General features: G+C 38.8%; 1 protein-coding gene, 3 long non-coding RNA genes and 1 other non-coding gene across 15 annotated transcripts; 2 read left to right on the forward strand and 3 right to left on the reverse strand.

Annotated features, from left to right (window-relative positions):
* Positions 1–5,890: 5,890 nt before the first annotated feature.
* LOC129621429 (uncharacterized) lies at positions 5,891–32,996 on the reverse strand. Its single transcript, XR_008699355.1, has 3 exons — positions 32,829–32,996; positions 14,057–14,088; positions 5,891–7,175 (listed from the first exon to the last, which is right to left on the reverse strand). It is a non-coding gene; the product is annotated as an uncharacterized LOC129621429 (long non-coding RNA).
* On the forward strand, positions 28,587–175,826 carry RFX7 (regulatory factor X7). Of its 11 annotated transcripts, none has more exons than XM_055537866.1 (10): positions 28,587–28,720; positions 33,830–33,992; positions 102,065–102,098; positions 129,992–130,074; positions 132,556–132,678; positions 161,870–161,986; positions 163,272–163,356; positions 164,713–164,920; positions 167,903–168,198; positions 169,658–175,826. In XM_055537866.1, the coding sequence occupies exons 2-10, from the start codon at positions 33,832–33,834 to the stop codon at positions 172,934–172,936; spliced, it is 4,386 nt and encodes a 1,461-aa protein (XP_055393841.1). In that variant the 5' UTR covers positions 28,587–28,720; positions 33,830–33,831; the 3' UTR covers positions 172,937–175,826. The 11 variants fall into 11 exon arrangements, with proteins under 11 accessions (XP_055393841.1, XP_055393837.1, XP_055393836.1 ...); XM_055537862.1 differs by lacking the exon at positions 28,587–28,720 and adding an exon at positions 31,032–31,166 and having other exon boundaries at positions 33,827–33,992; XM_055537861.1 differs by lacking the exon at positions 28,587–28,720 and adding an exon at positions 31,032–31,166.
* On the forward strand, positions 34,051–50,210 carry LOC129621430 (uncharacterized). Its single transcript, XR_008699356.1, has 2 exons — positions 34,051–40,904; positions 47,046–50,210. It is a non-coding gene; the product is annotated as an uncharacterized LOC129621430 (long non-coding RNA).
* Positions 88,364–88,490, reverse strand: LOC129622182 (small nucleolar RNA SNORA40). Its single transcript, XR_008699859.1, has one exon. It is a non-coding gene; the product is annotated as a small nucleolar RNA SNORA40 (small nucleolar RNA).
* Positions 119,458–170,025, reverse strand: LOC129621428 (uncharacterized). Its single transcript, XR_008699354.1, has 3 exons — positions 169,879–170,025; positions 122,838–122,940; positions 119,458–119,734 (listed from the first exon to the last, which is right to left on the reverse strand). It is a non-coding gene; the product is annotated as an uncharacterized LOC129621428 (long non-coding RNA).
* Positions 175,827–237,228: the final 61,402 nt, after the last annotated feature.

Raw genomic sequence — 237,228 nt, forward strand, 5'->3', positions numbered from 1 at the left:
TTCCATGTCCAGTTCTAACTGTTGCTTCCTGACCTGCATACAGACTTCACTCTTGTCATAGCCTGTATGCAAATGTTCCTAGCAAATGTATTAAAATCACCAAAATTTGGTAGTAAGTTATAGGCATTATTCATAATAGTCAAAAAGTGGGAATAATTTGAATATTTATCAACGAATAGGGAAAGATTGACTGCAAAGAAGCACAGGCACAATTCTGGGGAGAAGTGTAGAAGTCATGTAAGAATGTGAGAGCAGGACCCTAAAGAAGGCTGAGCACCTAAGAATTGATGCTTTCAAACTGTCATGCTGGAGAAGACTCTTGAGAGTCCCTTCGACTGCAGGGAGATCAAGCCAGTCAATCCTAAAGGAAATCAACCCTGAATATTCACTGGAAGGACTGATGCTGAAGCTCCAGTACTTTGGCCCTCTGATGGGAAGAGCCAAATTATTGGAAAAGACCCTGATGCTGGGAAAGATTGAGGGCAGGAGGAGAAAGGAGCAACAGAAGATAAGATGGTTGGATGGCATCACCAACTCAATGGACAGAGTTTTGACAAATTCTGGGAGATAGTGAAGGACAGGAAAGCCTGGTGTGCTGCAGTCGATGGGGTTGCAGAGAATCAGACACAACTTAGTGACTGAACAACAACATATAGGCATGCCTATTTTATCGTGCTTCACTTTATTGTAGTTTACAGAGATACAACATTTTTTACAAATTGAAGGTTGTGGCAACCCTACATTGAACAAGTCTCTTAGTGCCGTTTCTCCAATAGCATTTGCTTTCATTTCTTTGTCACACTCTGATAATTCTTCATATATTTCAAAATTTCCTGTTATTAGCATATCTGTTATGTTGATCTGTGATCTTTGATGTCACTATTGCAACTGTTTGGTGCACCAAGTACTACACCCATGTAAGAGAGCAAAGTTAATAAATGTGTGTGTTCTGACACCTCCACAGACCTGTGTTTCCTCTATCTTGCTCCCTCTCCTCAGGCCTGTTTGCCAAGACACAACAATTTTAAAGTTAGGCCAATTATTAACCCTACAAAGGCCTACACATGTTCAAGTGAAAGGAGGAGTCGTATGCTTTCATTTAAAATCAAAAGCCAGAAATGATTAAGCTAAGTGAGGAAGACACACAGAGAGCTGACACAGGCCCAAAGCTAAGCCTCTTACCTCAGTTAACCAAGTTACAAATGCAAAGTTCTAGAAGGAAATTAAAAGTGCTACTCCAGTAAAGGAATGAATGACAGGACAGCAAAACAGCCTTATTGCTGATAAGGAGAAAGCTTCAGTGGTCTGCATACAAGATTAAAATGGCCACAACATTCTCTCTAGTGGAAGCCTAATGCAGAGCAAGGCCCAGTGCTCTGCAATTCTGTGAAGGCTGGGAGAGGTGAGGAAGCTGCAGAAGAAAAGTTTGAGGTGAGCAGAGGCTGGTTCATGAAGTTTCAGGAAAGAAGCCACCTTCATAACATATCAGTGCATGGTGAAGAAGCAATGCTGATGTAAAAGCTGCAGCAAATTATCCAGAAGATCTAGCTAAGGTCAGTAATAAACATGGCTACACTAAACAACAGATTTTCATTGTAGACAAAACAGTCTTATACTGGAAGAAGATGCCATCTAGGACTGCCCGTTAGAGAAAACAAGTCAGTGCTTAGCTTCAAAACTTCAAAGGACAGGCTGACTTTATCATAGGCTAATGTAGCTGGTGACTTTAAGTTGAAGCCAATGCTCATTTACCATTCTGAAAATCCTAGGGCCCTTAAAAATTATGCTAAATCTACTCTGTCTGTCCTCTATAAACAGAACAACAAAGCCTGGAGAGCACAACATCTGCTGACAAGATGGTTTACTAAACATTTTAAGCCCACTGTTAAGACCTACTGCTCAGAAAAAAAAGATTCCTTTCAAAACATCACTGCTCACTGATAATACACCTAGTCATCAAGCTCTCTAATGGAGATACATGAGATTCATGTTGTTTTCATGCCTGCTAACACAACATCCATTCTTCAGCCCACTGATCAAGGAGTCGTTTCAACTTTCAAGTCTTTTATTTTTTAACGAATACAATTTGTAAGGCTATAGCTGTCATGGATAGTGATTCCTTTGCTGGATCTGGACAAAGTAAATTGAAAGCCTTCTGGAAAAGATTCACCATCCTGGATACCATTAAGAACATTAAGGATTCATGGTAAGAGATCAAAATATCAACATTAACAGGAATTGGACGAAGTTGATTCCAGTCCTCTTGAATGACTTGGAGGGGTTCAAAACTTCAGTGGAGAAAATAATTGCAGATGTGGTAGAAACAGCAAGAGAACTAGTATTAGAAATTGAACTTAAAAATGTGACTGAATTGATGCAGTTTCAAGATAAAACTTTAACCAACGAGGAGTGCCTTTTTATGGATGAGCAAAGTGGTTTCTTGAGATGGAATTTACTGATGGTAAAGATGCTGTGAATATGCAGCGGCAAGGTTTTGAAAGAACTGACTCTAATTTTGAAAGAAGTCCTACTGTGGGTAAAATGCTATCAAATGGCATCACTGCAAGCTACACAGAAATTGTTTGTGAAAGCAAAAGCCTACTGATGCAGCAAACTTCATTTCTGTCTTATTTTAACAAATTGCCACAGCCACCCCAATCTTCAGCAACCACCATTCTGATCAGTCAGCAACCTCGAGGCATGGGCCTCCCTGATGGCTCAGTGGTAAAGAATCTGCCTGCTAAAGCAGGAGACATGGGTTCAATCCCTGATCCGGAAAGATGCCACAAGCCATACAGAGCAAACTAAGCCCGGGAACCACCACTCTTAAGCCTGTGCTCTAGAGTCCAGGAACTGAAACTACTGAACCCATGTGCCATAACCACTGAAGTTGACACACCTAGTGCCCATGCTCCACAAAAAGAAAAGCCACTACAATGAGAAGTCTATGTAACACTACTAGAGAGTAGCCCCCACTCTCCCAAACTAGAGAAAAGCCCATGCAGCAGCAAAGACTCAGCACACCCAAAAATAAACAAATAAATAAAACTATTCCTTAAAAAATAATTGAGGCATGACCCTCCACCAGCAATAAGATTATGACTTGCTGAACACTCATGTGATGGTTAATATTCTTCAGGGGTAACATATTATTTAATTAAATTAAATATATTTTTAAAGATATAATGCTATTTCACACTTAACAGACTACCAGATCAGATCAGATCAGATCAGTCACTCAGTCTTTGAGTGATTCTTTGAGACCCCATGAATCGCAGCTTGCCAGGTCTCCCTGTCCATCACCAACTCCAGGAGTTCACTGAGACTCACGTCCATCGAGTCAGTGATGCCATCCAGCCATCTCATCCTCTGTTGTCCCCTTCTCCTCCTGCCCCCAATCCCTCCCAGCATCAGAGTCTTTTCCAACGAGTCAACTCTTCGCATGAGGTGGCCAAAGTACTGGAGTTTCAGCTTTAGCATCATTCCTTCCAAAGAAATCCCAGGGCTGATCTCCTTCAGAATGGACTGGTTGGATCTCCTTGCAGTCCAAGGGACTCTCAAGAGTCTTCTCCAACACCACACTTCAAAAGCATCAATTCTTCGGCACTCAGCCTTCTTCACAGTCCAACTCTCACATCCACACATGACCACAGGAAAAACCATAGCCTTGACTAGACGAACCTTTGTTGGCAAAGTAATGTCTCTGCTTTTGAATATGCTATCTAGGTTGGTCATAATTTTCCTTCCAAGGAGTAAGCGTCTTTTAATTTAATGGCTGCAGTCACCATCTGCAGTGATTTTGGAGCCCAGAAAAATAAAGTCTGACACTGTTTCCACTGTTTCCCCATCTATTTCCCATGAAGTGATGGGACTGGATGCCATGATCTTCGTTTTCTGAATGTTGAGCTTTAAGCCAACTTTTTCACTCTCCACTTTCACTTTCATCAAGAGGCTTTTTAGTTCCTTTTCACTTTCTGCCGTAAGGGTGGTGTCATCTGCATATCTGAGGTTATTGATATTTCTCCTGGCAATCTTGATTCCAGCTTGTGTTTCTTCCAGTCCAGCTTTTCTCATGATGTACTCTGCATATAAGTTAAATAAACAGGATGACAATATACAGCCTTGACGTACTCCTTTTCCTATTTGGAAGTACTCCTTTTCCTATTTGGAACCAGTCTGTTGTTCCATGTCCAGTTCTAACTGTTGCTTCCTGACCTGCATACAAATTTCTCAAGAGGCAGATCAGGTGGTCTGGTATTCCCATCTCTTTCAAAATTTCCACAGTGTATTGTGATCCACACAGTCAAAGGCTTTGGCATAGTCAATAAAGCAGAAATAGATGTTTTTATGGAACTCTCTTGCTTTTTTGATGATCCAGCGGATGTTGGCAATTTGATCTCTGGTTCCTCTGCCTTTTCTAAAACCAGCTTGAACATCAGGAAGTTCACGGTTCACATATTGCTGAAGCCTGGCTTGGAGAATTTTGAGCATTACTTTACTAGCATGTGAGATGACAGCAATTGTGTGGTAGTTTGAGCATTCTTTGGCATTGCCTTTCTTTGGGATTAGAATGAAAACTGACCTTTTCAAGTCCTGTGGCCACTGCTGAGTTTTCCAAATTTGCTGGCATATTGAGTGCAGCACTTTCACAGCATCATCTTTCAGGATTTGGAATAGCTCAACTGGAATTCTATCACCTCCACAACTTTTATATGCACTAGAAAACCAAAAAATTCACATGACTCTACTGTGGTTATCACTTTATTGTGACAGTCTGGAACTGAATGTGCAATAATATCTCCAAGGTATGCCTGCATCTTGATAGTGATGGCATATGTAAAAACTCAAAGAACTATATAGTAAAAATGGTGAATATCTCACTATTTTTATTCAGGTATACCTCAGTAAGCCTGAATTTAAGAAAAACTAGTGAAGAAATAATTTTTCATTGTTTAGTAGCTAAGTTGTGTCTGACTCTCTTGCAACCCCATGGACTGTAGCCTGCCAGGCTCCTCTGTCCATGGGATTTCCCAGGCGAGAATACCGGAGTGGATTGCCATGCCCTCCTCCTGGGGATCTTACCAACCTAGGGTTAGAACCCATGTTTCCTGCATTGGAGGCAGACTGTTTACCACTGAGGCACCTGGGAAGCCCAAAGAAGTAATACTGAATAAAAAAAAATTAATTCTAAAAAATAGGAGAGAAAGAAAAAAGAAAGAATGGATAAGAGAAATTAAAAGGATAAGTCAATTATATGAGTAATTATATGAAGTGCAAATGGATTAAACACTTCAATTAAATGGCAGATTTCCAGACTAGATTTAAAAAAAAACTCAAGTGTGTGTTGTTACACTTTAAATACAAGTACACAGACTGAAAGCAAAATAATGAAAATATATATCATACAAACCATAATGTAAAGGAAGCTTGTGTGGTTACACTAATATCAGACAAGGTAAACTTCAAGGCAAGAAGTGTACTAGAGATATAGGGTAGCATTTCCTAAAGATAAAAGCATCAATTCATCAATTCATCAAAGCAACAATTCAAATCCTGACTTTTTACATCCAAAATAACATAGTTTCAAACATGATAAAACAAAAAACGGAGAAATAGACATAACCCCTATTTTAGTTTAATATATCCTTCTCTGGTATGTTAGACTTAAAAAAAAATTATATAAGTTATATAGATTCTTTGAACACAATTACTAACAAATTTAATCAACTTTATACACTAACCATAAAAAGTGTGTGCCACATTCTGGCCACCTACCTGTGCCAGGGACACGGCAGTAGCTAACTGTCCAGCCAGGCAGCAGCGGCAGCGGAAGCTGCTAGGCGGAGAGACCAGTTTTCTCAGTTGGAGCTTCTCATCTCTGTCCCTGGAAGGAGTTTCAGGCATGAGGATAGAGTGGTCATCCACAGCCACCAGTTCAGCCCCGGGGTCCGAGGCCTCTCCACATCTATGTCAATATGTCTGTGATAGGATGCCCCCACAGCTACGTCATACATCATTACGTCTGTGATTCGGGAGTCCCCGCAGGCACATCAGACGTCACTATGTCCGATTCGGGTGCCCCCATAGCTACATCACTCATCACTACTTCTGATATGGGAGTCTCCACAGCCACGTTAGGCCTCACTACATCTGTGATACTGGCATCCCCACAGCTACATCAGACGTCACTACGTCTGTGATACTGGCATCCCTTGAAGCTACGTCATACGTTGCTACGTCAAACGACACTACGTCTGTGATTTGGGTGCCCCCACAGCCACGTCACTACGTCTGATATGGGCGTTCCCACAGATACGTTACACGTCACTACGTCTGATATGCACGCCGCAACGGTTACATCATGCGTCACTTCGTCTGTGATTCCGGTGTCCCCAGAGCTACGTCATATGTCAGTGTGTCTTTGATTCAGGCATCCCCACAGCTACGTCATACATCACTATGTCTGTGATTCGGGTGTCCTCGCAGCCACATCAGACCTCACTACGTCTGTGATTTGGGCGTCCCCACAGCTACATTAGACGTCACTCTCTGTGATTCGGGCGTCCCCACAGCCACGTCAGACGTCACTACGTCTGTGATTCAGATGTCTCCACAGCTACATCAGATGTGACTATGTCTGTGATTTGGGCGTCCCCACAGCTACATTATAGGTCTGTGTTAGAGGTGTCAGGGGTAATGAGGCTGCTTATAATCATCACCAAGAACTGCCCTTTGGGTCCCTCTGAACCACTGCCTCATGTGCTATTCATGTGTCGCTCAGGGCTGTGGGGCTGGCCAAGCTCCAGGACCAGCCAGCCTTTAAGGTGGGACTCAATTTAGCTGCAAAGGGGGACATGTGGGGGCAACAAACTTGGTCTCCAGTTCCGCCCATCAGCAGGCGCCCCAGGCCTTTCCCAGCCTCTCGTGCCATTTGGTTACTACTCAGCTGCCTCATCACTTTGGGACTTCCTGTCCTTGGGGGTCTTGCTTCCCAGGCCTGATGCCAAGGATCTTGGGCTCTTTCTCCTACCCAGAGCCCTGGGTGCCATCTGCCCCCAGTGGCTCTGGCTCCTCAGAGCTGTAGGATCTGCTGACCAAATCTCACTAATGGATCTTTCTGGCCATTTCTGTTCAGCTGCAGTCCAGCCGTGGTATGGTCTTGTTGGTCATGGAATCTGGAAGTAATTAAGTTTTTATTAGAAATGATAGGGACAAAAATATCACTTATATATGGAATCTAAAAATGTGATACAAATGAACTTACTTACAAAATAGAGTCAGACATAGAAAACAAACTTACAGTTACCAAAGGGAAAAGGGCAGGGTCATGGGGTATAGATAAATTAGAAATCTGGGATTAAACAGATATACATTACCAAATAAAAAATAGAAACAAATGAGGTCCTACGGTACAGCACAGGGAAATATGTTCAGTATATAGTAATAATCTATAATGGGTAACAGCCTTATCATGCCAAGGGGGCTTGTGTAGCTCAATGAAGCTATGAGCTATGCAGTGCAGGGCCACCCAAGGCAGATGGGTCATAGTGGAGAGTTCAAACAAAACATGATCCACTTGAGGAGGGACTGGCAAACCACCCCAGTATACTTGTTGTGAGAACCTCATGAACTGTATAAAAAGGCAAAAAGATATGACACCAAAAGATGAGCCCTCCAGGTCAGGAGGTGTCTAATATGCTACTGGGAAGAGTGGAGGACAATTACTAATAGCTTCAGAAACAATGAAGCATCTGAGCCAAAGTGGAAACAAAGCTCAATTATGGATGTGTCTGGTGATGAAAGTAAAATGCAATGCTGTAAAGAACAGTACTGCATAGGAACCTGGAATGTTAGGCCCATGAATCAAGCCAAATTGGACACAGTCAAGCAGGAGATGGCAAGAGGAAACATCAACATCTTGGGAATCAGTGAATTAAATGGAAGGGGATGGGTGAATTTAATTCAGATGACCATTATATCTACTACTGTGGGCAAGAATCCCTTAGAAGAAATGAATAAGCCCTCATAGTCAACAAAAGAGTCTGAAATGCAGTACTTGGGACCAACATCAAAAACAACAGGATGATCTCGGTTCATTTCCAACACAAACCAAATAACATCACAGTAATCCAAGTCTATGCCCCAACGACTGATGCTAAAGAAGCTGAAGTTGATCAGTTCTATGAAGACCTATAAGACCTCCTAGAATGAACACCAAAAAAAGATGTTCTATTCATCACTGTGGATTGCAATGCAAAAGTAGGAAGTTAAGAAATACCTGGAGTTACAGGCAAGTTTGGCCTTGGAGTACAAAATGAAGCAGGGCTAAGGCTAACTGAATTCTGCCAAGAGAATGCACTGGTCATAGCAAACACCCCTTTCCAACAACACAAGAAATGATTCTACACATGGACATCACCAAATGGTCAATACCAAAATCAGATTGATTACATTCTTTGTAGCTGAAGATGGAGAAGCTCTATACGGTCAGCAAAAACAAGACCTGGAGCTGACTGTGGCACAGATTATCAGCTCCTTATAGCAAAATTCAGGCTTAAGCTAAAGAAAGCAGGGAAAACCACTCAGCCAGTCAAGTACAACCTAAATTAAATCCCCTATTTATACAGTGGAGGTGGCAAATAGATTCAAGGGACTAGATCTGGTAAACAAAGTCCCTGAAGAACTATGAACAGAGGTTTGTAATACTGCACAGGAACCAGTGAACAAAACCATCCCAAAGAAAAAGGAATGCAAGAAGGCAAAGTGGGTATCTGAGGAGGCTTTACAAATAGCTGAGGAAAGAAGATAAGCAAAAAGCAAGGGAGAAAGGGAAAGGTATACTCAACTTAATGCAGAGTTCCAGAGAATAGCAAGGAGAGACAACCCTGAATACTCATTGGAAGGACTGATGCTGAAGCTGAAGCTCCAATACTTTGGTGACCTGATGCAAACAGCCAACTCATTGGAAAAGATTGAAAGCAGAAGGAGAAGAGAGCAACAAAGGATGAAATGGTTGGATGGCAACACTGATTCAACAGACATGAACTTGGGCAAACTCCAGGAGATGTGAGACTCAGAGAGACCTGATGTGCTGCAGTTTGTGGGGTCACAGAGTCAGACACGACGTGGTGACTGAACAACAACAATAAGCAACTGCAGAATACAATCTCTTTTCATGTGCTCATGAAATATTTACCAAAATGTACTATATGGTATGCATAAAACAAGTCTGAAAAAACTTCAAAAAGTTAAAATCACCTAAGGCATGTTCTCAAGCTATGGTGGAATAAAACTAGAAATCAATTAATAGATAACTAGAAAATCTGATAATGTTTAGAAATTAACCAACACTCTTCTAAATAACCCAGTAGTCAGGAAAGCACAATGAAAATCAAATATTGAAAATGAAACACACCAAAATGTATAGGATATAGCTAAAAAAGCATGTGTTAGTTATTATTTATTGCCCTTCCCTTCCAAGTTCCACCTATTAGGTTGTTTTGTGAAAATAGGTTTGGGCCCTTTATATATTTCCCCTTGCCAACTGGAACTTTGCCATCAGAGGGCACTGTAAATACACTGCAGGAGGAGAATTTTTGCTTCCTGGTTCTGGTGTGCCGGCTGGGCAAGCTTTGCCAGGATTCATTGCTCTCCCCTACTCTAAACTTGAACAGTCCACTGTGGCAGCAGCATTTAGCAGCCAAGAGCTTCCCCTGGCATGTTTTGTAGCAAAGGCCCTCCGGTGAGGCGTCTCTGTGAAGTTGTTCCTGGCACCCCACTGGGTGGATTTCAGGGTGTATCTTAGGATGATGCACCAGAGTAACTTTTCTGCCATCTAGTGAGCCACACTCTGCCTTCTACAGAAAGGTCTGGGTCTCAGGTCTTAGTAGGCCTCTTCTTTGGTGTGTTGTCTCAGTTCTGGGTGAGGGGGAGAAGTGGGGGGGATATTGGTGGTAGGAGCTATTCCTTGTATCTACTATTTCTGTATTCTTTAGAATCCTCTTTACTTCTTGCTAACCAACCCCTCATTACTGCAATCCCTTGGTATGGCTAATAAATTCTTTACTGTCTGAGCCACCAGGAAAGTCCAGTAATACCTTATATTATTAATAAAATCTTTCTGTTGAAATTACTGTGTTCTTAACTCTCTCCTGATTGGACCTATTGATTCACAGTGCTTAGAATGAAGATGACTTTAAGTGCATATATTGGGGATGGGGGGAGTTAAAAATCAATTTCTAAGTTACCATCTCAAGAAGTTAGAAAAAGAATAAAAATATGGAAAGAAACTAATAAAAGTGAAAACATACATTGAAAAAAACAGTAAGCTCAGGACTTCCCTGGTGGTCCAGTGGTTGAGAGTCTGCCTTCCAGTGCAGGGAACACAGGTTTGATCCCTAATCAGGAAACTAAGATCCCACATGTCACAGGGAAGCTGAGCTCATGCACAACTAGAGAGAAGCCCATGAGCCACAACAAAAGATCCCAAGTGCCACAACTCAGACCTGACAAAGTCAAAAATAAAAATAAACATTTTTTAACAGAAAAAAAAAAGTAAGCACAAAATCACTCACTCTAATACCCAGTACAGAGGCAGCATCTTGAAAAGCACCTGGATCTCACAAGAAGGAGATTTACTGACAAGTTTTAGGGCATCTCACACACTAGTAAAGTAATGCTCAAAATTCTCCAAGCCAGGCTTCAACAATACGTGAACTGTGAACTTCCAAATGTTCAAGCTGGTTTTAGAAAAGGCAAAGGAAACAGATCAAATTGCCAACATATGCTGGATCATTGAAAAAGCAAGAGACTTCCAGAAAAATATCTATTTCTGCTTTATTGACTATGCCAAAGCCTTTGACTGTGTGGATCACAATAAACTGTGGAAAATTCTGAAAGAGATGGGAATACCAAACCACCTGACCTGCCACTTGAGAAACCTGTATGCAGGTCAGGAAGCGACAGTTAGAACTGGACATGGAACAACAGACTGGTTCCAAACAGGAAAAGGAGTACGTCAAACCTGTATATTGTCACCCTGCTTATTTAACTTATATGCAGAGTACATCATGAGAAACACTGGGCTGGAAGAAGCACAAGCTGGAATCAAGACTGCCGGGAGAAATATCAATAACCTCAGATATGCAGATGACACCACCCTTATGGCAGAAAGTGAAGAACTAAAGAGCCTCTTGATGAAAGTGAAAGAGGAGAGTAAAAAAGTTGGCTTAAAGCTCAACATTCAGAAAACTAAGATCATGGCATCCAGTTCCATCACTTCATGGCAAATAGATGGGGAAACAGTGGAAACAGTGGCAGACTTTATTTTGGGGGGCTCCAAAATCTCTGCAGATGGTGACTACAGCCATGAAATTAAAAGATGCTTACTCCTTGGAAGAAAAGTTATGACCAACCTAGACAGCCTATTAAAAGGTAGAGACATTACTTTGTCAACAAAGGTCCATCTAGTCAAGGCTATGGTTTTTCCAGCAGTCATATATGGATGTGAGAGTTGGACCATAAAGAAAGCTGAGCACAGAAGAATTGACGCTTTGAACTGTGAACTGTGGTGTTGGAGAGGACTCTTGAGAGTCCCTTGGACTGCAAGGAGATTCAACCAGTCCATCCTAAAGGAGATCAGGCCTGGGTGTTCACTGGAAGAACTGATGTTGAAGCTGAAACTCCAATACTTTGGCCACCTGATGCAAAGAGCTGACTCATTTGAAAATCCCTGATGCTGGGAAAGACTGAGGGCAGGAGGAGAAGGGGATGACAGAGGATGAGATGGTTGGATGGCATCACCGACTCAATGGACTTGGGTTTGGGTAGACTCCGGGAGTTGGTGATGGACAGGGAGGCCTGGGGGCGTGCTGCGGCTCATGGGGTCGCAAAGAGTTGGACATGACTGAGCGACTGAACTGAAGTGAACAGACTTAATGCAATCCCTATCAAAATACCAATGGCATTTTTCATGGAACTGGAACAAATAATTCTAAAATTTGTATGAAACCACAAATGAGTTTGAATTGCAAAAGCAATTTTAAGAAAGAACATGTTCATGTATATGGAGACTCCCATCGGATAAAGATGTTGACTACTCCAAAATTAGTTCACTGACTCAATACAGTCACTGTCGAGTTCCCATCAAAATTTTCTGTGGATATTTATTAAGGAATTCTAAAATTTATATGGGCTTCCCAAGTGACTCATCTGGTAAAGAATCTGCCTGCAGTGTAGGAGATCTGGGCTCAATCCCTGGGTTGGGAAGATCCCCTGGAGAATGAAAGGCTACCCATTCCAAAATTTTATATGGAAATGCAAACAACTTACAAAGCCAAAAATCAGAAAGAAAAATTGTTGGAAGATTTACAATGTCAGATGTCAAGACTTAGCATAAACCTATGATACTTAAGAGCGTGTGATATGGGTGCAGTGATTGATAAACAGACAGTGAAACAGAAGAGAGAGTCTGGAAATGGCTATGCCTACACAGTAGCCTGATATACAACAAAGGTGCTACTGCAATTTTGTGGTAATGAGATTTTATTTTAAAAAACTGATGCTGAAGCAATTGGATAATTCATATGCAACAGACTTTAACCTTATTTTACACCATTTACAAAACTTAATTCTGATTGGATTATAAGCCTAATATGAAAGTAAATAATTTTCTAGAAGAAGGGTTAGTAAATTTTTCCTGTAAAAGACAAGATAATCAATATTTTCAACTTTGTGGGCCACATGGTCTCTGTTGGAACTACTCAACTCTGCTGTTGTAGTATAAAGTAGCCATAGAGAATACATAAATAAATTGGAATGGCTGTGTTCCAGTAAAAATTTATTTACAAAAACAGGTGGCAGGCCACATGAGCCATATTCTGCTGATCCTTGTTCCAGAAGACAACAAAGAATAATACCATGACCTTGAGATAGGAAGTGATTTCTTAAATAAGATCCAAAAAACCATGAACAATAAAAGACTTACAAATTCTGAAATTCTATTTATCAAAGTACACCATCAAGAGCGTGAATCACCAAGACATGGACTAAGAGAAGATATTTGTGATACATATGCATATATATATGCATGTATATATAAACATATCATAGATATAGCATATATATCCAAAAAATACATCTGCAATATCTAAAGAATGTCAACAAATTAAAAAGAAAAAAATAAAACAGCTCAATGGAGAAAAACAGCTCAAAGAAAATGAGAAAAAACTTGAGCAGCCATTTCACAAAAGAGACTATCAGCATGGACATAAGTACATGAAAATATATTCCATATGATTAATTATCATGGAAATGCAAATAAAAAAACACAATGTAATATCAGTACACACTTATTGAAATGGCTAAAATGAAAAGAATTGACAGTATGAAGTAGTAGCCAGAATATGGATCAACTAGAACTGGAACTTTCATATACACTAACAAAAATGTAAATTGTTACAACCACCTTGAATCACTCTACTAAAACCTCCTTTATGACCCAGGAGTTTCAGTGCTAGGTATATGAGAGAAATGCACGAATACTGCAGAAGATCTGTACAAGGTTGGCCATAGCACTTTTCTTCCTAATAGCTGAAAATAACTCTAATGTCTGTCAAGGGAAGATGGATAACTAAATTGTGGTATATTCAAACAGTGGGATACTACAAACAATAAAAAAAGAACTGATAACATGGATTAGTATAGTAGACATGATATGTAACAAAAGAAAGCCAGACACAAAATTGAAGTAAGCTGTATGATTCTACTTCTATGAAATTCTGGGACAGATAAAATAATCTGTGGTGGCAGGTACAATAGAGGAGCACAATGGAGTGTCCTAGGGAGAAGAAATATTCTACATCTTGATCTGGGCAGTGGCTACATAAGTAATACACGTGTTAACATTCATTGGGCTATATATACTTTTGGTTTTGCACTTTAGTCTCTGAATGTTAAAACTCAAAAAAAAACTTTAATAAAACAGAAAAATTTACAGGAATATATTTTCACTGAAAGATTCAAACAACACTGAAATAGACTAAGCCATTAGCCTTACCTCTTTCCTGTCCCTCATTCTTGCTGTCCTCCCTAAAACAAAAAATCCATTAAGTGATCCTACTTCCAAATTATTTTTATGCATTTACATGCACATATATGTGTAATATTTAAAAATTCATGCTTTATAGTAGTTTTATTTTTATCCTAAAAATTCATCTCTCAGCCCTTTCTGTTGAATACATATCAGTTTCATTTTAATAGCTGGGTAGTATTCTATTGTATCAATGTAACATAATTGAGTAATTTCCCTACTAGCGGATATACAAATTATTTATAATTTTTCATTATTTGAAACAATGCTGCAACAAACTTTCTTAAAATTTCTTGGTGCACACAAACAAATATTTTTTGTGCATTATGAACAATTAATTTTGTTTGGCTAAAACAGCAGAAACAAAACTGTTGAGAAAAGAAAATTGTAGAGTAAAAATTTTGGTAAATTCTGCTAAATTGCTAAGAAAGGCTTACAAATTACATTCTGACCAACTATATATGAAAATACCTGTTTCCACACATCTTTAATAAACACTAGATATTATCCATCTCTTAAAAAGTTGCCAGTTCTAAGGGGAAAAAATGCAATTCTTTGTTATTTTAAATTATTTTTAGTCATTATTTAAATTTCTTCTTACTGAAGTGGTTATTTAGATCCTTGGCACATGTCTTTATTAGGTTGTTTACATTTTTTCTTATCAATTTTGGAGTGTTCCTTATTAAATGTAATAATACATATTTTGAAAATATTTCCTCCTTGTTTGCCATTTCTTTCTTTTTCTTATTCCATAGCATTAGCCAGGACTCTCAGAACAATACTGAAAAAACTTTAGTGGGAAATCTTGTAATATTTTATTAGGTATGATGCTTGTAGCTCAGATGGTAAAAGAACCTGCCTGCAATGCAGGAGACCCATGTTTGATCCCTGCATTGGGAAGATCCTCTGAAGAAGGGAATATCAACCCCGTCCAGTATTTTTGCCTGGAGAATTCCATGGACAGAGAAGCCTGGCAGGCTATAGTCGATGGGGCTCCAAAGAGTCGGACACGACTGAGCGACTAACACATACTCAAAAATTGTGTATGCCGATATATCTTTTATTAAAACAAAGAAGTTTCTTTCTACTTCTGGTTTGCAAAAGTCGTTTTCTTTCTAATCAAAAATAGTTGTCAAATTGTATCGAATGCTTTTTGCATTTCTTAAGATAATTATATCACTTTATTTTGAATGTAATGATTTGTATTAATATATTCTGAATTTCAAAGCAGTCTTGAATACCTTGGATAAATCCTTCTTCAGTTCAGTTCAGTTCAGTCGCTCAGTCATGTCCGACTCTTTGCGACCCCATGAATCACAGCACGCCAGGCCTCCCTGTCCATTACCAACTCCTGGAGTTCACTGAGACTCACGTCCACCAAGTCAGTGATGCTATCCAGCCATCTCATCCTTTGTCATCCCCTTCTCCTCCTGCCCCCAATCCCTCCCAGCATCAGAGTCTTTTCCAATGAGTCAACTCTTCACATGAGGTGGCCAAAGTACTGGAGTTTCAGCTTTAGCATCATTCCTTCCAAAGAAATCCCAGGGCTGATCTCCTTCAGAATGGACTGGTTGGATCTCCTTGCAGTCCAAGGGACTCTCAAGAGTCTTCTCCAACACCACACTTCAAAAGCATCAATTCTTCGGCGCTCAGCCTTCTTCACAGTCCAACTCTCACACCCACACATGACCACAGGAAAAACCATAGCCTTGACTAGACGAACCTTTGTTGGCAAAGTAATGTCTCTGCTTTTGAATATGCTATCTAGGTTGGTCATAACTTTCCTTCCAAGGAGTAAGCGTCTTTTAATTTAATGGCTGCAGTCACCATCTGCAGTGATTTTGGAGCCCAGAAAAATAAAGTCTGACACTGTTTCCACTGTTTCCCCATCTATTTCCCATGAAGTGGTGGGACCGGATGCCATGATCTTCGTTTTCTGAATGTTGAACTTTAAGCCAACTATTTCACTCTCCACTTTCACTTTCATCAAGAGGCTTTTTAGTTCCTCTTCACTTTCTGTCATAAGGGTGGTGTCATCTGCATATCTGAGGTGACTGATATTTCTCCCGGCAATCTTGATTCCAGCTTGTGTTTCTTCCAGCCCAGCATTTCTCATGATGTACTCTGCATAGAAGTTAAATAAGCAGGGTGACAATATACAGCCTTGATGTACTCCTTTTCCTATTTGGAACCAGTCTGTAGTTAGATGTCCAGTTCTGTTGCTTCCTGACCTGCATACAAATTTCTCAAGAGGCAGATCAGGTGGTCTGGTATTCCCATCTCTTTCAGAATTTTCCACAGTTTATTGTGATCCACACAGTCAAAGGCTTTGGCATAGTCAATAAAGCAGAAATAGATGTTTTTATGGAACTCTCTTGCTTTTTCGATGATCCAGCGGATGTTTGCAATTTGATCTCTGTTTCCTCTGCCTTTTCTAAAACCAGCTTGAACATCAGGAAGTTCACGGTTCATGTATTGCTGAAGCCTGGCTTGGAGAATTTTGAGCATTACTTTACTAGCATGTGAGATGAGAGCAATTGTGCGGTAGTTTGAGCATTCTTTGGCATTGCCTGTTTTGGGGATTGGAATGAAAACTGACCTTTTCCAGTCCTGTGGCCACTGCTGAGTTTTCCAAATTTGCTGGCATATTGAGTGCAGCACTTTCACAGCATCATCTTTCAGGATTTGAAATAGCGCAACTGGAATTCCATCACCTCCACTGGCTTTGTTCGTAGTGATGCTTTCTAAGGCCCACTTGACTTCACATTCCAGGGTGTCTGGCTCTAGGTGAGTGATCACACCATTGTGATTATCTGGGTCGTGAAGCTCTTTTTTGTACAGTTCTTCTGTGTATTCTTGCCACCTCTTCTTAATATCTTCTGCTTCTGTTAGGTCCATACCATTTCTGTCCTTTATCGAGCCCATCTTTGCATGAAATATTCCCTTGGTATCTCTAATTTTCTTGAAGAGATCTCTAGTCTTTCCCATTCTGTTGTTTTCCTCTATTTCTTTGCATTGATTGCTGAAGAAGGCTTTCTTATCTCTTCTTGCTATTAGTTATGACATTTAAAAAATACAATTCTGGATTCATTCTACTTATACTTAAGATACCTAAATATGTGTTCATAAGTCAGTGTATGCTTTTTTTGTCAGTTTTAAATTTCAGACCATGTCAGCTCCAATGTAAATGGGTTAGAAAACTTTTTACTTTTTTCAAGGCATTAGATTGCTAAAATCAGTATAGCATGTTCCTTACTTATAGAACCTTCTTTATTTGGTGTCCTTTTATGAAAGAGCTTTGAATACCTTTTCAGTGCTCTCAGTGTTTGTATTGTTGCTTGTTGTTTTAAGGTGAACATTCCTCCATGGGTCTATTTTGGTGATTTCTGTTTTCCAGAAACTTTTTTAGTCTAGATTTTTCTGATTTATTATCTTAAATTTAGAATGTATCTCAGACTTTTTAAGAATCTACTCTATATTTATAATGTCCCTTCTCATTTCAAATGTTGATAATTCTTTTTTTTTTAAACCTTGATTAGACATACTAGATTTTTATATTTTTGGTTCTTTTCAGTTTATTAAAATTTACTCATTTCATTCATTTCTGTTTTTTTCTTTAGTAACACTTTCCTGGTATATTTAAAATTTTCTCCCTTTAGCTTCTTGAGCTATATGTATGATTTGCTTCTATTCACTCTTTTCTTATTTTCTAACGTATGCACCCAAGTCTATATATTTTCTCTGAGTATGTATAGATTTTGAATTGTATTGATCTCATCATTCTTCTTGTTGTAGTGGTTAAATACACTGGCTCCAGACTATACTGCTGCTGCTGCTGCCAAGTCGTGTCTGACTCTCTGCGACCCCATAGACGGCAACCCACCAGGCTCCCCCGTCCCTGGGATTCTCCGAGCAAGAACACTGGAGTGAGTTGCCATTTCCTTCTCTAATGCATGAAAGGAAAAGTGAAAGTGAAGTCACTCAGTTCAAACCCCAACTCTGTCATCTATGTGCCCTTGGGCAGGTTATTTAACAGAGTTCTGTGTTTCAGTTCCTCATCTGTGAAAAGAGATGATAACAGAATCGACTTCTCAGGATTATTGCAATAATAAAATGAGACAATCCAAGTAGATCACTCAGCACAAAACTGGTTGTATAATAATGTTGAATAAATTTTGGTATCATTATTTTTAACTAATCAATAACTTCATTTTACATTTCTTTTCACTACCATTATTCTAAGTTAAAGATGTGGGTTTTTATTTCCAAGTTATAAAAATTGTATTCTTTTGTTTACTAATTTCAAATTTTATTGCAGTGTGATCAAAGAATGTGAACTGAATGATTTCTTATCTGGGAATTTATTAACATTTTCCTTGTGTTTTAGAAGGTAGTTAATGTTGCATGTGTGTTTGATGAGATTATGCATTCACCATTATAGTATACAAAGTCCTTTATACCTATTCAGTCAAGTTCCTTTATTGTGTTATTCAAATCCTCACTACTCTTGCTTACTTTTTTCCTACTTCATCTGTCAGTTTTTGAGTTGAAGTCTTCCAAAATAGCTGTGTATTTTTCATTCCTATCTGTATTTCTATCAGTTTTTACTTCATATATTATAAACATGACTTTTGGTGTTATATTGTTAGGTTTGAAAAGATTCATTATTAATTGGCCTTCTTATGGAATTGTATCTTTTGTCAACATAAATGTTCTTTATCTTGTCAAATCCTCTTTACATTAAATTCCTTTTTTTTAGTCTGACATTAAACTGTTACCACACTTGTTATCTATTTTTAGTTATTAGGCTTATTTATCTTTGTATGTTCTTTTCTTTTCAAACTTCTTTTTAGATGTATTTCTTCTAAATATCTTATGACTAGACATGTTATTATTTTATAAAATTTGAAATTTTCTGTCTTTGCTTAGGAAATTATATCCATTTGTCATATATTTTGATTACTGGTGATTTGACATTTTTCCTGCCATCTGGTTGAGTGGGTTTTACACACTTTCAGAACTTCCCTCTTATCTCTTCATCATGCCTTTTCTCTGCCATCTTTATGTTGTCTTCATCCAAAACAGAAGTGGCCTACAGGCCAAATTTGTCCTGCTTCCTGTTTTGTAAACAAAGTTTTATTGGAACAAAACAGGCTCATTCAATCACATATTATCTATGGCTGTTTTCACACTATAGAGCAGAGCTGAGCAGTTGAGTCAGAGCCTGTATGGACCACAAAGCTGAAAAAATTTACTCTCTGGCCTTTTATAGAAAAAGCCTGCCAGCATCTAGTCTAGGTTTTAATTTTATGTTATTAATTTTAAACATATACCATAATTAGGCAAGTTAACTAGTTTCTTTCCTCTTCACTGTTCCTTAAATATCTTCATCTTTCTTGGATTCATTACTTATTTTATTAAACTTCATTCAATAGCCAGTTATCCTTTAAAGAAATTTCTATTGGTGATACACATCTGTTGAGTTTTCTTATTTTTAAAATCTTGTTCTTAATCTCTAAGATCACTATTTGCTTCCACTAATGTAATAACATCCTAATCTCTTTGAAGATAATTGTTATAATACTTATAAGTATGCATTTTACTGATAATTATATTTTTCTGAAAGTTATAAGATGAAATTTATAAAACAAATGTCTACATATCTTTTCATTTATCTTTCCACAGGTATTTTTTCAGTATTTAGTGAGTTTGATACATGTACAAATGTATTATTATTATATCTTGCATTGATTATTCTTGTACTTTGTAAATGAAAATTCCTGTTAGAGCTCTACTTTCACTTAATGTGAGTTGACTCTGGTGATTATAGGAGAAGAGAAGGACATTCTGCTGGATTTCAGAGTGAGGGGTCTTCCCATCCCTCCTGAAGTCCATTGCTATTGTTCTATCTTTAGCTCCCAGGACTTATGGGCTCACTGCTTTAATCTGTGGACAGTTCTAAACAGGAAAAGGGAAGGAGATCAGCAGTCCAGCTGCCACAAATGCAGTGTCTCCATTCACTGCTCTAATCATTACCCCAGCACCCTCTACTCACTGAATCTCTTTGAAATAGAAGCATCCCTGAAATTGCTTCTATTCCTGTAGTAGTTTTAAGCTTAGGAGTGTTTGAGGTTCAGGTGCTCTAGTTTATTTCCCCAAGGCCTGATGTTACTGCTGATTAGTTGCTAAGTCGTGCCCAACTCTTTTGTGATCCCATGGACTGTACTCCACCAGGCCCCTCTGTTTGTGGAATTTCCCAGGCAAGAATACTAGAGTGGGTTGCCATTTCCTCCTCCAGGGCATCTTCCTGACCCAGGGATCGAACCCAGGTCTCCTGCATTGTAGGCCAATTCTTTACCCGCTGAGCCATCGGGAAGCCTGCCAAGGCCTGATACCATCTCCTAAAATTTTCTAATATATTGATGATACTTTTTTGTCCTAGAACCTGTTAACAGTTATTCCACTCCCCACTTCCCCTCTCCCCTATCTCTCAGTCATTTCTGTCATTTCATAAGATTTGGTAGAGGTAAATTTCCTTCAGTCTGATGTCTTCATTTAATGTTCATGTACAGGATTTTAAAACCAACTCTTCTAAAACACCATTAAATATAATTGCTTTGTGGGTGGTGACATGATATTACCATTTTTAAAATTTCAAAACCTTTAAAAATATACTCAGAAAGAGTATTTGTGACACAGAAAGAGCAAGGAAGCCGTACTCCAACAGCATCTGAGGGGATTCGAAATGAGAAAAGGATGTTCACCAACTATAATGAAAAGGGGTACTTAGTCTCGAGTCTCGTGTCTTTAAAAATAGATTGGGTGGTCCATTCAACTAAGAAGTGTTCCTTCATGGGGGTAGGAGACAATGGTTACTGCAAAGCTGTAATCACTTAGCCACGTTTTCTACCTGATAACAAATGACACATTAGGCAGCGATCTGACATCTGTGACATTTGACTAACAAGCTCATCCTGCTGTGGAATTCTACCCTTATCCTGCCATTTCTTGATCCCTGCCTGCCAAGTAGTAGATTTCAGAGTACACCATAAGCTAACTCTAACAGTTTTTAGTCCTGATTTAAGGGTCTCTTCCTAGAACCACTGGAAAGCATAAACCCTGATACACCCTCCCCCACTCACTCACACACATTATCTGGGCTTTTAAGTCCTTCAGTAGACTAGCTGGTCTCATTGGGCTTTCTTTCAGGACCTCAGAAGGAGCAGATGTGTTTGAAATTCCTATTAATACTCTTGAGATTTCTCAGTTGACTACTAATACCTTCCTCTCTTTCTCCATTTCCAGCCTTGGGTTCATTTGCAGGGGTTACTGTCAACCTCTGTACACTTTCAGAGCTCTCTGAGACAGCACTAGGTGAATCTCTAAATTTTCTCTGCTTGTAGTAGACAAAAACTTTTTTCCTTGCCATCAAGTATCTATCTCACTATCAGTTGTGCCCCAATTTCAACCTGGCAGGGACTGAATGTACTTCCATGTTCTGATCAAGGTATCTCCTGTGGCAACTGCCACAGGTGCACTGTGGCTTTGGATGACTAAGACCTGTGCCTTATCAGATTTTCAAGTGGTGGCACAAGGTCCCTAGGCTGCTAGCCCTTTTGATTTTCAGGACTCCTGCTATCGTTAAGGCCCTTGTCCTCTACCATCATCTTACGGCTTCCCTTCCTTTCTTCACCTCCTCAGGAATAAAATACACAGAAATTCACATTTATGTAGCTCTTACTAACTATAAAACATTGTGCTAGGTATTTTCACAATTATTTTTCATAAAACCTTCAGCATAACTATGAGGAGTCCTTATATAGTCCTTATAGTTATGGTCCTTAATAAATGAGTCCTTATTTCCCCCATTTCTACCATCTCGAAGCTGAGGCTCAGAGGGCTGTGAGGGACTTGTCTGGGAGTACAAAAGTGGCAAGGGGTAGGGCTGGGATCTGAGTCCTGGCTTCTCACCTTGGAAGCCCAAGGCATCACCCTGAGAATCAGCCTTGAGCCTGGCCCACCCAAGCGCATGGATCTGAATTCAGATAAGAAACTAGAGGCTAAAGGGAGAATGTAGCTGACTCTTTCCCTTAAAAGGAACAGGGCTGGCCAAGGTACCTTTAAAACTGGAGAATCATAGCACCAGATGTTTAGCTGAACAGACAAAATTTGGCTGCTTGGGAAAATCTTGTGTAGAGTCATGGAGACATGAATTTTAAGTATGAAGACCACCTGACCTGCCTCTTGAGAAACCTATATGCAGGTCAGAAAGCAACAGTTAGAACTGAACATGGAACAACAGACTGGTTCCAAATAGGAAAAGGAGTACGTCAAGGCTGTATAGTGTCACCCTGCTTATTTAACTTATATGCAGAGTACATCATGAGAAACTCTGGGCTGGAAGAAGCACAAGCTGGAATCAGATTGCCGGGAGAAATATCAATAACCTCAGATTAGATGACACCACCCTTATGGTAGAAAGTGAAGAGCAACTAAAAAGCCTCTTGATGAAAGTGAAAGTGGAGAGTGAAAAAGTTGGCTTAAAGCTCAACATTCAGAAAACAAAGATCATGGCATCTGGTCCTATCACTTCATGGGAAATAGATGGAGAAACAGTGGAAACAGTGTCAGACTTTATATTTTGGGGCTCGAAAATCACTGCAGATGGTGATTGCAGCCATGAAATTAAAAGACGCTTACTCCTTGGAAGGAAAGTTATGACCAACCTAGATAGCATATTCAAAAACAGAGACATGATTTTGCCAACAAACGTCCATTTTTCCAGTGGTCATGTATGGATGTGAGAGTTGGACTGTGAAGAAAGCTGAGTGCTGAAGAATTGATGCTTTTGAACTGTGGTGTTGGAGAAGACTCGAGGGTCCCTTGGACTGTAAGGAGATCCAACCAGTCCATCCTAAAGGAGATCAGTCCTGAGTGTTCATTGGAAGGACTGATGCTAAAGCTGAATCTCCAATACTTTGGCCATGTCATGCAAAGAGTTGACTCACTGGAAAAGACTCTGATGCTGGGAGGGATTGGGGGCAGGAGGAGAAGGAGACGACAGAGGATGAGGTGGCTGGATGGCATCACTGACTCAATGGATGTGGGTTTGGGTGAACTCCGGGAGTCGGTGACGGACAGGGAGGCCTGGCGTGCTGCTATTCATGGGGTTGCAAAGAGTGGGACACGACTGAGCGACTGAACTGAACTGAACTAAATTCTTAGTACCTGCACTCTTATTATGGATAAGCTTTTGAGTTTTTTTATTAGCCTATTCAGCTTTTTCTGACATTCTGCCTTTTTTTTTCCCCCTTGGCCTAAACAATAGGAGCTCTCCCTAATTCAATAATTCAACAAACGTTTATTAGTTGGCTACTTTATGATAGGGCCTATTCTATATGTAGGAGATACAGAGAATAAAAACACACATCTTGACCATATATACTGGGAGCCAGTACTGGGAGCCAGAGGTGGGAAGGGTAGGTACAAAAAATTGACAAGTAAATCTACAATTACCACATAACAAGGTAGTATCTGTGATGTAAGGCTGTGGGAGGTCCTAAAGGATAACAAAAAGGGACAGTTAACTCAACCTGGGTGCAGGTGAGATGAAGAATGGATAAGCTAAGACTTCCAAGAGGATGTAATTCTTGCCACAAGATTGAGCCCTTGAGATGGTCAGGACTACAACTGCATGTGTAAGACTCTTTTGGAAAAGAGAGATTCACACCAAAATAAGGCAGCGATGGAAACCTTCTCTTGGGGATCTGAGGACATAAATCATTTGCTAGAACTTCACTGGAACCTGAATAAACTTAATGTTCCCTAGCTCTCTTCAAGTTACTTCTGCTGCTGCTGCCGCTAAGTCGCTTCAGTCGTGTCCGACTCTGTGCGACCCCAGAGACAGCAGCCCACTAGGCTCCCCCGTCCCTGGGATTCTCCAGGCAAGAACACTGGAGTGTGTTGCCATTTCCTTCTCCAATGCATGAAAGTGAAAAGTGAAAGTGAAGTCGCTCAGTCGTGCCCGACTCTTAGCAACCCCATGGACTGCAGCCTACCAGGCTCGTCCGCCCATGGGATTTTCCAGGCAAGAGTACTGGAATGGGTTGCCATTGCCTTCTCTGATTCAAGTTACTATGAGGTCACTTATAAGTCTGCTCCTGGGTTTCTGGGCAGTTATTCTGAATTTCCCCAGGGCCTGGCCAATAACCTGCTCTTTCTCATTTGTGCCCTTACTCTGGAGCTCCATCAAAAAATCTCCTTAGTTTCTGGACTTCCCTGGTGGTCCAGTGGTTAAGACTCCACATTTCCAATTCAGGGTGTGAGGTTTGATCTCTGGTCGGGGAACTAAGATCTCACATGCTCTGCGGTATGGCCAAAAATAAAAATCTCCTCGGTTTCTATCCACCCCTGGGCCTGTTGCTCTTACCATGACTAAGCAATTATCTTATCTTCGGAAAGCCTTTTTGACTTATCTACTCACAGTTGCTTCTTATTGCCTCTACTGGCTGCTATTGTCTAATGATACCTGAGGTCTGCCTCTTTTGTCTTTTTGTGTACTTTTTTTGTTAACCACCAACTACCTAACTTTCTCCCTTAATCAATCATACTTATATTCTCCAAAAAAAAAAAAAAAGCGAAGTCGTTCAGGAGTGTCTGACTCTTTGCAACTCCATGGACTGTACCCTACCACGCTCCTCCATCCATGGGATTTTCCAGGCAGGAGTATTGGAGTAGGGTGCCATTTCCTTCTCCAGAGGATCTTCCCAACCCAGGGATCAAACCTGGGTCTCCCTCATTGTAGGCAGACGCTTTACCGTCTGAGCCACCAGGGAAGCCTTATATTCTCCAAGAAAGGAATCAATTTGTTGATTAATTACTAACCTCTTACTTGGGCAAAGATCTTATATTTAGCCAGTTCACAGGTCACTGTCCAATCAGGGGACTGGTTGCCCTTATGTTGGATGCTTAGCCTTGTTCCAACCAGGGACCCAGGGTTACAAGTCACAAGGATGGAGGCTTACATTGACTGAGCCCCTTAGAGGGTTATAGGAGGCAGAAACCTGAGGCCTTGGTCAATTCAGGAGATTGATGCTAACAGATAACATTAGAGGCACTATAAATAGGAAAAACAAAAAGATTTAAAAAAATACTAATATCAAACCACAATTCTTTCTTGGAACAACATCAGATAATGGGAGGGGAAGAGGATAAAGAAAAATAGAAAGTTCCTGGTAATACATATATTTATATACAAAAAAAGCATAGAAAATAAATATACCCAAGGAAGGAACACAGGTTGGCCTACTTCAGAGGAAATGATCTTTCCTGAGGTTCAAAGACTTCTCTCTTCTCAGATACATGAGGGATGACATAAAGAGTGCAGTGAATGTGATTGTTAGTTTTAAGTGTCAACTTGACTATGCGAATGTTCCAGTTATTCAATTAAAAAGCTAACCTCGGTGTTGCTGTGAAGAAATTCTGTTACATGTGGTTAACTTCTACAATCATTTGACTTTAAGTAAAGGAGCTTACTTTACTTTGGAAGGAAAGTTATGACCAACCTGGACAGCATATTAAAAAGCAGAGACACTACTTTGCCAACAAAGGTCTGTCTAGGCAAGGCTATGGTTTTTCCAGTGATCATGTATGTATGTGAGTGTTGAACTATAAAGAAAGATGAGCGCCAAAGAATGGATGCTTTTGAACTGTGGTGTTGGAGAAGACTCTTGAGAGTCCCTTGGACTGTAAGGAGATCCAACCAGTCCATCCTAAAGGAGATCAGTCCTGGTGTTCATTGGAAGGACTGATGTTGAAGCTGAAACTCCAGTACTTTGGCCACCTGATGTGAAGAGCTGACTCATTGGAAAAGACCCTTATGCTGGGAAAGATTGAGGGCAGGAGGAGAAGGGGACGACAGAGGATGAGATGGCTGGATGGCATCACCGACTCGATGGACGTGGGTTTGGGTGGACTCCGGGAGTTGGTGATGGACAGGGAAGCCTGGTGTGCTGCAGTTCATGGGGTCGCAAAGAGTTGGACACAACTGAGTGACTGAACTGAACTGAAAGGAGGTTATCCTTGATATTCTAGGTGGGCTCCATCTAATCAAGGGAAAGGCCTTAAGAGCAAAACTAGGATTTTTTTCTAAGGAAGAAGAAATCCCACCTGTGAAACTGTAGTGCCTGTTCCTGCCCAAAAGTTTCTGGCCTGTTAGCCTGCTGCTTGCCTTACACAGCCTGAACCTGTTAGCTCCCACAATCATGCCAGTCAATTCCTTTATATTACATAATAAAATAATTACAATAAATATTTTGATAAGTATATGATGATAATCAATATTATAAGAAATTTATAATATATCTACTGGTTGTTCTCTGATACAACCCTGCCTTATTCAGTGAGGGTGGAAGAAGACATTTGGAAATTTGATACTCAGCACAACCTTTATCATCAGCTCTTCACTCCAACTGAGGCTTCCCTGATGGCTCAGTGGTAAAGAACCTGCCTGTCAACGTAGGAGATGCAGGTTTGATCCCTGGGTAAGGAAGATACTCTGGAGGAGGAAATGGCAACCCACTCCAGTGTTCTTGCCTGGAGAATTCCATGGACAGAGGAGCCTGGCGGGCTGCAGTCGCAAAGTTGGACACACACACACATTCACTCCAGTTAGGCCAGTCTCCTGTTTATCTCTTCATAGTGATTCTCCTTTCCCTGCTATGCTCACATTGCTTTTCCGTCTGACTTGCCGCCACTCTGTCTCCTGCTTTCAAAAACTCCTTTCCTTTCCTTACACTCTAGCTCTGTCAGAAGCCCTCCATAAAGTCACCTCCTTTTGCTCTAGCTCCATTTGCTCTTTTCTTTCTCTTAATTCCCTCAGCAGATGTTAGTTGTGCCGTTCACTGTGATTCTTAACCTTACTCTCTCAATGTTGTTTTGTATGTTGTATTCACTTCTAGTTAGGTATAAATCTGTAAGAATAAATTTGATTGTGCAAGAAATGTTATGCTTCTTTACTTTGTTTAAATCAAATCAAATTCACCTCAGACTTAAGTGATTCCAGCCTTAATTCTGCTTAAGTAGAAGGAAATCCAATCCCAGTTATTATCAGGCTTCCCTCCCTTCCTCCCTAGGAATTCACCAGAGTCTGGAAGATCTATGTTGAGCCAGAAAATGGGGGAAGATGGACTTTGACATCTTCACTGTTCAGGGATGTATGGTCCCCACAAGCCAGACAACAGCTCTGCTCATGGACTGAGTAGCAGTGGCAGGGGGATCACCATGCATCTATCTGATGTTTGGCTAGGTCTTGGGGTCCTTCAAGGAATAAAGGCTGGTATCCTCACTACTGAAACCCTGACTATGACTCTTTTCCAGTTTGGGAAATGTTTTCTTTTGCAACAATTCCACCTATGCACAACCCCTCCTTCCCTTTCTCTCTTTCCTCCTTTCCCTCTCTCCCCAGATGCCCCTACCTCTTGAATCCCCTACCTCTTGAATGCCCCCTTTGGGAGCAAGAAACCTGGAGGGCAAATCGCTGGCCACAACTTCAGGGATACCATTGAAATTGCATTCTGTGTCCAGGCCAGGTGGCTTCAATGACAACGCAAGCAGTGCCTCCTGGAGTTGTCTAAGAGAGAATTCCTGTCAACTTCTTTCTGCCTAGAAACACAAACTCCCTAGAAGCCTGTTTGGAATGGAGGGGAGGGAAAATATAAGAACATAAACCAAATTAACAGCTCAATAAATTATCCTGTCACACACTTGTTTTTTTGTTTGTCCCCTGTATTTTCACTTGGTGTTCAAAAATATGTGTGGGCTGATATGTGTTCCAATTAGATTAGGAACTTCCTGAAGATTAGAATAATACTGTATTTACCAATTATTTAAAAATCTTTCTCAGTGTAATAATTAGTATATGAGGAGGACATAAGTGTGTCTTGAACCACAGAACGATGAGTCTGTGGATTACTGACTAGGCTCCACCACTTCAAACTGCACCAGGGCTGACCTCCTTGTTGAAGGACTGGCTCCAGTGTCTTTTCACTGTCACTTTTAGGGTTAGGTAAATATGCTTTTATTTTACCGGCTTCTGTTCACAGCTGCTGCTGGCCTGAATTTCCAAGATATCACATTTCTACTTGGGACCTTTCTGGCCCCAAGTAAAAGTAAACATTTCTTTTACAATTCAGACAGATGATATTAACTTGAACCTTCTTTCACATCAAGAGAATTCAGGTCACAACATAAACACGTCTATGGTAACAACAATGGAGAATTTCTAAATGAAATCAAAGCAGTACCTGGTATGCATTTTCATAATACCTTTCACCTGAAGAGCCAAGTACATTAGGAGAACTTTATCTCAATAATCCTTAGAGATAAGTAAAGGGACCTGACAGAATGACTTGTATAGATAGGGTAACATAACTAGGTTGTTAACACCCTGTTGCCTTGCCTAGTATTTAAATAGCCACCCATGGACTGTACCCACCAAGATCCTCTATGAGATTTTCCAGGCAAGAATATTGGAATGGGTTGCTCTTCCCTTCTCCAGGAGAACTTCCCAACCCAGGGATCAAACCCAGTCTCCAGAGTTGCAGGCAGATTCTTTAACATCTGAGCCACCAGGTAAGGCCATGAATAGTTAGGCTAATTTGCCTTAACAAACCATTGTTTTAATGACATAATGGAATATTTGTGCTCTGACAGGAGAACTCACATTTTCACATCACACTAACATCAGTAAGCACAGTATGGAGAAAGTTTAACCAAATTTGCCAATATGCACTTGGCTTTGAACTTTCCAACCTCTCTCTTTTGTAATCTTGCTTCCTTTTTGTTGTCTGTCTCCCCATTGCCCACACCTCCCTTGCTCTAAAGCTAGTAAAAGACTGAAAACTCAATTACATTACAGCATTGGAACTTAATAGATCAGCTCCCCTAGGACTCCATGCATTTTGAAAGACAACAGCTTAGCCCAAAGAAAGTGGTTGCACCACTTTCTGATATGGTGAAAGATTTTTTTTGGAGGTGGAAAGCTTTCCATTCCTGTTCCCCTAAATAACATGTAGATGATTACATATTCTACTTTCAGCTCTAGAGAGAAAAGTCTGCAACTAAAGAAGACAGAGAAAGTAATGGTAAAGGAAAAGATGATGAGGGAAGACTTCGTTTTCAAGGAGAGAAGGAAAAGAGAGTAGAACCTTATCTTTTCCACAACTGTAAATCACCGTAATTTGTGGAAATTAAATGTACACTTTAAGCACTTATTCAGTATTCACCAATGATGAAGCCTATTTGGGCCTCATCTTTTGACAGAACAATTGTAACTAATAACACAGAATAACATTTTGTAAAATGGGCTGTCTCCATCCCCTCCTTTTCCTCCCCTACACACTCTATTAAGGATCTGAGCACAAAGCTAACACTGCATTATGCGCTCATCCCATGTGTCTTTTCATGGCTTCACACCAGAGTTTGCTCTGCTCCTTGGTCTGAAAACATCTTCCCTTATTGCTCTGCCTGTTGAACGTCATTCATCATCATCATTCACCCGATGAGACCCCATTCAAATGCTAGCCAAGAGGTCTTCTCCAAAAGCTCTTTTTGCCCTGAGTAGGACCAATCCCTTCCTCCACTATACTCATCATTTTGTGTAACTAATATGTAGTAATAGATCTCTCTGCTCCCCAGAATGCGAACTATTTTAAGTTGGGACCAGGTCTTACCTATCTATTTATATTTTCAGTGTCTGATGCTCTTATGTATTGGGTATAATAAATGTATGTACAGTTATCATATAAGAAATTTAGTTTCATAAATGACACAAAATTTAGACAGAAGAAAGCAAGATGGCATGATGTACTGGGCTAAGAAAATTAAGGTTAGGTAACTACTGAATTCAACAAATATTTACTTAACACCCAGGAGTAAGGAATTGTGTCCCAGGAGTACTAGGATAAATAGAACATGAGGCTTTGAGGTGCTCACAGTCCACCTTATAGGTTATCTTTCTCTGTGCATAGCAGTATCCTGATTTAGGTATCACCTTAACATGTTTCTCACAACCTGTGAGGTAGGTCATGATTTTCATTTTTACCAAGATGGAAATAGAGGGTTTGAATTTTTAGGTTTTCTGACTCCCAGACTGGAGTCTTTCTTTCCCACTACATCAGAGTTTCTCAAAATTTTCCACAGGAGTACACTTTCACAGGGAGAACAGACTTATTATAATCTTCAGAAACAGAAGCTCAGAATCTAGCATGCTCTATTGAAAGTTCATGATTACTATAATGTTTTCCATTACTTCTCAGTGAGTCAAAGAGAAGGTCTGAGGAAATGAACCACATTGATTCTGGGTCCCTGAGGGGCCTTAGTACAGTTTCCTAACAAGAGGGGGGCAAAATTTCAGAAACACCAGGGCCACACTGCTGCCTGCACTCAAGGTGTCTGGCTTTGGCTTGAGTCCTTACCCACCATTCTGAGTAACTTCATCAGATTTCTTTAAGGTTTCTACTAGTATAACTAACTATAGTCACTGCCCTGTCCGAAAACGGTAACAAGACTGCATACTCTACTCCCAGATTTTAAGTAAGTAGTGGGGGCTGACCATTTACAGCCTTCCAGCAAGGATGTCCATTCTAGCAATAAGATCTCTTCAATCTGATACTATTTGCCAATCTGTTCTCATTGCTTGCTGAACCTAAGAGTTGGAGATGGCTCTTTCAACCGCCTGTGGGTCTTTGAAGGCCCCATAGGTTCAACGACGCCCTTTCGTCCGCACCGCCGCTAGAGGGCAGCCCAGGATTGCAGCTCTGCTGTGCCCTCTAGTGGCTGGTGGGCTGACATGCTCTTTTATGGAACCTATAAAACCCTCAAAAGTTGCACTCGGGAAGTCAGCCTGTGTGACACCCGGCAGCGAAATTTTAAAAAGCGTCCTGGTTGTCAGCTTCCTTTTCTTAAGGACTTTGGCAGACTCAGATAATTTCCCTTCTTGGATGAATCTCTCACTCCCTAGGGTCTCCCCCTCCCAGGGTGTGGCAACGTGGAGCCATCATCACTCTCTCTTGGCAAGGTAAAAAGTTAGAACCTGGGGGACTTGGCGACTTTGCCCAAAGTCTTTTTACTTCCTCCATCTTCTGCATGGATATAGAGCTTATATAGGCATCCAAGATCTTTCGATATAACCTCTTTTTCGGCATGAGACTTCAGGATTCAAATCCTGGCTCCCTCATTTACTCTTTGGGTCACTTTAAGACAGTTAACCTCACTAAGCTTCTGGTTCATCTGTAAAATTGAGAGAATAGTACCTACGTTTTACAGTTTGCGGATGGTAGTGTATAGAAAGTGCTAGGTCTTGCACAGTGAAAGTGTGCATTCGTTATTAGCATTAGCTATTTTTATTCCTCAAAGCTTCTGTCTAGTGTACACCACGTCTTTCAATTTGGTACAGGAAAAAAAAAAAAGGCTGCCTTTACATAGGACCCAAGGGTACATGTGCAAAAATGAATTAAAAAACAACTTAATTTTATAAAAGTGGCTAAGCTAACAGTGACCTTAGCTTATGGAAAGGGGGGCTCGTTGTGTGATAGAATCAGTGCCATGGGCTTCAGAGTGCAAAGGAATCCCACAGGCCTAAAATCCTCATGAAAGAGCTATTTTGCACATAGGTGTCCTTCCTCTTTCCTAGTCCCTGTGCTCCCACCACGTGTAAGAATTCAGCGAATCTGGGAGTGGATTCTGTGAGTTAGGCCTGGGGGCACGGTGGTGCAAAAGCAAAACGGTTTCAGGCCAAGGCAGGGAACTGAGAACTCCAAAGGCCAAGAAACCCAAGCCAATCAGATTCCCCACACCCAGGAGTCTAAATGGTGGCAGAGGCTCGCTGCCCAAAGTCCAAGCAGGGCAGGAAAGTGGCCAGAGAATCTGACAGGTAGAAACACGATAGAAACTGTCAGAAAAGTTAAAGCTGAAGAGCTCATAACACCCACAGGCCCAGAGAAAGGTCAGTATGAGCTGAGCAGCTGTTCCATCTGGTGCCAGAGACCTTGGCTGTAGTCTTCTACACCAGGCAGTTTAGGCCTCCCTGATCAGCCCCACCTAGAAAAGCCAATTCTTCTGCTCTTAAAGGGGACCTGCCTGTTTCTGGCAGGGAGTCTTACTCTCAGTGGGCAAAGCTAGCTCTTAAGGATGAGTAGCGGGGGAGGAGGCAGAGAGGACGTTCAGGGGTTCAACTGGATCCAAAAGGAAGGCGCTTGTGAATGGAGCCTGAGCCACCATGTTGTGAGAACTACATGCGTTTCTTTCCGAGGCAGGCAGGGGCCTTGGCAGCCAGGGACCCTGACAAGCTGCGACTTGAGCTGCGCCTTGGAGACTGGGTTGGCTGGAGAGCGGTATAGAGGAGGAAGGAGGGCGTTCCTGCAAAGGGGGTGGGGTGTGGAGGGAGGTGAGAGGAACAGCAGGAGCAAAGGCACGAAGGAAGAATGAGTCTGCTGCGCGTTGAGAATGGCATGGAGACTTCACTGATTGGAGCCGAGAGTTCTTGCAGGGGGATGGAGGCAGCGATGATTGGATAGCTAAAGTGGGGCCAGATTTGGAGGGCTTTGAATGCCCGACCGAGGAGCACTCAACCCAGCTCCTGCCTCGCGATTTCCGTTCAAGACTGAATTACCTAAAGGGTGGTTAATTCCAACGGGTGTTCTTCTTTGGGGGCTTCTGAAAAGTCAGCTTATCCTCTTACCTGATTCAATTCTGTTCTTTTCACCAAGGAGAAAGTAATCCTCACTTGTCGAGGGGAGAGGGGGTAATGTTGACTGATTTCACTTTACTTGCTTGGAGGATGCAAAAAAAAAAAAAGAAATCCCATTTCCACGCCAAATATTAAATTTGGTTTCTCCTCCTCAACGCAAGTTCTCTTTCTCTCGCCAGCACCTCCCCCACGTTTTTCCTGCTCTCCACCAGCTCGGCCAGTTGCCTCCTCAGCCCCAGAGGCGCGCGTTCCGGGGCCCGCTGGCCCGCGCTCGCCCTCCGCGCCCGGGCGCCCCCACCTCCCAGCCCCCCTCCTGCCCGCGCCCGTACCCCGCACACGCTGGTCCACACCCCCCCCGCGGCCGAGCGGTAGGTGTTTTGCCTTCTGCGCCGGGCCGCAGTGCGGCTGCGCGCATTGGGCTGCCTCCGGGGCTGGCAGGGCAGCGGCGGCGGCGGGGCCGGGAGCGAGCGGCGGCGACGGCGGCGGCGTGGGGAGTGGCGTGGAGCCGAGCCTGGGGCTGCAGCCGCAGCGCGGGGCCCCCGGAGTAGAAAGCCCCGCGGGCAAGAAAGGAAAGGCCGGGCCGTCAGGTCCCTGAGCAACCGTTCTCCTTGGATTTGGGGGAGCCTCGCCCCCACCCCACCTCATCTTCAGACGCCCCCTCCTCATTCCCCCCCCCCCTCCCAAGCCCTGGCCTCTGACGGGAGGAGGCGGCGGCGGCGGCGGGGGGCTGAGGGGAGCCGCCATGCCTCTCCCGCGGTGAAGCGCCCCGGCCGTAAGGAGCCGCTTGGTCTCCCCGGTGATGTCCCCCAGGCGGCAGGCGAAAGCGACTCACTCGAGCCCTGGGGTAAAGGCCTAGCTTATCCAGCTTCCTTCCTCCTCCTCCTCCTCTTCCCCTCCCCGTTCCTCTCCCCCTTCGTCCACCCCTCCCCGTCTCTTCCCTCACCCTTCCCCGCGCCCCCATCTTCCCTCCCTCCCTCCCACCCCTCCAGCAGCGATGGCAGAGGAACAACAACAGCCGCCACCACAGCAGCCTGATGCCCATCAGCAGCTTCCCCCCAGCGCCCCCAACTCGGGGGTGGCTCTGCCAGCCCTTGTGCCCGGGCTGCCAGGGACAGAGGCCAGCGCGCTGCAACACAGGATCAAGAACTCCATCTGGTAAGAGGATCCTCCATCGCTGGGGTAGAAAAGCCCAGGCACATTTCTGCTGCAAAGAGGGTGGGGGGCGGCGGGCTGGGGAGCGGAGGAGGAGGCTGATACATTCATTGAATGTGGGTCTCCGAAGTCGGGTGCGTATTTATAGGACCTCTGGAGGTGTGGGGACTTTGCATCAGCCCCTGGGCTCCGGAGCCAAAAAACGCTTTTACCCCCCTCCTCAATTACAAGTGCAGATAAACAAGTCATTTGTGTTTTTCAGTTGTGTGTAAGAGGAATATGGGTCGAAATCAAGTCATGTTGCACGATGATAGCATGAATTTGGGACTGAGAAATGTGAAATGTGTTTACTCCTTTTTGCAGTCTTACTGGGAGGAAGCAGTGTATTGTGAATTTTCACCAAACAGACATTGTGCATAAGACTATTAATATGCAGCACAAAACCTAATGTGTCTCTTTCTTTCAGTCGGCTTAGCTGCTGTTTCTGGATGTTTTTGCCTTCTTTATTCTGAGATTAAATTTCTCTTCCAGGGACCTTAATCTTTTTGCATTGATTGTGAAGAAAGGGTTTCTGTAGTATGAGACATTTTAAGGTGGTAGTTTACACTGTAAAGTGATTTTTCTAATTTTAAAGGATGCTTTAATTTAAAATAAATGTGTTGCCATTTCGTGTCTTTTTTTAGAAACCTTGGATGAAATATCCTTTGCTATTCTTGTACTTTCTTGTATAAGAATTTACAATATTTCAACATTAAACTCTGAAAGACTGGTGGCAGTCTTTTAATAATTAAATACACTGAGTTAAGTCTATCCTCTGTTAGAGCCATTGGAAATATTCTTTAAACATGAACTTGCATTATTTTTGTAGGATTCTTCATTAACTGACATGACTTATAAAAAGTGTAGTGCTATTTTTAAAATGGAAAGCATTATTTGGAGTTTGGTCTAAGACTGCTTTTAATAGATGATTAAAAATAGAATTAAATGTGTTTTAAAAAGCTCTGATTTTGTGAAATCTTACATGTTCATCATTGAATATGATTACTGAAATACCAAATCTCCTTACTTTTTATATTGCAATTAAAAAATAAGTGTATCATAAGACAACTGGCATTGTAGTACAATATTTACACATTTAAAAACTGACAAGTTTTAAATGCACAATTAAAGTTTGTTATATAGTAATTTTCATTAATTTCTTGGCACACATCCATATTGTCATGATGCTAATATGAAGTAGGTCAGTGCAGGCTTTAATAGTTTGATACTGCACAGTATTTGGCAGCTGAGTATCTTGCTTTCAGTTTTCATTTTTAAATGAAGTTTAAATATTTTTAAAAGAGAATTTTTTAGGGTTGACAATAGTCATGTTGTCGCAATTTGAATATGTCAGATAAATAGGATTGTGTGTGTGTGTGTGAGAGAGAGAAGGGTTTATTCTTCAATGGATGCCCTCACCCCCTTTTTAGGAAGAGATACTCAATATCCTGATTATCATCAAGGTTTTCAGAAACCAGGTTTCTTCCCCCTAACTTAATGTTACCAGTATCTCTGAAGTCTGAATTGAGCACTTTGGTTTTTACATTCAGGTAAGGGACATCCAAGTTAAAGGACTAAAATATTTTAAGAAAGGCAAATTTTGAAAATTGAATTAATAATTATGTTTTGATTTATTGTGAGAACAATAGGGGAAAGGAGCATTCACCTTACATTTTTAAAGTATGAGTAAGTTGTATAGGCCGCAGGCTGAAGTGTTTAATAATGTAGTGGAGTGCTCTTTTGGTAAATCATGTGATTTAATTATTCTTTAATTGATAATTTATATTTACACATCTATTACAACTTAACCGCTGATTTTAATGTGAGAAAAACTTCTAAAGTACAATGTACTTCAGTTTTTGGTACTTACTCTGAAAAAAACAAAATGACAACAAACACCTTAATCCCCAAATGTACACTTTTATAACTTCATTTTAAAATTGTACTGGCACACTAGCATTTAATTTTCAGCTTTAGAAATCCTATTTGCAAAATTATTTATTTATATTTAAAACTTTAAACATTCGTGGATCATAAACAGTGTTAGTGGCTATATTTATGTATAGCCTCATAGCCCCTCCTCCGCAACACTGGATGTATGTTATTCATTAAGTGACTATATGAAATAAAGACATTACAAAGTGCAAGCTCTTTCACTCCCATCTCCTCCTAAGAAATAGTATGTGTATGTGTATATGTATAAAATTAAAATGACTTAATAGATAAGATTGCAATTATTTAGATATCTCATTTCACATTTTTTGAAGCAACAGTATCTTTTTACCAATTATTTTATCACTTGATAATGTTCTGAAAGATTATCAGTTTTGGACTATGTCCTATATCAACCTTTGGTATCATCACTAATGAGATTTTAAAGTTACATTATACAGAAGTGTGGTACTTAATAATTATCAAATGAGCTTTGCATTTAGGTTGATCATAGTTTCTAAATTATTGGACTTCATGTCACAAACAAGTCTGAACTTGTCCTCATATTTTACAGTTACATAGTATGTAACGTAGGCCTTTAGCTAGACAGTCAATTATTTATTATCTGTTCATAATTAATCTATTCTGTTCATTAAAGTAAAATACTGTTAGATAAAAGTATGTCCATGGTTATTTCAAGCATTAAATGAGTGTTTGGAAAAAATATTAAGTATTCAGAGTTGAAATCATGATGTTAATGATTTAACATCAGGAGCCATATTTCTTAAGATTTGGAAATACGTGTTTTTCAAGATAGTTCTACAAAATAAAGTTACTAACTTGTTAGTGTTGTAATATTTGTATAATATATTTATGGGTACCTTCAGCTTAAGTCCAAGGTAATGAGCATGCACCTTTCTTGATCTCATTCCCACTCCATAGACAGAGATCCAAGTCACTTCCCTTACACAGCTCACTTGAGAGTTATTTTCAGAGGTATGTTTTAATACTGAATAGGCTATACAATCATTTTTATAATTTGTAAATAATAGAAAATAATTCTGTTATAAACTTTTCATTAAAAAAGGTAAGCTAGTAACATGCATTTTTTTCTTCCCTAAATAAAGATTCATACTGGCAACCTAAAACAAAGCCACAATCTAACCTCACTGTACACTTTAACTTACATTGCACTCCTCTTTGGTTACCTAAAAAAAGAGTACCGAAGTAAGTTTTTCCTTCCTCTTATCTACCAGTGTCTTCATAGTTTGTTTTTTTTTTTTTTAATTTGTATTTTAGACCAAAAAACCTGTGATTTTCTTTCCCTTTAGAAAGTAGTTTTTCTTGAAACCCTGATAAAATAAAATTACTGTGGAAAAATTGCATTTGAAATCTCTCCTGCCTGTTTGTGATTAGTTATGTTTAAGAATAATCATACCTGCATGGTTGGGAGTGATTAACATATTTGAAATTAGATGGTATCATAGATGACAAACCTTTACCTATAAATTCAAAAGAAAGCCTGATGTTCCATTGTAGAAAATGTTCTAATACTGTATTTACCCAACAAATTCAGGAATTCTTAAAAGTATTACGTATTATCCATTATTATTTTTATTTATATACCTCTGTCTGCAAGTAAGACCTATAAACCAAAAGCAATCCTATATGATGTGTTATTCTACTCACTTTATGGAAGGAGATAAACTGAGTGACAGGGAAGCTGTAGGATTCCTCTGATTTCGTTATCAGATCCTAGAAGTGGTACTGTGGCTATAGTTCCTTGTCTTTATTTAATCTTGTAAATCATACAGAGGTCTGAATTTGGTACATTTTAGATTTAGAATTTAAACCCAAATTGAGCAACTTATTTCTTAGTTGCAGTAAGCAAAGTATGGCAATCCATAAGTTTTTCAGCAAAGTGTGGCAATCCATAAGTTTTCTTCTTAGTGCCATATTTGTCCTCTTTTCTGTCCCTGTGAAAGAACTCGGTAGTTAGTTTTGTCCTTGGTTCTGGTTTAGGCAATTTTTAGCTCTAAGAAGTAGTTATTGTTTCTTCAACTGCAGTGGAAAACATTTACTATAAAGCTCATGACTTTAGAGTTTACTTTAACCATAAGCCTAGGATTTTCATTTTGCTTTAAAATTAGAGACTGACCAGTAGTAAATCATCTGGCTTTTAAATATTTTGAGTAGTTGTTTGACATGCTACCTGCCCTGAGTTCAGTCTGTCTTCCATACCCACACCAAAAATTTAGAGTTCTTTTGGCTTGTCTATATTGAGGCCAGCTGTGATGGTGCAGCCTAGCACTGTTTCTGGTTCCAGAGGGAAGGCAGTTCCTTGCTCTCCTCTATAATCTAAAACTGATGTAATTGTCTTCCCCTGTGTTCAGAAAGCAAGTTAAGCAGTTTCAAGCCCCTCAACTTTACGGCCTTATTTAATTTAGGTAATGGATATATGTGTGTATAAATAATTGACCAATTTGCTCTCCCCAGTGAGAGGTATCTTGAATGATGTAATGTGCAGAACTGATTTGGTTTCTGTCTCACTATTAGTTTTTGGTATTATTGAGGGAAATGAACTTCCCAGTGGTAGGAAAGACAGAAGTATGACTTGTTGTTAAAGATGTTTTGAAGAAGAACTTAGGTTAAATCACTTTTTATATTAGAAAAATGTTACACACTAAAATTATACAAATGAAAATAATTAAAATGAGCATTGTCGTTCACTTAAATTTGAACAAGAACAGTGTGTTAAGTGCTCACCTGAGTACCTGCTGTGTATAAAGTAGTATGCTGGAGACTGGCATTTGAGGAATGCCCATTCACTTGTAATATTAACCTTGTAATGTTAACCTAAGCAATAATGTGTACTAAAACCTCTCTTTTATTCAGTTCAAGGCCAGGGAATGAGGTGACAAGTGCTGAAGCATGGGAAAAGTAGACCCCTTAGTTTCCTTGTGGATAAAATGCAAAATTTATACTAGATGACCTTGCAAGTTCCTTTAGCTTAAATTTCTATGACTCTGTTTCAAAATTAATATTGACAGCGATAGAGAGTATACCATAAGTACAGAGAAAGACTAACATGTAACTAATCAGCAGTCAGCAGAACATTTTCATTGGACGAATTACTAGGTCTTGCTGGTGTTTCCTTGGGTGCTAGCCCATGAGGACTACCTGAAGGTGTAATTCACTTGTTACCTGTGCAAGACTTCTCTTACATGAGATTCAGTCTGCAAATATTTATTGAGTATATATTACATTTAATGTATTCTAAGAGCTGTTGTTGATTATGCAGAAATATGTAAGACTATGTAGTACTCCCTGTTGGGGAGTTTACTAGTTGTTGGTTAAGAGATTGTACTAGGAGGTTGTTTGTGTGATTGTTTTATTTATAAAGAGGTGCTCAATATTTATAAGCACCTCATAGGAACTTTTTTTCCTGTAGTAATATTTTAAGGCAGTGGTGGTGAGTGTTATATTGTAAATTTGGTTATGTAAATAAGCTGTGTATTCTCTTCAGAACAGTTGAGTGTTGAGTTGAGCTTCACAGCTTTATTCATCAAGGGTGGACATTTTAATTCATAGTTGTGACTGAGCGTTCTTTATAAGTACTATAAAGTACAAGACAATGACATACTCTGACCAAACTAGACCACTATGTCCAGTGCCTCCTTTTCCATCAGTCTCTCTGCATTTGGTCTTTTTAGTTGCTTTCTCATCTGCTTCCTTGAGAGTTCTAAGAGTTCAGGTTAAAGATGAGCAGTATGGACCAATAGGAGGAAGACTCTTCCTGTCCTGGGCAGAATATTAAACAAGGAACAATAAGCCTTAATGCACTTGATTGCTGACTCTGAGATTAAGATAGTTAACACTTAACCTTATCCTACATGAATACAAACTTTAAAACATGATTTAATTCCTCTTTCTTGAGACATTTACTTTTTTCTGTTTCGTGGACTGTATACTTCCTATTTGTAAGAGGAAATAGAAAACAGTGAGGTTTGCCTAATTATGCACCTCTATCAGGCATCTATTACAGGAGCTCCTATATGTATTAGAAGAATGTGTGGGAGGTGAGGTTTTATATCTTAGAACAAGCAGAAAACATCCAGATATATTCCTTGCTATTTGCACGCTATTTGGTTTCTTGATTCAGAGAGTGAGAGGTCAGAGTGACAGATTCCAATCTGTTATGTTTTGAAATTTGGGAAAGCAAAAGTCCATATGCTGTGAAATACCATCTCCTCCAAATAGCTTTATCTTGAAAAAAAAAATTACCCGAACCCATTCCTGGTCTGGATTTGAATAGGAAGGGTTCAGATAGCAAAAGATACCTTTACACTCATTGTAACACCAGATTCAAATTGACTGGAACTTGCAGATGCTACAAGTCTGATTGATGAGTGATGCTTACCAAGGGCATGGGAATAGGAAGTGATGGTACATATGCCTATAGTTACCACCCCTTTTCTTTCTGAAATCTGTGATTTTTAGAATTTGAGCTCGATGATAGGTAAAGCATCAAAACTATTGGTTATCTTGGAGGGTGGTCCCTAGAGCTTTATAGGATGGTTGCCAGCTTTGATGTCTGATTTTAAGATACAAGCTAAGCACAGAGAACACTTGGGTTTATGTTTTTCATTCTTTTCTTGTCATTTTATTTTTCTATGACTTGCCTAGTTTGATCATCTTTTACTGCCAGGTGGCTTCAAGATGGGAACAGGGAACTACTATATTAAGTGGCTACTTCAGTTTGTATAACCCTTATCTTTGCTTTTATTGTCTTGTTTCTCTGCTTAGGTCTGTGCAGGTTTTTTTTACCTGCTACCTTAAAAACCCATTTCATTTTTCTGATGATGCATTTTAACTTTAAGATCCAACTCATGTGCCACTGCTTCCATGAAACTTCTCCCTGCTCCCGAGGAACAATGATCTAAGGTGTATAAATTAATTTTTTTCATTAATTTAGACAGGCCTTACCTGAGATAAATCCATTTTAGTGACGTTTTAACTGAATTTAAATGAAATATTCTCATTTTCCAATACGTAAAGTTTATAGGAATCCAGAGACTGGATATACCTGAAACACAGCAACCACTGCATAATAAATAGTTTACAATGTGACAGTAAAATTCTATTTGTTATATGGAATAGCCAAGAACTTGCTGTTGTTTTGCAATATACATAATATTTTAAAAATGTAATTGGATAAGAATGTCACTTCAGTGATATCTTGCTTGCAACAAAGCTGGTGCTTCTGAGAGGTTGGGAAATGTATTAGCACAAGGTGCTTCAGTTAAACATAAGTGAATACTTCCTTACTTTGATTGCATGCATTAGATTTATTAATTTGCATTTGTGTAAAAGCAATCTATGATCAAAAAATTAATTGTCAGATTATTAAATGCATGATCCCTTTCTCTAAAGCAGAAGATATTAGCAAGCGTTGTTAGGGCAAATTCTGTACACACGAGTTTCAAAAAAGTGAGAAAATCAACGCCTTTCCTATGTTTACATAATCAATTCAATGCCCATTTGTTTGAATGTCTAGTACATACTGGCATAAGTAAGTAAGTGTTAGTCACTCAGTCGTGTGCGACTCTTTGCGACCCCATGGGTGGTAGCCCACCAGGCTGTTCTGTCCATGGATTCTCCAGGCAAGAATACTGGAGTGGGTTGCCATACCTTTCTCCAGGGGATCTTCCTGACCTGGGGATTGAACCTGGGTCTGCTGTATGGCAGGCAGATTCTTTACTGTCTAAGTCACCAGGGAAGCCCACATACGAGCCTAGGAAGATTAAAAAGCAGTTAAGACACTAGCTCTGCCTCACATTCACCCTCTGTGTGTAGTCGTATGCAACAGAATTGAATTTAATAAAGGTTAGATTTTGTGAATGCAGTGATGTTGTAATCTAGAGTATAAACAAATACAGAATTTAGATGAATGAGAGATTCAGTGAGGACATAATAGTTTTATTGGCAAAATGCAGGATCATGGCCTTAACAAAATCGAAGGATTAGCTTCTAATCCAAATACGTTTAACAGTTTGCTTACTCAGTTCGGTTCAGTCGCTCAGTCGTGTCCAACTCTTTGCGACCCCATGAATTGCAGCACGCCAGGCCTCCCTGTCCATCACCAACTCCCGGAGTCCATCCAAACCCATGTTCATCGAGTCGGTGATGCCATCCAACCATCTCATCCTCTGTCGTCCCCTTCTCTTCCTGCCCTCAATCTTTCTCAGCATCAGGGTCTTTTCAAATGAGTCAGCTCTTCGCATCAGGTGGCCAAAGTATTGGAGTTTCAGCTTCAACATCAGTCCTGCCAATGAACACCCAGGACTGATCTCCTTTAGAATGGACTGGTTGGATCTCCTTGCAGTCCAAGGGACTCAATCTCAAGAGTCTTCTCCAACACCACAGTTCAAAAGCATCAATTCTTCAGCGCTCAGCTTTCTTCACAGTCCAACTCTCACATCCATACATGACCACAGGAAAAACCATAGCCTTGACTAGACCAACCTTTGTTGGCAAAGTAATGTCTCTGCTTTTTAATATGCTGTCTAGGTTGGTTATAACTTTCCTTCCAAGGAGTAAGCATCTTTTAATTTCATGGCTGCAGTCACCATCTGCAGTAATTTTGGAGCCCCCCAAAATAAAGTCTGACACTGTTTCCACTGTAACCCCATCTATTTGCCATGAGGTTATGGGACTGGATGCCATGATCTTAGTTTTCTGAATGTTGAGCTTGAAGCCAACTTTTTCACTCTCCTCTTTCACTTTCATCAAGAGGCTTTTTAGGTCTTCTTCACTTTCTGCCATAAGGGTGGTGTCATCTGCATGTCTGAGGTTATTGATATTTCTCCTGGCAATCTTGATTCCAGCTTGTGCTTCCTTCAGTCCAGCTTTTCTCATGATGTACTCTGCATATAAGTTAAATAAGCAGGGTGACAGTACACAGCCTTGACATACTGCTTTTCCTATTTGGAACCAGTCTGTTGTTCCATGTCCAGTTCTAACTGTGGCTTCCTGACCTGCATACAGGTTTCTCAAGAGGCAGGTCAGGTGGTCTGGTATTCCCATCTCTTTCAGAATTTTCCACAGTTTATGGTGATCCACACAGTCAAAGGCTTTGGCATAGTCAATAAAGCAGAAATAGATGTTTTTCTGGAACTCTCTTGCTTTTTCGATGATCCAGCAGATGTTGGCAATTTGATCTCTGGCTCCTCTGCCTTTATCTAAAACCAGCTTGAACATTTGGAAGTTCACAGTTCACATACTGCTGAAGCCTGGCTTGGAGAATTTTAAGCATTACTTTCCTAGCTTGTGAGATGAGAGTGCAATTGTGCGGTAGTTTGAGCATTCTTTGGCATTGCCTTTCTTTGGGATTGGAATGAAAACCGACCTTTTCCAGTCTTGTGACTACTGCTGAGTTTTCCAAATTTGCTGGCATGTTGAATGCAGCACTTTCACAGCGTCATCTTTCAGGATTTGAAATAGCTCAACTGGAATTCCATCATCTCCACTAGCTTTGTTTGTAGTGATGCTTCTTAAGGCCCACTTGACTTAGCATTCCAGGATGTCTGGCTCTAGGAGAGTGATCACACCATCATGATTATCTGGATCGTGAAGATCTTTTTTGTACAGTTCTTCTGTGTATTCTTACCATTTTGCTTACTGCGAGATCTTTATTCCCACTATCAGGAATTAATTGTTGATGATAGTAAGCCTTGCCAGTAATGAGACTAATTAGAGGAGAATAGCTTAGGACAAAATTTGCTTGACTGAAGTGTGGGGTTTTCACCCGTCACAATCCTCTCATGTAAATTTTAACACACAAAGGTAGAAGCAATAACATAAAGTAATAATAGAGAAGAAAAGGATGAAGGTGGGTGGAGCTGGCCCAGGGGACCAGAACTGTTCTGATAGCAGTCTTGGCAAGAAACTGTGTATCCTGCATTGACTCAGTGAATGATGCTACTTCATGAAGAGGATTAGAATATTTAATGTGGGGTCCCTCATGTATCTCATTCAGCCCATATCTTGGCTCCTGTATCTTGGCACCTGTATCTATGTACTTTTCTATTATTGGAGGCAGTTTCCTTTCCCCTTTGGATTCATGTGTGTCCATATATTTAGGGAATTTGTTTTTTAACGCATACCCCTTTTCTGTCAGCATCATCAAACTGTTCTTTTCCACAGGCTGCTTTTTCTGTGACTTTATACACGATTAGGACTTCCTTAAGTCAGCAGCAAGCAACCTTGGAGGTTTTGCAGTAAAACAAACAGTTGATCTCTGAAAAACCTAAGGAGCTCATTCGTAGTTGTAAGAAAAAAGTCATTAGGTAAATGAAGAATGTAAATGCTCATTTTAAAGAAAGAATAACATAAACTATTAACAAATACTCAGAAATCTTTACTTGAAATGATGAACACAAATATAGCAGAAAAGTACTGATTTTCTGACTACTAAGAAAGGATTTGAGAAATATAGTGATCATTGCCAGCCAGTCTTACTATTTCCTTATCCCTTTACCTTCCTCTAGTCCCTTAGATATTCCATTGTACGATATGCAAGCCCACTCAGATTTTTGGTGGATTAAGTTTGAACATATATTTTAAATGCGTTAACTGTGCCTGCACTTAGGTGGTGGAGCAATGTGTGATTTTTTTCCCCTTCTGCTTTATTTTCTCCAAATTTTTAAAAATGAGCAAATATTTTTAGTTTGAAAAAATATCCAAACAACTAAATGAATGCCCTTTGTCTACCCTGCTGTTGCCTCTTGCTGCTGTCTTTCCTTCAGATCTTTTCTCTGTTTTACCCTTTTTAATTCCTGAAGTCTGGCTTCCTGCTCTCCTTGCCAATTCAATGACCTTTTTTTGAGTCTTTATTTTTCATTTTGTCTCTAATTTTTCTTCTTATTAAGATTGCTTCATACTTGGGAAATTTTCATTTATTCATTTTTGAGAGTCACCTTTGGATCGGCTACTCAGAGGCCAGGCACTAGGGATTCCATGAGCAAGGATGTAGGATCTCTGATTTGGGGACATTTCTTCTTCTGATTAATATTTTATCTTTTCTGTGTCTTTCCTCTAGATACTTTTTAATTATAAATATCCAAACACTTATTTCTCAGCTATGCATTCTTTCTTTCTTTTTATGTCTTTGCTAAAGTCAAGAAATAGGCTGATAAGACAGCTCTAACCACACCTGTTCGTTCATTCACCAGAGTACAGGTTGCCCCCAGTGTCATCTTAAACTTGGCCTTTTCACGCTAACCCTTATTCTGTCCTATGATGCCTTGCCACTTCAATTTGCTTTCTTTTCCAGTTACTCTAGTCCTTTGGTAGCAGATATCACTGTTGCTTCATTCTGTGAGGCTAGCAATATTGGTTTCATATTTGATTTTGCCCTCTTATCCCTTACCCAGAATTTTAACATGTTGCCAAGTTTGCCTTGTCACTTAAGTTTTTCCCTGTCTTCCCATTTCTACTGCCAGGACCATAGCTAAGTGCTTTCCCATCTCATTCCTGGATTATTACAGCAGCAAAATAGCTGTTCTCTGCCCCTAGCCTTTCCCCCGTACTCAAATATGCTGTATATTGCTGCCAAAGTAAGTCTTCTGAAACATCTTTTTTTATGTAGTCCCCTTCTAAAACTTACAGTAATTTCATCTTGCCTGCTGTATCATGTCTGAGTGTTTGTCAGGTTTCAAAGGCCTGTGTAGGGACTTCTCTGGTGGTCCAGTGGTTAAGAATCCCCCTTCCATTGCAGAGGACATAGGTTTGATCCCTAGTCAAGGAACGAACATCCCACATGCCTTGGGGCAACTAAGCCCATGCACTTCAACTACTGAGCCTGAGCACCAGAACTAGAGAGAAGCCGGGATGCTGCAAGAGAGATTGCATGTGCTGCAACTAAGGCTCAATTCAGCCAAATAAATAAGTATTAAAAAAAAAAAAAAGGCCTGTGTAATCTAGCCCTGTACAATCCATCCAACGCTGTTCCTTACTGTTTGCAAGCATTTGATCCACTTCAGTGCAGGAGGCACTTTTCTATTTGCTTTATATCTTGTGGTCCTGTTTTGTATCTTTTCTAGAATCTCTACTCCCCTGTGTCCAAATCCTGCTTAATCACATTTCAACTAGCTTGAAGTCATATCTCAAGTCATTGTACTATTCATCATTCTTTACTCTAGTCCATGTATGCTTTTTCTTGACCTCATTTCATATATTGAGGTCTGTACAATTTAGCAGTCAGTGTTAATTTTTTCTTATGCTGTTTATTATTATTATTTTCCTATGCCATTTTATTATGATTATTATTATTATTATTATAGGTCTTCTTGCCTTGTGTGGGCTTTCTCTAGTTGTGGTGTGTGGGTTTCTCTTGTTGCAGTGTGTGGGCTTAGTTGCCCTGTAGTGTGTGGGCTTAGTTGCCCTGTAGTGTGTGGACTGTTAGCTCCCAGACCAGGGATTGAACCCACATCCCCTGCATTGGATGGTGAATTCTTAACCACGAGAGCACCAAGGGAGTCTCACCTATGCTGTTTTAGTAAAGAACAAGTTCTTTGAAGCTAAGGGCAACATCTTTTGCATCTTTTTATTTCTCATGTGACAGTAGGTACTATTGCATACCATTTTGTTTACTATATTCTTAAAGATAATTTGTTTTTTCTATATATTAATGTTTCTGTATTTGATATATTTAATGTCTTAATTTTCACCCCAAATAAGTTACTAAACTTATGCTGCATTTTATATAGTAGAGGCATTATATCAGTTGCTTTTTTTAAATTATGTTGGTGAAACTGGAAAAAATCATGTATTTTGAGTTTCAGTTCTAATGGTCAAATATTTTTTACTATATTTAGATTTTTAAAAATGTATATCCCAAGTGAGATATACCCATTTAAGTATCTCATTTAAAAAGTGCTGAGCAGAACTTCCCTGGTGACTCAGTGGTAAAGAATCCTCCTGCCAGTGCAGGAGACACAAGTTCAATCCCTGATCCAGGAAGATCCTACATGCCTTGGAGCAACTAAGCCACGTTCACCACAACTGTTGATCCTGTATATCTAGAGCCCAGGAGCCACAGCTGCTGAAGCCCTCACACGCTACAGCCCATGCTCTGCAGCAAGAGAAGACACCTCAATAAGAAGCCTGCGCACCACAACTAGAGAGTAGCTTCTGCTCACCACAACTGAAGAAAAGCCTGAGCAGCAGTGAAGACAGCACAGCCAAAAATAAATAAATAAAATTATTTAACAGAAAATACTGTTAGCAGTATTTAGTAACTATGTATATTACTAGTATATTAGTAACTATGTAGCAGGTAACTACTACATAGTTAAGTAGCCTTTCGTGAATCAGTGTACTACTTGATTAGTACAGTAGTTCAGGGTATGAACGACTTGGGTATGAACTGGGCAGGTCTACATTTATACGGAATTTTTTCAATAAATACATGATACAGTACTATACCCCATGGTTGGTTGAATCTGTGGATATAGAAGCACAGATACTTAGGGTAACCGTGTAAAGTTTTACTCAGGTTTTTGATTGCATGGGGGTAGGCTTCCTTGACCTCTGTATTGTTCAGAGGTCAACTGCATTTAGTTAGGGTTTTCTGGACTGATCAGCTGTGTCCCAGCTTAGTTCCCAAGAGATCAACTTGGACTTTTGAAGATTCCGTTAACATTAAAGCTATCTCCCTGGAGATAGCTTCTTGTAAGTTTGGTCCTGGTGAAAGATTTGACCATCTTATTGTAGGAGCCAAGATCCAAAGCTAAAGTAACTTGCTGAGTCATAGCTAACACCTGAAGACAGCAAAGGAAACCTGTGAGTGAGGGCAAGTAACTGAGGGAGGTGGATTTAACTGGGAATTAAGGAGGGAATGACCAAAATAGGAAAATAATTCTGAGGAATTGAAGTGTTTGCAATTCATAAACAGGCTACTCTGCTGAGCCTATTTATCTGACATAGAGCCTTTTTTGTTTATTTGGTCTGATATTCTTTCAGAGAGGTACAGCAACTAGTTTATCTTTAAAAGACCCCTTAAGCTTTAAAATTGCATTTATATGATGCTACTTGGTTTGTTGAGCTGAGAAGAGAAGCAAAAGGCAAAGGTGAAAAGGAAAGATACATCCATCTGCATGCAGAGTTCCAAAGAATAGCAAGGAGAGACAAGAAAGCCTTCCAAAATGATCAGTGCAAAGAAGTAGAGTGAAACAATACAATGGGAAAGATTAGAGATCTCTTCAAGAAAATTAGAGATACCAAGGGAACATTTCATGCAAAGATGGGCACAATAAAGGACAGAAATGGTATGGACCTAACAGAAGCAGAAGATATTAAGAAGAGGTGGCAAGAATACACAGAACTATACAATAAAGATCTTCATGACCCAGATAACCATGATGGTGTGATCACTTACCTAGAGCCAGACATCCTGGAATGCGAAGTCAAGTGGGCCTTAGGAAGCATCACTACAAACAAAGCTAGTGGAGATGATGGAATTCCAGTTGAGCTATTTCAAATCCTGAAAGATGACACTGAAAGTGCTGCACTCAGTATGCCAGCAAATTTGGAAAACTCAGCAGTGGCCACAAAACTGGAAAAGGTCAGTTTTCATTCCAATCCCAAAGAAAGGCAATGCCAAAGAATGCTCAAACTACCGCACAATTGCACTCATCTCACACGCTAGTAAAGTAATGCTCAAAATTCTCCAAGCCAGGCTTCAGCAATACGTGAACCGTGAACTTCCAGATGTTCAATCTGGTTTTAGAAAAGGCAGAGGAGCCAGAGATCAAATTGCCAACATCCGCTGGATCATTGAAAAAGGAAGAGAGTTCCAAGAAAACATCTATTTCTGCTTTATTGACTATGCCAAAGCCTTTGACTGTGTGGATCACCATAAACTGTGGAAAATTCTGAAAGAGATGGGAATACCAGACCACCTGATCTGCCTCTTGAGAAACCTGTATGCAGGTCAGGAAGCCACAGTTAGAACTGGACATGGAACAACAGACTGGTTCCAAATAGGAAAAGGAGTTCGTCAAGGCTGTATATTGTCACCCTGTTTATTTAACTTCTATGGAGAGTACATCATGAGAAATGCTGGGCTGGAAGAAGCACAAGCTGGAATCAAGATTGCCAGGAGAAATATCAATAACCTCAGACATGCAGATGACACCACCCTTATGGCAGAAAGTGAAGAAGAACTAAAAAGCCTCTTGATGAAAGTGAAAGTGGAGAGTGAAAAGGTTGGCTTCAAGCTCAACATTCAGAAAACTAAGATCATGGCATCCGGTCCCATCACTTCATGGCAAATAGAGAAACAGTGGAAACAGTGTCAGACTTTATTTTTTAGGGCTCCAAAATTACTGCAGATGGTGACTGCAGCCATGAAATTAAAAGATGCTTACTCCTTGGAAGGAAAGTTATGACTAACCTAGATAGCCTACTGAAAAGCAGAGACATTACTTTGCCAACAAAGGTCTGTCTACAAGGCTATGGTTTTTCCAGTGGTCATGTATGGATGTGAGAGTTGGACTGTGAAGAAAGCTGAGCGCCATAGAATGAATGCTTTTGAAGTGTGGTGTTGGAGAAAACTCTTGAGAGTCCCTTGGACTGCAAGGAGATCCAACCAGTCCATTCTGAAGGAGATCAGCCCTGGGATTTCTTTGGAAGGAATGATGCTAAAGCTGAAACTCCAAAACTTTGGCTACCTCATGCGAAGAGTTGACTCATTGGAAAAGACTCTGATGCAGGGAGGGATTGAGGGCAGGAGGAGAAGGGGACGACAGAGGATGAGATGGCTGGATGGCATCACTGACTCGATGGACGTGAGTCTCAGTGAACTCCGAGGGTTGGTGATGGACAGGGAGGCCTGGCGTGCTGCGATTCATGGGGTTGCAAAGAGTTGGACATGACTGAGCGACTAAACTGAACTGAACTGAAGGTGAAGCTACTGAGGTGCAGAAAGGTTGAGTAATTACTGAAGGTCACACTCAACAGTGGCTACATATTTGAAGATATATACTACAGAAGATAGTAAAGGACAGGGAAGCCTGGTGTGCTTGCATTCATGGGGTCGCAAAAGCGGACACGACTGAGCAACTGAACTGAACTGAAATTTGAATATAATTCTGCTATAGCATTGTTTACTCTGTGTTGCAAAAGATTTCCATTAAGTCGAAATCTTTAGTTTCAGTGATTAATTGATGAATAAAAATGAAACAGATAGTGTTTAGTCATCATTGTACTCAGCCCTGGTTGACAATTAAAAGACACACAAACACCCACAGACACAATGCGAGGGACCACGTGTGCAAGAAAATATGAGATGTATAATCCAGGAGTCAGCAAGGTTTTGCTCCCAAGGGCCTAATATTAAATATTTTTTACTTTGTAGTACATAGTTTCTGTTGCAACTACATTACCCTGCCAGGGTATTAGGAAAGTGCCGTCAACAATATATAGATGAATGGGTATGGTCAAATTTATCTCACTGCTGGCAGGACTTGGCCCTTGGGCAGTCATTTGTAGACCCTATATACCACTGCTACCTGAGAAAACTGTGCAAGGAATATAGATAACTGTTTTCAATCTTCACTGTCTTACATTAACAAAGAATGGACAGTAGTCGGGTATTAATTGTCTTATAATTCTACATTTGGTAAAACCAGGATTATATGCAAATCATAATAGAATGCTAATGAGAGTTTTGTTTCAGTTATAGTCTTACCTCAGCTCCCAGTGATGATAATAAAGTCTGTTGACTTTTGATTTCTGGTCTAACATATAAAGAGTTTGAAAGTCTTCATTCCTGTTGCAACAAGAATAAAAGGAGGAGAAAAGTAGCTATTTTGAAATACATCCAGAGCTCTCTGTTCTCTTTAACAAGACCTTCCTCAAGGGAAACTTTTACCAGAGCTAACCACCTGAGACTTTGTTGTTGTTTAGTTGCTAAGTTGTATCCACCTCTTTTGTGATCCCATGGACAGTAGCTGGCCAGGCTCCTCTGTCCATGGGATTTCCCAGGCAAGAATACTAGAGTGGGTTGCTGTTTCCTTCTCCAGGGGATCTACCCAATCCTGGGATTGGGCCCATGAGTGCTGCATTGACAGGTGGAGTCTTTACCACTGAGCAACTTACTAAAGGTTAACTGACCAGAGGGAAAGAAAATACCCAACTTTAGCCCCCTCTAATCTTCCATGTGGGGGAAGGGAAATACCCCCACTCAAGCCCACTAATTGACCTGAGACCTAATCATAGGACAATAGAATCCGCCCCCCCCCCCCCCGAAATTTTACCACATCAGTAGGGCTTCTGTATAATAATGGGATTACAGCTAAAACAACTGTAAGCCTCAGACCTTATTTAGTAAGTACCTTATAGGTACTCTTAAAAACAACACAGGAGACAAAAACAAGTAAGAGAAAATTTTGGCTTCAGACACCACAGCCGTGGCAAATTAACACAGCCTAATTTCTAGCCAGATGTACATAAAACCTCACAGTAAGGAGCTATCTCAATTACTTTCACCAACATCATCATGTCTCTTTCAACAAAAAATTGTAAGGCATACAATAAAAGGCAAAAGCCACAATCTGAAGAGGTAAGCCAAGTATCAGAACCAGACTTGCACATGATACAGATTTTGGAATTATCAGACTGAATTTAAAAACACTAGATTAATATGCTAAGGGTGCTAATGGAAAAAATGACTAGCATGCAAGAACATATGTGTAATGTAAGCAGAGAGGTGGAAACTCAAAGAAAGAACCAAAAGGAAATGCTAAAAGTCAAAAATACTGTAACAGAAATGGAGAATGCCTTTGATGGTCCATCAGTAGACTGACTGGACTTGACTGAGGAACAAATCAGTGAGTGTGAAGATATGTAAATAGAAATTTCCAAAACCAAGATGCAGTATGGAAGAAAGAATTAAAAAAAGATGTAACAGAATATCTGAGACTGTGGGATGATTATGGAAAATGTAACATGTAGTTGGAATACCAGAAGAAGAAAGAAAAAAAGGAACAGAAAAAAATATTTCAACATTTTAATGGCAGAATTTTCTCAGTTAGTGACAAATACCATACCGCAGATCCAGGAAGCTCAGAGTACCAAGCCAGATAATTAACAAGAAGAAGGCTGAGCGCCGAAGAATTGATGCTTTTGAACTGTGGTGTTGGAGAAGACTCTTGAGAGTCCCTTGGACTGCAAGAAGATCCAACCAGTCCATTCTGAAGGAGATCAGCCCTGGGATTTCTTTGGAAGGAATGATGCTAAGGCTGAAACTCCAGTACTTTGGCCACCTCATGCAAAGAGTTGAGTCATTGGAAAAGACTCTGATGCTGGGAGGGATTGGGGGCAGGAGGAGAAGGGAACGACAGAGGATGAGATGGCTGGATGGCATCACTGACTCGATGGACGTGAGTCTGGGTAAACTCTGGGAGTTGATGATGGACAGGGAGGCCTGGCGTGCTGCGATTCATGGGGTCGCAAAGAGTCGGACACGACTGAGCGACTGAACTGAACTAGTGAAAGTGAAAGTTGCTCAGTCATGTCCAACTCTGTGACCCCATGGACTGTACCCGCCATGGAATTCTCCCGACCAGAAAACTGCAGTGGATAGCCGTTCCCTTCTCCAGGGGTTCTTTCCAACTCAGGGACCGAACCCAGGTCTCCCACATCGTAGGCAGATTCTTTACCAGCTGAGCTATGAGGGAAGCCCAAGAATACTGGAGTGGGTAGCCTATCCCTTCTCTAGTGGATCTTCCCCACCCAGGAATTGAACTGGGGTCTCCTGCATCACAGGTGGATTCTTTACCAACTGAGCTATCAGGGAAGCCCCACACCTAATATCTATATCTAAGCATATTATGTTCAAACTGAAGGAAATTAAATACAAAGAGGACATCTTGAAAGAAGTCGGAGGAAAATAACCACCTTACCTACAAAGGAACAAAAGTAAGAATTGCATCATTACATCAGACTTCTCTTCAGAAACCAAATAAACAAGCAAGCAACCAACAGAGTAGAGTTAAAATATTTAGCGTTAAAAGAAGAAAATTGGAATTCTATATCCAGTGAAATTATCCTTCAAAAGTGAAGAAGAAATAAAGGCTTTCTCAGACCAACAAAAATGAGAGGATCTGCTTTGCAAGAAATGTTAAAAAAAAAGTCCTTGAAGGAGAAGGAACGTGATATAGACCAGACACTCAGGTCTGCATAAAGATAGGAAGAATGAAAAGTAATAAGTTAAGTTTAAATAAAATCTTTTATTTTTCCTTAATTGATTTAATGGCTGATAGTTCAGAATAATGTGTTTGGTGATTACAGCTGTGGATAAGTGTAATGAATGACAATAATGTTATAAGGGACAGAAGGAAGGAACAGGGAATACTCTTAGAATGTACTTGCACTAACTGTCAAGTGGTATAGTGTTACTTGGAAGTGAACTTAGAGTAGTCATAAAAGTTACCTAGGGTAACCAGTAAATAGATTTACAAAGGAAGTATAATTGACACACCAAGAGAGTATAGAAAATAGAATCATATAAAATACTTGAAAGAAGAGCCAAAGAAGGGAGAAAGTGGAGAAGACCAGAAAAAAGAAAAAAAGAAGAGGCAATGAATAGTAAACAGTTACAAATATGGTGCATATTAATTCAACTGTATCGGTCACTTTAAATGTGAATATTCTAAATTAAAAGACAGAAGCTGTCAGAGTAGATTAAAAAACAAGCAAGCCCCAACTGTATATTGTCTACAAGTATTATCTTTCTTATACTTTGGTACTTTATCCTTTAGTAACCAATTACTTGTAAAATATCTCAGGAATATGTTGTAACACTAAATTCAAGAAACTTTGCTATAAAAGTTACAAGCAAAAGGTGAGCAATTTAAGTGGTAGAGCTCAAGGGAGAGTAGCCTTGTTTTGTGCCCAGTTTGTCTATAAACTATTTAATATTCTCCATTTAAAATTAATTTTATAATAAAGTAATTATTGAGCATTTCTTGTGTAGATTCTGATTTTATTCTGATTTTTACATAACTTTAATGAGATAATTTGCATACTGTTAAGTTCATCTGTTTTAAGCATACAATTCAGTGGGTTTATAGTATATTTGCAGAGTTTTCAATCACCATGATCTAATTTTAGATGTTTTAATTTTTTTAAGCAACTGACAAATGAACTATATTGACTAGAAGTAGAAAGATTGTTTCTCTAATTGTAATTCTGAAGAGTCAAAGGCAGTAGGAGCATTTGAGGTAGTGTTTTTGTTTTATATGTTGATAGATACTTAACAGTAGGACATGGGTTTCTAAAAACTCAGAGATGAAGTTGCATTTGTCTCTATCCTTTTTCTCCGCAGTCTTTGCTTGTCTTCATCCTCTATGGACCAGTCTTTCATTACTTTAGGTGTTTGTCTAGGTATTGCTTTGAGCTTCATCATAACTGGTTAAATACTTGTGTGGGTCTTGTTACGGCACACATTAAGACATCACTGTTTTATGTATTTGTAATTATAAAGCACTGTGTGTCAGTTTTCACTTTTTTCTTTAACATACTTTTTAAACAAATGAGGTAGTTGTACTATCCTAAATTAATTTTCTCTTTAAGATGGTTAGAAAATTTCTCTGCCAGGCATAAAAACTTACAAAATAGAATAACTTTTACCTTTAAAATCTTACATATTTAACAGTTTTAAAGTGAAAATAATCAGAATCACAAAGAGGCAGTCCAGTGCGGTGGTATAAATCATTATATGATATTCTGAAACTAGTTGCCTTGGTTTGCCACTTAAGTCATATAACCTTTTGAAGTTTTCTCCTTAATCAGTGAAATGAAAACAGTAATAGTGTTTACCTGCTAGTATTGTAGTGAAGATTAAATAAGATAATTCATGTGAGACACTGAGTATGGAATCTGGCACATGGTAAGTACTCAATATATGTTGCCTGTTATTTTTTAACCACAATAAAATTCAAAGAGCTTTTCAGTTTAACACGTAATCAGTTTACACAGAGAATTTGGATTACTTCCTGATTCTAATTACTGAATTACTGTACTGTAATAGAAGGAACCATATTTGAAGGAAGTTTTCCAGGCTGAGGGAACGGCAAATGCATAAGTTGTGAGAAGGCCACCCCAAGCAGGCCAAGTGTTGACAGTGCCTCAGAGTGTGCAAGTGAGGTCAGAGATGGAGGGGGCGCAGATTTGTGTAGGGCCTTGCAGGCCTAGTAAGCACTAAGACTTAGGCCCTCTGAGTGAGATGGAAGGCTCTTAGCAGAGGGGTGACATGACCCTACTGATGTTTTAAAAGGCTCACTGCTCCACTGCTTTCCCAACTCTAACACCTGCTTGGTAAATTTCTACTTATCCTTCAGAACTCAACTCAGTAATCCCAGAAGGAAATAATCTTTCCTGAATAGTTAAGGTAAATCTAAATCAGGTCCATAATCACTCTCCTCTTAGGTTGTAATTCTAATTACCAGGCATTACAGTTGTAGTAAAATAATCAGATAACTTCATAGTTTCCTTTGTTAGAATATTAGCACCATGAAGCCAGGGAGTCTCTCTCTCAGAAATATTTCCCGAGTGCAGTGAATGCATGCATTATATACGAGCTAACTCAACAGCTATGCCCCGAACTTCTTTAACACTTCTGTCAGAGGTCTGGTGCAGTTTTCCTCCTCTTCCTCCTCCCACCTTCCACTGTCTACCTCTCATGTCATGTTTTAACTTATAAATTACTAAGTGTAGAAGTTGTAAATAAAAACGGCAAATTTAATATTTTTACCATTTAAAATCTTGTTTTCTTGATAAACCATTTTCATCAGTATGAAAGTATTAACTTATTTTAAGTTTCTGTTTAGAGATGACCTTTTTGAATGTCTAATTAGTGTTAGTATAGACAGCATTACCAAAATTAGATCATTTTATCAGAATTCAGATTGGTTTGTATAATCTCAAGTTGGTGTTTTTTAGCATGAAGCATGAAACATTTTTCTGAAACGGACCAACATATTCTCTTTTTCCTCAGTGTGGTAGTATGTACATAAAAATATATACATGTGTATATATACACATATATATGTATGTGTATGTATATTTTGTTTTATTGCGAGGAAGTATTAAGTGCTCTTAATAGAAACTTGTTAAATTTCTTATTGGGGAGGAGAAAAAAATGACTTTGTGGTGTCACTGGCCCACTTGTTTATTTTTAGCCTCTGGAAATGATGGCATATCAGATTAGTACAGCCTGAATGTATTTATTGGTATGAGGGAAACAATATGAGGGAAAGTTGGGCATATCAACAACCTGTGCACTTAACTGTGATTCTTAAGGCTTAATTCTCGGGTGATGTGTCTTTCTTGAGGGACATTTCCAGGGAATGCAAGATTAACTTAAGTTTTTATGTCTATCTCAATTCTTTAAAAAGTCTTTCTGATCACTTTTCTTTTCTCCCTTGTAGACTAATGAAGTTTTTTATTCACTGTTGATTGCTTGGGGATTTTTAGAGTTTTGTTTTGTTCTTTTTAAAACAGAGAATTCCAAAACAGTTTCTCCTGTGTAAGATGGATCTGTGAAAGTGAAGTTGCTCAATCATGTCCAACTCTTTGTGACCCCATGGACTGTAGCCTACCAGGCTCCTCAGTCCATGCAATTTTCCAGGCAAGAGTACTGGAGTGGGTTACCATTTCCTTCTCCAGGGGATCTTCCCAACCCAGGGATGGAACCCTGGCCTCCTGCATTGCAGGCAGCCGCTTTACCGTCTGAGCCACCAGGGAAGCCCCAAGATGGATCTGAGGAACCTCCAAATATTAAGAAAGCTCTCTTTGTTCTTAGCTGGTGGTTCATCATACTTACTCCAGTCCCAGTGTTGGGTGCCACTTTTCTTGGGGCTGCAGTCTTGTTTTTATGCTCTTCCTCTCTGGAGGGTTTCACACAGTATGTGCTCACTTTTAGCTTTTCATTCTATGTATCATATATGCCATAATGATAAGGAAATCTTTGTATGGACTTGAATTTGTTGTTGTAGTTTGGCTACTCAGTCGTGTCTGACTCTTTGCCACCCCATGGGCTGAAGCATGCCACTCTCCTCTGTCATCTGCTATCTCCCAGAGTTTGCTCAAATTCATGTCCATTGAGTCAGTGATGCTATCTAAACATCTCATCCTCTGCTTCCCCCTTGTCCTGTTGCCTTCAGTCTTTCCCAGCATCAGTCTTTTCCAATGAGTGGACTCTTTACATCAAGTGACCAAAGTATTGGAGCTTTAGCTTCAGCATCAGTCCTTCCATTGAATATTCAGGGTTAATTTCCTTTAGGATTGACTGGTTTGATCTCCCTGCTGTCCAAAGGACTCTCAAGAGTCTTCTGCAGCACCACAATTTGAAAGCATCAAGTCTTCGGTGCTCAGCCTTCTTTGTGGTCCAGCTCTCATGGGTCCAGTATATCAGGGTCACACTTTTGTTATGTGAAAGAGCAGGTCTTAACACAGTGTGTAAGCATTTACAGTTTCCTCTCTATATTACCTTCTTATTCCATCTTTGCTTCTAGCTCATTTAGTCTGGGTTTTCATTCTCAGTTTCTTTCATCACTTTCTTTTTTCTCCCAGTCTTACCTCTGCAGTCAGCCTGTAACATCTGTTTATCATTCTTCCCAGAGCTATTCCTTGCTTTCTATCCTGCTCTAGTTGATTTCCCTCAGGATAAGTAATGTTGAATATCTGTTCTCCACCACTTCTTAATTTTTATAATCACCAGTTCCTCACTTCTTCTAGTCATTTCTTCAGTCAGACTCTCTGTGGCCCCAGAATATTTGTATTGGTCAATTATTACATTTACTTCTTTAGACTTCTGTCTTATAAATGTAGATCATTTCATCTAAAATAAGATGAGATAATTTCCAGTAATTTGTGAAAAGAAATAATTTCCTCACAGTTCTTATATTAGTATAGTACAGGGTATTCATAACAACTAATTTGGAACCTCCTTGTTTGTCTCCCTCAATTTTTCTCCATTCTCCCTACCTTTTTTATTGTTTTCTTATACTTTTCTTTTTCCCCCTCTTCTTTTACTTTTTTTTTTCTGTTTCTTACCTTTCTCTCCCCATCATAAAAGAAAAAGCTCATCTGTGTAATTTGTATGTCTTCTTAAATTTAGAATCTGAGAAGTTGATAGCTTTATTTTCTATTGGGTTATTTTGAAGCCTAGTCAGGTTTTTATCCTTTTTCCTTTTGGCCTTGTCACCCTGCATTTGGGATCTTAGTACCCCGACCAGGAATGGAATCCATGCCCCTTGCAGTGGAAGTGCAAAATCTTTTTTTTTTTTTTTAAGTTGGAGGATAGTTGCTTTACAGTGTTGTGTTGGTTTCTGCCATACATCACCATGAATCAGCCATATGTCCATATGTCCCCTCTCTCTTAAACCTCCCTCCCTCCCGCCCTACCCCTTTAGATTATCACAGAGCATCAGACTGAGCTCCCTGTGTTATAAAGAAACTTCCCATTAGCTGTTTTACATATGGGAATGTATATATTTCAGCACTGCTCTCAGAATTTGTCCCACCCTCCTCTTCCCCCACTGTGTCCATAAATCTGTGTTTGAGTCTCTATTCCTGCCCTGCACATATGTTCATCAGTACCATTTTTCTAGCTTCCATGTATATGCATTAATATATTTGTTTTTCTGACTTACTTCACTGTGTATAACAGGCTCTAGGTCCATCTACCTCACTAGAACTGGCTCAGATTCATTCATTTCTATGGTTGAGTAATGTCCCATTTTATATGTGTGCCACAGCTTCTTCATCCATTCATCTGTCAACAGACATCTAGGTTGCTTCCACGTCCTGGCTGTTGTAAATTGTGCTGCAGTGAACATTGGGTTACATGTGTCTTTTAGAATTATGGATTTCTCAGGGTATATGCCTAGTAGTGGGATTGCTGGTTTATATGGTAGTTTTATTCCTAGTTTTTTAACATCACCATGCTGTTCTCCATAGTGGCTGTATCGATTTACATTCGCACCAGCAGTACAAGGGGGTTCCCTTTTCTCCATACCTCTTCCAGCATTTATTGTTTGTAGATTTTTTTGATGATGGCCTTTCTGACTGGTGTGAGGTGATACTTCATTGTAGTTTAGATTTGCATGTCTCTAATAATTAGTGATGTTGAGCATTTTTTCATGTGTTTATTAGCCATCTATATGTAGAAGCACAGAGTATTAACCACTGGACTGCCAGGGAGTCCCTAGTCAGATTTTTAAAGAAAAGATGTAATGAGCCTTTGCTGTGGAAGAGATTATGCAAAATTATTTACTAATGTACTGTAGAGAAGGTGTGAGTCAGCAGGCGAGTATAACAGAAGGGAAGGACCATGCTTGGCTGATTGCTTTCTTGCTTTAGTCTCCATATATAAGGCTACCAAATTGCCACCAGTTGAAGACAGATGGGAATTGACAAAGAGACATTTTGGGATACTTGACTCCTGAAGTGAGATGTGAAATGTTGTGAATTGTCTAAAATTTCAACCTATTTGGGTAGATATGCAGCTTAGTCTTGCTTTATTTAAATAATATAAGTTCTCTGTAGCTGTTTAAAATCTTTTTTTTTTTTAATAAGTGGGAAGTTGTATTCCACCATTGGTAATGCAATATGAAGAATTTAGATTTTGCTCAGACAATTGCTTTTCTGGATGAAGACAAAGAACTGTGAGGGACTACAACTAAAACCCAACTGGAGAAATTCAGTTTTATAGGAAATTGTTCTGGGATGTCAGTGTTGCAGTGTGTTTGCTATTTGAATATATAGCTGAGGTTACATGTGTTTAATCTTTGTGATAATTTAAAGAGATGAAAAGGCTTTGGAGTGATCGTGGCAGATTAAAAAACTTTGTATTTTGGACCTGTAATATTTGGCTGTTTTGGATTGCAGCTGTTCATCCGTTGAGTTCCAAATATAAAACTGTTACATACATTAATAATAAATTTTTTGTTACTGTCATTTATATTTTTAAAAATTTAGAATCATAATGAAGTTTTTGTTTCAGTTATAGTACAAGTACTTGATAAAAAGGGCATCACAAATGAGCAGGAGGACTATTTAAGAAATGATATTAGTGTAATTGCTTAAATTTAGAGCCTCAGCTCATAGCAGTGATTAACACATTACAGATGAGTAAATGGTTAAATGAAAAGAAAAAAATCGAATGATTAAAAGACTAGAGCAAAATAGAAATTAATTCATTTGGCGTGAAAGATGTGTTCCTGTTAGAAGTAGTAGAAGACATCTCAGAAGAAATTAAAAGAAAAAAGATTTTACTATTTAAGATAAAAAACAAAAAGCTTAGTAATTTTCCTTACCTCCTAGTCTAAATTAACACCCAAACAGAACAGAATAAAATTTAAACGGTTATGCTCCCATTAAAAATGGTTGGGGAGAATAAGTGAATAAAACCTTTGATGGAGTCTTAGTTTAATTTTAAAAAAGCAATATAGTTACACAATGTCACAAATATAACCAATCATACAAACACATGCATGCACATAAGCACACACCCACACACAAACCTTATCTTAGAAGAGAGAGTGAGAGAAGAACACACCAAAATACTGCCTTTCATAATGTTGTGAGCGGTGGTGTGGATGATTTCCAAAATAATTTATTTTTTAAGATGTACTTTCTAGCCTCTCTGAAGTACGTGCTTACTTTACTTTAAAAAATGTTCCTTACAGGATCAAGTCTAAACACTTCCTAATTTGTCAGCTTATCTTCTCTGTCTTCCTTTCTCTTACACAGTATCTCTATTTTTGGGACTAACACAATGCTTTTTATAAAATTTTATAGAAATTTTAATGTGAATACCTTCAGTTTCTTTGATTTCACAATATAGCCCACCACATCCTGTATTAGGTCCTACTGTATCACACATTAAGTTTATATGTCCAGCCCTGGAATATAGCCTTGCCATGTGCCCCTTACCTGATAGGTGTTTTGCAGTTTGTGCTGTACTGTAATAGGTCTGTCATATAGTCTCTGCCTTGGTTTTGACTTCCTTTTTCCCTCTGCATATTCAGAGACAGTTTTCAAAACCATAATTGGGCCACCCCTGTTTACTGTATTCTTTCCAGTGTTTTTTTTCCCCCATTTTACCTATTACTTCCAGTATAGCAATTATCACAGTTTGCTTGTACCATATTTTTTTACTGTGTATGTCTTTCTTTCCCAGTAGTTGTTGGGCCCCTGATGGGCAACAACCATATCTTACCCATTCATCTTGGTATCTCCCACAGTGCTATGTTAGTAAATATTTATGGTCTTAAATTAATGTAGATAATAATTTGTCATAGATTAAATCACTAGTCAGAAAGATGTTTTAGTTCTTTTTTACTTATATGCATTTATTCTTATTTGATATGTAATCTAAGTACATTGTCTTTTTAAAAAAGATCATTTTTTAGATTTTAAAAGCAAGTAATATTAATTACAAAAACCTTATAAACATGTTTCTTTTGATCCTGTTTTCCTATAAATAATTTTTGTTTATTTTGGTCTAGTTGAAATCATATTGTATATTGTGTCCTTCTTTAATAGTCATATAATGATTCATTCATTTAACAAATATTAGTAAGTGCCTGTTGTTAGGCAAGGATTCTTTTAGAACTCTGGGCTTAAAGCAGTAAACAAAACAGTAAAAAAAAAAAAAAGTCTGCTTTCTTAAAGTTTGTATTGTAGTTGTGGGAGACATAAACAATAAAATATATTGTGATATAATATATCACACTAAGTGATATGCTGGTAGGGTCTTCCCTGGTGATATGATGGTAAATTATATATACACAACAATAAATAAATACATATACACTAAGTGATATGCTGGTAAATTATGTATACACGTGTGCCACCATTTCTTTGTTTATTTATCTATCAGTGGACGCTTAGGTTTTCTTCCATAACTTGGCTGTTGTAAATACTGCTGCAGTGAACATAAGGGTGAATATATATTTTTGAATTAGTGTTTTTGTTTTCTTTGGATAAAGACTGAGCAGTTGGATTGGTGGATCACATGGTAGTTCTCTTCTTAATTTCTTCAGGAACCTCCATACTGTTTTCCATAGTGTGCCTGTTTACATTCACCAACAGTGCATAGGATTCCTTTTTATCCACATCTCTGGTAATACTTGTTATTTCTTGTCTTTCTGATAATAGCCATCCTAACAGGTATGAGATGATAACTCATTGTGGTTTTGATTTGCATTTCCCTGATGATGAGTGGTGGTGTGCATCTGTCCATGTGTCTGTTGAGCATCTGTAATGTCTTTTTTTTGGGGAAATATTTATTCAGGTCTTCTGCTCAGTTTTTAATTGGATTGTTTTTTGGTGAGGGCTATAATCCTGAAGAAAAGGAAAACCCAGGAGGTGAGCTCACTCTGACTTTCTAAAGTACAACTCAGGGAAGTAGAGCCCACACAGAAACCAGAGGTTTGTTGAGATGGTGGAAACAGTGATTGATGTGCATGGCTGCTGAAACAGCTGGAATTGGGGGTACTAGAAAGGAAGAAGCTACTTAGAGAAAGAGCTTTAAGAATTTCCACAGGGGTTGTCAGATCCTTCAACTGATTAATGAACTCCACATGTGCAGGACAGGTCTTTTTTCAGAGAACAGCTACTAGGACCTTTAAGTCAACAGGACATTCTGAAGGTCACGTGGTGCTGAGAGAACTTCAACCAGCCAAGTTGGAAAGACCTTGCTGAGTACCTTGGGCATTAGTGGAGACCCCAGAAAATCTTACGTTTTAGGAATAGGGCTATTTTACCCATAGAGTAAGGGCTATTCTAGACTGTTCTAACAAACGTTAAAACTACACTTCAACAGAATTAGGTTGAGTTGCCAGTACATTAACTTCCTGCCAAAATAAAACATACTTTGAAGGAACTCCATGGTATAGTACCCACAATGTCCAGTTATTTAAAAAATTGCTAGACATATGAAGAAGAAGGAGAATACAACTCATCTCTAGAGGATAAAACAATAGGAACAGACCCAGAGATGTGGCATTAGCAGGCAGATTTAAAAATTATCTCTGGTAAGTATCTTCAAGGATTTAAAGGAAAAGATGGGCATCATCCATGTGTACAGAAAGGGAATCTGAACAGAAGTAAAAATTTAAGTAATTAGAAAAACCTAGAACAGAAAATTCAATATCTGAAATGAAAAATTCACTAAGTATATTTAATGGCAAATTGGAAACTTACAGAAGAAAGCTTGAGTAAACTGGAGCATGGAGAGACAAGAAGAGGAAAAAAATGAGCAAACCACAGTGATCCATGGGCCAATGTTGACTGGTAATGGAGTCCCAAAAAGAGAAGAGGATGGAATAGGAAAATATTTGGAAATAATAATAGTTGAAAAATGTCCAATTTGATAAAAATGCACAGACCTGTGGTGGTAAATAAATTCCAAGTACAGTAAACACAAGGGAAACCATACTAATATTTCAAGTCAAATTGCTGATAACCAAACATAAAGAGAACATCTTACAAGTAGCTAAAGGGAGAGAAAGACAATTGGATTTTATATAGGGAAACAATAATAGGAATGAACACTGACTTCTCATCAGAAATAATGGAAACTAAAAGGCAACAGAATATATTGTTTAAAGTGCTAAAAGATAAAAATTCAATCTGAAATTATAAATCCAGCAAAAATATATTTTAGCATTGTAGGCAAAATAAAGATGTTTTCAGATGAGCAAAAGCTAAGAGAATTCATCACCATGAGAAGTCACTACAGGTAACACTTAAAGTCCTTCAGGCAAAAGGCAACATCAGTCAGTTAAGTCACCCAGTCGTGTCCGACTCTTTGTGACCCCATGGACCGCAGCATACCAGGTCTCCCTGTCCATCACCAACTCCTGGAGTTTACCCAAATTCATATCCATTGAGTTGGTGATGCCACCCAACCATCTCATCCTCTGTCCAGTACTCCTTTTCCTATTTGGAACCAGTCTGTTGTTCCATGTCCCGTTCTAACTGTTGCTTCCTGACCTGCATACAGGTTTCTCAAGAGGCAGGTCAGGTGGTCTGGTATTCCCATCTCTTTAAGAATTTTCCACAGTTAATTATGATCCACATAGTCAAAGGCTTTGGCATAGTCAATAAAGCAGAAATAGATATAGGCAACATATCAGTCAGAAACTCAGCTCTAAGTAAGGGAATGAAGAGGGCCAGAATTGGTCTTCATTTAGGTAAGTATAAAATAACATTTTTCTTGTTTCTTATTATCTATAAAAATTCTATTTAAAATGTTAATGTATTGTGAGTTTATAACACTAGTGAAAAAAATGGGACAGTAAATAGCACAGGATAGTAGGAAGGTACTTTGAATTACATAGCTGCAAGGTGATGCATTGGGGTTGATATAATATTAACGGAAGGTCGACTGTGATATTACCAGATCACTAAAGCAATCACTCAGCAAAGTGGTATGGTATGGCTAAAAAGCTGATAGAGGTGATAAAATGGAATACTAAGAGATACCAGATGAAGCAAAGCCAACCGTAATATTTACCTTAAGTGTAAATGGACTAAACACTACAGTGTTTTAGAATCTGCTGGCAATGCAAGAGACCCCGGTTTGGTCCCTGAGTCAGGAAGATCCCCTGGAGAAGGAAATGGCAACCTACTCCAGTATTCTTGCCTGGAGAATTCCGTGGACAGACCATAGGTTGGAGTCAGACAAGACTGAGCAACTAACACTTCCACTTTTCACCCATTTTAACACAGTTGTGCCACACAATAATGGCACAACAAGCCTTTGAGTCAGGAAGACATAAGTAAATATGTTACTGTGTTTCAGACACCGTACTGACCTTGCCTTTCTTACCTACTGTGAGTTATGTGGTAACATTCCTATTTTAAAGTAAAAAAAAAGACAAAACTGAGTAAAGAAAAGTAAGTATTGTAATTTTGCAATTAATAACCAAGAAATTTAGGTTTTTATAGTAAACTTCAGAAGGGTATTATTTTACCAACCTCTTTTTATCCGAACTTAAGTTCTTTCTCATATTTACATTAGCTTTTTCTCTCTTTTAAAAAAAAAAAATTATTTTTTAATTGGTGGAAAATTGCTTTACAATTTTGTGTTGGTTTCTGCCACACAACAGTGTAAATCAGTCATAATTATATATGTATATATGTGTGTATGGACCTAACAGAAGCAGAAGATATTAAGAAGAGGTGGCAAGAATACACAGAAGAACTGTACAAAAAAGATCTTCATGACCCAGATAATCACGATGGTATGATCACTGACCTAGCGCCAGACGTCCTGGAATGTGAAGTCAGATGGGCCTTAGAAAGCATCACTACGAACAAAGCTAGTGGAGGTGATAGAATTCCAGTTGAGCTGTTCCAAATCCTGAAAGATGATGCTGTGATGTTCTTGCATTTATTTTTCTTGGGGATGGTTCTGGTCACTGCCTCCCGCACAGTGTTATGAACCTCCATCTATAATTCTTCAGGCATTCTGTCTACCAGATATAATCCCTTGCATCTATTTGTCATCTCTACTGTATAATCATAAGGGATTTGATTTAGGCCATACCTGAATGGCCTCTGTACAAAAAAGATCTTCACGACCCAGATAATCACAATGGTGTGATCACTAACCTAGAGCCAGACATCCTGGAATGTGAAGTCAAGTGGGCCTTAGAAAGCATCACTATGAACAAAGCTAGTGGAGGTGATGGAATTCCAGTTGAGTTATTTCAAATCCTGAAAGATGATGCTGTGAAAGTGCTGCACTCAGTATGCCAGCAAATTTGGAAAACTCAGCAGTGGCCACAGGACTGGAAAAGGTCAGTTTTCATTCCAATCCCAAAGAAAGGCAATGCCAAAGAATGCTCAAACTATGGCAAAATTGCACTCATCTCACATGCTAGTAAAGTAATGCTCAAAATTCTCCAAGCCAGGCTTTAGCAGTACATGAACTGTAAGCTTCCAGATGTTCAAGCTGGTTTTAGAAAAGGCAGAGGAACCAGAGATCAAATTGCCAACATCCACTGGATCATGGAAAAAGCAAAGAGAGTTCCAGAAAAACATCTATTTCTGCTTTATTGACTATGCCAAAGCCTTTGACTGTGTGGATCACCATAAACTGTGGAAAATTCTGAAAGAGATGGGAATACCAGACCACCTGACCTGCCTCTTGAGAAACCTGTATGCAGGTCAGGAAGCAACAGTTAGAACTGGACATGGAACAACAGACTGGTTCCAAATAGGAAAAGGAGTTCGTCAAGGCTGTATACTATCACCCTGTTTATTTAACTTATATGCAGAGTACATCATGAGAAACGCTGGGCTGAAAGAAGCACAAACTGGAATCAAGACTGCTGGGATCAATCAGTAACCTCAGATATGCAGATGAGACCACCCTTATGACAGAAAGTGAAGAGGAACTAAAAAGCCTCTTGATGAAAGTGAAATGGAGAGTGAAAAAGTTGGCTTAAAGTTCAACATTCAGAAAACGAAGATCATGGCATCCGGTCCCACCACTTCATGGGAAATAGATGGGGAAACAGTAGAAACAGTGTCAGACTTTATTTTTTTGGGCTCCAAAATCACTGCAGATGGTGATTGCAGCCATGAAATTAAAAGACACTTACTCCTTGGAAGGAAAGTTATGACCAACCTAGATAGCCTATTGAAAAGCAGAGACATTACTTTGCCAACAAAGGTCCGTCTACAAGGCTATGGTTTTTCCAGTGGTCATGTATGGATGTGAGAGTTGGACTGTGAAGAAGGCTGAGCACCGAAGAATGGATGCTTTTGAACTGTGGTGTTGGAGAAGACCCTTGAGGGTCCCTTGGACTCCAGGGAGATCCAACCAGTCCATTCTGAAGGAGATCAGCCCTGGGATTTCTTTGGAAGGACTGATGCTAAAGCTGAAACTCCAGTACTTTGGCCACCTCATACAAAGAGTTGACTCATTGGAAAAGACTCTGATGCTGGGAGGGACTGGGGGGAGGAGGAGAAGGGGACGACAGAAGATGAGATGGCTGGATGGCATCACTGACTCTATGGACGTGAGTTTGGGTGAACTCCAGGAGTTGGTGATGGACAAGGAGGCCTGGCGTGCTGCAATTCATGGGGTCGCAAAGAGTCGGACACAACTGAGCAACTGAACTGAACTGAACTGATAATGTGTGTATATGTGTATATATCCCTTTGCTTCTGAGCCTCCCTCCGCATTAATTTATTCACTGTTTTAGTGTACATTAACTCTCTAATTTTGCAATTAGGACTTTCTATTACCTGGCATTGGTAAAGAGTGAGTGTATACGTTTGTAATAAGATAAACCTACACTTGAACTCTGGTTCTTTTTCCAGATTTGTATTTCTTGTACCTCATTTTATAAGCAACGAATAAAATACTATGTATTGACACTTAGTACATAATAGCATTGGGCTTCCCTGATTTCCCTGGTTGCTCAGTGGTAACTAATTCACCCGCCAATGCTTGAGATGTGGGTTCTATCCCTGGGTCAGAAAGATCCCCTGGAGAAGGAAATGGCAACCCACTCCAGTATTCTTGCCTCGGAAATCCCATTGACAGAAGAGCCTGGCGGGCCACAGTCCATGGGGTCACAAAATAGTCAGGCACAACTTAGCCACTAAACAGCAACAACAACGTAATAACATTATTATCTGGGAGGGTTTTTGTTGTATTTGTTATAATATTGTTTTGGTTTGTTTGTTTTGGACGGAAGTGATTAGTTCTTTCTTGTTGCTCACTGTACATGCTCTCTACTTCCTTCTCAAATAGAGAATAACTGTACTTTATCATCCCTTCTTGTCACTAGAGGCCCAGGTACTGTAGTTCCATAAACCAGGCTCACTGTTTTCTCCAGTTGGCCAGGTAATCAGCCTGAGTGCATTGCCCCAGCTGTGGTTTCCAGATGGACTATTCACAGCCAAGGGACACTATGTTTCTTCTGTTTAGGATTTAAGACGTAACAGACTAATGATGTAGAATAGTCAGTAGCCAGTGAACTGTTGAAGGACTCCTTAAAGATTACTCTTTAGGGAAGATGTATAAAAAGATTCTTAGTCATTACTGTACCAAGGAGGAAGGCAGGATTAAGGAATATTGATATTCTTTTTTAATATGTGAATTGTTCAAGCTGATGGTTAAACTCTATGCTGTTACATGTAATAGCCGTTGGTGCTGGTTCATTACTGGAGAAATAATAAAAATGAAAGAAAAACTGACATAGGTTTCATTGAATAAAAGAATATTAATTATCACTTGTGAGCTATTTAGCATTTGTGTCTGAATACTTTGCCACAAAAACGCATATCATTAAATTTGGGTCAAATTAAAGCTCTAATCAAATAAATCTTACATACTGTACAGTTCAGTTAGTGTGTTCTCAGATATCCTGACTGGTGCTCAAATTATATGGACATTGACTCATAACTTAAAATGTTTAATGGAAAAGATAAAGTATTTACTATAAAAAATGCAAGTATTCTTTGCATTCACTTGTGCCATCAGGAGGAAGCAGTCACAAAAATCCAGAATACGTGACACTCTCTAGTCAGCTGTCATACACTCTTCAAAAAGTAAATGTCATAGGGGAAAAGTGGTAGAGAGATTGTTCTAGGAAAAGATACGAGAGACACCTACAATGCATGAACCTGGATTTGATCTAGTTCTGAGATAAGAGCTGTACCAAGACAGTCTTGAGATAATTAGGGAAAATGTGATGTGGGCTACATGGTATATCGTGAAAGTATTTTTAATTTTCTTAGGTGGCATTTGAAATTGTGGTTACTTAGGAGATTGTGCTTATTCTTGGAGAAGGAAATGGCAACCCATTCCAGTGTTCTTGCCTGGAGAATCCCAGGGACGGTGGAGCCTGGTGGGCTGCCGTCTCTGGGGTCGCACAGAGTCGGACACGACTGAAGCGACTTAGCAGCAGCAGCAGCAGGAGATTGTGCTTATTCTTAGGAGATGTGTGCAAGGCTCTTCAGGGATCAAGTGTCTACAAATTTTATTTTTTGTTAATTAATTAATTAATTTTAATTGGAGGGTAATTACAATATTGTGATGGTTTTTGCCATACATCAGCATGAGGTATATATGTGTCCACAGGTATAGATGTGTCCCCCCATCCTGAACCCCCCTACCCCGACCCTGTCTCTCTGGGTTGTCCCAGAGCACTGGCTTTGGGTGCCCTGCTTCATGTGTCGAACTGGCACTGGCCATCTACTTTACATATGGTAATGTACATGTTTCAGTGCTATTTTCTTAAATCATCCCACCCTCACCTTTTCCCACTGAGTCTAAAAGTCTGTTCTTTACATCTGTGCCTCCTTTGCTGCCCTGCATGTAGGATCATAGGCACCATCTTTCTAAATTCCATATATATGCATTAATTTACAATATTTGTCTTTCTCTTTCTGACTTACTTCACTCTGTATAATAGGCTCCAGGTTCATCCACCTGATTAGAAATGACCAAATGCATTCCTTTTTATAGCTGAGTAATATCCCATTGTGTATGGCAGTCCACTCCAGTACTCTTGCCTGGAAAATCCCATGGGTGGAGGAGCCTGGTAGGCTGCAGTCCATGGGGTCGCTACCAGTCGGACACAACTGAGCGACTTTACTTTCACTTTCCCACTACTTCCTTATCCATTCGTTTTCCGATGGACATCTAGGTTGCTTCCGTGTCCTAGCTATTGTAAGTAGTGCTGCAATGAACATTGGGGTACATGCATCTCTTTTAGTTCTGATTTCCTCAGGGTGTACGCCCATCAATGGGATTGCTGGGTTGTTTGGCAGTTCTAGGGGCTTCCCAGATGGCTCAGAGGATAAAGAACCTGCCTGCAGTGCAGGACACATCAGAGATACAGGTTCAGTTCCTGAGTAGGGAAAATTCCCTGGAGGAGGGTACGGCAACCCACTCCAGTATTCTTGCCTGGAGAATCCCATGGACAGAGGAGCCTGACAGGTTACGGTCCATAGGTTGCAAAGAGTCAGACACCACTGAAGCGACTGAGCACAGCACAGCACACAACAGTTCTAGTCCCTAAGGAATCTCCACATTGTTTTCTATAGTGGCTGTACCAGTTTGCATTCCCATCAACCGTGTAAGAGGGTTCCCTTTTTGCGCACCCTCTCCAACGTTTGTTTGTAGACTTTTTGATGGCGGCCATCTGACCATCGTGAGATGACACCTTATTGTGGTTTTGATTTGCATTTCTCTAATAATGAGTCATGTTGAGTATCTTTTCATTAGCCATCTGTATGTCTTCTTTGGAGAAATGTCTGTTTAGGTCTTTAGCCCGCTTTTTGATTGGGTTGTTCATTTTTCTGGTATTACAACTTACTTTTAAATGGTATAGCAGAATGCATGTGTTATACATACTGTCTGTGTGTATATGTAGAAAGAGAAAATAAATTTGGCAGATAATTATTATTGAATCTAAAAAAAAAATTGAATCTAGGTGAAGCCTATACAATTAATTGTTGGTTGTACTTTTATTTTTAATCTTTTTATTTTAACTGGAGACTATTTTACAATATTTGTTGTACTTAAAAAATTTTTTGCCTTAACTGTTTTATAATGAAACATTTAAGAATACCTCTACACATTTAGCAGTTTTACAGTATCTTCAAAGAAGAAATCATAATGAACATTAGAAAATATTAAGAACTAGATGATAATGAAAAGATTCCCCATTAGAACATATCAGTGTAGCTAACTAGTACTTAATAAAGATAAGAATAGATAATCAGTTGGATAGAAAATTAAAATATGATAGAATCCAAACTAAGGTTTCTTTGCAAATCCTATTAAATGGTCAAGATTCAGAGAATTAGGGATGAAAAACAAAAATAATTATAGGTGCAGAAGAGATCACAATAAAGAAATTTGAAAGCAACCTTGATGTCAGTAAATTAAAAATTAAATGCAGTGGATAATTTTTTTTTAACTTTAAATGACTTCAATAATATTTAGAAAAGCTGATTGCCCTTTAACTGTTACGGAGGTTGAATCATTTCTTTAAAAACTGCCTACAAAGAAAATTTGTTGTTGTTGTTTTAATTACTAAATCATATCTGACTCTTTGCGACCCCATGTACTGTAGTCTGCCAGACTCTGTCCATGGAATTTTCCAGGCAAGAATATTGGAGTGGGTTGCCATTTCCTTCTGCAGGGTTATCTTCCCAACCCAGGGATCGAACCATCATCTCCTGCATTGGCAAGTGGATTCTTTACCTCTGAGCCACCTGGGAAGCTTGCAAAGAAAATACCACGTCACAATTGTTTTATAAGTGAAACCTACCAAATATTTAAGGAACATATCATTCCAATCTTAAACAAATTTGGAAATTAGAAAAAGAGGGAATACTCTGTGGTCATTGTAAAAGATGTTAAAACTCTTTTGGTGCTCTTTGCTTCAAAAGGTGGAGCCTGATTCCCTCCCTTTGAGAGTGGGCTGGACCTGTTGATGCAGCTTTAACAGAATGAAAGCAAAAGTGACAGTGTGAGACTTCAGAGAATAGTTCATAAAAGGAACTGCAGTTTCTTCCTCACTGTGTCTGTTAGATTACTCATTCTTGGAGTAGGCAATTAATTATCATGGGGACACTCAAGTCTGTGGAGGAACTCTGTGTGAGGACGTGAGGCCTCCCACCAACAGCATGTGATTGGTCCATCTTGACAATGGGTACCACAGCCCCTCTTGACATCCTGACTGAAAGCCCATGAGAAACACTTAGACACCACCTAGTTAAGCCACTCCCAAGGTCCTGACACATAGAAACTTAGAAATGTTGGTTGGTTTAAACCACTAAGTTTTTTGGCAACAGTAGTATTATACAGCAGTATAATACAGCAGTGGAGAAGGCAATGGCACCCCACTCCAGTACTCTTGCCTGGAAAATCCCATAGACAGAGGAGCCTGGTGGGCTGCAGTCTATGGGGTCACTAAGAGTCGGACACGACTGAGTGACTTCACTTTCACTTTTCACTTTCATGCACTGGAGAAGGAAATGGCAGCCCACTCCAGTGTTCTTGCCTGGAGAATCCCAGGGACAGGGGAGCCTGGTGGGCTGCCATCTATGGGGTCACACAGAGTCGGACATGACTGAAATGACTTAGCAGCAGCAGCAGCAGCATAATACAGCAGTAATTAATATATACCCTTACTCATTTTATACTTTGGCCACCTGATGTGAAGAGCTGACTCATTAGAAAAGACCCTGATGCTGGGAAAGATTGAAGGCAGGAGGAGAAGGGGATGACAGAGGATGAGATGGTTGAATGGCATCACTGATTCAATGGACATGAGTTTGAGCAAGCTCCAGGAGATGATGAAGGACAGGGAAGCCTGGCGTGCTGCAGTCCATGGGGTAGCAAAAAGCCTGGCCTGACTGAGTGACTGAACAACAGTGTTTCAGCCAGCTTGAGTTTTGCAAAATTAGTCCATTAGAAAATTTTTTCATAAAACTGACGGCTTTAACAGATGCAGAAAGACAAATTATTGGTTATCTGTGGTGCAGGAAAAAAATTTAATAACATGCAGTATCTGTTTATGATAAAACTTAAAAAGCTTGGAACAGAAGTTTCTTAATGTGATAAAGGGTATCTAAAAAGCTACTTGAAACATGCCTATTAGTGGAAAAGATTTGAAATAACCTTTTAAAAATTAGAAACAAGATGAGGATGTTTCTTATCACTCTTATCCACATTGTACATTCAGAAATAAAGAAAAAAATAGAATGAGTTAAAGTTTGGGATAACTATAAGGAAAAAAGTAAATATATGAGTTGGTTTGTAGAGAAAACTTAATCTACATAAAAATTAACAAAATTATTAGGATAATCTAGCAAGTCATTTACATTCTTATATACAACAGTAATTTTAATCTAAATATATAAGTATAAAATTTAATTTAAAAACATTCAATAACAAAACCATTTCTTGTAAATAAATCTAACAAGAAATGTGCAAGCCTTTTTAAGATGGCTTTAAACACCTAACTGAAAATTTTTAAATAATTTAGAACTAAATAAATGGGAAAACATGTCATGTTTATTTAAACAAAGACTAAAGATTTTTTTCTCATTTCTTACCTAGTAGTTCTACAGATTCAATGCAATTTGAATCAAAATAGTGTTTTTCAATAAATCTAATAATAATAAATATTATTATTATTTATTATTATTTGTTATAATAATAAATATAATTTTAAGCTTTTTGTGAAAGAGAAAATGGCATAGAGTAGTCAAGGTACTCCTAAAGAAGAAGGACAAAGTTAAGAACCAGCAATACCAAATGCCAAGGCTAATTATAATTATGACTGTAGTATTTATGTCATGAGGGTTCTAATTTCTTCATATCCTTACCAACACTTATTTTGTTTTGTTTTGTTGATACTAGTTATCCCAATGGCTAGGAGGTAGTATCTCATTTTTCAACCTATGAAATCGCTCCAGCACCATTTGTTGAAAATCTGTCTTTCCTCCATTATTGCTTTTGCACCATTGTCAAAAGTCAGTTGAGCCTGTTTGAATGGGTCTTTTTAAAGTGCTGTCTTCTATTTCATTGATCTGTGTGTCTGTCACTCTGACAATACAATGATAATCCAAGCTTCATAAAATGAATTGAGAACTCTTCCCTCCTCTTCTATTTTCTGGAAAAGATTGTAGAGTTGGTGTTAGTACATAAGTGTATGGTAGAGAGCATTTATATTTAATTCTGAAGTTTTGTGATTTAATAGATTTAATTCTATTAGTCTTGTGTCAACATAATGAAAATGAAAGGATGAGTCACAAAGAGAAGATGGTTTCCACATAACTGAAAGATTAATGTTTGAAGTGTATAAAGAAATCCTTCAGATTACTAAGAAAAAGAAACAAGTAAATAGAAATTTAGGCAAAAAACGTAATCAGGCATTCTGTAAAAAGGAAACGTGGTTTAAAAAGAAAAAAAAAAAAGACTACTAGACGGGGCTCAGACTTGTTTAGTGCTCAGGGAAAGACAAGTCAAGACAACCTTTTCACATCCACCAGACTGGCAAAAATTAAATGTCTCTTCCTGCTGTCAGTTACAACTGTCCTGAATACTTTGTCTTACCTTTGTTTTATTTTCTCTCCTTTGATCATGAAAGGAGGAACTTTTAATCCAGATTAGGGATTTGAAGAGATCACAGAATATTTTTTGGAGTGTATTCCTTGTTTTATAATACTAATGATACCCTCCATAAACCACAGAAAAACCTCCTTCTTTCAGGGAAAATAACTTACTTTTGTCCCTTCTTAATTGGCACTCTTACAGGTATTTTAAATTCCTTTTCATTCTAGACAATGTAGCTGTTTCATGTGTTTCAATGACATTAATTGGTCTTGTTGCTTGTTTAACTTTGTGCTGTGAGCTTCACAGAGTCCTTAACCATGCCTGATTTCAACTGCAGCTTTAGAATCAGATTAGTTTTTGACTTTCACTCCTATTTAATTTCATAAAGTTTCTCTTTTGTTTTGCAGGAGCATAAAGAACAAAAGATTTGGGAGTGGTGGTGGTAGGATTTTAATTAAATTAATCTTGTATTTCATAGCCATTATGAGTTGAATATAGGAAGAGGGTAGGTATTATAGCTCTCCAGACAGATCAATGCCTTTTATACTTGACCAAAAGATGCTCCTGATAATTTAGTCCTTAGAGTTTATGTTAGAATATTGTTAGGAACCAGACCTTCAAAGCCTTGCCTAACAATTCAGTATACTCTGTTCTTAAAGCCCTTACCAACACTCTAGCATTGATTCTCCCTGGGGTTGTGGGGGGAATCTTTCTTACTTGTGCTTCTAGATCAGTATTTTACAGCTTGAGATACTAGTTTCTTAAGGTGACCAGTGAGAATAAAATTTCTTTGTTAAATTCGTTTGGAAATGCTGCTTACTATAGCCCTCTTTCCAACCTGCTATAAGATGGAGACAGTGCATGATAGCATATTAAGGTCCATGAACAGTCCTGTATTAAAAAGATGGGGGAACCTAGAACATGTTTAATTTTATTTAACTCAGCAGTTCCTAAATTTGCTTGAACATTGGCCACTTTTCCCATGGGATATCTATTTATATTGGGAGGAACAGTCCTCACAAAATGCAACTCTAGAATAAATGCCAGCAGTATGTCACTAAGGTATACTGACCTTTCAGTTATTTCTAGATGGCTAGCTCCTAATATTTTCATACACTTTTTTAATTTGACAACTACCTTCTCCCTGTATTATGTTATAATCCCTTATTGACTGCAAAACATAAATGGTTTGTCCATCTGTGCCTGTGATTCTTGGTTTTAAGTGAAGTACAGTGGAATATTGGCTTAGTGGCTGCTTTTGTTAGGGATATATATTGGGATACTGATTACTTTATTGTCCTAGTAAGATCTAGAAAAGGAATTATTTCATATGAATTGTGAAGGGAGTCTCCCCAAGAGATTGACAGTTTCATGTACTTTTTAAGGAGTGTGTTAGTGTTAGTTGCTCAGTCGTGTCTGACTCTTTATGACCCCATGGACTGTGGCCCGCCAGGCTCCTCTGTTCATGGAATTCTCTAGGCAAGAATACTAGAGTGGGTTGCCATTCCCTTCTCCACAGGAGCTTCCCAACCCAGGTCTCCTGCATTGCAGGCAGATTCTTTAGCATCTGAGCCACCAGGGAAGATAATGTAGTCATAACTTTTATGTGTCCTGGGAAACCAAGAAATCTGTGTGACTTCCTTTACTATAGTGGCCTGGAACCAAACCCCCAACAACTCTGAGGTGCCTGTATTTATGGAGAGTATGAAAACATGTCTCTAAAGGACAGTGAAACAGGTGGGTCATGTAGAAATCGCAAGGAGATGTCAGCTAAGGAGGCACCAAGAAGGAAGGGCCAAGAGGAGCAAGGCTGTTGTTATTGCTGTTAGTCACTAAGTTGTGTCTGACTCTGCGACCTCATGAACTGTAGCCCGCCAAGCTCCTTTGTCCATGAGATTGCCCAGACAAGAATACTGGAGTGGGTTGCCATTTCCTCCTCCAACTTTGCAAGGAGTAAGTATAATTAAAGAGTAACAGATGACCTATTTGGTCTGCTTACCTCTGAAGTGAAGTCGCTCAGTCATGTCCGACTCTTTGCGACCCTGTGGACTGTAGCCTACCAGGCTCCTCCGTCCATCCATGGGATTTTCCAGGCAAGAGTACTGGAGTGGGTTGCCATTTCCTTCTCCAGGGGGATCTTTCCAACTCAGGGATTGAACCCAGGTCTCCCACATTGTAGGCAGATGCTTTTACTGTCTGAGCCACCAAGGAAGTTGCTCACCTCTGAAGCCATCATCAGACTTGCTTGTGTTCTTTTAAGTGTAGCCCATGAGACATAATGTGCCATTGTTGTTGTTTGGTCGCTAAGTCGTGTCCAACTCTTTGTGACCCCATGGACTGTAGCCTGCCAGCCTCTCTGACCAGGGGATGTTCCAGGCAAAAATACTGGAGTGTGTTGCCATATCCTTCTCCAGCAGATCTTCCCAAACCAGGTATCAAAACCACGTCTCCTGTATTGGCAGGTAGATTCTTTTTTTTTGTTTGTTTGTTTGTTTTTTGTTTGTTTTGTTTTTTTTTTTGGCAGGTAGATTCTTTACCACTGAGCCACCTGGGAAGCCCACACTGTGCCACACCTGTGCTATCCAGGACACCAGCCACTGGCTACATGTGGCTATTGAGCAATCAAAATATGACTCAATCATATTGAGATATGTGAAGTAGAAAATGTATACTGGATGTCAACAATTTAGTAATACTAAAAAAAAAATCTAAAATATTTTGATGATTTTTATATTTAAATACTGAAATTTTAATGTTTTATGTATTACTTATATTTAATTAAAATTAATTTCATCTTTTTTTACTACTTAATGTGACTGCTGGATAATTTAAGATTACTTATGTGGCTTGTATTGTATTTCTGTTAGACAATGAGACTACAAATACTTTTCCCATGAACTGACAGGTCTTGAAGACTGAACCTTATTGTTTAGATTTTTATTACTATAAAGCTTTCTGGCCCAGGGGAGAATTCTGGTTTTGTTTTGAAAACTTTTGACCTAAGATCAAATGATTCTTCATTCTCTAAATCTCTTTCAAGTATCCGAAGAAGAGATTATTATGAGACCTTAATGGAATCATTCTTTAGGAATAGGGAGAAAGATGAAAACTGTAGACATTTCTAACTATCATTAATATATTATTTTACCTGTTTCCATTGACAACTATTCTACCTTTAAAATATGACTTTATGTCTTGGTGTCTTCCTCTCTAAAACATCTTCTGAGCATCGAATGTCCTTATCCTCCTTGGATAATCTTCTACTTTATAGATTGGAACAATGTTCTTAGGTTAGGCTCTCTGCTTTTGGTTCTTTTAGTGCTTTGGGGGAAAGAATTTTAGTATTATAAAATTTTTATTTATGATTTTTGCCTTTCTGACATAAATCCTATGATTCTTGAGGTTAAATGGCAGACACTAGGACATTGCACTTGGTGTCTTTTTTATAACATGCTGGTGTACTGAACCCTTTGCAGTCATAAATATGACTGTAGAATAAAATCTAGGAAAGAATAGTAGTAAGTCATGTCTCAAGAAGGCAGTATGCATGAGGGTCATTTCAAGTACAATTTTAAGAACACATCAAGCGTCATTGCCTGCATCTGTTATCTTAGAGGAAATTTCATTTTAAGTTCAGTCATTGGTAGCCATCCTCAGCTTGGTTTCCTTCTTTTAGAATCTCAGTTAAGCAGATATATAGTAATGAATATATAGGTTGGATAAATGCTTTTTAGTTTAAAAAGACTTACATATATGTCACCTGTTGATCACACATAAGGTGCATTCAAGGAAAATTAAGTTACTTACCTTTATCTCTTTTTTTTTTTTCAATTTAAAGATCTGCCTCATCTCTGACCCAGCCTTTTCATAATATAACATAAGATATGAAGCTGCATGGCTCTATACTCTTTTTTCTGAAACTATGCACAAAGGGAGAAGAATAGTTTTTCCTATTTTCCTATTCCTATGATTAGTTTTTCCTAATCATGTGGAATGCCCACATGATTCTGTCTTTTTCATATTTTTAGTTTGTTTTTGAAAGTTTTTTATGTTTGTTTTAAAAATTCAAACAAGAACAGAAAGTGTAAAAAAAAAATTTTAAGTTTGAAAACAAAGTAAATAGATTTTGATGCTTCTCAAAATCTCATCTCCAAAAGAAAACAGAGTCGTCTTTATAGATAGATCTCTCTTTGCATGTGCCTGTCTCATGTTTCATTTCATTACCAGTGTGGGCATTGTTACCTGATCTGTAGACCAGGAAGGTATATATGCCTGTCTTTGGAACCTAAGGCTGCCTCTTCAAATCAGCACTAGAGGGCATTGAAGCCCAACAAAGCGTATACTACTTGAGAGCTAGCCGAAGCCTTCATCCAGCTCACTCGATGGCCATTCCTAATGTTTTTTGGAGAAGGAAGTTCCCAAGTTATGAGACGAGGGCGCAGTTTTTCTTCTTTTGAAAGTATCAGTGTAAAATAGGGGCATTGTTATCAGGTAGTATTTTTACTGTATAATGGAATAAATTAAAATGTATGACCTTGCACAAGGCATTTATTAACCTCTTTGATCTTTAATTTCCTTATTATAAGTGAAAAAGGATTAGAGTATTTGGTTTCATTTAACATTTATCAGTAGTCTGTTACTTGCTTGTTATTGCAATATGGCTTTTATGTAAATCATCTTGTTTAATCTTCACAAAAAGCTTTGGAGCTGTCATTCCTGAAAAAGAAAAAATAGTTCATCTAATTAACAGGCATATCACTGATAGTGGCAGAATTGGAATTCTTTCTTTCACAAACCATGGTATTTTTTCCTGCTACATGTGTCATAGTGTTTCTTACTACATAAATTTCTTTAAAGGAGCCTTTTTAATTTTAAAAAGTATATTGTATGAGCAAATGTTTTCCCATTATTTGACTGCACATTTGCATCCTGTTGGCTATTTGAACTTTTTCTGTCAACCTGAAAATCTGTTTGCATCAAAAAAAACTGGGAAAATGCATAGATTGAGACTAAAGAGAATAGCCAATTTTGTTCAGTACTCTGCCTCTCCAAAGTACAGATTTTTACAGTCTTTTTAGAGCAAATTTTAATGGTGAAAGTCAGCATTTTAATCAACTAGACACGTATAATGAAAGACGCCTTTATGTGGAATAACAGCAAAAATGGGAAAATAACTCATTAGAAAGTTTTTATGAAAATGAATCATTATAATCTAAACTTTCTAATATAGTTGTTCTTCATTATCTTTGGAGGATCAGCTCCAGGATCCCCCCTCAGATTCCAATATCTGCACCACTGAGGTCCCTGATATAAAATGACATAGTACAGTCGGCCCTCAGGTACTCAGGTACTCAGGGCCTCAGGTACTGAGGGCCGACTGTACTACTAACGTATTTTTTGGTATCACTTAGTGGCTGTTGAATAATGCAGTAGCATTGGTTATAGTGGATGAGTCTGTGATTTTAAGTATGCTATATAGTCTGCTGCTGCTAAGTTGCTTCAGTCGTGTCCGACCCTGTGCAACCCCATAGACGGCAGCCCACCAGGCTCCCCTATCCCTGGGATTCTCCCGGCAAGAACACTGAAGTGGGTTGCCATTTCCTTCTCCAATGCATGAAAGTGAAAAGTGAAAGTGAAGTCGCTCAGTCGTGTCCAACTCTTAGTGACCCCATGGACTGCACAACCCACCAGACTCCTCTGTCCATGGGATTTTCCAGACAAGAGTACTGGAGTGGGGTGCCATTGCCTTCTCTCTATAGTCTACTCTTAGAATTTAAATTGTAATCAACATCAGAAGGTTTTTAGGTGTCAAACTATTCTCTTGGCTTTAATACTTAGACAGTTGAACTTGCTATTCTTTTGAAAAGGATCTACAAAGTACTTCCACTTTCTAAAGTTTGTTTTGAAATTTTTCAATTGTATACAAAAAGAGAGAAAATACAGTGAACTCTGTTGTCTTTATTCAGTCTCAACAGCTAGTCTCATAGCTAATCTTATTTTTATGTAACCTCCATCTATAACTATTGATTATTTTGAAGGAAATCTCAGGCATCATATGATTTAATCTTTAAATAAGTAGAGGTATATAATTAACACAAAAATAGTAATTCCTTAGTATTAGCAAGCATACAGTCAGTGCTCAAATTTCCACATTGCTTTTTTTTTTTTTTCTTTACAGTTTGTTTGAATCAGCACCCATACTCTGCTCTTGGTTGAAATCTCTCAATTTATAGATATTCTTTTAAATTTTTTCTAGTAGTTTTTTGTATGTCAAAGAAACTGGATCATTTGTCTTCTGGATTTTCCCATGGTCTAGGTTTTGCTGGTTCACTCCTATGGTGCTTTCCCTGTTTTTCCTATATGTTGGTGGTTAGATGTGTATATCGTTCAATGTGTAGACATGGTTCAGTATTTCAGCAAGAATACTCATGGGACATACTTCTTCTGTACTGAGCTAGATACCATAATGTTGCTCTAGGGAGCTATTTTTCTATTGAGGGCCACTGAGACAAAAGTCATTCTAGGTCTCATTTTTATTTTGTTTTCTCTTGTCCTCCCTAACCCTCATTTGACCTTCAGGTTAGGAATGGTTGGGAGAAGACTATTCATTCACCTGTTGATTGTTACTGGATTATTTATTTAAGGATATAGAAGCCACATGACTTCCTGAATAGTAGTAAATGCAGCTTACTTTTTAATAACTTTTCCAATCTGTAGACTTCCTGTGGTACCTATAGCCACCTTTCCTGCAGGAAAAAATCAGCTCAAGTTACATTAAATTCTTGGTATATCTTTGCCCTTTATACTTAGGCTTTGATGAACATTTTGCAAAGACTTAACATAAGCAAGTGATATTTACAAAACATCATGGTTTTCTGGATTTTTGAACCAATTTAGCACTGCTGCTGCTGCTAAGTCGCTTCAGTCGTGTCCGACTCTGACCCAAAGACAGCAGCCCACCAGGCTTCCCCGTCCCTGGGATTCTCCAGGCAAGAACACTGGAGTGGGTTGCCATTTCCTTCTCCAATGCATGAAAGTGAAAAGTGAAAGTGAAGTCGCTCAGTCGTTCCCGACTCTTAGTGACCCCATGGACTGCAGCCTACCAGGCTCCTCTGTCCATGGATTTTCCAGGCAAGGGTACTGGAGTGGGGTGCCATTGCCTTCTCCGATTTTAGCACTAGCAAGGCCATATTCTCATCCTGGGAAAGAGAGAGCAGAGTCAGTATCAGTTACACATGAGCAATATCTTTGCCTCTAACTTTCCAGAGTTCTGGAAAGTTCATCTTCCTGCAGACCACTCCTGAATCTGTTTTTCTGGTGGGTTTGTTTTTTTTGTTTGTTTTTGGCTATGCTGAGTCTTTGCTGCTGCACAGATTTTCTCTAGTTGCTGAGAGCTGGTGGAGGGGGTGGAGGTGCTGCACCTTGCTGTGGTGCGGGGGCCTCTCATCGGGTAGGTTTCTGTAGTTATGGCACTTCAGCTTAGTTGCCCTGTGGCATGTGGGGTCTTCCCGGACTAGGGATCAAACCTGTGTCTGCTGCATTGCAAGGCGTTTTCTTAACCGCTGGACCACCAGGAAAATCCCCCGAATCTGTTTTAATACCCTTTGACTTGTATGATTCTGGTATTTAGTTTTCACCAATGACCATGATCTGAATACTTACCCCACACTCCCATCCCCATGTTGCCTTCTTTTCTGTCCTTTCTCTTCCATCTTTTCCTCCTTGTATTGATCACATATTTATAACCACCTATAATAGGCACCAGGAAAAGTGCTTTTAAGAAGCAGATTAATAAGACATAGGCCTTGTCTTCAAGTGAAAGGTGTACTGCTGACCTCTAGTTCTCTGTATGAGAAAAAAACAAAACACAATGTGTATCACATGCAGAATCCAGGGAAATTTAACCCCCTAAATGTAAAAAGCAAACACTTAAAAAAAAAATCTCTGTGGCCTCATGATAAAGAAGACTTAAGACACCAAAAGCACTTCTCATGAAGAAAAATAGTAATAAATTTGACTGTATTAAAGTAAAAGCTTTCTGCAAAACCATAAATGCCATAAAAAGATAAACGAGCAGCAAATGGGGAGAAGATACATGTAATTCAAATAACTGGCAAAGGATTAGTATCCAAAGGATAAGAGGACACTTCTAAGTAAATAAAAATATATGTTAATATTAATAGTAATAATATTTATATTGGCAAACAACCAAATATAAAACTGTGTAAAGGGTATGAGAGGCAGTTGACAGTAGAAAGATTAATGATCAATAAACATAAATATGTTCAGCCTTACTAATAGGGGAATGTGTATTAAACAACAAAATATTTCACACGCATGAGATTGGCCAAAGTCTATCATTACCACACTTTGGAGAGGATAGAAATCATTTTCATACACAGCTGATAGAGTGTACTTTGAAGGGCAATTTAGCAATAATTGGAAAGTTGAAGATCAACCATTCCAGAATTCCCCTGCAAGGTTTGTCTCTGTTTGTTTGTGGATGTTTCTATCTGAGGAAGAGTCTTGGCAGTGTGTATAGTAAGATCTATGTGCCAAGTGTTTGTTGCAATATTATGTGTAACAAAAATAGAGCTGGAAATATCATAGAAGTCTTTCAGTGAAAAAAGGTGTAAATAAATCTAATATGTTCAAATAATGGGCATACCTGGAGATTTGATTCCAGACCACTGCAATAAAGCAAATATCAGAATAAAGTGAGTTGCACGAAGTTTTTGCTTTGCTAGTGCATATAAAAGTTACATTTAAAATATACTGTAGTTCATTGTGTTCAATAGCATTATGTCTAAAAATGTATATACCTTAACTTAAAAATACTATATTGCTAAAAAATGCTAACCATCACCTAAGCCTTCAGCGAGTCTTAATCATCTTGCTGGTGGAGGATCTTGCCTTGATATTGATGGCTGCCAACTGGTAAGGGAGTGGTTGCTGAAGGTTGAGGTGGCTGTGGCAGTTTCTTAAAATTATAGTGAAGTTAGCCACATTGATTGAATCTTTTTTTCAAGGCCAAATTCTCTGTAGTGTGCAATGCTGTCTGATAGCATATTGCCTATAGTAGAACTTTAAAAATTGAAGTAAATTTTCCCAAACCCTGCCACTGCTTTATCAACTGTTTATGTAATATTCTGAATCCTTTGTTATTTCAACAAATCTTCACAACTTCTTTATCAGAAATAGATTCTGTCTCAAGAAGCAACTTTCTTTCTCATCTGTAAGAAGCTACTACTCATCCATTCAAGTTTTCTTGTGAGATTTCAGCAATTCAGTCACATCTTCAGGCACCACTTCTAATGCTGGTTCTCTTGCTCTTTCTACCACATCTGCAGTTGCATCCTCCACTGAAGTTTTGAACCCCTCAGAGTCATCCGTGAAGGTTGGAATCGCTTCTTCCAGCTTGAACCATGAATGGTGAATCTTTTCCAGAAGGTTTTCAATTTAGTTTGCCCAGATCTGTAAGAGGAATCACTGACTGTGGTAGCTATAGCCTTACAAAATGTATCTCTTAAAGAATAAGATATGAAAGTAAAAATGACTCCTGATTCATGGGCTGCAAAATGGTTGTTGTGGTAGCAGGCATGAAAGCAACATGAATTGTATCACATTTCCATCAGAGCTGTTGGGTGACCAGAGCAGATGATGACCAGAACATTGTCAATAAGCAGTAATATTTTGAAATTTACTTTTTTTTTTTTGAGCAGTAGCTCTCAATAGTGGGCACAGGATGTTCAATAAACCATGTATAATAGATGTGCTTCCATCCAGGCGTTGTTATTCCATTTATAGAGCACAGGCAGAGTAGATTTAAGGCCTTAGGATTTTCATAGTGGTAAATGAGCATTGACTTCCGCTTAAAGTCACCCACTGCATTAGCTCCTAACAAGAGAGTCAGCCTGTCCTTTTAAGCCAGGCATTGACTTCTCCTCTCTAGCTATGAAAGTCCTAAATGGCATCTTCTTCCAGTAAAAGGCTGTTTTGTCTGCATTGAAAATCTTCATTATTGATTTTAGGTAGATCTGGATAACTTGCTGCAGGTTCTACATCAGCACTTACTGCTTCACTTTGCACTTACATGTTATGAAAGTAGCTTCTTTCCTGAAACTTCATGAACCAACCTCTGCTAGCTTCAGACTTTTCTTTCTGTGGCTTCCTCACCTCTTCCAGCCTTCATATAATTGTAGAGCGTTGGAACCTTTCTCTGGATTAGGCTTTGGCCAAAGGGACTGTTGTGACTGGTTTGATCTTCTGTCCAGACCACTCCAGCTTTTTCCATATCAGCGTTAAGGCTGTTTTGTTTTCTTATCATTCATGCATTCACCAAAGTAGCACTTTTAATTTCCTCCCAGAACTTTCCTTTGCATTTGTAACTTGGCTAACTGGTGTAAGAGGCCAAGCTTTGGGCCCTCAGCTCTCTACATGCCTTCCTCACTTAGCTTAATCATTTCTGTCTTTTGATATTAAGTGAAGATCATGGTATCCGGTCCAATCACTTCATGGGAAATAGATGGGGAAACAGCGGAAACAGTGTCAGACTATATTTTTTTGGGCTCCAAAATCACTGCAGATGGTGACTGCAGCCATGAAATTAAAAGACGCTTACTCCTTGGAAGGAAAGTTATGACCAACCTAAATAGCATATTGAAAAGCAGAGACATTACTTTGCCAACAAAGGTCTGTCTAGTCAAGGCTATGGTTTTTCCAGTGGTCATGTATGGATGTGAGAGTTGGACTGTGAAGAAGGCTGAGCGTTGAAGAATTGATGCTTTTGAACTGTGGTGTTGGAGAAAACTCTTGAGAGTCCCTTGGACTGCAAGGAGATCCAACCAGTCCATTCTGAAGGAGATCAGCCCTGGGATTTCTTTGGAAGGAATGATGCTAAAGCTGAAACTCCAGTACTTTGGCCACTTCATGCGAAGAGTTGACTCATTGGAAAAGACTGTGATGCTGGGAGGGATTGGGGGCAGGAGGAGAAGGGGACGACAGAGGATGAGATGGCTGGATGACATCACTGACTCGATGGACGTGAGTCTGAGTGAACTCCGGGAGTTGGTGATGGACAGGGAGGCCTGTCGTGCTGCGATTCATGGGGTCACAAAGAGTCAGACATAACTGAGCGACTGAACTGAACTGAACTGAGGGGCATAGGATTCTTCCTTTCCCTTGAACACTTACAGGCCATTGTTGGATTATTTATTGGCCTAATTTCAATATTGGTGTGTCTTAGGGAATTGGTACCATTGACTCAATGGACAGGAGTTTGAGCAAACTCCAGGAAATAATGAAGGACAGGGAAGCCTGGCATACTGCAATCCACAGGGTCGCAAAGAGTCAGACATGACTGAGTGACTGAACAACAACAGAGAATAGGGAGGCTTGCAGAGAGGGAGAGAGAGGGATTGGCGGGTCAGTGGAGCAGTCAGAACTCACAAAACTTTTATTGATTATGGGTATTTCATACCTATGGAATCATATAATATGTGGCCTTTTGTGCCTGCCTTCTTTTAGCATAAAGTTTTTAAGATTCATCCATGTTTTAGCACGTCAGAACTTCAGTTCTTTTTGTGGCTAAAGAATCCCATTGGGTAACTGTGACTCATTTTGTCTATCCATTCATCCATTGACGGACTTTTGGGTTGCTTTACCTTTTGGCTCCTATGAATAGTGCATCTGAATATTTATATATGGGTTTTTGTTGGCATAGTTGTTTTCATTTCTTTGGTTATATACCAAGAAGTAGAATTGCTGAATTATATGGTAATTTGGTTTTTAACTTTTTGAGGAAATCCCAGACTGTTTTCCACAGCACCTCCACCATCTTGTATTCCCGCCAGCAGTTTTTCCATATCTTCACCAGCAGATCCCAGTTATATTTAAGATGACATACTGAGTGAATGAATCAAAATGTCTAGATACTGGGATCAGGGTAGTTTCTGTTTTCTTTTTTATATTTTCTGGCTACACTTTTTAATCTTTATAAAATTAGCTTTTACTATGGTTATTTTTTGTGTGTTTAAAATTTTACTTGTTTTCATTTGAACAAATTAAAAGTAAATGTTTCACATTCATTATTGACAAATATAGGGTAAAAATTTGTTTTCAATGATGAACTGTGAGCTGAGTTGTAATCTACAAAAAAGATCTGAAGTCTTAAAATATTTTAACAGAATTATTTTACAAGAGAACAATGTAAGAGTTTGATTTGTTCTGGCAAGACTAGAATGCAAAAGCTTCTTATGGTTCATGGATTACACAGTACCTCCGCTACCTCACATTTTCTGTGGGTGAAGTCTAGTATCTAGTATTCACAGATCTCTATTTCTGCAACACAGGAGTTTTGAATCAAGTATACTGAAATTGTGAGTCACTCTGAATTCAGATTTGGGGACGCTAAATAAATTTAGAAGTAGTAGTGAACTACTACTTGTAGTGAACTACAATTTGGATGGAGGCCAAATTGGTGTTGGAAGAGATGAGTGGGAGTCTCTTAGAATGATATCAGCATTAAACAGATTATAAACAATTTGTTGAAAGTGGGGGAAACAGAGGCTCTGAAATGTTTTTAGCTAGAGCAGTGTTCTATCAGGCATCTTGTTACTTACAATGTATTATATACTAGTATTTTTGGCCGGTGACTGTTTATTTATTGTATCATATTTTTCTGAAGAAAGGGAAATGCTATACTGTATCTTTGTAAAGTGTTTTGAAATAGGCTTAGATTAAGTTGATTTGTTTTTGTTTCTGTTTTTTAAAAACATGCTTATGTTTATTGTCTCTTTTGTTTAGTCCCACTGGGAAAGAAAGTTTTCCACAGCTTCACTCTGTAATTTGATTTTGTTGTTGCTGTTGTTTAGTCACTAAGTCAAGTTGTGTCCAACTCTGCTTTGACTCCATGGACTGTAGCTTGCCAGGCTCCTCTGTCCATAGGATTTCTCAGGCAGGCATACTGGAGTGGGTTGCCATTTCCTTCTCCAGGGCATCTTCCCAACCCAGAACCAAACCCATGTTCCTACACCAGCAGGCGGATTCTTTACCACTGAGCCATCAGGGAAGCCCACATAATTTGATTTAAGGGAAACAAAACATGCTTTCTCAAACTGTACCTGTCTTCCTGAAGTTGTTATATGCCCTTCTTGCTGGTGGGTTTTCCCCTTTTTCCTACTCCATTGTTCTAGGATTGAGCTCTATAACATAGTGGTGATCTGACTTGATATGCAAAGATCGAACTAAAGATTTAGAAGATGAATGACTGGCATGTTTCATAATTACAATAATGTTTCAGTAATTACAATAACAGGACAAAATTGTGAGCCTGATATTTTGTTTTTATCTAATACCAAAATACCAAGTTGATACTGTTTAATTAAAATGTTTACAAAAGCAATGATTTTTAAAAAATCAATGACACATTAAGTTTAATGAAACCAGTGTCATTAAAAATAATCAATTATCAACAATTTAGAAAATATCAAAAACCTTAGAAAAATATTTATGTTAAACTTACATTATCATTTGAATGTAAGTTATTTGTAGATAAAATTAACAAAATAGTTTTATTCAAAAATAAAAATGAAGACCACTTAAACAATGAAATATTTAACAGTCAAATATTATCTACCTTTTTTATTTTTATTTATTTATTTATTTTTTCTGCACAAAGGTTTCTTTTTATTCATAACATAGACAAAGTTATTTAAGTCAATAAATTTTTAAGGATTTTTCACACGTCCTGATTCTTTCCACTGCCAATCACCATAGCTCCTCCAAGGTTGTCATCTTCAAGGTAGCCCTTTCAAAAAGTTCTGCTCAATCCACAGCTGTGATGCCACAGTTTTAGTTGGGCCTCTTAGATCTTTGGTGGAGTTCACTTCAAAGTTTGCCACCTGTAATCTTCAAGATCCAATATCCTCAAGAAGTTTACTATAGGATCCAAGTTCAAATCATATTAATTCCTAAGTTATCACACCCTAAAACTTGACACAGATCATTGGGATATGCCAATACCTAAAGCATTAGACATATCTTTGCAAAATCCAGACACTGTATTCCGAAGATAAAAGCCTAAAAAAAGAAGGCCATCTTTGTTTGTTTTATGTCAACATTAAAACTGAGTACTAGGATCAATATAGCTGGTAATTTAGAAGCTTATTTAGCTTTACAGCCCTGGAAGCAATCTTGATGCTCATCAATACACATCCATTTTATGGATCATGTTCCTTCTTATCTGTATCAAAACTCATACTGAACAATGAGTTGTGGGTTGCAAAAGAGGATTTACTTTCGCACTTGTCTGTAAGTCTTTGTCCACAAATTAAACAAAAACAAACACAAGTGCTATACCTTTTTTAAACTTCAGGTTCATGTATGCATCAGTGGTTCATTATTGAGTAGTGACCATATTTTTGTAGTAGTGCATATTTTTTCTGCTGCTGAAAAAGTGTTCTTAAACTTAAGTTGAAGTAATGGTGAAAAAATAATTATATCTCCAAATATATCCATAGATAATCTCATTCCTTATTTGATAGCTTTGAGATGTTTTACTTTAAATTTTATATATTAAATTTTTCATTTTTGAAATGCTCATTGTTTTAAATGATCGTAGTTTAATGAGTCAGAATAGGTCTTACAAGACTTGCTAAGAAGAACCGCAGCCCCTAACCCTAACTCATGGCCTCATCAGAGAGGAAAGCCAAGTGAAGTAAATACCTCCTCTGTCTTTTGCTGTCTTACCTCCTCCTGGTGACTAATATCAGCCCACTGGAAACCGCAGGGGAAGGAAACCATACAGATACAGTGCATGCAGGCCAGCCTCCTTTTGCAGAGGGTAGGAATTGGATCTGGAAGGGCAAACAGGAAAAATGTAGCCCAATAGTTTTAATTTCTAAGACACCACTTTTTAGTGATATGGTATCTTTCTGTGTGTGATATAGCATCCAGTTTTTGGTTTTGCCCTTTGTGGGGATTAAATTTTTTTTCCTTCTTGCATGATCTTCTTTCTTCCCAGTGAGGATTTCATGCCCCCTTTTTAAGGTGAATGTCCTGTTTTTCATATTAGAGGTTTTCCTCAATTGTATACCCATCTGAGTCAATGTAAGAGTGAGGTACAAAAAGCTATTAGGAGGGGCTTTTGCTTTCTGATTCTGTAGGTCCGAAGTGGGCCCTACAAATTTACATTTCTAACTAGTCCCAGGTGATGCTTGTCCAAAAGTCATATTTTAAGAACCATTTTATTAAGGAATGCTCTTGAGAATCACATCTGTGAAAGGAATGGATAGGAAGGAAACAGAGAGAAAGTTAAGCTGCAGTGTGAAGAGTTTTGAAGCAGAAATGGCCCATCAGAGATGTCCCAAAGACAAAGAGCTGGGTCTTTATTTCCCGCATGCTGTGCAGCCTCTGAATGTGAGCTGTCCCTAGAAGGAGATATGACCTTAGGGAGTGAAGTTTTCTTCAGCATAGCTATCCCCATTTGTTGTTGTTGTTGTTCAGTAGCTCAGTCCTGTCTAACACTTTGCCACCCCATGGACTGCAGTACACCAGGCTTCCCTGTTCTTTACCATCTCCTGGAGCTTGCTCAAATTCATGTCCATTAGTCAGTGATGCCACCAACCGTCTCCTCCTCTGTCATCCCCTTCTCCTCCTGCCTTCAATCTTTCCCAGCATCAGTCTTTTCTAATGAGTTGACTCCTCACATCAGGTGGCCAAAGTCTTGGAGCTTCAGCATCAGTCCTTCCAATGAATATATGTGTCCTTAGTTGCTCGGTCGTGTCTGACTCTTTGTGACCTCATGCACTATATATAGCCTGTCAGGCTCCTCTGTCCATGGGTTCTCCAGACAAGAATACTGGAGTGGGCTGCCATGCCCTCTTCTAGGGGATCTTTCCAACACAGGAATCAAACCCAGGTCTCCCACATTGCAGGCAGATTCTTTACCATCTGAGCCACCTACCCAATGAATATTCAGGGTTGATTTCCTTTAGGATTGACTGGTTTGATCTCCTTGCAGTCCAAGGGACTCTCAAGAGTCTTCTCCAACATCACAGTTCAAAAGCATTGATTCTTTGGCACTCAGCCTTCTATATAGTCCAACTCTCACATCCATACATGACTACTGGAAAAACATAGCTTTGACTAATGTCTCTGCATTTTAATATGCTGTCTAGGTTGGTCATAGATTTTCTTCCAAGGAGCAAATGTCTTTTAATTTTATGGCTGCAGTCATGATCTGCAGTGATTTTGGAAGCCAAAAAAATAGTCTCTCACTGTTTCCATTGTTTCCCCATCTATTTGCCATGAAGTGATGGGACCGGATGCCATGGTCTTAGTTTTTTGAATGTTGATTTTTAAGTCAACTTTTTCATTCTCCTCTTTCACTTTCATCAAAAGGCTTTTTACTTCCTCTTCACTTTCTGCCATTAGGATGGTGTCATCTCCCTAGCTGAGGTTATTGATATTCCTCCCAGCAGTCTTGATTCCAGGTTGTGCTTCATCCAGCCTGGCATTTCGCATGATGTACTGTGCATATAAGTTAAATAAGCAAGGTGATAATATATAGCCTTAATGTACTCCTTTCCCAATTTGGAACCAGTCTGTTTCCATGTCCAGTTATAACTGTTGCTTCTTGACCTGCACACAGATTTCTCAGGAGGCAGGTCAAGTGGTCTGGTATTCCAGTCTCTCTAAGAATTTTCCGCAGTTTGTTGTGATCCACACAAAGACTTTGATGTAGTCAGTGAAGTAGAAGTAGATGTTTTTCTGGAACTCTGTTGCTTTTTCTAAGATCCAACAGATGTTGGCAATTTGATCTCTGGTTCCTCTGCCTTTTCTGAATCCAGCTTCAACATCTGCAAGTTCTCGGCTCACGTATTATTGAAGCCTGGCTTGGAGAATTTTGAGCATTACTTTACTAGCGTGTGAAATGAGTGCAATTGTGCAGTAGTTTGAACATTCTTGGGGCTTGCCTTGTAGCTCAGTCAGTGAAGGATCTGCCTGTAATGCAGGAGACCCCGGTTGGATCCCTGGGTTGGAAAGATCCCTTGGAGGAGAAAATGGCAACCCACTCAGTATTCTTGCCTGGAGAATCCCATGGGCAGAGGAGTCTGGCAGGCTACAGTCCATGGGGTTGCAAGAGTTGTACACGACTTAGCAACTAAACCACCTTGAACATTCTTTGACATTGCTGTTCTTTGGGATTGGAATGAAAACTGACTTTTTCCAGTCCTGTGGCCACTGCTGAGTTTTCCAAATAAGCTGGCATATTGAGTGCAGAACAAAGCTAGTGGAAGTGATGGAATTCCAGTCAAGCTATTTCACATTCTAAAGGATGAAGCTGTTAAAATGCTGCATTCAGTATGCCAGCTGTCCCCAAAGGGGGCTGATAACTGAGGGCCTTTCTGTTAGAAAGTCCTGGCTCTGCTATTTCGGGATTTCCTGGTGGCTCAGATGTAAAAAATCTGCCTGCAGTGCTGGAGACTCTGGTTCAATCTCTGGGTCAGGAAGATCCCTGGAGAAGGGAATGGCAAACCATTCCAGTATTCTTGCCTGGAGAATCCCATGAACAGAGAAGCCTGGCAGGCTGCAGTCCATGGGGTCCTAAAGAGTTGGATGCGGCTGAGTGACTAACACTCACTTTTTCTTCTGGAAGCACTCCTAGCAGGTGGGGGACAGTGTCCTTTTTTCCTGAAAAGGGAAAATGGGGCCGTCTATTACAGAGTCCTGGAGAAGGCAATGGCACCCACTCCAGTACTCTTGCCTGGAAAATCCTATGGACGGAGGAGCCTGATAGGCTGCAGTCCATGGGGTCGCTAGGAGTCGGACACGACTGAGCGACTTCACTTTCACTTTTCACTTTCATGTACTGGAGAAGGAAATGGCAACCCACTCCAGTGGTCTTGCCTGGAGAATCCCAGGGACAGGGGAGCCTGGTGGGCTGCCGTCTCTGGGGTTGCACAGAGTCGGACACGACCGAAGTGACTTAGCAGCAGCATTACAGAGTCCATACATATTCTTTTTCCAGTCAGCCTCCCACCCCTGTCCCAAGACAGCCACTTTTTCTAATTTTTCTTACTCCATTGATTAATTTTGCCTATTCCAGAACATCATATAAATGGAACGAACTGTACAGAGCAAACTTCTGGGTGTTGTCTTGGCTCAATATAATGTCCTGTGGATTCATCCATGTTCTTTTATGTGTCAGAAGTTGTCACTACTGTTGTTTCTTGTTACTGAGTAGTATTCCAATCTATGAATATACAGCATTTTTATCCATTCTTATGTTAACTGCCACTTGGATTGTTTTGAGTTTGGGGGCGTTTTTACTAAAGATTCTGTGAACATGTTTCTAAGAGTCTGTTTTGTGGACACAGTTTTGTTTCTCTTGGATAAATACCTAGGGACAGAATTGTTGTGTTATATAATAGGTTTATATTTACTAAAGTTTTTCAAAGTGATTTTACCTTTTTATTTCCATCAGATATAACAGATGTGATTGCTCAATCCTTGCCAACTTTTGGTGTTTCCAAGTGTTTCTAATTTTAACCATCCCAGTGTGCATATAGTATATCCTGATGACTAACGGTGAACATCTTTTCATGTGCTTTTATTAGATGATTTGTCTATCTTTTCTTTGTGAACTATTTCAGTTGTTTGCTCATTTATTAATTGGATTACATGTCTTGATTTTTGAGTTATAGGAACTCAGTATATATTCTGGGCATAAGTTTCATCAGATATATTTTGCAAATATTTTCTTCTGATTGGTGACTTGTGTATTTTCTGACATCTTTATATATTTTCAGGTCATGATCTTCTTCTAGGCATTCTATAATTTAAATTTTTATGGTTAATTTTATGAGCCAACTCAAATTTTTCTACAGAATGAGATGTGTTCACTTGTTTATAGATATATCCAGTTATTCCATCAGCCTTTGTTGGAAAGGTTTTTCCTTCTATCTTTTGAATTGCTTTGGTATCCCTGTTGCAAATTGGTTGACTGTGTAGAAATCAGCTATCATTCATACCACTTTTTTTTTTTAACTGCAGTAATGTTACTTTACTCTGGCTGCCTTCAAGATTTGTTTTCATCTTTGTGTTTTCATCCCTTTGATTGTGATGTGTTCGTGTGTGATTTTCTTTCTAATTATTCTGCTTGGAATTTGCTGAGCTTCTTTGAATATGTAAGTTTGTGTTTCTCACAAAATTTGGAGAAATTTTGGCCATTATCAGATATTTTTCTGTCTCATTATCTTCAGTTGTATATAACTAGACCGCTTGTTATTGTACTATGAATCTCTGAAGCTCTATTTATTATTTTGAAGATCTTTTTCTTTCTCCTTTAGAATCAGTAAAATGTACTGATTTATTTACTGGTTTAGTGACCTTTTTCCTGCTGTATCTGATCTCCTTTAAAGAAATCCAATGAATTTTGCATTTCAAATACTGTCCGTTTTACTTCTAGAATTCCCATTTGGTTCTTTCAGTTCTACTCTCAGCTGAGATTCCTCCCATGTGTACATTTATTATGACCACATTTTCCTGAAATACTTGAATGTATATATAATACTTGCTTTGAAGTCTTTGTTAATTCTGAAGTCTAGATCATTCAGGGTTTGGTTTCTTTGAGCTGCTTCTTTTTGTTGACTCTGGGTCTCTCTTTCCTTTTTCTTTGTTCTGGCAAATTTTGCTTGTATGATGGGTATTGTGAGTGATATGTTGTAGACTTTGAATTCTGTTATTTTTCTCTGACGAGGTTTTTTTTTTTTTTTGTCCTGATAGACAGTTAACAGGGCTGAATTCAAATGCCCCAACATTATCATTCCTGTGTTAAGTAGCAACAGAAGTCTCCTCTCAACTCAGATCTTGACACGTTTCAGCTATTGCTTTTTGCTGGACTCCTTGGAGCCTTCCCCAAATGAAGGCCATCTAAATATTTGGACATAGTTTACACAGAAATCTTGTGGCGCTTTCTAGCCCTAGACTTCGTCCTGTGGCTCCTCAGCTAGCAGGAAGGTACATTTTTGTTTCAGTCCCTACTAATTGTCACTGTGTCTGTAATAAGTGACCTCAGGCAACAGCCCTGTAAATACAGATCCTATCTGGTGCAGTTCCTTCTTTTAAGGTTGATGTCCCTCCAGTTACTACCTGCTTTTGATCATATCTGTTTTTATATTTTATCCATAGTATATGGTTGTTAAAGATGGAAAAGCTACTCTAAGTTAGCTTGTCATTATTCAAAACAGAACATTAAAATGTTGAAGCTTTATTTTATTTTAACTGAGTCAGTCAAACCATCCATTATTCAGAGAATGTTTTAGGAAATTGTAAAACATCCACTAAATGGAATATTGCAGTATATTAAATTTTTGAAGCAAAATTTGGAAACGGAACAAGGATGTCTGCTGTCACTGCTACTTTTTACCGTTAAATTAGAGATTTTAGTCAAAGTAATTAGATAAGAAGCAGAGGTGGGAGGAAATAGAGATTGGAAAGGAAAAAAATATTTTCACTATCATAAGTGAAATTATATTCTACAAGAGAATCTATATACATTTAGAACCAATAAGAGTTCAAGAAGGCTGCTGGATATAAAGTCAGCATAGCATACCAATAGCATAGAATACCAGTACCAACATTCACCACATCAGAATGTACATTAGCAGAAACCAGTTGGAAAAGATATTAAGAAAAAAGAGATACAGTTTATAATACCATCTATAAGCTACCTAGTACTCATTAACAAAAGCTAATAGAGAAAATTACATGACATCTTTAAGGACAGGCAAGAATAAATTCAAATTATCAGTCAACTCCCCCATTTCTGTGATACCTATAGTATCAGTACAGTTGTTGAATATGGAAAAACTAAAAGCTCACCTGGAGTTAGACATCCAAAAATTATCAGGACCATTCCAAAAATGGTCAACAGGTGTCATGCACATTCAAAGTGTGGTATTGACTCAGGTATAGACAAGTAGATTAGAATAAAAATGAAAAAAGCTTGAAACAGATTCAAGCATGTATGTAAACATGTATGTAAAGCATGTACACATAGTAAAGTGAAAGTCACTCAGTCATGTCAACTCTTTGCCACCCCATGGACTATTCAGTCCATGGAATTCTCCAGGCCAGAATACTGGAGCGGGTAGCCTTTCCCGTCTCCATGGGATCTTCCCAAACCAGGGATTGAACCCAGGTCTCTTGTATTGCGAGTGAATTCTTTACCAGCTGAGCCACAAGGGAAGGCCAAGAATACTGGAGTGGGTGGCCTATCCCTTCTCCAGCAGATCTTCCCAACCCAGGAATCGAACCAGGGTCTCCTGCAATGCAGGCAGATTCTTTATCAACTGATCTCTCAGGGAAGCCCAAGTGAAAGTCGCTCAGTTGTGTCTGACTCTTTGTGATCCCATGGACTATACAATCCATGGAATTCTCCAGGCCAAAAGACTGGAGTGGGTACCGTTCCCTTCTTCCAGGGATCTTCCCAAGCCAGGGATTGAACCGAGGCCTCCCACATTGCAGGCGGATTCTTTACCAGCTGAGCTGCAAGGGAAGCCCATAGTAAAATATGAAACAATTGACCGTACAGAATAAACTATGATTAAAATCAAAATCAAAAAAACTAACTTCAAAAATTTTAGAGCAAAATATGGAATGTCTTTAAAACTTTGGCTAGATAGGATTTCTTACAACAAAAAACACAGGTCATAAAGAAAAAAATTAATAAATTTTACTAAATCAAGAGTTTAAACTTTAGTAAGTTACTAAAATGTATCCCTAGCAAACTTAAGATGAGAAGACTAGTATCCAGAATATATAAAGAACTACTCCAATCTAATAAGAAATCATCAACTCCACTTAAAAATGGGCAAAAACAAGAACCAGCAGTTTATGGAGGAGAACCCATACAGTCAAGAAGCAGGTAAAAAGTACAAAACATTGCTAGTAATTGGGATGATGACAATTTAAAAGTTTTTTCATACCCATTAGAATGGCAAGTTTTTAATGTATATATTATATGTATCATGTATAAATGGCATATGCATGTACGTTTTTTGCACAATAGGCAAATTAACTCAAACTACCACACAATTGCACTCATCTCACATGCTAGGAAAGTAATGCTCAAAATTCTCCAAGCCAGGCTTCAGCGATATGTGAACTATGAACTTCCAGATGTTCAGGCTGGTTTTAGAAAAGGCAGAGAAACCAGAGATCAAATTGCCAACATCCGCTGGATCATGGAAAAAGCAAGAGAGTTCCAGAAAAACATCTATTTCTGCTTTATTGACTATGCCAAAGCCTTTGACTGTATGGATCACAATAAACTGTGGAAAATTCTGAAAGAGATGGAAATACCAGACCACCTGACCCGCCTCCTGAGAAATCTGTATGCAGGTCAAGAAGCAACAGTTAGAACTAGAAATGGAACAACAGACTGGTTCCAAATAGGAAGAGGAGTACATCAAGTTTGTTTATCATCACCATGCTTATTTCACTTCTATGCAGAGTACATCATGAGAAACCCTGGGCTGGAGGAAGCACAAGCTGGCATCACGATTGTGGGGAAAAATATCAATGACCTCAGATATACAGATGACACCACCCTTATGGGAGAAAGTGAAGAACTAAAGAGCCTCTTGATGAAAATGAAAGAGGAGAGAGGAGAGTGGGAAAAATTGGTTTAAAGCTCAGCATTCAGAAAACTAAGATCATGGTATTCGGTCCCATCACTTCATGCCAGATAGATGGGGAAACAGTGTCAGACTTTATTTTTTTGTCTCCAAGATCACTGCAGATGGTGACTGCAGCTATGAAATTACAAGATGCTTACTCCTTGGAAGGAAAGTTATGACCAACCTAGAGAGCATATTAAAAAGCAGAGACATTACTTTGCCAACAAAGTTCCATCTAGTCAAAGTTATGGTTTTTCCCATAGTCATGTATGGATGTTAGAGTTAGACTGTGAAGAAAGCTGAGCGCCGAAGAATTGAATCTTTTGAACTGTGGTGTTAGACAAGACTCTTGAGAGTCTCTTGGACTGCAATGAGATCCAACCTGTCCATCCTAAAGGAAATCAGTCCTGAATATTCATTGGCAGGAGTGATGCTGAAGCTGAAGCTCCAATACTTTGGCCACCTGATGCGAAGAGCTGACTGATTTGAAAAGACCCTGATGCTGGGAAAGATTGAAGGTGGGAGGAGAAGGGATCGACAGAGGATGAGATGGCTGGATGGCATCACCGACTCAATGACATGAGTTTGAGTAAGCTCCAGGAGTTGGTGATGGACAGGGTGGCCTGGTATTCTGCAGTCCATGGAATTGCAAAAAGTCGGACAGGACTGAGCGACTGAACTGAACTGAATATGAAAATAGAGACTATATATTCTACTTATGGAAGTATGAATGTATACAGGAGCTTTTGGAAGAGGAATTCTGTAATACATAATAAAACTGAAAATATATATTCATGAATCCTAGAAAATTGACTTCCAGACTTATAACTGGGAAGTTTTTGATTGTGTATACCAGAAGACATGTACAAAGACATTGTAGCATTGCTTGAAGAAAATCTGAAAAGTACCTAATTGGCTTTCAGTAGAGGAATGGATGAAGACATGTGATATAGTCATTCAGTGAAATACTTTCAGCAGTTAAAATAAATGGACTTTGTCTAAAGTGTATCAACATGGAGAGATCTCAAAGACAGGGTTGGGTGAAAAAGACATTTGCAGAATATATACAGTGTAATGGCATTTATATAAACATTTAAAAGCTTCTGGTAGAAGGGGAATATATTTAGATCTACGGTTTAAAAAAAAAAATCACATTTTCACTTTGATGCAGCCATGAAATTAAAAGACGCTTACTCCTTGGAAGGAAAGTTATGACCAACCTAGATAGCATATTCAAAAGCAGAGACATTACTTTGCCAACAAAGGTTCGTCTGTTCAAGGCTATGGTTTTTCCTGTGGTCATGTATGGATGTGAGAGTTGGACTATGAAAAAGGCTGAGTGCCGAAGAATTGATGCTTTTGAAGTGTGGTGTTGGAGAAGACTCTTGAGAGTCCCTTGGACTGCAAGGAGATCCAACCAGTCCATTCTGAAGGAGATCAGCCCTGGGATTTCTTTGGAAGGAATGATGCTAAAGCTGAAACTCCAGTACTTTGGCCACCTCATGCAAAGAGTTGACTCATTGGAAAAGACTCTGATGCTGGGAGGGATTGGGGGCAAGAGGAGAAGGGGACGACAGAGGATGAGATGGCTGGATGGGATCACTGACTTGATGGACGTGAGTCTCAGTGAACTCTGGGAGTTGGTGATAGACAGGGAGGCCTGGCGTGCTGTGATTCATGGGGTCGCAAAGAGTCAGACATGACTGAGCGACTGATCTGATCTGATCTGATGCTTTCCTAAGTGGTCCCAAAGAATTTTCTTTATATGGGGGACTAAGTGTATGTTTCATCACTCATTTGTTCAGTGGGTTTTATTGAACATCTAACATGTGCCAAATGATAATACAGCAGTGAGCAGAACAGATTGAGCCCATTTTCATGGAGTTTAAATTCTAGCCAAGGAAGATATCCAGTAAACAAATAAATTAATAAAAATACAGAATGGTTAGTGCAATAATGAAAAGTAAAGCAGGACAAAAGGAATAGAGAGTGATGGAAAGTATTTTGCATGAAGAAGTAGTCAGGGAAGAAGTGTCTGTGAAAGATAATATCTAGCAAAGTCATGAAGAAAGTGAACAGATAAGTTACATGGAAGAAGGGTCTTAGAGGCTGACTGAAAAAGCCAGTGCAAGGCCCTACTCCTGCCTTGAGAAGCAGCAGGGAGGCCAGCATGGCAGGAGCTGAATGAATGAGGAATAGACTAGTATGATATGAGATTAGAAAGATAGCAGAGGACTGGATCCTTCAGGAACATAGGACTAATATGGTGGATGGTGTCGCTTTGAACACTTGGTTGAGAATAGCTCACAGGACTGATGCTGGAGGGTGTAAGGATAGACGCGAGGAAACCAATTACAAGGTTATTATAACACTTTTGAAAAGAAATGACGATGGTTTAGACCAAGGTGGTGAGAAATGGTTGTATTTTTTATATCTTATTTTTTAGCAGCAATTCTTAGCTATAGAAAACCCTCTTCAGTTTAGTCACTCAGTCGTGTTCGACTCTTTGCGACCCCATGGACCACAGCACGCCAAGCCTCCCTGTCCATCAACAACTCCTGGAGCTTGCTCAAACTCATGTCCATCTAGTCGGTGATGCCATCCAGCAATCTAATCCTCTGTCATCCTTTTCTCCTCCTGCCCTCAGTCTTTCCCAGCATCAGGGTCTTTTCTAATGAGTCAGTTCTTCGCATCAGGTGGCAAAGTATTGGAGCTTCAGCTTCAGCATCACTCCTGCCAATGAATATTCAGGACTGATTTCCTTTAGATGGACAGGTTGGATCTCCTTGCAGTCCAAGGGACTCTCAAGAGTTTTATCCAACACCACAGTTCAAAACCATCAATTCTTCAGCACTCAGCTTTCTTTATGGTCCAACTCTTACACTGATACACGACTACTGGAAAAACCATAGCTTTGACTAGACATACCTCTGTTGGCAAAGTAATGTCTCTGCTTTTTAATATGCTGTCTAGGTTGATCATAACTTTTCTTCCAAGGAGCAAGCGTCTTTTAATTTCATGGCTGCAGTCACCATCTGCAGTGATTTTGGAGCCCAAGAAAATAAAGTCTGTCATTTTTTCCATTGCTTCCATGAAGTGATGGGACTGGATGCCATGGTCTTCATTTTTTGAATGTTGCATTTTAACTCAGCTTTTTAACTCTCCTCTTTCACTTTCATCAAGAGGCTCTTTACTTCTTCTTCACTTTCTGCCATAAAGGTGGTGTCATCTGTGTATCTGAGGTTATTGATATTTCTCCTGGTAACCTTGATTCCAGCTTGTGCTTCATCCATCCTGGCATTTCACATGATGTACTCTGCATATAAGTTAAATAAGCAGGGTGACAATATACAGCCTTGACGTACTCCTTTCCCAGTTTGGAACCAGTCTGTTCCATGTCTGGTTTTAACTGTTGCTTCCTGAGCTGCATACAGATTTCTCAGGAGGCAGGTAAGGTAGTCTGGTATTCCTGTCTCTAAGAATTTCCCACAGTTTGGTATGATCCACAGTCAAAGACTTTGGCATAATATATAAAGCAGAAGTAGATGTTTTTCTGAAACTCTCTTGCTTTTTCGATGATCCAACGGATGTTGGCAATTTGGTCTCTGGTTCCTCTGCCTTTTCTGAATCCAGCTTGAACATCTGGAAGTTTATGGGTCACATACTATTGAAGCCTGGCTTGGAGAATTTTGAGCATTACTTTGCTAGTGTGTGAGATGAGTGCAGTTGTGTGGTAGTTTGAACATTCTTTGGCATTGCCTTTTTTTGGGATTGGAATGAAAACTGGTGGTGAGAAACAGTTGTATTTTTGATATATTATTTTTTCGCAGCAATTCTTAAACTATAGAAAACCCTCTTATCTCAGAGAAACTGTGGGAGTTAAGAAGTGAGAAAGATAGCATGCTTTAGCTGCTAATGAGTGAGAAGCTATACACACAATCCCAAGATCCCCCAAAATTTTAAGCTTCTAAAGATTTTCTATGGAACTGTGAGGAGGGGATTTCAATTCCTCTTACCAAAAGGTATCATTTACTTTTCTTCTTCTGTTAATGATTCTGAGTTTTGCAGTTGAGTTTAATACAGTCATACTTTGGTCTTTAAATAATGACATTTGAAATTGAAGTACAGGGGTAAAGTTTTGAGGTTACTGATTGCATTAACTGAATTGTGATTTAAATACTTAATTTTGCTTACTCCACAGATTAAATGTATAGCTATATATAAAGGCAAATAACCATTTTTTGCATTTATATGGCTCTAGAACCTTTTATTGAAGATAATATGGTTTGTAACATCTTTTATGATTGTATATAAACTATCTTTGAACTTTTGTGTGATTTCATTGTATTTGCACTTTGATGTGTTAAGATTCAATTATTAAATTATTTTATACTGGCTTCATTTGTTTTATATATTGTTCACTTTTTTCAGTAATTCAGTTAAATTTATATATAGTGGCTTTTGTGTTATTTCTAAGTATAGTCTTTTTCTCCAACTTATTGTTGTATTCGCTAATCTTTTTTATTTTTATGTCTAGGGAGTCCATGTTTGTGTGTGTCTGTGTGTGTATGAGAGGGGAGGGGAAGAGAATCTACTTTTTTTTTTTTTTTTTAATTAAAAAAAAAATTTTTTTTACAGCCCAACAAGCTGTATGTGGGATTTTAGTTCCCCAACCAGGAATCGAACCCACACTCCCCTACAGTGGAAGCAAGAAGTCTTAATCACTGTACTGCCAGGAAAGTCCCCAAGAGAATCTACTTTGTAACAAGTCTTTAGATATACAGATAATATTACACCATTATGGCTTTTAAATCCTAAACAAATCATCGTCCAAAGTAGCAGCCATACAGTAAAAATCACAATTCATTGTAAACTCTGTGTTCTATTTCTATATGTACTAATACATCTGCACTTTTATGTATGACTAGAAATTTAATTGTTTGTTTAAAATATCTGTTATAATGATAGAGCATAACAACAATAAGATTACTATAGCAATGAACTTAGAAAATATTCTGATCATGTTTTAGGATTGAATTTAGTACGATGAGTAGGAAATAGGTTTTTGTTTTGTTTTGTGAAAAATGCAGTTTTAGGCTCCAATGCCTAATCTTAATAAAAAATTTAACTTATTTTTTTCATGGATATGAATAGTGAATTACCATGTCTGTTTGAAAATACTTTGAATATTTAATAAATTTAAATTTATTAGTCTTACTAATTTAACTTTCTTTTTCTTTTAGCAAAACTATACAATCTAAGGTGGACTGCATTTTGGTAAGTAAAATAACTAATCTAAAAGTTTTTTTGTGATAAGGCTTTTCCCACTACATAAAATATATTATTTTTGAGTAAATACTTATTTTAAATATAACTGAGTTTTAGTGAGTAAAATTTGGCGTTTAATTACAACCATAGGGGTGAACTGGCTATATGCTGTCTATTTTCCTATATGTCATCAATAATGAAATCATAATCTGAGGTAATTGCATGTTTTTGAAACTTACTGGCTTTTACTAAAGATCGCTTCAGCATCTAATGAAGTGAATGTTTAGCTTTCTATTATAGTAATACTTAAAGGATTTGTTAAAGAAAAAATTTAAGATGTTTGATAGGTTAGTTTTCTTGTGGTGAGTGAAGTGAAAGTCGCTCAGTTGTGTCTCTTTGCGACCCCATGGACTATACAGTCCATGAAATTCTCCAGGCCAGAATACTGGAGTGAGTAGACTTTCCCTTCTCCAGGGGATCTTCCCAACCCAGGGATCAAACCCAGGTTCCCACATTGCAGGCGGATTCTTTACCAGCTCAGTCACCAGGGAAGCCCAAGAATACTGGAGTGGGTAGCCTATCCCTTCTTCAGGGGAATTTCCTGACCTAGGCATCGAACTGGGGTCTCCTGCATTGCAGGTGGATTCTTTACCATCTGAGCTACCAGGGAAGCCCTTTTCTTGTGGTAGTGTGTTTTTTATATTTGGGTTGCTAGACTTCAGGAATTAAAGCCACACTAATAGTTTACATTTAGATTGGACTTATAGACTATAAGAATTTGTTTAAATAAAAGCTTTTTAAAATGCTTACTGTATTAGTTTTTGTTGCTATAATGTACTTTCTGTGTTTGGACTGCTGGCCTTTGGGAGTTAAAGCCACAAATGGTTTAAATTTAGATTGTATTTTCAGTTCCATTGATTTTCTCTTAAACATATAAGAGAAGAAGTATGCATCTACTGAGACTACTGGAATAGTACTGACTTCTTTCATGGAAAGTTTATTAATGGAATGTTCCCTGAGCTCTAGAATATTCAGTGACTGCACTGTTAGAGTCCCCAAAATGTCACTGTTGTTAGTCCTCTTTCTCTCTTGTGACATTAGGACTTTCTTACTCAGGTTTGTGTCTTCATTATAAGCTACCTTCTTTTTGTTAGGAAGCAGGGGTCTGCAGTGTCTGGTGCTGAAATAGTATATGATCTTATTAGCTTATGATAATAGTTTCTAGGTAGGTGAGTAAATAACATTACTTCATAGGAGAACAGGTATGAAAGGTTCTCCTATGCTTTTCTAACCTAATGTTTGAGAAAGAGTACTTTGTGGGGATGTTTTCCCCCTTTTTTCCTTTTTTTTCAATACTCTAAAGTAAATGATCTTATTACTTCCCTTTTACAAATGAAGAGACTGATGCTCTTGCATTTACTAAAAAAAAAAATTATTGGGCCAATGCTAAATATTTGGGAAACAAAAGAACATGTTGCCTTGCCCTCAAGAAATCCAGTCTGCTAAAATAGATTTAATAATTCTCTTAAGACCTAGGAAGGTAGTGATTGGGGATGGAGGGGTAACCTTACCCCCACCCCTGAGAGCATTTTCTGTTTCTCTTTACTCTCAAGAGTTCATATCTACTCTCAGTTGTTTATATCTATCACTCAGTAACTACTGCATAATTACTCTTTGCTAGACCCTGTCTGGGTGTCAAAATACAATGGTAAACAAGACAAATACAGTTGCTATCTAAGACTCTCAGCTTTTTTTCTTTTAGAATCTGAGATAATATTGGAGGAATATTCAATTTTTCTTTTCATTGAGAAAGTTGAGACAGAAGACTGGTATAATTTATTAAATGTAGCATTTATAAAATACTAAATAAGAACAAAAAGGGTTTTTAATCTTTTAAGAATTCAGAAGTGTTTATATTTTAGCATAAATTTTAAAGTTATATATATATTTGATGAACAAGATAGTAAGATCTGTATCTTCATAAAGCTTACATTTTATTGAGTGAAGTAGACATTAACTGAATGGTAAAATAAGTAAGCTTTACAACTTCAGATAATAATAAATGCTATTACAAAAATTTTTAAAGGCAAAAGGAGACAACTGATGTTGTATAGGGAATCTTTAGATTGAGTGATTAGGAAAAGTATCTGAGGAAATGACATTTGAAAAGAGACCTGAATAAGAAGAAGCCAGTCTTGTGTAAAGATCTGCCTGTGACAAATACTAGGCAGAGGGAACAGAAAGTACAAAAATTCTGAAACAGAAATGAACCTGGAATGTTTGGAAAATATGAAGAATCCAGTGCACTGGAACTAAACAAAGGGAGAAGAGGATGATAGGAGAAAAGAATAGCTATGGCAAAGGTGTTTTATTCTAAGTGCATGGAAGCCAATTGAAAGATTTATGATCTAGATTTCTTTCTTTTTTTTTTTTTAATGCCCTAGCAGTTGTTGGGAAATAGGCTTTTAGGGGGATAAGAGTAGAAGCAGGAAAATCAGGCTATTGGAAAAGTCGAAATAAGAATGCAAGGCGGTTGCTCGCTTGGAAGGGGAAGATGGGGAAAAAGTACAGAAAATGGGTTCAAGGCATATTTTGGATATAAAGCCAGTAAGCCTGGCTTGCTGATGTATTGATTGTAAAGGGAGAAACAAAGGAATTAAGGATAATTCCTTTTGGTCTAAAAAATATCCTTTAGTATTTCTTATAAGGCAGGTTTGCTCACGATGAATTCTCTTGATCTGTATTTGTCTGTGAGTGGCTATTTTACTTTCAGTTTTGAAGAATAATTTTACTGGATATAGAGTTTTTGATTCATAGGTCCCCCTCTCCATAGGAAGCTGCCATTACACATAAGTTTAAATGATTGGTTTTATCCCTCTAGTCTCTGGGATTTTGTTCCTTTTTTGTCTGATTATCTTTCTTTATGTTCTGTTTTCTCAATTTTTGTTGAGATTCCTTGTTATTTTTTTCATTGTCATCAAGTTTTCCTTGTCATGTTTAAACATAGTCAACCTCATCCGTGTGGAATAGGTCATGGGAGAAGCACCAGACAGGAGTACAGCTGACTCTCGCAGTTAATACCTGAAGTTCAGCAGTTTTTAATGATCCAACACTTCTCAGTGTGTTGCCGTTAGTTTCCAAAGCCCTAAAATCATTTTTCCATCATTTTAGAGTTATTTGGGTGGGAGTGGGGGTCCTGGCCTATTCATTCCATTTGTTCTAGGTATCTCAGCTTTCTCACGTTGTTTTTATCACATTTCTTCAAGAAGTTTTATGGTTTTAACTTTTTGTATTAGGTCTGTGAGCCGATTCGATTTAAATTTATGTTTGGTATAAGATGAACCTCAGTGTTTATTTTTTTAACCAAATGGATAGATATCCAGTTGTTTCAGCACTGCTTATTAGGAAGTCTGCCATGGATCTTTGTCTAGTCTCTCTTTTCCCATCAGTTGCTATCTGTCTTTATGACATCACCACGCTGTCTTGTTTATGGTAGCTTTGTCAAAAGTCTTTGCCATCAGGTAATGTAATGATTTGAATTGGTTTTGGCTTCTCTGTACAAATTTCAGAATAACCTTGTCAATTTCTGTCAAAAAAAAAAAAGTCTACTGGAATTTGTTTGTGTTTCAGTGAGTTTATTGATAGATTTGGGGCCAGTGGCCATCCTAATGACACATTTGCTAATCTATAAGCATGGTGTATCTCCATATTAGTTGATTTCTCTATAATTTCTCTAAGCAGTGTTTTCTGGTTTTCTGTGTATAAGTTTTCTATATATTTTGCTTATTATTCCTAAATAAGATTTTGGATTTTATCACAAAGGTATTAAAGAGTGTTTGGTATGTTTTATTGCTGATTTGTATATTGACCTTGTAAGTATGTAGACTTAACTAAGTTCACATATGTTATGTCAAGTTTTTGAATTCTCCACCAAATCAATCATATTATCCCTGAATAAAGAAAAGTTTAATCCCACTTCAGTCTAAATGTCTGTTCATTTTTCTCACCTTATTCGCAACTACAACCTCCAGCTCAATTCTGAATAGAAATGGTGAGAATTGGATTTCCTTTCCCTTGTTCTCAGTCTTAGGGGAAAACCATTTATTCATTCACCTTATAATGTGATATTAACATTAACTTTTTTATGAATGCTTTTTTAAAGTTACTCCCTTCTGTTCCTTTTTTGGTAAGAGACTTTTTATCACAAATACACACTTGATTTTATCAAATTATTTTTTGTACTTACGGAAATAATCACATGGTACTTCTCTGTGGTTCTGTTAACTTGATAAATTATACTGATTGATTTTCCAAAGTCAACCATCTTTGCATTCACCTGGTAAGCTCCATATGGTGCATGTACTTCCGTATGTTGTGTTATACTTTTATATACTGCTGCATTGGATTAGTTATTTTTTAAGACTATTTGTGTTAATTATTAGGGCTTTTGATCAGATGGTTTCTTGTAGTGTCTTTGTTTTTGATATCTGGGTAACATTGGCTTCATGAAACGAGTTTGGAGGTGTTTTTCTTTTATTTTTTGAAGGAATTTAAATTAAAATTAGTATTATTTCTTTTTTATTTTATTTAATTTTCTGGCCACCCTGCACAGCTTATGAGATCTTAGCTCCCTAACCAGAAATTGAACCTGAATCCTCACCTAGGCCCTCAGCAGTGAGAGCATGGGGTCCTAACCACTGACTGCCAGGGAATTCTCTCTTATTTTTAAATATTTATGGTAAGAGTTCACTAGTGAAGCCATCTGTGGAAAAGGTTTTCATTATGAAATCAGTTTCTTTAATTATTATAAGGCTAGTAAATTTTTTCCTGATGCAGTTTTGATATTTGTGTCTTTCAGGGAATTTGTTCATGTTTGCTATAGTAGTGAGTTTGTTAGTATAATATTGTTTAATAATATTCCCTTATCATCCTTTACTATCTATAGGATTTTGAGCAGTTCCCTCTCATTACTAAAATTAGCAATTGTATTTTCTTTTATCTTAATCAGCTTAGCTAGAGGTTTAATAACTTTATAAATAAAACTAAACTTTTGGTTTTATTTACTTTCTTTCTTGTCAGTTTTCTGTTTTCTTTCTCCTTTAATGTACATTTTTTTCTTATGCTTAACTTGGCTTTAATTGACACTTATTTTTCTAGCCCCTCAGTAAAGAAATTTTAAACTTTTTTTGTCTTTTCATTGTAAACATATAATGCTACAAATAATCCTCTAAGCACTGGTGTAGCTGCATTCCATAATTTTTTTGTGTGTTTTCATTGTCATTCAGTTAAATGAAACTTTTTTTTAATTATCATTTATTCTTGTTACCCATAATATAGGATGATCAGTTTCCAAGTAGATGAGTATTTATTGAATCTCGTTTTTAGTATAGCTTAGTGAATGTTTCATATGTACTTGAAAATAACATATATTCTACTGTTATTGGATAGACTGCTCTTCTGTCTCTGTATGTCAACTATTATCAGTTAAGTCCAGTTGGTTATGGTTTTTCAAGACATATTTATCCTTACTGATATTTCATTTTTTCAGTTATTGAGAGGGATGCTAAAATCTTGTATTTGTGATTGTGAATTTTTTTTATCTCTGATCCTGTCAGCATTAGCCTCATGTATTGAAGCTATTAATAGGAGCATAAACATTTAAGATTTTTATGTATTCTTCATGAATTGATTCTTTTATTATTATTTTTTGTTTTTAATCTCTAGTAACATTTGTTACTTTCAAGTCTTCTTTCTCTGATATCACTGTAGCCCTTCCATCTTTCTTATAATTAGTGCTTGATTGTGTGGCATATCTTTTTTCATCCTTTTACTTCTAAGCAAAGTTATATAAACACTTTATAGTTAAAGCGTTTTGTTGTTGTTGATGACATCATATACTTAACCAATCTGACAAGCTTTGTCTTAGAACTGCCTGTAAGGTTGAGTGTATGTATACCATTTTGCTATTTATAGTCTTACATTGTAGGTCTACTGTTGATTAATTTGCTCAGTTTTAGTTTATTTGAAAAAAGTCTTTCATTTACAAAAGGTATTTTCACTGGGTATAGAATTCTAGATATTTTTTCTTTCAGCTTTTTTTGCAGTCTAGATATATTTTCTTTGTGGTTTGCATAGACTCCATTGAGAAGTTTGTTTTCTTGTTTCCCTATGTGTAATGTGTTCTACTTTTCTCCTCTGGCTTCTTTCCAGATTATTTATTAGTGATTTTCAGCAATTTTATAGCCTTATGGCCTTGTTTTTCTTTGTTTTTGACCTGCTTGTGATTAACTGAACTTCCATAACCCTGTGGGTTTACAATTTTACATCAGCTTTCAAAATTTTCCAGCCATTCAAATACTCTTCTTTGCCCCCTTCCATCATGGGTCTCAAAGTTTATTTATGTTACGTTCCTCGGTAATTCTCACAGGTCACTAAGGTTATGTTTAGTCATTTTTTTTCTTTTTGCTTCATTTTGATAGTTTATATTTCATTAATATTATTATCACATTCCTTAATCTTCTTGACACATGTGATCTCTAGGTTTATTCAATGAATTGCCCATTTTAAACCTTGTATTTTTTAAGTTCTAGAAATTTCACTTGGTTATTTTCTTTTATATCCTCCATTTCTTTTGTTAAATCCTTGAGCATGCTCATAAGAACTCTTTTAAGGTCTTTGTTTTCTAATTATCTCTTAAGTCTCTTTACTGAGTTTTTGTTGCAATTATGAGATCATGTTTTTCTGCTTCTTTACATGTCTAGTAATTTTTAGTTTAGTAATCATTTAGAATGTCTAGATTTTGTTCTCTTTCTTTAAAATGTATTACAGTTTTCTTTGGCTGGCAGCTAAAGTACTTACAGATTATCCTTTTGAGGTTGTGTTTAAGCTTTGTTGGGGCAAGTCTAGAATAGCTAGACTTTAGAGTTAGTTCAGCTTTTATACTGGAGAAGGCAATGGCACCCCACTCCAGTACTCTTGCCTGGAAAATCCCATGGATGGAGGAGCCTGGTAGGCTACAGTCCATGGGGTCACTAAGAGTCAGACAGGACTCAGCGACTTCACTTTCACTTTTAACTTTCATGCATTGGAGAAGGAAATGGCAACCCACTCCAGTATTCTTGCCTAGAGAATCCCAGGGACAGGGGAGCCCTGGTGGGCTGCACAGAGTGGGGTCACACAGAGTCGGCCGTGACTGAAGCAACTTAGCAGCAGCAGCTTTTATACTAAGGTGTTACTGCTGTAGTGTCTATACTGAATTTTTTGGGGTGTTGACTGAGATCTCTCAATGCTATCTGATTGGAATTTGAACATGTCGTAGTCAGTTGCAATTTTTTGGTATTTCTCTGCATTCTATCTGTATTTGCCCATGGTGACCTCATCTACTTTGATGATGTCAACTAATCTCAGTATGCTGATGACTCTTAATTATACATCCCCAGTATATGCTCCAGACCCATATAGCCAGCTACTGTCTACTGATCAATTTTACTAAGATGTCACATAGACATTTCAAACTCAACTTTTCCAGAACTAGTTTCACTGTATCGCACCCCAAATTCTGAACCTATTTGTTTTGTTTCCTATTGCAACTGTAACAAATTATCATAAGTTTAGTGGCTTAACACAAGTTTATTATCTTGTCATTCTACAGATCAGCAGTCTGACACAGGGCTCACTAAGATAAAATGAAGGTGTCAGGAGAACTGTATTCCTGTTGGAGGCTGTAGGGGACAATCTTTTTCTTGGTTTTTACAGCTTTTAATGGCTGCATCTTCAAAGCCAGCAATGACTCCTCACGTCTTACACTGTGTCACTCTGACATGTCTCTTTTTTGTAGTCAAATCTCCTTCAATTTCCCTCTTACTAGGACTTTTGTGATTTCATTAGGCCTGCTAGATAATACAGGATGCTCTCCCCATTTCAAGGTCCTTAATGTGATCACATCTGGAAAGTCCCTTTTACCGTGATGTAACAGATTCACAGTTCTAGGGATTTGAGGATTAGGACATGAACATATTGGAGGGCCATTATTCTTTGTCATATTATCTTAGTGAATATACTCACTCAGCCAACCTAAAAACATGGTAGTCTTTCTTGTTTTCATCCTCTTTCTCACATACCTCACATCTAGTCAAGTCACCACATCCCATCACTTCTGCCTTCAAAATTGCTCCATTTTTTTGTATCCTGACTGCTTCTACATTAATGCATACCATCGTGTTTGTTGGAAATAATGGCAGCTATTTTTCTGCTTCTCATCCCTCCTCTTTTATTCCATTCTTCAAAACATCATTACAACATCTTTATGAAATGTGAATCTTTGTATTTTATACACTTGGTTAAGACCTTTTACTAGTTCCCCATTGTTTTATCTTAAGGCATTGAAGATCCTTCATACTAGGCTTTACTTCTCTTATTCAATCTCATCTTTCTCTACTTCCTCTGCAGGCTTGTCAGCAAGCTGCAATAAACGCTTGTGAAGTTAGAGAAGAGAATATATACCCTCTTAGTCTAGAACAACAATGGCCATTAGAACATTCTGCATTGGTAGAAATGTCCAGTATATGTGCTGTTCAGTTTGGTAGCCACTACAGACGTGACTATTTATTAAGCTCTTGAAATGTGGCTAGTGGGACCGAGTAACTGAACTTTTAATTTTATTAATTTGATTTTAAGTTAAATAGCCAGAAGGTGCTAGTGGCAGCCTTTTTGGATAGCGCAGTTCTAGAACAGTTGTTCTCAACTGGAGGCAGTTTTGCCCCCAGGAAACATTTGACCACAGCTGGAGACATTTTTGTTTTTCACACTCAGTGTGCTACCAGTTGAGTGAGTAGAGGACAAGTATGCTATTTAAACATCCTGCAAAAGTAAAAGTGAAGTCGCTCAGTCATGTCCGACTCTTTGCAACCCCATGGACTGTAGCCTACTAGACTCCTCTGTCCATGGGATTTTCCAGGCTAGAGTACTGGAGTGGGTTGCCATTTCCTTCTCTAGGGGATCTTCCCAACCCAGAGATCAAACCCGGGTCTCCTGCATTGCAGGCAGACGCTTTACCGTCTTAGCCACCAGGGAAGGCAGAGGGCACTACTTTATAATAGACTTCTCAGCCTAAAATTGTCAGTAGTGTTAGATGATGAAAAACTCTGGTCTAGACTATCCACTCTCTCTCTCTCTCTCTTTTTTTTCTTTTTCTATATGTAGCTATATTTTAAGATTCATCTTAAATACTACCCCCTTGGAAAGCCATCTGTGATTCTTAGGTCTGAGTCTGATATATATTCTTTCCCCTGATATCCTGTGCTTACCTTCATTTGTTTTATGTAGTCACCTCTATGATAGTCATAATTAGTATTTTTACTTGTTCTTGGCTTCTTGAGTGTAGGAACATATTCATTGGAATATGCCCACAGGCACATGAGGATGATCAATAAATATTTGTTAAAGTTATGAATGAGTATAACCTAATGACTCAATTATTAAACATATTGTGATTTAAAATATTAAGTGTTAACACCTTCAGTTGAGAACTTTCAGAGACCATAGACTTGTTAAAATATTTCTTTTTTGGAATTACTGAATACTTCACAGTTTGCCCATAAGAACAGAAACTTTTCTCATTCCGTTAGAGAGAAAGACCAATTTTTTTTTTTTTTTTTTTTTCTGGCATTCTCCTCTTTCCCCCTGTTCTTCTTAGCTTAGGTGTTTCCCTTCCTCACACACTAACCTGCTAAGAGGTAACCACCCCTACTCATCCCCAGAGTACAGATGGGGAACTGAAACTTTATTGCATAAATTCAGGAAGGATTTAAACAAAGTGGAATAAATAGGTCAGAAACTAAGAGTAACTGGCAATAGAATGGCTCAGAGCTGAGACTATAGAATGACACAGTCCTGAATTTGTATCTTTACCCCTTCCTTTATTGCCGTTATTGTCTGATTTTGGAAAATTTTAACCTATTTTAGTTGTACTTTAAAAGGTGATAATAATAGTTTCTAATCCACTGAGTTGCTGGGAGTATTAAAGGAGATAACAACTGTACTTGTTACTGGCATGCCTCAGAGATACTGAGGGTTCAGTTCCAGACCACTACAGTAAAGTGAATATTGCAACAAAATGAGTCACACAAATTATTTGAATTTGCAGTGCATACAAAAGTTATGTTTACAGTATACTGTAGTCTATTAAGTGTGCAATAGCATTATGTCTAAAAAATATTGTACATACCTTAATTAAGAGACTTTATTGCTAAACAACACTAACATCATCTGAGCCTCTAGCAAGTCTTAGTAGTAACATCAAAGATCATTGATAACAGATCACCATAAGAGATATAATGATAATGATGGAGAAGTTTGAAATACTGTGAGAATTACCGAAATGTGACACAGAGACACAGAGTGAGCAAATAAGACTGGAGAAAACATCGCTAGTAGATTTGCTCAGCGTAGGGATGCACAAACCTTCAGTTGGTTTAAAAAAAAAAAAAATGCAGTATCTGTACGGAGAAGGCACTGGCACCCCACTCCAGTACTCTTGCCTGGAAAATCCCATGGACGGAGGAGCCTGGTGAGCTGTGGTCCATGGGGTTGCTAAGAGTCGGACACGACTGAGCGACTTCACTTTCACTTTTCACTTTCATGCATTGGAGAAGGAAATGGCAACCCACTCCAGTGTTCTTGCCTGGAGAATCCCAGGGACGGGGGAGCCTGGTGGGCTGCCGTCTCTGGGGTCACACAGAGTCGGACACAACTGAAGTGACTTAGCAGCAGCAGCAGTAGCAGCAGTATCTGTGAAGCATGATAAAAGGAAACTCAACAAAAGGAGGTATGCCTGTAGTGTAAATACAGGCACACATGGCAGTTTCAGTAGAAGGTGCTGTACATGTAAATTGTTAATGTGAAATCTGACTTATTAACCACAAATATGTGTTCCTAGAAGGCTACACATTAGTCAGGAATCACATTTTATGTTCATCATCATGGAACTTGCCATTTAAGAATGATTGCTTACCATAAGGAACCTCTGAGGGGACAGTATTGAATCCCTCAAACACAGAAAGAGGAAGATAGAGAAGTTGGGAGTCACCTGGCTAAAGCTGTCCAAGAAGCCAGAAGGTGCATGTTGTAGAACAGCTGCCGGTATCAGCCCTCAGTGCTCCCGCCACCTCCAGGACTTAATAGATGCTGTTTCCTCTGCCAGCTGTGCTCTTCTCATTTTTCTTCTCTTGGATGACTCCTGCTCCTTTCGGACTTGGCTCAAATACCTTTTCAGAATGCTTTTTATCTACTAGGAATGCATTCAGCAGCAGATAACAGAAAACCCCAACTATTGGTGGCTTAAAGAAATAAGTTTGTGTCATCTAGTAAGTCCAGAGTTAGGCATCTAAGAGCGGTACAGTAGCTCACCGGAGTCCTAGGCTTTTTGTGTTTTGCTGAGTCACCTTTCGTCCCATCACAGCATTGATGGCTGCTGCATGTCCATACCTTCTATCCAAATGCCAAGGCAGGAAGAAGGGAGAAAGGGCGAAAGGACTTTCTTCTAGGAAAACTCTGTGTTTATTTTCAGGGCACCTACTTCTCTTCCCACTTCAGGAACTTCCACCTCCAGGGTGATGTCACTTGGGTGCGCCTAGCTACAAAGGAAACTAGGATACAGAGTATTTTGTTTTGTTTTCTAGCCACTAGGCCAGAAGACAAAGAAGAAGGGAGTTAACAGTATACTCAGCATGTCTGAGTCTAGCCTCTCTCCTATACCTTCTTCTGTTAAGGTTCTTGCTTTCATGCACCTTATAAAGAGCTTTCTACCCCTGTTACAGCTCTTACTATATAGTATGCTGATCCCCAGGTTAATTTGTTTCCTTCAACAAAAATAAGCTTTTTGTAGTAAGAAGAACTGTGTCTCATGGTCTTGGTATCCCCAGTGCTTAGTACGTTGTCTAGTACATGGAAGACAGTTAACATTTGCTGAGTGATTATCTGCAAACAATAATTATCAAAAACTATGTGTAATATGCACATAATATCACCTAAACAGTTTCTCTCTACCTATTATTATTATTAACATTTATTGAGTATTTATTATCATGTGACAGACAAGTACTTTACATATTTTATTATTCAGTCCTATAATTTGCCTATGAGATTAATCTGTTATCATCCTCATTTTACAAAGGAAGAAACAGGTTCAGACAGGTTAAGCAACTTACTCAGCATCATAAAACTTGCTAATTGGTAGAATTAGGCTTTTAATCCAGTCTGACTCCAGAGCCAAGACTTTTAAAAACAGTGATAAACATAACATTTTTTAAAGTGTCTAAAATATGAGGTTATTTATATGAATTTTTAAAAATTCTACTTCTTCTTCCTGTAAGAAATGTTTCTGAAAGTAATTATCCACTTTGAAAATAAATCTGAAGAGGAAACAAATGAAAAGCTAGCCTCATCATCTTACTGAATTTTAGTAATCAGTAATTCTAAATTTAGTCTCTTTTTTGCAAGCAGGTTGCTTGAATGTCATTTAAACATAATATGCTCACTAAAACAAAATAGCTAAAATTATTTTAACTGTTTAAATTGATTACAATTGTGAAGACTATGGCTCTATGAAATATACTAAAAGTAAATAATAGAAAATTGTATCTGTACTATTTTTAAAGCCTAGTATTTGCCTGCTTATCAATAAAGACAAATGAAAATATTTTAGAAGCCTATGAATAAAATTTTTATTAAAATTTTAATGCTTTTATAATAAAAATTGATTTTTACTTAATTTTAATAGTAATTAGTGTCTTAAACTAAAGTTTTCATCAGTTGTAACAACTTTAGATCTATAATGCCATTATACATTTGTAAAGCCTATCCAGTTATATTTTTCATAACCAGTTTAATAGTCAAGGCAAAACCTTACTTTGACACATCCAATCCCATAGGATTAGCAGAGTTGAAAGCTGCTCATTCCGTATTACCTAATCCCCTTATTTTAGTTGAATTAAATTGAACTACTTGAAAGCTATATCAAGATCAATATTTGAGAGAAATAATCCTGAATGTTTGATGGAATAAAAGCCTGCATTGACAGGTGGGTTCTTTACCACTAGCGCCACCTGGGAAGCCCACAAGCGGGGTAGGCACCCCTGAGCCCCATATTGCTCAGGGGTCAACTGTATTTTAAATCCATTTAAGTCCATATTTTAAATCTGTCAGGAAGAGTGTTCAGACTTACTTCTAGGGCTCTCTACTGACCAATATTCTAAGAGAGGAATTATGTATTGCCATTTACTTCTAGGTTTAAAAAAATGCAGTATTGGGTAGTTAACATAGCCTAATAAAGCATCTGCTTTACAGAGCTTTCTGTGCTCTGCCCCAGGAAGGCCAAGTAAACTCCCCTGGGCAGAAATTGAACATGTCTAATGAGTTCCTTTCACAGATGAGTCTAAAGGCTTCCTGACCTAAATCCATTCTGCTGGGGGAAGGCTTACTTATGAGAGTTGAACCAAGGAGGACTTTCTAGTATTACCATTAGGAGAGAGAAGTTGAATGGAATGCCTGTTCCTTCTGGAGAGCCAGGGAAACTTGAAATTTGGTGACAGATGTCATCGTTCAGATTATTCAGTAGTGAGGCAAGTTCCCTACAAGGGAGCACTCGCAGAAGGGTCCTTTTGCAAGGGAATACAGTAGAAAACTTGAAAGGGTCAGATGGTGCTGAAAGAGTAGTCAACGTGTCTTAGGTTCTGAATGCTGCTTCAGGATTCTACTCTCTGCCTCCAACCCATGCTGGACTGGCGTTTGTCTTCCCTGAGGAAATAAACCAAAAATTAACCATCTAAGCTGTGTTCTATTAAGAAACTTTCCTTCTGTAATGGACACCAAAGTTTACTATTAGATAAATCCTAAAAACCAGCTTTCTGAGCACACATGAGTTGTTCGTTATAAACTTAGGACACTGAATCCTTATTTTTACATGCCATGCATTTAACTCCTAATCATAGATAATTTTCTTATCTGTAGTCTAATCATTTCCATTGCCCAGCTGGCATTTGAGACTGTCACCTCTGTGTTAGATTCTTTGAGGGCAAGATTTTTCCAAGAGCCATTCTTTATAGTGTTGTGGGAGCCGTAACAGGATGTATAGGGACAAATAGTGAGAAGCCAGAGTCCATTTTTGTCTGTTAATAATGTGGAGTTTTTACTGTCAGTTCTTGCCCTGCCTGGCCATTAAAACAGTCACTCAATGGAAAACAAAAGTAGGCTAGAACAAAGAAAATTGGTAACTCTTTTAAAGTCTTTCCTGTTGGTTAGCCACTTTGTGAAACAGTTTATGTTCATACTTTACAGTGAAACCTTCCTTGACCACTCTGGGTTGAGTACCCTCACCAATCCTTTTTCCTTATAGTATTTATCATTATCATGCAACAGATGTTTTACTTCTAAATTTTATTGTCCTGAAATGTAAGGTCATGCATGCCTAAAGCATAGTTGGCATAAAACCCAGTACTCAATGAATGCATGAATGAAAATAATCTCATTTAACTTTTTTAAACTTTTCAAATCTTTCCCATAGTTAATGTTCTAAGTTAGAAGTCAATTCTTTTATGTGCCTACTGCTGAAGTGGTTAGATGAGCACTGAAAGATATGTGAAGCAGCGTGTAGAATATCTGCTTCCTGAGAACCAGAATAATAATGTGAAAGTGAAAGTGAAGTCGCTCAGTCGTGTCTGACTCTTTGCAGCCCCATGGACTGTAGCCTCCCAGGCTCCTCCATCCGTGGGATTTTCCAGGCAAGAATACTGGAGTGGGTTGCCATTTCCTTCTCCAGAGGATCTTCCCAACCCAGGGACTGAACCCTGATCTCTGGCTCTGTAGGCAGACAGTTTACTGTCTGAGCCACCAGGGAAGCCATAATATAATAATGTTAAGGGTGGGCCTTTCTAAGATAGATGACATACTCCCAGAAATAAATTCGAATAACTTGCTCAACTCTTCTGCCCTCTAGAGATATATGTTATTGATATATGTTACAAATATATGGTGTATATAGTTTGAAAAGACTTCTTTTCTCCCTTTCCTCCTTTATAGAAGAAAGCATGCCGTTTCACCTCAATTCCTTACTATAATGAATACTAAATGATAGGATCAAAGTCAACTTCCTGACCCAATCTTCAATGACACCAAAAATTTTGTTTGGAGTATCTAATTAAAATGTATCAGACTTGGGCTTCCCTGGTGGTTCAGTGGTAAAGAATCCTCCTGCCAATGCAGATGACATGGGTTCGATCCCTGATCTGGGAAGATCCCATATGCCACAGATCAATCAACTAAGTCTGGGAGCCACAGCTATGGAACCTGTGCTCTAGAGCCCGGGGGCCACTACTGACACTGTGTGCCGCGATTACTGACCCTCCAGCCCTAGAGCCTGTGCTCGGCAGCAAGAGAAGCCACTGCAGTGAGACGCCCTCTCACCGCAGCTAGAGTAGCCCATGCTAGCCACAACCAGAGAAAAGTCCACACAGCAACAGCCGAAGATAAGTGTGTGTATATATCGATCAGACTTGAAAAAGGCCGCTTTTTAGAAGATAGAGTTTATCTTGTGATGTGGCACTGACGTTACTGTTACTAAAGACCTAGCTCAGAATCTGACTTTTTCCTTTCAGTCACTTGGTGAAGAGGAAATGCATAACTTTCAAGAGAGCCTTTTTGTTTAGATTTTACATGTCTAAGGAGGGTTTGGGGTGTGGTGCTTGTTGACAAGGGGGCTGGATTTAAATAGTTGGGTTTGGTTTGTTTTTTGAGTATCACAAAAAGAAATCATCTGTATAAGGCCATGCCATCCATTCAGATAAATTTGAACCATTTATTCTTATTTTCATCAAGTATGTGAGTTACTTTATCCCTTAGTATGGGAGGACAATGTAATTATAATTATTTTTTTTGTTTTTTCTTCCTGTCAGGAACTCAAGTGGACTAAATTGCCACTAAGGGCACAAATCATGAGTTCTGGTTACTTTTCTCTTTCATAATTGTAAAGATTGTCCCTACTGTTGTCAGCTAGCTTTTGAATTCATTTTATTGTCACAAAAAGGGATAGGAAAGAATAAGATGGCAATCTCTCACCTGAAAGAAATTCAATTTTCATTAGTATCTTTATATTTAAGGAATGAGATAATTACACAGAAATGTGTTTTGATATAAAACAAATGAATTCTTTTATAGTTTTCTAGTCTCTCTATTTTTGCATCTTAAGTTATTTCAAACCCTTAGAAAAGCAAACTAAGAGGAAAAGAAGGAAAGGTTACTAGGAGCAGCGACAGGAATTAGAGGACTAAGTTTTCCTCTTCATGGCCTGCACCTTTGCTGAGGCTGTAGCTTTGTAACCTTGAAGAATCAACTAGAACAAATCCAATTTTTTGGAAAAATAGTTGCTGGGTTCCCAGGGACTATCCTTTATCTCCACGCTATAAAATCAAAAACAAAAAACTTAAAACACAGTGACTAGAAAGATCTAAACCTTATCCTTCCTGCTAGTGCTCTCAGCCTATCCCACCACTAGTAGAACCCTCGGGTCTTTTCCAGCAGTGTACAGAACATTGGTAATAACCTTTGCCTCACCTAAATGAGCCAGAGAAATGTTACATGATCATTCTGTGATGCTCACTTTTTGTAGAATTTAACTATGGGCAGAAGTAGTCTCCCTAGAGATGGCTCGCGTTTGAATCCTTTTTCAGAGGTACTCAAATCTATAGGTTTCTGTATTTTCTATCTATTTGGACCCTAGCAGTATGCCCTTCTCTCAGCATTTCAGCTGATTTTTAGTTGCCTGGACATTTATGTAGCCATGATACTTGCTACCGTGTTATTCATTATTCCAATTTCAGGGTTTTAGCCTCCCTTTTTTATTAAGCCCTAAAACATATCACAGAGTATATTTTTAGAGCACATTTATAAAAAAATGACCACATGGTTCTCATGGCAAGTTAGGAAACTGAAAATTGCTGAAAATTAAGAATTGAAGCAAAACACATTGAAAAATAGAATCCTTATACCTTGACCTTTTTCTCTATCTTCCTTATTCAATCCTGTGGAAGAACAGCTTTCACAACTGCTGGGGCCTGAGAGAATATAATATCAGGTATGTTGATTGTTTCCATAAATTAAAAAAAAAAAAAAAAAAAACTAGAGAGTAAGGTTCCACTTTCCCCATTCAGCCCTTCTGTCAGTAATGCTGGTGAAGAAAGAGGCCTTTTAGTAACTGTGCTCCTAAATCAATGTCTCCTTTCAGGGGAAAAAAAATTAGAGTTTTTTTCACATTTTGTTTTGTTTCTGTAGTTTACAAAATAAAAGACAGACAAATTCAAGTACAATGATCCTAACTTTATATATTTTTTCTCCACGTGTGATAATTTAATGGAAGAAACAAATTAGGGATTTTCAGTTTCTGAATTTTAAACAACCACTTCTAAATACAAATTTAAATCAAAACTTCTTTTAAAACCTTTCTCTGATACTAGTTTGAAAAGAAAAATTTGAAGAACTAATTATGAATGTGATACCCTTGGGTTGGTCCTCTTCCATCAAGACTCTGTCAGCGTCAGCCTGACTCGTTCCTTGAAAGGTGTTTATACGTCTCAACAGGAAAGTTTCTGCTTCTTCTGGAAATAAGAATAATGATCCATCAAAGATTTGCATAAAAGATCCTCATTTAAGTCTTCACTGGTTACCATCTTTATAAATATCAACTGTTACCCAGTCTTGTGACCTTGTTTAAAAAAAAAAGAACCTGACTAATACTTGAGGGGGAAGTCTCACAACAAGAAGCACAGCACTGCAAAGAAATTTATTTCAAACAGGAGAAATCCTTCTTTATTAATGTTTGAGAAATTGTGGGATAAACCTGATTCAATATGTTGCCTAAGAAAGCTGAAGCCAGTCTCTCCACTCAGACTACCTGTGCCAGTAAACAGTGGGAATGTGTTTCCTTACCATCTGCTTGGAGGTTTTAAAGTTGTAGTAATAAAATACTGAAAATGCTCCCTGATTCCTCAGTTCATCTGGTATGTTTTCATAGTTCAAAGGCAAATGTCCTGAGCAGACAAGCTGAAACACTAAAAATTAACTTGGTTGTTTGAAATAAAGAATATTGTTTCAGGTGTTTTTTGAACAACAGAAGACAAGTGGAAAGTTACACATTTTCTTTTCCAAGTCCAACCCGGTAAAAGCTTTTGTTTCTGACCTATTCTAGTATCAGGGTTGTCAAATTCAGTAACATCTTGATGGCTTATGAAGGAATAGTATCCGTGTTTTTCTGCACTTACTGAGGAAAGTCAGTGCTGGTGGAACACTGTGTTCAATAACTTGTGGTCAAGTCTGATACTCACATAGAATCTAGGAACCTTGCTCTTGTGGTATAACTCTTCAAGTTGGTGAAGGTCACCAGGCTAAATGTTTCCTAAATTTCTTAAGATACCTTGCTTTTTCAAATAAAATATTCTATATTTGTTGATAGAATTTGAATTATAAACTCTCTTGCCAAAATTTGACTTTCAGCAAGTATATATTTCAAAGTAATATTTATGTAATGTGTGCTAAGTTACTTCAGTTGTGTCCAACTCTTTGAGACCCTATGGACAGTAGTCCCCCAGACTGTTTATTTGGTAATAATAACATAACATAGAAATATTTTACACATTTTTTTTAATCCTCATGAAAATTCATGGGTGTTTTATCAGTGTTTCACAGACTTGAAAATTAATGCTCATCTTGCTTAATATCACAAAGCTAATAAGGGGCAAATCTGGAATTCAGATCCAGGCCTTCTGATTCTGTATCCTGTACCTGACCACTATATCCTGCTGTTTTAGATAGATCAGATTTGAAAGATCCAGCACTCATGCTCAAGTAGCAGCTGCTTTATTTATCTATAATATATACTGTAGGTCGTTTTTCATTATTGGCTACTAATTTATCAATAAGAGACTTGCCTATTAACCTCAAGTTTCTAAAAGCTCCATCAAAGCTGCTTTATTACTATACTAATCAGTTACCAGGTGATTTATGAAAAGTCTGTTCCACAGGTTCAAGAAGGATCAGTGAATCATACATTTTGCTATACGATCCTCTCAAAGATAAGTTGTCAGATTTTTTCTAAATTAAATTCCAACTCAGTTGAAGTTGCTTTTAAATATTGAAAGTAAAAATGGCATTATTTTTAACCTTTGATTTTCAAGGTTCCTGCTCTAGACTGCTGAGTCAGAAACTCTCCCCATCTTTAGCAATCTCTCCAAGTGACTCTGATGTATGATAAAATTGGATAGTTATTGTATTAGTATAAACTCAAATGATAAATAGTATGATAGCTTCATCCTCAATCAGAAAATTAAAAATAAAACAGGGGTGGGATACTTGTTAATACTTAGAAGATTAGCTAAAATGTAAATCTTAAGCTTTCATAAGAATGTAGAGAAACTGTAGCATTGCTTTTGGAAAACAAATTAGCGTAATAGTTTTGGGGAGCAGTTTGGGAATACCAGCAAAGTTAAAGATGTGCATCTTACATGACCAAGTACTTCTACTTTTAGGGATACGTACTATAACAGAAACTCCTGCACAAAGACACAACAGTCACAAATAAGAATTTTTATTGCAGCACTATTTGAAATAATGAAATTGTCTATCATAAAGAAATGGATAAACTGGATTTAGTCCTTATAACAAACAATACTGTATACTCTAAGAACTTCTGAAGCAAATATGGCAAAAAGTTAGCATCTTTTAATATGGGTAGTGATACATATGTACTTTCTGTACTTTGGTTGAAATACTTTATTGTTTACTAAATTTAAAAATTAAATGGGGTATTGAAAGAAGTACTGTCTGGCTCTGTCTTACATTTTCAGTTTTTGCCTCAAAAAGGTGTGGATAAACTAGAATCTTCAATCTTGTTGAGGAGGAAGGTGTAAGTAGACACCAAACAGAATTTCTTTGAACAATCAATAAATGCGAATTAATTGAGTTTAAAATCCTTGTAATTGCTATGGCCCAAAGTAGCCAAACAGGCTCTTATAGGATCATGTATGATCATGTAGGCAAAATTTATTAGAATTGAATTTTTAACTATGTTTTGTTTTTTTTTTTTAAGTAGACGAAAGCATGAAGGCTATATAATCTGAACTGCATATTCTTAACATTTTTTTAGCCCATGTCTCAATTTGATAAACGTAAATAGCTTGGCTAGTATAATTTGAAATTTCAAAATAAGTTAAATACTATTCTAAAAATGAATGAAAGCTTTTATGATAGAGAGGAGCCCATTTCCTCTCTCAGCATTTTATTTACATAGAGAAAAAGGTCTAACTTTCTATATTAATCAGGAGGGGCAGGAGATGCTGCCGAAACAAAGGAAGCCTGAAATATCAGTGGCCTAACCAGAAGAACTTGTTTTCATTCACATTATATATATAGCACAAATCACTGGAGGCCCCTGCTCCACATAGTCCCTCAGGAACCCACATTGACACATATTGCCATGTTGTAGCCTCACCACTGAAACATAGGACTCCCAAGGTGCCACAAAGGGGGTAAAAGGATATTCAGTTCAGTTCAGTCACTCAGTTGTGTCTGCTTCTCTGACCCCATGGACTGCGTCATGCCAGGCTTCCCTGTCTATCACCAACTCCTGGAGTTTACTCAAACTCACGTCCATAGAGTCGGTGATGCCGCCCAACCATCTCATCCTCTGTCGTCCCCTTCGCCTACCTTCAGTTTTTCCCAGCATCAGGGTCTTTTTTCCAGTGAGTCAGTTCTTCGCATCAGGTGGCCTCAGTATTGGAATCTGATTGTTTGCTGTATGCTTTTCTATCTAGGATGTGAAAGGGCAAAGCATTATCTAGGCCATTTGCAACATTAGGTCTGTAATATTGCTTTTCAAAGTTTTCATACTCAAAGTTTCTGAAAAACCACCTGTATAAAGATATGCTTATGTAAATGGGATGATTGACACACAAGATCTGCTTACCTAGTTGGGAATAAACAAAGATTTTTGCCAAAAATTCTTCAGAGTGGTTTCCTAGAATGTATTTGACATCTGAATCAAACTTCAGTTCCAAGATTCCTTTTGGATATCTTCTTGCAAAGATTGAACTATAGGGGAAAAGCCTCATAAGCTTTTGGGCAAGATTTTGAACTACAGTAGTGGGAACTTATCACCTTAGTTCATTAAACAAACTAGATAGTACTTGAGGTTCCCCCTAAACTTGAAGACACTTTTAATAACTTTGCTTTGAGAACTTCTCTCTTTGTTGAGAACTTCACTTCTTCAACTCAAGAAAATGAAGACTTTTAAGCCTAATAAATAGGGATGTTGATAATTGTCATTGGAAGTTTCAGGTCAGATGCTCAGATATGTCTGCCACATATATCAAGCTCTATTAAAAATTGTAATGTTTATTGTTGTTAAATATACGTAACATAAAGTTTCTCATTAGTACTATTTAGCATATTCACAGTGTTATGTAAACATCACCTCTACCCAGTTCTGAAGCATTTTCATCACCCCAAGGAAACCCACTAAGCAATCAGTCCTCTTAGTGCTCTCTGGTAGCCATTAATCTTTCTCTCGCCATGGATTTGACTGTTCTGGATATTTCATAAAAGTGAAAGCATTTGATAAATGGTTTTTTGTGTCTGACTTCTTTCACCTAGCATAATGTTTTCAAAGGTTCATCCACGTTGTAGCATATATTAATGCATTATTTTATTTTATGGCAGAATTTTAAAATTATAATTTTTTAAAATGTATGCAGTTTTTTTCCTAATCCTCTAAAAATAAAGCAGCAAATCCATCAAGCATACTTCTTTTTGACAATTAATGGATCTCCACATGGAACAAAACTTTACTCTTGATGTTTAAATCTTTATGCAGTATATCAAATAATCTGATGTTTAACATACTTGCCACATGATATTCTTGCCTTGATATAATCAAAGTTAAGGTCTTATACACCACGGATCACTGTTTTGGAGGCCAGTGATTAGCAGGAAGTGACAGGTGTATCCAAAACCAAAATTCTCATGGTAAACTCAGCTTCACTGGACTAGAATGCCATTACTGTACACTTAAGTCATTTTGTTCTCATTTGCTTCTGAGAATTTTGATGTCAGTTTTAGTGAACTCTCCGATTATTTTCTTCTGTGTGTGGAGTCCCACATAACAAAAGAGTAATTGACAGTAGTAATTTTTCACTGTTTGAAAGACAAACTAAAGGATGCAGCAATGAGTTTGATCTTTTTCAAAACGATTCCATCTTTGAATCATCTCTTTGGTACTTTATCCTAATTTGGATTATCTTCTGAATTCCTTCTGGAATTTCTTCCCTGTTCTTTTCTCTAGTATATATAAAAGTTGAAAACTATAGAAACCAAGGTTTTTCCAACAACAAAGTTTTTTTATTCTTAGTCATCAAAAATGCTGGGGTTTTTTGTTTGATATTTTTAAGTGAGGTGTAACTGATGTAACATTATATTAGTCTCAGGTGTACAACATAATGATTCTGTATTTGTATATATAGGCATACCTTGTTTTATTGCATTTTATTACACTTTACAGATATTATTTTTTATAAATTGAGGGTTTGTGGTAAACCTGCCTGCATTATCAGATGATGGTTAGCATCTTTTTAAGCAATAAAATACTTCTAATTAAAGTATGTGCCTTGTTTTTTAAATACAGTGCTGTTGCATACTTAATAGACTATGTTACAGGGTAAAGGTAACTTTTGGAGAAGGAAATGACAATAAATTTTCACATTTTCCAGCATTCTTGCCTGGCAAATTCCATGGACAGAGGAGCCAGGTGGGCTACAGTCATGGGGTCACAAATAGGCAGACACGACTTAGCGACTGAGCACGAGCAAAGATAACTTTTATATGCACTAAGAAACCAAAAATTTACATGACTCACTTTATTGTAGTATTTGTTTTATTGTGGTGGTCTAAGACTGAACCTGTAGTACCTCCGAGGTATGCTTGTATTATAAAATGATCACTGCAATAAATCTAGTTAACCTTTATCACCATCAGATCAGATCAGATCAGTCGCTCAGTCGTGTCCGACTCTTTGCGACCCCATGAATCGCAGCACGCCAGGCCTCCCTGTCCATCACCAACTCCCAGAGTTCACTGAGACTCACGTCCATCGAGTCAGTGATGCCATCCAGCCATCGCATCCTCTGTCGTCCCCTTCTCCTCCTGCCCCCAATCCCTCCCAGCATCAGAGTCTTTTCCACTGAGTCAACTCTTCTCATGAGGTGGCCAAAGTACTGGAGTTTCAGCTTTAGCATTATTCCTTCCAAAGAACACCCAGGGCTGATCTCCTTCAGAATGGACTGGTTGGATCTCCCTGCAGTCCAGGGACTCTCAGGAGTCTTCTCCAACACCACAGTTCAAAAGCATCAATTCTTCGGCGCTCAGCCTTCTTCACAGTCCAACTCTCACATCCATACATGACCACTGGAAAAACCATAGCCTTGACTAGACGAAACTTTGTTGGCAAAGTAATGTCTCTGCTTTTGAATATGCTATCTAGGTTGGTCATAACTTTCCTTCCAAGGAGCAAGTGTCTTTTAATTTCATGGCTGCAGTCACCATCTGTAGTGATTTTGGAGCCCAGAAAAATAAAGTCTGACACTGTTTCCACTGTTTCCCCATGTATTTCCCATGAAGTGGTGGGACTGGATGCCATGATCTTCATTTTGTGAATGCTGAGCTTTAAGCCAACTTTTTCACTCTCCACTTTCACTTTCATCAAGAGGCTTTTTAGTTCCTCTTCACTTTCTGCCATAAGGGTGGTATCATCTGCATATCTGAGGTGATTGATATTTCTCCCAGCAATCTTGATTCCAGCTTGTGTTTCTTCCAGTCCAGCGTTTCTCATGATGTACTCTAAATATAAGTTAAATAAGCAGGGTGACAATATACAGCCTTGATGAACTCCTTTTCCTATTTGGAACCAGTCTGTTGTTCCATGTCCAGTTCTAACTGTTGCTTCCTGACCTGCATACAAATTTCTCGAGAGGCAGGTCAGATGGTCTGGTATTCCCATCTCTTTCAGAATTTTCCACAGTTTATGGTGATCCACACAGTCAAAGGCTTTGGCATAGTCAATAAAGCAGAAATAGATGTTTTTCTGGAACTCTCTTGCTGTTTCTATGATCCAGCGGATGTTGGCAATTTGATCTCTGGTTCCTCTGCCTTTTCTAAAACCAGCTTGAACATCAGGAAGTTCACGGTTCACATATTGCTGAAGCCTGGCTTGGAGAATTTTGAGCATTACTTTACTAGCGTGTGAGATGAGTGTAATTGTGCGGTAGTTTGAGCATTCTTTGGCATTGCCTTTCTTTGGGATTGGAATGAAAACTGACCTTTTCCAGTCCTGTGGCCACTGGTGAGTTTTCCAGATTTGCTGGCATATTAAGTGCAGCACTTTCACAGCATCATCATACATAGCTACAAAAATTTTTTTTTATAATGAGAATTTTGGAGGTCTATCCTGGCTACTTTGAAATTATATTCACCATTGCTATACATTATATCCCTGTGACTTACTCATTTTATAACTAGAAATTTGTACTTTATGACCCCCTTCTTCCACTCCCACAACCTACACTCCCTCCCCCCACCTCAGGCTGCCACCAATCATCACAGTATCCGTGGGCTCAGTGTTTTTGTCTGTTTTGTTGTTGTTTTTAGATTCCATATAAAAGGAAGATCATATGATATTTATCCTTTTCTGTCTGACTTGTTTTACTTAGCATAGTGCCCTCAAGGTCCATTCATGTGGCCACAAATAGCAAGATTTCACTCATTTTTATGGCTGAATAATATTCCATTAAGAAAGACAGTTTACCCAAGGGGAAAAAAAAAAGATATTTTGTGTTGCATTTTCTTAGACTTTGCCCATAATAATACTCATGGGTTTTTTGGTAACATAAACTATTTTTGATTTAATGTGAAAGGCTCTGTTGGGCTTAAGTGGGTGATGTTAGTAATTTCAACAAGAGGTATTAAGGAACTATATTTAAGACAGATTAAAGTGGGGAAAGATAGATACAGGCAAAACAGATAGTTAGAAATTTTTTAGTAACTCAAGAATCATTGTGGGCCAAAGAGCTAAACAGACATTTCTCCAAAGAAGACATACAGATGGCTAATAAGCACATGAAAAGATGCTCAACATCACTCATTATCAGAGAAATGCAAATCAAAACCACAATGAGGTACCATTTCACGCCAGTCAGAATGGCTGCTATCCAAAAATCTACAAGCAATAAATGCTGGAGAGGGTGTAGAGAAAAGGGAACCCTCTTACACTGTTGGTGGGAATGCAAACTAGTACAGCCACTATGGAGAACAGTGTGGAGATTCCTTAAAAAACTGGAAATAGAACTGCCATATGACCCAGCAATCCCACTGCTGGGCATACACCCTGAGGAAACCAAAATTGAAAGAGACACGTGTACCCCAATGTTCATCACAGCACTGTTTATAATAGCCAGGACATGGAACCAACCTAGATGTCTGTCAGCAGACGAATGGATAAGAAAGCTGTGGTACATATACACAATGGAGTATTACTCAGCCATTAAAAAGAATACATTTGAATCAGTTCTAATGAGGTGGATGAAACTGGAGCATATTATACAGAGTGAAGCCAGAAAGAAAAACACCAATACAGTATACTAACGCATATATATGGAATTTCAAAAGATGATAACGATAACCCTGTATGTGAGACAGCAAAAGAGACACAGATGTATAGGTATAGAACAGTCTTTTGGACTCTGTGGGAGAGGGCGAGGGTGGGATGATTTGGGAGAATGGCATTGAAACATGTATAATATCATATGTGAAATGAATCACCAGTCAAGGTTTGATGCATGATACAGGGTGCTCAGGGCTGGTTCACTGGGATGACCCAGAGGGATGGTATGGGGAGGGAGGTGGGAGGGGGGTTCAGGATGGGGAACATTTGTACACCCGTGGCGGATTCATGTTGATGTATGGCAAAACCAATACAATATTGTAAAGTAATTACCTCCAATTAAAATAAGTAAATTTATATTAAAAAACTAAAAAAAAAAAAAAGAATCATTGTAAGTTACTTCAGGGCAGGGACTATTGTGTTGTTCATCTATTTCCAGCCTTTATATAGGTTGTGATACACAATATAAGTTAACACTTATCATTTGTGGAATGTTACACAAAATAAAATTAGTGAATAAATAAATGAGTAAATGAGTTCTCCTTTATTGTTGAAAGAAAGACAGCTAAAGACTTAAACTAATGTAGTGGCTGGGAAAATACAGAGACTGGAAGAACATGGGGGAAGGAGTTAAGAAGTCTAAATGGAGGATTAGAATGGAACACACCAAGAGGAACAAAACTAGGCAGACTCCCAAACTGAACACTGGGAAACTAGAGAAAAGAAGATGTTAAATAACAGTTTTGAAAGGAAATGTCTGTGTTTCTATAGGATTTTATTGTTGTTGTAGAGGGGAAAGTTGTATAAGATATTGCTGGTCAGTCTATCAGATCTTAGAACTAATTGGAAAATACCTCATAGACAGTAGAATGAAAACAATGTAGATTTGAGAGTTGATTGCATGTAATTGATTAAATCATTCTGTGGATAGATTCTAAGATTAAACCGTTTTTGAATGAATTCTGGTGAGAATAAGAATAGGCTAATTATATCAGTTTATGCTTTTTAAATAAATTGGATCTGTGTTTAGTTGTACTTTATTATGTAAGGATTCTGTCACCAAAAATGCCAGTAACCTGTCTATATTTTCCATTGCAGTGCAATTCAGTTGTAATGCAGTTCAATTGTAATGAATTAGGTTGCCAAAATGTTACATATGTTTTTATTGCAGTAGGATTTATGGCAGATTTAAAACTATCTTGTGGCAATCTCCTCTGGGAAGACAACTATACAGTCCTCTGAATAGTGGAAATTATTTTAAAGGTTACATTTATGGATAAAATGACAACGTTGCAGAATAGTAGTGACAGACAATCTTACAAATAGATTCTGCGAATAGCATCCACTGTTGCAAGTCACAGAATAATTACATCTGCGTTATGTGAAAGGGACTGTTGTTTGTACTTTGGTACAGTTGGCCCTGTGGATCCAGAGGTCCTGCACTTGCAGTTTCAACCAACCCAGGATCACATTTGATTCCTTGGTTATGGTGCTTAAGGAGGACCAACTGTATACCACCATTTTATATAAAGGACTTGTGCATTTGTGTATTTTGGTATCCACAGTGGGGGAGAAGGGAGTTCCTGGAACCAGTTATCCACAGATACTGAGGAATAACTGGATTTTTAAACCTCAGTTCCACCCCCATTGACAGTAGCATCATTAGTCACATGTTCTAGGTTTTTGAGAATTAGAAAAGAATCCTAGAAATTATCTCATTCATTTTACATTTTTAAAGAAAACCTGATAAGGCATGGAAGTCTCACAACCAGTTAAATGGTTAGGCTATTAGTAAATAGTCTCTTGACTCCCAGTCTAGTACTTTTCCTGTAACATTGTACAACCCTCCTTCTTTAAATGAGGTTTAAAATGAGGAATTTTTGTCTCAGCATTGATTTGATGTAAGAAATAATAAGAAAGTACCATTTTCTCTTACTAATCAGCATTTTATATGCAATAAATTTGTCAAACAACATGACTGTATTATTTTACTGATGAGAAAAAAGCCTAGATTTTCTTTGCTTTGGCAAGTGACTCATTCCATCTGGTTTAAATTTAGATAGTATTTTTTTAGGAAGATGTTAGTAAATTTTGTTGAGGGAAAAACAACTTTTAAAATGACCTTTGTTTTTTAATCCTTTTTAACTAACAGCAAGAAGTTGAGAAGTTTACAGACCTAGAGAAACTCTACCTCTACCTTCAGCTGCCTTCTGGTCTCAGCAATGGAGAGAAAAGGTATATCTCTTCTTGTCTTTGCCTCAGTTACACTGTTTATATGTGTGTTGTGCTTGTTACTGTTTTGCAGTATTTCTAAAATCATCAGAAAATGACTGGCAAAACAGTAGATATTTTAGTCTTTGATCATATTTGGTTAAATGTTTACCCGTAGTTTTTGCTAATTTATTTGTGTACCTGGGTACATTTGTGTACCTGAGTCAGTCAGTTCAGTCGCTCAGTCGTGTCTGACTCTTTGCAACCCTGTGAACCGCAGCACGCCAGGCTTCCCTGTCCATCACCAACTCCCGGAGTTTACCCAGATTCATGTCCATTGAGTCGGTGAGGCCATCCAACCATCTCATACTCTGTTGTCCCCTTCTCCTCCTGCCCTCAATCTTTCCCAGCATCAGGGTCTTTTCCAAGGAGTCAGTTCTTCACATCAGGTGGCCAAAGTATTGGAGTTTCAGCTTCAACATCAGTCCTTCCAATGAACACCCAGGATTGATCTGCTTTAGGATGGACTGGTTGGATCTCCTTGTAGTCCAAGGGACTCTCAAGAGTCTTCTCCAACACCACAGTTCAAAAGCATCAATTCTTCGGCGCTCAGCTTTCATTATAGTCCAACTCTCACATCCATACATGACTACTGGAAAAACCATAGGCTTGACTAGACGGACCTTTGTTGACAAAGTAATGTCTCTGCTCTTTAATATGCTCTCTAGGTTCATCATAACTTTCCTTCCAAGGAGCAAGTGTCTTTTAATTTCATGGCCGCAATCACCATCTGCAGTGATTTTGGAGCCCAGAAAAATAAAGTCTGACACTGTTTCTACTGTTTCCCCATCTATTTGCCATGAAGTGATGGGACCAGATGCCATGATCGTAGTTTTCTTAATGTTGAGCATTAAGCCAACTTTTTCACTTTCATCAAGAGGCCTTTTAGTTCTTCTTCACTTTCTTCCATAAGGGTAGTGTCATCTGCATATCTGAGATTCTTGATATTTCTCCCAGCAATCTTGATTCCAGCTTGTGCTTCCTCCAGCCCAGCGTTTCTCATGATGTACTCTGCATATAAGTGGAATAAGCAGGGTGACAATACACAGCCTTGATGTACTCCTTTTCCTATTTGGAACCAGTCTGTTGTTCCATGTCAGTTTCTAACTGTTGCTTTCTGACCTGCATACAGGTTTCTCAAGAGGCAGGTCAGGTGGTCTGGTATTCCCATCTCTTTCAGAATTTTCCAGTTTATTGAGTACCTGAATAAATGCTGTGAAATGCAATTGGCTTATGTTTTATAAATAGATCAATATATTTATGCAGTGTGGGAGATTTTGAAAATTGAACTGAAAAATCAAAGAATAAACATAACTATTGTGAACAATAAAGTACAAGAATTTTTTTAGGTTGTCAGGTAAGCAGATCACAGAATTTTAAAAAGGGAGGAAAAAGTGAATTGTATGGCACATGAATTTATGATAAATGTGTGATGTTTTGAGTGCTTGGGTATTACTTTGTTTTCATTAGTAAAAACATGTAATAGCCTCATTTAGAAAATGTAGAGATAAGTTGTTGGTTCATACATTCTACTCTGAGTTTCTCTACCCTTTTAAAATTTCTCAGAATTCATTTCATTTATAGATGTTATGCTTAACAGTCTCTACTTTAAAAGTATATGTATGAAAAGAAATGGAGTGGAAAATCTGCTGCTTTTACTTTTTCCCCTTGAACCAAATTTTGTAACTGTTTTAATATTTTTTTTGTCCTAGAAATTGGTCAGTAATTTCTTTGGAAATACATAAATTATAATTGTTTTTGTAGCTGAAATGAATGTCAGAGTCAAATGAGGAGCTTCCCTCACATTGTCTTGGTTGTTCATTTCATGAAATTAGTTTGTAAGTGACAATGCCAGATAATAAAAACGTATAATGTTTATAACGTATAATGAAGACGTTGGTCTGGAGAGGAGGGCCAGTTACAGGAAGGCCCATGGAGGGAGATTTGTCCTGTCAGGATCTCTCAAGTGTGAATTCCATTCCAAAGCATAGGAAGTAAAATTTTAGGGTAGTTACTTGAGAATGCTAAGCAAATAGAAAATAAACAATGTTTTCGATAACTTTCATTTTGTAGTTCGATGATTTCTTAAGTTTAGGCAAATGAACAGGCAAGTAAGTGAGCAGATGTCCCCTTAGAGGGAGTTGTGGGCTAAACAAATACCTTATGTTTTCAGTACTCCATCACCTCTGCCGTTTTAGAGACAATGGTAGGGGATGTAACAGGGCCATAACTTCAGCCGAACACTAGGTATAGAAAATGGCTCACAACCATAGGTGGACAATTTGTGTTTGGAAAGCTGGGCGTATACTCTAAGCCCAGAGTTTGGTTTGATCATTTATAGTGTGTTTACACACAGTCCTTTAGTGGAACATTTAGGCCTGGCTCAAAAATTATCAGTGAATTGCCGTCTATTTCAGCTAAAATATGTTCTTGTTTTATGATTAGTGATCAGAATGCCATGTCATCTAGCCGGGCACAGCAGATGCATGCCTTCTCCTGGATTCGAAATACCCTAGAAGAGCATCCTGAGACTTCACTGCCCAAACAGGAAGTCTATGATGAGTACAAGTAAGTTGTATGTGTGTATGTCTGGCATGCAATGTATTAAAGAACTTAACTATGGCTATGATGATTTGTTTTATCATTGGTGAATATCATGCTGGTATATGAGAGTTTAACTTGGACATCTGTAAGATTCCTTCCATGTCTAAGCTTCGCTCATTGTGTGTATAATAAAGAACAGCATTACTGAGTGAAAGGATTTCTGTAAAATTCTTCTAGATGACAGGAGTGATATCTGAAGGCATAGAGACCTGAGAAAAAAAACAAAGTATATGGAATGTTGTGAATTTTCTCAGACAAAGGAGTTCAGTGCCTTGTACATAGGAGACACTCAGACAGTTTTGATTGTACATGTAATTTACTTAAACGTGGTAAGCACAAGTATAGAGGCTAATGGGCCCTTCTGATTAGAGAAAATTAAGAGATCCTAAATGTAGTCTTGTTTAACATTTTATAATTGATTTAGAGTGTTCTGGGAGAGTAAATGAAACCAAAATTTTCTGAATATTGAAATATCAAAGCAAGGAGATTCTCTGTGTTGTCCTTACACAATTTGGAAGAAAAGTATCAAGTAAATGCTGCTGTTAACCATTGTAAGATGATGCAAAAGAATGACACTTTCTAAGATCATTGGTATCTAGAAAGAAAACTTTCTATCCTCATTAAAAATTCTGATTCACTCACCTTAAGAAATGTGCTAGAGTTGGAGAAAGTTTAAAGGGAAATGTCTGAAACAAATCAAGGGTACGAGGTTTAACTGAACAGCTTTAGATGTTTCCTCTTTAGGAAAATTAAAGCTAAGAGTACTTGTGACCCAAATCTGTAAAGTTCATTTTCTCAATCTACAGCAATCTGCTGAATACCACCTATATGCCATCTCAAACTCTGTAAGAAGTTCTGAGGATACAATAAATAAGACACAGCTTCTGCCCTCAAGAATATGAATTTTATATATATATATAATATATATATAAATTTTTTAAGAGCCTTTTTCTGAAGACCTTTTGGACTAGTCATCTTCCAGTTTGGAGTACCTTAATGAGGTTTCCTGAATAAAAACCTAACATAGAGTAATAAGTCTTAAATTGATTCTGTTCTAAATACTCACTGAAAAACCTTTATTTTGAATTATTTCTGTTCATTGCAATCGCAGATATATTTGTGTGAAAACCAATCCCTTTAATAGTCATTAAAATCAAAATCTCCTTGAGAGAATAAATGAGTTATAATCTAAGACTGTATCTTTTCTTTTAACTGTATTTTTATGCTAAATTAAGATATTATTAGAACCAAAAGGTTTAAGGGACTTTCCACACGCAAAGACAGTTGACTTACAAACTGTTACAAATTTTTATATTTGTTGAAACTTTTGAAGCCTGATAATCACATGTATTTATGAAAGTGATGACTAATGTGTTAGTTTTTCTAATTATGAAAGTAGTATGTATTCATCATGAAAGTTTTGACAGATAGTCATAAATGTATGAAAAAGAAAACTAGCACCAGTAATCTTACTACCTAAAAATAAACATTTTGGCTTATTACTTCTTTTTATTTTTTCTAACGCCTTCTTTTCTTATTATTGTTTAATCAAATTTTGACCCCACTGCTTATACAATTCTTAAATGAGGAAACTGTTTACAAATAATACTGCAGTGAATATTCTTGACTATAATTTTGTGTAGATTATTAAAATTGGAATTGCTGGCTTATGAACCATTGTATATTAAGGATATTAACTATTAAAATGTAATTGTTTCAAGATTACTGTTTATTATTTAATTTTAATTTTTTATAAGTAGTCTGATCTGTCTACGTTTTTGCAGCTTATGAAATTGCTATTTTGCTTAGAAAGAACTTCCCAGTGCCCCTAGCCGCTGAATAATCCATGTGTATTTTCCCTTGATGTTACTCATTTCATTTTTCATGTATAACCCTTTAGTCTTTCTGGACCAAGTATATACGTTTATTTTTGTAAACAAATGCCTTAAGATAAGGAACTAATTTTAATTTTTTCTAAATGGTTAATTATCCCAGTCTTATTTATTTATAATCAAAATTTTTTTTTCACAATACTAATCTAAATGTACCTTTTATCTTACTAAAGCCCTTTGGACTCAGTTTTCTTTCTTTGTATTTTTCTCTTCTTACTTCAACACCATAGTATTTTTAAGTATTTTAGTCAGTAAATGTTTAAAAAGCTAAAAATTAACAGCGGTAGGACCAGCCTTCCCTCATGATCCCTCTTTTTCAGAAATGTCCATGGTTTTATTTTCATACCAATCAATTTTTTATGATGCTTGAAATCACTTTTCTAACTTATATTGGCTGTTTTATGAGAAATTGATACTGAAATTTACCAGAATGCTTTTTGGGCATCTGTTAAAATTATTCAGTCCTTCTTCTATGATCTATTAATATGATATATAATGATAGTACCTAATATAAACCCTTCTTTTATTCCTAGAATGAATGTCTTCTGCATGTCAGGATGTGTAATCTTTTAGCATACTGTTGATTTCTCTTTTCAAGTATATTTTGTAGGATCTTTGCATCTATATTCATAAGTGAATTTTCTTTTTTGTGCTATCTTTGTCAGGTTTTGATATCAGGGTTAGGCCAGCTTCGTAACTGAATTGGAACTTTTTCCCTAATTTTCTGTGCTCTGGAACAGTTTATATAGCATGGGACTTACTTGTTCTTGAAAGTTTTAAAGAACTCAGCTATAATACCATCTAGGCCTGGAGGCTTTGTTGGAGGTAATTCTTTGACAATTTTTTGTATTTTTTCCTGGTTAGATTTTTTTACTTCATTAATCTATTTTGATCATTGGTTTTTCCTGGAATTCATTCAGATTTTCAAATATATTGGCATGATATTACATATACTATTCTCTTACAAACAGTATCTTCTTTATCTGTTATATCCTTTTTTATATTTCTAGTTTTATTCATTTGAATTTCCTTTCTTTTTCAAATTATACTTAGCCATAGTTTACTTTTATTGGTTTTCTTTTAAAAAACAAAGATTGATATGTTGGTTTTATTTTTTTTATCTTCCGTCTCATTTTTAGGTGTCTTTATTTTTGTTATCCTGATTTTTTTCAGGTTTTTTCCTTACTAAAGATAAGAAGACTTCCTACTTAAGATAAAGACATTTGTATCTATGAATTTGCCTCTTATATTTCTGGCTGTATTCCTTAGGTATGGGTACAGTTGTTACATTTACCATTACTTTCTAATAGTGTGCAATTATAGCTTTGATTACTCCTTTGTGCCAAAATACTTAGGAACTTCTTATGTGCTTGAGGGAGTTGGACTTTTTTTTTTCCATTTTTGCACTTAATTTCTAGTTATATTACTGGGTTGGCCAAAAAGTTCATTTGGGTTTTTCCGTAACATCTTACCCAATATATTGTAGTCAAAGAATGTGGCTCATTCAGTTTTTTATTTTTTATAATTGTTGAGGTTTACTTTCAGCCTAACACATTATAAATTTTTATAAATATTTCTGGACATTCTCTTTTTTTGCACTGTGTATTGGCTTATATTGATAAATACTAAAACTACTTTGCTGTAATATTCAAATTCTGCAAAAAAAATCCTTGCTCTTTTGTCTATTAGTTGAGCACAGGTAGTGTGTTAATCTTTTATGAAAGTAGTGTTTCTCACAATTTCTTATACTATTTTTGATGGGTTTTTGCTTCTGTCTCTTCAAGACAGAAAACATTCATGATTGTGTATCTTTATGATAGTTAAAACCTGTTCTCAACCAAAAAAAAGATCTTTTGTCACATTAAATGTATGTTAAATTTTCTGATACCAGTATTTGTAACCCATCTTGGATATCAGTCTAATATAAGTGTCTATTTGTCCATCCTTTTAGTTTCACCATTTATATCATTTTGTTTTAGGCAGTTCACATTATTACATTTCTAAAAGTTGTAATCTAACATTGTCTCTGGTCTTGAAATCTGACTGACAGAAGAAGCTGGTGAATGAACCAGTCCCAGAACACTGGTGTTTGCACACAACTAGCAACAGAGATGGCAGCAACCACAGTTTCTGCTGCTTTTTCCTCCTGTATTATAGAGAAACACAAGGATTAATCTTAAGTACATTTCTTAGGAAATAATATGCAGCCTGTTTTAGCATTTTTGAAAATCTGTTTGCTTTCATTCTGAGTAGAATCACAAATGTTCAGATTTATAAACTTGACAACTTTGGCTACAGTGTTTCCTGGGACACAAATGTCTAAATCCTTTTTTTTTTTTTTTAATATATTTAATATTTTAAGGAACATAATTGTTTTGCTTTTCCATTTGTATATAGTCAGTAATACAAACTATATTATAACTATATTATTATAACTATGTTAATATAGTGATTCTTATAATTATAACTATATTAATATAGTTGTGATTCTTTTGTACTTATGCATGAGTTTGTAATTTCTATTGTATTAATCAGTGTAATTTAAATTTTGAGGACAACCTTGAAGTTAGAAATAGATTCTAGTAACATATTTAAGAGCTTTAAATGGTGAACATTTCATGAGTTAAATGGCATATAAATGTTCTCCATCTGCTTAAAATCTAACTCAGACCTAAACATGTGGGCAGAATTTATAAATGTCTTAAATATATATTGTTTAGTGTTAGATCATCAGTATAAAGTAAATGAAAGCAGATATTATTCCTGCTTTATAAGTGAGGTCCTTATGATTCAGAAGCAATTGTTCTGGACAAATCTGAAACCAGGATTTCTGACCTTAAAGCTGAACTCTTTTTACATTAATCCCTATTAACTCTAGAAACTTGTTCCAAATGCTGTTCTGTTTATGGAGTAGCATTTTCCAAGCCTTAATTGTATTTTAAATATATTTAACTATTTAGAAATAGTAAACTAAAACATAAAAGTGATCAGTTTCAGCATTATTAAATTATGTTCTTATTTGACAGCTGAATATGTATATTAAATATACCTAAGAGATAAACTGGCAAAAGATTTTTACCATTTAAATTTACATTAATAGTTGTAATGTCTGAGTTGTTAACCTAAATACATTGTCTAGCCTTTAAGTTACAACTTTTCAGGTGTGGTTTTTTTTTTTCACGCTTCCTTGGTGTGGCCTGTTTCACAGAGGAAGCCTTATCCTGGTTTTCTCTTCTCCCTATGTTTCCAGTGACTTGATTCTCAAGGGGCTAGTTGATAATCTGTCTTTCCTCAACTTCTCTATGTTTCATAGCACTAGTCCTTTTACAGAGTGCTCATTTTTCCTTTCTCAACTTTTTACAGTAATAAGAGAAAGCAGTAATAGTACAGTGGCAGAATAAAGCTAGAATTATAAATACTGTGTCAGGAAAGGTATTAGTTCTATTATTTGACGCATTTGTAGAGAAGGTTGACTGGTCCCAAATTATGCCAACTGTACTAACACATGTTATAGTCATAACAAACAAAGTCTCCTAATTGAAAATCAGTCCTTTCCAGTAACCACTCCCCGCCCCCTGCCCATGGAAACTGCATGTCTATGAACCCAGCTGCTCCATATCTTGAATCTTTTAGTTATCAATTCATCACTGCTCTTACTACCTTAACTTTTTTATCTGCTCCCAACATACATTGCAGTTGTTAGGCACTGATTACTTTTCTTTTAGCTAACACTATTAAGACTTCAACTTTACTACTCCTAAGGACAAATTAAAATAAAGTTTTAAAAAATAAATTAATTTGAGTGTATTAATTCACTGAGCATTATATACACACAATCCCTACTCTCAAATAAGAGAAACAGACCAGTAAAGAAATGGGTGCAAAGAAAGAGTTACTAGTTCATCTTGGTGAATTGAAATCAGACATCACAGAAGAGGTGATTTGAATAAAAACTAAGACGTTTACCAAGTGGACTAGGGATTCAGAAAGGGCATTCTAGGTGGAAGGTGCAGTACTTAATGCATGGAGGCTTATGATCAGAGTTCAGGAGAAGATATTGGAGACCAGGCCAAAAAAATTAGATTGCTTCCACATGTAGGTCATGCAGGGTCACTGAAAACTTAAGCAGTAAAAACAACATCAGCAGGAAGTGAGAAACTATAAAGTTAAGGAGAGAATTGGTATTTAGGAGTTAGGAATAAGAGCCCTCCAAAAATGAGGTATTTAGGACTTCCCTGGGGGCTCAGACAGTAAAGCGCCTGTCTACAATGTGGGAGACCTGGGTTCGATCCCTGGGTTGGGAAGATCCCCTGGAGAAGGAAATGGCAATCCACTCCAGTACTATTGCCTGGAAAATCCCATGGACAGAGGAGCCTGGTAGGCTACAGTCCATGGGGTCGCAAAGAGTCAGACACGACTTCACTTTCATTTTCACTTTCAAAAATGAGGTACAATTTAAAAGAGAAACAAGAAACCATGTTGTGTGATAATGTAAGAAAAGAGATTATTTTGAGACTGGAATTCACTCCAATCTCCTGTGCCTCGGGCAGCTCAAATAAGAGGGAAACAAGAAAAAGTCAGTTAATAGGCCCGTAGACTCTCTTGCCAGAGCAGTTTCCGTATCTAGGGAATGAAGCCTGATTTCAATGTCATGAAAGGTAAACAGATGGTAAGTAAAGAACTTGAGTAAAGACTTGTTTTTAAAGGGTTAGAGAAAGAAAAAGTAGTTAGAACTAGAGGCTTAAGGTAGTGAGAGCAGTTTTTTTTAAGTCTCATCCATTAGATATCAAGTTAATTTGCATATAGCAATATCCAGGGAACAGTAGTTGCAACAAGAAGAAGGAAGTCAATTTTTCTTTCGCCAGCTCTGTGATCAGTAGGGATCCAGGCTTCTAAGTCCCCAGTCCACCACCCATAATCTTTAGTCTGGTTTTACTTGTGTTATATGTTGTGCTTAGTCACTCAGTCTTGTCTGATTCTTTGCGACCTCATGGATGGTAGCCTGCTAGGCTCCTGTGTCCATAGGGATTCTCCAGGCAAGAATACTGGAGTAGGTTGCCATGCCCTCCTCCAGGGCACCTTCCCAACCAAGGGATTGAACCCAGGTCTCCCACATTGCAGGTGAATTCTTTACCGTCTGAGTCACCAGAGAAGCCCAAGAATACTGGAGTGGGTAGCCTCTCCATCCTCCAGAGGGTCTTCCAAACCCAGGAATTGAACCCAGGTCTCCCGCATTGAAGGCAGATTCTTTACTATCTGAGCCACCAGGGAAGCCCCTGGTTTTTTGCCATCCAAAACGAGCTACTATAGCTGAGGGGAGAGCTAAGAAATTTAGAATTCAGATGCATTAAAGAAGGGAGGAAAAGGTTGAAAATCACTGACTGATGTTGTTACTTACTTAAAATTAATCATCCTGTCTTCTGCTGGCTTTCTAAATTACCATTTAAACATAGTGTTTTTCTCCCTCTTCCCAAATAGATACTTAAACAAAACTTTGCACTAGTCCTTGCTTATTATAAAACCACACTAATTCATTTATTTTTATTTGTGATAAAATACACACATAAAATTTACCATTTTTAAGTTTATAGTTTGGTCTTACTAAGTACAGTCACATTGTTCTACCACACCACCATACATTCAGGGACCTCTGCTTGCAAAACTGAAACTCTTACCCATTAAACGAAAGCTCACCATTCTCTTTCCCCCATCCCCTGGCTGCCACTGTTCTGCTTTTCTGTCTGTGAGTTTGAAGCAGAATCCTACAGTATGCTCCTTTTGGAATAGCTTATTTCAATCAGCATAATGTCCTCAAGGTTCATCCGTGTTGTAGCATGTGTCAGAATATTCCATTATGTGTATTCACCATTTTGTTTTTCCATTTGTCTGCTGATGGGTACTTAGGTTGCTCTTCTACATTTGGGCTGTGATGAATAATGCTTCTGTGACAATGGCTGTGCAGAATCTCTTCAGGATCTACTTGCAGTTATTTGGGGTATATGCCTAAAAGTGGAATTGCTGGATCATATGGTTCAGTTCAGTTCAGTACAGTCGCTCAGTCATGTCCGACTCTGCAACCCCATGGATTGTAGCACGCCAGGCCTTCCTGTCCATCACCAACTCCCGGAGCTTACTCAAACTCATGTCCATAGAGTTGGTGATGCCATCCAATCATCCCATCCTCTGTTGTCCCCTTCTCCTTCTACCTTCAGTCTTTCCCAGCATCAGGGTCTTTTCCATATGGTAATTCTATTTTAATTTTATGAGGAATTATCGTACTGTTTTTCATAATGACTGCACTGCGTAAGTTTCTCCATACCTTGTCAACCTTTACTATTTTCTGGGGTTTTTGGTAGTGGCCGTTTTAGTGGATGTGAGGTGCTATCTTATTGTGGTTTTAATTTGCATTTCCTGAATGATTAGTGGTATTGAGCATGTTTTCATATACTTTAGACCTATTGCCTATCTTTTCTGGTGAAATGTATTCAAATTCTTTTACTATTTATGAATTGGATTGTTTTTATGTTGTTGAGTTCTAGGAGTTCTCTGTATATCGTGAATATTAACCTCTTATCAGATATTTTTTGATTCTGCAAATAGTATACACTATGTGTTGATTATAACAAATTAAAACAGTCTGAAAATGAAGCATCAAATTAAAATCTTTCTTTATTCACCCCTTCATCTCACTATCTTCTTGAAATTTAAGTATTCCTAAAGCTTAAGTATTTAAGTTTTATCTTTCTGTTCTCATTTTCTGTATACATGAGTCCTATCAGTTATTCATAAGGTTTTAAGATTCAAATGAAACTATACTGTATATATTGTTCTTACTATTTTATCACTAAGCATATATGTTAGGTAGCTCTCCTTGTCTGTATATGTAGAGTTCTTACGGTTTTTTTTAACTGCTGTACAATATTTTATAATATAAATATTCCATGCTATGTGTTTGTGTCTATGTGTGCTTAGACCTTTCCTTTTATTGGTGGGCCTTTAGGTAATTCTTGATTTTTCTACTATTAAAAATGCTGTACTCAATAGCCTTGAATTCAGTATCTCTGAACTTGGGTACTTCGATACTTCTATTGAAGTATAGAATATGATTGAGTCCTGAACATTGCAGGGGTTAGGAATGCTGACCCCAAGCAGCCAAAAATCCACTATAAATTTACACTTGGTCCTCCATATCCTTGGTTGTACATCTGGGAATTTAACCATTCAAGGATACTATAGTACTGTAGTAGTATTTATTTTTAAAATTCTGCATGTAAGTGAAACCATGTAGTTGAGATTCAGGTTGTTCAAGGGTCAAAGCTATAGTTTATTGATTTTAATTTAATTTTTGGATGATTACAATCATGATTATAAACTATAAAGCATAAAAAGTATACAAAGAAGAAATTCCATCTCATCTTTATCTTTCAGCCATCCATTTTCTATCCCTGTAGACAACAAATCATGTTAGTTTCTTTTCTGTCATTCAGGCAATATTTTGTGATAGTGTACAGGTAAGCACTATTACAGATTTTTATTTCTGCTTTCTTTATATACTATTTACATGGTTTTTTACTTTGCAGTTGTTCACTCAGCAAAATATCCAGAGATCTTTCTATAACAAAACATTGATTATTGTTTTAATACACTGGCATTTCTTTTTCTTGGGGGTGGTTTTAATCACTGTACAATGTTAGGAACCTCTGTCCATAGTTCTCTTGTCAAAACTCCAAGAGCCAGTGCTTTCTCTTGGCAAAACTCTGTTAGTCTTTGCCCTGCTTCATTTTGTACTCCAAGGCCAAACTTGCCTGTTACTCCAGTTATCTCTTGACTTCCTATTTTTGCATTCCAGTCCCCTATGATGAAAAGGATGTCTTTTTTTGGTGTTAGTTCTAGAAAGTCTTGTAGGTCTTCATACAACCATTCAACATAGCTTCTTCGGCATTAGTAGTTGGGGCATGTACTTAGATTACTGTTATATTGAATGGCTTGCCTTGGATATGAACAAAGATCATTCTGTCATTTTTGAGATTGCACCCAAGTACTGCATTTCAGACTCTTCTGTTGACTATGAGGACTACTCCATTTCTTCTAAGGGATTCTTGCCTACCATAGAAGATATAATGGTCATATGAATTAAATTCACCCATTCCAGTCGACTTTAGTTCACTGATTCCTAAGATGTTAATGTTCACTCTTGCCATCTCCTGTTTGACCACTTTCAATTTACCTTGATTCGTGGATCTAACATTCCAGATTCCTATGCAGTATTGTTCTTTACAGCTTCGGACTTTGCCTTCACTGCCAGATGCATCCACAACTGGTCATTGTTTCCGCTTTAGATCAACCTCTTCATTCCTTATGGAGCTTTTTCTCTCCTCTTCACCAGTAGCAAAAGGCAAATATCTTTTTTCCTTTTCTCCTGTTCATGGGGTTCTCAAGGCAAAAATGCTGAAGTGGTTTGCCATTCTCTTTTCCAGTGGACCACGTTTTGTCAGAACTCTCCACCATGACCCATCAGTCTTGGGTGGCCCTACATGGCATGGCTCATAGTTTCGTTGAGTTAGACAAGGCTGTGATCCATGTCATCAGTTTGGTTAGTTTTCTGTGATTGTGGTTTTCATTCTATCTGCCCTTTGATGTATGAGGATAAGAGACTTGTGGACGCTTCCATTGGGAGGGACTAGCAAATCTGAATAAGATGGTGCAGTAGAAGGATGTGTGTTCATCTTCTCCTGTGAGTGTCCAGGAATCTCCCGCGGAGGTGTAGGTTGAGAGTGGCCTGCCGCAGGGTCAGAGGCACTGACTACAACAGTCCTGGGAGCTGTGGCATGCTGGCATAAGTCCTTTTGAAGGAGGTTGCCATTACCACCATTACCCTTATGAGATTCGTAACATTGTACAGGAGGCAGTAATCAAAACCATCCCCAAGAAAAAGAAATGCAAAAAGGCAAAATGGTTGTCTCTCTGAGGAGGCCTTACAAATAGCTGAGAAAAGAAGGGAAGCAAAAAGGAACAGTATACCCATCTGAATGCAAAGTTCCAAAGAATAGCAAGGAGAGATAAGAAAGCCTTCCTAAGTGAGCAGTGCCAAGAAATACAGGAAAATAATAGAACGAGAAAGACTGGAGATCTCTTCGAGAAGATTGGAGATACCAAGGGAACATTTCATGCAAAGATGGGCATAATAAAGGACAGAAACAGTATGGACCTAACAGAAGCAGAAGATATTAAGAAGAGATGGCAAGAATACACAGAAGAACTGTACAAAAAATCTTCATGACCCAGATAACCACAATGGTGTGATTGCTCACCTAGAGCCAGACATCCTGGAATGCGAAGTCAAGTGGGCCTTAGGAAGCATCACAACAAACAGAACTAGTGGAGGTAATGGAATTCCAGCTGAACTGTTTCAAATCCTAAAAGATGATGCTGTGAAAGTGCTACACTGAATATGCCAGAAAATATGGAAAACTCAGCAGTGGCCACAGGACTGGAAAAGGTCAGTTTTCATTCCAATCCCAAAGAAGAGCAATGCCCAAGAATGTTCAAACTACCACACAATTGCATCCATTTCACATGCTAGTAAAGTATTGCCCAAAGTTCTCCAAGCTAGGCGTCAACAATACATGAACCGAGATTTTTCAGATGTTCACACTGGATTTAGAAAAGGCAGAGGAACCAGAGATCAAATTGCCAACATCTGCTGAATCATCGAAAAATCAAGAGAATTCCAGAAAAAATCTATTTCTGCTTCATTGACCACGCTAAAGCCTTTGACTGTGTAGATCACAACAAACTGTGGAAAATTCTAAAAGAGATGGGAATACCAGACCTCCTTAACTGCCTCCTGCGAAACCTGTATGCAGGTCAAGAAGCAACAGTTAGAATTGGACATAGAACAACAGATTGGTTCCAAACTGGGAAAGGAGTACGTTAAGGCTGTGTATTATCACCCTGCTTATATGCAGAGTACATCATGTGAAATGCCAGGCTGGATGAAGCACATGCTGGCATCACGATTGCAGGGAGAAATACCAATAACCTCAGATATGCAGATGACATTACCCTTATGGCAGAAAGCGAAGAGGAACTAAAGAGCCTCTTGATGAAAGTGAAAGAGTAGAGTGAAAAGCTGGCTTAAAATTGAACATTCAAAATATGAAGATCATGGCATCCAGTCCCATCACTTCATGCCAAATAGATGGGGGAACAATGGAAATACAGACAGACTTTCTTTTCTTGGGTTCCAAAATCACTGCTTATGGTGACTGCAGCCCTGACACTTGCTTCTTGGAAGAAAAACTATGACAAACCTAGACAGCATATTAAAAGCAGAGACATTACTTTGCAGACAAAGGTCTGTATAGTCAAAGCTATGATTTTTCCAGTAGTTACGTATGGATATGAGAGTTGGACCATAAAGAAGACTGAGCGCCAAAGAATTGATGCTTTCAAACTGTGGTGTTAGAGAAAACTCTTGAGAGTCACTTAGACTGCAAGGGGATCAAACCAGTCAGTCCTAAAGGAAATCAATCCTGAATATTCATTGAAGGGACTGATGCTGAAGCTGAAGCTCCAATACTTTGGCTGCCTGATGCATAGAGTCAACTCATTGGAAAAGACCCTGATGCTGGGAAAGATTGAAGGCAGGAGGAGAATGGATGACAGAGGACGAGATGGTTGGATGGCAACACTGACTCAGTGGACATGAGTTTGAGCAAGCTCCGGGAGATGGTGAAGGACACGGAAGTCTGATGTGCTACAGTCCATAGGGTGGCAAAAAGTCAGACAAGATTGAGCAGCTGAACAACAGCAACAAATGTAACTTTCATTGAGGTGTAACATTCACTCAGAAAAGTACACAACTTGTAAGTGTATAGCTAGATAAATTTTCCCATAGTGAGTATGTTCCTATTACTCGCTTCCATATCAAGAAACTGAGCATCACCATCATCCCAGAGCCCCCTTGGTCCTCTTGCAGTCACTATCCTTCCCACCATCTCACCCCAGCCATGCCAAGAGTAACTGCTCTCCTGTCTTCTAACACCATGGTTTAGCTTTGCTTGTTTTAGAACATTATATGAATGAAATTATATAATGATAAACATTATGTTTGTAAGATTCAGTCATTTTGCTTTCTGTAGTTTTGGTTCATTCATTCTAATTGCTGTTTGGAATTCTGTTTATGAATATTACAATTTCCTTTTCCATTCTACTTTGTATGGACATTGTTGTTTTTTAGTCATTAAGTCATGCCCAACTCTTTTTGTGACCCCACAGACTTCAGCCTGCCAGGCACCTCTATCCATGGGACTTCCTAGGCAGGAATACTGGAGTAGGTTGCCATTTCCTTCACCAGAGAATCTTCTCAGCCCAGGGATCGAACCTGCATCTCTTACCTTAATAGGCAGGTTCTGTATCACTGAGCCATCAGGGAAACCTGTGTATGGATGTTAGGTTTTTTGTTTGCCTTTCCTTGATGACTAATAAAGTTGAGTGACTTTTTAATTTTTTTTTTCTTTTTGGCCCATTGGATATCCTTTCTTGTGAAGAATCTATTTAAGTCTTTGTTTATTTTTCTCTTCTATATAGTCATTAAAGGCAGGTAGATATATCACACCTTATTTTCTGCTGACTTGGTTTCTAGAAGAATGCCATACTGTTTACATCATAGCTATATATATTTTTTTTTAATTTGAGACTTTATGAAGCAGATTAAATCAGGAACTGATCGATGTTTTTCAGAAGAATAATGATGTACTGCTACCTGTCAACATATATGTATTGAATACCCATTGTATAAAACTCTACTTGCCTCATTGGTGATACAAAGAACCACTCACTAATGTACTTGCAAATCATCTTCTCTATTCCTTAGTTTCTTCATCTATAAAATGGTATGAATACACAAAGTGATGTTGGAGTTGTTTGGGTATTTTAAATATATACAGCCTTGTTCCTATCTGAACTTATCCTTTTACTAAAATGATTTCATAAAGATTTGAAACTATTGAGGAAAATTGTGATAAAAATCAGATTTGAGCAGAAACTTAAAGAACATTAATGGTTAATCAAGAATTAATTGAATCAAAGCCCACTGCTTCAGTTTTTTCGTTCATTCTTAAACTGTATGCAGAAACTATATTTATATACTCTGAACATTTTATGTGAAGTTAATTTAATTTAAAATATAAAGCCGAGACAATCTAGAAATAAAAGTAAGCACGCCAATATAGTATGTACTTTTACAAAGTGATATGTATTATTTTTTAATTAAAAAAAAAATTACAGTTCAATTTGACCAAAAGGATAATTGTTTTAAATAGCTGTTTTATAAACAATAGTGAGAAATCAAGTCTTTCTTAAGAAATAATAAAAGCACCCCCCAGAGCAGAAGCTAGGGGGACACCCTTCCTCGCCAGCCAGGCTCTCATGCTGACCTTGCAAATTCAGCTGCTGCTTTGAGCCCAAAATGGGAAGATTGGTTTTGTGTCCGAGACTTGTTCAAGTCTGTCAGTGAGGGGGACAGCACCTCGGGAACAGAGGCCACCCGCCTGAATGTTGACATGCCAGTGGATGACTCCTTTTTCATTTCTCCCTCCCCACCCCCTCGGGACAGTGTTACAGTAAACATTTAGCATTCTGTTTTGGGTTGATAGTTAATCAAACTGACATTACAGAAAGTGCCTTAGACACTACAGTACTAAGACAATGTTAAATATATTATTTGCCTCTGTAACAACTTAATGTATTAAGTTTTGACTGTGCTTCATATCATGTACCTCTCTAGTCAAAGTGGTATTATAAACATTCAGTGACAATGAATCAGTGTTAATTATAAATCCTTGATCCTCTGCAATGTGCTTGAAAACACAAACCTTTTGGGTTAAAAGCTTTAACATCTGTTGGGAAGAATTTGTGGGTTTGGAATCTTTGATTTTTTTCCCCTTTATGAATTGTACTGGCTGTTGACCACCAGACACCTGACTGCGAATATCTTTTCTTGTATTCCCATATTTCTAGACAATGATTTTTGTAAGACAATAAATTTATTCATTATAGAAAAAAAAAAGAAATAATAAAAGCAGAAATATTTACTTTTTATTATTTAAAAATTGACACAAATTTTTTTCTCAAACTTATTCAGGATTTGTCAGTGACTACCTTGAAGTTTATATTTTTTATTAGTAATTCTAAAACTTCAGGATAATATCCTTAATATATCAATCATGATTCATCATGACTGAATCTTTTTCATGGGATTAATACCTAAAGTCATTTCAGCCAGTAATCCCATAAAAAAGGAAAGGCAAATTAGAAGGAAAGACCTGGTTAGTAAGGTCATACATGAGCGTTCATTATATATATTATATATACATTTATATATATATGATAGTTTAACTCTTCTTTAATTTTGTTGTTTTCAAACTTATCTTTTAGATAAATTGTTTATTATGTAGTTGCCACAAAAATAAGATTTATCAGCTGAATTTGAAAGGTGATATTTGATCTTAGTCTAAGCTCAACTTAGTAGTACTGTTTAACAGCTCTTAATTTCTCTCCAGGACCTAGACTGAAAGACGCTATAACTAACCAGAGATTTACGCCTTGCTTTTCCAACTGTTCTGTTCTCTGGGACACCAAATCATCATGTACTTTACACTATGTACTTCTGCAGTGTTCTCTGAGTGTTCCTACCAAATGCCAGAGCCTGGTGAACTTCAGCCATGCCTCAGACTCAACTGTGTATCATTGTTCTGCCCAGAACATGAAACGTGTTTGTGATCAAGGTTAAGCCCTTTCAAAGAGTTTTCTCTCCAGAGATCTAATTGCACCTTAAAATTACTGGAGGATTTCAACAACTGTTAAACGTTCAAAGGCTCAGGCTAATTAGATGTTTGACCATATTACTTTTGCCTCATTTATGTGTTAGCTAGCAAATACATCACTTTCTTAATACTTGTAAGGGAGTATAATGCTACTGTGTCTTTGGGACTGTTCTATATTCCCATATCTTTTATTGTCATCTGGAATACATGAATGTTAGTAATACTGTAGGTCTTGGTAAGGAATAGGCTTTTAATAGAAATTAATACTTTTTAATAAATTCTTCTTTATAAATATTAGAAAAATTTCAGTGATAGTTTTGGTTGCTTTCCAAGCATTCAGTTTGCTTATACTCACTAGTTAGTAATAAAAGCTTCTTATCTGTAAAATGAATGGATTAGGCTTGATGACCAAATTCCAGATGTACCCCTTTATGCAAGTTTCTCATCTATGAAATGTGTATCATAAAAAATACCTGGGAAAATAGTTCAAGATGGTGATATAAGATCTTGAATTCACCTCCTCCCATGGACATATTGAGTCTGTAGTCTAAATGGAATAATTTCCTCTTTAAAAAACCTAAAAGCTGGCTAAGTGATGACTACAGGTCACAGAAATAGGAAGAAAACCACACAGAAGGTAGGAGAGGCTCATAAACCCCACCAACCTTCAATCAGGAGGGAACTCAAAACCTAGAGGTTCTCATAAGAAACAAAGGGTTCAAACCCACATTGGGCAGCCCATGTTTTAAGACCTGAACCTAAGAGACAAGCCCTCAAAACATCTAACTTTGAAAGCGAATGGGGCTCATGTCCTGAGACCCATAAGACTGTAAGTTTCTGAGTAATGGCTATTGGAGGGCCCACATACTTAGACTCACCCGCCCCAGGGTTCAGCTCAGAGTTGTCTTGCTCAGACTTAAGTGCAAGAGGGTCACCTACTTACATTAAAGTATCAGCCTGGGGGCCAGACATCTGGTTGAAGACACATATAGAAGACAACTGGAACACTCTCCAGGGACAGACTGGTATGTGCTGTCTTTGCATTCTCCTTTGCTCTGCTCCAGAATACCAGTTATCACCCAGAAGGAAGCTACTACATGTATCTGGTTCCCTGATTTTTGCAACTTCTGTCCAGTTTATATAATTTATATAAATTATATAGTTTATATAATTAAAGATAAGGTAAGATAACTTGTAAATTTTTATATAAAAAGCAATTTGATAAAGTTCTTATTTTAACTATTTAAATTATTTTACATAAATTATTTCCAGTCAATCTATTTATTTATTTACTTTTAATTGGAGGATAATGGCTTTACAATATGTGTTGATTTCTGTCATACATCAACATGAATCAGCCTACCTTTGGAGGCCGGGGGAGCTTGTGTTCCTGGTCCAATGTAACTGTAACAGTCATCCAAAAAGGAGATTATACCCTTGTCTGGCACCCTGAGTTTTATAGCTGCTGCCAGAGGAGACATCTACATAGCATGGGATGGGTGCCAGTGGAGCTTATAGTCCTGGGTCCCATGGAACTGTAACCAACAGAGAAAGAGTTCTTTCATAACTCCCACCTCCAGGCACAATAACAGTCACAGACCCAAGAGCTCGGTTTTTCTGTGAAAGAGACCTGTTACCCGGCTGTGAAGGCTGCAGCCTGAGGGGGTAGGCTTCTAAGTAAGTGTGCATCTGGGGACTGATTGTAATCCTTTTCGGAGACATCAGAGAGCTGGTGCTGTCTTCATGCTGTCCCTCTGCCACACTCCTGAGTGCCAGTATGCCCCCAAGGGGAGGTTTACTCACATCTAGCAGCCTGGGTTTTGTAGCTGCTGCCTAGGGAATGCTGCTAAATTAACTGGCTCTGGTAGTCAGAGGGGCTTGCATTCCTGGGCTATTCCAATGGAATGTGGCGGTTGGAGTGATAATTCTTGGTGAAGTACCACCCCCAAGACACTGCACAGCCAGCAGACTTGGGCACAGCCTCCCAGTTTTTCTGTGAAAGAGGCTTTTTTGCTCTGGCCCAAGGGGCAGGCCTCAGGTTTGGGGTATGTCTAGTGGCCTACGGAGCTACTCAAAAGAAACAGAGGTAATCTCACCTCTTTCCCTCTGTCTTGCTCCAGCTCACCAGTGTCTCACAGAAAAGTGCTTACACTCTTTTCAGGAGCCCTGATTTTTGCAACTGCCCAGGGGACACCTCCAGATTGTTGGGCTCTGGTGCCAGCAGGGCTTATGTTTGTGACTGACCTGTATATACCTGCATACTTTTAAAAGCTGCTACTAAGGGTCTGACTTCAGTCAGCCTGATTTTAGGTGCTGAGATCCCCTTCTTTGGGGCCCTGATAGGTCTTGGTACATACTTAAGTAGTGGGAGTTATTAAAAAATATAATAGACCACTTGGACAAGTGCAAAAGTTTAAGGGCCAAACCAAGACCTAGGACAGGTTTGAACAATGAATTTCATCTCCTGTACTCCTTCAAGACTGTGGGTGGTGGTTTCATCTACTGCATAGAAACCATCACAACATCAAGCAAAATAAAGAAACAAAGGAATATGTTCCAAATAAAGCATAAGGTAAAACCTCAGCAAAAAAACCTTAATAAAATGGAGATAAGACACATTATAATTAAAATGTCAAAAGTTAAATACAAGGAGAAAATCTTTAAAGCAGCAAGAAAAAGCAACCAGTTACAAATAAGCAGACCCCCATAAGATTATCTGCAGATTTGTCAGCAGAAACTTTATAAGCCAGATGGGACTGGCACAATATATTCAAAATCCTGAAAGGGAAAAATCTCCAATAAAGAGTACTCTACTCAGCAGAGTTAAAGAGGGAAGTTCATGGTGATAAATGCCTACCTCAAGAAACAACAGCAGCCTCAAAAAACCTTTCTTTTCACCTCAAGAGACTAGTTAAAGAAGAACAAAGCCCAAAGTCAGTAGAAGGAAGGAAATAACAAAGAGCAGAAAAACTGTTAGCTAGAGTCACCAAGAGAAAAAGAGAGGAGTCAAATAAATGACATCAGAAATGAAGGGGAGATAGTACAACTGATACTGCAGAAATACAAAGGATCATAAGAGACTACTTTAGACAGTGACATGCCAACATATTGAACAATCTGGAAGAAATGGATAAATTCCTAGAAACATACAACCTACCAAGACTGAGATCATAAAGAAATAGAAAATTTGAACCAACTAATTACTAGTTAAGGAGATTGAATCAGTAATCAAAAACCTCCCAAATGTTCTACCAAACATTTAAAGAAGAATTACTACCTATCTTTCTCAAACTCTTTGAAAAAATAGAAGAAGTGGGTGGAAACTTCCAAACTCATTTCATGAAGCCAGAATTACCCTGATCCCAAAACCAGACAAGGATGCCGAAAGAAAAGAAAATTACAGACAATATTCCTGTTGAATATAGATGTAAAAATTCTCAGAAAATAGTAGCAAACTGAATTCAACAATATGTTAAAAGGATCATACAACATGATCAAGTGGGATTTATTCTAGAGATAAATGTTGCTGGGTCAACATTCACAAATCAATCAATGTGATACAACACAAAGTGAAGGATAAAAATCATATGGTTATCTCAGTAGCTACAGGAAAAGCATTTGACAGAAATCAACATTCATTTATGCTGAAAAAAACTCAATAAAGCAACTGTGAAGGAAATGTACTTCAACATAACAGAAGCCATATACATCAAGCCCACAACCAATGTCATACTCAAAAGCTGCCCACTCTTGCCACTTTTATTCACCACAGTACTGGGAGTCTTAGCCCTTGCAAGTAGGCAAGAACAAGAAATAAAAGGCATCCCTATTGGAAAGGAGAAAGTAACCTGTCAACGATTTGCAGGTGACATGATATTATATATAGAAAACCCTAAAGAGTCCAACAAAAAACAATTAGAACTAATAAATGAGTAATGTTGTGGGGTTCAAATGAATACACAAAAATCTTTTTCATTTCTACACACTATCAGGGCTTCCCTGGTAGTTTAGTGGTAAAGAATCTGTCAGCCAGTACAGGAGACACAGGTTTGATACATGATCTGGGAAGATCCCAAATGCCACAGAGCAACTAAGCCTGTGCGCCCCAACTATTGAACCTGTGCTCTAGAGCCTGGGAGCCACAACTACCGAAGCCCACATGCCCTAGAGCTTGTGCTCCACAACAGCAGAAGCCACTGCAGTGAGAAATCTGTGTACCACAGCTAGAGAGTAGCCCCCATTCACACAACTACAGAAAAACCAGTGCAGCAACAAAGACCCAGCACAGCCAAAAATAAATAAATAGAGTTATTGTATTTTTTTAAAAGCTGTCAGAAAGCAAAATTAAGAAAACAATCCCATTTACAGTTGTATCAAAAAAAAAAAAATTTAGGATTACATTTAACCACCAGTGTTCAGGACCTGTACACTGAAAAACTACAAGACATCAAGGAAAGTAATTGAAGAAAACACAAATAAATGGAGAGACAGTTTGTCCTCATGGGTTGGAAGAATTAATAGTGTTAAATGTCTGTACTAATCAAAGCAGTCCACAGATTAAATACAATCCAAATAAAAATTCCAATATCATTTTTCATAGAAACAGAACAAGGAATTCTAAAATTTGTGTGGGACCAAAAAAGACCTCAAGCAGCCAAAAAATCTTGAGAAAGAAGAACAAATCTTCAGGCATCATACCCCCTGATTTCAAACTCTATTTTGTAACAATATGGTGTTGGCATGAAAACATATAGTTGAATGAAGCTGAATAGAGAGGCCAGAAATAAACCCACACATATATAGTCAATTAACTTACAACAAAGAAGCCAAAATTATGCAGTGGGATAAGGACAGTCTCTTCAATAAATGGTGTTGGGGAAACTGGAGAGCTTCATGCAGAAGAATGAAACTGGGATTTTATACCACATGAAAAATTTCCTCAAACTGGATTGAAGGCTTGAACACAAGACCTAAAATCATGAACTCCTAGAAGAAAAGATAGGTAGCAAGACCCACTTCTTTTTTTTTTTCCAATGTATATATGTACCACATCTTTTAATTAATTAATTTTTTTATTGAAGGATAATTGCTTTACAGAATTTTGTTGTTTTCTGTCAGACCTCAATATGAATCAGCCATAGGTATACATATATCCCTTTCCTTTTGAACCTCCCTCCCATCTCCCTCCCCATCCCACCCCTCTGGATTGATACAGAGCCCCTGTTGAGTTTCCTAAGCCATACAGCAAATTCCCATTGGCTATCTATTTTACATATGGTCATGTAAGTTTCCATGTTACTCTATCCATACACCTCACCCTCTTCTCCTCTTTCCCCATGTCCATAAGTCTATTCTCTCTGTCTGTTTCTCCATTGCTGCTCTGTAGATAAATACTAGAGTACCATTTTTCTAGATTCCATATATATGCGTTAGAATATGTTATTTATCTTTCTCTTTCTGACTCACTTCACTCTGGATAATAGGTTCTACGTTCATCCACCTCATTAGAACTGAGTCAAATATGTTCCTTTTTATGGCTGAGTAATATTCCATTGTGTATATGTACCACGACTTCTTTATCCATTCATCTGTCAATGGACATCTAGACTGCTTCCATGTTCTAGCTATTGTAAATAGTGCTGCAGTGAACAATGGGTTACATGTGTCTTTTTCAATTTTGGCCTCCTCAGGGTATATGCCTGGGAATGGGATTGCTGGGTCATATGGTGGTTTTATTCCTAGTTTTAATCTTAAAGAATCTCCATACTGTCTTCCATAGTGGCTGTATCAATTTACATTCCAACCAACAGTGCAAGAGCTTTCCTTTTTCTCCATATCCTCTCCAGAATTTATTGTTTGTAGACTTTCTGATGATGGCCATTCCGACTGGTATGAGGTGATATCTCATTGTAGTTTTGATTTGCATTTCTCTAATAATGAGTGATGTTGAGCATCTTTTCGTGTGTTTGTTAGCCGTCTGTATGTCTTCTTTGGAGAAATGTCTGGGTCTTTTCCCCACTTTTTGATTGGGTTGTTTTTCTGGTATTGAGTTGTATGAGCTGCTTATATATTTTGGAAATTAATCCTTTGTCAATTGTTTCATTTGCTATTATTTTCTCCCATTCTGAGGGTGTCTTTTCACCTTGCTTATAGTTTCCTTTGCTGTGCAAAAGCTGTTAAGTTTAATCAGGTCTCACTTGTTAACTTTTGTTTTTCTTTCTGTTACTCTAGAAGGTGGGTCATAGAGGATCTTGCTTTGATTTATGTCATAGAGTGTTCTGCCTATGTTTTCCTCTAAGAGTTCTATAGTTTCTGGTCTTACATTTAGGTCTTTAATCCATTTTGAATTTATCTTTGTGTATGTGTTAGGAAGTGTTCTAATTTCATTCTTTTACATGTAGCTGTCTGGTTTTCCCAGCACCATTTATTGAAGAGGTTGTCTTTGCCCCATTGTATATTCTTGCTTCCTTTGTCAAAAATAAGGTACCCATAGGTGCATGGGTTTATTTCTGGGCTTTCTATCTTGTTCCATTGGTCTATATTTCCGTTTTTGTGCCAGTACCATACTGTCTTGATGACTGTAGCTTTGTAGTATAATCTGAAGTCAGGAAGGTTGATTCCTCCAGCTCCATTCTTCTTTCTTAAGACTGCTTTGGCTCTTCAGGGTTTTTTGTGTTTCCATATGAATTGTGAAATTTTTTGTTCTAGTTTTGTGAAAAATGCCATTGGTAATTTGATAGAGCTCACATTGAATCTGTAGATTGTATTTGGTAGTATAGTCATTTTCACAATATTGATTCTTCCTGCTCAGGAACATGGAATATCTCTCCATCTGTTCATGTCATCTTTGATTTCTTTCATCAGTGTCTTATAATTTTCTGTGTTCAGGTCTTTTGCCTCCTTAGGTAAGTTTATTCCTAGATATTTAATTCTTTTTGTTGCAATGGTGAATGGGATTGATTCCTTAATTTCTCTTTCTGATTTTTCATTGTTAGTATATAGAAATGCAAGTGATTTCTGTGTATCCTGAATCACTTGTGTGTACAAGTGATTTTTTTATCCTGCAACTTTGCTAAATTCACTGATTAGCTCTAGTAATTTTCTGATACTATCTTTAGGGTTTTCTATGTACAGTATCATGTCATCTTCAAACAGTGAGAGCTTTACTTCTTCTTTTCCAATCTGGATTTATTTCTTTTTCTTCTGTGACTGCTGTAGCTAGAACTTCCAGAACTATGTTGAATAATAGTGGTGAAAGTGGACACCCTTGTTTTGTTCCTGATCTTAGGGGGAATGCTTTCAGTTTTTCACCATTGAGAATAATGCTTGCTATAGGCTTATCATATACAGCCTTTACTATGTTGAGGTAGGTTCCTTCTCTGCCCATTTTTTTAAGAGTTTTAATCAAATGGGTGCTGAATTTTGTAAAAAGCTTTTTCTGCATCTACTGGGATTATCATATGGTTTTTAATCTTTCAATTTGTTAATATGGTGTGTCACATTGATTGATTTGCATATATTGAAGAATCCTTGCATTCCTGGAATAAACCCAACCTGGTAATGCATGGTGTATGAGCTTTTTGATGTGTTGCTGAATTCTATTTGCTAAAATTTTGTTGAGGATTTTTGCATCTATGTTCATCAGTGATATTGGCCTGTGGTTTTCTTTTATTGTGTTGTCTTTGTCTGGTTTTTGTGTCAGGGTGATGGAGGCCTTGTAGAATGAGTTTGAAAGTGTTCCTTCCTCTGCAATTTTTTGAAAGAGTTTTAGAAGGATAGGCTTTAGCTCTTCTCTAAATGATTGATAAAATTCTCCTGTGAAGCCATCTGGTCCTGAGCTTTTGTTTTTTGGGAGATTTTTGATCACAGCTTCAATTTGAGTGTTTGTAATTGGGTTGTTCATAATTTCTGTGTCTTCCTGGTTCAGTCTTAGAAGATTAAACTTTTCTAAGAATCAGTACATTTCTTCCGGGTTATACATTTTATTGCCATATAATTGTTCATAATAGTCTCTTATAATCCTTTGTATTTCTGCATTGTCTGTTGTAACCTCTCCTTTTTTATTTCTAATTTTGTTGAGTTGATTCTTCTCCCTTTTTTCCTTGATGAGTCTGGCTAAAGGTTTGTCAATTTTGTTTATCTTCTCAAAGAACCAGCTTTTAGTTTTATTAATCTTTACTATTGTTCCTTTCATTTCTTTTTCATTTATTTCTGTCAGATCTTTGATTTCCTTTTTAATACCTTCAGTAACCTGTTGGTTATTTAGAAATGTGTTGTTTAATCTCCACATGTTTGTGTTTCTCACAGGGGTTTTTTGTTGTTGTTGTAATTGATATCTAGTCTCATAATGTTGTGGTCAGAGAAGATGCTCGATATGATTTAAGTTTTCTTAAATTTACAGAGGTTTGATTTGTGTCCCAAAATGTATCCTGGAGAATGCACTTGAGAAGAAGATGTATTCTTCTGCATTTGGATAAGACCCACTTCTTGATGTGGGTCTTGGCGATGATTTTTTTTAATCTGACAGCAAAGATAGAATTTTTAAAAATCAAAGATAAACAAATAGAACTGCATTAAAACTATCAGCCAAATAAAAAGGCAACCTAGTGAGTTGCAAGTCATATATCTGTTAAAGGGTTAATATTCAAAGTGTATAAAAAATCATTCAACTCAACAAGAACAAAAATAATTTGATTTTTCAATTGGGTAGAAGATATAAATAGACATTTTCCAAAAGAGACATCAAGATGAACAAGAGGTATATGAAAAGATGCTCAGCATCACTAATCATCAGGGTAATGCAAATCAAAACCACAATGAACTATCACCTCACACCTGTCAGAGTGACTGTTATCAAAAAGACAACAAATTACAAGCATTGGTGAGGATGTCAAGAAAATTGAACCCTTGTGTGCTGTTGGAAGGAATATAAATTGGTGCAGTCACTATGAAAAACAGTATGGAGGGTCTTGAGAAATTGATCCAGCTATTCTGCTTCTGGCTGTATATCTGAAAAATGAAAACACTAACTTGAAAATATAGGCACTGCCATGTTCACTGCAGCACTGTTTATAAAAGCCAAGATATGGAAACAACCTAAGTGTCCATCAGTGAGTGAATGGATAAAGACATTGTGCATATACATAGCGGAATATTATTCAGCCTTAAGAAAGAATGAAAGCTTGGCATTTGCAGCAACATGGATGGACCTCAAGAGCATTATGCTAAGTGAAGTAAATCAGACAGAGGAAAGACAAATACAATGTGGATCTCGCATACATGTTGCAACTAAAAATTCTTTTTAAAAAAGCTAACAGAGATAATTTATTGTTGGTTGCGAAAAGGATGATCGTAAAGGCTGGGAAAGATGAGTGAAGTGGGTCCAAGGGTTTAAAAAAAAAAAGCATTTTGAAATCACGCATTAAGTCAGAAGTAGATGCCTTGAATTTGTAGGAGTCCATAACCCAATTAGAACTTTTGGTACACAAATTGAAAGCATGTTCTTATGAAGAAAAGCAGTTGGACTTTATACCATTTCATAAACATGTAATGGTATTTTCCTTTATTTTCTACATGATAATATACAGATTATCCTTTCATCAATCTTTTTATAGGTAGAAATGTGTCATTGCATTGAGACGGCTTAATTGCACTCTAGGGGCTATTGTCACCATCCTCATTAACTGGCATTTAGGCAGTAGTGGCTCAGCTGGTAAAGAATCCGCCTTCAGTGCAGGAGACATGGCTTCGATTCCTGGGTTGGGAAGATTCCCTGGAGAAGGGAAAGGCTACCTACTCCACTACTCTGGCCTGGAGAATTCTTTACAACCCCATAGACTGTATAGTCCATGGAATTCTCCAGGCCAGAATACTGAAGTGGATGGCTTTTCCCTTCTCCAGGGGATCTTCCCAACCCAAGGATTGAACTCAGGTCTCCCACATTGCTTTACCAGCTGAACCACAAGGGAAGCCTGAAAATATTGGAGTGGGTGGCCTATCCCTTCTCCAGAGGATCTTCCTGACCCAGGAATCAATCAGGGGTCTCCTGCATTGCAGGCAGATTCTTTACCAACTGAGCTATCAGGGAAACTTGGGGTGGAATTAAATGAAGTAACATGTACGAAGCAGTCCAAAAATGTCTAAGTATTGTTATGTATCCTATGACTGTATTTTGCCACAAGTATTTTATGATTTTCATTTATATTTTTGTACCTTTAAACAATGTTTACTGTTAGCTTACATAGTTTATTTGTAAATGGTATGAATAAACTTTAAAGATAGACTTGCTGCTGAAGATTTTGAGTGACATGTTGGCCATATTAAATGTTAAGCTTAATTTCAAAGTCTGTAAAGCATACTTCAAAAAAAAAAAAAAACAGTAAAACAAAAAGAGAAATCTGATTTCAAGAATGGCAGTAGACTGTTAGTTATCCTGTGAATAGGACATTCTCTGTGCCTTCCCTTTTTTTTTAGTCCTGAATAAATATAATCTGATGCTGAGTTAGGTGTTAATTGATACCATATCTTGCTTGATCAAACTGCAGTTAAAGTTATGAAGCAGGAAAACAAGATATAAACTAACCAAGATCTTGACATGGCCTGGAATGACCTATGGTGTGTTATATAGTCCTGGTTTCAAAATTGTGAATAAGTAGGATAGCCTGTAAATGGCTCAGACAGCAAAGAATCTGCCTGTGATGCAGGAGATCCAGGTTTGATCCCTAGGTCGGGGGGAACCCCTGGAGAAGGGAATGGCTACCCAGCCCAGGATTCTTGCTGGGAGAATGCCATGGACAGAGGAGCCGATAAATACTTGATTATTGATATATTAAAGAGTCATTGAATATCTGGAACTTCTCAGTAGGGAAGAGCCTGTAATAATGAAATTCTTTTTCTTTGGTAATTAGAACCACTGAAGATTGGTTAGACCACCTCACAATCTAGGGCTCTGTCTCTCAAGCAAAGTGCTCAGATACCCATTTGAGGATAGCCGTTTCCATACCTGGCAGGAAGGTGAACTATACAACCTTCTGAACTCATTTCACAAAGAAATTGATGACCTGTTCAGGTGTTGTTATTGCTACTTTCAAACTGAGGCACTGTGTTTTCTCTTAGACGTGTAAGATTTCAAAGTGTAGAGTGTTGAGTCATAAGTAGTTTTATTCCCAACATTGCCTTCTGTTTGATTCAGGAGGTATAATTTGAGCTGTTTATATGTCTCCAAAGTACGTTTTACATTTATCTGCTAAAGAATATTTTAAAGGTAAGTTCATTGTTTTAAAAATTTATTCTCCTGATGAATTCCTGTCTTTTAGTGGCATAAATAAGAGTCAAAAACCAGATGAAACTGGATGTTCACATTCTAAAATCATACTCAGGATTAGTTCAATTTGACAAGCAAATTTTGCATCGGTCATCCTGACACTTAGTTTTGCCAACCTTCTGCCTACCCCTTCTGCCAAAGTAAAGAACTTTAGTGTACTAATACAGTGAAAAAAAAAAAATCAAAACCTCAGTCACAAAAGGAGGATAGAATGGATATTATATCTCTCATTAGACTCATTGCTTTCTCTTTATATGATTTCAGGTTTTTTAGGCCCACCTGCCAGTGCTGTTATAGGAGCCAGTAGGCACTGTTTTCTTTCTTTGCTTCATTTGCACATTGCTTCAATGTGTTTCTTTAAGGTTTCTTGTCATTTTAAATATGACATACTTACTAAGTCATATTTAAAGTCATATCAAGTTATATGTCATATTAAGGTTTAATGTGATTCTTCAGTCTTGTTCCTTGTTCTAAGAATACAGTGGTGAACCAAATAAACATGGTCACTGCCCTGGCTGCACTTACAGTCTAATGGAGGAGACAAACAACAAATAAATTAGCTGTTACATAATTGGAAGCTAGGAGAATAAAAGATACAAAGTACACAGATAAGGAAGGTGGTGAGGGCATGGCAGGAGAGCGTTGCTTTGGATAGGGAAGACAGAATCATACCAGTATGGAACTTGAAGGGTAAGAAAATATTCGAGGTAGAGGAAACAAGTATCATGGCCCTAAGTTGTAAAAGAGCTCATTCACATTTTCTTTCTGTGCTCGTTTAAATCATAAAGATGACTGATTTAACTTGCTAGTGAAATGGTTATGATTTGATGCAGTTCATTTATTTAAATTGTCAGTTCTGCAGAAGATCATTGCTTCACTTTGCACTTTAAACCTTGGCCCCTGAACCGCTGGGAGTATCACATTTAGTCTCAGCTTAAATATGATGTGTCTAATATTCCTTATAGAGGGAATTCGCAGTACATATCAGCTCCTTTCTCTTCTCCCTGCTCTGCAGCATTGTTGAGAATTCATCTGCTAGGCACCTCCACTCCTTCCCCCAGCCCCACCCACAACAGGAGTGTGCGGTGCTTGGTGCTGCAACAGGGAGGGTACAATCAAGAAAAACACCAGTCTTCAGACCTACCCATCCTCTCTGTTGAGGCTCCCATCCTTCTCCTGAGTGTCTACCAAATTGACTTCCAAGTTCAGATCACTTCAAAGATGTTGCCAGCATACTCAACCATCCACTACAAGAACTCAAGTCCCAGTTACCACTATATGCTGCCCATTCTAGTGGATTTTCTTGTTTATCCTAAGCCTCTCTCCTTGGATCTTTACCACATGACTTCTTCATCAAGAAGCTATATTGGTTGATTCTGAAATGGGGAGTGAACAGGGAGATTTGACTGAGTTATTTTGCAATTCCTCTGACTTCCTCTTTGGTATGCCTCAGGTAGTGGTTCTCCCAAAGGCCAAGAGGAAATAGCCTTTTCCTGCTGCTGAACTGGTGAAGGAGGAATTAGTCTTCTACCTAGGACTGGCAGCTGTAGAGAAAGACAGAGTACCTGATTCTAGTAGTAGTTAAGACTTGGCTTGTTTCCCTGGTCCCACTTGAAGTTACTGCCTTATTAATTTTTCTTGGCATTAATAGGGGTGGTAGGGATGAGAACACTGTGCCTTCATTTTTTTCCCTTACTGGTAAAATGAGAATGTTGGTATAGATGATCCCTAAGGTTCCTTTAGTCATAATATATCATGTTTGTAATCTAAACCATGTAGTAGTCTTGTCTGTGTCTGACACCCATAATGTTTACATTGGAAATTATTCCAGTATATGAGCTTGAGACATATGTGGAAACATAGAGCCCAACTGGTTGAGTGTTAGTTTCTGCTGTTAAAAGCAGTAATACTGTATGCCCTGAGGATGAAACAAACTAAGCCTGAGTTAGTCTTTAAAGAAGGATGAGCATGTATCAATGAAAATTGTAGTGAATGACTTGAAGATGTGTTTCTTCACTTTGTCATAAGGGTCAGATTTTACTGAAATGACACTGTGCTAATGTGATTGTGAGTTCTGTTGCTCTCTAAATTGATCCCTCCTTCTCTTGTAGGAGCTATTGTGACAATCTTGGTTACCATCCATTAAGTGCTGCTGACTTCGGGAAGATTATGAAAAATGTCTTTCCAAACATGAAGGCACGTCGTCTGGGCACAAGAGGCAAATCTAAATATCCTTTACCAGTTTGATTTTCAGTGATCTCTTAAAGTTCTCACTTATTACTGAACATCTGCTGTAGTAGTTCAACTAGCAACTATATTTAGAAATAAATTTAAATCAACAAATATAAACAACTCAAAAGTACTTAGAATAATTGTAAATGTTATTCTCCCAGCTATTTATCACACTGAAAGAGAAATAACAAATGGTGGTTATTAAGATTGTGATAGATCTCACCTTACTTTGTCACTATAATGTGTCCTTAATGGTTTGATCTTCTTTTCCTTAGTAATGAGGATTATCAAGGTATACCATAGGACAGCACTTGAAAATTATATCAGTAAAAGTGGAAAAAGATGTTAGCTTATCATCTTTCCTTCCTCTACCTTAGAAACATAGGGCTCTCCCTGGTGATATATACAACGTTCAAAAAATTTTCTTGTGGAACTTGGCCTGCAGGATTAGTGTTATCTTTAAACTGTTTTTCATCCAGTCATCTAAAGGCTATTTTAAAATTAAACCAGGGCATAGAAAAGGCCCCATAGGAGCAAACAGAAGTAAGGAAATTAAAATTAAGACTTTATTATAAAGTTCTTCCTACCCTTGGAAGAAGATCGTCACATGGAGGGTTAGAAATCCTATTAGAAATACATCATTTCTCTCTGCTTAGCTGTTGGCCTCTTTCAAATCATGAAAATTCTTCTGTGGAGGAGATGAGAAGGGGAAGGGGAGAGGCTGCTTTTCTAAAACGACTCCAGGCAGGTGTTCTTTAACTACTAGTTGCACGACCTAGTCTTGTTTCCTGAGTGCAAACAAAAATGTCTTGGTGTGTCATTGGCATGTTACAGGTGATAATCCTGTGTGTTTCAGTGGAAAAAGAGAAGTGAAAAGGTTAAAGCCCTTGTGACACTCTTAAGAGTTGTTTTTGTCCCTGTGCCCTGGCTAGAGTTTCCCTTCTCTCTGCCAGGTTTCCATCTGGATATTCCTTTCCTTCTGACCTGTTTGTTACTGGTGGCTGGCACAGCTTATTAGGAACATTTATTCATAAAATTTATACCAGATGAGAATCATTTTGTTTCCTTTAAGATGGTAATATTCTATAAGAACTGTTGCAGTTTCAAAAGAGTAAAGGTGTCCTGAGTTTCTAATATTAAAGTCTCTGCCTAAAGAACTCAGAAAGTAGATGATGTCTCAGGCCAATTTTATTCTCATTTCATATATGGTTGCTTTCCAAGTGCTAACTATATAAACAGTTCATTTAATGTAGAGTACTTTAGACCTTGACCATTTATTACATATTGCTACAGTGGACTAAGAAAAAAAGCTTTTGTTCATATGCCAACACTGCCCAATCTTGATTTTCACAAAACTGGAGATGGGGTAAGAATTTCTGCCTTTTATTTTTAATAAGTAAAATTGTACGTTATTATCAACATCGAAATGCATACTGCATAGTCTCATTTGGATAAACAAACAACAGTCATGTGTTTGGACTGTTTGGTCCATGGAATTCTCCAGGCCAGAATACTAGAGTGGGTAAGCTGTTCCCTTCTCCAGGGTATCTTCTCAACCCTGGAATTGAACCCAGGTCTCCTACACTGCAGGTGGACTCTTTACCAGCTAAGCCACCAGGGAATCCCAAGTAAAAATTGTACCTTATTTTTTTTTTTTTTTTTTTTTTTTAATTTTTTTTTTAAATTTTATTTTATTTTTAAACTTAACATAACTGTATTAGATTTGCCAAATATCAAAATGAATCCGCCACAGGTATACATGTGTTCCCCATCCTGAACCCTCCTCCCTCCTCCCTCCCCATTCCATCCCTCTGGGTCGTCCCAGTGCACCAGCCCCAAGCATCCAGTATCGTGCATCGAACCTGGACTGGCAACTCATTTCATACATGATATTTTACATGTTTCAATGTTTGCATACTACATAGTCTCATTTGGATTAAACCAGGGACCAGGAACTGCGCCTTTTATTAAATAAATGAGCCAAAAACTCAATAATGGCTGGACACTGTTAGCGTACATTACTTATTTCACATGGCTCTTGAAATTAAGGGGAAAAAAGATGGATCTAAAGTTGCTGATTTATAGATATATTCATGGTATATATCATCAAATGGAATATTTGAGCTACAGAGTAATGTGTATAGAATGAATATTTTCAGAAGAGAAAATATAGTTCATGGCATAGTTTGTTTTCTTGATGTTAGAAAAGGCTTTTAGAAAAATTCAGATCTGTTATTCTTCATGTATGTTTAACAACATATGTTTAGATGTTATATTCACAATGCTGCTGATGGCTATGCACCAGTAGGTACAGGCATAGGACTCATATTTGCAAGGATCTACTTTTATGCCTGCCAACACCAGTCACTTAGTACTGCTTTGACCTGACAGATTCAGATTATACCTTCTGATTAAAGGGCTTCACTGGTGGTTTAGACAGTAAAGAATCAGCCTACAATGCAGGAGACCCAGGTTCACTCCCTGGGTCAAGAAGATCCCCTGGAGAAGGAAATGGCAACCCACTCCAGTATTCTTGCCTGAAGAATTCCATGGACAGAGGAATCTGATGAACTATAGTCCATGGGGTCACAAAGAGTCGGACACAACTGAGTGACTTTCACTCACTCACTTCCTATGTATCTTGAGTGTACTTCAATTTAATTTCTCTGAACTTTCTTTTTAAAAGTCTACCCCCCCCCACCCCCCTTTTTCTTCTGTTTAGTTGGAAGGCGCTGAACCTTCTGGGCAACTTCAGAACATTGATGAAGAAGTTATCTCTTCTGCCTGCCGTCTTGTGTGTGAGTGGGCCCAGAAGGTGTTAAGCCAGCCATTTGACACAGTCTTGGAATTAGCCCGCTTCCTTGTAAAAAGTCACTATATAGGCACCAAGTCGATGGCAGCGCTCACTGTAATGGCAGCAGCACCACCAGGTACAAAATTATTAACAAGCTGAAACTGACAGGGTGTTACTACATCTAGAGTTGGTGGTAAAAAAAAGAGTTTAGCCATAAAACTTCTTTCTCTTTTTAGTATTTGTATATGTTCACTCTTCGTTTAATACTAAATTCAGATGGGCTTATTGAGCTAACAAAAATGATAATGATAGTTTTTCATGATAAAATTTAAGTTACAGCTTTGTATGTTAATCTGCTTAAATATGAAACCGTTATGATTTGCCAGTTGGTATTTCATTAATTTTTCCATTGCTATTTTAAAGTTTAAAGAATATATGTGCACTTTTTGGTATATATGTGTTTCTAAATTAATAAATATTACAAGTAAATAGTAAAGTTAAGTTTTTAAATTACTTGCTGAGACTCCTGTCCCCAAAACTAATACTTATAAATGAAATGATCTTTGGACAATGTGAAAGGTACCTAGTCTCACAAAAAGTAAACCATGTGAATGAAGCATTACTATGAAATAACGAGTGACTTTTTAAATATGCATTCAAATAGCTATTTTTATTCAGATAGGAACTCTAGAATTGACAGTTTGAGGACTGTCAGTATCATTAGAATAATGACTCCCTTGTAAGTTAATAGCTGCATAAAGTACCTGTTTTCATGAAATTTTTTAAATGTCTTATTTCAGTCATACTTTTAATAACCTAAGAAAGAGTGAATAAATTTTGTTATTACTCTAGGAAATTATAACTTCTTTAAAAAAATTTATTAATGTGAAATGGTAGATTTCTCACAGTGAGGACTATAATTACACTCTTGAATAACTTTACTTTTTTATCTTAACTTCATTATTTTAATAAGTAATCCTTTTCCTCTATGTTTAAGAAGCTTTAGGCATTTGTGGTATGTGTGTGAGATTGTTCTGTTCTCTCTTTTTTTTGTCATTTGAGGACCATCAATATGATCAAAATAGCCTTTTACAAGAGCCTCATCATAATTTTTCCTATCTCAATAGAAACTGGATGACTCAAATCCATACATTTACAGTTACACAGGGGCTGAAGTGCATGGGCAGCCTGATGTAGCTAGTTAGTTCACATCTGTTACCTCATTTATTCCCATGGCAATCCTGTAAGAGACATGATATTTATTCCCATTTTAAAGATCAGAAAAAAAGTAAGACTAAGGGAAGTTAAGTAATTTGTCCATAGTCAGATGAATTGTGGAGCCAGAATTTGAATCCTGATTTGTCTGTCTCCAAAACCAAGGTTACTCCTTTACATAAGACTGTTCTAGCTTCTGGCAAAACAGGTTCAAAAAATGATATGGGCCCTTCAAATTTCAGTGTTCCCTTTCTCCTACCCCTACTGACACCCAGAAGAGGAACACGTTGAAGATTTAAGAGATACCATAAGTATCTAGATATCATGATATCTATGATATCATAGGTATCATATCAAAGAAACATCTATCTTATTTCCCACAGTATTCACATAGGCTGACTGAAAAAAGAATGTTGAATTAATGGATTTTTAAGGCATAAGTGTGAAAAAAGGTATATTCTATAAATGAAAATACTGACAATCATATAAATAAACATTTGTATAAATAGATAATATATATTATACAATATATAAATAGACATTTGTAACTTTTTGAAAGTAGCTTGAGAGGCTGTTCTTTTAACAACTGTGTCATTATTCATTATTCAGTATTTTAGAATATCCTGCAATTTTGTTCTCAGCCACTGCCACTTTTAAAAATACCTTTTGTAGTGAATAATCTTCATCCTTTGAAGATGAATATTTTTTTTATAGTCTCCATATTAAGAACAGGTTGTATTACAGATGTCCTTTTCTAAGTCAGCTGCTTGGAACCCGTTCCTGTCCAGAAACCCTGGCAGGAGGCATCAGAGAGCTTTGGGCGGTTGGCAGAGGCTCTTGGGGTGCAGGTGCTGAGTAGCCGGAGCCGAGGCTACGGGTTGCATGGGAGCAGTGCGATTTGAGTTGGATTTGAGGGGAAAAAATAGTACTTAGGTGATTAAAGGGAAGGTCAGAAAATGAGAGATTGTTGAGGAATGAGTGTGTGGGTGAGAGTTTACAGGTACTTTCTCTTCTTCTCGTCTCCCACTCACCAGGCTGTTGCTGTTCACAAGATGAAAAGCAGAACCGTCTGGGGAAGGGAAGGGCAGGGCATGCCCTCAGGATGGGGTGTCCTCCCCTGGCCTCTCTCCATTCTTCTTACTGACTCTGCTCCCTTTCTGTTGATCTTAATGCCACTCCCTAGATGTGAAATGAGCTTTTGAAAAATTAATTTTATTACATAACCAGTTTTTCTTAAATTAAAATTTATCCCGTGTTTATTTTATCATTCCTTTTTCTCAGTGTTTCATCTTACTACTGCTTGAAAAAGTTTCCTCGGAGACACTTTTTTTAGACTTTATTAACTTCACTCTTACTAAGAAATTCTGCTTAATTTCTCCTAAGTCATACTGATATAGTTGTATCAGTTAAAACTGTAGTACCTATTTTTATGAAATTCTTGTGGAATTAAAGACTTGTTTTCCCCATGCATTCTTTCCTAAAATATAGATAGTTTCTGCAAATATGTATTGAGTGCCCCTTGTGGGCTGAATATTAAAATCATAAAAATACATGAATTTCTTAATTAGAGAAGAGAGGAAGGAGATTTTCTGACATCTACTGATAAAATCTAAAACATGTTAGCTTGGCACTGACTTGTCTTAAGTTCTGCACGTTAGTGATATAGCTACTATTCTTTTCAAAATCTTCATCTGTTATTGCTGGTTTAACTACCAAGTTGAGCCATATTTTAAGGTTCAATTAAAACTATATTGGCAAATATTTATAAACTGTAAGTGTAATGTGAGTTAAAATGTCCTGGGTTTGTTGGCTTTGTCCAGTAGATGGCTACATAATCAAAGAAATTGAATTGTAACTGCCTTCTCTAAAGAGTATTTATGCTCTCCTTTCTGTTTATTTTCAGGAATTAAAGGAATTACCCAGCCTTCTGCTTTTATACCTACAGCTGAAAGTAATTCCTTTCAGCCTCAAGTGAAGACTCTGCCATCTCCTATTGATGCTAAACAGCAATTGCAACGTAAAATCCAGAAAAAGCAGCAAGAACAGAAACTACAATCCCCTTTGCCAGGAGAATCCTCAGCAAAAAAATCAGAAGGCTCAGCAAGCAATGGAGTGACTAATCTCTCTAATGGGAACCCTGCAATCCTCTCTCCTCAACCTATCGGTATCGTCGTGGCAGCTGTCCCTAGTCCCATTCCGGTAATATCATTAAACAGCATTTGGCATGACTGGGATGGTGGGAAGTCCATTGTTTAATTAAAAGTAGCACAGGAGAAGGCAGCAAGCAGAGGTATGCTGCTGCTGCTGCTGCTGCTAAGTCATTTCAGTCGTGTCCGACTCTGTACGACCCCAGAGACGGCAGCCCACCAGGCTCCCCCGTCCCTGGGATTCTCCAGGCAAGAGCACTGGAGTGGGTTGCCATTTCCTTCTCCAGTGCATGAAAGAGAAAAGTGACAGTGAAGTCACTCAGTCTTGTCCAACTCTTAGCGACCCCATGGACTGCAGCCCACCAGGCTCCTCCATAAGCAGAGGTATAAATTCAGATATAAACTGAGTTTGTGACCACACAAAGATTTCACTTCAGTCAGTTGTCTTTTATTCAGGATATACGTTGTTATCTACAAAATAAGCTATAAACAGAACAGAAGTGAAATTACAAGACACATAAGTTTGCGTATAACCAGTCAGAGCTTTACATAGGAGATGAGTCATTTTCAGAGTTGTTTCATCTCTAGTCAGCAAAGATGACACAAATGCAGGCTTTTTTTTTGGTTTAATTTTTTTTTTCTTTTTATCATTCAGATGGAACAAAATTATAATGTGTATCGGTAAAACATTAACATAGTCCCGTCTCTGGCTTGCTGAACACGGGACCTCGGGCAAGTCTCTTAGTTACTCTGAGTCTCTCTCCTTATCAACAAATTGAAGTCTTGGTATACTCCTTGCCTGTCCCACACAGCTTGTTATGTCACAACATAACAAGGTTATGACGAACTGGCTTTTAATATGAGAGAGTATCATACTAAAGCAAGATGGTGTTTTAGGTTGTTATTTGTGATACTATTAGAAAGATATTGTATCTTATTTTTTTCTTGTTTTTATCATTATCATCGTCATCATCCTGTCATTAAAGCATGGAGTACCTGGGAACCATTCTCTTGCACTGATCATTATACAGCGAACTGGGGAAGGCGGTAGTTTTATCTGAGACCTTATCCACAGTGGTTTGTTAGTAATGTCCAAGGTCAGTCCACGTATAAGACAGTCTCCCCTGTGAGTGAGTCATCTTGGCACAAATTCCAGTTAGTTACCTCTATATTAAATAGTTGTGATAGTTCTTCAGATTTTATCTCTGCTCCCTATAACCTCCTTAAAAAAATCATTGTTTTAGCAATGTGAAGTTTTTTACTGACATCTTAATATTCTTCTTACATATCATTGTATTTGGTAACTATATTACACTGTGTTGCATGTATTATAGTGTTTATTTATCTGGTCTAAAAGAATTCTTGTCTAACATAGGAACTGGTTTTTTTGTTTTTTGTTTTTTTTTTAGCATTACATGTATAAAATGCCTCAATACTAATGAATTATATGAATTGCTGTTTATACTCTGGACTTGATAAATCTGGTATTTTTGTTTTCCATCTTTTAACAGGTCCAACGGACCAGGCAGTTGGTAACTTCACCAAGTCCAATGAGTTCTTCTGATGGCAAAGTTCTTCCCCTCAATGTACAGGTGGTCACTCAGCACATGCAGTCTGTGAAACAGACACCAAAGACTCCTCAGAACGTCCCGGCCAGTCCCGGCGGGGATCGTTCTGCCCGGCACCGCTACCCTCAGATCTTACCCAAGCCAGCCAGCACCAGTGCACTCACCATCCGCTCTCCGACTACGGTCCTCTTCACTAGTAGTCCCATCAAGACCGCCGTTGTGCCCACCTCACACATGAGTTCTCTAAATGTGGTGAAAATGACAGCGATATCCCTCACACCCAGCAGCAGCAGTACCCCTCTGAAACATTCTGCCTCAGCAAACAGTGCTACAGGAACAACAGAAGAAGCACGGACCATCCCACAGATCAAGAATGGTTCTGTTGTTTCACTTCAGTCTCCTGGATCCAAGACCAGCAGCACCGGGGGACCCTCTGCCGTGGAAGTTAAAATGGAGCCTGAGACATCATCAGATGAGCCTCCGATACAGTGCCAAGAGAACTCTGACGGGACCGACGTGCCCAAAACAGCACCTGGTGCCCTCTCGGGACAGAAAAGTAATATAGATGGAGCAGTACAGAAACCTTCCAACGAAGGTGTCGTTGAAATAAAAGCAACTAAGGTCTGTGACCAGAGGACCAAATGTAAAAACCGCTGTAATGAAATTCTGCCAGGCACTTCAACAGGCAATAATCAGAGCACTGTCACTCTCTCCGTTGCCACTCAGAACTTCACTTTCACCAGCACCAGCTCACCATCTAATGGTGACTCAATAAATAAAGACCCTAAAGTGTGCACTAAAAGTCCAAGAAAGCGGCTCTCTTCTGCAATGCAAGAGTCCCAGGTGCCTCCTATAAAGAAACCAATTGTGGAACAGGTATCTGCAGTTATCCCAGAAGGTCAGAAACCAGGCAGTGTTAAGAAGGACCCAAAGGTTCCACATTCAGGGAAAACAGAGAGCTCAGCAGCAGGTGCTCAAATTTCCAGCAAGGTCTCAACACATGTCAACTCACACATAGTGGCAAGTCAGCCCTTGGATTCCTCTGCTCTTGTTACCAGCGATTCAGCGTTAGAACAGCAAACCACACCATCATCATCTCCAGATAGCAAAGTAAAGCTGGAAGGCAGTGTCTTTCTCTTGGACCATGATTCAAAATCAGATGGCAGCTTTAATCCAAATGAGTGGCAACAGGTCACTAAGGATTCTGAATTTGTATCCGCCGGCTGTGAACAACAGCAAGATATCAGTGTTATGACAATTCCCGAGCACTCGGATATCAATGACTTAGAGAAGTCTGTTTGGGAATTAGAAGGAATGCCACAGGACACATATTCCCAGCAGCTGCATGGCCAGATCCAAGAATCTTCTTTGAATCAAATACAAGCACAGTCTTCAGATCAGTTACCTCTACAGTCCGAACTGAAGGAATTTGAGCCTTCTGTTTCCCAAACAAATGAAAGCTACTTTCCTTTTGATGATGAGCTTACACAGGATAGTATTGTAGAAGAGCTGGTGCTCATGGAGCAGCAGATGTCAATGAACAACTCTCATTCTTATGGTAACTGTTTGGGAATGACCCTGCAGAGTCAGTCTGTGACTCCAGGAGCTCCAATGTCATCTCACGCCTCCAGCACCCACTTCTATCATCCAATTCATAGCAATGGCACTCCAATCCACACCCCCACCCCCACCCCAACACCCACTCCCACTCCCACCCCAACCCCGACCCCCACATCTGAAATGATTGCTGGGTCGCAGAGTCTGTCACGGGAGAGCCCTTGCTCCAGGCTGGCCCAGACAACACCTGTGGATAGTGCTTTGGGAAGTAGCCGACATACACCCATCGGTACGCCACACTCTAACTGCAGCAGTAGTGTCCCTCCCAGCCCCGTAGAATGCAGGAATCCTTTTGCATTTACCCCAATAAGCTCCAGTATGGCGTATCATGATGCCAGCATTGTCTCAAGTAGTCCTGTGAAACCAATGCAAAGACCCATGGCCACACACCCTGACAAAACCAAGCTTGAATGGATGAATAATGGGTATAGTGGGGTTGGTAATTCATCTGTTTCTGGCCATGGCATTCTCCCAAGCTATCAGGAACTAGTGGAAGACCGTTTCAGGAAACCTCACGCTTTCGCCGTGCCTGGGCAGTCTTATCAGTCTCAATCCAGACATCATGACAGTCATTTTTGTCGTTTGACTCCTGTCTCTCCTGTGCAGCATCAAGGTGCCACTGTAAATAACACCAATAAACAGGAGGGTTTTGCGGTCCCTGCCCCTCTTGATAATAAAGGAACTAATTCATCTGCCAGCAGCAACTTCAGGTGCCGGAGTGTGAGCCCTGCTGTTCATCGCCAGCGTAATCTTAGTGGAAGCACCCTCTACCCAGTATCTAATATCCCCCGATCCAATGTGACCCCCTTTGGAAGTCCAGTAACCCCCGAAGTTCATGTTTTCACAAATGTCCACACAGATGCATGTGCCAACAACATAGCTCAAAGAAGTCAATCAGTTCCATTGACAGTCATGATGCAAACAGCCTTCCCAAATGCTCTTCAAAAGCAAACGAACAGTAAGAAAATAACCAATGTTTTGTTGAGTAAACTTGATTCTGACAATGATGATGCTGTGAGAGGTTTGGGCATGAACAATCTGCCCTCCAATTACACCGCCCGGATGAATCTCACTCAGATTTTGGAAACGTCCACTGTCTTTCCGAGTGCCAATCCGCAGAATATGATTGATTCCAGCACTTCTATTTATGAATTCCAAGCACCATCTTACCTCACCAAAAGTAATAGCACCGATCAGATCAGTTTTTCTCCTGGGGATAATCAAGCACAATCAGAAATTGGAGAGCAACAGTTAGATTTCAGCAGCACTGTTAAAGACCTGTTGAGTGGAGACAGCTTGCAGACCAGCCAGCAGCTAGTAGGTCAGGTAGCATCTGACCTCACTAATCCTGCGTCTGACTTCTCTAGCGACATCAGGTTGTCTTCTGAGCTCTCAGGCAGCATCAATGATTTGAACACTCTAGACCCAAATCTACTGTTTGATCCAGGTCGTCAGCAGGGACAAGATGATGAACCTACACTGGAAGAATTAAAGAATGACCCCTTGTTTCAACAAATTTGCAGTGACTCCATGAGCTCTATGACTTCATCAGGTTTTGAATGGATAGAAAGCAAGGACCATCCTACTGTTGAAATGTTGGGTTAAATTGTGTTTTATAACATGTAGCACACTGTAACTAAAGACATATGTATTGTATTTGTCTTAATGGAAGTGCCTCCCGCAGCAGAAACACTTACTATTAATTGTGACATTTTAAAAAGAGTTTGCTGCCGAAGTGGTTTCTTCTTCAGTAGGAAATGGTTAGACTTGCCTCAGTTCTTACCAAGTTTCTGAAAAGAGTAGGCTGTAGAAAAACAAATATTAGGTTTTAAATTTTGTAATGTTCCCCCATTTAATCACATTGTTTGCTAGTAAACAAAAGAATAACCAGCTTTTACAAGAGCAGTCTAGATCTTTATTTTGTATAAGTTCATTTTATTTCATTGGTTGATCTGCACAGATTTTAGAGGAAACCATTGATTTTAGATATAGGATATTTTGTTGTTGTTGGCATTATCTTTTTAAGTATGAAATCATAGCTAAAGTGAACTGTAGACAAGAAGGTCTTCCTTGAAACAGGGATAATATTCAGGTTATTATAAGTATTTAGGCTTGAAGCATAGAGCTACTGTAGAATGAAAAAATAAAATCTCTGTAGGACTTTCTGGGACTTCAGTACCATTTGCACCTGCAACGAAGGGCTTAAATAGGAGGAAATAATGGAAAATGAAATATTAATATAAGGAAAGCAAAAGCTGCACTAAAATTATTAAAAGGAAAAACTAGTAGCCATTTTTATTTGTGACCTTGTGTTAGTCTTCTTTTAAAATGTTAGTTTTAATATGGAGCTACCACAGAGACGTGCACACATGCAGGCGTGTGCACACATACACACACGTATGTAAACAAAGCAAGTAAGTAATGCGAAATGTTGTAATTTAATAGAACAAATGCAAGCATGTTAGAAGAATATCTTATGTTTTATTATCTGGTTAGTTGAGATAGGGAAATTTAGAAGGAAACTAAAAAGCAGTTTTCTTAGTTTCATCACAATATGTCTGTATGCACATATTAAATTCTATTTAAGATTTATTTTGAAGGTTTTTATTTATAGTATTCTTAAGTCCTCAATTTAGCGACTGGCTCCTTCACTCCTCCTGAACATAGAAATGCAGTTTGATCATGGGATCCCTTTGAAACACAAGCAAGCAGGAGAGAAATAACATAAAAAACTGAAAAGACAACATTTCATCACCCGAGGTCCGAAGTCACAAATCTTTATCTCTGATAAAACAAAGGGGATATCTAATAGTACTTGAAGAAGAGGAGCATTTTATAACATGCTTAATTTATTTATTGTGATAACCACAATTGCAAAAAGAAGCACTCAGGATTTGTTTTAGAATGTTTCTCTCTTACAGCTCCCATTTTGTTTTGTGAATAACTATTTATGAATTTCATGCTGACACAAGTCTTCTCACTAGTTGACAGCTCCATTTAACTGAGTTTCAAGATTAGTTTCAAATAGACTTAAAAATTTGCCATTAAATTTATAAAGTTATTCTTAAACCATTGTCTGCTACCTTGAACCTAACTAAGCTTTCCTTTACCTTAATTAGTAAGCCAATCAGAAGACTACAATCAATGAATATTTAACAAATGTGATGAGTTTAATACAGTTTCATTGTTCAGTAAATTTGCAAGGTAGGATATTAACATTTTGATAAATAAATGGTGCTAGGGTTGGCTCAGAGGTTTATATATTGATATGTCCTAGTTACTGACATTTGTGTGTTTGCTGTTATCTTGATTTAATGATCTGTTAGATATTTTTTCCTTGATGCTAGTTATTTCTTCACTGTACATTGAGACACAGCACTACTGCACACCAAAGTATGCAATACCCAAAGGAAACTGTGTGATTTCTCTTAACAAATGATGGGAGCCTTTCTATATGAGATACTCTGAAAAGGAGATTTTGAGGCCATTCTAATCCCTTGTTTACATTATTAGCTTCCTACTAATATAAAAAATAATGGGAATCTTTTTTGATAAAAATATAAAGACTGGAGGATTTTTAACCCCTGTATAGTATTGCAGCAAACACTTTAAATTTGGTTGAATTCGTTCAGCAAACTTTCTGGGATTCATATATTGCACTAAATTTGTTGAACCTGTGGTAGGCACATCTCTTAGGATAAATGCAACCAATACAGTCCACAGATTAAACTTTTTAAATGTGTTTCATTATGAAAAGACAAAATGTCATCAAAGTGACAGATAAAATTGTCTTATGTAGCAATGTGCATTAATCTCAATGAGATATTTCTATTTCTTATTCTCTTACATGAGAATATTACAGCAGGAAGAATTAAGTTTAGTTTGCTTCACCATGTTAATACATGATCACAAAATGTGCATGAGTGTTATTGACTTATCTTGTACAGTACTAGGTATTCCTGTAACCACTTTTTTTTTTCTTGGCTGTATTGAAACTGGTTCAGTGTTAACCAGACAGACATAGTTATTCACAAGTTATTTACTTTTTTATGTTTACTAATTCTGCTTAGTTATTGTTGAATATGTTCTTTTCTCAGATTATTTTCATTGTTTTGATGTTTTAAACATTTTGCATACTGTTTATCATGATAAGACTTCATGAAGTAAATAATTTTGCATATAATTGCAATAAGCACTGACTTTTGAACTGAAAAGAAGGAAAGTGTTTTTTTGTGCAGTGCATCAGAGGTTCATATAAGAGTCTTGTACTATAATGTGCTTTACTACACCATAAATGACAAAAACAAGCCCTGTTTCATGTTTTCATTTAGTGCAAAAAGTCAAGATTTCCCCAGTGTTTTGTTGTCTGTTGTACCTGCTGAAACTACAGTAGTTGAATATTGCAGTAGCATTTCAGTTCTCTTTTTTTATTGAAAGTGCTCAAAAATTGTTTTTTAAATGTTTTCAAAAACAATTAAAAACATTTTATATTAAACTGACTGGATTTTAAAGTGATTTATGGGATCTATTTTATGTAGAGCGCATGTCATTTTGTAAACAGACCTGAAGCACTTCTTCCTTTGATCTCCTGAAAGTTGAGGAAATGGGGGAAAAAAATCAACATAAGGAGGAGCAGTGCTGCTAAATCTAGTCTCTGTCATTAATCCAGAAGGCTATATGGATCTTAGCTTGTTCATCCAAACTCTGCTGTTCACTTAATTATTTTTTTTTAACTGATGAATGATATAGAGTTTTATGTTGTAACAACAACAACAAATCTTTCCTTTTGTTCATTGACATAAAATTTTGCTTTAAAATGTTAGTCCGTGGTGTACCCAGATATGGGTATTTGGGGATCTTTGAATTGAAAAATCGGAGAAGGCAATGGCAAGCCACTCCAGTACTCTTGCCTAGAAAATCCCATGGATGGAGGAGCCTGGTAGGCTGCAGTCCATGGGGTCGCTACGAGTCGGCCACGACTGAGCGACTTCACTTTGACTTTTCACTTTCACACAATGGAGAAGGAAATGGCAACCCACTCCAGTGTTCTTGCCTGGAGAATCCCAGGGGTGGCAGAGCCTGGTGGACTGTTGTCTATGGGGTCGCACAGAGTTGGACAGGACTGAAGCAACTTAGCAGCAGCAGTAGCAGAATTGAAAAATCATAGAAAATTGGGAAGATTTTAAAGCACATCTATGTCCAAAAGCATTATAGGCATTTTGGTGAACCAGGAATACAAAGTGATAAGTGCACTGAACTTGTAAGCCAGAACTTGAGTTCTAGGTCTGGAAGCAAGAAAGACCACCCAGAAATTTCAAATCTTAAAGAGTAAGAAGCCACAGTCTGACTTGAACGTTCCTCACTTTTGATACTAAGATGCAGCAACAACCAGTGCCTAGGACTGTAACTTATATTGATTATAGCCAGGTCTTGCCTGAGCCAGAGCCTCCTCCTTTGTGAAACAGATCTATGTAGGTTTTCAGTAGCCCCACTCTCACCACAGGACCAGAGCCCTGAGTGTGGACAGGTGGTAGAAGCAATCATAAAAGGCAAGAAGAGAGTGGAGATTGGGAAGGGAGGAAGAGAAGAGCAGGAAGACTCATAAGAGGAGCCTGCAAACAAAAATTCTAAAGTACTTGAAGAAAATGAAAAATTCTAAGGAAGACAGTCAGCAGTCACTCAAGGTAAAAGTAATGTACTCTCTGTATAGTTAAGTAGGATTCTCAGTAATAAAGGGGGGGGGGTGTAATTTTTATATGATCAAGAATAGGCAAACAAAACAGGAACCAGTGGATACAGTAAACAAGGAAGGCATTCTGGAGGAAAAGTGTGTAGTACTTGAGGTGCTTTTGGCTACAACTAGAGAAAACCCAACAGTGGATTAAGCCATAAAGACATTTATCTTAGCTTAATAAGAATTTTGGTGATAGGAGGTACTGAAGGTTCATTCAGTGACTTGTTTTTCTTCTGTGTTCTATCAGCTTCAACGTTGCTGTTCTGTGTCTGTTGCCTCATGGTCACAAGATGGCTGCCACAGCTCCAAATATTTTACCTTCATACATCCCAAACAAGGTGGTAAGGGCAGCTCTCAGCCTTTTATCAGAGAGAAAAAAAAAAAATATTTCCCAGGCTCTCCCATTACTCCCTCCCACTCTATCCCCAACTTAGTCTTATTAGAAAAAACAAGGTCAGAGACCTACCTTAAAACTGACTAGCTAAGATTCCTGATTCATTTTTTATAGCTATGGGAGGGGGCCCATTTTCAGGAGCATGTGATCATCTACCTAAAATAAGTCCCATAACCTAGAGAAGATACAAGGGACTTAAGATTTAGTGCCCACTCTTGAGAGAAGCTCACAGTCTTACGAAGAACTAATTGTGTGTTCTTTGAGAAGTGCCAAATAGAAGTATATGTGACATACTATCTGGAAGGAAAACGGGGAGAATTCACACTGAGGATCCAAGAACTGGGCAAAAGAAGGTTCTTCCTGTTAACTAAGGCAAAATGATAACCTGTGGTTTGCCTTCCCCCTCTAGAGAAAAATCAGATATTATTGAATATCATAAATGCAAATTGCCTCAGTACCTGCTACTGTCATAGAAGACCAAAATTTTTGATTTTTGTTAAGACTGTAGAGATTTATTTTGACAAACATTGCTATAAATGAATTTTAAACAATTAGAATTACAGATTTTGTGGATGGGATAATTTATCAATAGTATATAATCTGAAATTTTAAAAAAATATGTGTATGACCATCCCTGGATCTCTAATCTGCGCATAGGTTTAGAAAGGGAAAAACAAAAAGACTATGATTTTCTAGATTTTATGTCTAAGAAGTACTTGATTTGGGAGAGAAAGGAAAATAATTTTGTAAATGAAATACATCATGAGGATGGTATTACTACCATATATAGAATATTCTCTTGCACTAAACCCTGTGCTAAATACTGCATGTATATTTTGGTTTTCTCACTGTAACAATTCTGAAAGAATATTGTTTTTCAAGTGAAAATTTTAGCTCAGAGATCAACTGGTAGGAGTAATAGCTAATAATAGGAAAAGCTGTAATTAACTTGGTTCCAAAGCCTAGTTCTTAACTATGACACTGTATCTAAAGATACTTCTTCAAATTACCTGCTGTATTAGTTTGATTTGCTGGCTTCTTTGAAATGTTCTTTCTGGCTTAAAATTAAGGTTGATTTTTGTGGGAATTTTCTTTCTGTGTAACTTATCCTTATATTTTTTATACTTCCTTTGCATTTTTATTTTGGGATTTTGCTGTATTTTGTGACTTTCCTCTAAACAAATTCCTTTCCCTTCTCTCTATCCTTGGAAATATATGCCCTCATGTATTGGAAATCAAGGGGGAAGTAAGATTTAAATAGAAAATTTTATTTTGAACATAGCCTTTCAAGCATGTCTTACCAGGTATACCTAATCATATCTACTTTAAAATCACCTTTTAAATGTCACCAGGAAATAAAAACTAGACAAAAAATGTTTTGTTGAACAAATGATAAATTGCCTAAAATATGTCAGTGTCTGTGCCGGGAGTTAGAGAAAATGTCTGCCATTTTGAAATTTTACAGTATGATGAGGAAGAGATGCACAATGAACAGGATTGCAGGATGCAGTCACTGTAGCAGAGACCGCTATTTGCCACTAGCACATTCTCTTAGCCATCTGCACAAAAGACATTTACCAGCTTCCCTCATAGCTAAGTGGAGCCACTTACCAAGTACTCAGCCAAAAAGATAGCATCAAAAGGTTTGCGTGTTTCTTTGAAGTGTTCCTGCCCTCCTTCCTCTCAGCTGGCTGGAGTGTAGATAGGATGACTCCAGTAGATAGAACTCCAGTAGCTCTGCAATGAAGCCACGTGTGGAGGATGATGGAGCAACAAGATAGAAAGAGCCTGAGTCCCTGATGACTTAGGAAGCCGCTCTACTAATTCTGACTGTTGGCTCTGGGTGTGTTTTATGTGAGGGAGAAGTTTCTTTCTTGTTTCAGTCTTTCTGAGTTTTCTGTGACACAATGTAAATGCAAATTCTAACCAACGAAGCCACTAGAGGATTTTAATGAGCAGCAGTGGGGAATGTTAGATTAGCATGGAGATCACTACACCATCTTGGGTTCCCCTGTAGACTGGGTTCCCCTTGCATCTCCTTTTCACTGGAAATGGTAATTCAGCAGAGACTTAGAATAGCCTGGTTTAGCACAGATTTGAATATTGTTTCATAACTGTACAAAAAAGAATAAATTAGATGGATTCTAAGCTGTTTAAACAACTAAAGAAAATGAATGGGTTGAACTGAAAGTCACTATAGTTTTCTAGTTATTAGTGTTAGACCTAGGTTTAAGTCTCAGCTCTGCCAATTATAACCATAACCCTAGCAAGTTATATGAATACTAGTGATGATGTCCATCTGAGTGCATTTTCTAGTGGTGTGCCACGTGGCTCTGGCCTGTTTGCTGTTTTTGCCAACAACTTGAATGAAGACAAAAGTTTTTCCCTGTCGAGTACTGTGGAACAGCTTGCTAAATGTCTGTTCCAACCTCTTCCTCTTATGCAGATCCTAGAAAACCCCAAAACATTTTCTAGGCTTCCTCACAGCTTGGGTTCTGGACTTGAATTGCATTCCTTCTATTAGAGGCAGGCTTGCAAGATTAGGAGGATAAAAATGAAACAGAAGCAATCCTCCTACCCATTTTTGGTGGTTTTCTTGCAAGCAAGCTTGTAGTAACAATCTTTTAACAGCAGTGTTCTAGAGTCCTTTCTTGAGATTCTTAGATATCTAGAATTTTTAGGTATCATGCTCCACGGCCAAGTCACAAGTTCTGTGAACATCAAGATGTAGTCAAGTGGGGGCAATGATGGTAACAGTGTCAGTATCAGCAACTTCCTGGTCTGGCTTCCTGATCTCCAGTGATTGCAGGTACGAACTTGTTTCCCCAGTGGTCCACTCTACCATGTTGTTCTGAGAGTCATTTCTGGAGACACAATCTAAAGCTTGTTTCTTCATTTACATAGAAGCATCAAATTCCCTGCATTAACTAGTTTTCTGCTTAAAATACCTAGAATAAACATTTCCTACACTTGGCCTTGACTCATACACCTACAAGCTAGAAGTCATGAACACTGAGCTTGAGATCTGGTCCTGTCGTTCTTTACCCTCTTTGCACTTGATGAAGAATAAGGAGCCTCATCCTGGTTACTTCCCAGAATCCTTTGTGAAGTTCAGTGAGATACAATAATGTCTTGTAAACACTAAATATAAGCTCATGATTGCTATAAATTCCTACATAAAAGAATAGACGTTTACCTAGGAGTGGGGAAAGTTCTTGTCCTTTTTAGCACTAAAATGCTATGTTTTACTTAAGCACACACACATCACATCTGTCAGGAGGTAAAGTAAGAATGTATATCCAGACAAAGGGCTGAACTTTGAATTAGGTTATGTGTTATAAGAAATAACCATTAATTTAAACCAAGTTATTGTCACTGGAGCATGTTTAATTGTTACCTACTTTAAATCACTATACCTTAGATTTCACAGGTTTGAAATTAAATGTCTTACACAAATTCACCCCTAGTCAATATAATCTCTTTACTTAATCTTTCATAATTTTACATTACCCTCACAACAGTTCTGAAATGGCTGTCTGAAAAATTACTAGTGATTTCATAATTGGTAAATCCTGCAGCACTGTTCTTTGGTTTCTATGATTAAAATTCTTACTCACTTCCTACCCAGAACCCCCAGCTACCCATCTCTATCAAGAATCAGCTTCCTCTGGTTAGGAATAGAAATCCTTCCCCATTCTATGATTGACTTTTCTTGTCATTTCAAACTTTCCTACAGCCTTTCCAGATAGCTTCCAATTTAAAATTTTCAGATTTAACCTCTCCCTGACTTCCAGTCTTAAAATTCAACTCCCAAAATTGAAATTCGCTCTCTTTTCCCCAACCCTTTCCTCCTAGCGTGTTAACAACATTACCGTCATTGCAGTCACCCAGTTGAAATTTCATGTCCCCTTTCAAATTAGTTTCCAAGTTCTGTACCTTTGAGGTTCCTATCTCCTTGTTCTTTCGCTCCTGATCCTGCTGTGGTACATGGATTCATTTCTCACTTGAAATACTTAATTATGTCTTACTTCTCTAATAATTTCTGTACTGTGTCACCTTTGAAATTCTTAACTAAGCCCTTGATATTCAGAAATCAATATTCTTCATGTATATAAACAGTAACCAGCTAGAAGATAAAATGCAAGAGAAAAACTTTTTTATGCTAGCAGCATAAAAGGTAAAATATCCAGTCAAGAACCTAATGGGAAACATGCAAAATTTATATAGAGAAAATTTTGAAAACACTTTCACTGAAAGACGCAAGATAGGCTACAGCAAATGAAAAGAGAAAACCATGTTCTTAGATGGAAAAACTCAACATCATGAAGATAATTAATAAACTTAACATGATCCCAACAAAAGTGTCAATCTCCTTTTTCTAGAGCTAGATACTTTGAATATATACTTAAAATAAGAGTGTAAGTAATTATACCCCCCTGAAATCTTTAAAGAAGCAATGTTTGAGGGGTTGACCCTACTAGATATATTCAGTCTTCAATATATTCATTCAATTCAATATATTCAAGATATATTCAATCTTGACTGATTGGATATATATATGGGTTTCCCAGCTGGTACAGTGGTAAAGAATTCACCTGCCAGTGCAGAAGCCGCAGGAAACAAGAAGATCATCTGGAGGAGGAAATGGTAAACCACTCCAGTATCTTGCTGGGATAATCCCATGGACAAAGGAGACTGATGGGCTACTGTCCATGGGGTCGCAAGGAGTTGGACACAATCACATGCACATAGGAATTTCCTAAATCCCTGTAAGTAAAGTCAAACAATAAATGACAAAGTAGGAAGAGATATTTATAACCCATACCACATACAAAGGAGTAATGACCCCAATATGGAAATAACTAAAAATGGGGGAAGAAGGAAAGCCAACAACCGCATAGAAAAGTGGACAAGAGATATGACTAGACAGCTCACAGAAAGAAGAACGGTCCTTACACTAAAAAAAAAAAAAAAAAAAATTCTCAAACTGATTCATACTCAGAGAAATATAAATTAAAACTATGCCAAATTACCCTTACTACATTTGAGGCCATCCTCTTTCAGAAACATTGTGGGGGCACAGGCATTCAATATTGTTTCCTTGCACTTTTTTGTAAGAAATCTAAAGGACTAGAGATGTCAACCTAAGGACTGGTGGTGAGCATTAAATACCTATTTACTTGTAAAAGAGGGTTAAAGAAGAAAGCATATACTATGTACTGCCTATACACTCTGAAAATGTCAATAGAAAATGGAGAGAATGCGTATAAACAATTTTTAAGCTGTTTCAGTAATACTGGTGGGAGTAGAATGGGTGATTTTGCTGAGACTGTTGTGGGTATAATACATGACCGTGAAAACTGTATTGTGCGATATTCTGTCATTCTCTGGTCTCTACGAACTTGAATTCTCAGAAGAAAGGCTATACCAAGGTAAGATAAAAAGATGTTAAGTAGAAACAATGCAGTCCTGACTTTGCGTTGGAAATACCAGTGTGAACTCATGGAATACCTTGCCATATGAGAGCAAGGAAATTACCAAATGCTGCTGAGGTCATGTGAACAGGACACAGAGCCAAATTAAAGAAGCCGTCACTGCCAAAGATGGAACAATTTCAGCTCAATAAGGATAGTAATTTCAGTGAATTGACACACTTAAAATGTTTAAATCCGTGAGTTTTAATGATCCTAAAAAACTAATTGGTCACCTTTTGAGGGTGATAGGCAAGCAACTTGTCTTTCCTGTGTGAGCTCTTTTGTTCAGTCACTCAGTTGTATCTGACTCTGACCCCATGGTCTACAGCACGCCAGATTTCCCTATCCTTCACCATCTCCCGAAGCTTGCTCAAACTCATGTCCATTGAGTCAGTGATGCCATTCAACCATCTCATCCTCTGTCATCCGCTTCTCCTCCTGCCTTCAATCTTTCCTGTCATCAGGGTCTTTTCCAATGAGTCGACGCTTTGCTTCAGGAGGCCAAAGTATTGGAGCTTCAGTTTCAGCATCAGTCCTTCCAATGAATATTCAGGATTGATTTCCTATAGGATCAACTGGTTTGATCTCCTTGCAGTCCAAGGGACTCTCAAGAGCCTGGATAATCAAATAATAATGAGAGGGAGCTACTCTATAGCGAAATATTCTAGATAATAAATGAAAGCGATAAAATTGGAATATCATCATTTTGCAATCCCTAATGAATTGAATGGATCTCTACAGGGCATTGACAGCTACTAGTATCACAAGGTACTCTTGCCTGGAAACTCCCATGGGCGGAGGAGCCTGGTTGGTAGGCTGCAGTCCACTGGGGTCGCTGAGGGTCGGACACACTGAGCGACTTCACTTTCACTTTTCACTTTCATGCACTGGAGAAGGAAATGGCAGCCCACTCCAGTGTTCTTGCCTGGAGAATCTCAGGGATGAGGGAGCCTGGTGGGCTGCTGTCTATGGGGTCACACAGAGTTGGACACGACTGAAGTGACTTAGCAGCAGCAGCAACCACAATTAAGTAGCCTTGCCTCCAAAAATTTAACTGAAATCTAATTCTCAATAATTAATCCAATTTTCTTTAAGTCTCTGTACCCAATCACCAATTTACAGGAAATACATGGATCATGAAACACTGCATCATGGGAATACAATCATTGAAATCCAGAGTCTGGGACACTCTACAGATGAAACAGTTGAGTTTCTTTAACAAATAACTTTAAAGGGGGGGGGAGGCGGGTGGAAACCACAATGGATTAAAAGAGACTATAGATTAAAAGATTTTTTTTTTAAGTTCAGAGTAAATTTTAAAAATAGAAGAAAGTTATCTATAGTGTTTGCTGCTGCTGCTAAGTCGCTTCAGTCGTGTCCGACTCTGTGCGACCCCATAGACTGCAGCCCACCAGGCTCCCCCGTCCCTGGGATTCTCCAGGCAAGAACACTGGAGTGGGTTGCCATTTCCTTCCCCAATGCATGAAAGTGAAAAGTGAAAGTGAAGTTCCTCAGTCGTGTCCGACTCCCAGTGACCCCATGGACTGCAGCCTACCAGGCTCCTCTGTCCGTGGGATTTTCCAGGCAAGAGTACTGGAGTGGGGTGCCATTGCCTTCTCCATCTATAGTATTTAGGGATACACAATTGGGTGATAAAAATAAAGACAAGCAAGGAAATGATTATCATAAAAATGAGAATAAGTGAAAATATAAATGGATGGTTTCTGGGTAGCTGCCAACGCTTTATTTCCTCACATAGGTAGTGGTTACAAATTATTGCTTATAATACTTTATGAAGGTATTATTTATTTTATGTGGCTTTCTATATCTATTTTGTACTTTTTAAAGTTATTTTTTAAATACTAGGTTGAAAATTGACAATTATAAGAAAATTTGCCTTCCCTATGTCAGCTGTTATTTATGATAACCAAATTGCCCAGGGACATAAGGAAATTTTTACCTTAGTAAAAAATTTCAAATTATAAATGTGGAAGGAGTGATAAAATGAAAATCACTGCTTTGCAACCCCTAATGAAATAGGAGATTCAGGCATAGATCATCAGTGGATGAAACCAGTATGTAGTAGATGAATAGGAAGTTTTATAGTGGAAGAATCAGACTAACCATCTGAACCAACCGATTAGTCTTTGCATTGCTATTAATAAGTGTGGGCAAGCAAGACATTGGGGTATTTCTGTTCATAAATACAGCAGATAGAGGACACCCCAGGAAAGCAACCAGACCAATCCAGAATCAGGAGGATTCTAAGGAATGACTTGCATGGTTTCCTCAATAAAACAACAGCATAAAGAAAAAAGGTGGGGTGAAGAGGGCTACTGTAGATTAAATAAAATTAAAAGCTATTAAAACCACATTCCATCTGTGGATCTTGTTTAGAACATGATTTAAACAAGTCAGCTACAAAGAAATGTTTTAGATAATCAGGGAGATTTTATTTTTAACTTTTTTTTATTGGGTACATTGATTAACAAGGTGTTGGTATCAGGTACACAGCAAAGTGATTCAGTTATACATGTATCTATTCTTTTTCAAATTCTTTTCCCATTTTAGGTTATTCAGATATGGAGCAGAGTTCCCTGTACTGTACAGTAGGTCTTTGTTGGTTATCCATTTTAAATGTACAGTGGAGATTTTAATAAGGATTGGGGATTAGTCAATCCCAAGTAATCATTAGGTGTGATAATAGCATTTTGTTTGTAAGACAATCCTCATACTTTTTAGAGATGCATGCTAAAATACATAGAAGTAAAAACACAGGATATCCAGGATTTCCTTTGAAATACTTTGGCAAAAGACAGAGAGTAGGATAGAGGAAGAATAAAATCATAACACAGGCACACCTTGGAAATATTGCAGGTTTGGTTTCAGACCACCACAATCAAGTGAATATTGCAATAAAGAGAATATTGTGAATTTTTTGGTTTTCCAGTACATATAAAAGTTATGTTTACACTATACTTGTAGTCTATTAAGTATGCAAAAAAATAGACTTGTAGTCTATCAAGTGTGCAAAAAAAATTATACCTACCTTAATTTAGAAATAATGCTTTTGGGAAAATGGCATTGATAGGCTTGCCTAACTCAGGCTTGCCACAAACCTACAATTGGTGAAAAAATACATGCATTATCTTCAAAGTGCTATAAAGCAAAGTACAATAAAACAGGTTTGCCTATAAATGTTCAGTCTGGGTGTGAAGTTTATAGAGATTCATCATTTTGTTTGTTTTTTTTTAACTTCTGTATATGTTTGAACATTTTTCCATTTAAATATTTTTTTCATGATTCTCTTGTATTAAACAGAAATTTTAAAATATAGAACTCAAAGCCCAGGCTCTTTTGGATGGCATTCATGGCATTGCACAATCAGCTCCTTCAAATCTCATGAGCTTAAAAGAGGTCTGACGTAGATTCCCAAGGGAATCAAAGCAGGGGAATCAAAGCAGGCAAAACACAGTCACATGCCCAATGCTGTTCCCACAACTTTTTGAGCTTCATCTTCCAAAATGCATGTAGCCAAACAGAACCATGTGCTGTTTCCTGAGTTGAGCGCACTCCTATACCCCTTAGTCTTGTGTAGGCTGTTTTCTATATGTTTTTTTTAACTGAGTCATACTTTACTTCAAAATCCTTTGCAACTGCCTTCATAGGGGAAGACTTTGCACACATGCCTTTAAAATAAGAAGACTCTGGCCTGGATTCATCCTCTGTGACAGTATTCTACCTTGTGTGGGCAAATGTGTGTGTATCCATGTATGCATGTGTGCTCATTCACGTCCGACTCTTTGCAACCCCATGGACTGTAGCCCACCAGGCTCCTCTGTCCATGGGATTTTCCAGCAAGAATACTGGAGTGGGTTGTCATTTCCTCCCCTAGGTGATCTTCCTGAGCCAGGGATCAAACCCATAGCTGCATGTCTTGCGTGGGCAGGCAGATTCTCTACCACTGAGCCACCTGAGAAGTCCATATGTATCCATGCTGCTGCTGCTAAGTCGCGTCAGTCATGTCCAACTCTGTGCAACCCCAGAGACAGCAGCCCACCAGGCTCCCCCATCCCTGGGATTCTCCAGGCAAGAACACTGGAGTGGGTTGCCATTTCCTTCTACCCCCACTAAATTGGAAGCTCCCTGAATGACCCTTTCACTGTATGTCTCAAAGCATGGAGTCCAGTGACCTGTCTATACCAAGAGATCAATCCTTGTTGCCTAACTGAATGGACACTAGTGATTTTCAGATTGAGTTTCTCAACAAGGCACAAAGTATTAGTAAGCTAAGAAACCATCTGTCTAGTGAAAGCTATGTTTTTCCAGTAGTTATGTATGGATATGAGAGTTGGACCATAAAGAAAGCTGAGCACTGAAGAATTGATGGTTTTGAACTGTGGCATTGCAGAAGACTCTTGAGAGTTCCTTAGACAACAAGGAGATCAAACCAGTCAATCCTAAAGGAAATCAACCCGGAATATTCATTGGAAGGACTGAAGTTAAAGCTCCCATACTTTGGCTGCCTGATGTGAAGAGCTGACTCATTAGAAAAGACCCTGATGCTCAGAAACATTGAAGGCAGGAGGAGAAGGGGACAAGAGAGGATGATATGGTTGAATGGCATCACCGACTCAATGAATATGAGTTTGAGCAAACTCTGGGAGATGGTGAAGGACAGGGAAGCCTGGTGTGCTACAGTCCATGGGGTCGCCAAGAGTCAGACATGACTGAGCAACTGAACAACAACAACAAAGAAGCCATCATCCTTTATAATAGCAAACAAATGGAAATTTTATTATCTAATATTTCTTGCTGATTTAAAGACATTGGATATTGTTTTAGTTGAAGTACCAGATAGTAGATCCAAAGTGTCTATAGCCAAGATGCCTGCTTTGAGGTCTTTCAGATCAGATCAGATCAGTCACTCAGTCGTGTCAGACTCTTTGCGACCCCATGAATCGCAGCACGCCAGGCCTCCCTGTCCATCATCAACTCCCGGAGTTCACTGAGACTCACGTCCATCGAGTCAGTGATGCCATCCAGCCATCTCATCCTCTGTCGTCCCCTTCTCCTCCTGCCCCCAATCCATCCCAGCATCAGGGTCTTTTCCAATGAGTCAACTCTTTGCATGAGATGGCCAAAGTACTGGAGTTTCAGCTTTAGCATCATTCCTTCCAAAGAAATCCCAGGACTGATCTCCTTCAGAATGGACTGGTTGGATCTCCTTGCAGTCCAAGGGACTCTCAAGAGTCTTCTCCAACACCACAGTTCAAAAGCATCAATTCTTCGGCGCTCAGCCTTCTTCACAGTCCAACTCTCACATCCACACATGACCACAGGAAAAACCATAGCCTTGACTAGATGGACCTTTGTTGGCAAAGTAATGTCTCTGCTTTTGAATATGCTATCTAGGTTGGTCATAACTTTCCTCCAAGGAGTAAGCGTCTTTTAATTTCATGGCTGCACTCACCATCTGCAGTGATTTTGGAACCCAGAAAAATAAAGTCTGACACTGTTTCCACTGTTTCCCCATCTATTTCCCATGAAGTGGTGGGACCGGATGCCATGATCTTCGTTTTCTGAATGTTGAGCTTGAAGCCAACTGTTTCACTCTTCACTTTCACTTTCATCAAGAGGCTTTTGAGTTCCTCTTCACTTTCTTCCATAAGGGTGGTGTCATCTGCATATCTGAGGTGACTGATATTTCTCCCGGCAATCTTGATTCCAGCTTGTGTTTCTTCCAGCCCAGCGTTTCTCATGATGTACTCTGCATATAAGTTAAATAAACAGGATGCCAATATACAGCCTTGACGAACTCCTTTTCCTATTTGGAACCAGTCTGTTGTTCCATGTCCAGTTCTAACTGTTGCTTCCTGACCTGCATACAAGTTTCTCAAGAGGCAGATCAGGTGGTCTGGTATTCCCAACTCTTTCAGAATTTTCCACAGTTTATTGTGATCCACACAGTCAAAGGCTTTGACATAGTCAATAATGCAGAAATAGATTTTTTTCTGGAATTCTCTTGCTGTTTCTATGATCCAGCGGATGTTTGCAATTTGATCTCTGTTTCCTCTGCCTTTTCTAAAACCAGCTTGAACATCAGGAAGTTCACGGTTCACATATTGCTGAAGCCTGGCTTGGAGAATTTTGAGCATTACTTTGCTAGTGTGTGAGATGAGTGCAATTGTGCAGTAGTTTGAGCATTCTTTGGCATTGCCTTTCTTTGGGATTGGAATGAAAACTGACCTTTTCCAGTCCTGTGGCCACTGCTGAGTTTTCCAAATGTGCTGGCATATTGAGTGCAGCACTTTCACAGCATCATCTTTCAGGATTTGGAATGTATTTGCTAAGATGTATTTGCTTTTGACTAAGATGTATTTGCTTTTGAAATATATTAATTTCTTTGCCAACCACAGCAGATAGTCACTCTTACTGCTTATAACAGAAATTTAACTGATTTGACAATAGCCTTATGGTCTTTCTGGTAGGACTCCAAATATTTGTGTTAAATGAATCTTTGGTTAAACTGTTTTATCATGTGAGTCTGTAATTGGTAACATCCTCAAATCTACTGAATTTAAATAAGAATATAACATTTTTATAATTTCATTTCTATTTTTATGATTGGAGTCTACCATAGTCTTTGTGACCAGTACTCTTGCCTGGAAAAATCCCATGGATGGAGGAGCCTGGTGGGCTGCAGTCAATGGGGTCTCGAAGAGTCAGACACAACTGAGTGACTTCACTTTCACTTTTCACTTTCATGCATTGGAGAAGGAAATGGCAACCCACTCCAGTGTTCTTGCCTGGAGAATCTCAGGGATGAGGGAGCCTGGTGGGCTGCTGTCTATGGGGTTGCACAGAGTCGGACACAACTGAAGCGACTTAGCAGCAGCAGCAGCATAGTCTTTGTGAAATTATGCTATGCAAATATAAAATTTTTTACATTTAATAAGACCTTTTGTAATGAAAGTCTTGACATAGGCTTGTGTCTGCATTTACAAATCAAAGTTGCTTCTCTCTCTTGTCCAGGTGAGGTGGTCTTCACCTATGGGAAAGAAGCAGGCAGCACATTCACTGACTACTGTGGAAGGTACCTTCATTTAACTTATTCCAAGAAAGACAATATCAGTTTGGAGCTTTGAATATAACTGCAAAATGAGAAACTAGTTCCTCCCGCTTGTCCATAACCTACTAGCCACCCACAGGAACTGCATACCCAATATTCCTGATCTTCAGATCCTGATATCTCACAGAGGTTAGACCATTCCCTCCTTGTTCAGATGGGAAAACAGGGTTTGGAAAGGTGGGAGAAAAGTGATGAGTCAAGAGTAGAACTCAGCTACCTGGCCCTTGACCCAGTGCTTTTTCCACAGGGCCCCTTTGAGAATAGGAAGCTGCCTGGGGAGGTGAGACTGGTTGAGTTAACCCACACTTACAGTTCACTGTTACTTGCAGCTATAAGCACCCTAAACTGACATGCTTCTCTTACCCCAGGTCTCTGTCCTCCACACAACTCGATTTCTATGTTTTGACCTTTCTCCAACCATCTTTGTAATTAGACAGTATTAAATGTAGAGTGTGTAAACTGTGAGGACAAATCCTCCAGCAAAATGACTTCCATTAAAACAAATTCACACTTGTTTCCTTACCTCTGTTCCAGAGGCAGAGATACCCAGCAGAATCGTCTTCCTGAACAGATTTGCCTGGTTGTAATAAATCTGGAGGTCTCTAGGACTGAGAGACCCTATAGCTCTGCCTTGGCAAAAGCCTCCTGGTCACCTGCCCCAACAAACACATCATTGATTCCATTGCTCACTGATGAGTAGGCTTTGTGCTGAATGATTTCAGCCTCCTGGCCCTGATTCCATAAATGAATGCCCTGGATATGGCAGCCTCCAAACACATAATAGTCTTCTTCGAGTTCTGGATGGAAAATATCATACATTGCTTTAAGTTTGGACTTGTTCCTAAACCTTCTAAATCTTCAGGCTCCTTGATACCAGGAACAAAACCATATTTCTTCTATATTCCCCCAAAGTATTTCTCACATGGAAGATACATAATAATTAAAAGTCTCATTAATTGAATTCTGCCAACAGATGAATAGCTCCCCAGACTGATAACAAAGCCAGGCAAAGTGCTGTCAGTGTTTCCCAACTCCTGCCTTGAGCTATAATTAGCAGGGAAATCAACAGGAGGTATGAGAGCAAGTCTTCAAAGCTGAATGGAAATCAATGGGGAAATGACTGGCTTTACAGAAATCTGTTCCACATACAAAGTTTCAGGGATATCTTAAAGTAAGATCTGCTGCTAAGTCGCTTCAGTCGTGTCCGACTCTGTGCAACCCCATAGACGGCAGCCCACTAGGGTCCTCTGTCCCTGGGATTCTCCAGGCAAGAATACTGGAGTGGGTTGCCATTTCCTTCTCCAATGCATGAAAGTGAAAAGTGAAACTGAAGTCGCTCAGTCATGCCCGACTCTTAGAGACCCCATGGACTGCAGCCTACCAGGCTCCTCCGCCAGGCCAGAGTACTGGAGTGGGGTGCCATTGCCTTCTACTGCAGGTTAAATGCAGCTCTAAATAACCTCCAGATTATCTAGCCAATGACATTTCTAGACAATCTTTAAAATGCCTTCCATCATATCTCTTTCTAAAAGATGAAAGAAAAGTAACAATATTAATAGATTAGTTCATAGTTGTGAATATTTCTTAGTCTTTCCAATGGTCTTCAGTCCCTCAATAATCTACATGTAATTTTGAACATTTTATTATGAAAATTTCAAAGTAAGTAAAGAGAACAGTAAATGAACCTTCACATACCCTTGCTGCTGCTGCTGCTGCTGAGTCACTTCAGCCGTGTCCGACTCTGTGCGACCCCATAGATGGCAGCCCACCAGGCCCTGCCGTCCCTGGGATTCTCCAGGCAAGAACACTAGAGTGGGTTGCCATTTCCTTCTCCAATGCATGAAAGTGAAAAGTGAAAGGGAAGTTGCTCAGTCGTGTCCAACTCTTAGCGACCTCATGGACTGCAGCCCACCAGGCTCCTCCGTCCATGGGATTTTCCAGGCAAGAGTACTGGAGTGGGATGCCATTGCCTTCTCCCTCACATACCCTTAGCCCAACTTAAATAAGTATCAATTCATAGTCTGTTTCATTTTATTTGTCCTCTGGCCCATTCTCTCATATTTCCAGATTATCTTGAAGCAAATCTCAAGTATATCATTTATTTTAAATATTTCAGCATTCTATAACCATTGTTAAGTACAGTTCCCAAGTACTTTTCTGGATCACTCATGAATTTTAGTAGTCAATAGTTGTTCAAAACCTTGACACGGTTTCAAAAAAATTAACATATTTACTTATAAATTTTTTTACACTTGATTTAGTTAGTGTATCCATTTGTCCATACATTTGTTCATCCATCATACATTCAGAAACATTGCTGGGAATTCCCTGACATTCCAGTGGCTAGGACCCTGCGCTTCCACTGCTGGGGCCACAGGTTTGATACCTGGTCAGGAAACTAATATCTCACATGTCACATGGTGCTGCCAGAGGGGGGAAAATGTTTATTAAGTATTTAGTATGTATTGGACCTGTTTGGAAGTCTGTGAATACAGCTATTTACAAAGCAGACCAGAATAAGAAAATTCATAAACAAGATTATTTCAAATGTCAAGAAAGAAAGCAACAAGCTAATGTGATAGTAATATGGTTGGATGGGAGGCGAGGGGAGGTGTGACATTTCAGCTGATACCTGAAGAATATAAAAGAACAATGGTTTAAAGGCTGGATGTAGAATGATCCAGACAGAGGTTAAAAAAAAAAAAAAAAAAAAAAAACAGGCAAGGAAGAGATGTCTGTGTCAGGGAACAGCAAGGAACACAGTGTAAATTCAGCATAGTAAGCAAGGGAGAGATTGGTCAGACATAAAGAGTGTGGTAGACAGTGACCCCCAACCAGTCACCTCTTCCATTGTTCATGGCCTTGGAGTGCACTCCCACGTAGACTCCAGACTTGATCCTGTGCTTTGCTTTGGCCACTGGGACATTAGCAAGCATGATAGAAGGACACTGGGGAAGCACCTGCCCACTGGGGCTTGTCCCCTGGGAACCCACTGGAAGCTAGCCACCATTGCTGAAAAGTGACTTGAACTAGACCAAAAAATGATGAGAAGCCACATGGAGACACTCTGGAGAATTTGTGTTCTTGGACAGTGCAGTCCCAGTGAGCTCCTAAAGGAATGTGATCACATTCCTGCAGGCAACCCACAAAGTCAAGAGAAAAAATCATTGTATTTAGTTCTTATGTTTGAGAGTGGTGATTTACATGGCAATAGAAAGCTGAAATGAAAAGTAATACCTGGAAGTGGGGTGCTGCAGTAACAGAAACCTATATAACAGGTTATTTTGAGAGTGAGCCGCAGAGGAAGGCTGGAAGGGTGGCAAGAGGCAGTGAGAAACTGAGGGCTGGAAAGATGGTCATCTGTGTTGTCAAGAAGGGAAACAGTTGGTAAAACTGATGGCTATGCTAACATTTAAGAGAGAAGATGTTCTTAATGAGCTGGTGGGTGTGGACAAAGGAAGCTTCCAAGTAGAATGCCCAAGGGGCTAGCTTGCTTCTTCTAGCTAGCTGCCTGTCATAAAATATGGGAAGGAGGAATGAATGAGCAGTTCAGTTTTCAAGCAGAATTTAGAGAAAATACGACCTCAGGCTTGCTGGTTTGGAAAATAAATTCTTTCTCTATCCCAGACTCTCCTGACCCCGCGCATTCTCAAAGTAATAAATGGCCTTTGGATACTGCCAGCAAAATGTGATCTTAGTCAAGATCAAGTTGAGGGTGTGGCTGTAAGACCTATTTTAAGACATCAGAGCCCAAAGTGGAGAAAACCCATCCCCAAGAGAGGTGTGGTGTGGACAAGAGTGTGACTCTGACCTAATGGAGTAGATTATAATTTAATATACAGAACATCCACAAGAGTTTTAAAGGAATTGTAGACACTTGGGCTAAAGGAACAAAACAATTCAAAATGAAGAGACAGAGATCTCTGGGACTTGGTGAGATCTCTGGTGGTCCAGTAGTTAATTCACCTTCCAGTGCAGGGGACATGGATTCACTTCCTGGTCAGGGAACTAAGATCCCACATGCCACAAGGTGACTAAACCCGTTCACCTCAGCTACAGACCCCATGCTCTCTGGAGTCCTCGCACCATAACTAGAGAGAAGCCTGTGTGCCACAACTAAGACCTGAGCCAGCCAAAAATAAATGAATAATTTTTTTTTTTTATTAAAGAGACCTCTGGGCACCCACCTTTCCATGAGCAAGAAGCAGACTGAAAAATCAGCCTTAAAGATGAACCATTTCTCATGGAAAAGGAAAAAAAGTTCTCAGAGGGCAGAGCCAACAGCCAAGAACAATGGATTAGGGAAAAAGTGAACCCATTAGAAAATTCACAAACAGGATCAATTCAAATGGTAAGGGAAAAAAGAGGACAAGGTAATGTGATGATAATTTGATGGGGTGTGGTGGAAGAGGGAGCAGAAACAGGCCCCAGTCAAGTCCCTTCTGGAGCCAGGGAAACTGGTAACATATGTACAGTCAGCTTAGAATTGCCAAGGACCTATGCCAGCTACGTGCCTTCAGTGCCCTCCCCCTGAGAATGAGAGCGTCTACTGTTGTTATCTTATCCCTCTGTCACCACAGCATTCGAGGTTGGTGGGGAGGGGTTGGTGATGGAGGCAGATAACTTGAATTTTTAGCTCACAGGTCTCCAGACTGAGGAAAGCCACACCCAAACAACCTCATCAAATCCAGACCTGACCCAAGTGATGACATTCTAAACCTTGAGCAGCTGCTATCCTAGGTGAGATGCCAGGAGGTACTGGAAGAGATAAATGTGTTTTGCATAAGGGAGAAATGCAAATGATTTATGGCCAGATTTAATCTATGCAATAGATTAAAGATGGCCACAAAACCTTTACTGTCCTTGCATGGAGACCGGGCATCTGTTTCTACTCCGTTGAGTCTGGGCTGGTTTTGTGACCTGTTGTGACAACTAGAATGCAGCAGAAGTGATACTGGGCCAGGTCCTACAAGTCTGTGCAGCTTCCACTTTTGCCCTCTTCGAGCCCCGAATCACATGGAACGAGGTTCGGCCTCCCAGATGGAGATACTGAAAGGGGCCTGGCTAAAAGAAAACTGTTACTCTTCTCACAGCACTTATGATACAAAGTGTATAGGTTTTCCAAACCAAGCAGTTCTCCAGCTCTCTGTGGACACCAACTGGTGTCCCACAGTTTAATTCAATTCTGACACTAGTAATCCAGAGTTAGCTTACAGGTTAAGGGATCAGTCCCACGAGGCTCCCCCCACCTTCAGATGCAGATAGTGAGTCCCTGGGTTACCCACACTTCTGTCCAACTTGGATATCAATCAGGATTTCCCACAACCTTCTCCTTGGCTTTGAAAAGTTGCTGTAATGGCTCAGAACTCAGGGAAACACTCTGCTTATGATTATTGACTTATTATCAAGGATATTGTGAAGGATACAGATGAACAGCCAAAGGAAGAGGTACATGGGGTGGGGTCTGGAAGAGTCTTGGACACAGGAGCTTCTATCCTATGAATTTGGGGTGTGCACCCTGCCGATACATGGGTGTATTCACCTGCCTGGACATTATCTCAACACTCTATAGTTTAGTCATTTTATGAAGGTTCCATTTTATAGGTATAATTGATTAAACCACTGGTTACTAGTGATTAACTCAGTCTCCAGCTTCTCTCCTCTCCATGGAGGTTGGAGGATGAGACTGAAAGTTCCAGTCCTCTAGTCACACGGTTCCTCTGGTGACCAACTCCTATCCTGGGACTTTTGGCCACCAGTCATCTCATTAACATCAACTCAAGCATGGTTGCAAGGGGCTTCTTATGATTAACAAAAGACCCTTCTCTCACCACATCACTCAGGAAATCACAAAACTTTTAGGAGCTCTGTGACAGAAACTGGGACAAAGACCAAATATAAGAGTCTTCTTTTATCACAGTGTCACAGTGGCCAAGTCTTTGATGCTCCAGTTGTCAGTGAGATACCAGACTTGTGAGAAAACTTGTCTTGAATTATTTGGCAAAAATTTTTGGCCATAGGCAAGAAACTGTCCTACTAAGTCCAGTGAACCCAAATTGTTCAACTTTAAGTCAGTGCACAGAGGCTCTTTTAAACCACTAAGTCTTAGGATAGCTAGTCACAAAGCAATAGATGAATGCAACAGAAATATAGTGATGATAAAAATAGAATTACCATATGACCCAGAAATCCCACTCCTGGGTACATAACAAACCATAATTCAAAAAGATATATGTACCCTGATGTTCATTGCCACACTATTTACAATAGCCAGGACATGGAAGCAACCCAAATGTCCATCAACAGAGGAATGAATAAAGAAGGTGTGGTACATGTATACAATAGGATATTGCTGCTAAGTCGCTTCAGTCATGTCTGACTCTGTGGGACCCCATAGATGGCAGCCCACCAGGCCCTGCTGTCCCTGGGATTCTCCAGGCAAGAACACTGTAGTGGGTTGCCATTTCCCCCTCCAATGCATGAAAGTGAAATGTGAAAGTGAAGTCGCTCAGTCATGTCTGACTCTTAGCGACCCCATGGACTGCAGCCTACCAGGCTCCTCCGTCCATGGGATTTTCCAGGCAAGAGTACTGGAGTGGGTTGCCATTGCCTTCTCTGAATAGGATATTACTCAGCCATAAAAAGGAATGAAATTATATCCTTTGCAGAGACGTGGATGGACCTAGAGATGGTCATACAGAGTGAAGTAAGTCAGAAAGAGAAAAACAAATACTATGTATTAATGCATATATGTGAAATCTAGAAAAACGGTACAGATGAACCTATTTGCAAAGCAGAAATACAGACAGACCTAGTGAACAAATGTAGGGCTATCAAGGAGGGCAACGGGAATGAAATAAATTGGGAGATGGGGATTAACATATCTACAATACTATGTATAAAATAGGTAACTAATGAGAACCTACTATATAGCACAGGGAACTCAATGCTCTGTGGTGAGTTAAATGGGAAGGAAATTTTTTTTAAAAGTTATAGCTGTTAAGTATAGCTAATTCACCTTGCTGTACAGCAGAAACTAGCACAACATTGTAAAGCAACTATTCTCCAATAAATTTTCTTTAAAAAAGGAATATAGTGATGGGCTAAAGATAGCTCGGATTCTTGAGGGCTCCTCCCTCAAAAGCTAGAGGTTTCACCTGGTCTAACTCACAGGACTTCATTCAGCAGGAAGGTCAGCTGGACTGGAAGGTCCGAGATGGCCTCACTAACAGGTCTGGCTGTTGGTTCTCCTCCCTTCATTCTCTCTTCTTCAATAGGCTAGCCCAGTTTCCTTACATGGTGGTCTTAGGGCAGTATTCCCAGAAGGAAAAGGCTCCCTGAAGGTGAGTTTCTAAGGGCTTGTAGAGTATCACTTCTACCATATTCTATTGGTCAAAGCAAGTCCAACAGTCAACTCACTTTCTTTTCTCACCTTTCTGATGTGAAGAGCTGCAAAGTATTGTGGCCAAGTTTTTTAGTCTATCATCATATCATAAAGATTTTAGTCAAATGCTGGCTATTTGTACTTAGGAACAGAACTAGAATACTGTACACAAAATAACATAGATGACATTTAAAAATTAATCTTATGAAAGTATTATCATTATATTTTACTTTAGCCCTCATGTCAAAACCATTTTAACTTTCTTTTTTTCTTTATTTTTAGAAAGCCAATTTTTTAAAAAAGATACCCAATACTAAAATAGGGTCTCCAAACTGTTCTGAGTTACCAAACATTTCCTCAGGTTGTCTTGAGATCATCCTGCAGGGACCCCATCACTGATGAGGGCTGTTCTCCCTTTGAAATCCTTTCAAGCCTGGGGGAAAGAGAGTAAGAAGAAAGTGGAATGTGAAAGCAGCCATCAGTTCAAAATTCTGTCAGATAAGATCTCTAGAGCAGTAGGTAGGTCCCGATCTACCAGAAATCCTACTCTAAGAACTTCTGTTAAAAACCTACATTTCAGTGTTAAGCTTAGCTTTTCTGGACTTGCCAATGAGTATTAATAGTGAGAAGCAACTCTTGTAAAGAGTCCTTTAGTTCACAAATTCCACAAATATGGGTTTGCTAAACTAGAAGAATCAGAGAACATCTGCATTTATTCTAAGATATTTATGTCATGGGTGAGAAAGCAATCGTGACACTTATCTAAGCCTGATAAAGGAAACTTACCTATTTACATGAAACCTATATACAGATCAGGAAGCAACAGTTAGAACTGGACATGGAACAGACTGGTTCCAAATAGGAAAAGGAGTACATCAAGGCTGTATATTGTCACCCTGCTTATTTAACTTATATGCAGAGTACATAATGAGAAACGCTGGACTGGAAGAAGCACAAGCTGGAATCAAGATAGCCAGGAGAAATATCGATAACCTCAGATATGCAGATGACACCGCCCTTATGGCAGAAAGTGAAGAGGAACTAAAAAGCCTCTTGATGAAAGTGAAAGAGCAGAGTGAAAAAGTTGGCTTAAAGCTCAACATTCAGAAAACGAAGATCATGGCATCTGGTCCCATCACTTCATGGGAAATAGATGGGTAAACAGTGGAAATAGATGGGGAAACAGTGAAAATAGATGGGGAAACAGTGGAAACAATGCCAGACTTTATTTTTTGGGGCTCCAAAATCCCTGCAGATGGTGATTGCAGCCATGAAATTAAAAGATGCTTACTCCTTGGAAAGAAAGTTATGACCAACCTAGATAGTATATTAAAAAGCAGAGATATTACTTTGCCAACAAAGGTCCGTCTAGTCAAGGCTATGGTTTTTCCAGTGGTCATGTATGGATGTGAGAGTTGGACTGTGAAGAAAGCTGAGCACCGAAGAATTGATGCTTTTGAAGTGTGGTGTTGGAGAAGACTCTTGAGAGTCCCTTGGACTGCAAGGAGATCCAACCAGTCCATCCTAAAGGAGATCAGTCCTGGGTGTTCATTGGAAGGACTGATGCTGAGACTGAAACTCCAATACTTTGGCCACCTCATGTGAAGAGTTGACTCATTGGAAAAGACCCTGATGCTGGGAGGGATTGGGGGCAGGAGAAGGGGACAACAGAGGATGAGATGGCTGGTTGGCATCACCGACTCAATGCATGAGTTTGGGTGAACTCCGGGAGTTGGTGATGGACAGGGAGGCCTGGCATGCTGCGGTTCATGGGGTCGCAAAGAGTTGGACACAACTGAGCGACTGAACTGAACTGAAAGATTTGTAGCATCTTTCATCATCCAGAGGAGTTTCTTGGGCAAAGGGTTTTGATCAAAAAATGCTATAAGAGAGCTCCATGTCTCCCTAAGAAGTAATACCGTGCATTCCTCAACAGAGAATAAAGTTGAAGCAAGCTGTAGTATCCATGAATCAGTCTTTTTTTGGTAAAATAATTTAAAGAAGGCAAAAGTTGCATGCAGCTTTTTAGTTCTACCACTAGATGGAGAACTTGTCTTCTTAACAACACAGGACAGCCCTCTCCAGTGCCTAACTTGTGCAAAGCTTGATGTTGGGCCCTCCAGATGATCAAAAATAAGATATAGTTGATGTTCTAAATGTCCTAGTAGTCTGACAGGGGTAAGACAAGAACTCGAGTCTGTATTTCAAAGCAGAATATAAATGTCAACACACAAATGAGAAGTTCTATGTAAAGTCAAAAGAAAGGAAAAAAAAAAAAAACATTAGCAGAAGACTTTTGGGTGAGGTAGCATTTGAATTTTAAAGTTCAAGTAGCCTTTCTACTAACTGAGGTGAAGAATGCTGGATCTACAAATACAGAGGTGGAAAAGCATGATAATGTGTTCTTGGAACACCAAGAGATAAAACCTGAGAGGTAGTGTAGGGCTTGAAGCGTGTGCTCAGTCGTGTCTGACTCTTTGCAACTGCAGTCCACCAGGCCCAAGGAATTCTCCAGTTAAGAATACTGGAGTGGGTTGCCACGCCTTTATCCAGGGGATCATCCCTAGGGATAGAACCTGGGCCTCCTGCATCAGCAGGAAGATTCTTTACCATCTGAGGGTAAAGGGAAGTCTGGGGGTTATATTGCTTTAAATGCAGAGTTGAAGAGATTACAATTAATTCAACCAGTGTTAGAGATGCCACAGGTTCTCTCCAGTGGCTCAGATGGTGAAGAATCCACCTGCAATGCAGGAGACTCGGGTTTGATCCCTGGGTTGAGAAGATCCCCTGGAGAAGGAAATGGCAACACACCCCAGTATTCTTGTCTGGAAAGTCCCATGAACAGAGAAACCTGGAAGGCTACAGTCCATGGTGTTGCTAAGAATCAGACACGACTGAGCAGCTAAACAGCAGCAAGTTTCTTTGACACATGAATCAATAAACCAAGCTCTGCTCTTCCACATTCCTTCCTTTGGGTGGAGTCAGGACTCCCTTTCCCCACACCTACAGACCTCCTGCTGCTGCTGCTGCTAAGTCGCTTCAGTCGTATCCGACTCTGTGCGACCCCAGAGACGGCAGCCCACCAGGCTCCCCGGTCCCTGGGATTCTCCAGGCAAGAACACTGGAGTGGGTTGCCATTTCCTTCTCCAATGCATGAAAGTGAAAAGTGAAAGTGAAGTCCCTCGGTCGTGTCCGACTCTTCGCGACCCCATGGACTGCAGCCCAGACCTCCTACCTACTAGAATATCCATCCAACAAATATCTTTGGTGGTAGTGAAAGTGGGAAAGAAAAAAATAAACCCAAACTCATTTTTCCTACTTTTTCTCTGTTTATTAAAGGTATTCATATTATTGTTATTTTGGCTTTTTTTTTTTTTTAATTTGGCTTTCCACTAAAGAATGTATCCCCTCATGGCTCAGACACTAAGGTATCTGCCTGCAATGCAGGAGACCCAGGTTGGATTCCTGGGTCAGGAAGCTCCTCTGGAGAAGGGAATGGCTACCCACTCCAGTATTCTTGCCTGAAGAATTACATGGTCAGAGGAGCCTGGCAGGCTACATTCCATGGGGTCGCAAAGAGCCTGACTGAGCGACCAACACTTTCACTTTTCAAAGAATGTATATTTCATGTGATGAAAATACTCAAAAGAATAGATCATTTTATGAAGGTAACTAAAATATCCACAAATGTTATTAAGTTGAGGTAGATTATTTGAAAACATAGTATGTACTGTTCCAAAGTATAATATCTCTAGGACAGAGATTGCTAACTGGTGAATTGGAGTTCTATCTAATCCAAGATATGTTTTTGTTAAATTTGCAAAACAGTTAATTTTTTTTAGTTAGTTGATATTATTTTACAAATCATGAAATTTTCACATACAATCTTGATTCCTAGCTTCTCTTCAAATATTGTAACATTTCACAGCAAGGAGTCCTTATTCTCACACAGCAGTCACTGGAGCTGGGCAGAGACCACCTCTCCACTCAGTAACATATTCCTTTCTAGTTTCCAGGAACCCTCCTCCCTTCTGTAATACACAGGATCTCCTTCCCCATTTATGTTACTGGTCTGGCCCCATAGATACTTGATCTGTGTGATCTCTAGGTCTGCCCATTTGGATCTGCACATTTTCGTATTTTTGTTGGACCTGTCATTACCAGTCATTATACACTGATATGCTCAGACTCTTTCCTGCATCCACACTTTGGCCAGTGTATAAAATTGATTTTATTAAAACTGAGCATATTTGCCATCACTTCATTAATCTGAGTAGGTTGTGTGACTTGATATTGAATGGAGTACAATCTTTAAGAAAGAGGTAAGAGACAATGTGTAGGATCCAGAAAGATCACATAATTAATGAAATACCTGAGAACTTTGCCCCAAGATTACATAAGGGCAGCAAAAAATGTCTATTCAAGTAACAATACAATGAATTTAATAACTGTGGATGCTTTGGCGGTGAGATATTTTGAAATATATTAATGTGTTATTTATTTCTGTGTTCTTTGCCTATGGCTTTCCCTCTAATTTAGTCTTCATTGCCTTGAGAAGGATTAAGTTTTTGTGGTTTTTTTGGAATGCAAAGTCATTGTTCAATCTTGAAGCCCATTTCAGAAGCAAGAGTCTCGAAAGCCAGGTGTGCAGTGAGGTTTTAAACAGGAAAACAGAAACCCTTTTAAGATCTTACAGTAGAAAAAAAAAATTGACTTAGGTAATTGGGTTCACAGGAAATGGAGTAAGTGAGAAGCCAAGGCTAGATGATGAAGTCACCCAGAGATGAGCAACATCAGCCAGACTAGAGGGACAAAGAGAGGTGATGGTCAGGGTAGGAACCTGGCTCCACAGTGCAATAAGGCAACTCCTGCCAGAGGTGTTGCAGAAGCAGAGAGAAATACTCAGACTTCTCCCATTTCCTGCTCGTGTCACCCTATGGCTGAACCTGGCCAGAGCCAGTACCATGGGGACCTTCAGGCATCCAGGGCGCCCAGACCAGAGAGATGGGCAGGGTAGGTCAGGAAAGGACGAGAGAGTGAATGGGCTCAGTGTCCACACACCAGTTACGAAGGCCAGCCGCTGGGGTAGAACAGGGTTTTGCACTGTTTCGTTTTCATCTTTCAAAACACGCTCTTTAAATCTCTAGACTCAGAGCATGGAGGGCTAAGTTTAGAGTTTTTAATATAAACCATAGGTTTTAGGATGCAAGGTCATGGCAATTTCCTGTCACACAAAAAGGCAATAAAAGCCCTTCCTGGCTTGAGAGAAGGAGCTTGGAGAAAAGACCGAGGAACGCAGGATTCTCAAGTTCTGTGAATGGGAACAGGTTGGGATAAAGAACCTCAACTTGAAATTCATAGAGCTGTGGATGCTCAAGCACTATTGTCTGTCTGGAAATTTAGAAGGACACCACCTTACAGAATGCCCCACACTAACAATAGAGTAGCAATGTTGGGGTGGGGTGTTTAGGCAGAAAAATAGCCCGAGGTCATGGTTTTCTGTGAATTTTCTAGGGTTATGTGTGTCCTGGACAAGATCCAGAGGTCACATGCTTCCACGCAGGATGTAGCAGCTCAGAGGGCATTCCTGGGGCAGGACTAGATTCCATAGCCCTCATGGAGGGAGGCCAGGGCAAGTACCATAGGTTTCCAAGCAGGTGGTGGAAGGACCACAGAGCAGGGGCTCCAAGAAGTGGGTGACTAGCGGTGCACACAGCAGAGAATAAGACACCTTAGCTGAGCAAGGTGTCATCTTGGGCCAGCAAGGGGCAGAAGTCGGCAGGTCTGCAGGTAGGTCAGACACTCCTCTCCAGAGCACAGTGCTGCCCATGAACCTGCCCCCTGTCTGCAGAGCACAGCCCTGGGGCAGAGGGCTTTGAAAAGCCTAGATATGGAGTTTGACTTTGAATGAACTAAATTTGAATTTTGCATTGTTTATGGAGGGAGGAAAAAACATAATTTTCCTTCTATCCTTCTAAATTCTCAGTGGGGCCCTTATAAAAAAGACAGATTAACAAGAGAAAACAAGTTTATTAATGTGTATATCATACAAGTAACACATGGGAGACTCCAGAGATGAGAAACTCACAGGTTTGATTAGAACTTAGTTTATGTAATATCTTAGCAAAGGAGCAATAACTTTTAGAGAAATGACAAGAAAAAGAAGAAGGACCTAGAATCTCTAGAGTTGGCAAATCGTAGGAAGGCAAGTACATGGGAAACTAATGAGAGACAGAGGCTTGGGAGTGAAGTTGGCGTGTGGATGCCCCTGGTGGCTCCTCCAGGCTGACAGGGTCTGACGTCTCCAGTGAATTAGCATTTGTCCTTCCTGATAGAGAGGGGAGGAGGGACACCTGGGTAAATTTATGTCCTGCTTGTCAGCAGATAGGAAGAGGGCAGGGAGCTTTTGTTTTTGTTTTTCTTTTTTAAAAAGAAACTATTTCATAGACAAATAGCATTAAAAATATTTTTTTTTTTGAGGTATGTTGTTGTTCAGCCACTCCATCACATCTGACTCCTTGCGACCCCATGGACTGCAGCATGCCAGGCTTCCCTGTCTTTCACCATCTCCTGGAGTTTGCTCAAACTCATGTCCATTGAGTTGATGATGCCTTCCAACGGTTTCATCCTCTGTCACCCCCTTCTCCTCCTGCCTTCAATCTTTCCCAGCATCAGGGTCTTCACCAATGAGCTGGTTCTTTGGAGCTTCAAGTGGCCAAAGTACTGGAGCTTCAGCTTTAGCATTAGTCCTTCCAACAAATATTCAAGGTTGATTTCTTTGGGACTGACTGGTTTGATCTCCTTGCATTCCAAGGGACTCTCAAGAGTCTTCTCCAACACCACAATTTGAATGCATCAATTCTTCTGTGCTCAGCTTTCTTTATGGTCCAACTCTCACATCTGTACATAACTACTGGAAAAATAACTGACATCTTAGTTTCATAAGTACAAAGCAATGATTACAATATTTGTATATACTGCAAAATGATCACTGTAAGTTCACTTAACATCTATCCCCATGCACAGTTACAAATTTTTTTCTTTCATGCTTCAAACTTTCAAGATCCTTGCTGTATAATAAATCTTCATGACTTTCCTTTGAGCTCATACGTCTCAGTTGCCTTTAGCTCAGAATAGTCCTAATGTCTATGTGGCATATTTGGGGGTGGCATATCCTGCCATATTCAGTTATTCTTCCAAAAGAGATGAGATTTTAAACTGGAGATATCTGAGTTACCTTAAAGGGGTAACTTAGGATGAAATTTCATCCTTCAGAATGAAACGTTTTTTCACTATTTGCAGAAAAGAGTGGCTCTTTCTAGTTTTAATGACAAAGATTACATTTATTTGTATCTGTGTCATGATAACCATAAACTTCAAACCTGTTGTGTGTGAAGTGTTTCAGGCAATTTTTCTGCTCTGGAGTTTAAAAGTACAGACTACACACACACACACGCACACATAGACATGCACACATGCGCACACACTCCTTTGCAGTCCTTCTATGGCCTTCTTTGTTCCAGCTGAATCGGCCTTTCCCCGAAGCAGTGAATGCCATTCTAATGGATGGAGAATCACTGGGCAACAAGTGTCAACTTTGGAAAGAAAACAAATCCTGATATAAAATTTCCAAGTATCATTCAAAATTTCAAGTCATATCCTCTAATGAATTAACCATGGTCCTCATAAAGACATTTACTCTCATCTGAATGGGCCCACTTTCAGAAAGTTTCTGTGTAGATCCTGTTTTATCTCTCTTCAAAAGCCCTCTAGGTTTACCTAGGTGGACTTGGTCTTAAGTAAAATCCTCATATTACTTCATCAGTGGCTTCCTTTTTTACCCCCACTGACCCCACCTTGTAGGAAGTTTCAGCCATGATGTACGCAGAGCTTCCTCTGATGGGGGATAAGCTTCAGACAGGTTTTGAACAAGGTACCAAGTGCAGGAATGCAGGATGTGCATTTTTGTCCTCGTCTGAATGTCTGGCATCCCCTGTGAAGTAAAGTCTCTCAGTAGTGTCCAACTCTTTGTGACCCCGTAGACTGAAGCCTACCAGGCTCCTCCGTCCATGGGATTCTTCAGGCAAGAATACTGGAGTGGGTTGCCATTTCCTTCTCCAAGGGATCTTCCCAACCCAGGGATCGAACCTGGGTATCCCGCATTGGAGGCAGATGCTTTAACCTCTGAGCCACCAGGAAAGCACCGGCATCCCCGGTAGGGTTATACATAGTGGTCTTCGCTTTCACATCACCGAAGGTAAGTGGCTATCTTTTCTTAAAAGCAACCCCTGTCCCTCTTCTCCTTGCTGGGGGTTGTGTCTTCCTTGGCTTGTGGCTGAGAAAGGGCTGTTGGTGTTTCCTGAGCCAAGACTTTGCACAGATCAGTATACCCCTGCCCTCGTCACCACTCTGCCTCCCCAGCACCTCCCAGGTCTGCTCAGCTCTTATCAGTAGTGTCGGGTTCTCTTTCAAGCCTCGCTTTAAAATCTTGTCTCTTTCTCCAAAGCCTAGTATTTCCAGATATCCCAAGTCTCCATACTTAGGGACTGAGTTGCTTTGTGATTTTATTTGATGCTTCATGTCTTTATCTCTCTGAAAAGAGGCTCAGTTCTTTGAATGATTCAGAGTCCAAGAAAGAAGCTTTAAATATAGTATCCCACTTTTTTTTGCTTTCTTCTTCCACCAGTTATCCTGTGTCTGCCCTTACTTAACTCACCTGGCCTGTCACTCTGGGCCCAAGGAACTCAGGGATCTTGTCCAGATGATGGGGAGCCAGAGACTCAAACCCATTATGGTATCATTTATGCTCTACTGAGGCCACCCACAGTGGTGTGAGGCACTCTGCAGGGGTGTCCTCCGAGGGTCCCATGTGAAAAGTGGGGCATAGGCTCCTGCTGTGACTACTGAACCAGGCTCGGCCAACTTGCCCATCCTTGCAGGTCTGATTGCTCCCCTAGGGGCTGGGTTCTAGTAACCCCATTCAAGTACTTTAGTTTCTTTCTGTCCTCTTCTTTCTCTGATTCCTCTCTCCCAGCCCTGGAAAAGCTTCTTTGATTGCCCTCCTGGAGGTGGGGAAATGCCCAGGAGTCAGAGTGTTTTGCTCCCTACTTTATAGTTACTTTTTATAAAGCCTAAACCCTAGTCCCGGTCACGGTCACGTTCCTAATTTGGAACCAAAAACCATTTCTCTGTCAGAGACTTGGTTCATACAAATCCAAAATACTGTGCTTTCAGACTTTTACCAGGTATGAACTGAAAAATTCATTCAGTCCTTCAATTAAATTACTTGAATTATTTATTTGCAGGCAACATCTGCCCTCATCAAACAGTGAATGCCATTATCCAACAGTGGAAAACTATAAAATAATTTTAGGAGCAAAAAAGTCCAAGGTTAATATCTCTAAACTCTTATCTCAGTACAATGTTACAGACAAGCTGAGACTTCATTATACTTTGTAATTATTGCTGATTGTATGGTTTTGTTTTGACTCTGTATTTCTTCAAGAATGCCAGCAATAGCTTTAAAGATATTTGATGAATCACTTCTTTACTGGTGTGTCTTGCAAGGCACTGTGGAAAGATGGATGTTAAATGGAGTCAAGGTCTAAAGGCTTTATCAAAATTTCTGAACTTAGAGAATTACTGATCATATGTGGTTATTTCTTCTGATATATTTAACATCTCTTTATAACCTGATACTTAGTAAGAGAGAATCCATACTTAAACTAGGAGATAATTTGCATAGAGAAAGACATGAATTAATTAATCATTGAATTAAAACTTGTTTTGGTACATTTATGAGGTAATAGGATAAATTTAAGACTTTATTTAGTAGCCTGTTTTTTTCAGATTTTCATTTTGGCCATACTAGTTACTCCTTGAGAAGAAGATTCTAGAAAGAACTGTCAGTTTTTCTTCAAAAGGGTCTTTAAATAATCCATATAACCCTTTGTTTAATTAACTGGATAATTAAGCCTTGACTCATGTCTCCTGACCCTGTAGATTTTTGCCATTTAGTATCTGTGGCTGGTCTTGATTTCTCTCTGGGCATGACCTAATGTTGATGAAGAGATAATGTGTCCTTAAAGTGTCTTTTCACTCTTGACAATTAATGAGAAAAATGATGTATTTACCAGATGCTTGCAAATTTTTTGTGCATATTCCATAGTTTTCAAGTGATTGGCTCAAACTGTAGCTCAACAACATTGTTAAATAGTGAAATATTTGAATTTTGAGGTAGATAATAGTCATTTACTGCAAAGATATCAAGGCTAGTTTAGAAAGAAAGAGTAATGCACCTACTGAAAGACCATTTTCTACTTCCATTCCATGAACATCTTCATGGAATTACGTTACTGGGGAAATCTCTTTGTCTGTTATTAAGGAATTAGCTCCTATATGGGAATTATTCTTTTTTAAAAATTGAAGCATAGTTGATTTACAATATTGTGTTAGTTTCAGGTGTACAGCAAAGTGGTTCAGTTATACATACATAGTTTTTTTCAGATTCTTTCCATTATAGGTTATTATAAGATATTGAGTATAGTTCCTTGTGCTATATAGTAAATCCTTGTTGTTTATCTATCTTATATATAGCAGGGTGTATCTGTTAATCCTATACTCCTAATTTATGCCTCTCCTTCTCCTTTGGTAACTGGAAATTTGTTTTCAATGTCTGTGAGTCTGTTTTCTGTTTTATAAATAAATTCATTTGCATCATTTAAAAAATTCTACATAAAAGTGATCTCATACAATATTTCTCTTTCTCTGTCTGACTTAATTTACTCAGTATAATCTCTAGGTCCATCCTTGTTGCTGCAAATGGCAATTATTTCATTCCTTTTTATGGCTGAGTAATACTCCACTGTATATACCTACTGCATCTTCTTATCCATTTATCATTGATGGACATTAAGGTTGCTTCCATGTCTTGGCTATTTTAAATAGTGCTGCTGTGAACTTTGGGGTGTGTGTATCTTTTCAAATTAGAGTTTTTTGTCTTATCTGGCTATATGCCCAGGAGTGGGATTGCTGGATCATATGGTAGTTCTATTTTTACATTTTTAAGGAATCTCCATATTATTTTCCATAGTGGCTGCCCCAGTTTACATTTCCACAAGAGGGTTCCTGTATGGGAATTATTCTTAGAGAGACAGCAATCTAGTTCCTTCTAGAAAGGAACAGGGTTATTTTTTGTCTTAAATTATTAATTTATTTGATCAGCTCTCTGCTATGGACTTTTCTTTTTCTGTAACAAGTAATGCTGCTTATATATATATATATATATATATATGTATATGTATATCTTTATATATTTGGGAGAATATTTCTGTAGATTAATTCATAAAGAAAAATTTCTGTGTTGGGTAGTAAGTAGATTTTTTAATTTGATAGATGCTGTGAAATCTCCACAAGGCTCTGTGCCATTAGCAGTCCAACACGAGTATATGAGTGGCATTCTATTAAGGTGTGCACTCCTTAAATTATTCATTGATAAAAAATAATATAATTTACTATTAGCTGTGTATTATATCACTTTCACCAAAGTAATATTAGTCCATAGTTTTAAAATATCACATAACTATTGAAGGCATGTACCAAAACACAGCAATCTCCTGCCCCTTCTCATCTTCTTCTGTGCCTTACGTGCAAATACTTAGGTGTGAGTGCATGCTCAGTTACGGAGTCATGTCCCGACTCTGCGACCCCATTAACTGTAGCCTGCAAACTTCCTCTGTCCATGGGATTCTCCAGGAAAGAGTGGGATTGGAGTGGGTTGTCATTTCTTCCTCTAGAGGATCTTCCTGACCCAGGGATTGAACCTGCATCTGCTGTATCTCCTGCATTGCGGCAGATTCTTTACCACGGAGCCACCAAGAAAGCCCACTTAGGTGTGTATGTATGTGTATACACACATATGTATGTATGTGTGTATATATATCGGAGAAGGCAATGGCACCCCACTCCAGTACTCTTGTCTGGAAAATCCCATGGATGGAGGAGCCTGGTAGGCTGCAGTCCATGGGGTTGCTAAGAGTCGGACACGACTGAGCAACTTCACTTTCACTTTTCACTTTCATGCATTGGAGAAGGAAATGGCAACCCACTCCAGTATTCTTGCCTGGAGAATCCCAGGGACGGTGGAGCCTGTTGGGCTGCCAGTCTATGGGGTCGCACAGAGTCGTACATGACTGAAGCGACTTAGCAGCAGCAGCAGTGTATATATATATATGTATATATATATATATATATATATATATATGTTTTTTTCATATATATAACTCAGGTACTATGAATGAACAGTGCTTGTTGGTTGGTAGTCTTTACTTTAGAGCAAACAGGTGGCCAGCTGCCTTTATCATCATATAGCCCCAAGGGTCAGTACCTATAGACATTTTTTTCGTGAGGCTGTCCATCTTGCCATCTTCTGCCTGTGTTTATAAGACTGGTTATTGTTACTCTGAAACTTGGTAAAAAAGGAGAGCTTAATTTTCAGTATCTGGTGGCTCAGATGATAAAGAATCTGCTTGCAATACAGGAGATCCAGATTCAATCCCTGTGTTGGGGAGATACCCTAGAGAAGAGAATAGCAAACCATTCCAGTATTCTTGCCTGGAAAATTCCACAAACAGAGGAGCTACAGTCCATGAGACTGCAAAGAGTTGGACACAACTGAAGCATGTGTCCTAACACACATGCAAGCCAAGATTAAAGCGCATTTATAGTTTCCTCTACTCCTATACAATATAAGAAATGGGAGGATATGTGGATTTTGAGTTGTGTGACACCCTAGGATAATCATCAAACCAACATATTCTTTACCTGTTTTCTCTTCTGATCTCTAATTTATATAAATAGTGTTATTAAATCCAGAACAAAATAATGAACTATAAAAGATTTTTAAGACTTGATCATTTGATTTTATCTAAAAGTAATCTTAAAACCCCAAATAATTAAGTAAATCCCATTCTTTAAATCCTAAAATGATGAGGGGATATCTTAGATGATAACTCTTTTCTAGTAAAACACTGAAGACAGAGCAATCTGAAACAATTATAGAAAAATAAAATGCTAATATAGTTAAAGGAAAATGTTAGTTTCAAGATTAGAAATGGATGACCAGAGTTCTGAATTTACTGAGGTATCAACCTCCTCTTTGTCACAGTTCACATTAGACATGGTCTTTTCAAGATCGAGACTTCCTGGAAGACTCAGGCGTGACCTGAGCACTGAAGGCAAAGGCCTCATATATGGATCTCAAAGAGAAGAATCTCACATTTTTGCTTGTGTGAACTAAAGCAATTACCTAGCATTTTTGCATCTGAGTTGCCTTGTCTGTAAAATGGGATAATTATCTTGTGGGAGGATTGTGAAGGTTAAAAGAATTAAACATTTAGAGGAGTGCCCAGGCACTCCCCTAATTGTTAGCAATGATCACCTAGCACATAAGAAAACATGGAAACAGAAAAATGCTTTTAAAAGGAGGGGGGAGGACAGAATTAGCTAAAGGCCAAAAAGCCCAGAGTCCCTTCCTCTGGTTCTAAATTGTATTTCAGTTCAGGAAATTCCAGGATTACATCAGCCCAATGAGATAAGCAGCCTGTCACCTTACACTGCTGGCCAGCACGTGATACTCTTTTTAATATTAGGTTGCTGTTCCAATATGAGTCACACATGTGAGCTCCAGCTACTTCTGCAGATGGAATGGTGTTACGTCAAGGTATAGGAAATGACCTTTCTCCTTTTTTTTTCACCTTTAACCTGAAAATCATGTGGTATTTATTTCCTTAGTATTAACTCTACAATTAACTCTAAATTACCCGTGCTAGTAAACAGAAAGAATGATACAGATGTTTATGAAGAGTGTTTCAAAAATCCCTTATAACTTATGATTTTTGTGTTTAGAATATTATATTTGAGAACTGGTATCTAAATGTTGTGGAAACAAAGTGTCAAGCAAAACAACTCTTTCTGGAGGACTGATCTTAGAGAAGTCAGAAAATTGAATCCATTCTCCATCCCATAATCTGGTACATAACCAGATTATGGTTTTCCTCTTCTGAGCTAGGATGCACTGTAGCAGCTGAATGGACAAAACCAAAAGCCTAACTTTCAGGGTCCACTGTTTGGTTCACACCCTTCCTGGGGATAAGGAAAGATGTTTCATCATTTCTGACAGTTGAACCTAATGGTGAATAGAGCCTCTGGCTCCTTATTCTGGAAGAGTGTGTATAATAAAAAGAACTAACAAAGAAGACAATACATTATCTATGAGTTTAAATTGCTTTTTAAATGCACAAGTTGTAAGCTTTATGTAATATGAAGAAATCAGCTCTTTGACAATCTAGCCCTGTGCAAACTCATTGATGAAATGAATTCCCCTTCACATTCCTGACAAAAAGAGGAAGGGAGGAAACAAAGAATTACTTTAAATCAATGATATTTAAATATACATACACACATACACGTATAGTTTTACTGAGTTGTAACATTTTTATTGAATGAAGGCATCTTTCGAATTCTTCAGTGCTTTAAATTTTCAAATTTTACACACACATGATTTCATATAATCACATAATAACCCTACCCCCCACCTTGCCCCTCCACCCTTCCCTTGCCTCACTGGTAACCACTAGTTTATTCTCTGTATTGGAGAATCTATTGCTTTTTTGTTTTTTTCACTCGTTTGTTTTATTTTTTAGAATCCGTGTTCTTAGATTGGGGGGCGGGGATTAGTAGCCCACAGTAATTCTACAAAATAGAATTCAACAAATGCTGCTAGGTTTAAGAAGGACAGTTTTTAAAGTTTCTTTACAATACCTGTGTAGTGAAAGTTCTAAACTTTGGTGGGTATTTAAAGCTGCTTATTTCAGCTTCATATTCTAGATGGGGACTCATTTAGATATTCCTGTACCAACTTTGAGTGGATTATATGCTGAGCCTAACATTCTTCTTGCTCTTTGATCACTGACAGAGAAGTAGGTTCTTCTGCCAAGGAAAAGATTGTTGTTCTAAGGTGTGAGGACAGAGCTGTAAAATCACAATCCTTCAGTTAGATGGTTAATGGTCCAGAGGGCCTAGTTCTTCTGGACTTATCGGTCCCACCCAATCATAGTGAAACCAGCAGAGGGGGGGTTTTAATCCCAATAGCCACATGAGGCTAACCCTCAATAGCCAGGTGGTTCTGAGTGAGAGGAATGGAAAGCTGACCTCTGACAAGTGGGCAGACCCTGTAAGCCTCCCCTAGAGCCCTGCTGTAAGCTTCGACTGGCGAGGCAGGATCCAGAGATAAGAGCACCTGTAGGGAACACAGTACCAGAGAAGACGATGGCACCCCACTCCAGTACTCTTGCCTGGAAAATCCCATGGGCGGAGGAGCCTGGTAGGCTGCAGTCCATGGGGTCGCTAGGAATCGGACATGACTGAGTGACTTCACTTTCACTTTTCACTTTCATGCATTGGAGAAGGAAATGGCAACCCACTCCTGTGTTCTTGCCTGGAGAATCCCAGGGACAGGGGAGCCTAGTGGGCTGCCATCTCTGGGGTCGCACAGAGTCGGACACGACTGAAGCGACTTAGCAGCAGCAGCAGCAGCAGCAGGAAACACAGTACAGCTGAGAGTTTGGCAAAACGCCTGCCACTTCTGCTCCATCCTGGGAGTGGCCTTGAAGACTATTGATACTGAATCACGAGTTGCTGGGAGTTGTCACTGCCCTCCAGTCAAAGTGCATCCGGAGCACCCCTGCAGTTGAATGGTTGGGTTTATTGCACCTGCACAGGAGGAGACAACATCCCATGGCATGTGACTCAGGTCTCAGTAACCACGGGGGCTTGAAAAGGCTTACTATAGGATTTGGGCTCAAGTTAGTTCATTGATTTTAAGGAGAGCTTAGAGCTTGCTTTGGGTTAGAAATGGCTGTAGGGAAGCAAGGGTAACTCTGTGACCGGGGATCTTAATGAATCTCATCTGGAAGGAAGGAGGACTAGCATCAAGCTAAAGCCTTAATTGGTAAACAAGCAGCAGCCAGTCCTGTGAGGCAGGTTAGGGCATGTTTGGGTCGTCAGTTTTGTAGTTCGGACATGATTACACAGTGGACTTGTTTTCTGCCTTGACCCACCTTGGTAGTAGGGGCCTGGTCTGATGTTTGTTCTGTGAAATTCTTCATGTTCAACAGGAGAGCACCAAGGACAGCATCAGGGGCTTCTCATCCCCTTCTCCCAGTCAGTCTGCAGTGAGCAGCGGAGTTCTTCAAGATCACGTGGGGTGATAGAAGAACAGGACTGTGGCTGGCAGGAGTGCCAGAGTACTGTGAAGCGGGAGGGAGGCAGGAAGCCACAGACAGGCTGCAGCCTGCCTGGAGGATGCACTGGGTAGGCACACAGAAGGCACATGTCCATGAGTGAGCTTGAGCCAGGATTGGAGACCTCAGACAAAGCAGAAAGGTGTATGTAAGGAAGATTCTGAGAGGATTAGCAGGGACTAGGGAAGGAGTGAATTCTTTGGCAGATATACTGAGGAATGAATTCTTAGGCAGTTATAACTAAGGATTAGGCTTCCTAGGATAGCTGAATTGGCATGATCAGTTCAATAAAAGTGTGTAATTGATTTGAAGGTGGAGACTTGAGCCTTCTGGTCTGATCTTTTATATCCTAGAAAGTGTGGACTGCAGACCACTGAATGCTTTAAAAGATCTATTTGTTATTACTTTGCTGGTCTCAAAAACTTCGTCTCCATTAGCCACCACATTAATTGTGAACCAGGTGCGTCACTCAGACCAGAAGATAAAACTAGTTGGTTAAACCTTGGGTAAGCAGTAGGAGTGCCAGATTTAGGAAAATACTAGAAATACACACATGCACAGATAGTTGTAGATGGATATAGGTATAGATATAGAAATAGATCTCCGGTTAAAATTTGTATTTCACATAAACAATGAAGATGCAATACTTAGGTATATTTATACTAGAATAAGATATTAGTTGCTTACCTGAAATGCAAACTTAACTGTCCTGTGTTAGATATGGCAACCATAACTTAGGGAGGTTTGAACGACAAAACAGTTTAGCTTAGAAATGAGTTGGTGTCACCCAAATGGAACAAGTTGTGTGGGGCACTAACACCTGGCTGAGGGAAGGACTGCCACGAGCCAGTCACTCACCTGACAGAATGGGGTTACCAAAGGACAAGGGAATTTTTGATCCAATAAAGCTAATCAGGATTATTAGTATCATTATTCCAGAGAAGGCAATGGCATCCCACTCAGTACTCTTGCCTGGAAAATCCCATGGATGGAGCAGCCTGGAAGGCTGCAGTCCATGGGGTCGCAGAGAGTCGGACACGACTGAGCAACTTCACTTTCACTTTTCACTTTCATGCATTGGAGAAGGAAATGGCAACCCACTCCTGTGTTCTTGCCTGGAGAATCCCAGGGACGGCGGAGCCTGGTGGGCTGCCATCTATGGGGTCGCACAAAGTCGGACACGACTGAAGTGACTTAGCAGCAGCAGCAGCAGTATCATTATTCAGACTTATTTTTTTGATATCTTTTATAACTTTCCATCAGTATGTTATTCTGATTTTCTTTCTTAGTTTGTTATCAATCTTCTTAAATAATCCAATACATATTAGCCATGCTAAGGTGTTAAGACATTTATAAAATTAGTCTAAGTCCCAATAAGATCTAATTAAAAAGCCTTACAATAAAGGTAGGTTTGAGTAGAATGACATGTCATCTTCTGGGGTATAAATGATTAATATAGTGTAGAACATAATATTCTTTCTAATTTAGTCATAGATTTAATATACTATAATTAAAATATTGATGGAAACCTCTATAGAAAATAGGAAACCACTTACAGGAAAAATAAATGGTAAGAATTTCAGAAACTATCTGTAGTGGAAAAGCTGTTTCTTTTAAAATATAAAGCAAATATGTATTTTTAAAAATTTAATAAGCATGAATAAAGGTTAATGATACAGAAAATGTACAAATAGAACTAAACAATTCAAAGTTTTACATAAGTGACTGGATTTGACTCTTCCTTTTTTTTTTTTCTTCATTATAGCCCCATTTCCATTTCACACCTCCTCTTCTGAAAGCTAAGTCGTGTGTCAAACTCTTTGTAACCCCATGGACTGTAGCCCACCAGGCTCCTCTGTCCATGGAATTCTTCAGGCTTCTTGGTGGAGTGGGTGCCAATTCCTTCTCCAGGGGATCAAACCTGCGTCTCCTGCATTACAGGCAGGTTCTTTACCACTGAGCCACCAGGGAAGCCCTCACACATCAAAATGAAAAGAAATCCTTGGTAAGGCTGTGTACCAAAAATTGGCTGTGAGAAGTACTCACCATCTGCAAACAAAAACTTTGTCACATAGATGCTTCACTCCCCAGAACCTGAAGCAGTGAAACCTTCTCCCAAGATGTGAAGACCCTGAACAGACACCGCTGCTCCAGGGGACACACAAAACCTCAGGGGTCTGACTCCAGCCTCCAGGACACAGGCAGGAAGGAGAAAAAGACCAGGACCCTAAGTGCAGGAGTAGCAGGCCCATGGGAAAAGAAAGAAAGTCCTAGATGTCCACCTAAGGGAGACCTGGATGAAAAGGTGACTCAGTAGGAAAAAAAAAAGAAATATTCTGCATAATCTCTTGCTCCACAGACTTGTGCCTCACACACAAGGTAGCATAAAACACGTACTGTTCACACACATATGCTATCAGGAAAATGAAAATTAAAATGTGATCCTACTATATATACACATACCTTTTACACATATTAGAATGGCCAAAATCCAGAACACTGACACAGCTGATGATGCTGAGGAGGATGTGGAAAACAGGAACCCTCATTCATTGCTGGTGGGACTGCTAAGTAATATAGTGCAGTGATTTGGAAAACAGTTGGCATTCTCTTACAAAACAAAATATACTCCTATGATTAGATCCAGCAGTTGTGTTCCTAAGTGTCTACCCAAAGGAACTGAAACCTTATGTTCATGAAAAAACCTGCATGAGGATGTTTATAGCAGCATTATTCACAATTGCCAGAACTTGGAATCAACCAAGATGTCCTTCAGTAAGTGAATGGATAGGTAAACTAAGGTATATGTCTCCTGGAGAAGGGAATGGCAACCCACTCCAGTATTCTTGCCTGGAGAATCCCATGGACAGAGGAGCCTGGCGGGCTACAGCCCATGGGATCTCAAAGAGCTGGACATGACTGAGCAACTAACACATACAGATAGTGAAATATTATTGGTGCTAAAAGGAAATGAGTTATCAAGCCATGAAAAGACTTGGAGGAAACTTAAATGCATATTAGTAAGTGAAGGAAGCTACTATGAAGAGACTGCATACTGTATGATTCCAAGCATACGGCCTTCTGGAAAAGGCAGAACTATGTGTTTCCCCTGTAGCTCAGCTGGTAAAGAATCTGCCTGCAATGCGGTAGACCTGGGATCGATCCCTAGGTTGAGAAGATCCTCTGGAGAAGAGAAAGGCTACCCTACCCACTCCAGTATTCTGGCCTGGAGAATTCCATTGACTGTATAGTCAATGGGGTTGCAAAGAGTTGGACATGACTGAAAGACTTTCACTTCACTTCATGGAGACAGTAAAAAGATCAATGGTTGCTAGAGGTTGTGATGAGGGAGGGATGAATAAGCAGGACACAGAGGATTTTTAAGGCAGAAAAACTACTTTGTATGATATTCTAATGGTAGATATATGTCACTGTACATTTGTCTAAATTCACTGAAGGTGTAACACCAAGAGTGAGCTCTAATGTTAACTATGGACTTTGCCTGATAATGATGCATCAATGTATATTTGTCAATTGTAATAAATGCATTGCTCTCATGGGAAATGTTGATCATAGGAAAGGCTATGCATGTGTCAGGACAAGGAATATTTAAGAATCTCTACCTTCTGTTCAGTTTTGCTGTGACTCTAAAACTGTTCTAAAAAATAGTCTATTAAAAATAGAGAAAGAAAAAAGGAAGGAAAGAAAGAAGGAGGGAAGGAAGAGAAAGAAAGCAGGAATTTGGTAATAAATCCATGGGCTAAATGCCCCTACTTTGGGTCCAAAGATGATCATAGTAACAAAAACAAAAATAATATTTTAATAATACTAATCATGAGAATAAGTAGCATTTATTCAGAACTTCGGAGAAGGCGATGGCACCCCACTCCAGTACTCTTGTCTGGAAAATCCCATGGATGGAGGAGCCTGGTAGGCTGTAGTCCATGGGGTCGCTAAGAGTCGGACACGACTGAGCACCTTTCCTTTCACTTTTCACTTTCATTCATTGGACAAGGAAATGGCAACCCACTCCAGTGTTCTTGCCTGGAGAATCCCAAGGACGGGGGAGCCTGGTGGGCTTCTGTCTCTGGGGTCGCACAGAGTCGGACATGACTGAAGCGACTTAGCAGCAGCAGCATTCAGAACTTACTGTACACCAGGTTCTAGTCAAAACATTCTTCATGGGTTAATTCATTCTAAAGGATAATAACTAACAGCTTGTTACAAAAAGAAACATAAAGAGCAAGCCAGGAAAATATTCACATTTTAGTAAGTAAATAATACAAGTTAAAATAACTATTTCTTTATACCTAATAATGTAGCAAAAGCAAATAAAATACTAAAGGTGGAATGGGGAAATAGGCACTGATAAGTGGAGCAGCCTTTCTGGCATCGGCGCTATGCAACAGCAGCAGGGCTGTCCTGTTTCAGGACTCCAGAGAGGATCACTTTTTCTACATCTCATGAGAATGGTGCCTCCTAGAACTGGGCATCAAAGCGGTCCTCGGCAAAACATATACTCATTCAGATCTCTTTCTTTTTAAAATTAAATTTTATTATTATTTTTTAACACCAAAGACATTTTGTATTGGGGTTAGCCGATTAACAGTGTTGTGATAGTTTCAGGTGAACAGTGAAGGGACTCAGCCATACACATACGTGTATCCATTCCCCCCACACCCCCCTCTCATCCAGGCTCATAATATCTGAGCAGAGCTCCATGTGCTATACAATAGGTTTTTTGTTGGTTATCCATTTTAAATATAGCAGTGTGCACATGACCCTCCCAAAGTCCTTAACTATCCCTTCCCCCGGAGCAACCATGAGTTCTGTTGTCTAAGTCTGTGAGTCTCTTTCTGTTTCCCAAGTACATTCATTTGTATCATCCAGATCTCTTTCATTCTGGCAAGCTTCCTTTCAGGAATATGTTCAAGGGAAATATTTCAACAGAGGACAAAAATTTAACTGTGGGGGAAAAAATGTATTCATAGTGGAGAAAATCCAGAAATAACACAAGGGTAAAACAATTTGAGAAATATCAAATGAATTATTCAAAATTAATGTCAGAGTGATCTATATATGAATTAAAAAGAGAAAAAGCATAAGGGAGCTAATAATAAATTTAAATTGTTAACTTAGGTGGGTGATTTTAGGAATAAGAGGAAAAATGTTTCTATACATAAAATTGATCCAAAAAGCTCAATGTGGCAAAAGAACATTATTTTTAAAGTCAGTATTTCTGTATTTATTCTGCAATAAACACTACTTTTGTCCTTCAACATCTGCTAGCCACATATAACAAGGGACATGCCCTCTTGCTCTAAAATTCTGTGATTCTATATGTATTTCTAGTAAGATATATCAAGTTGTTTTTGTACTTTCTCTAGACAGGTATAGTGTTTTAACCTCAAAAATATCTCCTTAAAAGAAGTGACTTTATATTTGGCCTCAAAAATGAGTCAAGAGGAGGAGGAAGAATTCAGATGCAACAAATTTATTTAATAACTTGCTTGTAAATTATTTATCTGCACTCGAATCTCTTCTCTATCTTTATTGAAAGATAAACAAGTTCATGCAGGTAGATAAGACCTTTAGCTCAATTTATAAGTGGTTTCTTGCAAACCCCTCAAGCCATTCATGTTATCATTCACCATCTCTTAATAACTAAAGTGGAACGTTAATCTATACTTGGTAAGAAAATGAGAATTTTCCCAATGGTTTAGACATTTCAGGCCATGTGTAGCTCAGAAATAACTTCTTTGCCTTAGAAATGTGGCATGAAGAGAGAGAAGATAAAATTACACACACTTGCACATAAACACGCACACCACCATGCGTTACCTACAGCATAGTCTTCACTTCTTAAATAAAATGTTGAACTTCTAATTGTTTTCCAACTTGTCTTCTTGGGTTTATATGGAGGTAATGTCAATGTTATTGAGGGAAGGAGGAGAAGGAGCAGCGTTACAGAATGGCAAAAGTCAGAAATCTTCCATGGCAGTGTTTAAAGAGTATCTCCTGCAGCTTTAAGGAAGGTTGTGATGAAAATAAGTCCAAGCTTTAATGGAAAGAGTGGCAGTGCCACAGAGGAAACTGAACAGAGTCTCAACAGGTTGGTCATGCAAAAGTTAGGACTCAATGGAGAAAATACTGGACTCAATTCTGTGAACGTTAGAAGGGGATATTTGGTTGGAAGAGCCTGAGAAATTTGAAACCCCATTATATTAAACTGAGTAATGGCTACCTGAACATAGCAAGTCCTAATCCTTGGAACTTGTAATTGCACTATGAGAAGGCAATGGCACCCCACTCCAGGACTCTTGCCTGGAAAATCCCATGAAGGGAGGAGCCTGGAAGGCTGCAGTCCATGGGGTCGCAGAGGGTCAGAAACGACTGAGCGATTTCACTTTCACTTTTCACTTTCATACATTGGAGAAGGAAATGGCAACCCACTCCAGTATTCTTGCCTGGAGAAGCCCAGGGACGGGGGAGAGCCTGGTGGGCTGCCGTCTATGGGGTCGCACAGAGTCGGACACGACTGAAGTGACTTAGCAGCAGCTCCCACAATTTAGGCTCTGCTATATTCAAAGTCCTAGTTCGTATTATGGGGTATGGGGATACTTCCTTGAGGAGACAGTAATAGGTTTCACTATCCCTGAAGCTATGACTGTCAATCACTTGGTCATTTTGAGCTTGTCATGGTCAGTTCAGTTCAGTCGCTCAGTTGTGTCTGACTCTTTGGGACCCCATGAACCAGAGCACACCAGGCCTCCCTGTCCATCACCAACTCCCGGAGTTCACACAAACTCATGTCCATCAAGTCGGTGATGCCATCCAGCCATCTCATCCTCTGTCATCCCCTTCTCCTCCTCCTGCCCCCAGTCCCTTACAGCATGAGGCTCTTTTCCAATGAGTCAACTCTTCATATGAGGTGGCCAAAGTATTGGAGTTTCAGCTTTAGCATCAGTCCTTCCAATGAACACCCAGACTGATCTCCTTTAGGATAGACTGGTTGGATCTCCTTGCAGTCCAAGGGACTCTCAAGAGTCTTCTCCAACACCACAGTTCAAAAGCATCAATTCTTCGGTGCTCAGCTTTCTTCACAGTCCAACACTAACATCCATACATGACCCCTGGAAAAACAATAGCCTTGACTAAACAGACCTTTGTTGGCAAAGTCATGTCTCTGTTTTTGAATATGCTATCTAGTTTGGTCATAACTTTCCCTCCAAGGAGTAAGTGTCTTTTAATTTCATGGCTGCAATCACCATCTGCAGTGATTTTGGAGCCCAAAAAAATAAAATCTGACACTGTTTCCCTATCTATTTCCCATGAAGTGATGGGACTGGATGCCATGATCTTAGTTTTCTCAATGTTGAACTTTAAGCCAACTTTTTCACTCTCCATTTTCACTTTCATCAGGAGGCTTTTTAGTTCCTCTTCACTTTCTGCCATAAGGGTGGTGTCATCTGCATATCTGAGATTATTGATATTTCTCCCAGCAATCTTGATTCCAGCTTGTGCTTCTTCCAGCCCAGCGTTTCTCATGATGTACTCTGCATATAAGTTAAATAAGCAGGGTGACAATATACAGCCTTGACGTACTCCTTTTCCTACTTGGAACCAGTCTGTTGTTCCATGTCCAGTTCTAACTGTTGCTTCCTGACCTGCATACAGATTTCTTAAGAGGCTGGTCAGGTGGTCTGGTATTCCCATCTCTTTCAGAATTTCCCACAGTTTATGTGATCCACACAGTCAAAGGCTTTGGCATAGTCAATAAAGCAGAAATAGATGTTTTTTCTGGAACTCTCTTGTTTTTTCCATGATCCAGAGGATGTTGACAATTTGATCTCTGGTTCCTCTGCCTTTTCTAAAACCATCTTGAACATCTGGAAGTTCATGGTTCACATATTGCTGAAGCCTGGCTTGGAGAATTTTGAGCATGACTTTCCTAGTGTGTGAGATGAGTGCAATTCTGCGGTAGTTTGAGCATTCTTTGGCATTGCCTTTCTTTGGGATTGGAATGAAAACTGACCTTTTCCAGTCCTGTGGCCACTGCTGAGTTTTCCAAATTTGCTGGCATATTGAGTGCAGCACTTTCACAGCATCATCTTTCCAGATTTGAAATAGCTCAACTGGAATTCCATCACCTCCACTAGCTTTGTTCGTAGTGATGCTTTCTAAGGCCCACTTGACTTCCCATTCCAGGATGTCTGGCTCCAGGTGAGTGATCATACGATCGTGATTATCTTGGTCATGAAGATCTTTTTTGTACAGTTCTGTGTATTCTTGCCACCTCTTCTTAATATCTTCTGCTTCTGTTAGGTCCATACCATTTCTGTCCTTTATTGAGCCCATCTTTGCATGAAAAGTTCCCTTGGTATCTCTAATTTTTTGAAGAGATCTCTAGTCTTTCCCATTCTGTTGTTTTCCTCTATTTCTTTCCATTGATTGCTGAGGAAGGCTTTGTTATCTCTGCTTCCTATTTTTTGGAACTCTGCATTTCGATGCTTCTATCTTTCCTTTTCTCCTTTGCTTTTCACTTCTCTTCTTTTCACAGCTATTTGTAAGGCCTCCCCAGACAGCCATTTTGCTTTCTTGCATTTCTTTTCCTTAGGGATGGTTTTGATCCCTGTCTCCTGTACAATGTCACAAACCTTTGTCCATAGTTCATCAGGCACTCTGTCTATCAGGCAGGCGCAGGAGGGCCGAGAGGAGCTACTCCATGTTCAAGGTCAGGAGGGGCGACCTCACCCAAGGTAAGGAGCAGCGGTTGCGCTTTGCTGGAGCAGCTGTAAAGAGATACCCCACGTCCAAGGAAAGAGAAACCCAAGTAAGATGGTAGGTGTTGCTAGAGGGCATCAGAGGGCAGACACACTGAAACCATAATCACAGAAAACTGGCCAATCTGATCACATGGACCACAGCCTTGTCTAACTCAATGAAAGTAAGCCATGCTGTGTGGGGCCACCCAAGATGGATGTGTCATGGTGGAGAGGTCTGACGGAATGTGGTCCAATGGAGAAAGCAATGGCAAACCACTTCAGTATTCTTCCCTTGAAAACCCTATGAACAGTATGAAAAGGCAAAATGATAGGATACTGAAAGAGAAACTCCCCAGGTTGGTAGGTGCCCAATATGCTACAGGAGATCAGTTCAGTTCAGTTCAGTCACTCGGTCGTGTCCAACTCTTTGTGACCCCATGAATCGCAGCACTCCAGGCCTCCCTGTCCATCACCATCTCCCGGAGTTCACTCAAACTCATGTCCATCGAGTTGGTGATGCCATCCAGCCATCTCATCCTCTGTTGTCCCCTTTTCCTCCTGCCCCCAATCCCTCCCAGCATCAGAGTCTTTCCCAAAGAGTCAACTCTTCGCATGAGCTGGCCAAAGTACTGGAGTTTCAGCTTTAGCATAGCAAGGAGAGATAAGAAAGCCTTCCTCAGCGATCAATGCAAAGAAATAGAGGAAAACAACAGAAAGGGAAAGACTAGAGGTCTCGTCAAGAGAATTAGAGATACCAAGGGAACATTTCATGCAAAGATGGGCTCGATAAAGGACAGAAATGGTATGGACCTAACAGAAGCAGAAGATATTAAGAAGAGGTGGCAAGAATACACAGAACTGTACAAAAAAGATCTTCATGACCAAGATAATCACGATCGTATGATCACTCACCTGGAGCCAGACATCCTGGAATGGGAAGTCAAGTGGGCCTTAGAAAGCATCACTACGAACAAAGCTAGTGGAGGTGATGGAATTCCAGTTGAGCTATTTCAAATCTGGAAAGATGATGCTGTGAAAGTGCTGCACTCAATATGCCAGCAAATTTGGAAAACTCAGCAGTGGCCACAGGACTGGAAAAGGTCAGTTTTCATTCCAATCCCAAAGAAAGGCAATGCCAAAGAATGCTCAAACTACCACAGAATTGCACTCATCTCACACACTAGGAAAGTCATGCTCAAAATTCTCCAAGCCAGGCTTCAGCAATATGTGAACCGTGAACTTCCTGATGTTCAAGATGGTTTTAGAAAAGGCAGAGGAACCAGAAATCAAATTGTCAACATCCTCTGGATCATGGAAAAAGCAAAAGAGTTCCAGAAAAACATCTATTTCTGCTTTATTGACTATGCCAAAGCCTTTGACTGTGTGGATCACATAAACTGTGGGAAATTCTGAAAGAGATGGGAATACCAGACCACCTGACCTGCCTCTTGAGAAATCTGTATGCAGGTCAGGAAGCAACAGTTAGAACTGGACATGGAACAACAGACTGGTTCCAAGTAGGAAAAGGAGTACGTCAAGGCTGTATATTGTCACCCTGCTTATTTAACTTATATGCAGAGTACATCATGAGAAACGCTGGACTGGAAGAAGCACAAGCTGGAATCAAGATTGCTGGGAGAAATATCAATAACCTCAGATACAGGAGATCAGTGGAGAAATAACTCCAGAAAGAATGAAGGGATGGAGCCAAAGCAAATACAGTACCCTGTTGTGGATGTTACTGGTGATAGAAGCAAGGTCCGATGCTGTAAAGAGCAATATTGCATAGGAACCTGGAATGTTAGGTCCATGAATCAAGGCAAATTGGAAGTAGTCAAACAGGAGATGGCAAGAGTGAACGTCGACATACTAGGAATCAGCGAACTAAAATGGAGTGGAATGGGTGAATTTAACTCAGATGACCATTATATCTACTACTGTGGGTAGAAATCTCCTGGAAGAAATGGAGTAGCCATCATGGTCAACAAAAGAGTCCAAAATGCAGTACTTGGATGTAGTCTCAAAAATGGCAGAATGATCCCTGTTCGTTTCCAAGGCAAACCATTAAATATCACAGTAATCCAAGTCTATGCCCCAACCAGTAATGCTGAAGAAGCTGAACAGTTCTGTGAAGACCTACAAGACCTTTTAGAACTAACACCCAAAAAAGATGTTCTTTTCATTATAGGGGACTGGAATGCAAAAGTAGGAAGTCAAGAAACACCTGGAGTAACAGGCAAATTTGGCCTTGGAGTATGGAATGAAGCAGGGCAAAGACTAACAGAGTTTTGCCAAGAGAACGCACTGGTCATAGCAAACACCCTCTTCCAACAACACAAGAGAAGACTCTACACATGGACATCACCAGATGGTCAACACCAAAATCAGATCGATTATATTCTTTGCAGCCAAAGATGGAAAAGCTGTATACAGTCAGCAAAAACAAGACTGAGAGCTGACTGTGGCTCAGATCATGAAGTCCTTATTGCCAAATTCAGACTTAAATTGAAGAAAGTAGGGAAAACCACTAGACCATTCAGGTATGGCCTAAATCAAATCCCTTCTGATTATACAGTGGAAATGAGAAATAGATTTAAGGGGCTAGATCTGATAGATACAGTGCTTGTCATGCTAGTAGACAGATAAAGAAGTTATCATATAGGGCATGGTGGAGGGGTCAACTCTGATTGTCACGAAGAGCTGGTGTGGGGCTCGCCAAGAAAGAATACGTATAGAACTCAGGGATTTTACTGCAGCATATCTTAGTGCTTGCATGTCCAATGATAACTGTAAGCAGTCTGTTATAGCAACCTTGGCCTGATAAAGTTAACCCAACTGATGGTTCATAGCCCTCGGGAATAAAAACCTGAGTCACGACCAGGCAACAACCCAAGACTTGCTGAAGTGCCAGCCAAGCATGGGGGAAATTAGACTGGGTGGAGAGAGATGATGAATATTAATTATGACCCTGAGCCCGGTTACCGCAGTGGGCACTGCAGCTTATCCTCCTAAGCCTTGTAGCAGATTTCTCTTGCACACTCCCTCCTGTCCTCTCAACTAGTGTTTACTTCAGTCCTGCTGCAGCAACCAGCTGGGTGGTGACGCCATCCGGCAGTAATGTCCTTTGGTTGTTTAACAGGCCTCTCCTTTTCTGCACCTGGGCTTCATTGCCACTCCTGGTCAAGGTGTCACCTGGGGCCTACTCAGCCATCCTACATGCAAGCAAATCTGGAAAATAGGAGAAGTGACACCCTGCAAGACAACCCTTGTCCAGTGGGGAATGAAAGCCAGCGGATAAAAACTCCTTTCTTGGGAAGATAATTCTGAGTTATGGGAATTCCCTGGTGGTTAGGACTTTGTGCTTCTACTGCAGGGAACCCAGGTTCAATCCCTGGTCGGGAACTAAGAGCCTGTAAGTAGGGCAGCACAACCAAGAAAAAAGAAATTCTTAAGTATATTTTACATGGCTCTATGGCTCTTCAGGGGACCTTAGTGAGACTGAGCCCCAAATCAACCAATAATAGTGATCAAGCTCAGTAATTCAAAAACCAGTGCATTGGTTTTACCTGCTTCTCTATTTTACACTTCTTTGGCCCTCACTCATGTATGTTCTCTACGGTTCAGAGGTATGCTGGTCAATGTTTTTTTCTGGCTTTATAGGAAAAAAAATTACCCTGATTTGTAGCATTTGCCAGTTTCTATAGCTGGATAGGGACCTGCACAGTTGGTCCTTGGGAGCATGACCCCAAATAAACTGCTGCTGCTGCTGCTAAGTCGCTTCAGTCGTATCCGACTCTGTGCGACCCCATAGACAGTAGCCCACCAGGCTCCCCCGTCCCTGGGATTCTCCAGGCAAGAACACTGGAGTGGGTTGCCATTTCCTTCTCCAATGCATGAAAGTGAGAAGTGAAAGTGAAGTCACTCAGTCGTGTCCGACTCTTAGCAACCCCATGGACTGCAGCCCACCAGGCTCCTCCGTCCATGGGATTTTCCAGGCAGGAGTACTGGAGTGGGGTGCCATTGCCTTCTCCGCCCAAATAAACTACCTGTGTACAAATCTTTGTCTCAGAAGACAAAGGTGGCTCCAGAAGGATGAAGAGTTACCTACCTGTCTGAGCCAATAGGCAGAGAACGGTTGGTACACTGACATGAGCCATGAATAAGACAACATATTAAAATAAGATTGGAGAGAGAAGAGTTCTATTAACTAACAAATTGGTGGTAGGAAAAGTGGCAGGGGGTAAGAATTTGAGGATACTCAGAAGTTTCTAGCCTTTGATGCTGGATAAATAGTAATGCCATTTCTAGACACAGAGAATATAGGGCAATGGAGAGTTCAGCTTTGTATCTAATAAATGTAAGAATGTTTAAAGATATTCAACTAGAGTTAGCTGGTGAGAAGCACGTGTGTGAAGCTTAGGAAAGAGCTAAGGGTGTGGAAGCTGTGCACAGTATTATTTTGAAATGTTATTGTTGATAATTACTTGTTGTTCCTGGAATATCCTGCCTCCCTCTCCCTCCCCCAACCCAGGCAGTAGTGAGGCGTGCTTTCAGTATTTACTGCCCCCAGGGGAGGGCTGTTACTACAGAAATGAAAAGAAAAAGATGAGTCAATGTTCAGTTTATAAGTTTCAAAATAGAGCTTTGAATCTCTTAGTAGAAAAAAAAAAATAGGCTGAGAAAAAAAGGTTTTTTGAGTCTCAAAAGCATGGAGTTTGAGTACCAATAGCTGGAAGTAATGCCATTAGTGCCCAATATTGGTAGAAAAAATATGATGATAAAAGAGCCAGTTTTCCTAACCTGAAGAGAAAGTTGGTGATAAAAATGAGATATAGAGTGTCTCTGAGAAAGGACCGTTTCCCTGGCTTGCATCCTCGCTGCTGAGCTATCTGTGGAAGCAAGGATAGAATTTCCTAGTAATGGTAGAGACTGAGAGGAAATGTGTGCCCCACTTCCTGTCAGGAGCCCTGTGGGATGGTCTCCCAGGCAGTTCTCCTCCGGGAGCACAGCCTGGCAGCAAACAATAGCTGTAGTAGAAACGATGATAGCGTGTGATCTGAAAATATGCTGGAGTCCAGCCGCCAAGATTTGTCTCTCTAAAGTAGTAGGGGATAGCACGCAGAAGTTTCCACAACCCTAAAAGAGGGTGGAAAGTGACTGCATGAGGGCCAGTGAACCAGAAGAGCCCTGAGAGCTGGGACAAGAGCCAGTAATGATGAGTGACCAGACACCAGCTAGAATTACAATACAGAGGGACGGCATGAGAAAAACCAGACATAGTCCTGCATGGCCACGGCCACAAGGAAGCTCCTCATACTTAGATTCCACTCATGAGAAAATGAGGAGAAAAGAAAAATAATTATTTGATTGAGTTAAAACCTTGAAAAGATTGGAGAAATCTGGAATGACTATATCTTTACACCTAAAATTTACTGTAACTAATTACTGTAACTTAACCAAAATTTCTGCTAGATGGCATATTCAAAAGCAGAGACATTACTTTGCCAACAAAGGTCCGTCTAGTCGAGGTTATGGTTTTTCCAGTAGTCATGTATGGATGTGAGCGTTGAACTGTGAAGAAAGCTGAGTGCCGAAGAATTGATGCTTTTGAACTGTGGTGCTGGAGAAGACTCTTGAGAGTCCCTTGGACTGCAAGGAGATCCAACCAGCCCATTCTAAAGGAGATCAGTCCTGGTTATTCATTGGAAGGAATGATGCTGAAGCTGAAACTCCAGTACTTTGGCCACCTTGTGCAAAGAGTTGACTCATTGGAAAAGATTCTGATGCTGGGAGGGATTGGGGGCAGGAGGAGAAGGGAACGACAGAGGATGAGATGGCTGGATGGCATCACCAACTCGATGGACATGAGTTTGAGTGAACTCCGGGAGTTGGTGATGGACAGGGAGGCCTGGCGTGCTGCAATTCAGGGGGTCGCAAAGAGTGGGACACGACTGAGTGACTGAACTGAACTGAACTGAACCAAAATTTACCACAGTAGAAGATGAAAAGAAAATAGAAAGTGTTAGTCACTCAGTCGTGTCTGACTCTTTGCAACCCCATGAACTGTAGCCCGCCAATCTCCTCTGTCCGTGGGATTTTCTAGGCAAGAATGCTAGAGTGAGTTGCCATGCTCTCCTCCAGGGGATCTTCCTCACCCAGGGATTGAACCCAGGTCTCCTACATTACAGGCAGATTCTTTACCATTTGAGCCACCAGGGAAGTCACACACACACACACACACACACACAAAAGATGCTCTCAAAAGATACAAGTAAGATACAGAATATGTTGTTCAGTAAAATCCAATGTTCATTTATGATCAATAATCTTAATGAACTAGGAATAGAAGTGAGCTCCTTAACCAAATAAAGGCTAGGAAAAAAAGATAAACCCCAAATGAAAACAAAACCCAAAACCCTGAAGCAAGTATCATTCTCTTTAAAGCCAGGAATAAGACAATTACACCTGTTATCACCACGTCTATTTGTTAGACAGGACAGTAAGATAAGAAAAAGGAATGCAAGTTGAGAGAAATGGAAAGGAATAAGCAAAACTGTCCTTCAAAGATGCTAATAAATGCCTATGTGAAAGTGAAAATAATTATTTTAGATATACTGAAGTTGAAGAAGGTTGTTGAATACCAAAGTAAATATATAAAACTAAGTTCATTTCTGTACACCATCAATAAATTATTAGGGTGTATAATAATAATATAAAAAGACACTACATTTACAAAAGCAAGGGAAACATAAAGTATGTTGGAATAAATGTGGCAAAATATATGCAAGACCATAGTGGAGAAAACTGTAAAACTTTTTGAAGGACATTAAGATTTAATTATTCTTTAAACTTTAGTTTTTAGAACTATTCAGATTTACAGAAAAACCGTGAAGACAGTACAGAGCGTTCCTATCCATGCTATAGTCAGTTTCTCCTGTTACTGCCATCTTACGTTAGTATATTTAGTATATTTAGTATATTTGTTATAATTAATAAACAAATCTATTCAAAGAAAATAGAAAATACGTCTCTGCCCACAGTTCCCAGCACAGAGCTCCTAAAACTTATGTTATTTCATAAGTGATAAGAACACTAGGAACATCTCTTGTTCTAATACTGATCTTTAATCTCTGTTTCTGACACAAAGCTCCTGAAACCCTTGTGATTTCCTAATAGGAAACAGGGTAATAGGAGTATCTTTTGGAGAAGGAAATGGCAACCCACTCCAATATTACCTGGAAAATCCCTCTAGTATCACCTGGAAATCCCTCCAGTATTACCTGGAAATAATGGAGGTAATCCCTCCAGTATTACCTGGAAAATCACTCTAGTATTACCTGGAAAATCCCATGGACAGAGTAGCCTGGCAGGCTACAGTCCATGGGGTCACAAGAGTCGGACGCAACTTAGCAACTAAAGAGAGAGAGAGAGAGAGAGGAGTATCTTTTGTTCTAATGATCCAACTCTGTGTGGGCTCCCAGATGAGGGCTGGGAGAAGGGAGAATGGCTGAATATGGAGTTAATGATACCATCACCAACTCAATGAACATGAACTTGAGCAAACTCCAGGAGAGAATGAAGGACAGAGGAGCCTGGTGTGCTGCAGGCCATGGGGTCACAAAGAGTCAGATACGACTTAGCAACTGAACAACAGCAGCAGCAATGCCTCCGTGGTGAAGCCTCCATAAAATTCCAAAAGCATGGGGTTTGAAGAACTTCCAGGTTTGTGAATGCACCCGTGCTGGGAGGAATCCCAGCTCCACAGGAACAGAAGCACTTGTGCTTGGGACCCTTCCAGACCTCTCTTCATCTGGCTATTCATCTGTATCCTTGATCATCTCCAATAATAAACTTGTTACATAATGTTTCCCTGAGTTCTGTGAGCTGCTCTAGCAAGTTAGTCAAGCCCAAGGAGGGGGCCATTGGAATCTCATCCATAGCCAGTCCATCAAAAGCATGGGAGATTACCAGGGCTTGTGACAGGTGTCTGAGGTAAGGGAAGGAGAGTAGACTTGAAAGACTGAACCTTAACCTGTGGAGGGGCTTCCCAGGTGGCACAGTAGTGAAATAATCCATCTGCCAATGCAAGAGACATGAGAGATGTGGCTTCAATCCCTGGGTCAGGAAGATCCCCTGAGAAGGAAATGTCAGCCCTTTCTAGTATTCTTGCCTGGAAAATGCCTGGAGGGCTACTGTCCATGGGGTTGCAAAGAGTCAGACACAACTTAATGATGAGCATGCAAGCCTTGGTAACCTGTGGAATCTCTGGGTAGACAGTATCAGAATGAAGCTAAATTGTAGGACACCCAGCCAGTGTCCAGGAATTGCTTCTTGGTAAGGGGGATAACCTCTACCCATTTGGTGAACAGCAGTGTCAGAAGTGACATGGTCTCTGTAAATGTCAAAGAGATACACAGGGGAGAAATGGAATAGGGAGAGACTGGATTTCCTTACATAGAAAGGAAGAAACAGGATTTTCCCTTTAACGTAATTGTGAACTAAAAGTTATACTTTCTTTAGGTTATCTTTGTTCTTACCTACTGTTCTTTTTTTCTGTTCCAGGATCCTGTTTAGGATACCATATTACACTATTACATTTAGTCATCCTATCTCTTTACGTTCCCCACAGCTGTAACTTTCCTTGTTTTTGATGGACCTTGGCTGTTTTGAGAAGTACTTATCAGGTACTTTGTAGATTGTAATTTGTCTGATGTTTTTCTCATGACTAGCCTGGGGTTACAGTTTTGGGCCTCAAAGAGGTAAAGTGCTACCTTCATCCCATTATATCAAGGGGGTGTGTGTGTGTGCGTGCACACACACACACACACATGCAGTCACATCTGACTCTTTGCGACTGCATTGACTATAGCCCGCCAGCCTCTGTCCGTGGAATTTTCCAGCCAAGAATTTTGAAGTGGGTTGCCATTTCCTACTGCAGGGGATCTTCCCAACCCAGGCAGATTCTTTACCAATGTGCCACTTGGGAAGCCCATATCAAGGGTACATACTACCAACATCACTTATCACTATTGATGTTGACCTTGAACTCCTGGCTGAGGCAGTGTTTTTCATGTTTCTTCACTGTAACTTTCCTCAAACCTTTGGGAGAAAGTTACGAGGCTCATCCTACATGGTAGCTGTGATAAGTCATGCTCCCTTTCCTTGAGGGTGGAGTAACTGCATAAACTATTTTGAATTCCACATAAACATTTGTCTGTTCTCACCCATTTATTTACTGAATCATTTATTTATATCAAAACAGACTCATGTATTTATTTTATACTTTGGGTAATAATCCAATACTACTTTATTTTGTTGCTCAAATTGTTCCAGCTTTGGCCACTGAGAGATCTTTGACATACCCCATAATTGTGGGTTTGAATTTTTCAAGCACTTCTTTACTTTCTGGCACTAAAGGATGCTCTCAGCTCATCTTGTGTATTCCCTGCCCTGGTCCTAGAATCAGCCCTTTCTCCAAGGTGACCTGGTTCCTTTCATTGGAGACATTTGTTTACTTTTAATCAGCACAATTTCATTTCTTTAAAAAAAATTTGAAGCAATCTCAAACTTACAGCAAGGTTGAAAGTATAAAGACATTTTTCCCTGTGCCATTGGAGAGTACTTTGTCAGTTTGCTGTCCCATCGCCTAATACCTTAGTGTGTGCTTTTTATAAACATGATCATTCTCCTCTAGATCACCACAGTACAAACATCATAATCTGGCAATTAACATTCATAGATTATTCCCATTTAATCCTCAGCTATACTCATGTTTCAGCCAATGTCCAAATAACATCTTTCCTAGCAATAGAATTCAGAATCATGAGTTGCCTATATGCCATGTCTCTGTGATTGTTAGTTTTATGTATTAACTTAGAGAGTGTTTTGTATACACACACACACACACACACACACATATCCTATTGGTTCTCTTTCTTTGGAGAACCCCGATTAACACAACTGCTTTCATCTCTGTCATTCTGGAATAGTTCCTCAAATTTCTTTAACATCTATGTTCTTGACACTTCTGAAGATTCAGTTCAGTTCAGTCGCTCAGTCGTGTCCAACTCTTTGCGACCCCATGAATCGCAGCATGCCAGGCCTCCCTGTCCATCACCAACTCCCGGAGTTCACTCAAACTCATGGCCATCGAGTCGGTGATGCCATCCAGCCATCTCATCCTCTGTCGTTCCCTTCTCCTCCTGCCCCCAATCCCTCCCAGCATCAGGGTCTTTTCCAATGAGTCAACTCTTTGCATGAGGTGGCCAAAGTATTGGAGTTTCAGCTTTAGCATCATTCCTTCCAAAGAAATCCCAGGTCTGATCTACTTCAGAATGGACTAGTTGGATCTCCTTGCAGTCCAAGGGACTCTCAAGAGTCTTCTCCAACATCACAGTTCAAAAGCATCAATTCTTTGGAGCTCAGCTTTCTTCACAGTCCAACTCTCACTCCATACATGACCACTGGAAAAACCATGGCCTTGACTAGATGGACCTTTGTGAAGATTACAGGGCAATTATTTTATATTACGTGCCTTAAGCTGGATTTGTAAGATGTTTACTCATGATTAGATTCAGATTGGGCAGGAACAGCAGTGAAGCCACGCTCTGTACTTCTCATTGCTTCCTATCAGATTGTAAGATTTCTGTTTCATTCTAATACTGATGTTCACTTTGATCACTTAATTACACTGGTGTCTTTTAACTTTTTCCCTTATATAATTAATATGTATTTTGTGGAAAGATACATTGAATTCTATAAAAATCTTACTTGCCAAACTTGGAATTTAATCATCTATAATAATTTACATAGGTATGGACTCACAGTACTGGATTTAGTCATTGGATTATAATCGGTTGCTATCAATTTATTTTGGTGCTCAAGTTAGTCCATATTTGGCCAGTGGAAACCTCTTCAAGTTGGCTCCTATGTCCTTTTGACATGTCCTCACATTACTTTCATTACTTCCTGGCATAACAAGATGTCCCATAAAAAGACTTTCTGAACAAGACAGCATTGTTAATAATAGACAAAGCAATAGGGAAATAATCATTAAAAAAAGAAAGGGGGAAAAAGGGATGCACTGCCTCTCACTGAAGTGAAAAGTCCAAACTCCTTGACATGGCATGGAAGAGAAACTTAAAGCAAGAAGCACTGTGCTGTATTTGGGTTCCAGTGGGGAAACTTTTAGGATTTGCTTCATTAAAAAAAAAAGTATAATGGGATCAGACATTTAGCACCATAATTGCAAACTGACATTTTTGCCTTTGAATGTAATGTACCTTTGGGAAAAGATTAGTAATATCACTGGTACTTTGTTTATCTTGAGTGATACAAATTTTGAACCATTATTAATTTTCAGAGAAGCCATGGTAATTTATCTAAACATCATGCTATTAACATTCGAAACAGCTAAATCATATAATAAAAGGTTTTATAAATTCAAGACAAAACCAGAAAACCTGAAATCATGCCAACGTCCAATAACAGAAAAATAATTGGGATAGAGTCATCCAATGAAATATTACATAGCAGTGAAAATAAATTAACTACCACAAACAGATCAGTGTGAATCCATCTCACAAATGGAATGGTAAGTAAAAGAATTCAAGTCGCTTTATGATTGCATTTATGTAAAGAAGCAAAAATGAACAATGCATTATTTAGTAATACATACATCTGATGAAAAAATAAAAAAAATAAACAAGAAAATGGTAAACATAGAATTCAGAATAGTAGTTATCTTTTGGTGAGGGGAGAAAAGGCAATGTAATAGGAAGACATGAAAGAGGTGAAAAAAGTTTCTGGTAATGTTCTTTTTCTTACAGTGGGTGATGAGTATATTAGTATTCAATTGACTTTTATTTTTATACCGTAAATTTTGAGTACATACCAAAGATTATAAAAAGAAGTAATCTTTGGTATGTACTCAAAATTTAGTTTAAAACGTTCCTACAAATTTGGACATGTTGGACAAAGTTCCTGTGTTGCTTAATATAGTAGTCACTAACCACAAATGACTAAGTAATTAAAAAGTTGCACCAGCTACATTTCAGTGCTGAATAGCCATATAAGCTAGCAGCTAGAATGATGCTAAAGCTGAAACTCCAGTACTTTGGCCACCTCATGCAAAGAATTGACTCATTGGAAAAGACTCTGATGCTGGGAGGGATTGGGGGCAGGAGGAGAAGGGAACGACAGAGGATGAGATGGATGGATCGCATCACCGACTCGATGGCCATGAGTTTGAGTGAACTCCGGGAGTTGGTGATAGACAGGGAGGCCTGGCGTGCTGCGATTCATGGGGTCGCAAGGGGTCGGACATGACTGAGCGACTGAACTGAACTGAACCAAACCACATTGGCAATGTAGATATAAAAGATTTCCTTCATTGCAGAAAGTTTTGTTGGACCATACTGGACATAATGACTGTCTCTGAAAACTTCTTTCCCATGCTTGGATTTTCCCTTCAAAGCTAGATTCCTGGAATCCAAGAGTAGAGGTGACCTGTGTCTTGGGTACCATCTTAAGTGGAAAGCTTTACAGAAATGCCCAGTATCCCCAGCTTATTCCATAGTGGAACAGCCACAGTACTGTAGAAGTGATGCACAGGATAGGCTGGAGGACATCTCTGCAGCCACAGAATGATGTGGAAGGGCCAGGGGCAGATAAAAGAGGTCGGAGGACCTGAAGGGCTTTTCATCTTTGAGCCTAAAGTTCTACAGCCTGAATACCAGAGACAGATGAGAGTGCTGGTTTCTCCATGGATGCTGGAGGGTGCTAGGGCAGAGATTGTTAATTCTCTTCCTAATCCATCCCTCCCTAGCAAGAGAAGCTCAACAAGGCTTCCCAGGAAAAAAGAGAAAAGTCTCTTCCTGCCCTGTATTTAGACACATCCATGTGACTCAGATCTTCTCTCTGAGTTTATGTAGAAGGTTTTGTTAGCCTTTCTGAAAAGTAGAGCATGAGATCTGAACTCCAGTTTTCATTCCTTCCTCTGTCTTGTGGTCTAAAACATAGATGGAATGGTTAGAGCTTTTGCCTCTTTCTGGACTATGACGATAAGGGCCACACTTACAAATGGCAAAGAAGCTAGTTATAAAGTACCTGGATTTCTGATGCTTTTGTGGAGTAAAATAGCCATACTTATCCTGGCCTCTAGGCCTCCAAAGGCTTCCATGGTGGCTCAGTGCCAATGCAGGAGATGTGGGTTCAATCCCTAGGTCAAGAAGATCCCCTGGAGAAGGAAATGGCAACCCACTCCAATATTCTCACCTGGGAAAGCCCATGGACAGAGGAGCATGGTGGGCTACAGTCCATGGGGTCACAAAAGAGTTGGACATGACTTAGAGACTGAACAACTTGACTTCCATATAAGGGAACAATATAACATCTATCATTAAATCCCACTAGTTAGGGTTACTAACAGCCAAATGTCATGGCAATGACAATGGCAAGGGATGAGGTAAAGGGAGTTTAGAGTGGAAGAAGAGAAAGAAAAAATGAACTCCGAAGATCTCAAATATCTAGTATTAGAAGAGAGGCAACCAGCAGATATTATGAGAGAATTAAAGGAGAACTTTCAAACAAGACTTTTGTTGTATTCCTTATAGAACTAATAACCAACATTAAAGTACCTTTCATTTTGTGACCCTTGTTAGATTTAACACCAGAATTTTTTTTTATCCCAAAGACTCCTATTAAAAAAATAAAATCAACTGCAACTTCTGCCTTACAATTAACATCACAGGCACAGATAGAGTCATTGGTACACAAACTACTAGGAAGTCTTGATGAGGTTTATTGATTTTTCATTCATTTACTGCTCACTTATCAGTTTGGAGACTCATGTAAAAAGAGATTTGAAGGGAGAATAAGTTCATGAACAAGAAATAGCATGGCGATGCCACTGGAGGTTGCTAGAATTGCCTAGCCTTTCACTTGGGGGCAATCCCTAGCAGGGGTGTGAGGCTTGGGACAAAGTATTATTCACAATATCACATTCTTCCTACATGCCTCTTACAGGGTTATACACAAAGTTATTCAAGTCAAATCAACATGAACTTAATTGAAGGCAGGCTAGGTGGGCAAAAAGTCTACATGAGAATACCATGAAGTTGAGATGTATATCCAGCTGAAGAGGCGCTTCTCATTTCAAACAGCTTTCTTGACCAGAGCACTGGTTATTGGACCACCATCTAATACCACTGTCTCTATTTGAACATCATGATCATTCCAGGTTCCAGCTATACAGGGCTTCCCCTACCTTTTGGCTGGGAAATAATAACTACTCTAGTTTATCATATGTCAGTAAATTGCCTGCTTAATTCTTCATTATGATTTTGGGTCCAGACAGAAAGAATAAGAAATCATGAGTCAAATCAGTGGTTGGGGGATTATCTTCACTACTGCTATTAGCTATATGAGCTGATGCTTTACTTTATAAATCACTGGGAATTCTGGTTGATTTTATTACCAGTTTTAGGTTGTGTGTATCCTTCTCATCCATTCATTAAATTTTAGTAGGAAGATGGAAGCTATTTCTTTATCTGTTTGAAACCAAGACCTGAAATGACATGAATGTCCTACTTAAAATATAAAAATGTGTATCAAGAAGAGATTAGGGAAAGTTATTTCCAAAATAAAAGGGCATAGAGAATACTGTCAGATTATTTTACTCCTAACATACTAAAAACCACAAGTATGTGACAAT

This window comes from Bubalus kerabau, chromosome 10 (genome assembly GCF_029407905.1).
Source record: "Bubalus kerabau isolate K-KA32 ecotype Philippines breed swamp buffalo chromosome 10, PCC_UOA_SB_1v2, whole genome shotgun sequence".
Taxonomy (NCBI): domain Eukaryota; kingdom Metazoa; phylum Chordata; class Mammalia; order Artiodactyla; family Bovidae; genus Bubalus; species Bubalus kerabau.

Excerpts from the sequence above, each read along its gene's own strand:
- RFX7 (XM_055537866.1), top strand. The coding sequence starts at position 33,832 with ATGGCAGAGGAACAACAACAGCCGCCACCACAGCAGCCTGATGCCCAT. Across the intron at positions 163,357-164,712 it reads TTCACAAAACTGGAGATGGG|TTGGAAGGCGCTGAACCTTC; the intron begins GTAAGAATTTCT and ends TCTTCTGTTTAG. Across the intron at positions 164,921-167,902 it reads AATGGCAGCAGCACCACCAG|GAATTAAAGGAATTACCCAG; the intron begins GTACAAAATTAT and ends GTTTATTTTCAG.